We start from the raw sequence: 288,358 nt of genomic DNA, 5'->3' as shown, positions 1-288,358 counted from the left end.
CAAGGCTGTGTATTGTCACCCTGCTTATTTAACTTATATGCAGAGTACATCATGAGAGATATCATCTTACACCTCTTAAAGTGTCTATCATTAAAAAGTCTAAAAATAACAAACATTGGCAAGGATGTAGAGAGAAGGGAACCATAGTACACTGTTGGTGAGATTGTAAATTGGTGCAGCCATTGTTTAAAACCGTATAGAACAACCGTATTTAGCAATTCCACTGCTGAGTATATATCCAAAGAAAATGAAAACACTAACTTGGAAAGGTATGTGCACCCCAGTGTTTATAGCAGCACTGTTTACAATGATGAGATATGGAAACAACCAAAGTGCCATCCAATGGATAAAGAATGTGTAGTATATATACATAAGAGGGGCCTTCCCAGGCAGCTCAGTGGCAAAGAATTGGCCTGCCAATGCAGAAGATGCAGGAGATGTGGGTTCCACCTCTGGATTGGGAAGATGCTCTGGAGAAGGAAATGACAACCCGCTCCAGTTCTTGCCTGGAAAATCCCATGGACAGTGGAGCCTTGAGGGTTACAGTCCATGAAATTACAGAGAGTCAGGAACAACTGAGCATCTGAGCTTTAGTATACATAATAGAATATTACTCAGCCATTAAAAGAATGAAATTATGCCACTTGCAACAATGTGGATGGACCAAGAAAGTAGTATACTTAGTGAAATAAGTAAAACAGAGAAATACAAATACTCTGTTGTCACTTATATGTGGAATCTAAAAAAATAAGAGAAGTGAATGTGTATAATAAAACAGAGACAAGCCCACAAATACAGAGAACAAACAAGTGGTTACCAGTAAGGAGAGGGAAGTGGGAGGGGCGAGATAGTAGTTTGTGTCTCTTAAACCCATACCCCTATGTATAATATAAATAAGCAACAAGGGTACATTGTACAGCACAGGGAAATATAGCCATTATTTGGTAGTAACTTTAAAAGGTATATAGTCTATAAAAATTTTCAATCACTATGTCATAAACCTGAAACAAATATTATGAATCAATAAAAAAATAAAAAGGGAGGTAGGAAGAAACAGAGAAGAGGATAGGGATGAGGGAGGTGGAAAGAAAGTGGCTCCAGAGGAATGGGAAGGAGGCTGGAATGTGGTGAAGTACAGGAAGAAGATGAATCGAGGGAAAAAAGAGGCCGCAGAGGGCATGGGGTGGGAAGAAAGTGAGGACGAAGAGCAGAAGCAGTCAGCCCCACTTCTCTTTCTCTTCCTGGTCCCTAAGGGTCAAAATGTCTCCAGACACCTCAGCCGCTGGTTGTGGAAGGTTGGGAGATGGGGAGGCCAAACCCACCTCCCTGGGGTTCCCATCTTTTCCCAGCAACCAGAAGCAGGTCAGCACTGTGGGGTGGACAGCGCCTGACTGGGCGGGGCACTCACTCCTAGATCCCTCTGTGAGGTGCTGGGTTTGAGCCCCCCCAGTCCAGTCTTTAACTCCTCCCTTTTTGGCAGCTTTCTCAGCTGGCTTGGGACCTGATCTAAAGGACCAGGCCAGGGTAGGGCTGGGGCATGGTTTCTCATGGGGCAGGGCCTGACACATGGAGGGACATCTTTCAGGACCACCCCAGGTACCAGGGGTTTCCTAAGAACTATGAGAGGAGGACCCTTCTTGCAAAGGCTCAGGGTGCTTGGAAAGATACAACAGATGGACATGAAACCCTTGGAGAACAGTAGGAGGGATGTAGACTAAGCTCCAGCATGCCTGGGGGTCTGTTCTTGGAATCTCACTGAAACGCAGCCCTGCCAGTCACCAGCTATGTGACCCTCGGCACTTTCTTCACTTCTCTGGGCCTCAGTTTATACATCTGTAAAATGCACATTATACTCTCTGCCCTTCCTGGGCTCAGGAGCTTTTGAACACAGCTAGGATGGTGGATGTGGAAGCACTCTGTGAACTCTGGCACCCTCTATCCATGTGCACTCACACCCCTGGATTCCAGCCTGCATGGCCAGGGTGTTGAACTGTGTTTTTCTGTTGGGCTGTAGTTTTTATCCAAGGATTACATGAGAAACCTCCACATGAGGGCAGTCTCTTGACCTTCTTAAGTTACTGTTGACATTTTCTCTCTTGTTTTGTTCAGTGTATGAAGACATACTTGCTCTGTTATTTTTAGAATATAATATGAGGGAAACATGTGTTTTTCTTGAAGAACAGATTCCTTTATCAGAAAGTGAAAATTATGTAATCCATCCTTATTTTCTTTTAGTCTCAGCTACTAGGAAGATGAGAGTAAAATTTAAGCTCAATAACAACAATATGGGGCTTCCTAGGTGGCTCAGTGGTAAAGAATCCACCTACCAACGCAGGAGACACAGGAGACATAAGTTCTGTCCCTGGGCGAGGAAGATCCCCTGGAGAAGGAAATAGCAACCCATTCCAGTATTCTTGTCTGGAAAATCCCTTGGGCAGAGGAGCCTAGCAGGCTATAGTCCTTGGGGTTGCCAGTGAGTCAGACATAACTTAGCAACTAAACAGATAACAATATAGGTCATTTTTATACATTTTCTTCCATTTCTTTAAACCTGATTTTAATTTGCTGCTGCTGTTTCAGGTTGAGTTGATGCCAAGCTGATCCAAAGATGAGAAGCATGCTAACAAACCAGAAACACTCCATTGCAGTCCTCAAGAGCAACGCTATTGAATAGGGAGATAGAACACATTTCACCATCTTGTATTAGTTTCCTGTGGCTGCTGTAACAAAGTACCACAAACTTGGTGGCTTAAAGCTGTAGAAATTTATTATTTTATGGTTCTAGAGGCCAGAAGTTTCAAATCAAAGTGTCAGCATGGCTGTGCTTCCTCTGGAGGCCCTAGGAGAGAATTCATTCCTTGCCTCTTCCAGCTTCTGGTTGTTGCCAGCACTCCTTTGCTTGTGACTGCATCACTGCAATCTCTGCCTCTGTCTTCACATCACCTTTCTCTGTGTCTTCTCCTCTTCTGTCTGTATCAAAACTCCCTCTGCCTCTCAGGAGGATACATGTGTTTATGTGTAGGGTCTACATAGATAATCCACGATTAAGCTCCTCCTCTCAACATCCTTAACTTAATCACATCTTTTGCCATGAAAGGTAGTAGTCATGGGAAATTAGGAAATGGACATATCTTTGGTGCACTCTTGAGCCCACCATTCCATCTGAGAACCCTAGATTCATGGGCTCATCCACTGCCTCTCATTCATTGTGTAACGCATTGGTTAGGAGAAAAAGCTCTGGGTTTTTGGGTTCCCATCATAGCTCTGTCATTGGCTGTGGGACTTTGGGAAAATTCCTTGATCTCTCAGCACCTCAGTTTTCTTGCCTGAAAAATTGTGGATAGTAGCTCTCTTGTAGGGTTTTTATAAGGATTAAACAAAATGCTCTGTAAAAACACACAGCAATAGCACCTGGCCCATGGTAATCACTCAATAAATGTTAACTACTATTACAGTTGATGGTTTTAGGATATGCCAGGGACGGGGGAGCCTGGTGGGCTGCCTTCTATGGGGTCGCACAGAGTCGGATACGACTGAAGCGACTTAGCAGCAGCAGCAATAACTTCTTTAATATTCCTGCTTTCAAGAGGTGAGGCTTAATTCTCCTCTGGAGTATTGACTGGACCTAGTGCCTCACTGACAATGAAGAGAATAAAGCAGAAATAACAATGTGACTTCAAGACCTAGGTCATAAAAGATGCTGTGGCTTGGCCCTTTCTCCTTCAAATCACTCACTCTGGGGAAGCCAGCTTTTATGTCATAAGAACCTTGTGGGAAGGAACTGAGGTCTCCTGACATCAGCCCACAGTAAGTGATTTCAGAAGAGGATCCTCCAGTCCCAGCCCAGCTTTCAGATGACTGCAGCCCTGGTCCATACCTTGATTGCAATCTCACGAGGGACTCTGAGGCGGACTACCCAGCTCTTGGCTCTCTGACCCACAGAAACTCTGAGATAGCAAATGTTGTTTTAAGCCACTGAGCTTTAGGGTAATTTGTCATACAGCAGCAGCTAACTGATAAATTAGTTATTTATTATTTAATCTTTAAACATTACTTACCTATTGCATGCCAGGCAAGGGAGATTATATGGTTGGCAGAATATCTGCTTTTAAAGAACACTCAGTCTAGTGGGGATTGGAGGGAGGCATGGAATATAAAACAATGTTTGCAATGGAGTGTGAGACAATGCCTGTGTGGTCTGTAGCACAGACAAGGTAGAAAGATGCTTTCTTAAGACAGCATTCTATAGAGGGGGCTGCTGATCTGGTTGGGCCTGGCTGGAATATCAGAATATAGGCTGAAGTTCAGGCAGAATCCAGTCAGTATAGGGATCTGCATCTAACTACCCGGAGGGACTTTGCGAAGGAAAAAAACCTCAGTAACTTATTAAAATCCCATACTAGAGCTAAATATACACTTATCCCATGATCCATAAATTCTACTCTTGAATATAAATCAAATAGAAATGTAGCTCACCCAAAGATGAGATGACTCATAGCAATGTTATTCATAATATCTGTAAACTGGAGGTGTCCTAGTGTCTATAAACAAATTTCAGTATGTTCACACCATGGAATGTTTCTCAGCAGTGGCAGAGAGCAAACAACTGGTATATACAATAATGTGAATGAATCTCAAAAATATGCTGAACAGAGAAGCCAGGAATATATCGTATTTAGAGGAATGTTGTTCAGTTGCTCAGTCATGTCTGACTCTGTGCAACCCCATGGACCGCAGCCCTCCAGGCTTCCCTGTCCATCACCAACTCCCAGAGCTTGCTCAAACTTATGTCCATCGAGTCAGTGATGCCATCCAACCATCTCATTCCCTGTCATCCCCTTCTCCTCCTGCCTTCAATCTTTCCCAGCATCGGTCTTTTCTAATGAGTCTGCTCTTTGCATCAGGTGGCCAAAGTACTGGAGCTTCAGCATCAGTCCTTCCAATGAATTTTCAGGATTGATTTCCTTTAGGATGGACTGGTTTGATCTCCTTGCAGTCCACGGGACTCAAGAGTCTTCTCCAGCATCACAGTTCAAAAGCATCAATTCTTCAGCACTCAGCCTTCTTTATAGTCCAACTCTCACATCCATACATGACTACTGGAAAAACCATAGCTATGACTAGATGGACCTTTGTCGGCAAAGTAATCCCTGCTTTTTAATATGCTGTCTAGGTTGGTCATAGCTTTTCTTCCAAGGAGCAAGCAAGTGTCTTTTAATTTCATGGCTGCAGTCACCATCTACAGTGATTTTGGAGCCCAGGAAAATCAAGTCTCTCACTGTTTCCATTTTTCCCCCATCTATTTGCCATGAAGTGATGGGACCAGATGCCATGATCTTAGTTTTCTGAATGTGGAGTTTTAAGCCAACTTTTTCACTCTCCTCTTTCACTTTCATCAAGAGGCTCTTTAGTTCCTCTTCATTTTCTGCCATAAGGGTGGTGTCATCTGCATATCTGAGGTTATTGATATTTCTCCTGGCAATCTTGATTCCAGCTTGTGCTTCCTCCAGCCCAGCATTTCTCATGATGTACTCTGCATATAAGTTAAATAAGCAGGGTGACAATGTATAGCCTTGACGTACTTCTTTCCCAATTTGGAACCAGTCCATTGTTCCACGTCTGGTTCTAACTGTTGCTTCTTGACCTGCATGCAGGTTTCTCAGGAGGCAGGTCAGATGGTCTGGTATTCCCATCTCTATAAGAATTTTCCAAAGTTTGTTGTGATTCACACAGTCAAAGGTTTTAGCATAGTCAATGAAGCAGAAGAAGATGTTTCTCTGGAATTCTCTTGCTTTTTCTATGAACAGTTCTATGAAGACTTACATGACCTTCTAGAGAAAAAAAAATATGTTCTTTTCATCATAGGGGACTGGAATGTAAAAGTAGTTAGTCAAGAGATACCTGGAGTAACAGGCAAGTTTGGCCTTGGAGTACAATGTGGAGCAGGGCAAAGGCTATTAGAGTTTTGCTGAGACCACACTGGTCATAGCAAACACTCTCTTCCAACATTTATAGGAATATATAAGCATATACCAAAATCAAGATAAAAGACATTTGCAGTACTTTATGCATTTAATACCTTAAATAAATGGACTACTAAAAAAGAATGAAGCATATTATTAGGCAAGAATTACATGTATTTTAACATATTTATCATACATAAGGGTATATGCAGTATACTACAAATCGGTGATCTCTGACATAAATTTTCAGCTCCTTGTCAGAGGGTCTCATTGGCTTAACTGTATGGCTAAGACAGCAATTCCTAACTGGTGTACACTGGAGTACCACAAAGGTGTGAACTCAATTTCAGCTACAGTAATTCCAGATGTGGTTGGAATACTGAGCTGGAGAGATTATAGGATCAAGGGTAGCCGGAGTACAGCTCACTGGGAGTAAGAAGTAGGGTCACACACAAGAGCTCTTCTTTGTGGGTATGTAAGGGCTTACGGGGCTTCCTGGGTGGCGCAGTGGTAAAAAATCTGCTTGCCAATGTAGGAGGCACAAGAGATGCAGGTTTGATCCCTGGAGTAGGAAATGGCAACCCACTGCAGTATTTTTGCCTGGAAAATTCCATGGACAGAGGAGCCTGGTGGGCTATAGTCCATGGGGTTGTAAAAGTCAGACATGACTTAGTGACTGAGCGCACGCGCACACAAGGGCATGCAGCCTGGGTAGCCATCAGTCCCTATTAAACAATGTCATGATGCTGAGAGACCAAAAAGTAAATGCTGCACCCCTGGGATACAGTATAATCCCTCAGCTATGCCTCTAGAAACCCTGTAGTTGAGAGTATGTCCCAGTCTCCAAGAACCACTTAACTATGGGAGGGCCTCCTTTTGAATCCGTTATGGGTCTGCCTTTTTCCACCTATCTTTCTCTGGACTCCTGTGCCACCTGCAAGTGGGGGATGTTTTCTTGTCTCGTGGCCTTACCTTATAATATTTGAAGACCATCTTTAGGCTTATCTTATGACAAGAGCTTGTGACAAGCGCAAGCCTAGGGCAGTGTTCCTAGGGAAGTGTGTTTCCTCTGTTCATTCTTCAAGATCCCGGCACCCTGCTCCATGCCCATATACTGGGTTATGGAATTTCCATTTATCCTGAGGTTTCTGGAGAGCCATGGAAAGCTTTTGAGCAGTAAAGAGACATGATTAGATTTGTATTCTTAAAAACTATCATGGCTATCATTAATGGAGTGTTTCCTGTGTTCCAGGTGCTTTAGGTATGCATGGCCACAAGAGTGCTCTGGCTGCGGGGCGGACAGTGGATTGGAGGCAGTCAGGAGGTGCAGGCAGACCAGCCAGAGCTGCTGCTGGGTGAAAGTGGGTGAAAGCCTGAACCAAGGCAGTGGCCCCCCAGTTGGGAGAGGTGTTCAGGAGGCAGGATTGCCTGGGGACTACCTCAGAGGAGTGAGGAAGGAGAGGGAGTCTGGGAAGGACTCTTGAGGGTCTGGCTTAGGTGACTATGGAGAATTTTGGAATGAGTGGCATTGAGGATTCTCAGTATCCTATAAACCCAGTTCCCAAAAGTTGAAGGGGCCCTAGAGACTACCTAGTCTCATTCTATATCACTTATCTCTGATAATTCCCAAGCTGACTGTAGGTAGGCTATGGACATACCATTTCTTATGGTTTGGGAGACTATTTTTATTGTATTAGTAAACACTAGCCTGTGAGACCCATGATTTTATAGGTTTTATTGCTTAGCAAAAGGCTAAAGAAGCTATTTCAATTTAAAAAGTAAGTTTATAAAAGGAAGAATATTGTCAGTAACACCACACTTACAAGGTGGCACCAGTAGTAAAGAACCTGCCTGTCAATGCAGGAGACGTAAGAGACATGAGTTCAATCCCTGGGTTGGGAAGATCCTCTGGAGGAGGCCACAACAATCCACTTCAGTATTCTTGCCTGGAGAATCCCATGGACAGAGGAACCTGGCAGGCTACAGTCCATAGGGTCACACAGAGTTGGACATGCCTGAAGCAACTTAGCACGCACGCACAGAGATATGGCTGAAATTAGGCATGAGTGAAGTTCAGGGTACCTGCCACCACCTGGAGCACTAATCTCCATAGGATGCTATGTAGTGAATGCCCGTATTTCCCTGTGGGACCCACCTGAACGGAGCCTAGCTGTCCAGTCAGCTCTGGCCGATCGGCCTAGGGGAACCCACAGAGACATCTCTGAAGTCGCCCTCAAAGGCAGATCCGGCTTCTCCTGGTTAAGGATTTGATGGCTGCTGTAAGAAGGCAGTGACGATGAACATGCTGTTCCCCAGAGGCCTTCAGGAGCCTCTGGCTCAGGGAGGTGAACTTGTCCTTACCCGCCTGCCCTTTGTGCCGGTCTCTGCCTCGTGCTCAGAAAAGACTGCTACACGCAGGCTGGAGCTTCACGTGAGGATGCAGGGACTTTGTCTCAGGAGGCGCTGTAAGGGATGGCACGCGTGGTGCTCCTGGGACCCCCGAACCACTCACTTGCAGGTGGAGGGCGGCCCTGGGCACCCCGGCCATTGGACAGTGCATTCTTGCCTAGATGAGGCCTTCCCTGATGGGCTGGGCCTCCCTTTGTGCCATTCCCCAGCACAATGCATGTAATCCTGCCGACCTGCCCAGCAGAGGCGGGCAGGCAGGAGCAGCTTGGTTTCCTGTCTTGTTGAATGGCTTGAATGGGTGCTGGGCCGACTCTTAATCCCCCAGTGGCTGACTGTGCTGGCAGGGGGGTAGAGGAGGAAGTAGAGGAGGACAGCCGCTCTCTTGTCTTCTTTCCAGGCAGGAGGCTGGCGTAGCCCTGCCCGGCACAGTTCCACCTACGTTTAAAGGCAAGATGTGAGACCAGCCGTCGGGCTGCTTGCCAGAGCCCGCTTAGAGCGCTCTGCCCTTCTCCAGCACTGTCCTTGGCCAGAGCTGGGTGAGCTAGGATTACAAGCAGGGAGCTCAGGGTGGAGGAAAGGAGCTTCAGGACCCTAGCATGTCAGAACTGGAAGCAGCCTTAGGGATTCCACTCCACCCTCTCTTTTAGAGATGGGGAAACTGAGGCCCATACAGGTCAGGGACATGTTTAAGGTCACACAAGAAAGGGACAGTAGCTGACTTCAGCCGGGTGGCCTTTCCAGTGGACACCGGTTGTTTCCTAGGCTGCTTCTTGGAGCATCTGCAACTACTGGGAGACATTTAGTGCTCCTGACAAAGACTTATATGGTCAGATGTGCTGGGAGATGCTGCCTGGGGACCAAGTACATGGAGGAGTGGAGGGCATGACAGGTCCTGCAGGTCAATGTTAATGCCGCCCTTTCCAAATATACTTGGCAGTGCAGTTCTTTTTTTCAGGTGGCACCTTTTTTCACATAGAAGTAGTACCTATTCTAAAGCACACCATCTGGAAATTCTGCACTAGTCCATGCTACAGACTTTCCAGAAGTGATGATGAAGATGGTGAGGACACTTCTATTTAAACTCTGGAGTTTAACCCATGTGGGAGCCTGTACAATGGGAGGGATCGCCTCTTAGACTGAGACTCACCTGGTGTTGAGCATCTCTTATTAACCAGGTGCCTTCCACCTCCCTTATCTCTGCTGAGCCTCCCAATAACGCCTTTAGAAAGGTAATAGAATCTCGACTTTACGGTTGTGAAAACTGTGACACGTGAAACCAAGTTAGTTGCTTAAGGTCACACAGCCAGCAGTCAGTGAAAGCAGGTTTTAAGCTGAGGTCCGCCTGCCTTCAATTCAGTGCTCCCACTCTTTTGCTGTGCTCTCATCTTCTTTTCCCCTACAGTCTGATAGTGAGAAGCAAATACATCAGACTAAAAAAGAAAGGAAAAATGCCTAGGTTCATACCCTATTCCACTCTTGATGCATTGTGTGACCTTGGACAGACCTTGTCCCCCCACCGCTCCCCCCCCTCAGCCCCTCCCCTTACCAGTCCCTGGGACTCTCTCCTGCTTCGGCATTCCATGACCCATTCCATGACCCATTCCACGACTCTGGTCTCAGGCCCACAAAGGTCATCCTGTGGGGACAGTCAGTCCAGGAATGGGTGACATGAGGCTGAATTCATGTGAGTTCAGGCCAGGCCAGCCGCCTGCCTGAGAAGGCGGAGTGTGCCGACTCACTTCTGACAGCTTGTGAGAGCCATGGGAAACTGTCACCCAGGGCTCAGGGATGGAGTCAGCCCTGCATGATGCTGGTTCTCAGGAGCATGACCTGTGGCACTCTCACATGTAATGACCTCCTTAATGGGTGGCGGAGAAACTTGCAGGACTGGTGAGGGTGGGGCCGGGAAAGGGGCAGGCAGGCATTGTGGCATTCTAGACCTGACCTCAGCTCACTTCTTATAGTCTATATTTGTCACCACTTAGCCAATTGGTCCACCTTCTTTTATTTTAAACTAAGGCGATTGTCTTAGTTTAGGTTATCTGAGAAGGAGACTCTAAAACAAAGATTTGACTTAGACTTTGTCAAGGCTTTGTCTAAGACTCTAAGGCAAGTGGTTTCTTTGGGATGGGATCCTAGGAAATGCTGCCAGGGAGCCTGAAAGTAACGCAGGGATGGAAATGACATAGTGAATGACATGCTCTCCAGCAAGTGGCCCCTGTGAGCAGCTGGAGCTTGACTGTCCTGCAGGCTCTGGGAATGAGTGTGTATGGCCTCGAGGTTGACCTGTCTGAGGGGCGAGACAGTACCCCCCAACTCGTGTCAGCCACCGATGGAGAACTGCTGCCAGGGAGGGACTGTCAATTCCCCAGCATATCTGGCCTGTGCTGGGAATGGCCAGTAGAGAAGAGCCCCCCGGCAGAGTGGCAGGAGCTGTGGGCACGTGGGCGGGGAACACAAAGGACTGGTAGGCCGAAGCTGTGACTCCTACACCAGAGAAGGGGTCTAAGTGCCTCCAGAGTTTGCTGGGGGGCAGGGAATGGGAGGATGCTGAGTAAGTCAGTTGTCCTCTTGGAGTTTCAGTCTTTTTCTCTAGCAGGTGAGAAGGGAGCCCCTGCCCTGCCTATCACACACAGGGCCAAATCATAAATTGTAAAAAGATGATGCATATATATTGGCCTTAGCTTCACTTGGCTCAGCAGTAAAGAATCTACCTGCCAGTGCAGGAGACTTGGGTTCCATCCCTGGGTCAGGAACATCCCCTGGAGAAGGGAATGGCAACCCACTCTAGTATTTGTGCCTGAAGAATCCCATGGACAAAGGAGCCGGGTGAGGTATAGTCCATGGGGTCACAAAGAGTCAGACACAACTGAGTGACCAAACACCACCACCATCGTGTATTCACCTTGCTCCCTGTGTTTCTCATCATCTGCCTGTCCCCATTACTGCACACCAGTTCTCAGTCACTTCAACTGGGATTGTGAGCATTTTGGTCATTCCTACCCTTCCTCTCCCTTGGAAAGCATCTATCCTCTTTAGAAAGGGAAAGGACTTTAGATTTAGAAATTAAGATTTTAAGCTCAAGAGGAAGCAGAATAATATGGAATTAGGAGGCCAGAAATATTCCTTTATTGAAGACCTACCATATCCATAGGCTGAGGGTGCTCAACGATGACACAGTTCCCAAAGGAGCTCTGTGTCCATGGTAGAGGGGGCAAGCCCCTTGTCCTCCTGTGGCTTCAGTCTCCCCACCTGTAAAATGGGTCAGGCAGTTCCTGCAGTCCCTTCTAGTGCTATCATTTTTTACTTTAAGTAAAAAACCCCCAGTCTTCTCAAGATCTACAGCTTGGGGTCAGTGGAGGAACCAGAGGCCAGGGCCCCTCTGTGTCTGGAGGTGATGGGTGGAGGCAGGGAAAGATTCACTCTGAGCCCTCCAGGGAGACTGCCATCACGCCTGGGCTCCATCTGCCATGAGCACTGTGTAAGCTCTGCAAACAGCGGCTGAAGATGGTGGATTTGGGCAGCATTAAGCTGTATTAAGTTGAGCTGTTTCTACAAAGAGTACATTTTAGGATAAACATGGCACCAAAGATACGCTAAGAGGATGTAGCACTTGTATTAATAAGCAGTGGCTTCATGCCATGCGCAGCACCTGGTGCAGAGAACTGTTCCCTGACTCCACCCACCCACATGTTGGACTCTCGAAGGAAAAAATTGCACAGCATCTCCTTCCCCTGTTTCTTCTAGGATGAAACACCTCTTGAGGCCCTAGGCACATGATCCAGGCTGAGCCAATCAGAGGACTCCAACCTCCTGGCTACCATGATTGGGTCAGTGATGACCATGTGACCCAAACCAGGCAAATTAGAGTCCTTTTCTTGGAGTTTCTTTTAGCTAGTTGGAAAGAATTCTCTCCTGGTATGATGGAGATGTGAAATTAGAGCTTGTGGAAGCCATATCCTCACTCATGGTGAAGCCTGTCTGTGGCAGGATGGAATGAAGCCAACAGTTAGAGATGAGAAGCTGAGGAGAAAGTGTCTTGGTGTCTGAGTCCCTGGTCCCAGACCTCCCTGAGGCCAGCTTTACCCTTGCCCTTATTGGTTACTTAAAATAATAAAATGCCTTCTATACCTAAGCCTTCTTTGTTAAGAAACAAAACTTTACTTGAGCTTTATTTCTCACCCCTAGGCAAGAGAATCTGAAATGAGACCAGAACCTTCCGTTTATTGAGTTTATTGTGTGCCAGGAGCTTTTCACTGCATCCCCTTAGGTAATCCTGCACACAGCCACGTGGGCCATGATTATAACGCTCATTTCACAGATGAGGAAGCGGCGATGCAGAGGGTTGAGGGACTTACTGAAGGTCAATCAACTGTTAGTAAGTGGCCAAGCATGGATTCAGACCTAGGGCTGGCTAACACCAAAGGCTGTGTGCTTAGCCCTTTTGCCACAAGACTCTTTCACAACCTTAAGCCTCTCTGGTTTTCATCCTCTGGGCAGCCGCCTTCAGAACAGTTTCCTTGACTTGACATTTTGTGTCTTGGTTTGCTGGGTATGACTGAATTGCAAATAAAATTAGCACCGTAAGTAAACTTTTGGTATTGAGGTCTTATGATTGCCCTCGGCAGCTTAGAGTCAGCCTCCATGTTTGATTTCTGCTCACACTTTCACCAAGCTGAGCAAACGCTTTTTAATCAACATCCTTGGGAGTGTGACACTTCTGATCCTAGGAAATCCTAGTCTTAAGAACTGCAACCAGTGTTGTTCTCTCCAGAGGCTTAAAGACATAACTTGCCAAGGTTGCCCAGCTTGTCAGGGCAAAGCAGAAATTGGAGCCCAGTTCTGCATTTAGTTTATTCCTTTTCCAATAAATTTCTGAGTCCTTACAGCCCTCAGGCTTCCAAAGCCTCTGCCACAAGACGCTTGTGTCCAGACCCAGGTGGCAGTGATACTGATGCTATCAGTGGTAGAGGGGGCTGCAGAAAGCCCCACCTCCTTGCTTTTAACCAGCGAGAGCTTGAGTTTCCCGCATTAAAACCTCCCATGGGACCTTAGACAAGCCTGTGGACAGGGAGTTGGGGCAGAGTAGCTGCCTTTCCTTCCAAAAACAGAGGGTTCCCTTGAAGCCAGTGTAGACTGGAGGGGATACAGGAGAGCTCAGGGCTAGCCTTGGCACTGGCAGTGACCTTGAATCTCTAAGTCCATCAAAAATAGCCACTCTTATCAAGCAGCTTTGAATGTGCAGATGTTCACAGCTGTTGAATGAAGTAGGTACTGTAGTCACCCCACCTGACAGTGAATCTGAGGCACAAGGCAATCAATAGCACATCCGAGTCAGTGCGACCCAACTAGCAAGTGACAGACTGCGAGTAGAAGCCAGGAAGTCTTATTCCAGAGTTCATTCTGTTAGCCACCCCACTGTTTCATCTCCCTTTTGAATTGTGAATCAGAGTGTTTGTTTAGTCTCTATGTCACATCTGATTCTTTGTGACCCCATGGGCTGCAGCATGCCAGGCCCCTCTGTCATACTCACCAAACAGTATGATTCTGAGGTTGAAATCACAAATTTTGTATTAAGATAAAACCAGAGTAAATTTATGTAGTCTCCTTCAAAGGAAGCTCGTGTGGCTTCTTTCGTAAGAAAAAGGAAAAAAGTCCCATTCTCTGCTATCCAATGGATGAGCATTATCTCAGCAGGGTCTTTCCCAGCTCATTACAGGTTGCAAAGTTAACTGCAGTATCTCTGAACTCAGAAGGTCCTCTGGCAAGGCAAAGAGAGTTCTCTCCCATTTTACTGATGAGAAAACTGAGACCAGAGTGGGGAAAAATATTTGTGACATGCATGTGTGTATATATGTGTGTTTGTTCCTGCATACACGTGTAAGAAGGGCCCTGGGTGCTCCCGCAGCCCTGGACCCCAGCTGTGAGAGGAACTCATAGCTGTGGTGCTTGGAGGGAAACGTTCCAGCTCACTGCCCATGTATGGAGTCACTCAGACTTAGCTAAGTACACAGCAGTTAGGAGCCTGTGCTGCAGCAGTTGAAATCAGCGGGCAGGAGAAAAATGTGGGTGTAGCTCCCTTTCCGCTCCTCCCTTCCCCTCTTCTCCCCTACTTCTTTCTCACAGGGTGGAACTGCCTGAAACAGGCCTGGCCCAGCCCATGAGCCTGCACACGCAGCATCCAGGAACGACTGCAGGGAGCTCAGGGGCACATGTGGGAACATGCTTATTTACTTATGTATGTATGTATATATGTATGTATATACATGTGTGTACATACCCACATATGTGTGTACATGCACATGTGTACATACGTGACTTTCTAGAACGAGTACTCAGGAAAGGTCTGGGACTCTGGGTTCTGACTCAGCCTCTGAATCTCTGGTGACCTGTGAGCCTCGTCTCTCCATCTGTATAATGGGCACAATGATGTTTGCCTCCCAGGGCTGTTACAAGGATCTAAAAAAAGAAGGCAGGTCTGAGAACTCAACCAGAAGGAGCCTGGGAGGCAATTAGCCTAATGCTCACATTTCAAGACAGAGCTGCTGAAGCCCAGAGAGGGACCTGGAGCAAATTAGACACAGATGGCTAGAACACAGGCCTCCTGACTCACCAAGCACAGCCCTGAAAAGAGCAAAGTGCTGTTTAAGGCGAGTTCTTGCTCTTGCATTTGAGCATCCACGTGGATGTGATTTTGAGACCAGAATGCTTTGTAAACAGCATTTATTAACACAAATTCGCATGTACTGTGCCAAGGTGGGGAGGGTCCTCTTTCTTTGTGAAATATTAGCTCAGATAGGCATACAAAAGACTGTGAATCTGTGCTTAACATATTTGATCTGCTTTCTGCCTACAAGTTCGTACTAAGCCCTTGCATATCTGTCAGGCTTTTTATTGACAGTGTATCAATTCAGCTTTCCCTAAAAGATAAACTCCGAAATAGAGGCAAGGCAGCTGGGTTTTAGGGCCACTAGGAGTGTTTGCCTAAGACCCTGACCCTGGGCTTCCCCATTTGTAAACTGCCAGGCTTATGCTCATTGCTCTTCTTGGCTCCCACCTTCCCTGGCCCCTCAGGTCCGCCCCAGCCTCCACTTCCTCCCTCCAACTCTCAGTTTGCCCTCTTCCTGCAGCTTTCCATACACACGCCCAAATGTCTGTCAGCTTGGGTGCCCCTCCCAGCAGGAACCAAAACTCCAGTGCCCCTCACAGGACCCAGCCCGCAGTCCCTGCTCAGGAAGTGGGAGGGATCCCAGGTAAACTTGGAGTTGAGGCATGCAGGTCACAGGAGGAAGGAAGATAGTATGTAAAGCCCTGGGAAAGCCAGCATTCCTTTGCCTCTCAGCTCCTGCCACCCAGCCTATGTAGCAGGTGGCAGAGTCTCCTACTAATGATCACACCTGTCTGTTTCACATACCATGTGCCAGGCACTTCATATGTGTTAATTCTAATAAAGATTGAAGGCAGGAGGAGAAGGGGATAACAGAGGATGAGCTGGTTGGGTTGCACCACCAACTCAATGGACATGACTTTGAGCAAGGTCCGGGAGATGATAAAGGACAGGGAAGCCTGGTGTGCTGCCGTCCATGGGGTCGCAAAGAGTCAGACACGACTGAGTGACTGAACAACAACAATCTTAATCAGCTCTAATCCCATTTTCAAGATGGAGACCTGAAGCTCAGAAACCTCCATTTATTTGCTTCAGGGAGAGGAAGTGGGATTGGACCTCAGGTCTATCTGATTCCCAAGGCCATGCTTATTCTGTGATAAGACAGACGTCTTCCTGATGCTCCCGGGAGACTTGGGACTAGGAGATCACCCTCTGCAGGGATTTTTTTTTTATTATAGAGGTAGGGAGGAGAGGCTCTTCCCGGACCCTGCCTCTTCATGGGCTCTCCTTCATCCTCTGACCTCGGTTTTCCTATGAGTACAGTGAGGAAAGGGACCAGATCCACCAAAATTTATCAACAGTTCTGATAGATCATCCACTTTCACCACTCAAACTTTTAGGAGCACAGACAAGGAGGCAGTGGGGCAAAGGGAGGACCCAGTGGTAACAGCTGTCCTCAGAAGGGGACGGGGAAGGACTCAGGCTGCCTGGGATGGTGACAATTCACCTTTTTGGTCCATAGCCCATGGAAACTTGGAACCCAGGAAGGCTTGCACATCTGATGAGCTGCAGAATCACCAGGGATTCTTGCTAAAATGCGGATTCCTGGGTTCTGCTCCTGGAGGATTGGGGTGATAGGTTTGGGGCAGGAGGAACAGGATTGTGCATTTTTTTCCTGATCATTTCTGTTTCTTTTTTAAAAAAATTTTATTGAAGTATAGTTATTTACAATATTTGTTAATTTCTGCTATATATGTGTACTCAGTTGTACACATATATATTCTTTTACATATTCTTTTCCATTATAGTTTATCACAGGATATTGAATATAGTTCCCTGTGCTATATATGGTAGGACCTTGTTTGCTGCTGCTGCTGCTAAGTCGCTTCAGTCGTGTCCGACTCTGTGCGACCCCATAGACGGCAGCCCACCAGGCTCCCCCGTCCCTGGGATTCTGCAGGCAAGAACACTGGAGTGGGTTGCCATTTCCTTCTCCAATGCAAGAAAGTGAAAAGGGAAAGTGAAGTCACTCAGTCGTGTCCGACCTTCAGCGACCCCATGGACTGCAGCTTTCCAGGCTCCTCCATCCATGGGATTTTCCAGGCAAGAGTACTGGAGTGGGGTGCCATCGCCTTCTCCTAGGACCTTGTTTATCCATCCTGTATATGCTAGTTTACATCTGCTAATCCCAAACGCCCAATCCTCCCCTCCCCTACCTCCTTCCCCCTGATAACCATAAGTCTTTTTTCTGTGTCAGTGAGTCTGTTTCTGTTTCATAGATATATTCATTTGTACCATATTTTATTTTTTAAAGTTTTGAAATATTTTTTAACATGGCAGTAAGTTTTTACCACAGAAAGGATACTTGTTTATTTGTTTATTTTTGGCCACACCATGCAGCATGTGGGATCTTAGTTCCCCAACTAGGGATTGAACCCACAGTCCCTGCACTGAAAGCACAGAGTCTTAACCACTAGACCATTAGGGAAGACTCCCATTTATGTCATAGTTTAGATTCCACATATAAGTGATGTCATATGGTGTTTGTCTTTCTCTTTCTGACTTACTTTGCTTTGTATGGTAATCTCTAGGCTCATCCAAGTAATTGCAAATGACATTATTTCAGTCTTTTTATGGCTGAGTAGTATTCCATTGTGTGTGTGTGAGGGTGTGCCTCTTCTTTATCCTCTCGTCTGTCAATGGACATTTAGGTTGTTTGCATGTCATGGCTATTGTAAATAGTGCTGCTGTGGACATAGAGGTATATATGTCTTTTCACATTGTAGTTTTGCCTGGGTATATGCCCAGGAGTGAAATTGCTGGATCATATGGCAGCTCTGTTTTTAGTTTTTTGAGGAACCGCCATACGGTTTTCCATGATGGCTCTAATGTACATTCCTACCAACAGTGTGAAAGTGTTCCCTTTCCTCCACACTCTTTTCAACATTTATTATTTGTAGACTTTACTGATGGCCATTCTGACCAGTGTGAGATGGCACCTCACTGTAGTTTTAATTTGCATTTATCTGATAATTTGTGATAGTGAGCATCTTTTCATGTGTCTAGTGGCCATCTGTATGTCTTCTTTGGAGAAATGTCTGTGTAGGTCTTCTGCTCATGTTTTGATTAGATTGTTTGTTTTTGTTATTGAGTTGTATGAGCCCTTTGCATATTTTGGAAGTTAAGACCTTATTGGTTGCATCATTTGCAAATATTTTCTCCCAGTTTATAGGCTGTCTTTTTATTTTGTTTATGGTTGCTTTTGCTATACAAAAGCTTGTAAGTTTGATTAGGTCCCATTTGTTAATTTTTGCTTTTATTTCTATTGTCTTGTGGGACTTACCTAAGAAAACACTGGTATAAAAAAAACAACATTGGTATGATTTGTCAGAGACGGTTTTGCCTGTGTTCTCTTCTAGGAGTTTTGTGGTGTTATGTCTTATATTTATGTCTTTAAGTCATTTTTAGTTAATTTTTGTGTATGGTGTGATGGGATAGTCTAGCTTAATTGATTTACATACTGATCCTAAAGCAGCCAGGTAAACCAGGAATTTTACAACAACTCTTTTAGAGAGAATAAAGGCAAATAAAAGAAAACAAGTCAACCCTAGATATATAAATACAAAAGAAAAAATATCAAGAAGCAAAAAGAATCATACATATATATTATATACATATATCATATCTTCTTTATCAATTCATCTGTTAATGGGCCCTTATGCTGCTTCCCTATCTTGGCTGTTGCAAATAATGTTGCTGTGAAATTGAGGTGCAAGTATTTTTTCATGTTAGTGTTTTCAGTTTTTTTGGATATATACCCAGGAGTAGAATTGCCAGATCATATGGTAGTTTTATTTTTAGTATTTGGAACTCTGAGGGGTATTAACTGGAAGGGGGCAAGTAGTCTTCTGTCGTCTAGGTAATAAGGCATAGACACAAGTATATATATTTGTGAAAACTCATCAAGCTGTACGCAAGTAATGCACTTTACTGAGAATGTATTATACATCAATTTTTTTGACATTAAAAAATAGTAAATAGTGGAAATCTCAATGAACTACAGAATGCTGCCATCAAGCAAACTGTATTCACTTATAGAATGCAAAACTAGAATTTTAGTTATTGACAGATAGCTCCTTCTTGCAATTCCATACTGCTGCTGCTGCTGCTAAGTTGCTTCAGTCATGTCCAACTCTGTGTGACCCCATAGACAGCAGCCCACCAGGCTCCCCTGTCCCTGGGATTCTCCAGGCAAGAACACTGGAGTGGGTTGCCATTTCCTTCTCCAATGCATGGAAGTGAAAAGTGAAAGTGAAGTCGCTCAGTCGTTTCCGACCCTCAGCGACCCCATGGACTGCAGCCTACCAGACTCCTCCATCCATGGGATTTTCCGGGCAAGAGTACTGGAGTGGGTTTACACCTGGAAACAAAAAACCCTTATAAATAACTCTTAAGTTAAAGAGAAATCCAAGTGGAAATTATATTATTTAGAACTGTATGATAGGAGCACCATTTCTTAGTTCCTAGTACATAGAAGGAACTTAAATATTTGTTGAATGATCGGATATCAGATCTGTGAGATGTTGCCAAGGTAATACTCAGAAGGAAATTTATACCATTTACTGTCCTCACTATTAAAAGAGAAAACTTTAAGGAGTGGAATCACCAAACTTTCAATCCAAGAGGCTAGAAAAACAGTAAAATAAACCCAGAGAAGTGTAAGGACGAAACTGATATAGTTAAAAGGAGAAATTATTGAAAAAGAAACAACTAAATCAAGCCAAAAAACCCAGTACAAATGATCAACAAAACAAAAGCCAGTTCTTTGAAAAGCTGATAAAATAGTTTGGTCTTAGGGATAACTAAGGGGGAAAAAAAACACAAACAACACCAAGAACAAAAATAAGGGCAGGGGTTAAAAGAAGATCTGACTATAGACACAGAAATTGAAAACTGTAGAAAACAAGCAGTGCGGTAAGTACGGTTACCGCATAGGTAACTAAGGAACTTAAGGATGGGCATGTCCAGTGAGCTTCCTGGAGTTTCCTGTCTCACTGAGATTCAAAGTAATAATTGCAGGAGAGGGATGGGGGGCTGGGTGAAATAGGTGAAGGGGGTTAAGAGGAAAATTTCCAGTTATAAAATAAACAAGTCTTGGGAATGTAGTATACATAGGGAATTTAGTCAGTAACATTGTATGGTGCCAGAGGATTACTAGACTTACTGTGGCAATCAATTTGTTTTAGATATAAATGCCTAACCACTGTGTTGTACATTTGAAACTGATGTAATTTTGTATGTCAACTATACTTCAGGTATACAAAAACAAAAAGCAAAATACAAACTGGTTTGCATCAGATGAAGTTCCCTTTATCCACCCCCAATATTAAAAAAAATCACAACAAAATGGTGGCAGAATCAGGCAAGAAAAGCAGTGCAGTCAGGGGTTACAGTGTGTGTCCTTGAAGGGCAGAAGCACAGGTCCCAGACTGGGTGTGCAGGGCCTCCTGGAGACAGCTCAGCCAGCCAGACCTCCCATCCCTGCACTTGTTTCCTCTTTGACCTAAGAGAGCTGGCACTCTGTGCAGAGATCTCTGGGCTGTCCTCGATCTGGCTGTTTCACCTCTAGGATGCTTTAGATGTGTAAGGTCCCTCTCTCCAGCTGCCCCAGGGCGCTTACTCCCGGGGTGGTCGGGCTCACTCAGTGGGAGGTCGGGAGCCGCCACACCCAGGACCTCCTCCTTCCTCCTGGAAACTGTTTGGGCCAGGGACCCAGGCCAGAGGAATCTAGGGTGGTGAGGATTCTGGCCCTCAACTGTTGAGAGAGAGCAGCCACATCATCTCCCACAGTTTCGCTCTACTACAGAACCCATTGAACAATCCCTACTGTATGCCCTTCTCTACCCATGCCCGCCCTGTCTCTTCCTGACTGAGCCTTGCCAGTGGTATGTTAGTAAATGTTTAACAAAAACTCTCTTAAAAAAAGATACTGCATAGATATCTGTGCATAAGTTTATATTTTCCCGATATAAAGGATGTATGGCATACAATTTACAAATAATAATATGAAATACTCTCTTTTTGTAAATTCCATGCACCTTAACTTTAGTGCTGCTCTTCCTTGGTGGCTCAGTTGGTAAAGAATCTGCCTGTAGTGTGGGAGACCTGAGTTTGATCCCTGGGTCAGGAAGATCCCCTGGAGAAGGGAATGGCAACCCACTCCAGTGTTCTTACCTGGAGAAGTCCATGACAGAGGAGCCTGACAGGCTGCAGTCTATGGGGTTGCGAAGAGTCAGACACGACTGAATAACTAACACTTTCACTTTCATTCCTTGTGAAATCCACTATTAGTGTGTACAACTCTACGAACAATAATAGTATCACAAAATCACACTATAAACAAATACTTGATTACCATAGGATTCAGCCAAGAAGTCACTCATGTCACAGAGTCAAGTTCTTTCATAAATGTTGGCTGGTATTTTCATTTATATTAATGAGTAAGACAAAAATGAAATAATGAAGAATAATTCATAGAACTTCACTTATTCATCAATGACAAATATTTTGCTGAATCAGATAATAGTTTGAGTATTAGAAGTATTTCCTCATATTTTGGTGCTATTCATAATGTTTAAAAAACCATAGACATGACTGTCTTTAAAGTTAATCTGCATTATTAATTTTTTCTCCATCACTTTTTAAAGTCCAGAGTCTAAACTCTAGAAAGCAACAGAGCGTTACACCAAGTCCTAATTTGGATTACTTGCCCATTTCCGTGGTGTAGACACTCCCACCACTGCCAGTTTCAGGCCGCAGACATGGTGTCGCTACAGCATGGAGTTGGGGGCAAATGTGTGGATGCAGACCATATGGTTAACAACAGATGAGAACAACCTCAGGGACATAGGTCACAGTGAAATAAAGTAAAATAATGTGGAAGTGATTAGTATCGAGTATTACCTTTGTTTCAAATCTTATTTATGAAATTACAGGTTCATATAATTTATTTTTAATAATGGCTATGTTTAGGCACCAACACTCGATATCCCTGAAAATCTAGCAGTCCGCTCTCACGAGCTGGCATGCACTGGCTCTGGCATGCCAGGTGTCCTCACTCTGATTCTGGGTCCAAACGCCACCTCCTCCTTGATGTCTTCCCTGATTAATTCAGGCAGAAGCCTTCTCTTTCTCCCAGTTGCTCTGAGGATGGGCACCAGGTCTGATTTACCTCTGTCCTTCAGGGCTTGGTATTGAGGAAGCATGTGCCAAGGCCACATGTTGAACCAGTCCTCTCCACCCCAGCTCCAGAGGCCTTCTATGACCTGACTCTCCTGGGCATGGTCAGCACTCCTTCACTCTGCCCCTTCAGCTGTCCCTGTAGGCCACATGGAAACTGTAGGGACAGGTTCTCAATGACAGGGCAGCCACTTGGCCTCAGTCTCCCTATATGTAAAGAGGGGATGGAAAGAAGGAAGCGCAGTGATATTCCTTCCAGTCTCTTTTTCTTAGGCATATAGTTATGGGCTGTTATTAATACATTCGGTCTGGGCATGCTATTTTTTTGTGTGTGTCTTATGGTTTCTCAAGTAGTATCATAAGCAATTTTCACATTCCTGTATAGTTTTCAAATTTTTCGCTATTCGTGAATGCATATCATATTTAATTAAAATTCACCTTACCTTTCCTTTGAGAAATTTATACAGTTTTTGTTTTCCGTGTAGAACCAGTTTTACCTGATCATCACCAGCATTGAGTGTTTTCATTTCATAAAATACATGCAAATTTAAACATCACAGACTTTATTATTGTTTACTGTGCTTTTGTTTTGGTTTCCAGTGTTGTTGGACATTTTTCTGTCAACTATCCCAGCACCCCTTTTTTGTCTTTTAAATTTTTATACAATTTTTAAGATTACAATCCATTAACAGTTATTGTAAAATCCTGCACTCTTAAATAGCACTGATCACAAAGCAACTTGATTCTTAGTGTCTTGTGTCATTACCAACACCAGGAGCTCTGGAATGTGTAGACTTCAATCCAGAGTGTGATTCTGAGTGAATACAGCTGTCATTTGTACTCTTTTGGACATTTCTCCTGTCAGGCTGTTAAATATTGCTTTTTCCTAGGGTCAGTAGGCCAGCTTCTTGAGTCTTTGTTTGCTTCTACTCTAAAAAGCCAGACACAATAAGGACGCTTGTTAGAACTGCCTAGAAGAGAACACCCTGGGCATTGGAGCCCAGTTGCTTCATTGTGAAGAAGGTGCCTGTCATGTGGTATAGCCGCCCAGAGGCCTTACAGGTTTATATCCTAACTCCTGGCTGGCGTCTGCGAGTCTGACGATGTTGGATCAATGATCCCAAGAAAGAGGAGTGACCGTGTTTGGTTTTGTAAAAAATCACACCGGGAGGACAAATGTGGATAGCAATATGTTTACATGTGCATTCAGCTTGACACTTTATGAAGCCCTTGAAACATGTCATAGATCCTCACAGCACCCGTATGGGGTAGTCATTGCTTTAACCCCTTTATGAACTAGGATGCTCAGGCCTGACGAGATTCTCTGACTTACCCGAGATCCCTCAGCTAGTTTGTGGGGGTTGGCCATGGACCCGGGGCTCCAGACCCTTTCTCCCTACCTAGATGCAAGGTCTGCGTGACTTGAGCTCCTGTGTGTCTGCTCCTTCACATGTTCGCTCATGTTCAGAGTGCAGGATGTGGGGAAATTGCTCTTAAGTATTAATACAACAAGGGAGAACCAAGCAGGTGAGCTCACTAGGTCTTTTGTTTGGGATGGTACCTGTTTATCTAACTGACTCTCCCCAAATCACTAACAATGTCTCTGCAGCCAGGAGACAGGCCACCCTGTACTTGAGACATGGGCGTCTCTTTTTGGAATTCATAAAGTCATGATTCAGTCCATCCTGGTGCCTTGTGTTGGACAAATTCTAGAAGAGAAGGGTTACTATGGGGAAAGAGTCACTAATGGCATCCTGGGACACACATAGTGACTCTGGGATTTCTGATGGCAGGGTGGTCTGTGAGCTTCTGTGGCACGTGAAGGATTCCCTGTTAAGTAGCCCTCTATAGGAAAGGCATTAGTCCCAGTGTAGTGAGGACACAGCATACAGTAGGGCATGTGGGCTGTGGTCACATCAGAGGGACTTCTCCCAGACAGCCCAAGACTGGAATCTTGCGTGATCACCTGTGTGACCCTGGGCAAGTCTCTCAACCTGTTTTGCCTGCACCCAGGAGACCCGGAAGTGACCAGGAGATTGCCCACCACCCACCTCTCCCCCATAACCAGGGGTAACCAGGGATACAGAGGTGTAAACACTTCAGCTCCTTACCCTTTACTAGGATGGCTCTGGGGTGTGACTTTCACCAGAATTCCCTTGAAGGATGAGCCAATGATGTTTTCTAAGCGACTTGTTTGATAATTACCTTTGCTGGGCCCCCTTTCCTTTCTGATCCTTCTTCCCCATGTCCTTATCAGTTTGCTCCAGATCTCTTCCTAGTAAATCACTTGCACATGACTCCTCCCACCAAGGTTGCTTTTACAGAACCTGATTTAAGGGGCAGCCGTGGAGATGCTGCTGTCTTGGCTGTAAGATAGAACTCAAGCAGGCTCACAGAGACTCCACTGTTTTTCTGTCACTCACTTTAAAAAGAAATCTGCTAGGGTTTTGAAGGGAGAAGGAATTGGAAAAGGTGTAAGCTTTCAGTTATAAGTAAGTACTAGGAATGTAATATATAGCATGATTAATTAATATTGCTGTGAAAAGAGTAAATCTTGAGTTCTCATCACAAGGAAGATTTTTTTCTTTTATTTTGTTTCTCCATGAGATGTTGAATAGTCACTAAACTGATTGTGGTAATCATTTCATTATATATGTATGTCAAATCATTACACTGTATACCTTAAATTCATATAGTGCTGTAGATCAATTATATCGCAATAAAGCTGGAAGACAAATACCAAAAAAGGAAACTGCTAAAAGTTTAGCCTTTCAATAAAGCATTAAGCAAACTTTTTTTTTAAAGCTCTTAAAAAATTTACTTTTATAGCGTTTTAAAGGATTTTTCACACACATGGTTTCATTTGAGCCTCATTACATTGCTGATAGAGGAAGAAATTAGTATATCTCCTTGCTCAGATGAGGAAATTGAGGCCCAAACTGATTAAGTGAATTGCCTGAAGTTACCCAGACATACAGGGCAGAATCAGGTGTAGCAGCCCAAGTTTTCTATGCCCTGGTGTGTGTGCCACAGGGCCTTGTTTTCAAAGAATTGTGGATGAATTGTTTTCACTGATTTTTAATAGAGTTTGTTAGCATACTTATAAATCCTTATGTAATGTTCCCAGAGGTTGGCTCAACCCATTATTTTTAAGAAAAAAACCCTTTTAACAAATTTTCCCATCAAAAACATAGTGTGTTCTCACTACATAAGATCTGGGATATGCAAAAAAAAAAGCAATATGAAAAAACTTTTCATAATCCCTATAGAGTGTCTTCTAGTTTTCTAGCATTTTCTTCTATTCCTTTCTTTTTTCTATGCATAGTTATTTCTTTATGTGTTAAAAACTTATAATAATTATTCTTGGTTACTACCATACTTTGCCAATGCACAATCATCTTTATTGATCTGTAAATGCCCCTTTCTCTTTTCCTAATCTCCATGCTTTTTTTCTACAAGATGAGCTTGGTATATCCGGTGCTAGAAAGTAAAGCAGTGCTCAAAAAAAAAAAAAAAAAAATGGGGGCAAGTCAAAAGGACACGGGAATCAGCTTGAAGAGGAGCCCGCCAGCCAATCTGGGATAATTTGAGCATCAAAATAATTAAGAAAATAAGGAACAATAAACCATTGAAAAATAGGATTCTGTGAATCTGTACTGATAATAAATAGATCAATAATAAATGGATGAACAAACAGAGAAGAGGAAAGGGCTCTCGCTTACAGTAAAATGCCAGCCAGTAAATGTGAAGAGAATGTTAGGGTTGGAAGATTTTTGTTTTGCAACCGTCATGGTCAAGCTTGGTTGAAATAAGAATCATCATGCTGACACAAGTTCTTCAAGCTTAAATGAAAGGATGCTGCTTAGTAACGTGAAAACAAACGAAAGTATAAAACACACTGGTAGTTCCCAGGAGACCTCCCTATAGTTATCTTCATTCCGGACTTATCTAATCTGTTGTGAGTGAAAACTGATGGACTCTTTTAAATTCTACTGAGTTTAATTATCCATTTATTTCTGGCATCTCTAGCTATAAAATAAGGGAAACAGTGTTGGATCTCTCTAGTTGCTATAGGGTTGGGTGGCCAATCTCCTCTCTGCCCATTCCTGCTAATTCAAATACCACTCCCCTCACCCCCATCAATGTAAACAGCCTTGTTTTCCCAGATAGTATATTCTATTGTTTTATTTTGAATAATAGGTAAAAAGAGAGAACATATTTCATTTTGGATGGTGGTAAACATTTATTAGAAACTTCCCAAGTTATTTTTAAGTTTCATACAATTTGGAAAGAATAAAGTCCAAGTCAGGGAGACAGAGCTTTGAGAGCTGTGTGTGGGTTTAAAGAATGTTTACCCAGCCCAAGTAAGAATTATTTGACACTAAAAGATTCCCAGGAGTGGCCACAGGGTTGGAAAAGGTCAGTTTTCATTCCAATCCCAAAGAAAGGCAATGCCAAAGAATGCTCAAACTACTGCACAATTGCACTCATCTCACACGCTAGTAAAGTCATGCTCAAAATTCTCCAAGCCAGGCTTCAGCAATACGTGAACCATGAACTTCCAGATGTTCAAACTGGATTTAGAAGAGGCAGAGGAACCAGAGATCAAATTGCCAACATCCACTGGATCATCTAAAAAGCAAGAGAGTTCCAGAAAAACATCTATTTCTGCTTTATTGACTATGCCAAAGCCTTTTTCCACAATAAACTGTGGAAAATTCTTTAAGAGATGGGACTACCAGATCACCTGACCTGCCTCTTGAGAAACCTATATGCAGGTCAGGAAGCAACAGTTGGAACTGGACATGGAACAACACACTGGTTCCAAATAGGAAAAGGAGTACATCAAGGCTGTATACTGTCACTCTGCTTATTTAACTTATATGCAGAGTACATCATGAGAAATGCTGGGCTGGAAGAAGCACAAGCTGGAATCAGGATTGCTGGGAGTAATATCAATAACCTCAGATATGCAGATGACACCACCCTTATGGCAGAAAGTGAAGAAGAACTAAAGAGCCTCGTGATGAAAGTGAAAGAGGAGAGTGAAAAAGTTGGCTTAAAGCTCAACATTCAGAAAACTAAGATCATGGCATCCAGTCCCATCACTTCATGGGAAATAGATGGGGAAACAGTGGAAACAGTGGCTGACTTTATTTTCTTGGGCTCCAAAATCACTGCAGATGGGGATTGCAGCCATGAAATTAAAAGACGCTTGCTCCTTGGAAGGAAAGTTATGACCAACCTAGACAGCATATTAAAAAGCAGAGACATTACTTTGTCAACAAAGGTCCGTCTAGTCAAGGCTATGGTTTTTCCTGTGGTCATGTATGGATGTGACAGTTAGACTGTAAAGAAACTGAGTGCCGAAGAATTGATGCTTTTAAACTATGGTGTTGGAGAAGACTCTTGAGAGTCCCTTGGACAGCAAGGAGATCCAACCAGTCCATCCTAAAGGAGATCAGTCCTGAGTATTCATTGGAAGGACTGATGCTGAAGCTGAAACTCCAGTACTTTGGCTACCTGATGTGAAGAACTGACTCATTTGAAAAGACCCTGATGCTGGGAAAGATTGAGGGTAGGAGGAGAAGGGGACGACAGAGGATGAGATGGCTGGATGGCATCACTGACTCAATGAACATGGGTTTGGGTCAACTCCAGGAGTTGATGATGGACAGGGAGGCCTGGCGTGCTGCAGTTCATGGGGTCGCAAAGAGTCGGACAAGACTGAGTGACTGAACTGAACTGAAAAGATTCCCTGTGCCCTGTCTGCATCACCATGTCCTGCTGCAGAAGGTCAAGTGGCCTTGCACATAGGCTCATTCCCTGCATTCCTGATCCAGGGGCACACAGGTTGGGGAGTAGCCATTGGGAATTAGGACCAGAGGCTCATGGTTCTTGTCAGGGTAATTCATACTCCTCCTTAAAAGGCTGAAAAGCAGAAGATTGGGGCTTGCATCCATTTTGAATAGAGCTTTAGAAAAAGAAACAGGGAGGCCAAGGTCTAGCCATCCTTAACACCAGTGACCTCAACTGACATTTACACAGTATATGATGGTTTATCACCTATGTCTCATCAGTCTGCTAAAGAGAAAAGGGCTGTCTCTCGAAGGCCGAGTTTCAGCCTCATCTATGGACTCCTTGGGTAAACTTGGGCAAGTAATTTGTCTTTTTTTGGTCCCAATTTCCTCATCTGTAAAAGTAAATGGCAGCCTAGGTAATATCTAAGCTGGTCCCTGGCTCTTCCTTTGTAACCCACCTGACAACTCTAAGTAGATAGGGAAAAGAGCATTATTCCCATTTTATAGATTAAAATGACTGAGGCGCACCAAGTGGAAGCGTCCTGGCCAAAGCTGCAGCGTAAGCGGGTTTGAATTCTCTAACTCTTCTGTTGTTTCTATTATGCCGAAGACCCCAATGCAGAGTTGTGATTGGAATTTTTTGTACTCCTTCACCTGTACTCCTGCAAGTGAAGGAACAGTGTGGGTGAAGGCCCAGAATCCTGTCTGTGTAGCCCAGGCACATCTGCTTACCCCTCATGTTCCTCACTTTCTCTTTATGGTTTTAAGAGTTGGCTTATTGATGTTACATAACCCTGGTTTTCCATCAACACTGAAAGAAGGGCCCATAGACAGACAGATCGTCAGAAATAACCCTGGAATGACAAGAATGCAGCCATCTCTTAGGCTTGTTGGCAAAAGATGTGCTGATTCTAAGTGCTGAACTCAGAAGCGCCCCCAACAGGCCAGGTAAACAGCAGCGACAGTACTTCACAAGATGGGAACTGTGCAGCCACACACCACTCTCTGCTGTGAGCTTCACCCACGTCATCTCATTTGATCCTCATCGCAGTCCTAGTCTCCACTTTACAGAGGAGAAGACAAGGTCTCTTCAAAGTTGGGGAGCTTGTCCAGAGAGTCTCTGTATATGGGTTGGAATTGGGGTGGAATCTGAACCAGGTCCATCTGTCTGTCTGTCTACAAGGATAAGGTCTATTTTTGTTACCCCATAACCACATGCTACCTTCACAGAATATTTGCAAATCTGTAGGTGCACACACACAAGATTTAATGTTCATCTGATGAGGAAAATGGTAACTGGTGGGCATGGAAAAGAGGGAGATTTCCCTTCCAGTATTTATCCTTTACCCTTACAGTGTTGACCCTGTATGCATGCATTACCAATTCAAATGAATTCATTAAATTTAACAAAAAGTGATCTGTGTGTTAGTTTCTTGTGGCTGCTGTAACAAATTACCATTGCCTTGGTGGCTTAAAACAGCAGGAAGTCTGTAGTCAGGTGTTGCAAGGCCACACTCTTTTCTGAAGTTCTCGGGAGAATCCATGGCTTGCCTCTTCCAGCTTCTGGTGGCCCCAGGCCTTCCTTAACTCATGGTCACATCGCACCAATCTCTGTGGTCACATTGCTTCTTCCTCCTTTTCTCTGTGTGTCTGTCTTATAAGGATGCATGTGATTGCATGTAGGGCTGTCTGAATAATCCAGGATAAATTCCACCTCTCAAGATCCTTAATTTATTCTTGTCTCTTGCTACACAAGAGGCACCAGGGATTAGCATTGTGGACATATATTTGGGGGGTCAGCTTTCAATACTTAGGAATTAGGAAGTAAATCTTTAGCCCTTCCTGGCAGAGGTTATTTTCCCCTAGTGTATCCTTTTGGATAGGATGCTGGTGTCTAAACAGTCTAAGCAGTTGTTGATTTGAAGCTTATCTAGCGTGTTTCTGTGGCTTTCCTGGAGAGTTATATGCCCAAGCTTGGGAGTCAGCCTGGGTGGGTTCTGCTACCAGTGCCTCCATTTGCCACCTGGGGGGACCTTTAGGAAAACCACAGGCCCATTTTGCCAGATTCATATTCCTAAAGTACGATTCTGATGACAGTACATCTCTTCCTTCAGGCCTTGGTGGCTCCTCAATACCTGCCAAATGAACTGCACACCCCTTGCCTTAGCATTCAAGGCCAGATCCCTCCTTCTACCACTCTTTGGCCCTCTGCATCCCTTGACTGTGTATATACCAGGCTTGGCTTTGAATCACAAGCCTCTCCACTGGTCTCATCCACCCCCAGTGAACAGTGGCTCCTTGTGGGTAGGAAACAAGCATCTTCTGCATGATCAGAGCCAGGAACAAGAAATGACCTAGGATAAGGGTTCAATGGTGTGTGTGAAGTTGAATTTATGTAAAAATAATAGAAACTATACTAGAAGGACCCTGAGTGGTTGTGTGTTCAAAGTCCTTCCATGTTATAGACAGGGGAACTAAGACCCAAACTAGGAAATTACATGTTCTAGCCCAGTCTTTCAGGAAAACTTGAAGGATTAGAATAAAAAATGGAAAGGTTCCATTTGGGAAACTATTTATTTGTAATGATGTCAGATAGCAAAGAGCATGCATTTCATGGTCAGGTTTGTCTGTTTTAAAGAAAAATACAAACAATTTGGTTTCTTTCTTACTATTCTCTGGCCATCACCAGCAAATTTCAACCCTAGTCTTATACATGTCCTGGTTAGACTTTTCTTTATACTTCACTCTAATTTTTTCCTAATGTTTTCTTACTAAATTTAGAGCCTGAACTGGCCCCCTCCCCCCGACTCAAAGTTTTGAAGCTATTTTTTTAAGAGTCCCACTTTCCCAGGGCAAACACAGGCAGGCAAATGAAAGCTGCCCCACAGAGCACATCCTCCTAGCTGGTAACACCTCAGAGTGGTAGACCAGTCTTCACCATCATCCGTGTCATTTGGCAAAGCGTATAAAGGGAGACCCAGCGAGGCAGAGCAGAACACCTGTGGCCATTGTGAAAGCCAAAGCCCCCTTCCAGTTCTGCATGCTTTTTATTCTGAATGTGCAGCATCTGTCAGCCACAGGTGGACACCCAACAACAGAGAGCCCAGCACTGGGGCTCAGACAAGCTGACTGAGGAATTACAAGGATTTTGTAATAAGAACCCATTCATTTTGTCAAGTTGAAAGAAAGAAAGAAAAGAAAGAAAGTGAAGTCGCTCAGTCGTGTCCAACTCTTTGTGACCCCATGGACTGTAGACTACCAGGCTCCTCCGTCCATGGAATTTTCCAGGCAAGGATACTGGAGTGGGTTGCCATTGCCTTCTCCAGGGGATCTTTCTGATCCAGGGATTGAACCCCAGTCTCCCGCGTTACAGGCAGATGCTTTACCACCTGAGCCACCAGTGATTTTTTGTCAGGTTGAAATATCTTCTAATGGCACACAGACAAAGACAGCTGTACTTTGGTTTAACAATTTTTTTTAATGTGGGCCATTTTCTTAAGGTCTTAATTGACTTTGTTACAACATTGTTTCTGTTTTATGTTTTGGTTCTTTTGGCCATGAGGCATGTGGGATCTTAGTTCCCAGACCAGGGGTTGAACCTGCACCCCCTGCACTGGATTGCCAGCGAAATCCCTGGTGTAGCATTTTATATGGCATTTATGCCTGCCTGAAAGCAGGGTGCAGGTCTGCACAGCGAGGGGCAGGGCCAGAGATTAGGATGCCAGAGTCCAGGGCTGGGATTCTGAGCTCTCACTTACCAACTTTAACTTTGGGGCCCACAAAGCAGAGTTCATCCCTCTCTGTTGTCATAGAGCTTCTATCTGAAGCTCAGGTGCATGTCACAATAGACCCCTGAATGTGTCATGTCCCCCAGGTCCCACATCGGGTTGAGTCTCATTCTGTCATTCCCTTGTGGAAGCTGGGAGCTGAGAAGACACCAGAAGACCAGAAGGGACTTGTGAGCTTCATCACATGTTACGTGCTTTGACGTCCTTTGTAAAACGGCTCAGGAATGACATGCACTTCTGAAACTCACCCCTCCCATCCCCCAACACACATACGCACACCCTTTGCTGGCATGCGAAGCGTGCTTAGAAAGGGGAAGAAAAACCCAAACCACAAAACTCCACATTCCTTTTGAGGGCTGTATGTGTACACACCCTAGACCTCTGACCCTCTTTGCCTGCTGAACGGGGGTTTTTGAGGCTTTAAGTCAGGAGTCCTGGACTGTTAAGATCCCACTTTACCAGGTCCCAGGCTTATGGTTTCAGCATTTCCCCTCTTGGGGGTTCTGTTTCTTCATCTGTGAAATGGGGCTAATAAACCCTGGTCCTGTCTAACCTCCCAGGATTGTAATAAGGATAAAACAGAATAAAAATGGGGTGAAAATTTGGAAGTATGAGGCTTCATTACACTGTTTCAAGTGGAAACAGTCTACTTTCTGTTTCTGAGGTGGTGGGTAGAATTAGGAAAAAACAGAGGACAGGCTGGAAAACCAACTGAATGTTCCCCAGAGACTCCCACCCTCCTCTTAGCTCTTGCTAGTCCCTTCAGCACTCATCCAAACAACCTTTGTCTTCCTACCGAGCACAGGGTTTCCCTTCACTCTAAAGATGACGAAAGCAGGAAAAGACAGGACACACAAAATCAAGTGTGTCTAGAACACCATCCACATCCTTTTCTCCTCAGTTCTGATAAAATGTTTATACCGCTGAGAAATGCATTCAGATGAGCACTTTAAAAATCCTATGTCAGAAAGAAAAAAGACATATGGCTAGAATTATCTGAAACAACCATTAAAAAAAAAAAAAAAAAAGAAAGAGTCTAGTAACAATTCACCATACCTCCAAATCTGAGGGAAATTGCTGTTAATTATAAGGCAGACAGAACTGGATGAAGAAATCTATTAAAAAAAACAAAGAGTCTATTAAAAATGGCAGAGAGAGTAGGAAGGCCTGGCATTGTATAATGTAGATTCCAAGTGGTTGTTTAAAGTTTCTATTTACAAAAAGGAGAAACACAGAAGTACTAAAAGAATGTGTGTGTGTGAGTGTTTAGGAGGCTATTTCTATAATTTTGGAATGGTGAAAGTCTTTCTAAGAATAACTCAAAGGCAAAAGCATAAAAGAAAACATAGATTTGACTTATTTTTCTATGTAAAATTAAAATTTTAATTTATTAAAAACCATAACATCTCATACATGGCTGGTGGAATTTTTAAATGATGTGGCCATTTTGGAAAATAGTCTAGCAGTTTTTAAATGTAGAATTATCATATGACCCAGAAATTACATTCCTAGGTATATACCCAAGATAAATGAAAATACACATCCCCACAAAAACTTGCTACTTGAATGTTCATAGCAGCATTATTCATAATAGCTAAAAAATGGAAACAACCCACTTGACTATCAACTGATAAAAATCTGATCTGCCATACCATAGAAGGGGGTATTATTCTTCCATAAAAAGGAATAAAATAGTGATACCTGGTACGACATGGATAAGCCCTGAAAACATGCTGATGTATACTAAACGCCACCAAAGTCTCTACTTTAAAAAGGGTGAATTTTATGGTATATGAATTTTCCTCAATAAAGCTATTATTTAAAAACAAACATAATGGCAAAGCTAATGACAAATAAAAAATTGTAACGTTTCACAGAGATGGGTAATATCTATAACACATGAGTGCTTACATATAAATTTGAAAATAAAAAGGCCATTAAAATTGGCAAGAACTAAGATATGCATTTCATAGGAGAAGCAACACTAAAGGCCAATAAGCATTTTAATATTTATGCTCATTTTGGAATTTTGATGTTACTGTGATTATTAGACCTGCTGCTAGATGTTATCATTTAGCATGTTAATAGTAAAGTCATATTTTACTATGTCATATTCGGAGAAGGGCTCCTCAAGCTTTGTCAGAACATCAGTGTGTCTACGGCCCAAAAAGAGTTAGGAATCCCTGTACTACAGGAAACAGGTAAAAGAAAGTATGGCATATTTGTATAAAATAGAAATGCTATATGGCCATTAAAACTGAGTTTGTAGGTAGAATGTAGAGGAGTTGGAACTCTCAGAAGTCAGGAGAGAGTTTAAATTGATGTGACCATTTTGGAGACTTTTTTTCTTCAAATGCTGAATATGTGCATATCTATGACCTAGCAGTTACACTCCTAGCCATGTATGCATCAGAAATGCACACATATATTCACCAAAAGACATCTACAGAATGTTCATGTTCTACAGAACATGAACAGCTACAACAGCCAAAACCTGAAAACATCCCCTGTGTCCATCAACAGCCGAATGGATAGATAAATTGTGATGTATTTATACAAAGGAATATTCTATGACAGTAAGTGTGAATGAAATGTTGCTATATGCACTGACATGAATTAATCTCATTCATATACTGTGGAGTGAAAGAATACAGACGTAAGAATAAACACTGTGTAATTCTATTATTAGTATATAAATAACGTGTAAAGATTAAAAAAAAAAAAAACAGGCAAAACTCACTAGAAATTAGAAGTCAGGATCACAGCTTCTTTTGCAGGAGAGGAGACAGCGTTTAGGAGACACTGGGAGACAGTGAAAGGTTTTTGGAGTGCTGGTAGTGACCTGCTGCTTTATATTCAGTTCAGTTCAGTGGCTCAGTCACGTCCGATTTGTTGTGACCCCATGGACTGCAGTATGCCAGGCTTCCCTATCCGTCACCAACTCCTGGAGCTTGCTCAAACTCATGTCCATCAAGTCAGTGATGCCATCCAACCATCTCATCCAACCATCTCATCCTGTCGTCCCCTTCGCCTCCTGCTCTCAGTCATTCCCACTATCAGGGTCTTTTCTAAGGAGTCAGTTCTTCACATCAGGTGGCCAAAGTATTGGAGCTCCAGCTTCAGCATCAGTCCTTTCAATGAATATTCAGGACTTATTTCCTTTAGGATGGATTGGTTTGATCTCCATGCAGTCCAAGGGACTCTCAAGAGTCTTCTCCAACACCACAGTTCCAAAGTATCAGTTCTTCAGTGCATAGCTTTCTTTATGGTCCAACTCTCACATCCATACATGACTACTGGAAAAATCATAGCTTTGACTAGATGGACCTTTGTTGGCAAAGTAACGTCTCTGCTTTTTAATATGCTATCTAGGTTTGTCATAGCTTTCCTCCAAGAAGCAAGTGTCTTTTAATTTCATGGCTGCAGTCACCATCTACAGTGATTTTGGAGCCCAGGAAAATAAAGTCTCTCACTGTGTCTATTGTTTCCCCATCTATTTGCCATGATGTGATGGGACCAGGTGCCATGATCTTAGCTTTCTGAATGTTGAGTTTTAAGCCAGCTTTTTCACTCTCTTCTTTCACTTTCATCAAGAGGCTCTTTAGTTCCTCTTCGCTTTCTGTCATAGGGTGGTGTCATCTGTATATCTGAGGTTATTGATATTAATCCCTGCAATCTTGATTCCAGCCTGTGCTTCATCCAGCCTGGCATTTTGCATGATGTACTCTGCATATAAGTTAAATAAGCAAGATGACAATATACAGACTTGACGTACTCCTTTCCCAATTTGGAACCAGTCTGTTGTTCCCTGTCCAGTTCTAACTGTTGCTTCTTGACCTGCATACAGATTTTTCAAGAGGCAGGTATGGTGGTCTGGTATTCCCATCTCTTGAAGAATGTACAGTTTGTTGTGATCCACACAGTCAAAGGCTTTGGTGTAGTCAATAAAGCAGAAGTAGATGTTTTTCTGGAATTCTCTTGTTTTTTCTATGATCCAGTGGATGTTGGCAATTTGATCTCTGGTTCCTCTGCCTTTTCTAAATCCAGCTTGAACATCTGAAAATTCTTGGTTCATTGGTACTGGATATAAAAGTAGATTCAATATATGGAAACACTTTGAACTTTACACTTATAATTTTTGCATATTTTAGATTTTTATGTTCTACTTGAATCAAAAGTTGCTTAAAAATGACACTGTAGAAAATTTCAATAACATGGAAAGATATTCATGGGATATTATATTAAAATATAGATTAATACAGGTGAAAATTATATGTAGAGTATGCTACCATCTTTCCCTTCATGATCATCTCACATATATTTTTGTAAAAGCATAACATATCTCCAGGAGGATATACAAGTGAATGATGGGAGTAATTGCTTCTAGAGAGGAGACTGGGAAAGATTTATTTTTTACTTTATGCCCTTTTGTAATTATGTGCCTATGTTGGCTATTTAATGCAGAAATAAATTAATGATAATGCAGATTATTATTTCATTTCTGTGATAATAAAGGTCTGGCACTAGCCTTATCGAAATGATAACCATGTTTACCTCTGCGTGATGGGATTATGGATGGTTTATCTTTATTTTTTTTTTAAACATATCTGTATTTTCTCAGTCTTCTAATGTGAACATAGTTTTTTGGTTTTTTTTTGGCTGTGCTGTGCATCTTGTATCTCAGTTCCCCTACAATGAAAGCCTGGAATCCTAACCACTAGGTCACCAGAGAACTCTCAACATGTATTTATTTTGATAATAAGAAAGTCATTAAACTTGTTTTTGTTTGTATTTTAACTGGACCATGTGGCTTGTGGGATCTTAGTTTCCCGATCAGGAATTGAACCCAGGCCCATAGCAGTAAAAAATGCTGAGTTGTAATCACTGGACTGCCAGGGAAGTCCCTAAACTTGTTTTTGCAGTTCAGTTTTTTAATCAGTGTTATTGAAATATAATTTGCAGACAATCAAACGCAGTGATTTTATGTAAACAGTTCAGTTTTACAAAGGTGCACCTCCTCATCATCACTCAATTAAGACATAGAGTTTCCACCTCCTTGAAAGTGTCTCTCTGTCCCTTTGCAGTCAGCTTCTCCCCCTCTTAAGGAATCAGTCATTAATCTAATTTCTAGTACCATATAGCCAAGTTTTATCTTCTCTAGAAGGTCACAGAAATGGAATTATACAGTATGTAATCTTTTGTGTCTGGCTTCTTTCACTCTGTTTGAGGTTTGAGATTAATCCATGTTTTGTGTGTATCAATAATTCATTATAATTTTTTTAAATGAACAGTAATGTGCTAAGCACTTACTGCTTTCTGACCTGTAGAGTACAACCCCATCTACACAGGAAATAATCCTCCACAGCCTCTCCAGGCAGGGCTACTGCATGCCAGCTGCTGGCTTACACCCTCCACGTCCTGGAACAGAGACAGCAGTAACCCCCCTTCCCCAGCCCCTCGGCAGCGCCAGTCTCAGGTGAGAGCCACCCTGCTCCTTGCTATTGTTCTGCAAGTGACAGCCTCCAGGGCAAATGGAAAACCATCAACCTGAAGGCTGTCAAGTGCAGACAAGAATTCCTTTCTTTGTCAGGCTGGGTGGTCTCTGTGGCTTCATCATCAGCCTGCACAAAAGATGATAAGCATCATGTGTGCTTGTAGAAAAACTTCGCCACCACCCAGCGACTCTAACCGCACTCCTTTGTGAGGCTAGGATTAGCCCGTGTGAGGCTTCCCGTGACTGTGTACAAATGTCAAATTGCAGCCGCAGGAGGGCATTCAGAGGTCGTTCAGTCCATTTCTCCCCATCGCAATCCCGACCACCTGCATGCTTCGTGAAATATATGTCCCAAAATCTTAGTCATAGACATCTAGAAGGTCCCTTAGAGATCAACTGGTTCAACCCTCTTGGGCTTCAAAAAAGGGTCCAGACTTCCCCAGGGCCACAGAGCACAGGACAAGAACCCCTGTCCTAGGATGGGTTTCCCTTCCTTCTGGGGTGCTCTTTCCATTACCCCAAGCTGCTTTTGTTAATAAATGAACCCCCTGCCCACCCTGCCCAATAGTACCATGTAAAGTGTAATTTCTAACTTTTCAACGAAGATGTGCATGAGTGTGTGTGTGTGTGTGTGTGTGCATGAGTGTGTGTGTGTGTGTGTGTGTGCATGAGTGTGTGTGTGTGTGTGTGTGTGTCCCACTGGCTTTGCATAGGTAAAGGCTTGCACCTGTGGTGAGTATGGCAGGCCAACCGCCAACCTCATTTATGGAGTAGTTTGGTGCCCTCTACTGGTTACCAGTTACACCACCACCAACAGCTTACCCTTTCCGGGGCGCTTACTGTGCAGGACATTCAGTGTGTGGCATTACTGCTAATTTCAAATTCAAAAAACAGGCCTCCACTAGGCAGTTCTATGCTTATTTTATAGATGAGGAAATAGAGGCTCTTAGAAGTCAGATATTCTTCCCAAAGTGTCTGAACCTGGATTCAAACCTAGCCTTGTGGGATCCCAAGTTCCTTCCATGCCTCTGTGTCAATACCATTTGTCGCAATCCTGACACTGTGTGTAGCACATTCCCATTAAAACAACCTGTATATCCCTCAAAATCTGCCAGGATGTGGATGTTAATGCCTGTTTACACAGTGGGGAGGCCTGGGCTTGCAACATCAATGACATGTCCAGGGTTCATGTCCAGTAGACCCCGTAAACTCACTGCCAGGCTGCTGCCCAGGAGAAGCACACACAGGGTCCACAAGGGAACTTCTTCCCGGGGCAATCTTCATACAGGAGAGGGGTTGGGAGACCGTGTTTCCACCCAGGGAACCTATCTGTATTCCAGGCCCCAAGGGACTCAAAGATAGAGAAAGCACATATTCAACTTGTGGGGAACCCTATCCACTGGATTCCAGAGCCCCTGGTTTTGTGTGTGTGTGTGTGTCTGTCTGTCTGTCTGTCTGTCTGTCTAGTGAGTGAATGGATAGACGGAGTGGCTGAGTGGCAGAGGCTATGCAGGTCAGGGGTGGTCAGGCCGGTGTATTGAACACTATAAAGAGATTGATTTCAGTTTAGTTTGAAGAATCTGTTCCTATCAGTTGCAGCAGTCTGCATACAGAGATGGCTAAATTCGTAGGCTTGGGGTCCAGTTCCCAGATATGCAAGCAGAAGAGTTAAGATGACCCCAGCAGAGATGTTGTAGGGATTTCCAGCCCCTGTATGATATTTTCTTTTTTAAATTAAAAACTATATATTTTAAAATTTACTTTTTAATTGAAGGATAATTGCTTTACAGAATTTTGTTGTTTTCTGTTAAACATCAACATGAATCAGCCATAGGTGTACATATGTCCCCTCCATCAGCATCAAGATTTAGAAATTGGATGATTTCACATAAAAATCCCAGTTTTTAGCTCCTCTTTAACAGAGTGGGAGGCCTGGCTTCACTGGCCCTGCTGCACTCCTTTCACGGCTGTCCCCTCATTTCCCTGTTGTCACCCCAGAAATGAGGATGACTGGGATGCCATTTCTCATTGTACATTGCTGTTTTTTTAATTATAAAAATAAAACATTTTTTTTTAGTTCTTTCTGAAAAAAAGGAAAAATAAAAGACCAAGTCAGCCAGTCCAGGTTCGATGCATGATACTGGATGCTTGGGGCTGGTGCACTGGGACAACCCAGAGGGATGGTATGAGGAGGGAGGAGGGAGGAGGGTTCAGGATGGGGAACACATGTATACCTGTGGTGGATTCATTTCGATATTTGGCAAAACTAATACAATATTGTAAAGTTTAAAAATAAAATAAAAATTTAAAAAAATGGAGCCCAATATATTTATCTGTGAAAGTGAAGAAACTTGTATACATTTAAAAGGCAGGTGTTCATTTTAAAGGTTTACATTTAAAAGGTTGGTTTTCCTTGCCAGCTTGGACCCCAGGACAATTTGTATTTGCTGCCCTAGAGTGTCTTTGGCGTCTCCTTGTTCCTGCTCTGTGGACCTCAGTTCAGATTCTCACCTGATTGCCATTTGGGTCTTCAGCTTCCAAGATGAGGGGCCACTGGAATTGCCATGAGTGTATTCCTGGGTCTCATGGTATATGGTAAGAAGAAATCCTGCCCAGTGAGCTGCTGTGAATTTCCAGTTAAGTGAGATGATAAAGGCCTGGCAGACCACATTGATGCCTCTGCCCAGGGAAACCCTCCAGGGATGTAGTGGCTTCATCACGACTTTTCTGAAGTGGCCATCCTCCCAGCACTTTCCTCCTAGCCCTTCCCTCCCCAACCCAGCCACATAGATAGTGCTCTGGTTCCTGGAGTGTTGTTCAGAAGTGGGAACATGCTTCTGGTCTGGTCTGAGCAGCTCAATCAGCAGGACAAACCTCTCCCTCAGTTCAGACACGCTGCTTTGATTCTTGTCATCTCAGATCACATCCTCTCTTTTCATCAGTCACATCAACTGCTGATCCCCACTGAGTCTGTGAGACACCAAGACTTTCAGATTGCTTTTTCATGAACCCTTGTCAAGAGAATTCTACCCCTACCTTAACCGAAAATCAAAGACAGTGAAGGTTGAGCCTGCAGGATATCATCTAATTTCAGCTCCCACTTATGCAGAAAAAGATCACTTCATCAAACATCCTGAGAAAATTGTTGAAATGAGGAAGTTCACACTAACACACTGAATATTTTACCCATAGTTCTGCTCCTCCAAGAATGGATCTTGATTTTGTAAAACAAAAAACCCCAAATACATTAACATTCTTCCTAATTTAGTATCATTCATAAGTTTGATTAGTATGATTTCTACATTTTCATGCAGGTTAGTATCACATTTTAGATATTCTGCTTATTAGAGTCACTCATCATTGTAGAAAACTTAGAAAATACAAAAGCATAAGGGAAACAATTAGAAAACTGGGATATCTATGATATAAAAACTTACAATTCAATAATAAAAAGACAAGTAATTCAACTTTAAAATGGGCAAAGATCTTGAATAGACATTTCTCCCAATAAGATATGCAAATAGACAATATGCACATGAAAAGATACTCCACATAATTAATCTTTAAGGAAATGGAAATCAGTTTCTTGAGAGGAGCATCATTAATTTGTTGCTGTATTCCTGGTCCTCAGCATAAGACCTCGCTTGGAGCATGGGGTCTTAAATTTGCTGATTGAATGTATGAACAAATGCAAGAATGAGTGAGTGTATGAACAAAAGAATTGCAGGGAGGGAAATAGTCCAGAGGCAAGAGGAATGCAGGACCAGCCTAGAAGATAGGAAGACAGAGCATAAAGTTCAGTGAAAATTCATGGAGGGTAAGTACCCCCAAAGGCAGCTGGAACAGGTGATGGGGATTAACTGCAGGCTTGGTGTCAGATGCTGCAGTCCATGGGGTTGCAAAGAGTCAGACATGACTGAGCAACTGAACTGAACTGGGGTCAAATGATTTTTGAGCAAACGGTTAAAGATGTACTCTTTTCTTGGGGAAGTGCCACACTGTGCAGCTTGTGGGGTCTTAGTTGCCTGACCAGGGATTGAACCCAGGCCCTTAGCAGTGAAAGGAGTCCTAAGCACTGGACCACCAGGGAATTCCCTAAAGCTGTACTTTAGAAAAATGAAACTGTAAGACCAAGTATAAGATGGGTCAGAAGGAGAGACTGGGAGCCAGCCAGGACGCTGTTCAGGCAAAAGGCAATGGGAGCTGAACTAGGCCTGCAGTCGGACCAGAGAAAGGATGGAAGCCAGAGACACTCATCCAATTTCCAAACATTATAAAAACTGTAAAAACAAGTGTGTCTCGTGACAAATAGTTCACTGTTCAATGGGACTCCAACTATTAGAGGAAGTACTTGCCAATAAAATTTAAGTGGTTTGTGGTCTGAAGTTGCAACCACACTTTTTATAAAGGTAATTGAAAGGAAAACAAAAACTCCAATTGAGGGTAGTAAGAAAACAGGGAACCATAAGACTATCACCCTATTATGTGGATTGGAGTTCATCCACACAATGAATGAGCCCTGGGTCACATTCATCCTCCTTTGGCCCTATTTAAGACTGGCAACAATAACTCTCAAACCAGGCTTCAAACAGAGACAGCCCTGTCTGTTTCAAGCCATGAAGGGCATTGCAGGGACTATGTATTAGGGTATTAGCCATGTAGAGTATTGCAAGGACCTGGTTTCTGATCCCAGCTGTGAATGAGTACTAGTGGAGAAGAGGAAGACATTCTGTTAATAATGTTGAGACTTAGAGTTTAGTGGTTGAGATTATTGATATCAGGGCTGGGCTGTGCCTGGTTGAACTCAGCTCTGTCACTAGATTATGACCTTGAATAAATTATTTAACATCTCTGTACCTTATAATCTCATCTATAAACTGGGATTAGTGAATACAATCATTGAGTAGCTACAAAAATTAATTAATAAATTTTAAATGCTTAGAAACACCTACTATATACTAAGCACCATAGAAGTGTTAACTGTTATTATTGCAAAAAATAATGGCCAAAACCAGGCAACAGTGGAGTGGGCTGTTCTGAAGTGGAGTGTTTCCTGTTTCCACAGGTGTATAAACACCAGGGCTGAGTTGGTTGTTGGGTTCTGCTTTGGACATTGAGTTTTCAGTGCTGGTGAGGTGAATAAACCTCTGAGTAGGTTTATTCAGCATTATTCATTCTGTTTATTTAATTCCACAAACATTTAATGAGCAGCTACTCTGCAGATGCTGTGCTGGCGATACTGGGATGAACCAGAGGGTCCCAATTCTCAAGGACCTGATAATTTAGTTAAGGAGGCAGGTAGGTATCACTTCTTATGTGGAGAAGCCACAATACCAGCACACATGAGGTTGACAGGAGCCCAAGGAAGGAGACAGGGCAAGTTTCCTGGAAAAGGCAGTAAGAAGCAAGGTCCCTTGGCCCACATTCAGGACCTGGGGAATGCAGAGTGGGAAAAGATCTGCCCTTGCTGGTCAGTGGGTGACTAGATTTTGGCTTTCAGCACTGATAATCATCTTTCCTAGTTCCTGTCTTTAGTTGAATTGTTTGGACCCTTCTACTTCTTATTGCTTCTGGAAAGAATATTGTTGTTAGTCTTTAAGATGTTTTCTAAATCCCTTTGCACATACATTTTATTGATCAAGGTTTCAATATGATGGTTTTGCCTCAATCGCTTTATCTTTTGGTTCAGGGAGGTTGAAATCTTAAGTTTTTCCAGAAGGGTGTCAGTTACAGACAAAGGAGACCACGTTTCCTGGGTTACTAAAGCAATACAGCTTAGGTCTGTAGGATCAGGCTAATTTCTGTGTTCCTGTGTGCTCATCCCAGACAGTTACCCAACTTGGTGTGCTCCTTACCACGGATGTTCTACTATTGTAAATTTATGCCAGTGATGTTCAAAGTGACCACATTAAGAGGTAAAGCCCAGCAATCAGGGGTAAAAATGCAAGTAAGAAAGAAAGCCACACACATGTACTATTTACTAGATGATACAGACAAATATGTTCACATCCTGTCCTCTCAGGCATGAATAACCCCAGTACTGCTCTCAGAGAGGAGGTCTACCAGGAAGTGCTGCCAAGGTTTTCATCCCCCTTGCTGGCTTCCATTCTTACCTGCCTGCTCCTTATCAAGCTCTGTTAGGGCTTTCAGTTCTTCCTGTGCTTTGTTCATAACTCCTCTTTCAGCCAGGATCACAGTTGGTCTGGGAGGTGAGAGGCACAAGCAGGAATACAGATGTAGTCATAGATTTCTCCTGACACTGAATGGGGTGAGGCAAGAACATATTTACTCTATTCTCCTGCTTGCTTTCCTTTTGTGCCCCCACCAAGATGACTCACGCTGTTGTGCTCTGGGCAGGCCCTGCAGCCTTTGTCACTGTGTGGGATGTGCAGATTGGGGCATGTACTCCTCTTTTCTCTTAAGGAGGAGCCTTGGTTTAGCTTGGTTGAGGCTTCAGCTAACAATTCAGACCCAGTTACACTAAACTTGCTAACAAAGATCAGGAAGCCCAAGGAGAGGGAGCTACCAGTAAAAGGAAACCCAAAAGGTTGTCAAGAGCTAACGAAATACCAGGACCGGTATGGCATCTGAGCTATGGTCCATGTCCTTCAGCATTCAAGCTTGGAGTGCTTTCTTGGGGAGGAGGCTCTAGGGGCTAATTATTCTCAAAAGGTTACCTTGGGAGAGAACAGTTATCTTGTCCCACACAGAAATATCGCAGTCTCAAAAGCTCTTTGTCTCTTTTGTTCCGTCGCTCAGTTGTGTCTGACTCTTTGTGACCCCATGGACTGCACCTCGCCAGGCTTCCCTGTCCTTTACCGTCTCCCGGAGTTTGCTCAAACTCATGTCTACTGAGGCTCTTACAGCTGCATAGTCTGCTGCTGCTGCTGCTAAGTCATTTTAGTCGTGTCTGACTCTGTGTAACCCCATAGACGGCAGCCCACCAGGCTCCCCCGTCCCTGGGATTCTCCAGGCAAGAACACTGGAGTGGGTTGCCATTTCCTTCTCCAATGCATGAAAGTGAAAAGTGAAAGGGAAGTCGCTCAGTCGTGTCCGACTCTTCGTGACCCCATGGACTGCAGCCCACTAGGCTCCTCCGTCCATGGGATTTTCCAGGCAAGAGTACTGGAGTGGGGTGCCATTGCCTTCTCCGGCATAGAGTCTAGGGGGGGTCATTAGGGTGCTGACTCTCAAAATGTGCTGCCCATTAGAATCATAGGGGTGGGGGAGAGGGTGCTTTATAAAATCCTAATACCCAGATCCCACCCTTGACCAATGACATCAGACTGTGTTTTTCAAATTCCCCAGGTGCTTCCAGGGTGCAGCCAAGTTTGAAAACCTGTGGACCTGACCCTTACTATTAGACCTATGGTTGGTGGAGCTGCAACTCAATTAGGGAGCTCATTAGAAATGCATAGCTCGAGTCCCACCATGGACCTACTGAATCAGAATCCGCATTTTAAGTGGATCACCAGGTGACTTGTATGTGCTTTACAATTTGAGAAGCAGTTACCTCTCTTCAAACATTGGGCAGTTGGCAATAAGGGGCCCAAATTCTGTCTACTCACTCGAGCTACGCAGTAGCTTTTCCCTTAGGGGGCCCTCACATTCCACTTTACAGAGTGCTACACCTGGATGGATTCATTAACTTCATGACCTGCCTGGGCCCAGTCAGAATTTGAATTTTTAAAAAACTTGTTATAAAATTTACCATTAGTAACATGTAGTACATTCACAATGTTGTGAAACTGTCACAACAGAACATTTTCATTACCCAAAGGAAACCCCACACTACTTAAGCAGTCACTTCTCATCTCCTCCCCTCAGTCCCTGCCAACCACTAATGCTTTTTACGTTACTATGGGTTTGCTTATTCCAAATGTTTCATATAAAAGAAATGCATAATATTTTCAAGGTTCATTCGTGTTGTAGCATGTGTCAGTACTTCCCTTCTATGGCCGAATTATTTTCCTTGTATGGATATGCCACGTTTTGTTTATCTGTTTATCATTTTACGGACATTTGGGTAGTTTCAGTCTTTTGGTATTGTGAATAGTGCTGCTATGAGCACTTGTTTGCAAGATTTTGTGTGAACACCTGTTTTCAGTCTTTGAGGACTTCAGTTCTTTCTATCCAGGAGTGAAATTGCTGACTTAAGTGGTAATTCTCTGTGTTTAACTTTTTGAAGGATAGCCAAACCCTTTGCCACCAGCAACATTGTTTTACATTCCCACTAGGACAATGCCAATTTTTCTACATCCTTGCTAACACTTGTTATTTTGTTTTCTTTTTTCTCTTAATTCTAGTCATGTAATTGATGTGAAATGGTCTCTCACTTCACTTTTGACCTGATGCTTTTCCGTTTCCATTTCACTAATAATGAATATCTTTTCATTGTGCTTGTTTGGCCATTTGTAGAAAAATATCTATTTAAGTCCTTTGCTCATTTACAAACCATTGTCTTTTTGTTACTTAGTTGTAAGAATTCCCTTTTTAGATACAGGTATATCACTTGCTTTTCAAGTTTGCTTTATGTCATTTTGCACTTATGAAAGACCTTCACTAGTACCCATTTTTGCATTTTTAAAAAAAATTAACTTGTATTTGAGTATAATTGCTTTACAATGTTAGTTTCTGCAAAATGAATCAGCTATCCATATACATATATCCCATCTTTTTTGGGTTTCCTTCCCATTTAGGTCACAGCAGGCATAGAGTGGAGTTCCCTGTACTGTACAGTAGCTCGTTAGTTATTGTAAGTTATCTATTTTACACACAGTAGTCTATATTTGTCAACAGCAATCTCCCAGTTCATCCCTCCCTCTCCCCCCTTGGTATCCATACCTTTGTTCTCTACATGTGTCATGTTTGTTTTGCAACAAGCCATTATAGAGGCAGTGCACTTTGAGAGAGTGACACCAAGCAGCTCCTTCCCCTGGATCTACCCTGAGCACCTTGGCATCCAGTCACCGTAGTTGTGAACTGTCTCTGAGCATCTGAGCTTTATCTTCACTTATTTTGTGCATACGCATTCATTAGCAAGATGTGTTCTAAGCTAATTGCTTCTTTGTGGCATTTTAGTTTACAACAGATTTCTTAGGAATGCTCTACTTTTGGATAGGGGACATGGAAACCTGTATATGATTTTCCAAGTATCTTCTCCCATTCTGTGAGTTGTCTTTTCACTTTCTTGACAGTGTCCTCTGATGAACAAAAATTTTTAATTTTGATGAAGTTAAATTTAACTGATTTTTCTTTTGCTGTTCATGCTTTTGGTGTCAAATAGAATTTGAGATTTTATCACCTGGACAAAATCAATGGATAGGGAACAATCTGAGGGAAAGGCAGTAGTGATGGCTTGAGGTTTCTGTCTCCAGTTCAACCAGAAAATCTCAGCATTTATATGCTTTATATAAGGTCTTTCAGCTTGAATATACATATAATTGATAGAACCACTAACTTAACGTTTCTCAAACTTTAATCATTGAATATTAAGGGAAACTGCAGTGTGCCAGCTTGCTCTAAAACCTAGTCCCAAATGGTATATATAGTATTTAGAACTTAATGTTTGCTGGCTTTAGTTAAGTTTTAATTGTAATAAAGAAAGAGCATACATTTTAAGAAAATCATGCAATGCTTCTTTTGCTAAATTTTCCACACATTTGGGAAGTTAGGATTTGGCTCAAATTCCAAACCCTCTGTCTGCTTGGTGGCGGCTCATCCACACTGAAGAAATATTCTAGGAAAAGATAGCCGAGCTCATGCTTACCAGCGTTGGGTACCTGGTGATCTGCATGACGTCATACAGCAAGTGAAAACCCAGGTGTTCTTGGCTGTTTAAACCAAAATCTAAAAAGACCCCGTTTCCCTAGGCCAGGCATTTAATGTATTCAGACCAATCATCTATTGATCTCTCTTGAATTGGCACTACTGTTACTACTAGCTGCCATCATTTTGGAAACTTTCTGTGTGCCAGGGATTGTGCTAAAGGCTACATCTAATCCTCCCAACAACCGTGGAAGTGGTTCTGTAATTATCCTCATTTTACTACTGGAGAAACTGAATTCAGGTTAAATAACTTGCTGAAGTTACACTGACGGCAAGTGTCAGGGATAGGGTTTAACCCAAGTCTGACTCCAGTTCCAAAGAAAGGCAATGCCAAAGAATGTTCAAACTACAGCGAAATTGCACTCATCTCACACGCTAGCAAAGTAATGCTCAAAATTCTCCAAGCCAGACTCCAACAGTACGTGAACTGAGAACTTACAGATGTTCAAGCTGGATTTAGAAAAGGCAGAGGAACCAGAGATCAAATTGCCAACATCCACTGGATCATAGAAAAAGCAAGAGAGTTCCAGAAAAACATCTACTTCTATTTTATCGATTATGCTAAAGCCTTTGTGTGGATCACAACAAACTGTGGAACATTCATAAAAAGATGGGAACACCAGACCACCTGACCTGCCTCCTGAGAAATCTGTATGCAGGTCAAGGAGCAATAGTTAGAACCGGGCATGGAACAGTGGGCTGGTTCCAAATCGGGAAAGGATTATGTCAAGGCTGTATATTGTCACCTTGCTTATTTAACTTATATGCAGAGTGCATCATGCAAAATGCTGGGCTTGATGAAGCACAGACTGGAATCAAGATTGCAGGGATTAATATCAATAACCTCAGATACACAGATGACACCACCCTTATGGCAGAAAGCAAAGAGGAACTAAAGAGTTTCTTGATGAAAGTGAAAGAGGAGAGTGAAAAAGCTGGCTTAAAACTCAACATTCAGAAAACTAAGATCATGGCATCTGGTCCCATCACATCATGGCAAATAGATGGGGGAAACAATGGAAACAGTGACAGACTCTATTTTCTTGGGCTCCAAAATCACTGCAAATGGTGACTGCAGCCATGAAATCAAAAGACTCTTGTCTTGCTGCTTGGAAGAAAAGCTATGACCAACCTAGATAGCATATTAAAAAGCAGAGACATTATTTTGCCAACAAAGTCCGTCTAGTCAAAGCTATGGTTTTTCCAGTAGTCATGTATGGATATGAGAGTTGGACTATAAAGGCTGAGTGCTGAAGAATTGATGCTTTTGAACTGTGGTGTTGGAGAAGACTCTTGAGAGTCCCTTGGACTGCAAGGAGATCAAACAAGTCGATGCTGAAGGAAATCAGTCCAGAATATCATTGGAAGGACTGATGCTGAAATTGAAACTCCAATACTTTGGTGATCTAATGCGAAGAACCGACTCATCGGAAAAGACCCTGATGCTGGGAAATATTGAAAGCAGGAGGAGAAGGGAACGACAGAGGATGAGATGGTTGGATGACATCACCGACTCGATGGACATGAGTTTGAGCAAGCTCTGGGAGTTGGTGATGGACAGGGAGGCCTGGAGTGCTGCAGTCCATGGGGTCACAAAGAGCCGGACACGACTGAGCGACTGAACTGAACTGACTGAACTACCAAGCGAAACTATTATTTTAGAGATGACCAGGTTCTGATCATTGATGTCTCACTGGCTCTTGCGCTGTATTATAAACCAGCAGGTAGCTTCCGCGCCAACGCGTGCGCAGACTTCACCCTCCGCCCTTTCCTTCCCCACTTCCTTCTCTAATTGCGCAGGTGCGCTCCCGATAGGAGGCGGTGCTGGCGACTCCGCGAAGGGGAGCCTTGGGCACGCTTTGGGCCAGCAGTGCGCGTGCGCGGGGCTAGAGCCACCGACCGTCACCGGCGGAGATGGCCGCCGCCGGGGAAGCTTCGTCGGAGCCGGCGGCTTCAGAACAACCAACGGAGCTGTCTGCCTCAGTGCGGGCGAGCATCGAGCGGAAGCGGCAGCGGGCGCTGATGCTGCGCCAGGCCCGGCTGGCGGCCCGGCCTTACCCGGCAACGGCAGCTGCAACTACTGGAGGTTTGGGCCCTTGGCGGCGCCTGCCTCTTCTCTTTTCTGGGGGACCGGGGGCCGCATCCTGGATGGGGCGTCCCTCTCGCGTCTGAGTGCAGACGCTTGTGCAGTCCCGGGTAGGGGCGGGTGGAGGGGGTAGCGGAGGGGGTAGGGAATCCGCTCGTCGGAGATTGTCACTGCGGACTGCCCAAGACCACAAGGCGACCCTGACTCCCAGCCCTGGCCTTTCCTCCCTGCCTTGGGTGGTCCAGCTACCGTCCTTAGTTTGGGGATACAGCCTCCCTCGCCGTCTGGAGGTGCCAGCCAGTGTCTTAGCTCTCCCTCTCTGCTCTCTTCCTGCAATTGCCACGGGTCCCAGGGGGTGGTCTTTGTGTAGAGCTTTTAGACCTTATAGCACATTTGAGTAGTAGTCCTGCACCAGCTCCTTCATGCCTCCGTATAACACGGGCTGATACGCAGTGCTTGCAACGTGCTGGGGGCAGACAGACACTAGTTCCTGCCTTCCTGTGGGGAACAGAGTGGCACCTGTTGTGCTTCACGTTTTTCAGCTTGGCTAATTTGATTCAAACAGCTAACCTGGAATTATTTAGGGCAGGGCTTGTTATCCGTATTGTACTGAGATGATAATTGAGGATCAGTAAAGGAAAGGGGGTTTGCTCAGGTTCATCCCAGTAAGTGCAAAGGCTAATCAGGACTAGAACTCGGGTCTAATCTGACCCTGGATTCAGGGCCTTTCCTTGCTCACTAGTTGCCTCTGCTATACTAGGCATTTCTCTCACTCTTAGGATGAAGGGCTGTTATTCTTGCTTGGATTTCATCTTTTTTCTTAGAGCAGCACTTGGCTGCCTATTTCTTTGCCTATCATGTAATTCTCCAGTGGGGGTCAACTAATCATTTTCCCCAGAGAAATACTGTTTGGTTGACATGTGGTTCTTCAGCACTGCCTCTGTAATGTGAAGCACCTGTGTTCGTAAACCTGTGTCTAAACCTACTTGAGCAGTTGAGCTCGGTCAGAACTGTGTCATCTACTCCCCCTTCTCATCAGCCAGAAGAAAGGCAGAGTGAAAACAGCTAGCTGCATGTCTATATTCATTCATACTGACACTGAATCTGCACATTTTGACCACTTTTAAGCATTCTAGGGTCAGGACAAAATGTTCTTCATCTGCATGGATTAATTCATGTTCACGATTCCATAAAGATTTCTAAAATGTGTAAAATGGCTATGGAACAGGGGTGCAAAGTAGAGCATAAAGTGGTATTAAATGTCTGATAATGGAAAGCAAGGCGGCATGAATATCTTGTAAGATTTCTTGGGCATTTACCAAAGAACTGAATTGTGTTGTTGCATTGTAGACAACCTGTGCTTCGAGTTAGTTAGGTGCTGAGATTTTTGTTCTTTGTCATACTTTTATTTCCATATGTATAGTTTTCATATTCTGTGTGCGCTATGACATATGCCTTGAAAAAGACCGAGAACTTGCTTAGAATGTGTTGCTAAGAGTAGTGCTAAGGTCCTGGGGAAATACAAGGCATAGCAGTAGAGAGAAATGGGGTTTGTTTTTGGCATGATTTAGCCTCGCTCAGGATCCTGCTCTAATTATAGTCTTAATAACTACAGCTTCCCTTCTTCTTATAACATTCATGGAATCAAAATCATATTCTGGTACATTTTCTATCCAGTCAGTAAATATTCATGGAATGCTAAACTATTTTTCAGAATGACAGAGATAAAAGTGCTCAGGCTAATGCAGGGATATAAGGAGATAAATGGGCGATATAGTAAAGTATGAAAATTGCTGTTAACTGTAGAAACAGGCTTATTATACTCTAATCCCTTTATATAATAGAAAAAGAAATTGAGGCCAGGGAAGGTGAGTGATTTAAGCAAAATAATACCTCTTTGTCTTAAAGAATTAGTTACACCATACACTAATGTAAAATGCACTTATCTGAATTTTACCTGTGTGAGTGCTCATGTCTAATACCATGGCATCAATGTCGTGTACTGACACTTCCAGAACCGTAGGCGCTTCCCCACTGTCACTTCCTAGTCAGTTACTCACCCTCAGAAGTAACTACTCTTCTGATGGTTTGATTAGTACCGTCTGTTTTTGAACATTATATAAATGGAATCATACAGTATCTGGCTTCTTTTGCTCAAAGTAATACCTGAGAGCTTCATCCCTGCTGTTGCATGTGTTGGTAGTTTGTTCATTTATATGTTCTATAGTACTCTTTTATGTTGTTATATTGTAGTTTTCCACTTCCCTTTTGATGGAAATTTGGGTTCTTTCCAGTTTGGAGCTATTAAAATGAAAACATTTGTGAGCATTTTGATATATGTTTTATGGTGGACATATGCACACATTTCTATTGCGTATATACCTAGAAATGTAATCCTGGCTCCTAGGGGAAATGTATATTTAGCTTTAGTATACGCAGAATATATCATGAGAAACGCTGAGCTGGAAGAAGCACAAGCTGGAATCAAGATTGCTGGGAGTAATATCAATAACCTCAGATATGCAGATGACACCACCCTTATGGCAGAAGGTGAAGAAGAACTAAAGAGCCTCTTGATGAAAGTGAAAGAGGAGAGTGAAAAAGTTGGCTTAAAGCTCAACATTCAGAAAACTAGGATCATGGCATCCGGTCCCATGACTTTGTGGCAAATAGATGGGGAAACAGTGGAGACAGTGGCTGACTTTATTTTTGGGGGCTCCAAAATCACTGCAGATGGTGATTGCAGCCATGAAATTAAAAGACGCTTACTCCTTGGAAGGAAAGTTATGGCCAACCTAGACAGTATATTAAAAAGCAGAGACATTACTTTGTCAACAAAGGTCTGTCTAGTCAAGGCTGTGGTTTTTCCAGTAGTCATGTATGGATGTGAGAGTTGGACTGTAAAGAAAGCTGAGCATTGAAGAATTGATGCTTTTGAACTGTGGTGTTGGAGAAGACTCTTGAGAGTCCCTTGGACTGCAAGGAGATCCAACCAGTCCATCCTAAAGGAGATCAGTCCTGGGTGTTCATTGGAAGGACTGATGTTGAAGCTGAAACTCCAACACTTTGGTCACCTGATGCGAAGAGCTGACTCATTTGAAAAGACCCTGATGCTGGGAAAGATTGAGGGCAGGAGGAGAAGGGGATGACAGAGGATGAGATGGTTGGATGGCATCACCGACTCAATGGACATGAGTTTGGGTAAACTCTGGGAGTTGGTGACGGACAGGGAGTGCTGGCGTGCTGCAGTTCATGGGGTCGCAAAGAGTTGGACATGACTGAGGAACTGAACTGAACTGAGGCATTGTCAAACACTCATTATATCAATTTAGAATCTTACCAGCAATGTATGACAGTCTCAATACCACATCTTCATTTGGTATTGTCAGTCTTTTTCATTTTGAGTATTCTGGTTGGAGTGGTGGTATTTCATTATGGTTTTAATTTGTATTTTCCTAATTTCTAATGATAGACATTTTTCTTGTGGTTACTGGATATTTGCATGTTTTCATTTGTGAAGTTTCTCTTCAGGTCTTTTGCCTCTTTTTAAGGCTCTGTTTTTCTTTCACTGAAGTGAAAGTGTTAGTTGCTCAGTTGTGTCCAACTCTTTGCGATCCCTTAACAGTCTGTCAGGCTTCTCTGTCCATGGGATTCTCCCAGCAAGAATACTGGAGTGGGTTGCCATTCCTCTTCTCCAGGGCATCTTCCTGACCCAGGGATCAAACCTGGGTCTCCTGCATTGCAGGAGGATTCTTTACCATCTGAGCCACCAGGAAAGCCTGTTTATAGGATTTCACTGTATATTCTGGATATGAGTCTTTTGTCAGATATACATATTGCAAATAGCTTCTGCCAATTTTCATCTTGTCTTTTTACTCTCATAATGGTGTCTTTTGATGAATAGAGGTTCTAATAGTTTTTTTTTTTCTTTATATATTTTATTGAAGAATAGTTGACTTACAATGAATGTTTCAGGTGTACAGTGAGGTGGTTCAGTTATACATATACCCGTGTGTTACTTTTCAAGTTATTTCCATCATAGGTTATTACAAGGTATTGAGTATAGTTCTCTGTGCTGTACGGTAAACCTTTGTTGCTTGTTGAATATCTATTTTTTTTAAAATTAGAAATCTAGCATTCTGTTCATACTAAGACAAGCAAGTGGATTCAAACTGTCATAAACTTTTTAGTTAGGCAAAATTCATGTTTTCTAAAATTATTATACAAAGCGTTTATATATTTGTATATAAAAGCTTTTCTACTACACTTGATAAAGGCTTGAAAAAGAACATAAAAAAGATGGAGAAATTGGAAAATTAAATGAAATGGGAGCACCGAATATGAAATAGAAGTGTGAAACAAACTCGATAAAAGTAAAAGATCATCATTAGTCCAGTTGTTTTTAAACATGGCTGCTCATTAGAAACATATCTGGAGCTCTGGCAAAGAATAGCAATACCTGGGCATTTGTATTTTTCAAGAAATTCCAAGATAATTCTGATATATATCTGGATTTCAAAAAGTGATTACAGGTTTTTCTATTAAATGGTAGTTAGGGTGATATATGGAGAAGACAATGGCAACCCGCTCCATTACTCTTGCCTGGAAAGTCCCATGGACAGAGGAGTCTGGTAGGCTGCAGTCCATGGGGTCACGAAGAGTCGGCCACGACTAAGTGACTTCACTTTCACTTTTCACTTTCATGCATTGGAGAAGGAAATGGCAACCCACTCCAGCGTTCTTGCCTGGAGAATCCCAGGGATGGGGTCTATGGGGTCGCACAGAGTTGGACATGACTGAAGTGACTTAGCAGCAGCAGCAGGGTGATATAGAATTCTATTATTTTTCTGTTGCCCAATCATGATACAACAGTATTGAGTAATAGTTACATAATCACAGTAGTAAGAGATGTTTGTCAGTTTTCACAGTCAATAGCCAGACAAAAAATAAAAAATAGTTACAGTTGCAAGCCATAATGGGAACAAGGTTAACTTAACAATATAGTTACATACAACTTGGGAGGTCAAGCAGAGTGATGTGGTAAGTGGAAGTGTGTACATGAACATTTTCATCTGCCTAACCAGTCTGTCTTTTGCTTGATGCATTTAATCCATTTACATTTAAGGGAATTATCAATATACATGATCCTATTACCATTTTCTTAATTGTTTTGGGTTTATCTTCTGTAGGTGTTTTCCTTCTCTTGTGTTTCCTGCCTAGAAAAGTTTTTTTAGCATTTGTTGTAAAGCTGGTTTGGTGGTGCTGATTTCTCTTAACTTTTGCTTGTTTGGAAAGCTTTTGATTTCTCCATCAAATTTGAATGAGAATCTTGGTGGGTAGAGTATTCTTGGTTGTAGGTTCTCCCCTTTCAACACTTGAAGTATATCCTGCGGTTCCCTCTAGTTTTTAGAGTTTCTGTTGAGAAATCAGCTGATAACCAGATGGGAGTTCCCTTGTATGTTATTGGTCACTTTTCCCTTGTTCCTTTTAATATTTTATCTTTGTCTTTCATTTTTGTCATTTTGATTACTATGTGTCTTGGTGTGTTCCTCCTTGGGTTTATCCCGCCGAGGACTCTGTTTCCTGGACTTGGTTGACTATTTCGTTTCCTATGTTAGGGAAGTTTTCAACTATTATCTCTTCAGATAGTTTCTCTGGTCCTTTCTCTCTCTCTCTCTTCTCCTTCTGGGACCCCTATAATGCGGATGGTGGTGTGTTTAATGTCCCAGAGGTCTCTTAGGCTGTCTTCATTTTTTTTTTTTTTTTTCCGTTCTGTTTTCTATATTCTGTTCTGCACCAGTGATTTCCACTATTCTGTCTTCCAGGTCACTTACCCATTCGTCTGTCTCAGTTATTCTGCTGATGATTCCTTCTAGTGTATCGTTCATCTGTGTTCATTTATTTTTAGTACTTCTGACTCTTTGGTAAACCTTCTTTGCATCTTCTCCATTCTTTTTCTGAGATCCTGGATCATCTTCACTATCATTCTGAATGCTTTTTCAGAAAGCTTGCCTGTCTCCACTTCATTTAGTTGTTTTTCAGGGGTTTTATATTGTCCCTTCACCTGGGACATAACTCTTTTTCATCCTGATTAACTTTTTGTCATGTGATTTTTGTTCTAGCCGCTGTGGGATTGTGGTTCTTCTTCTTCTGATGGTCTTATACATGTGTTCCCTGGAGAAGGAAATAGCAACCCACTCCAGAATTCTTGCCTAGAGAATTCAATGAACAGAGGAGCCTGGCAGGCTACAGTCCACGGGATTGCAAAGAGTCAGACATGACTGATTGATACTTTCACTTTCTGGTGAATGAGGCTAAGAGGCTTCTGTAAACGTCCGTCTCCTTGTGGCTTCTTTGTCTTTGGACATGGGGTATTTTTTTTGGTGGGTTCTAGTGTTCTCCTGTCCTAGTTGTTCAACAGCTAGTTGAGATTTCGGTGCTTTTGCAGGAGGAGATGAGTACACATCCTTCTACTCCACCATCTTGTTAAAATTTGAAGTTATAATAATTTTCAGTCAAGTTCAATTAAACAGTTTTTCTCTTATGGTTGATACGTGTATGTCATGTGTAAGAAGTTTTTGGCTACCTCAAGTTCATAAAGTTATTTTATGTTTTCTTCTAGAAGCTTTATTTTACCTTTTATGTTCAAGATTGTGATCCATTTAAAAATTGTTCTGTGTCTATTGTATGTGATAGAATCAAAGTTCATTTATTGGAATGACCATCTTTTCCTCACTGTTTTGTAGGAGTGCCTTAGTCATAAATTCTAGCATCATTTATTGAAAATACTATCTTTTTCTCACTGAATTGCCTTGGAGCCTTTGCTGTAAATACGTGTAGACCTATTACAGGACTCTATTATACTGGTCTCTTTGTCTTTGTTTCAGTACTACGCTGTCATAATTACTGAAGCTTTGTAGTAAATCTTTAAATCTGGGTAGTGTAAATGCTCTAGTTTTGTTCAGGATTATCTTGGCTATTCTGTGTTCTTTGTATTTACATATAAGCATTAGATCAGCTTGTCAGCTCCCATTATTCCTCCCCACCCACAACACACACATGCAAGCACCTACTAGGGTTTCGAGTGGGATCACATTGAATCTTTAGGTGAATCTGGGGAGAAGTGACTTTGATTTCTGTTAGTGGTGTTTTTGACGTTTTACACGTCTATTCCTAGGTATTATTTCTTGACTCTAATTGCAGATTCCTGTGGATGTCCTCTATTACACAATCACATCATCTGTGAGTAAATGCGGATTTACCCTTTCAGCCTTTACGCTTGTCTTGTTCTCTTGCCATATTACGGTGACTGGGGCCTCAGTATAACGTTGAATAGAAGTGATAATAGTGGACATCCTCGTCTTGTTTGATATATATTACATTTTTGAAAGTTCCTGTTTATACACAAGGGAGCATATGGGCTTACCTGGTTCATTTCTTGACCACTTCTTAACTTTTATAGGCATGGCTAATGTAAAAGCAGCCCCAAAGATAATTGACACAGGAGGAGGCTTCATCCTGGAAGAGGAGGAGGAGGAAGAACATACAGTTGGAAAAGTTGTTCATCAACCAGGTAAAGTGGGTTTTCAAAAAACAGATATCTAGATTGGTCATTTTGAATAACATGCGTGATTTTTTGCAAACTGATGTTAAAAAATGACACATTTAGTCAGTGAGCAAGTTGACTTTATAAGAATGATGAAATTTGGCAGTTTTGCTAGTAGATTAAAAATTAAACAAATTTGGCAGATTCATTTAAAAATGTGGTTTATATGCTTAGAGTTGATGCTCTCGGTCTTATAATAGACAGGTTGATAGAATAAATACTTAAAATTATCTTGATAGGTTGAAATGGGGGTCTTGAATGCAAGAGATAAAATTTAGCACATTCTTTCTTATGTTTAGAGGAAAAGTGGTTTCCCCATTTCTCAAATATTCTTTCAGGGCTTTCTTTTTAACGGCTACATAGTATTCCATTTGATGGCTGTACCATGGTTCATTGAAATGCAGCTCTTTTGTTTCTTTTCTCTATTCTAATAATTATTACTGCAGCGAATATATTCGGAGATAAACTTTTGTCCAGCTCTCTGATTCACAGCAGTAGGGTAACTGACCCAAAAATATGTATACTTCCAGTAAAGTTTACATATTTAAAAAAAAGTTAACATGTATAGAAGCAGTAAACAACCTAAAAGCAAATAAACAAATGGATGTATTTTTCCAAATGAATTAACACATATTGAAGAGGGGGAGGACAGAAGGAGCTAGTCCAAATGATTTATGAGCATAGCATTTGACAGTGTATCCTCAGTTTGAGATAGGTGGGGTAAGGGGAAAAACTACAACATTCCTGAACTCATAGAGTGATATGAGGGAAGCAATTCTGAAATTATTTTAGATGTATTATTGGCTCAAATAGACGAATGTATTTCTTGATGTTGGGAGCCAGGGTTCTCATTGTGGAAGAAAGGACATACAAACGTAGAATGGGAGAAGGCAAGAAAGAACCCTATGGGAATGGATCAAAATTAGATAGATTAAAATCATGGGTATGAACTCATGATTTCTGAAACACGTATATCTGTATGTGTAAACTAATAAATGTACTCAGTAAAGTTTCAGGAAACAAAATCAATACACTGAAATCTGTTGCATTTCTGTACATTACTAGTGAACTATCAGAAAGAGAAATTAGGAAAACAGTCCTATTTACAACTGCCTATTTATCCGAAATAATAAAATACCTAGGAATAAATTTAACCAAGGAGGTGAAATACTTGTACACTGAAAACTGTAAGACAGAAATGAAAGAAATGGAAGAAGACACAACTAAATTGAAAGACATTCTATGCTCTTGGGTTGGAAGAGTTACTAATCTTAAAATGTCCGTAGTACCTAAAGCAATGTACAGAATCAGTGCGGGCCCAGCCAAAATTCCAATAGCATTTTCCCACAGAAATAGAAAAAATTTTAAATTCATATGAATAATGAAAGACCCTGAATGGCCATTGAATCTTGAAAAAGAAGGACAGAACTGGAGACCTCATGCTCCCTGATTTCAAATTATATTTCAAAGCCATCATAATGACAATAAGTATGATATTGGCATAAAAACAGACACATAGATCAGTGGAACAGAAGAGAGAGCCCAGAAAAAACCTACACGGATGGTCAGTTAATTTATGATAAAGGAGCCAAGAATATACAATAGAGAAAGGACATTAATAAATGGAGTTGGGAAAACTGGACATTCACATGGAAAAGAATGAAACGAGGCCACTGTCTTACATCATACAGTATAACTCAAAATGGATTAAAGATTTAGATGTAAGACAGACCGTAAAACTCCTAGAAGAAAACATGAAAAGCCCCTTGACATTGCTCTTGCTAATGATATTTTTGGATATGACACCAAAAGCAGAGGCGATAAAGGCAGAACCTTCATAATTGAAAATCTTTAAATAAATTATAGCTGATATATTTTTAAAAATTAAGAAAAAAACCCAGAACTGTTAAACAAGTGGGACTGCATCAAATTAAAAAGCTTCTACATAGCAAAGGAAACCTTCGAAAAGACCACCTACTGAATGAGGGAAAATATTTGCAAATCATACATCTGATAACTTGGATTTTGTTAGGGTTTGGAGATTAGTGAGATTAAGAAGTGCTAGAATATTAATTGACCTTCTTGTATTGGAAGTAGGTAAGGAGAGGCAGTGATAGGAATATGTTGAATGAATTATGAACAAATGACAACTCCATTTTTCTTCCCACTGGGGTTAGTGGTAGTTCTCAGAGTTGGGGCTTGGCAGTGGCAGTCATCCTAAAGACTTATTAGTAAAACTTTCACATTTGCTGATAAAAAGAAAACAGTTCTATAGGATAAAGATCCTTAGCTAGGTATTTGAAATCTGTTTAAAAAATTCTGCTTTACTTTACCTGGAGTAGTTTCTGTAGTGGGTGTTGAGGTTGTATAGCTAAGTACAATCTCTACCCTTTAGAGATTTTCAATCTAGTAGTGGAGACAGATGAAGAGGAAGCCATTTACCCTGTTGGTGGGAGGTGGAATGGAGTTTCCCACTTGAAAGTGAATTCTGTATTGTCTCTCTTTTACTCTTGTTTTGCTCTTTACTGTTCTTTTCTGTGTTGTATGTTATGTCCCTTATGTGTAAGCAGCTCCCCCATCTTGCTTCCGCCTTGGGACTAATCTCTGTACTCTCAGCAGTACTGTGGTGGGCTGCATAATGGCCCCCAGCAATGTCCACATTCTAATCACCCTGGACTCCGTGAATTTACTACCTTACAGAGTGAAAGGCACTTTGCAGATAAAATTAAGGTTAAAGACCTTGAGGTGAGGAGCTTATTCTGGGTTATCCAGCTGTAATCACAAGCATCCTTAAAAGTAGGAGAGAGGCAGGAGAGAGTCTGGGGTGGTGTGATTATGGAAGAAGTCATAGTGATATAAGAAGCTACAGTTGCTGGCTTTGAAGATGGAGGAAGGGAGCCGTGAGTCAAGGAATGCAGGTGGCCTCTAACTGGAAATGGCAGGGTGGTAGATTGTCCCTCCAAAACCTCCAGAAAGGAGTGCAACTCTGCCAACAACTTGCCTCTAGCCCACTGAGACCTGTGTCAAACGTATAAACTACAGACTGGGATAAAATAAGTTTGTGTTATTTTAGCCACTAAATTTGTAGTAATTTGTTATAGCAGCAATACAGAAGTATTAATAATACAAGTACTTTACATGTGGTTTGTGTTCAACAATACTGAATGAGTTGATAATTTTTTCCTTTATATTATTTCCTTTCTCATTTCTTTTTTCCTTTAAAATTTTTTTTAATAAGTGGGAGATTACTTAAAGTTTTATGTTGTCTTATGTAAATATTTGTATCAGTCATAAAATACATTTGTAAGCTAATACAAAGAAAGGAAAATGTATTCTAATTACACAAAAAAAGGAAACTTAAGAATGAATTTTCCATTCTTTAGGACCTGTTATGGAATTTGATTATGTTATATGTGAAGAATGTGGTAAAGAGTTCATGGATTCTTACCTTATGAACCACTTTGATTTGGCAACTTGTGATAATTGCAGGTACTTATTTTTATTTCAGAGCATGTTCTAAATTACTGAAGTTTAACATTTGCATGTAGGTTTAGGGCAAAATAATGATTTGCTCCATTTGGATTCAGCATTTTCATAATAATTTTGTTTTTCGTTTTGGAAGTTTCCTAAAATTTCTGTGTTTTTCATTTTGCCAAAAAAATACAGGAAACCTATGCTTAGCAGTCATGCCATATCAATAGGAAGGATGGCCCTGGGTCTGCCGTGGATACGTCCTTTTGCTTTTTTCTTTAACCATCTCCTAGTAGCAGGTTCCTAATCCTTCTCTTACCCCACCCCTAAGGATCCATTTGTTTTTTTCTTTCTTTGACCACCGTGTAACCACCTTGGTCAGAGGACTGGCACCTTCATTGAGAGGAGGAAAGTATAACCACTCTCCTGGTACGTAGAACACCTCTTTCCGTTCATTTTCTGTTCTTCTGAATTGGCAGGGAAGAGAATAGATGAGGAAAAATCAGATTCCTCTGTCATTCCTTTTTTTCTCCTAGCCTTTATTTCTTTTTTTATATCACCACGGATTATCCCTCACTACTCTACATGGTTCTGTCCCTACTGCTTACCTCCACCAAGTCCTGCGTTGGTGTCTTTCACACCTGAAGATCCCACCTTGGATTCTCACTCAGCCTCTTATCTGCTCCCTGTGCCCACTTATATGTTTTGCCCCAGATCAGCTGCTCACATGCCTGGTGGACCTGCCCTTTCAGAGTCCCTGCTGCAGACATTGAGAGCTGGCACCATTGACTTGTTGCCAAGTAGAATCCTTAGAAGATAGAATGAGAGCTATTTCTGATCTCATGATCAGTGATGGGAAATGTTCTGGTATCCCTTGGAATTATGAATCATAAACTCTGTTCCCAGTGTTTATGCATAACAATGTCATCGATGCATACAGTGGTTAAGGTCCACAGTGTTATCTCTTTAAAGTAGATAGCATTCAGGAACTAGGAAGAAAGTGAAAATGAAGTCACTCAGTCCTGTCCAACTCTTTGTGACCCCATGGACTGCAGCCCACCAGGCTCCTCCGTCCATGGGATTCTCCAGGCAAGAGTACTGGAGTGGGTTGCCATTTCCTTCTCCAGGGGATCTTCCCAACCCAGGGATCGAACTCGGGTCTCCCGCATTCCAGGCAGACGCTTTAACCTCTGAGCCACCAGGGAGTTACCACATATAACCTTTTTCCATGAGAAAGTGGAAGCCAGTGATTATCAACTGAAAGTTATGTAGTAGTCTGCTGGAGCAGGAAACGGCAACCCACTCCAGTATTCTTGCCTGGAAAATTCCACGGACAGAGGAGCCTGGTGTGTTCCATGGGGTTGCAAAGGGTTGGATATGACTGAGTGACTGAGCACAGCACATGTAGTAGTCTGGAAAAATATTTGAAAAGTTTAAACATAATTAGGGATATAGCCATCCATTCTGTTTTTTTCCAACATCTTTGACAATTATAGAATTCATACAATGATAGTTTTCCTTCCTTTGGTTTATACTTCCAAATTGTTTGGTCATCTTAAAGTTATTCTTGATTATTAACTGTCCTCCCCCTCCCCTCTCCTGTCCTATACCTGCCTCTTCAGGATTCACTGTTGCAGTAAAGGGCAGCTTCACTCATTGGTTGTTTCTGTATTCCATGTTTAATTCCAGATCTATTTGTTTCTGTATTTAAGGTCTTAAACCATATCCTGAATCTGTTCATTTCTCATTCTCTGTACAGTTATGCCTTAGACTGGTCCCCTACCAGCTCTTACCTGGATCACCACAGTGGTAGTCTTCTGACTGGCCTCTTCTCCCACTTTTGCACCATTAGTCTCTTCTCCTATAGCCTTTTACTCAAGGCTTTTTAACATTTTCTAATTCATTCAGATTCAACAGTACATGAATCGTGAACTTGCAGATGTTCAAGCTGGATTTAGAAAAAGCAGAGGAATCTGTATGCAGGTCAAGAAGCAAGTTAGAACTAGACATGGAACAACAGACTGGTTCCAAATCGGGAAAGGAGTATGACAAGGCTGTATATTGTAATCTTGCTTATTTAACTTATATGCAGAGTACATCATGCGAAATGCTGGGCTGGATGAAGCACAAGCTGGAATCAGGATTGCTGGGAGAAATATCAATAACCTCAGATACACAGATGACACCACCCTTACGGCAGAAAGTGAAGAAGAACTAAAGAGCCTCTTGATGAAAGTGAAAGAGGAGAGTGAGAAAGTTGGCTTAAAACTCAACATTCAGAAAGCTAAGATCATGGCATCTGGTCCCATCATTTCATGGCAAACAGATGGGGAATCAATGGAAACAGTGACAGACTTTATTTTTTGGGGCTCCAAAACCACTGCAGATGGTGACTGCAGCCATGAAATCAAAAGACACTTGCTCCTTGGAAGAAAAACTATGACCAACCTAGACAGCATATTAAAAAGCAGAGATATTACTTTGCCAGCAAAGGTCCATCTAGTCAAAGCTATGGTTTTTCCAGTAGTCATGTATGGCTATGAGAGTTGGACTATAAAGAAAGCTGAGCATTGAAGAATTGATGCTTTTGAACTGTGGTGTTGGAGAAGACTCTTGAGAGTCCCTTGGACTCAAGGAGATCCAACCAGTCCATCCTAAAGGAGATCAGTCCTGGATATTCATTGGAAGGACTGATGCTGAAGCTGAAATTCCAATACTTTAGTCCCCTGATGCGAAGAGCTGACTCATTTGAAAAGATCCTGATGCTGGGAAATATTGAAGGCAGAAGGAGAAGGGAACGACAGAAGATGAGATGGTTGGATGGCATCACTGACTCGATGGACATGAGTTTGAGCAAGCTCTGGGAGTTGGTGATGGACAGGGAAGCCTGGCGTGCTGCAGTCCACGGGGTCACAAAGAGTCAGACATGACTGAGCGACTGAACTGAACTGCACTGAATCCATTCAGAATAAAATTGTCTTCACCATCGCTCACGAGACCCCTGCCTATCTCTGACTTTATCTCCCATCACTCCTCACCATCACTTAACTTCAAGCATTCTGATCACACTGGCCCTCTTGCTGTGAACTCCATTTGCAAAACATACTCCTATCCTAGAGCTTTTGCATTTACTCTTCTCTCTGCTAGAAATATTTTTTCTCTAGCTATTCGGAATGTTCTCTGACTTCTTAAAGGCCCTGCTCAAATGTTCCCTCACCAATGGCCTTCTCTGATTACCCAGTCTCTGGAAATTTCTATTCCTTTACCGTGCTTTGTGTTATAGTACTTTTTTTTTTTTTTTTAAATTTTTAAATTTGATTTTATTTTTAAACTTTACAATATTGTATTAGTTTTGCCAAATATCGAAATGAATCCACCACAGGTATACATGTGTTCCCCATCCTGAACCCTCCTCCCTCCTCCCTCCCCTACCCTCCCTCTGGGTCGTCCCAGTGCACCAGCCCCAAGCATCCAGTATCGTGCATCGAACCTGGACTGGCATCTCGTTTCATACATGATATTTTACATGTTTCAATGCCATTCTCCCAAATCTCCCCACCCTCTCCCTCTCCTACAGAGTCCATAAGACTGATCTATACATCGGTGTCTCTTTTGCTGTCTCGTACACAGGGTTATTGTTACCATCTTTCTAAATTCCATATATATGTGTTAGTATACTGTATTGGTGTTTTTCTTTCTGGCTTACTTCACTCTGTATAATAGGTTCCAATTTCATCCATCTCATTAGAACTGATTCAAATGTATTCTTTTTAATGGCTGAGTAATACTCCATTGTGTATATGTACCACAGCTGTGTTATAGTACTTTTATCTGTCGTCATGTTTGCTGATTGATTGTCTTTTCCTAAATAGAATGTAAGTTTCATGAAGACAAGGTTTATTTTATTTCCTTTATTCTGAGTGCCTTAAACAGTACCCAGCATATAGATGGAGAACAAATGAATGTGAAGAGCTATGTAATTGTCTGTGTCTCCATTTTCCCCTGGGCTTTCAGAAAGAGCCAACTGGAAACTCATCTATGCTTGGTGCAGTTGGACCTTGTGTATTTATATTCCTTACATCCTGACTTTAAGCTTTATATTTTCTTAGTTATCATTTATATTTGCTGTACTCATGTCTTTTCAAATTCCTTGTGGAAAAGAGGAACTTAAGTAAAAAGAAATTCTTAAAAGGTTAAATAACATGGATCTGTTGCTGACACAGCTTCTCAGAATTAATATTTTCCTGTTGGAATTCTTATGCTGCTAATTTGACCATGAGAGTTTTAGGAAAAAGCATTTATATGTTTCTTTTGGCATGTATGCCCCTAGGTTTTGGGGCTACTTGAAAATTTATTTACTTTATGTAATGGACTTAATCTGTTTTCAGAGATGCTGATGATAAACACAAGCTTATAACTAAAACAGAAGCAAAACAAGAATACCTTCTGAAAGATTGTGATTTAGAAAAAAGAGAACCAGCGCTTAAATTTATTGTGAAGAAGAATCCTCATCATTCACAGTGGGGTGATATGAAACTCTACTTAAGATTACAGGTCTCTAAGAAGTTATATTCAGTCATTTTAAACCTTGGTTTAGGTGATGTTTTAACAATGAACTAGTTATAATTAGTTTAGTTTTTACTTACCGACTTAAAAAGATCCTGTTGTTTTATTGTTTTGCGTGAGTCATAGTCATACATAATGACGTTAAATAACATGTTTACTTATTGTGTTTTTTTTTTAATTTTATTTTTAAACTTTACATAATTGTATTAGTTTTGCCAAATATCAAAATGAATCTGCCACAGGTATACATGTGTTCCCCATCCTGAACCCTCCTTTCTCCTCCCTCCCCATACCATCCTTCTGGGTCGTCCCAGTGCACCAGCCCCAAGCATCCAGTATCATGCATCGAACCTGGACTGGCATCTCGTTTCATACATGATATTTTACATGTTTCAATGCCATTCTCCCAAATCTTCCCACCCTCCCCCTCTCCCACAGAGTCCATAAGACTGTTCTATACATCAGTTTCTCTTTTGCTGTCTCGTACACAGGGTTATTGTTACCATCTTTCTAAATTCCATATATATGCGTTAGTATTATTATGTTTTTTGATGTAGCACTTTGGAGCAAATATATTACTGTTGGGTCATGTTAGAAGTACAGTTTGGAAACTAAAGAAAGCTTGAAGTAGAGAAGTCAGCCCGTGTTTCCCTTGCCCACCCACCCCCCAAATAAAATCATAAAAAAAAAATTCAGGAATTTCCCAAATGCCTAGAATCTAACTCCAGTTTTCTTCATCTATCTCAGAATGGCACAGATATCATAATCCTCTTTTTCATGCCGTTATGTGAAAAATACCGGGAGGCCTTGCTTTAGAGCACGGTTTGATTGGAATATACTAGAAAATCCTGTGTGTTCTAATAACGAAGCCACGTGTAAAACCAAACGTATACTGAATTTTCACTAAGTGTTAGACACTGTTGATTAAAAGATTCACTGTTAGGTACCACTGAAAATGAAAAAAAAGTACTGGTATTTAGACAAACCCAGTGGAGAAGGAAATGGCAACCCACCCCAGTGTTCTTGCCTGGAGAATCCCAGGGACGGGGGAGCCTGGTGGGCTGTCATCTCTGGGGTCGCACAGAGTCGGACACGACTGAAGTGACTTAGCAGCAGTCCTCTCTTATCACTTGGTGCTTTTATTTTACTGAACTAATGTCATTATACTGTAGTTTTTTTTTTCCCTTTTGCTGTAAGTCATGCTTGTGTGTACTTAAAAAGGAAAATGCAGCTATCACAGATTTATTAAGGTATTCCTAAACTTTCTTACATTCAGAGTCCAATTCTTCTGAACCACTTTTTGACTCAGTTGTTAAAATACCATTAAGTACATTAGTGATGCAGCATTTTCAGGGATGTTAAATTGTGGAAAATGTGATATTAGAATTTATGAAATAACAGTATATATCACTTTGTGTTAAGAAATTTCAGTTTGGCTTTATTGATGGACATTTTGGTCCCCTTAACATATTGAGAGAGATACCTTGAGCAAGTTCTCAGTGTGTATATTATTTCCCTAAATGTAAATAAATGTTTGCAAAGAGTATTTCTATGTATATACTCGTTATAATATTTAATATATTATGTATTATAGATATATAAAATTCAAAGGTTTTAAACTAGAATAAAGACTTTTTAGATCATTCAGCTACAAAAGTTTAAAAAAATTCATATTTTGAAGATCAAAAATTAGTTGAATGGATGTAAACTGTTATTGATTCAGAAGTAGGGTAGCATTGATTGATTTCCTATGATGGGAGATTTTTAGAGATGACCTCATATTTAGATCTGCTATGGCTAATTGGTTAGCAATTGTTTTTTTTGGTGATCCTGCCAAAATTCATCAAATTTTTGATTCATGTGAATACAAAAAAGCAATTGCACTCAGAGGGCAGCTTTATTTATATATACACAGGCATCCCTGGTTCTATTGTGCTTCACAAATATGTAATCTGATTCATCATTTATTTACTGAGGGTTTGATAAGTTTAGATATAGATATTATTAGAGTTTTTTTCTTATCAGTATTTAAAATCTTTTAAATTTCAAATAAATATAAAGTTTCACTTGATTATTCTTTGAGACCTATGGATTTAATAATTATAACTATTTTACAGCAATGAATCACAACTAATTTAAATATGGATTCTGTATTTCAGATTGTGAAGAGGTCTCTTGAAGTTTGGGGTAGTCAGGAAGCATTAGAAGAAGCGAAAGAAGTTCGACAGAAAAATCGAGAAAAAATGAAACAGAAGAAGTTTGATAAAAAAGTAAAAGGTAAGTGGCTGCATTTACATCATGAAGGACTGTGCTCTACTGCTTTGCAAAAAGCCTTTAGCTAAGTTCTTCCAGTTTAAAGATATAATTGGATTTTATTTTTTTCCCCATAAATTTAAGAACAAAAGGCTTAAAGTTTGGGTAGGTTGGTGTTTGAGAGTCTTAAGTCCAAACTTCACAACACTGCGATTCTAAAAAAGCATGTAAGCCCTCATCTTAAAGTGAATCATAGTTTTGTATAGGAATGGTAGTAGGGTCAGGGATGTGCCTCTGGTTAAGGATTTGGCATTAGTTCAGTCTTGAATATGACCCACAGGGTTATCCAAAGTGAGATTTCTACCAGGAAACCTCTCTAATTGCTTAACGTGAAGGAGCAATGTCTTTAAGTCTTAGTCATCTAACTTCACAACTAGAAGGTGCCTTCTAATGTCAGATAGTCTGTCTAATCATTTTTATTTTTATATGAAAAAAAGTTCTGGAAAGGTAGAGTGACTTGTTACATAGTTTCTGGAAAGTTGGGACTGGAGCCAAGATGTCATGACTGAGAGTCTGCATTCATTCCTCTGACCATACATCTGTCTATCTGTGTTACTCTCCATTCCTTTGTCCATCTGCCTCTGTATTTATTTGTCCATCCATCCATGCATATGTGCAGAAGTCTGTCTATCCATCTGTCCGCCAGTGTATCCAACAGTTACTATGTCCCAAGCACTGTGCTGATACAAATGCTGAAATCACAGTTTATCAGAGGAGAAAAACTGGTAAAGTCATCATCATGTGATAAATACTGTGACAGTGATGAGCATAAGCTGTTAGAGGAGCGCAAAGAGCACTTGTTGCTGTAGCACGGAAGCCCCAAAGAGAGTCTTAAATAAGTAGGCATAAATGTTCTTCAGTAACCAGAGTCCCACTCTGGTGTCTAGTTTATATAGATAGCATATATTCTGTGTATATACAGGGTTATACATATACTAAATCGATCCATTTAAAATGAGTATCTTAGCCATCATAAGTAATTTTGCTTATTTTTTAGGATTTAGAAGAGGTTTTGGAGGGTGAATGAAGATAGCTGAGATGTCTTAAAAACAAAAGAGCCAAAAAAAAATTGAATGTCAGCCTACTTTGTTTCTTCTTATTGTGAGGGACTGCTTTCCACCTTTTCAGTATAAGAGTAATTCATGTGCAGTACAGAGAAGTTAGAAAACTACAAAGAACTTATAGCCCATAATTATACTACCCAGAGACAGTCATCAGTAACAGTTTAATGTCTGTTTTTCCAGTTCTTTTTTATGCATAGGCCCTTAAATTTTTTTTTATAAAAATGGAAGCACCATTGGACATTTATGAAATTCATAAAGTTTATCGGTCCTTTATCTCTGTATCTCAGTTTCTTCAACTATAAAAATGACGATAATACCACCCACCATATAAAAGTTTTTGTAGGGAATCAATGAGACATTATATGTAAGTTGCTTAGACAAGAACTAGGGCAGAGTGATATCCCGTAGGTAATATTACTGTGCGATATTATACCTGTTATAAGAACGTGGCAGCTCTGCATGTGCTGCTTTAGAAGAGCACTCTTTAGAGAAAAGTTTCGTTTCTTCCCCGATAGATACGATATAATGGAGGCAGGTAAAAAATTCACTTATATATCCTTGGACTTGTTCATATATTTATCAGTTATTACTTTATTCTTTGATTATGGGATGGGAAGAAGAGTTAGGTGTGTTTCAGGTTTCCAATTTGACATTCTTAATTTTGATTACAAATGAAAATTTTGATATATAAATTGATTGACTTAACAGTGAAGAATAAAAATCAAAGTTGAATTTAAAAGAAGTTAAGACATAATCTCATGATAAATACATCTTTATATAAATTATAGTTACTTAACATACTTCCTAAATCAGAGAGTAAGCACATTTTTCTTTCTTTGTAGAGAGTTTTCCTATAGCATACTGTGCCATGTAAGAGGATTTCATTGAAGGATCATCCCCACATTGGCCACTGCTGTACCACCATCTTCCAAAATACCTGTGGGGCCAATTGAGAGGATTTGGAAAGGCTTCTTTTGAATTTGGTCCTTTTCTTTAATCTCTTCCATGTTTTACCCCAAGCCTTCCTCTCTTCCAGCATCAGGGAATCCCTTGATGGGAGGGGTAAGGTAACAGAAGGTACCTTAAGGGGTGTGAAAGAGGAGGGCATATTTATAGACTAATCATATATCAGCCTAAGGCTTTTGTTAACTCCAGCTCCTTGAATCTTTTCAGCTCTTCCCTTTCAGCTGCCTCTTTAAACCACTTCCCCATGGTCTTTTGGCATAGACAATAATATACAGATAAAGGAATTAGGAACTTGTACCTTCAGAGTAAAATACTTTTTGAAAAGGGTCTGTCTGTAATTTTACTTAGATACTGTTAGTGTAGTTTGGTCAAGATGTTCACTAAAGGCGGCTGAATTCTGATAATTTGACAACAAAAGGCATCTGTTTAATTTCTTTATTTTTTTAATAAAACAGTTCTATTAAGATATTCACACCTACTAAATACCATGATTAGAACATTTCTTTCAAGATTTACACAATTAGCCTAGATAATTTTTTTAAAAAGTATAAACTCAAATATAATTGGCTATATTTCTCACTATGTTAAATTTCTGCTATTAACCACCAGATGAAGTACTGTGCATTTTCCTCATCCTTGAAGAGTTTGGATTTTCCCTGAAGTTCTTCCTGGAGCTCTTAAGACTGGTTTCTTTAGTTTATTCCTTGTTTGGATGAAGCGTGTTTTTTGAGGAAATTTTTCCAAGTGGTTACTAGAGGGGTATATTTTCCAAGACCCTGTTAACAAATCTAAGAATGTTTTTCTGTTTCTCTTGCATTTGAAAACCTGAGTTCCCTCTGAGTTGTATAAGCATTGTTCCATTGTCTTCTGGTGTTTAATGTGCAGAGGTCAATGCCGTGCCTTCTTTAATTATGGCTTCTTCTTGTTGATTTGCTTTAGAAGTTGGTGGATATGTTCCTGTCCTCCTGACTAGGCCACAGAGGGCTGAGAGTGGAGTAGACACTGTAGAGATTAGAAACAAGGAGCTTACTATGCAGTTTGCTCAGAAGGCTCAGGACAGAGAGGAATAAAAGCAAGTCTAAAAGTTTTCTTAGTTGAAAGAATTGGAACCTGGTTCCTCTTGATCTTCTGATTTTGATCCACAAAGAAGCTGACACAAAGTTTACTTCTTTATAGAAAGGTAAGAGATTACATTTACCTGCTTTAGAATATGGTCTTCTACTTTAGCAATTTGAGAAAGAATTGATCTTAACTAGAGAAGAAAATTATAGATGGTATATAAGGGGTGTGTGTGTGTGTGTGTCTGTATAAATTTAGATAAAGTGAAAGAGAATTTTCTCGTTGGCAAATTCAAATTGTTCAAATTCGCATTGACTGTCTTAGATCTGAGAAGGCAGAAGTAGAAATGATGGCATTACTGGTGCTTAGTTTAACTAGATTTTTATAAAGGCAATGTGTGTTGGCCTTGATATTGGATGGAAACTTTGAACTGGTACAAATACACAGAACATTCTGGGTTTGGATGGCTCCTTTCCACAGATAAGGTGGCTGTAAAGTTTTTCTTTAAAGTTATACTCAGCTTTCTCTTAATACTGGTAGAGGTTCAGTTCAGTTCAGTTCAGTCGCCCAGTCGTGTCTGACTCTTTGTGACCCCATGAATTGCAGCACGCCAGGCTTCCCTGTCTATCACCAACTCCCGGAGTTCACTCAGACTCACGTCCATTGAGTCTTCTTAAAAAAAAAAAAAAAAAAAGAGGATTAATTTTCATTGTTTGTTAGTGTGCACTTTTTTTCCCCAAAAGAAGTGGGTAAGAAAATCCCATGTGGGGCTCCTTCTCAGTTTGTGAAAAATAACTGGTGGCTCAGACGGTAAAGCGTCTGCCTGCAATGCGGGAGACCCGGGTTCGATCCCTGGGTCGGGAAGATCCCCTGGAGGAGGAAATGGCACCCCACTCCAGTACTTTTGCCTGGAAAATCTCATGGACAGAGGAGCCTGGTGGGCTACAGTCCATGGGGTCGCAAAGAGTCGGACACGACTGAGCGACTTCACTTCCACTTTTTTCACTTTCTCAGTTTGTGAACATTTTACGTTCTGGGCCTGTGGTTATATTTATGGATATTTTGGGGCTTCTCGGAAGAGTTTGAAAGACACAGTTTCCTATCCTTGGTTTCTGGAGGACAAAGATCAAAGCTTCTTAAGTTTTGTTATTTCTTGGTGATTTTTCCCCCTCTAGTTACCGGTGGGCACCCTGTGTCAAAACTTCCTGCCCTCCCATCAGGTATTTAGCTGTACGTGGTCTCCCTCCACTAATTATTTTATTGTAAGTCTACCTCCTAAGCAGCTCTGGGCTTCTTTGAATACAGGCTGCCTCTTTTGCAAAATTAAGATATTAAGCTGGATGAAATACAAATTTTAGAGTGGTATAAAATATATTTTTCACTGAAACAAGCATTTAGGGGAAAATGTCTTTGGGTAAAAAATAGAAGCGGTCTCTGAAGATAATCAGCAGCAAGACTGACGGTTACCATGAACATTTTTGTAACCTTCCAAGAGAAGTAGTCCAGTTTGTTGTGTTGTGAAATTCTAGGCCAGCAGGACCAGGAGGTAACATGGCAAACTGCTGTTCTCTTCGCCAGTCACAGGCTTTCAGGCCTGCTTGGCACATCCCTTTGCACCCCCAGGGTTTCCCTAGCTCTCCTGAGGCCTAGCAGACCTTTTCTCACTCTTCCGAAGTCTCTGACCTTACTACCCTCTTTTCAATCTCAGCAGTAGTAGTTGACCTCTACTTTCCAAAGTTTTAAGTTGCTTAAATGAAGTAATGTGAAAAACTATTACTAATCTGTAATCAAACAAATGTTTTATTTCACCAGATGTTGACATTTTTCTCTTTCGTTCACACACATATTTTGCTGAACCATTTAAGAGTTATTTGGAGACATTGTGGTTCTTAATACTTCAGCATTTATCTACTATAAACGAGGACGTTTTTCTACTGACTAGAAAATACCACACTCAAACTGTACATTAATACAACACTGTTACCCAGTATATAATCTACATTGTCTTTCCCCAAGTGTTCCAATGTCCTTTATAGCTTTTCAGTTGTTGGATCCAGGGGCCTGTCAAGGATGATGCATATCCAGAGTCTCTTTTTTTCCTCAGCCTTTTTCTTTTACAATTTTTGAAGAGTCCAGGCTACCCATTTTCTGAAATGTCCCTCCATTTTATTAGCAGCTTGTTTCCTTGTGATTATATTTGGATCAGTCACCTCAGGAGACGCGTGGTATCACTGCAGTATCTGCCAGATTTCCGCATTATAAAGGTACCCTTTCCCCTTTATAATTAATAGGAAATCTGTGGGGTGACTCTTAACACTATGTGAATTTCTCATTCCTTAAGTTTCATTCAGTGGTTTTAGCACACAGGTTGAATCTTGTCTGAGTCAGTTATTATTAGGGTAAATGGTGACTTTCTATTTCTGTTATTTCTACAGTTCTTATTTGGTTTCTTTTGGAAAGAAGAGCTTTTTTTAGTAGCAGTTGGAACCAGGATTCTTATTTTCAAGTCAGTGGTACAGTGTGTCCACTCCTTGTTGTTTAGTCACTTACGTTGTGTCTGACTGCAACATCAGGGACCGCCGCACGCCAGGCTCCTCTGTCCTCCACGATCTGCAGGAGTTTGCTCAAGTTCGTGTCCATTCAGCCAGTGATGCTATCTAACCATCTTATCCTCTGCCAGCCCCTTCTCCTTTTGCCTTCAGTCTTTCCCAGTATTAGGGTCTTTTGCAATGAGCTGGCTCTTCATGTCGGGTGGCCAAAGTATTGCAGCTTCAGCAGTAATCCTTCCAGTGAATATTCAGGGTTGATATCCCTTAGGATTGATTGATTTGATCTCTTTACCATCCAAGGGACTCTCAAGAGTCTTCTCCAGCACCACAATTTGAAAGCATCAGTTCTTCGGTGCTCAGCCTTCTTTATGGTTCACTCTCACACCTGTACGCAATTACTGAAAAAACCATGGCTTTGACTATATGAACCTTTGTTGGCAAAATGATGTCGCTGCTTTTTAATATGCTGTATAGGTTTGTCCCCACCCACAGTGATTTTGGAACCCAAGAAACAAAATCTCATTTCTTCCACTGTTCTCCCTTCTGTTTGCCAAGAACTGATGGGACTGGATGCCATGATCTTTGTTTAACGTGTTTCAAGCCAGCTTTTTCACTCTTTCACCCTCAAGAGGCTGTTTAGTTCCTCTTCACATTCTGCAATTAGAGTGGTATCATCTGCCTATCTGAGGTCGTTATTTCTCCTGGCAATCTTGATTCCAGCTTGTGATTCATCCAGCCTGGCATTTCACATGATGTACTCTGCATATAAATTAAACAAGCAGGGTGACAGTATATGGCCTTGTTGTACTCCTTTCCATTATTCATCTTAATGCCCAAATTTGGCCAGTGGACGTCCCTTCAATGTAGCTCCTGTCTTTTAAAAAATGTTTTTATTTGGAAATGATTTCAAACTTACATAAAATTGCAAGGATAAGAATGGTACAAGGGACACCCATATATTCTTCACCTAGATTTACCTATTGTTGACACTTCATGCCATTTGCATTCTCTCTGCACATTTCTTTTTCTGAACCGTTTAAGAGTAGGTTGTGTACATTGCCAGCCTTTTTTATCCCTAAATACTACAAATGCGAATTTCCTAAGAATAGGAAGATTGTCTTATGAAAGTATAGTATCTATATTTTTATTTAGTCATCCAATTATGTCCTGTGTAGTTTAATCAGTTTAGTATAAAATCTAGGCTAGGACCAGGTATTGGCTTTAGGTACCAAGTCTTTCTAAATTTCTTTATTCTGGAGTATTTTCATAGCCTTATCGCTTATGACACTGGCATTTTTGAAGAAGTCTTTCCCCTTCCTCTATCTTTTTTACAGTAGTATTTTCCATGTGGGGTTTTTCTGATGTTTCCTGATGGTCAGATTCAGGTTATTCATTTCAGGTTGGATAGTTCACAACTGATGTGACTTTTCCAGGGTATCATGTCTGGAGGCATGTGATATCTATCTGCCCTTAGTGGTGATGTATTTATTTTTTATTAGATAGGCAAAAGTCCTGTAAGACCATGTAAGTGCCTGCTTCTGTTCAACACTCCCCTTAAGTTTAGCATCCATCCATGGGTGGTTCTTGCCTGAACCTAGGATGATGGTTGCAAAAACTGTTTTCTAACTTCAGCACTCATTCCACATTTAACAAGTTGGAAGTCAGCCCTGATAGCATCCTCTCCCCTACTTATTTTTTACTGGTATGGATTCATTAATTCCTGTTCTTCTCAGTGGCTTTTGGTTAATTTCTGTCCTCAATTATTTTGGTGGTCAAATTGCCTCAGATTTGGGCCAACAGAAATATCTCCAGACTAGCTCTTGTGTCCTTTTGGCATGTCTTCATCATTCTTTGAGCACATCTTTCTAGCTCAAAATACACATATATGTATCAGTTCAGTTGAGTCACTCCGTTGTGTCTGAGTCTTTGCAGTGTCCATCGAGTCAGTGATGCCATCCAACCATCTCATCCTCTGTCATCCCCTTTTCCTCCTGCCTTCAATCTTTCCCAGCATCAGGGTCTTCTCCAATGAGTCAGCTCTTCACATCAGGTGGCCAATATATATACATTATATATCTATAATGTATGAGTTCACACCCAGTTCTAATCCAAAATTTAGGGTTTATTCTGGTTTTCTCCCTTTCCTTATTTGTAACTCCTTTCTCTGACAGTCAGAATCCTGATTTCCCTTATCCTTTATAATATGTGTAGTTATTTGGTGCTCCTGAATGTAACTAATTCCCCTTCATGTCTGCCTCCTCTCTAGGAGACCCTCCTTATTTGTCTTGGGCTCTGCCCACCCTACCACAGATGCTCACTTTACCTGTTACTCCTCATGGCTTTAGGTCTAGATTTTTCAGGTGGAGAAAGAAGTGGCAAAAAAGGAGACAGCAGGTTTTTATTAAATTTTTTTATTACTTCCTTTCTAGCACAAGTTTTTTCAGGAATGTCTAGTGAATATTAAAGACAGGCTTTGTTCTTGTCGTTATAGACCTTGATAGGTTAGTTGAAGAATGGGAAGAAAAGCCATAAAGTCAGAGTAAAACATTATGTTCAGTTGTGACAATTATGGATAGTAAGGTAGATTTTTGTTAAGTATTCTTTTAGTGTTAAGAAAACAATTTTCTTATCTCTCAATTTCACAGAATGCTCAAATGGGGCAGAGGTTAGCTTAGTGATTGGCATGCAGTCACATTTTGAGGGATTTTCTTCATTGGGTAGTAAAGGAAAAGTGGCTGGAATACTTTACATCAGAACAAAGTCGAAAGTAGGTATTGGAACTTGAACAGAAACATCATCTTGTCATTATCTGAAACCATGAGGCATCTGTGCAGTTCTGGTTAGCATACTATTTTAAAAATATCCCACTTTTAAAATAAAATAAGGTTCTTCAGAATATGGGAGGATACAGGAGTAAAGATTAGAGTTTAGACCATGATAAACTATCATGAAGTGTACGCACTGAAGCTTGAAAGCAGCCTGAAGTACAGCGCTTTTCATACCGGAAGTGTATGAAAAGGCAGCGCATCTTAGCGGTGAAGAACATGGACTGAGCTGGACGGTGCCTCTGTTTGACCTTAGGCACAACTTATGTAACCTCTCTGTGCGCTAGTTTTCTCATCTGTAAAATTGGGAAGATAGTTGTACTTGATACATAGCCTTATTTGTTTGATATAGTAAAGGCTAAACATAAAAAGATTCAAGTGGTATTTTGATACTACTTGCAGTAAAATGGATTAAAGAAAATGTGTGATTACTTGGTGTACTTTGATTTTTAAGGTTGAGATTATAGAAGGTAATGATCATACTCTCCCTTAGGTAGGGCAGCCATCAAAGACAATGCTGGATCATTGGTCAGAGTAGAAAAAATTTGCTTTTTTTATTCATTAAACCAGAAACTGAGATGTTATTAGCTTATTTTCTAATTAACACAAAGCATTTGGTAACATGCAGTGTGAACTTTAGAATGTCCTGGTTGCTTTTCAGAGCATCCAACACAATTCAATTCTTTGTGAAAATGCTGTTTTGTATGATGTAGTAGGAAAAGTTCTCAACAATTGAAATACATGACCTGGGTTCCCCTGCTATTCATTGTTCAGTTTTCCTACTTGCAAAATAAAATGAAGTAAAACAACTCTATAGTTCTTTCCAGCTCTTAATAGCCAGTGATTCTTTTCTTTGTTGTACTTTTTAACAATTACTGTAACAATTACAATTTGTCTCCTAAAATACTGCTGTCATTCCATAAAATAAAGAATGCAGTAGATATAAGGTCAGTTGCAGAAGCAGCTTTTCTAAGATGAAACATCAGCAGAGTGGCTGGGTTCTTGGCTTTCTAGTTTTCTTGCAGTTTGACTTGCCTCTTAGAGAAGTGGCTCCTGACTATGAGGAACTTAAATCCTTATCCTCAGTCGTCCCAGCTGATTCCCCTCTCATTCTTTGGCATCCTGTTTTCCATAGTCAGCTGCTTAAACTATTCTTTGCCTGTCTTCTGAATCTAGTTTGTTGCTGTTCTTCTAATCCACATACTCCATTTCTGAACCTCCTGTTTCAAACTAAAACCAACAGTGACTTGAAAGATTCCACAGACCAAACTAGTGAGCTAGGAAAGTAGGCTTGCCAAAACTGTATCATTAGTTTTGACTTGTTATAAAATTAAGGCATAAACCATATTTGGTTAAACATAGCTGAAAAGCAATGGATTTTTAATTCAGCTGAATAGCACCACTGAACAATTGGCTTTTATTTTTTCCTTAGAATTACGGCGAGCAGTAAGAAGCAGTGTATGGAAAAAGGAAACAGCTGCTCATCAACATGAGTATGGGGCTGAAGAAAAGCTAGAGGATGACATGTACCGGAAGACTTGTACTGTGTGTGGCCATGAACTGACATATGAGAAAATGTGATGTTAAGTGATCTGTTCTACAGTGTGGAAATTTAGATTGGTCCTGTTCAAAATTCACCAAAATGTAAAGTCTTCACAAATGAATGAAACACTTGTATAAATAATGCTCCAATAATTATGTATGTTATGGCTTAACAGCAAGTTTCAGTTAAGGTCCAGCAGGTCTGGTGGGCAATACACTGAGTGTGTGACCATTTTTTCTATAATAAGGCTGGGAGCTGAGCAATAGAATGGGTTTAAAAGTGTTAGCTTAGAGCTAAAACTGAGAAATAATGACCAAGGCAAACCCTCGATTGAGGTTAAGAGGAAGAGCTTTTAGCAATAAAGGCAAAAGCTGGCCGAGCTGGATTCATATCCCAGGAACCAGCAGGGATGGTGGTAGACCACTGCACCCCAGACCCTGGGCCAGGTCTTCTAGACCATGTCTGTCTCTAAGTCAGGGTGCGAGGGAGCTTTGCTGGGACAAGTTTTCTGTATCCTTAGGGTTTATGATAGATCTTAATATCAGTGTCTGGATATCCCTTTTCAAATCTGGGTAAAGTAGAAAAACATCTAAACTGTTTGTTGATCAAAGGTAATGATAACTTGTTAACATTTACTGAGCATGTTCCATGTGTCATGCAAACAAACACTATGCAAAGTGCCTTACAGGTATTCTCATGTAACTCTGGGAGGGAAGACTGCTTGCTTCTATGTTTATGTAGCACTTCTAAAGGAATGGTAACCTACAACCTGACATCACCCCAGACATTTGGATCAAGTTTCAATAGTCGAATATTACCCTATCTTGTCAAATGGGTTACAGGGTAGTTACCTGGTAAGAGCAATTGATCCCAAGTGCTTGATTAACGGGTGTGTGCATTTTTTTTTTTTTATAAAAACAAATTCAAGATAGATAATTTCAAGTTGTTCTTTGACAGGACTTTTTATCTTACTGCTACAAATAGGAAGTTTTTATACATTTTCATGTTTTTCTTCAGATCAGCTCTTGGAGATTATGCTTGAAGAAGGGCAAAAGTCAAAACAAGTCAAAGCCAAAGACTTGAAAATGTAATTACTAATTGTTCCCTATATAAGTATTCAATACAGAAATGTCTAATATGTTTTTCGAATGTTGATTTTTTTCATGTGCTATGCTGAATATTACAGCTCAGTAAAAATCAATTCTGAATGGGCAGCAAGACCTTCTTTGGACTAAACAAAAAGCTTCCAGCAAGTAAGTAGGGGTTCAGGCTGCTGACCACTGCATTGGGAGATAAGGAACCCTTGAACCACCACATGGACATAGTTTCAGATTCCATTTACTAGCTGTGGACCTTGGGTAAGTTATTCAGTGGGCCTGTTTTTATCTGTCATATAGGCATAATAATCTAATGACTGTCATGATGATTAAATATGGCAAATCTATAGCAAATGACACGTAAGTTATTAATGAGCATGTATTATCGAGACCAGTATAGCTAAGACTTGTCTCCTTGAGGTGGGCTTCCAGTCAGTCGCTCTTTACCTTCATCAATTTAAGACAGTCCTGGTGTCCAGATATCATTGACAGCCAGATATGCTCTACTCAGGTCGCCAAGTTCTGTCCTCATCATTCATTTTCGGATATAACTGTAGATTATTAGTAAGTTATAGAAATCACTGCTAAGTACTTTTCAGGAAAAGCAAGCAAACTTTATCTTCATTTGAAGTGCTGAGTAATTCCTGTGAGATTTAGAGTCAAGGAAAACAAAAATTATGTTTACTTGGACAAAAGCATGTTAAATGGCATCAGTGTAGTTTAATATTGATTTATTGCAAGGTGCGATATACAGTGTGACGTGCCATTCTTTTGTCTCTGTGAGCTTCATTTTTGGGGAGAGCAATTGTTGAATGTTTGTTTCTTCAGAATTCAATCTCTGGTTTGGTTTTTCCATACACCTAGTTTGCCAGACTGGATCAGAGCAGGGTCACATCAGTGAGCAGTTGTTAGACCCTCTCTTCACATGTAATGGCTGCTTCTAAGAGAAAGGAGGTGGATCAAGTAAAAGTGTAAGTAGCCACACTTTGCAATACATTATGAAAGGATCACAAAGCAGCTTCAGGGTCAAAGTTACCAAAGCCTTAAATGGTTATCCTTTAGCTTCTTGAGGACAGGAGCTGTTTCTAACTCATTACATAGTTTGTGGGAAGGAGGAACAGGATAAACAAAAGAACATTAGCTAAGCGCTTGGCTTTTAGTTCCCTGCCAGTAACTTGCCATGCACCTTTAATCTTGTGATTATTTGTCTTAAATGGTATGGTGTTTTAAAATCCTAGGAATTTCCATCTACTGAGTAGACTATATTCTGTAGCCATTAAGTATATGATAAACCAAAGAGACCCCATATATTATGCACCATAAACTTATGATGTACAAAGTTTAAAAAAAACACCTATATTATATAAATGAACAAAGCTACTTCAGTTGTGGGATTATTGCTAAATTTTTTCAAAGGTTCAATTAAATAAAAACTAAAAATGCTAGAAATCTGGAATGTCAGATAACCCCTTGTTATTTTACAATGTACTTTTCTTATCTTAGTTAAGCCTCAACACCATATAGGAAACAGGTTTAGGAATTAGTAGTTACTTGGACCAGATTCCACAGAAATAAAATCCAAACCTACATCTAACACTAGGCATTAGTCAGTCTAGCTACTTCTAAGTCACAATTTAACACGAAATTCACTATATGAGCTGGGACAGATCTGTCTCAGATTTGAGATCACCAGATATTCTAAGATGATAATTCCAAACTTGTCTGCATATTGCAATTACCTGGGAGCCTTAAGAACTACCAGATATGTCTGTGTTTGAAAGACTGTGGTTTAATTATTAATTTAAAAATAACTTTAGAGAGCCCCAGGTGATTTATGTTCAGATTTAGGAATTGCTACTCTGGTAACTTTTTAAATAAAAATACTACAGTAATTAAAAGTATTTTGAAAAGAAAATTTCAGATGGAGGTATTTTACAAAGAAACCACTAAAGTAGACTGAGATGATAAATCATGAAATACCAAAGTTTAAAAAACATTTTTAGTTTTATTTCAGCCATGTTAGGTTATTATTACCCATGAGCTGTGAAAAGCTATGCTACTTGATAATAAATTCATCAGTTCTATATACTACTTGGTAAATAAGCTTGACCCTCTAGTGTTTCACATACCTCAAATTAGTTATCTTTTGTGCCTTGAGAAAAAAAAATCAGAAAAGTTGTATTTGTCACATATATGATACATCCTATGTATTATCACATTATTGTCATTAGGGAATATCTGCTTTTTAGGGGAAACTAAGGGTAATCAATACCATATTTCTTCACTGTCCTCCTCTCTCTCTTTCAGAAAGTGACAGGATGCTACAAGAAAGCAAGCATTCAAACAATCAAAAATAAGACAGATTATTTTGAGATCTTTTAAAAAAATCTTGAAAGGGAAAAAAAAAAAATGACCCTTAGGCCTGCAGGGCACAGAACTGCTGGAACACAGCCAGGATGTGAGGGTCTAATTCAGCAGTGAAGAGCAGGTTCTCCAGGGTCACCATGTACTGCTGGATTATTTGGTGATGCTGTAGACACAGAAAAGGGCGTAAATGTTTAGGTTAGGAAAAGTAGCACATAAGCAATCTCAGAGAAGATTCCCCTAAAGCCCACCCACATTGTGGAGTGATGCAAAAGAGCAGAGAAAAAAGTGGTTTAGCTGGTAGGAATAACAACCCTGGAAAGCCCGAATATTGAGAAAATGTAGGGGGAAACGAAAAAGAAAAAAATGATGGTCAATAATTTAAAAATTCAGTTCTGGTCTGTTTCTATGCAACTCATAATTCAAAGCAGTGGCAGCAGCACCTGCTACTATTCTAGATGACTTCAGCTGGTTCTTTGCCCTAATTGAAAGTGAAGTCGCTCAGTCGTGTCTGACTCTTTGTGACCCCATGGACTGTAGTCTACCAGGCTCCTCAGTCCATGGAATTTTCCAGGCAAGAGTACTGGAGTGGGTTGCCATTTCCTTCTCCAGGGGATCTTCCCAACCCAGGGATCAAACCTGGGTCTCCTGCACTGCAGGCAGATACTTTACCATCTGAGCTACTAGGGAAGCCCTTCCCCTAATTAGGACAGACTATATAGTATGACTTTTTTAAAGTTGCCCAGACAAGGAATGAACTATGAAAAAGAAATTTTGGAAATCATTTCCTTTTTTGGTTAGGGCATTAAGCAAAGAGATGTGTTAAGAAAAAAATATTTAACCTATTTATATTTCAGAATTACCCAGTGATCTGTTAAGTATTCCACAAAACAGGAAACCCAAAACTCACTGTTTATCTTTTAAAATAGAGGTCATCTGTTTTACTGAAAATCAGTGACTTATTGAGCCTAACTGGAAAAAATTGTCAGAAAATCAAAGTTTCTTCTACATGTACATATATAAACTTTAATATACTCAGATTCCTATAGGATCAGGCTTTACTCTAGATTTTTCAAGGAACTTTTTTCCCCCTTTAAGCCTTCTGCTTTAATCACTCTTGTCTGGAACAGATAAGGACTTGCTTGGGGTGTTGGTGTCTGAAGATACCACTCTACTTCAAATCTTTAACTTAAATCTAACAGAGGATGTGTTGCAGTCTGCTTTCTGTAAGAACCTCAGGGAACTATTAATAGCGCCTCCAGAAGCACTGTTACCATTTGAACTTTGGATTTATAGAGGTTCTTAAAATCTTATTACTCTTCCCTTAGCATTTTTCTATTTTATGTTACAGCCAGGCTCTCCAACAAAGAGAATGGCAATTAGGAGTCTGAGTGATATAGAGCCGATTTTAAGCCTAAATATTCTGATGAGCAATGGTAGGAACAAATGGACACTAACTAAAGGGCTTTACAGGTACTATATAACCTAACAAACTTTATGCTTTTTTTAAAATGGAGAATCCCTGTGGCTGAGAATGTGCTGTGTTTAGTGGCTCAGTCGTGTCCGACTCTTTGCAACCCCACCAGGCCCCTCTGTCCATGGGATTTCTCAGGCAAGAATACTGGAGTGGGTTGCTATTTCCTTCTCCAGGGATCAAACCTGGGTCTCCTGCAATGCAGGCAGATTCTTTACCGACTGAGCAACCACTGCTTAAGTCATGTCATTTTGAAGCTCTATTACTTACAGATTGCATTCTAACTGAGCTAGGAGAGAATTCCCATGGCTGAGATTAGTGATGTTTATTATCCTAATCAAAGTTTTCCACAAACCTGTAGGAAGATCTGCTGGAGCCTCTCTATACAGTTCTTATACCATGGTGTTAACACACTGGTCCCGTCAGTTTCACAGCGTACTAAGTGCTCAGTCAGGATCATGATAAAACGCTGGAAATAGGGTACAAAGTTCCAGAGGTGTTAGTAAAAAGTCTTATACTTCAGAAACAATCACACTTTTGACCAAGAGACCTCAAAGGTATTGCTTGTTTCACCCTATCTTTGTGGTGTGTATCCCTTTCATGATTCAGTAAATACTGAAGTGTAGAAAGGCAGACCAGTGATAACATGAGTTGTTTAGTCTTTAGTCCCTAAGTTGTTTTCGACTTTTTGCAACCTCATGGACTGTAGCCCACCAGGCTCCTTTGTCAACGGGATTTCCTGGGTAAGAATACTGCAGTGGGTTGCCCTTTTCTTCTCCAGGGGATCTTCCCTTTCCAAGGGGTTAAACCCACATCTCCTGCATTGGCAGGAAGACTTCTTTACCACCGAGACACCTGGGAAGCCTGATGAGGTGAGCAGCACATCATTTTGGCAATACAAAAGTAATCTAACCGTTAATATTTAGATTACTAATGCTAGTAATTCTTCTTAGAATCTGTTTTAAGGACATAATCAGAAATGTTAACAGGAATGTATACACAAAAATCTTCAGGACGGAAAGCAATCATCTAAACGGATCTACAAGTACTTAATAATAGCATCCCCCATTTTTTTTTAAGCAAGAAGAAATATACATGCTAATAACAGAATTACCTCCAATTAGTGAACTTTTATTTCCTGTATAAATTTTTATACATTTAAGACCTTACAGATAAGCATGTATTACTTCTAATGATTAAAAACATTTTTTAAAATTAAAGAAATATACTGGTTTTTTTGAACCTATCAATGTCCCAAGTCACGATACCTGAAATATGACAAGGAAGAGATTCTTTTGTTCACTCTGAGCAGATTCCACTTTTTCCTGCAGTCTTTCTATTTGTTCTTCAAGAGCCCCATCTTTCCTGTCACTGCTTCTGTCATCATCATCACTTCGCTACAGAATGCAAAGGAACAAAAGGAAACGACCGTTTAGAATTCCAGTGTATTTAAACCCCAACAAGCAGACCTGAGGATTTTACTGTGCATGATCAAATACTATCTGAAGACTTGCATTCCACAAGAAAAGAACCAAACATACAGGCAAACATCCAACATCTTGTAAGTGCTTATCTAGGCCAGGGAAATTCAGTGGCACTTGTCCTGGGTAATGGCATTGGGTTTCCTATATAGCAGAATGAATTATGCCTTTTACAGGATAGTCCACTCAAGGAGGAAATGTATGTCACAGTCTTCATTCAAAATGAAAACAGCTTTGGAAAATGTACAGTTGATTCTTGTTATTCACAATGGTTGTTTTATGAAATTGCTGTGAACTCTGAACAGTGAACTGTTGCTCCTAGGAGAAATACAGGGCTAGGGTCTTGGGAACCTCTCATCACAAAACTTTTTTGTTAACATAAATCTGCACTGCCCTCACAATAGCCACACGTGACTACTGAGCACTTAAAATGTGGTTAGTGTGACTAAGGAACTGAATTTTACATTGTATTCAAATTTTATTAAAGTTACATGTGGCTAGTGGTTATTACATGGACACCACATATCTAGAGAACAGGGTGGTGTGAAGTCAAGTCTCTGGAGTAGGTACACATATAAAATGGGGATGATGCCATTTACCTTAACAGTGTCTTAGGTTTGTGTAAGTCATTAAACTTGCTTTTACCTTTTTCTGGTAAATGTGCGTACCACTGGAAAACTGTCATGAAGAACACCAGTACTATCTGCTAAATCTCAGGATACCTCCAGCTCACTGCTTCTGCCCCACATGACTACAACACTAAACATACTAATAATACGAGGAGTATTTTATGGGTCCGGGAAAGACTGTCTCCTCTTGCCCTGCTCCCTCCCCACCCCTGTACCAGGGAAGGGGTGAACACCATCAGTCTTCTCTCTCTTTCCCTCTTGCATCACAAACTTTTATAGAAACACAAGTGTCCTCCTTCCTTCTCCTTCGGGAAGGCAATAGGATGGTAAAGTATGGAAAAAGCAAGCTTTGTGGCTTGCTAAACAGGTTCACCATGCAGGAAAACGAGAGCAGCAGACACCAGTCCTTCCCTTTCCTCCATTTCTACAAACAGCTCTGCATGATTTGGTCTCAAAAAAAAAGCTCCCATCAAGGCAGTAATATTCTCAATGATTTCTTATTTTCTTTGACCATTTACAGTCGACACAAGACTTACCCGTTTGTGTTGTCTTGCGAGTTTTTCTTTAGCCTCTTCTAGCTCTTTCTGGATCTTCAGAACGTGTTTGTTCATCTTGCGAATTGTGGAGTGCAAGATTTCCCAAACAAACAATCTTAAAGTAATAAGGCATTTGGTTACTGTATGTTAAACCATCAAGAAAATAAGACCTCTCAACTTTTGTAATCTACACATACTTAAGGTCTGATATAGCCTTCTATTCTTTAGGCAGAATAAGGTATATTTCTCCAGCAAGATAATTTTTCCTGTACTATCAATCATGCACACAATCTAGCTCTACCCATTAGATTCACATGAGCTTCCTGAAGGCAATACTGGGTCCTTGTCATTTTTCTTACGTTTTATACTTCCATCCCCTACTAGACACACATAGAACGTATGTGTACACAGTCAATGAAATGGCAAACCAGAAAAAACACCGTAGAAACAAAAATACATTTTTCTCTCTTTTGAGTGTAAACACTATGTATTGTGGGTTTTTTGAAATGGAAACCTAATCTGAGGCTCATTCACATGCTTTATACTAGCACAAACTCAGCCAATTCTCTTGGAACATGTAAGAACCTCATTAGTTGATAACAGCTATCAACTGCTGGGCCTTTAGGAATGAGATACTTAGGTCAATTTTTCAAACTACTCAAGTACCAGGATCACCTGTAGGTGCTTTAAATGTTTATTGCATAAATATGAGTGTTTTAAGTAGCTTAACTCCTTTTTATGTCTACAACATTATGTCTCCTAACTCCAGGATATACAGCACAGAAGAGTACTTCCTTCTACAAGTTTTAATCTGGATGACGACAGTTTAAGTGGAATATAATAAAACAAGGTCTAGAATGTTAGCAAACAGGGTAAAGGAGCAGAGTACTTTAACTCTGCATCAGTCAGCTGGTCAGGAAAGGCTTTGCAGAATTAGAGTTGCAGACTAACTAATTGTTTACAACTAACTAGTTGTAAACCACTAAAGATGATGGCTAACACATACTTGAGTGGTCAGTTTTCTGGGATGCCACACATCTGAGAATATCCTCCTTTGCTCTCATTTCTGAGTGCCAACTTGGCTGGTATGATAATCTTAGACCACACTCCTTCACCCTAAAGATTCAGCTGAGTCCTAAGCCAATAACAAATACAGTGAAGAGGATAAAGGTTGTGATGGATATTTATGTCTTTGCAAGTAATGGGTTTCCTATTTTGTGTCATCTCCTGTTGTCCTAGTCCTGATCAGGTATAAACCCTGTGGACCCTGCTTCATGTATAAGAACCAAACTTAATGAAAGTCTCTTTCCTTTAGGAGGAATGAGTCAAGAGAGAATTTTCTGTGTATTACATCTAGGATTTTTATGACTGAGACCTCCTTCCCCCAGTGGCATTCAGGTGCCCACAGGCTTTCCTCAATCCCTCATAATGTGCACTTAACCTACAATGGACTGATTCCTGCCAGTTCCTAATGTGAGCTCCTGCCATACAGCCTGATCTCCCCACCCACAGTCTGGATCCTCTGTAAGCATTTCCACTTCTAAGTCCTACTTCACCTTGTGTGCGTCCCTGAGAGACGCTGCAGCCAGACTGGTGTGTGTGTTTCCACTGTGCAGGACTCTCTGCCACGTCCAGACTGCACCACTGTGATACGAGTATTAACCTGGTCTGAACCAGAACTTGGAGCTCATGTATAAGAATTCTTAGAGAATAGGAACTTTGTAAAATTACCCATTTTACCTAGTAAAGTCACGAGATAATTCTGAAGAGAAGATCCAATTTGCTACTGCAGCACAGTCAACAATCTGTGTACGAATCATCTTATCTACTAGTACAGCAATCATCTACAGTCAGAGGAAAGAAGTTATTCAGGTAAGTCACAGTTATATGTAGGCCACAATAATCCCACTGCTACAAAAGTTAAAATAGGATCGCTGTGAACACTCAGTAGCTATGGAACTGAACAATTTGACCATTAGGTCTCAAGATTTGTTTTCCCTTCTGCTTGGCTCTGGTACTTTTTGTAAGAATACAATAACACAAAGACTGAGCAAAAAGAAACTGTGAATGTTAACACTTAAGACATACTGACCAGATATTTAGTAATACATCTTTTGTTACCTGGATGTTATTGACTGTAGATGTTTCAGTATTCATTTATGTAATAAACTGCTGGCCACAAGCATTAGTTAGTGCAAAAATATCCTGGTTAATAATGTGTCAAAGTTAACCCTAAAGTTTTATCGTGAAAAATGTCTTAAATATACTCCAAAGTTTATTTTAATGCGGTTAATAATGTGTCAAAGTTAACCCTAAAGTTTTATCGTGAAAAATGTCTTAAATATACTCCAAAGTTTATTTTAATGCCTCTTTATAACACATGGTATTAAAATAGTACACTGAGATTTGAGAAATCTGGGGCCTGTTTAAAAATAAAACTGGATAGATTAAAGAACTATTTCCTACCCAATTGGAGAACCTTCCAAGAAATAAGCATTCTTACTTAAAATGTGTTGAGATATTATAATATCAAACCAAATCGTAACACTTGCTCTTTAAAGAATGACTCAAACATCATTTCTTTCACAGCACTAAAATTATAGATTTAAAAACTGTTTGAAGGGCACAGTCAAATTTCATGTTCTACAACTAAAACAATGATATCAAGTGCCTTCTTTTTATAGCTAAACAATCAGCATCTCAACATGTCTAATTAGTTTTTACCTGTGGATGGTTCCGCCAGACCTCAAACATGACTCTTAGAACATGTAATTTTCCTTCATCACTTTCAGCTAGGGTTTTGAAGACTTCATGAAACCTTTTCATGGTTGGCGGGGGTGGGGGCAGAAACAGCACATATGAACTTATTGAGCATCTTAATATTTTCAAAGCTTTACAACTTACTCAACTTCCAGTGCAGTATATAGATACAAAATAACCAAACATCGTTAACCATTAAAGAATATAAAAGGTATGATTAGGAATTCAATTTGAATGGCATTTGTCTCAAAATCTTAGGAGAATTACAAAATACTATCATTAGCCAAGGACTCTAGTTTACTGTGTATTTAAGGATAGATGAGGGCTAAGGAATAATCTCCTAACACAAGTATAGTATTTTGCCTGCATCTGTGGTAGCCCTGCAAGTCTCATAGACTTGGAAGTTGAGACGGGGTGAGGAGTCTAGTTTCTCTGCCTGATTGGGAAGAATATATATTCCTTCTTCATTTAGACTGTATGATGAGTTAAAAAGTTCTGTCTTTAGATGCCAACCTTTGGGTGGCTCCCAAAAATGCAGCTGGCTTTCAATTCTGCTCACCCTCTTTTTAAGAAGATCCTTGGACAAGCTGGGAACTTTTTGACTGTCCTATGGACCCAGGTTTTTGTTTCTCTAAAGGTTTATGTGAAAAAATGTACACTTTATATATACATGCAAACCACAGACAGGAGCCATAGGATGGGAGTTTTGGCTACCATAAACCAAAACCCATTGTATCAAATTATATGATACTATTAAGATCTTTATATTCAATAATCTTAAGGTAAAAACTACTACACCACTGGTATTCATCCAGCAAAGTTTTAAACCCTCAAGACAGCATGTGTGTTCTGGTTGTACTTACTTCGCAAGAGCACTGAAGGAGTGGCTGAATGACTTGGCTGCTAAGTGTAGCAGAGTCTGTACAAAGACTTCTATTTTCAGTGGGTTAAAGCTGAATCCTTCATCTGAACAACAGCCCACAGTAAAGAGAGTTAAGAAGATTAAGTACAGCAATTCTTTGCCCCTAACCTGTATTGCTAAACAGATGGCACACTCATATCCAAATACTAAGTCCCACGTTCAAGCAATGTCTCAGAGAACTAACAGACAATAAAAGACCATCACTGATTAATCGCATATCCTCAAAATATAAAACTAAGCATGACCTTAATTCTGAAGTTTTTGGGGATTGTTTCCCAAATTCTTCTATATGATCCATTTCTTTTTACAAATACCACATAGATTTCTTTGTTCTTATCTCTCTACATGGTGGCAAGATAATATAGTAAAAGAAAAAAATACAGTAAGCCCTTTACACTGTAGGTCCATGTCCTAAGATGTCTGACAATGTCTAGATTTTAACACTCTGAATTATACTTTCTAAATATATTCTAACATAATACAAATTTCTTAGAAAAATATAAACAAAATCTGAGTAATACTCTAAACACCATTAATATTTTAAGTCATTTTTCTCTGCACCTCATTATGTACACATCTAACAAAATTTCCCTCCTAAATGGTTACACCATTGTCCCAGTAGACTTTATGTTTCACTAATTTGTCTTTTTTTGTTTGAGTTATTGTAGTTTCCAAGATGTTTTAATAGATGACAAAGCAAGTCCCTCTCATGGCTTTTTGTCTTATATTTTGTTGATGATAAACTTATAGTTCAATTTGGAGATAACATCCAACTTTATAATACACCAAGTCTTCCTGTGCAGGAACCTCTCTAAAGTGAAAGCAGGCAATGTTTAAGGGAACAGATACCTGTGTTCTGGGGAATAACTGACAGGCTGTCAGGCTAAACAAATATACTGTATGAGAATTATGTTTCTACTTAAACCTAGCCCATACATAGTTCCATTCAACAAATATTTAACTCCCTTACCATCATCATCATCCTGATTAGGATTAGGGACGTCTTTCAGAATGCTGAAGATTTCATCATTGGTTGCTTTACTTTTAAAGGCAACAGCTAAACAGAGGGCAACTGAATGTCCAGGAAGAGAGTCTAAGCACAGAATGCAAAGAGTTAAATAACTGAAAAAAAAAATCACTTTCTTTTAAAACAGAGTACTCTCTATCCTAAGGTCAATATTTACTCTGTGTAAAGATAACCACATATGAAAGTTTCATTCAATATGTCAATGGCTTTTCACCTAAAATAAGGCGTAATAGGTTTCTTGCCTCAATATTTCCTTAAGAACATGGAGCTAAGTGAAATTCAGAGTGTGAGGCAGGTATGGATCTTCCTCAGGAAACACAGCTGCAACTCTCCTTTGATGGTCTCAAATCCCTAGGCCTCTGTAAGCTGAAAGGCTGAGAATCAATGTATTTCTCTTTCATTTTGGTCAGTGCGCCTCCTTTTCCCTAATACAGTGGAAACTAAGTTTGGGTTTGAACAAGGTGAAGGCTGCCAACTTAAGACAGACTCTTTGCTTTTCTCTTTTGCTGAATCCACATACATGAATCTACAAAAGCCAGATGCTCGTGTGCTGTGACTCCATGTTAACTGTTGGTTAGTATCTGTCAGGTCCTTACTGTATACTATCTGTGCTAATACATATTGTATGGCATCACCAGAGCAACTGGAAATCTACTTTTAATGTAAGATAGACAAAGAGATAGCAAAAAAGGCAGTTCTGACACAGAATATGAGTTACTAAGCACTTGGAATGAATAAAGTCAGTTCCAACAATTCACATGTACTCTACTTTTCTTGAAAGTGGGAGAGAAAGGGAAGAAAATTCCTCCACCATCGACAAGTCTACATTCTAGGTAAGGAACCAAGATACTCACATAAAAAGTAGCCAGAGAGTAACATGAAACTGGCTTGCTAAAGGTTAAGAAAATATTTACAAGAGTGGAGCTTGGGCTAGATCCTGGAGAGAGAACAGGAATCTGAGAACAGAAAGGGATAATGGTACAAACAAAGGTAAAACCAAGAATGAGAAGCATGGAAAAAACAAAGGAAGTGGGCTTGGCTGGAGTGGAGATTCATTTGAGAAGAAGTGACAAATCATAAAGTAGAAACAACAGTTAGGCGGGCCTTAAATGCTAGGCTGAAGGCTGAGTTATTTCTGTGGGGAAAAAAGAAAGCTCAGTGTTCAACACAAGTCTGAACTCTTTGATATCAAAGATGTATCTTATGGTTCTCTGAGCCAGCACAAAGCAGAAATCAAAACGTGGCACTTGTAACTACATCAAGCTTTGCTCTTTGCAGAAAACACAGTGATCAAGAACAAGGCTGCTCAGTATTTAAGTCTGGGCTTTACCTCTTTGAAGCCATTCCCTCATTGTAAACTGGTGTTAAAAACATACCTATTTCTCAAGAGTTGTTTTAAGGAATAAGTGACACAGTAACATAGGAAATGGAATACTCAGCACTGGAACCGAGTTTTGTTTCAAGGAAAACAGGTGTAGTCTGAAGTGCAGGTGGAGAAGCAGGGATGCAACATGACAAAGCAAGGGAGAGGAGTGAGTTTTAAGATACAAAGAACTGCTACACAACATGAAGTGGAAGGCTCACAGAGGAGCTGAGTTCAGTGCCACGTAAAAAGACTAACTTGGTAACTCCACACCTACCTCTCTACCACTGCTCACCGGCGCACAACCTTCCCTCCAGGAAGTATAAAGCACAATATGGCGTATCAAATTAAACAGTCCCTTTGATTTACAGTCCAAATCTCAGAAGTGACGTGACCAAAAAGAAAAGTATGTTTAAGAATTTACTTCTAGACTAGGGGCACACTGCAGGTAAAACATAGTCTCTATGTGCGCCTATGTTCCACACCTGTACTGTTAGCAGACGATAAATCAATTCATGTAATCAAAATTGCCATGACAAACACATATGTTCATTTTAGTACGTTCTGGCTATAAATTCATCTTGCTATACTTAAAAACACTTAAAATGTCATGAATAAAACATTATGAACAATATTAAAAATAGTTACAAGACAGTAATAACTAAGTAAATCACAGTAAATGTTTAACATTATGACAGGGCAAATAAAACAAGAGGCTGGTGAGAAATCACCTTGCAAACAGAGAAAATATAAACCCAAGAAGAGAAATAATTCACTTTCTCCACCTTAGATAACTGACTTAATACTTGCATTAGTACCTTTGAAAAACAGGATTCATTACTTACTGCTACTTTCATCTCCATATTTGTAAATGCAGGTTGGGTTTGCAGGACATAGAGCTGAGAAGGTAGGAGGGACAAAATCTAATATACGCTGATGGTAAGACAACCTACAACACAAATAAAAGCCTCAGAAAATACCATTCACCAGTTTCATTCTTTGGTAATATCCAACTTTACTCAGAAGATAACACCCTGCACTCAGTTGACAACCAAGAAGTAAAGGGGCAACAAGTCGTTTTAACTCCTGTCTGGCCAGCACACCAGAACTCACGTCTTCTTCAGAACTTTCTGGTTTGTACCGAGATGTGGGCCAGTGGGTCCACAAGCTGGGTGGCCAAAGATGTGAGGTGGTAATGGTAGGGTGGGATGAGGTGAAGGAAACAGTTTTGTATGGTTGGGAGATTGGCTATATTGTAATAGATAAATACTTATCAAGACTGTGGGAGACAAGTTTCTTAATGTCTGCCAAGGTATTTAGAAATCATGGCAAAGGGGAAGGCTAGGAAGAAAAATGATATGGTGGGTTGGAACTGGAAAGATACACACATCTAGGTGGATATAAAAACAGATTTATGTATGTATGAGTATATGTGTGCATAAATATATTCACTATGCTTGTCCATCTAGAGGGCAGAAACCCAGTAACACCCAATAGCAATAAACACATCAAGTGTCCAGACCTTGCTACTTAAATACCACGCTCCACTAAAAGAAACTCCGCCTCTTTGAATGAGTAGATGGTTCCAGGAAAGGGGCAAGGAAACGTAAGAAGAGCCTGGAACGTCTGTGCCAGAAATAAGGAAATGCTCAGTGAATGGAGGGGGAACATTAAAGAAAGGAAAAAAAGACACAGACGGCACAAAGGACTCCCAGTGGACAGATCAGGGGCAATCTGAGCATCAAATTAGTAATGACAGCAATGAACTATAATCCACTGAATGAAATAGTCTCTACTGACATAAACACAGGAATCAATAAACAGGTGAAAAAGGAAAGCTCGCTCTTACAGTAGAAAGCAAACTAATGAATGTAGAAAGAATAGTGGAAAAAGGGAATCATCTGAGGATCATCATAGTGGTGGCAAATAAAAGTACGAGTTGCAGTGGAGATCTGATGTAAGACGGGAGTGTTACCTCAGGATATTTCCCACAAAATATTAATCAACTACAAAGGGAAAAATGGGGAGCTTGAGGTTGAGAAGCCTGACATGGCCATATAATCAAGATTAACATCTTTAGTGCTGGACAATGCGAGACTTGAGTCCTGAGGATGCACCAAGGCAACACAACGAAGTAAGGGCCGCATTCTTTAAAACTGACAATGACGTGAACGAGAAAGAATAATAGCAGTTCAAGGTGAAGGAATCAGAAGAAAATGACAATTAAATGCTATACATGCTCCTGGATAGAATTCTGGACCAGAAAGGAAAAAAATATTGTTGGGGTGGTTGGCAACATTTCAGCAGCATCTGTGGACTGCACACTGGTGTGACTGTGTCAGCTCACATCCTCATCTGGAGAGCTGTGTGCTGGTCATGGAGAGGTGTTTTTTTGTTTGGGGGAAATATACAACCAACTATTAAAGGGTGATCAGACATCATATCTACAACTTGTTTTCAAGAAGTTCAGAAAAAGACCAATATAAAGGGTAGATATTATACAGAGAGAAAAAGGACTAGGCATTAGAACAAATGTAGTAAAATGTTAACTAGGGGATCTAGACGAAAATGATACAGAGTTCTATTTTGGCAACTTTCCTAAAATTTGAAATTATTTCAAAGTATATTTGACAAAAATAAACTTTTTGACTTAATTCACATAGAATCCAGATGGCACGGCTGCCCTAATTTTTCAGCCTAAATCTGAAAGGGAAGAAAGACAGGTACTTGGATTTTAATCTGGACATACATTCAGAGAAGGGAAACCTCCCCCACAGAAATGAGACAACCTAAGCTAAGGAGAAAACACAAAGAACTTACCTCATACATTTTTCTAGAACTTCTCTTACAAACTTTGGTTTGGGACTTTCTGGATCTTGAGTAAGACAATCTGACCTAATGACAAAATACAGTTTTACAAGTTCTTACAAATAATCCGCATCTGTATCTACCTTGTATTTAGCTGCAAATAGTTCCCTTCTACCTAGATTATTTCATTTATATATATATATAAAACTAAATCTTTCAGATCACAAAAAAGATTGCTTTTATATTATAAATATTACTTTTTAAAATGGTAAACTGTAGAGAAAAGACAGATATAACACTACTTACCAATCTTCCCAGCTCCAACGGAATTGGAAGTTACTTAGATGATGGGAAAACCAATTAATAAACCTACACAAAGAAGGGGGGGAGGTGGAAAAGGATGAATGGTTGCAGTTTATAATAGGAATTCACATAATTCTTCAGACAAATAAGACCCTATTTTCACCCTACCTATAGCTGTTACTTTCTCCTGCCACCTACCCTTCTCTGTGCAAATCCTGCAACTCATCATCTACTTCAAAAAAGTAACAGTCCCCATCTCACTCCTCCTAACAGTGCTATCCTTTTCAAGAGAATAACAGATACGACTCAAGTGCCTGTTTTATATCAAGAACCTTATATATGTTTATATTATATAATTTAATTCTCACAGTAACTGCTGAGGGATATATTATTCCATTTAATTGACAATGAAACCGAGCTGTGAGGTGCAAAAAAAGATTAAAAACATTTTATAAATCCAAGAGCCAAAGCACAGTCTTTCATTATCATACCATGCCCTTTTTACCACAAACAACAAAACATACCATCAAAGGCCCTTTTTCTCTTAAAGACACCCCTGATCTAACTAGATAAGGATCACTTTAGTATACTATATAATGCTGTGAAATTTGTAAGAGCCCAATAAATACTTGCTGAATGAATGGCATAGTTGGAATGCCCAGAGCAACTGGTAGTTTATTAATTAGACTGGATAAAACCTCAGCAGACACCTTAAAGCATATCCCTATGTCCCTATAATTTCAATCATTAAAACTACTCAAGATAATAGGTCAACACTCAGGGTAGCCTTTTCTGATAGTTTTCAAATACTGCATTTGAACAATGGACATGACAGATTATGGAAAATATGCACTATCTGTTCTGAGCTAATTTGGGAAAGTGACAGAGTAAGAGAGCATATTAGCTAACAGAGGCAGTAAGATCTCACCCAAAAGACAACAGTGGGCATGCCAATTAACACGGCTGTAAAAATCCAATATGGTCTTTTGTATAAACCAAGTCTTGAAGTTGTAGTCATAGAGAAGTTAATTATTTTAGAAACAGACACTATCTATAAACAAATACATAATATATAAACATAATAAATATACAGGATTAGACTCTGCTGCTACATATGAATTAGCATAAAGTCTATTTTAAAAGCTTACCTACCTAATACAAAGGGAAAGTGTAACCATACCAAAGCACCAAACAAATAAGCAATGAAATTAAAGAAAACTTCAGCAAGGGTATCATTTCATATTGAAAATTAAGACTAGAAAGTGAAATGCTATATTACAAGTATGAGCTTTATTATATATAGGATTATTTGGAGGAGGCAAGAAAGAAAAACCAACTTGGAAATTCTTAAAAGGGCAAATATTTTTCTGATCAAATACTTTTATAAAGTATAGGGAGTAGAAGCTGCTAACACTCTATAGAAATAAGGCAGGGACTTCCCTGGTAATACAGTGGCTGAGACTCCACGCTCCCAATTTAGGGGACGTGGGTTCGATTCTTGGTCAGGGAACTGGATCTCACATGCAGCAGCTAAAACCCTCCGCAGCCAAATACTAAAAAAAAAAAGGCGGGGGGAGGGGGGCAATACTATACCTGTCTACACATGTAGTATTCATTGTGTCCAAACGCATATATAACATTTCAGTTGCCTGTGCAAGCTGTGAATTTCAGGATAAGGAAACTATACCCTCTTTGAAAATAAATCTGTGATAGAAAAAACGAGTAACATTTCCTAGAAGTCTATGAAATGACTAGTAATTCTTTTCAAGTAACTGATCTTTGAGGTATCAATGATATACAGTAACACCTGACCTTATACACCTATGAAATCAAGATAATAAACATTTACATCACCTCCAAAATTGCCACATTCTTCTTATAATCCATCCTCCCTTCTTCCCATTTATGCCCCCAAGCAAATATTGGTCTGTTATCATTACATTATTTGCATTTTCTAGGATTCTGTGTAAATGGTATCATATACTATAAATTCATATTTGTTTAGCATCTTTTATTCAACATATATTTTGCAATTCACTCATGTTGATGCCTGCATTGAAAATCTGTTTGTTTTTTTTTAACCTGAGTAGTATTCCATTGTATAATTGTAACAAAATTTGCTTATCCATTCATGTATTGATGGATATTTGGACGGTTTCCAGTTTGGGGTTGTTACACATAAAGTTATAAACATTAATATTCTTAGGCCAACAGTCAAAGAGTAGAGTGGCTGACTATATGGTATATGTGATCTTTAACTTTTAAAGAAATGCCAAACTGTTTTCATGAAGTGATTTAAACCTACCAGCAGAAATATTTAATAATCTTGTAAAGCCAGGCCAAATAGAGTATGTTTAAAAACAAAGGAAAGGATACAACTTGGGGTAGAGAGCCAGGCTGAAGTTTGCACAGTTCAATGAGAAGTGTCGTGTACATCACATCGATATGAGGCGGTGCCGGAAGTTGAAACAGCTCTGCAAAGATCACCTACAAGGGAATCACAAGTCAGCACTCAATTCGACAGCTATCCATGCATTTCTACTATTTAGAAAGACCTCAGTGTTCTAAATTTTGTGATATTCATAATTTTAAAAAGTAACTTTCTAACCTTAAAAACTATGCTCTCTAAAACACAAAGACCTATGATTGAATACCATAATGAAGATTCCTTATCTCGGTAACTCAATCAATAAGAATATGCAAAAATTAATGCTTAGCTGATATTTCCAGAGAATTAAATTTCAACTGTGAAAGTATCAGAGTTAGTTCAGGGAGGTAGTTTACTAAGGACTCATAGAACCATCAGAATTTCAGCTCTATAAGAAATAAAAGCCCTCTGTAGACTCTGAGGATGGGATCAGGAGATAGTTAAGTCATTCTGCACAGTTAGTACCTTTTTGGTAGTCCCAGACATTTTGGCCATGCTCTTGTTCAGAAACTTGTTTTCATCCTCCATATATAATTTGTGGGCCACATACCTAGACTTCTAAAGCCTAGTTCGCATTCCTCCTCCTCACTCCCATCTCCCACACTTTTGTATGAATTTCTATACATTTTGCAGATTTTAAAATGTGACTTACGTTTTGCACTTCAATTGACATGTCAGTGAGTGAAACCCATTAGCCTAAGCATGCTCTCAAGTTTTGTAAAGACAGAGCAGATGCACTGTCTGTCTACAGTGCCCAGATGCACTACACCACTGTTCACATGGGTAGAGTATGAATAAAAAGTGAAGTAAAGAATACACTGTAATTATGTTCACGCTGAGCATTTTAACATAAAGGAATAATATAATTGACAGTTTGACTCATGTATCAAGTGAAAATACTGTTTTTTGGGAAATAAATTTCTATAAGGTGTTCAACTGTACTAATATCCTCCTCTATATGAGTTAATATGAAATCAAAAGCATTATCTATTCTTTTCACTTCCAAAACAATTGGCTCTTTTGATTTCTAAGAATAAATAAGGATTCGTATTTCCCTACCCTTGTGATACAGGAAATAATATACTAGTCCAGACTACAATAGTAGTAAGAAACCAGGTAAATACAGTTAAAAAATGGGTTATCTGCCTAAAGAATATTATAAAGTATTTAAGACACTTATACATATGTTCCCTGGAAAAGGAAATAGTAACCCACTCTAGTATTCTTGCTTGGAAAATTTCACGCACAGAGGCGGCCTGGAAGGCTACAGTCCATGGGGTCACTAAGAGTTGGACAAAGCTGAGAACAGACATGTGCACACACACACACACATCTGTTAAGTGGACAATGTACTGCTAGAGTTACAGGTAACTTACATTATCCATGATAACTATCCTTGAATGAAGACATACTATATAAATAAATTATATGCAACTCAAAATTTTGTTTGGTTACTGGGCTTAACCTCCTCTTTTCTCTTGACTAACATGGTTAAAAGAGCTCCAAAACTGAAAGCAATTTCCTCTTTTCTCTGTTAATTTTCATTGTCTGACAAGCAGCAAGAACAATAACAAAAGGCCAAAAGTAGATTACACTTTACAGTCAACAGAAAGATTCTGAGACTTTGAAACAAGCTCCATCTTGGAATGCATACCTCAACTATGTGGTAGTTCAAGGGGATCTTGTTCTTCCCAGGATAACTCACTAGCTGTGCAGCACTGTAAAAAGTGTAATTTAAGTTTAGTGAGTATACACAGATATATGAAAAACTAAATAAGCAGTTTCAAAAACAGAGTGTGTAGATATAAAGGAAATATTTTCTGAAATGTTCTAGATTTCAGTTACTTCACCTAACTACAGCACAAATTATTTTTTCTACCCTAAGGGAAACTCTTTAATGTATATCCAAAACTCCTTGAAAGATAAGAATGTAAATAATAGTAAGGAAGTACATTCAGGTCTACGAACTTAAAAAGTTTTATATGGTAGACTATCCCCAAAATGCTATATTCCTTTCCGTCTTAAAATCCAAACTGAAACTTTCCAAGGTTTTAGAAAACATTAAAAATAAACTTTTCCAAAGCTTGATGTCTAACTGCTATGAAACAGAGCAAAACCATTAGTATTCATTTATTCCTGCAACATTCATCCCCAAAATAGCTTGTCACTCAAATTAATTTATCCAGAACATATGGCAAATATCCACATAAAAGAGCAGGCATCATATGCATAACACTGTAAAGCACTACAGTACTACTCAGCATCCAGAAAGTACTATTTGAAGGTGAAGTGCCACCAGAAAGCAAGTCAAGTGTTTTCGAAATTGGTCTTAGTGAGACGGAAACCAGAAGAGGAAGACTTTCTTACTCTTAACATACATTTTGCTCTTTGAAAATCATCAAGATTGCTACTTTTTCGCCACACTAGTAAAAGTACCACGAAAAGCATCTTACCAAGTCTTCCTTTCCTTCCAATGGGACTTAATGATGCAGTGAAGATTCTCTTCTATTACAAATCTTTCCACTGAATGACTCCCTGGCATTACAGGACCCTGGAACCAAAACAACAGCTATATACTACAGACCCAGACAAATATTTTTCATTTAACAAAATATATAAGAGCTTATTATGTTCCAGATACTTTTTATATTGGATGCTGAGGATAAAAGTTCACAAACATGAAAGCTCTGTATTTCAACAAATTTTATTTGTGTTCACCTACCTACAAAAGAACTAGAATAGCAGTTATAGTTTTTCTTCTACCTGACACTACTATCTCTGCCCACCTCAAGTCTTAAATGATTAACTAAATCATTAACTTAAATGCAAACTAAATAATTTTTTGTATATTATTGGCCCTTGATTTATTTTTTTACACAATGAGACTGGATTACTTCCATAAAAAACATGGAGAGGGTGCTTCCATGGTGGCTTGGTGGTAAAGAATCCACCTGCTAACGCATGGGACACGCATTTGAGCCCTGATTCGGGAAGATCCCACGTGCTGCAGAGCAACTACGACCGCAACTACCGTTGTGCACCACCACTACTGAGCCCAAGCTCTAGAGCCCAGGAGCGGCAACTACTGAGTCTGTGTGCTGACCACTGAACCCTGCGTGCCCTAGAATCTGTGTTCCGCAACCAGAGAAGCCACTGCAATGAGAAGCCCGAGCACTGCAACACAGAGGAGCCCCCACTTACAGCAACTAGAGAAAAGCTTGCACAGCAACAAGATCAAGCACAGCCAAAATAAAATAAATTAAAAAATAAAACTGGAAAAAAAACCCAAACACATGGAGAGGGGGAGATTTTATTTAAAACACTATGTAGACATAAAAAATCACATATATGTTGAAAGATATCCACACTGTGTTGTTTTTGAAAAGGTTAAAGAACATTATCTATGTATTGTTTAATTTTTAAAAATATGCATAGCAAACAGGTTCAATGCCTTTATTTTTATTTACTTTTTTAGTCACCACTGTAGACTCTTAATGGTGACTTTTACTTTATAATTTCTAATTAAAAAAGAAAAACAAACTTTTTTTGAAAGACCAGAACTAAACAACCAAATCCTCTTAAGATATCTTGTATATTTATGCTCTTCTGGCAAAGCATGATGGGCACATCACAGAGGCAATACCAATTACAAACACTACAGGAGAGGCAGATTTTGAGGTCCTATTCTAATGTTCCCTTTGCACAAATAAATGCCTAATCACAAAGATTCTAATAGTCTTATTGTAAAGTAGACTTCCAATTACATATACCTAATTAGACCATTACATAAAGTTGACTAAAAGCGTTTTATTATATATGGAATACTGCAAGTGGGTAGCAAGTTGATAATTCTGTATTTATAACCAATTACCCTGGGTCGGGAAGATCCCCTGGAAATGGCAACCCACTCCAGTATTCTTGCCTGAAGAATTCCATGGACAGGTGAGCCTGGCAGGGCTACAGTCCATGAGTCAGACATGACTTGAGCAACTAACACTAACTAACCCATTACCCAACAACTATTTAATCTAAGATAGGGTACACATATACTAAAATTTCACTGATCAAAAGCAACTTTCCAAAGAATAGAAGAGAGAAGGCGGGGGAAGAAAACTCAAACTTGACCTTAGGTGGTAATACGGGTTCTTATGCCAGTGGTTCTCAACCGGGGGCAATTTTGCCCCTAAGGGAACATCTGGCAACCTCGGGAGACATTTTTGGTTGTCACAACTGACATGCTACTGGCACCTAGAAGGTAGAGGCCAGGGAGAATTTTAGGCATCCTACAATTCATAAGACAGCCTCATAACTAAGGATTTCCCAGCCCAAAACATCAACTGTGCTGAGGTTGAGGAACTCTGCTCCATGCTGACTGGAACGTACAAGCAACAGGTGTGACAGAGAGCCTTGTGGGCTACAGTCCACGAGGTTATGAAGAGTCAGGCATGACTACACCACCACTACCACATGGCACTTTAGTTAGGCGAGTTTCTATTCAGCACCAATCCAGTGACCACTATGCTTGCTGCTTGGGTATTAAGGTTAATACAATTATTTGCATAAATGGGATTGCTAAGAGTCGGACACGACTGAGCGACTTCACTTTTACTTTTCACTTTAATGCATTGGAGAAGGAAATGGCAGCTCACTCCGGTGTTCTTGCCTGGAGAATCCCAGGGATGGGGGAGCCTGGTGGGCTGCCGTCTATGGGGTCACACAGAGTCGGACACGACTGAAGTGACTTAGCATAGCCTAGCATAGCAAAATATAAAGGCTATCAACAACTTGATCTCATAATAAAAAATATATATATTTAAGAACTATAAAGTCAGCTTATACACATCTTTGGGATTTTTAAACACTACTGAGCACTTACCATGTGTCATATATCATTCTGTATACCTTATGTGTGTATATTAATAATTTAATCCTCATTACAACTTTGTGAGCTATATACTAATTATTATTCTATTTAGGAAACTAAGGTAAATAACTCACTCAAGAACGCACAGCTGGGATATGCCTAAATCGGGATTAAAACCCAAACCAACCTGGCTCTTGAACCTATACTTTTCAATTGTACACCATGCTGTCTCTTCATTTATACAAGCTAAATACGATTTCTCACATAATGAGGTGATTCCATTCACTGAATTAGACGTTAACCTCACTGCCACTGACCCTCTGAGACAATGAACGACTCAAAATTGAAATGTCCTGCAGGCATAATTCCAACAAGATGAAACCGTAAGTACAACATAACCCAGGCCCTTTGAAAGAAACCTTTGCTGACCACGCACGTACCTCAGGATCATCTGTGTAATCAAACATTCTGAAGATGACCCTCGGCATCGGGTACACCGAGTCTTCAGTGTGAGGCGGCGGTGTGAATGGAGGCAGGTTGTGCTGCAGGGCTTCACACAGGATGCTGTCAAAGGCAAGATAAGGTCTTAGGATGTGCCGCTCCTGCCAGCGATCCTTTTTCAATTTCTGAATCTGGGCCCAGAGGCAATCTAAATACTAAAGACAGATTAATGTTTAACAATTAATAGATATTTGGAGGCTAGGTGAAATAACATTTTGACCAGACAAAACCAAAAATCTACCTTCTAAAATACAGGATACAAAAGTAAGCTAACTTATTAAACACAATACAAAAGAATAGTGCTATGTTTCTGCACATGTTTTAATTACTTTACAGAGTCTGTCTGGGGCTGTTATATCTTATTTTTTCAAATTGGGCATTTAAGTAAAAAATACATCAACTCTATGATATCTGGAATCCCACAGAATAGGTAACGTTCTAAGGACATTCTAATATTTATTAAAAATACACTATATGCCTAGGGCTATAAGGAGCTGAACCCCTGATATGAAGTGTGAAAACACAGCTATAGTATACAAATGTGATGACTGAGTATGTCAGAGATTAAGAACCTACTCTGACTGTGCTTGTATCTATCACAAGAGACTGAAGTCAATTTACCTCTTCTTGCGGATGTGGTTTCTCTGCAGTCCATACTTGTAACATGGGCACATGAGTCTTTTGGCGTCTTCTAGAAGTTAGAATGAAAATCTACATTTAGGTTTTTAAAAACATGAAAAGATGTTCAGTTGCTTTCATAATTAAGAAAATGAAAATTATGGGAGTAAAACATTTTAACCTGTCAAATTATCAGATATCAGAATCGTTGATAATGTATTGCCAAAATGTAGGCAAATACACAGTTTTGAAAACACTGCTGGCAGAAGGCTAACTGATAAATAATCACTTTAGAAGAGATGTGCAAGGGTAAAATCTCTTTCAAAGGCAATCTGACTAAACAATCTATCAAAATTAAAACTGTTAAAAGACACTTGAACCTAGTAATGCCATTTCTAAAAATTCACATAACCCGCAAACACATTTGCACATGTACACAAAGACATACGTACAAAGATATTCACTGAAACGCAATTTAAAATAGCCAAAGACTTGCAATAGGCTCAATGTCTACCAACAGGAAACGAATTAAAGAAATTATGGTACATTCAAAGAGTTGAATATCATACAGCTGTTCAAAGAATGACGTAGAGCTAAATATTTTACACAACAAATCCAAACTGTATTAAGGGGGGAAAAGAAAGTGTGTATAGAAGAACAATCTGTATACTGGACCATCACTTGTATAAAGGAGAGAAGGATATATTCAAATGTTAGAACATTCACACTCTTATTTTCATTCTTCTTTTGCAAACATGTATATATTATTAAATATAAAACTACAACTTTTGAAAAATATAAAACATTTAAAAAATATAGAAGGTAGCTTAGTATAATGAGAAAGCAAATTTTTATCTTTAGACTTCTTCAGCTTTATTTGTAACTATGTAGATATTAACAATATCCAAAAGAGGTACCTACTAATAGAAAACCAAACTTAAAACAGAATTCCCTGGGCAAAACCTTAAGGGGACACAAAACCATTACCATGCTGCTGTGCCCTTACTTAAGATAGCTTTCAGTGCTGGCAAAGATTCGGTCCATCTCTGCATCTTTCTTTTCATACAATTCCTTTCCAACCCAGGGCAAGGACGACAGAAACGCATACACGTACCAATCCCGCCGCACCTGAGGAAGTTTTTAAAAGGTGCCTTTAAGATAGGTGCTAGTGAAGTTTCATTCACGTCATATTTATTCCTGAATGAAATCCTATGGACACTATTTAATAGGGCTAATGAAGACGGCTCATTCAGAGCATTTTCAGATATATTAGTTTTAATCTTATTAGGCAGAATCATTTAACTAATATACATATGTCATGAGGATCGACCATTATGCCAGTTGGCTTAACTTTCAGGTATTAAAAATTCATAATGTAATATCTATTAATCTGTTTTTGTTTTTTGCTAAAGGGCTATTAGTGAAAAATTCCTCATAGCATATGAATGAAATTCAGCACAAGGGGTTTTCTTACCTGAGGCACATCTTCTTCCTGAGTTACACTTACAAAATTTTCAAACATAGCAACCATTGATGGGGCAGCAATGACATGACAATTCACAAGATCAGATAGAAAACGGACCTATTGGGGAAAGCAATTTCTATTAAATCTAAATGTCCTTTATAATATTTATAACACAAGCATTTTGCCCAAGGACCAAATCTAGACCACTACCTGTTTTTTAAGGAACCTGTAAATTAAGAATGGTGTTTTAGATATTTAAAGGCTTGGAATAAACCAAAATAATATTTTGATTCCTACAAATTATATGAAATTAAATTTCAGTGTCCACAAATCAATTGTTACAGAGCCACACTCATTTGTTTACATGTAGTCTTTGGCTGCTTTTGTGCTCTAACAGCAGAGCTGAGAAGTTGTTAAAAGAGACTATATGAAGGACAGGAATCCACATGTACAGCTTTACATTTATACTAGCCTAGGAAGTCAAAGTGAAAGTCGCTCAGTTGTGTCTGACTCTTTGCAACCCCATGGACTATACACAGTCCATGGAATTCTTTAGGCCAGAATAATGGAGTGGGTAGCCTTTCCCTTCTCCAGGGGATCTTCCCAACCCAGGGATTGAACTCAGGTCTCCCGCATTGCAGGCAGATTCTTTACCAGCTGAGCTACAAGGGAAGTCCACTAGACTAGGAACCTAAACTGTAATATTCTAGCTACTACAACCAATAATCTTTTTTGTTTGGTTGTGAAAATTCTTCACTGGACCACAGAAATGGAAACGAACAAAAATTTATTGGGTGTACTCTGTGTGCCACTGCTAAGCACTATTAAAGTCTCTGTCAAATGGGAGCTCACAGACTAGTGGGACGTGCAAATCTTGACCCAAAAGGATGACTCGTATACTAGAAGATAAAGAAAAGAGTGCTCTAGAAACAGGGATAAAGGGAGTAGGGGAAAACATCATAAAGCAGGTAACAATCAAACTAGGTCATGAAAAATCAGTAAAGTATCCTCAACTGGAGAGGCTTCTAAACAGAGAGGTTCAAACACAAGGTGTGTTCAGGGACCCACAAGCAATTCTGATAGAGCTGGGAATATATGGAAGGCAAAGAGAAACAGACAGGGGCAACCATGACAGGTCAAGCTTAATGAAGTTTGAACTTAATCTTATAGTCTAATCAGTGTACAACTCTTTTGATTGTATATTCAGTAGAAAAGAATTTGACCACGTACCTTCAACATGCACATATATTTATTCCTAATATACTGAGGCCCACTGTCTATACATATTAATAAGGCTGTCAGTCTATATGTTACATATTAATAAAGCTTAATTCCATATCCATTTAGGAAGGCATGAACTACACTAGAGGCCCTGGAGACAGAGGAGAAGGGACAGACTGGAGAGAAATTTATGAGGTAGAACCGACAGGGCTTGGGGACTGCTTAGAGTATGACAGGGCAAAGGGAAGACAAAAATCAATGCTCAGGTTTTTGGGCAGCTATCCAGTAAATACCAGCCACTTGTGTGGGTTGGGGTGAGGACTGAGAAAAGGAGGTATGAATAATGTATTAATTTAGGGATTAACTTTCAGGCAAGACACCTTAGGGCTATCTAGGAAGTATCTGGAACATAGGTCTGGAGCTCAGGGGAAATGTTGAAGCAGGAGTTAAAACTATAGTGGGGAGGGGGCAGTCATCAAAATAAATAGTTTACAAACCTATGAGAGAGAATGGGAATGCTTTAAAAGAGAATATTTGAAAAAAAGTGAAGTGAGGACAGAATTCTGAGAAACACAGAAATTTAAAAGGGGCAGAGGAAGCTGACCCAGAAAAAGGAGCCTGAGAAATAAAACACAGGTGGCAGCAGGAGGTCCTGAAAAAAGTGGTGCAGCAGCAACCAAGAGCTAAGAAGTGTAAAGCATCGTTTATTATAAGGAGGTCAACCTGGATTTAGAGTTAAAAGAAGCCGTATCACTGGATTGGTAATGAGCTCTGTATCTTTAAGAAGAATGGTTTCAAAAGGGCAGCTGTTATGGGTGAGTGGAGAACTGTATTTCAAGAGAAAAGATAAATTATTTGGTTGTAGCTTACCTCTCTACTCCATTCCGACACTAAGTTCATAACATACCAAAAACTTCTCAAAAGTCAAAAAGCCAAAAACTTACCAAATATACAGCTTCATTATAATTGTTTGATTTCAATGATTCTTTCAGTTGGCGAATCATGGCTTCTACAAATTCTCCACCAAAGTTGTAATTCCTGGCATTCAGTAGTCCAACTAATGTTGTATAAATGGTCAACTTCTCAGGTAACAGACGTGCACTGATTTCAGAAGCCAGTATGACAATAAGATCCAAACACAACATTAAGTTGCTGAATTTTATACAATTTTTTAATCATTTTATTAACTTTAGAAAAGCAATACATTTAACTATTATTTTAAAACTACTTCGAAAAAGGCATAAATATTGAAAAGAGTTGTAGACAGAGCTACCTCAATTTTTTCACTTTGATTCTATCAGTTAATCCTAGGGTTAACAAAATAAAACACTCTAACTGTGAAGTCATCAAACTAAAATAGACAAAACTCTAGACTAGCTTTTCTTCCAATATGCTTAGTAGAATCAAATGGTAGATTTACAGAAAATGGTTTCTGTGGTAAAATACCTGAGAATTGTTGAATGAAACAAGTTTTTTTTTAATACAGAATCATTAAGGGGGAGACAGAGCAATCAACATTTCTAAACTCAGCTGACCAAATGTCATGGGATCAGAATTCCACTTTGAGAAACACTATTCTAGTTTCTTATAAAAAGTTCAGAACTAATGCCAGGTCCTATTAAACTGCTGAATTTTTAACACAGTACTCTAATATAGTAAAATTTCTTTACATCTCAATTTGCTTACTCAAGTGTGTTAATTTTCATTAAAATATTTGAAAAGTAGAGGATCACAGTAATAAATTTTGAAAAAAAGCAAATGTTGATCCCTAATTTAGGCAGCCTTTAGCAATTAGCTAAAAAAGAAAAGCAAATGGGAACTCATGATCATTCAGATTCTCTTAACATTTTTTGCATTTTCCCAAGGTTCCTAGCAGTGTTAGGGACAATTCAGGCTTAAAAAAAATACTTGCACTGATAGTAACCATTCTCCTCAACCCATCCTCACCTCAAAGTCATGGCTTCCAGAGTTTAAACATGAATCTACTCCATTCCAATAAATGCTTTCAGAACCGAAAGAATCTATGGATAACTATAGCCAAGTTAGTTTTCTTAGTAGTTTCCTAGTGTGAGGACATGTCTTCCTGAATATTAATTGGATTCCTTCAAAAAACTGTATCTGAATTTATTTATAGTTTATGAGAAGTTAAAAATCGACCTATAGTTTCAATCTGTGTGTATATTTGTAAATTTAAAAACTGAGTTGTAGGCAATTTAAGACAAAAACAATGTTTTAAAATAACTGAAATAACAATGAAGTCACTTTCATAATGAAGACTCTTTTATCCAGAAACCATAGCTACTTCTCTGCAAAGCAGACAGTTTAGAGTAACCACTGTCTACTTGAGTGATAAGAAGTCTGGATTGCTAATTCCACTGTTGCGAGAGACTGTTTCATGATCTCACATGAGACTTTCCCACACTAATGGCCTTACAAATTAAGTGCTGAAACTCATTCTAGCTAACCTAACTCAGAGAAAGATTATGCCTATTATGTCACAGCTCCAAAAGCATCTTCAGCCTTCTAGAAGGGCTATTACTTGAGTGACTGACTAGTTCTCAAATTTGTTTGATATTACTGATTAAAAATATAAATTAAACTCTATCATATACATTTAATTGTATGTGCTTAAAAGAAGATTGCTAAACGTGAAGTTGTCTGCTTTCTCACTTAAAAGCAGTCAACTCAAATGAGTCTAAGGATCCAAGAAACAAAAAAAAATGCTCAATTTTCATGCTATTTATCTCTCAGAGTTCACCAAAGGGCCAAAGTTCATTTAATTTGACAAATTCCCCATGGAATGAAACTAGATGACATATGGAACATAAACACATCTTCTGAACATTCCCAAGCATTTAAGAGTAGATAATACATTATCACCTGGATTCATAAATCTTTTGTATACATACACTGTACAAAGAAGCCTTAAGATCTTGCTCTTGTAGTTAGGAAGATCAGCTTCCAAAACACCAGCCAAGCCTTCTAGGTTGCTCTCCAAAGAGCAGGCACTCTGTAGAGGATAGGATAGCATATTAAATACCTGTCAGGTAACCAGCAATTAGTGCATTAAAATTTTCCAGGTGATGATAAAAAAGTTACACACAAGGCACCCTGACAGTTTAGTATAAATAAATTCTGGTTGTTATTATTCTTTAGAAAACCCCATAAAGAAAACAAATGAAATTTAAAAAGCAGCGTAGCAAGTATTAGATGTGGGAGAACATCCCAGGCTCTGTCTACTGATACTTTTCTAATGAATTCACTCATTATATGACTGGGCAAACTACCTCAAGTATCCAGAACTTACTCGGTCTTCATTTGCAAATTGAGCAGACTGCTTTCTAAGGTCTCCTCTAAGACTTAAATTCTATGAAAATTACTAAAAACATGTAACTCTCAACTATCTGCATTCCAAAGCTTTTAATATGCCTCTACTTTGGGATGTAGATGCATGGCCATACAAACTTTGACCATAAGTTAGAACATCAAGTTTTCAGATGCAGAAATTAATCAAGCACAGTCAATTAACACTCTAAGCCCATCACAATCTGTACCTATTTTGATCATACCTTTTCTCCTACTTTGCATATTAAAGATTCCAAGTGATCTTCAGTTTCATTTGCATCAGAGGTCTTTCTCCTTTTGTGAGGTTGTCCCCCTGTTTCAAGAATGTAAAAAAGTGAACATTACAGGATGACTCTGTTACCAAAAACTTTAACTTTTTAATGCTATAATCTCTTTTCTACCTGAAGCCCTACTGTTTATGCACAGCAGAAGCGCTTAGTAACTCAGACAAGGCTAGATACAACCAATAAACAAGGCTAGACACAACCAACAGTCTCCATACCCTGGGGCATCATAACTCCGAGAGGCATTAAGTTTTGTGAGAAAAGTGTCCCCACAGAACTATGCAATGCAGCAGCCCTGTCCATTTCTTGGATAGGTAGCAAAGGTGCCCGTATCATGCTAGTCACTAGCAGTGAGAAAACTCCCTATAACACGCATCAATGGCTATTCCCATTCATTAAGGGCTTAACTTGAGTTGTTTAATCACCCTCAGTTGCTCGTTCCTAAAACCTGTCAGTGTTAGTAGTACTCATTATTCTAATAATGAAAATTATGTAAACTGATGAAATATGGGTATAAAAACCAAGTTGAACATTTTGCAAAGATCTGATGAGGGGGTAAGCTTTTGTTTAAAAACAAAAGAGGAGGAAACTTCAAATGATGGGAAAGGAAGCATAAAATATTAGGACTAGTTTTACAAAAGTTTCAGAGCTCTTAAGTCATCAATTAATAGTTTTGGTTCTATAGACCACAGAGGCACTAGGGTCTGGTTTATCCCAAACAATGAGAATTACAATCAGCAGACATACTCAAAGAAATGTCCTGAGCATGATATCAAACAATTGGTGGGGAAGAAAGTACACGATTATCATCCTTAAGTACCGGATGATCTATCATTTAGTCTTGGTGTTAGCAATCTCTTACCATTTTGTCTAAAACTTCAATACTCCTACCTCACATTCTTTTATAGAATCTCATAAGGCTGAAAAAATTTCAAATACTAGTGTTAAATACAGAGAAGGCAATGGCACCCCACTCCAGTACTCTTGCCTGTAAAATCCCATGGACTGGTAGGCTGCAGTCCATGGGGTCACTAAGAGTCGGATGCAACTGAGCGGTTTCACTTAAACTTTTCACTTTCATGCACTGGAGAAGGCAATGGCAACCCACTCCAGCGTTCTTGCCTGGAGAATCCCAGGGACAGGGGGAGCCCGGTGGGCTGCCGTCTATGGGGTCGCACAGAGTCAGACACGACTGAAGCAACTGAGCAGCAGCAGTAGCAGCAGTGGTAAATACGAAAGATGATGCTGTTGCTACACACAGTGTGGGCCACTCTCCCAATATAATTCAATTTTTCACTTCCACCAATTAAATTATTAGGACAGCAAGCAGACAAGCAAGCAATAATCTGTAACTCTACCAGGGATCAGTATTAATAATGAAAATCTGCAGATACAGGGTCACCCAGAGCGACTTCACTTTCACTTTTCACTTTCATGCATTGGAGAAGGAAATGGCAACCCACTCCAGTGTTCTTGCCTGGAGAATCCCAGGGACGGCGGGGCCTGGTGGGCTGCCGTCTATGGGGTCACACAGAGTCGGACACGACTGAAGCGACTTAGCAGCAGCAGGACCAAGTTATATTTTTAATCTCCAGACTTGTACAGCCAGAGGAACTGAACCATTTTTAGAGTTCCCAACTACTTACTTACCACTGGAACATCTAACAGTGAAAAAAAACCCAATGATTTCCATAAAACACAGCACCTGGCTATTATAACATGGGATGTTAAAAGCTTTTCCAATGTCCGACATGATCTTCAGGTACCTACCACCCGAACACAAGCTGAATAAAAGAAGCAAAACGCAAAGGAGAAAAAGAAAGATATATCTGTCCGAATGCAGTGTTCCAAAGAATATCAAGTAGAGAGAAGAAAGCCTTCCAAAGTGATCAATGCAAAGAAACAGAGGAAAACAAGAGAATGGGAAAGACTAGAGATCTCTTCAAGAAAATTAGAGATGCCAAGGGAACATTTCATGCAAAGATGGGCACAATAAAGGACAGAAACGGTATGAACGTAACAGAAGCAGAAGATATTAAGAAGAGGTGGCAAGAATACATAGAAGAACTATACAAAAAAGATCTTAATGGCTCAGATAACCACCATAGTGGAAGTGATGAAATTCCAGCTGAGCTATTTCAAATCCTAAAAGATGATGCTGTGAAAGTGCTGCACTCAATATGCCAGCAAATTCTGAAAACTCAGCAGTGGCCACAGGACCGGAAAAGGTCAGTTTTCATTCCAATCCCAAAGAAAGGCAATGCCAAAGAATGCTCAAACTATTGCACAATTGCACTCATCTCATACGCTAGCAAAATAATGCTCAAAATTCTTCAAGCTAGTCTTCAACAGTATGTGAACCAAGAATTTCCAGAAGCTCAAGCTAGATTTAGAAAAGGCAGAGGAACCAGAGATCAAATTGCCAACATTCGTTGGATCATAGAAAAAGCAAGGGAATTCTAGAAAAACATCTACTTCTGCTTTATTGACTTTGTGTGGATCACAACAAACTGTGGAAAATTCTTAAAGAGATGGGAATACCAGACCACCTTACCTGTCTCCTGAGAAATCTGTATGCAGGTCAAGAAGCAATAGTTAGAACTGGACTGGAACAACAAAATGGTTCCAAATCGGGAAAAGAGTATGTCAAGGCTGTATATTGTCACCCTGCTTACTTAACTTATATGCAGAGTACATCATGCAAAATGCCAGGCTGAATGAAGCACAAGCTGGAATCAATATTGCCAGGATTAATATCAATAATTTCCGATACACAGATGATACCACCCTTATGCCAGAAAGCAAAGAAGAACTAAAGAGCCTCTTGATGAAAGTCAAAGAGGAGACTGAAAAAGCTGGCTTAAAACTCAACATTCAGAAAACTAAGATCATGGCATCCGGTCTCATCACTTCATGGCAAATACATGGGGAAACAATGGAAACAGTGAGAGACTTTATTTTCTTGGGCTCCAAAATCACTGCAGATGATGACTACAGCCATGAAATCAAAAGACACTTGCTCCTTGGAAGAAAAGCTATGACAAACCTAGACAGAATATTAAAAAGCAGAGACATTACTTTGCCAACGAAGGTCCATCTAGTCAAAGCTATGGTTTTTCCAGTAGTCATGTCTGGATGTGAGAGCTGGACTATAAAGCTGAGCACCGAAGAATTGATGCTTTTGAACTGTGGTGTTGGAGAAGACTCTTGAGAGTCCCTTGGACTGCAAGGAGATCCAACCAGTCCATCCTAATGGAAATCAGTCCTGAATATTCGTTGGAAGATTGATGTTGAAGCTGAAACCTCAGTATTTTGGCCACCTGATGTAAAGAACTGACTCACTAGAAAAGACCCTGATGCTGGGAAAGATTGAAGGCAGGAGGAAAAGGGCACGACAGAGGATGAGATGGTTGGATGGCATCACCGACTCAATGGATATGAGTCTGAGCAAGCTCTGAGAGTTGGTAATGGACAGGGAAGCCTGGCATGCTGTGTTCCATGGGGTCACAAAGAGTCAGACAGGACTGAGTGACTGAACTGATTACCACCTAGATAGAATCAGTGTTATAAAAGGCCACAGGGCAAAACACTGTGTGCTTTGACTGCCCAACCCCTCAGTGATCATTGCTGCTGCTAAGTCGCTTCAGTTGTGTCCGTCTCTGTGCGACCCCATAGGCGGCAGCCCTCCAGGCTCCCCCGTCCCTGGGATTCTCCAGGCAAGAACACTGGAGTGGGTTGTCATTTCCTTCTCCAATGCATGAAAGTGAAAAGTGAAAGTGAGGTCGCTCAGTCGTGTCTGACTCTTAGCGACCCCATGGACTGCAGCCTACCAGGTTCCTCCATCCATGGGAGTTTCCAGGCAAGAGTACTGGAGTGGGTGCCAAGTAATCACTGAATATAGTTTAGAAGGGATAATGTCAAAAAAAAAAAAAAAAATACAACAAGCATGCAACATAACTGTTGCAACATATTCCTGAAGACACCTGTCCATGTAAAGATGTGGACATGTGCAGTATCATGGTATCAGTGACCCTGAGTCTCTAGTATACATCAAGCTGAAGGCACAGAATCTGCATAAAGGTTTCACCACCCAAAGAGCCAAACCCAACACAAAAGGACTTCTATTTTCAGAATTCATTCACTGAAAAAAATTGCATATCTGAAGGAACATTTACATAAGCTATCAGCCAGGACATTAAAATAGCCGTATCCAAGAGCAATGGTTCTCAACTAGGTTGGATTTTGTCCCCCAGGAGCCACTTGGCAATCTCTGGAGACATTTTTAGCTGTCACACGGGGGAAGTGCTACTGGCCTCCAGTGGGCAGAGGCCAGGGATTCTACTAAACATACCACAGTGCAGAGAACAACTCCCACCAACAAAGAATAATCCAGCGCAAAATGGCAGCAGTGCTCATGATGAGTAACTCTGTTCTAGGAAGCAGAATATACTCAATGTTCTTCAGAATCAGACTCCAGTAAGGTTAGGAGAATGCAGATGCTACAAAACGACTGAATCAGAACAGTTTTTTTTTTCCTTTTAAACCTTAACCATTGTCCATTTCTTTCTGGCCCATCTACTTTGCTAACTCACATCCCACCTCCAAGCCATCTCTAAATTAACCATCCAGCTGGCCTGTTTTCAAGTCAGTTTAGAATCATACCCCAGACTTTAAAGCAGCCTCCTAGGCACTCTTGTAAGACTGGACAGAAGAAAATACTGACGTGGGGAGAGAAGGCAGGATTTTTGAAGAAAAACTAGAAAATACAAGTATTCAGTCCTATCTCTGAACTGCAACCCTTCTTTCCTCTCTTCTTCCTACTTTTAGTATGTTTGAAGAATAAGAGGCACAAAGTGTTAAGAAGTAGAAGATGCCCGACTCTCAGCTGACACTGGAGAGACTGTAAGGGGGAGGAGGACTTAACAGACACCAGGTGAACTCACACACGGTAACAGGATACTGAGCTCAAGAGAGCGTGGGCAAGATCACAGGCAGGGAGAATAAAAACTTTAAGAATAAAATCTGTGCAATCAGCTGAATATTTTCACCTATCCTCAAGAAAATATACCTAAGGTAGTTCACAAAAGAAGAACAGATTTTATATTAACAAGTACCTAAGTAGAAGTTTTACAGTGGAAATTAAAGTTACACATTAGCACTTCATTCTGACACCCTTGGTTAGTATAGAAGAGAGAAGGAAGTCTCTATTAAAACCCATCAGAAAAAATCTGAACAAGCTGAGTAATTTTCCCCCCCGTAAGGTGATCCTAATTCTATATGGATACATTATACTACATATTTTATATCCTTATTTAGAATTTACATGCATTACAAAAAATTTTAGACCCACAAAGTGGAAACAAAAACCAACTAATGTGAAAGAGAAAGTAAAAAAAACCAACAAGAGAAAAGGGAAAAGTAAAGTACCTTGATCCTGCAGATTTAAAACAGAGGTATAATAGTCACTTCTGAAACAAACTATACTCTTCCTCAGAGTAACAAATCCCTGCACTTCTATTTATTTTTTTCTATAGTTAAGTATCAATTTTAAAAAAGAGTCACATTCTAAAAGGTAAGGATCTAATACTAAGTAGCTTAAAAGGGACTAACATGGGGTTTGGGGCCAAGGTTATGGACAATATAAATACTTTCTTACAAGAATAAAACAATACATTGAACAGCTACTGTATGCATATCCAAAATAATTGAAAAGCTTCAGATATTCTTAAAAAGAGTCTAAGAAAGGAGTTAGTTTTAGCACTGAACCAGTATCCACACACATTTATTTCCATTTTCATTGTCTATAAATCCACCTCCAGGTGAACTTCATTGGTATAGCCTTGGATCCTGGACTCTGAAGTCTCAACAGATACAGTTTTAAGTTGTATCTGTGAGCTGATCCTCCCTTACCTCTCTGACCTCATCTCCTACAACTCTCCCCCTTTCTCACTCTACTACAGCAACACTGACCTTCTGGCTGTTTGAAGATGACAGGACTATTCTAGCCTTAAGGCCTTGGAACTCAAAAGTTCCCTTTGCTTAGACTACTGCCTTCCCCCACTTTTTAATTAATCAAATGTAAATATACCCTCACCTCCTGCAGGTTTTTGATCAGATGCCATTCTCAGTGAGGCCTTCACTGACAAACCAATACAAAACAGCAACTCCTCCCCAACAAGAGCCTTACCCTCTTTAACTGGTTTTATTTTTCTCCACAGTACTTAACACCATATGATACACTATATTTACTTGATTGTTCTCTGCCTGTAAAAGGGAGACTGCACCTTTTATCATCCACTGCTGTACTGCCAGGAGTTAGAACTGTGCCTGGCACTGTTAAATATTTGTTGAATGAATTACTGTGTCTAGTCAAACACGTGGAGAGTCATGGCAGTTAGGGACTGGTAAGAGCTGACAATAATCCAGAAATGCTTAGGTGCATCTATTTTACACAACAATAATTTGGCCTATTTTAAAATAGCCTTCTATAATACTTAAGTTTTCAAAATTTCTGATTTAAAAAAAATTTAGTAGGCATTTAACCAAAAGAAAGTTTTCTAAAATATTTGACTCAGATCACCATTTAGAATAAACCCTAGCTGATGATTACCCAAATTGTGGCAATTTACGAAAGCTCCAGACTTGGTGTAGTATCTAAGAGGGGTTATAAACTGCCCTTCAACTACTAAATTATTTATAGTAAACGCTGCTTAATTAACTCCTTATTTTATTTTGTTTTGTCTTTATTTATTCTGAGATTCCTGCAGCAAGACCCAAATGGACAGTGATTTAGCTGCCAGAAACTAACTCCTAAGAACGTTATACCAGCATCCCAATAACCAAAGCAAAAGTTGTTTTTCTACAAATTTACATCCAATTCTCCAGGATGCCCCTTGGAAAGATTTTCTCTCCCTTTAGGGACACCTTAGAAAGGAGAAGATGAAAGAATAGAGAAAGCATGAGAAGAACAAAGACAATGGGAAGAACTTTAAAAGACCTAAGTTCTCCAAATCCCAAGTGATGACTTCTAGGAGATTAAGTTAACTAATCAGATACAAAGCACATGAAAACTATTTTCTGTGCCCTGTATGTACATTATGTTGTGTTTAATAAAAATCAAAAATACAGCATAGTAAGACCTGTGTAATGTAACTCTCGACTTGCTTTCACTGGTATCCGGGCACTGCTAATGCTGTCTCCATGTTAATTACACTAAAACTGTAGACCTCAGGTGTGAAGTGATAAGGCTGGGGTAGAATATCCTCCCAAGCCAAGCTCCAGGAGAAATCTGATACACTATTAAAACTAAGTGGGGGACATCCCTGGTGGACCTGTGATTAAGACTGCAGGCTTCCACTGCAGGGGGCACAGGTTCAATCCCTAACCCTAACTAAGATCCTTATACCACGGCCAAAAGAAAAAAAAGAAACAAAACCCAAACCAACAAACCAAACAAAAAACCTTAAATTAGTGGGATTCTGCTCCTACCCCTAAGTTACCCCAACATTCAAGGAGAGAAAAATGTCAGTGGAAAAAATTAATTCAATTTTTTTTGTTCTGTACTTTTTCTTAGAGTCACCACCTGCCAATGTTTATCAGCTCTTAAGCATTATCAGGTGATAAAATACACATCTTCATGAGCAATTAGTTACACGTGTTATCTCTCACAAAGCCGAAATGTCTGTATCATTATTTCTAAGTTACAGACTAAGGTTTAAAGAGGTAATATAACCCAGGCAAGATCACAAAGTAAACAGCAGGGTCTGGCTTTGAAAAGTCCTCTGATTCCAAAGTCTGGCCTCTTAACCACCAAACTACACTCTACTCGAAGAACAATACCCTAAACTATTAATAACAATAACTGTTAGGTTTTCAGTTTGTTGGATGTGTGTTCTTGACTGATTTTTGCAAGATAAACATCTTTTCTATTTTTAACTAGCAAAATTATTCTTGGTTTTTATTACGATGGCAACTCCATGATCCCCATGAGCGCAACCATCCAAACGGTTGATCAAAATCTCTAGGAGCTCTCCAGTTATTCTTCCGACACTCTTTATTACACAAGGGAAATATGCTTACGGTCAGCTCAAAATGTAACACAACAATCTACGTACATCTCTTTCTTAAGAGACCTCTTGGGTGTGGATAAGACACCGATTTCTTTCCCTATCGCTTGGAAGAAGGCAAGATGACGAATGACGGGTACAGGAGAAAGCTCAGATCGGGATTCAGCAGATCTCTCATCTTCTGAGTCCTTTTTAAGTGCAATTTGAGGGTCAAAACGAGACACTGGGTAGAGTGGGTCCCTAAGAAGCGGAGGCACAGACACAGACACTCTTAGCATTCCCTGCTCGGAGATGCTAAGAGCCAAATTTTGAAGAGTTCCTAGGGACCGGGGTCCACCAGGCCTCCCCGTGGCCAACGACTGAGGAACTGGGACCGGGGGAAGCAGGGGACTTTCCCAAAGTTGCCCGGCCGCACTCCCGCCGTGCCACCCCTTCTCTACGCGGCTCCCCGAACGCTCCCGGAGGAAGAAGGGCTTCCCGTCCCTTCTGTCGAGACCCGAAAACCAGGGAAGCCAAACCTCGGCCCACCTGAGGGCGGCCTCGGCGGCCGGGCTCAGGGCACTCACCATCGTTCTCGTCGCTGTGCCGCCGCCGCGACATGCCGCACGCTGGTGCTCCGCGGAGCTGAGACAGCGGTCACGAAGCGCGGCAGGAACCGTCAGGCCGCCGGCCGGTGGGCGGACAGCGGCGAGGCGCGCGGAGTGGCCGGCGCGCAGGCGCTTTCGGTCGCGGCGGCTCCCGGAAGCACAAGGCTGGATGGCTCCGCGAGCTCGGATCCAGGAGAGCCGGTTTTGGAAGCTCACCAGGCCGGTAGCTTCTGCCCCGCACGCAGCGACCCTCTCGGGTTACCTCCGCCTCTTGGCTGCTTCCTTCGCCCGCCTTCGCTGAAAGCCCTTCCGGGGCCACGCGGAGAGCACCGCCTCTTCCGCCAGGCCGAACCCCGCAGGTCCCGAGCCACGCCCGGAGGCGGGTTGTCTAGGAGGGACCCTCTAGTCCCCACCTCCACTTCAGTCCCTCTCTCGGGGCCTCCCGGGGGTTTTCCCGGCGGCCCTTTCACCAACTGCCTAACTTCCGGAGCGAGGTGCGGTACGGCGTTCCTTCCTAAATACAGGAGGGGGCTGGGAGTGCGAGGGCTGCGAGCGGTGGCAATTTCTAGGCGGAGACTGCTCGGTGAAGAGAGATCTGAGAAAGGATCAGGACGGGCGGGTACGTGCTCATCTTTCTCCCACTTCCCGGCCTTTGACGGCTGGGGAAATCTGGGCGGAGAGATTAGGCCAAGACCGGTGCGCGGGTAGAGGCCGGGGTGCGAGGCGGCTCCAGCGACCCGGGGACAGAAGGACCCTCCGAAGCGTGAGCCAGCTACTCCAGGGTTACTCTCTGGCCGTCATCTGATCTCTCGCTCCTCTGACCTGTGGTTTAGGAAAGAACGCGTGATTGCTTTAGTAACGTTTTCAATAGTTATCGGGTACCTTCATACCTGTATTTGAATATCCCTCGCTCTGACATCTCTGGTGAGCGCTGCTACTGCTGCTGCTGCTAAGTCACTTCAGTCGTGTCCGACTCTGTGTGACCCCATAGACGGCAGCCCACCAGGCTCCCCCGTCCCTGGGATTCTCCAGGCAGGAACACCGGAGTGAGCTGCCATTTCCTTCTCCAATGCATGAAAGTAAAGTCGCTCAGTCATGTCTGACCCTCAGCGACCCCATGGACTGCAGCCTACCAGGCTCCTCCGTCCATGGGATTTTCCAGACAAGAGTACTGGAGTGGGGTGCCATTGCCTTCTCCGCTGGTGAGTGCTACAGCTGCGTATCTAACTGCCTGGTCCTTCAGATCAGATCAGTCGCTCAGTCGTGTCCGACTCTTTGCGACCCCATGAATCGGAGCACGCCAGGCCTCCCTGTCCATCACCAACTCCCGGAGTTCACCCAGACTCACGTCCATCGAGTCAGTGATGCCATCCAGCCATCTCATCCTCTGTCGTCCCCTTCTCCTCTTGCCCCCAATCCCTCCCAGCATCAGTCTTTTCCAGTGAGTCAACTCCGCATGAGGTGGCCAAAGTACTGGAGTTTCAGCTTCAGCATCATTCCTTCCAAAGAAATCCCAGGGCTGATCTCCTTCAGAATGGACTGGTTGAATCTCCTTGCAGTCCAAGGGACTCTCAAGAGTCTTCTCCAACACCACAGTTCAAAAGCATCAATTCTTCGGCGATCAGCCTTCTTCACAGTCCAACTCTCACATCCATACATGACCACAGGAAAAACCATAGCCTTGACTAGACGAACCTTTGTTGGCAAAGTAATGTCTCTGCTTTTGAATATGCTTTCTAGGTTGGTCATAACTTTCCTTCCAAGGAGTAAGCGTCTTTTAATTTCATGGCTGCAGTCACCATCTGCAGTGATTTTGGAGCCCAGAAAAATAAAGTCTGACACTGTTTCCACTGTTTCCCCATCTATTTCCCATGAAGTGATGGGACCAGATGCCATGAACTTCGTCTTCTGAATGTTGAGCTTTAAGCCAACTTTTTCACTCTCCACTTTCACTTTCATCAAAAGGCTTTTTAGTTCCTCTTCACTTTCTGCCATAAGGGTGGTGTCATCTGCATATCTGAGGTTATTGATATTTCTCCTGGCAATCTTGATTCCAGCTTGTGTTTCTTCAGTCCAGTGTTTCTCATGATGTACTCTGCATATAAGTTAAATAAACAGGGTGACAATATACAGCCTTGACGAACTCCTTTTCCTATTTGGAACCAGTCTGTTGTTCCGTGTCCAGTTCTAACTGTTGCTTCCTGACCTGCATACAAATTTCTCAAGAGGCAGGTCAGGTGGTCTGGTATTCCCATCTCTTTCAGAAGTTTCCACAGTTTACTGTGATCCACACACAGTCAAAGGCTTTGGCATAGTCAATAAAGCAGAAGTAGATGTTTTTTCTGTAACTCTTTTGCTTTTTTGATGATCCAGTGGATGTTTGCAATTTGATCTCTGGTTCCTCTGCTTTTTCTAAAACCAGCTTGAACATCTGGAAGTTCACTGCTTCACTGCTGAAGCCTGGCTTGGAGAATTTTGAGCATTACTTTACTAGCGTGTGAGATGAGTGCAACTGTGCGTTAGTTTGAGCATTCTTTGGCATTGCCTTTCTTTGGGATTGGAATGAAAACTGATCTTTTCCAGTCCTGTGGCCACTGCTGAGTTTTCCAAATTTGCTGGCATATTGAGTGCAGCACTTTCACATCATCATCTTCCAGGATTTGAAATAGCTCAACTGGAATTCCATCACCTCCACTAGCTTTGTTCGTAATGATCCTTTCTAAGGCCCACTTGACTTCACATTCCAGATGTCTGGCTCTAGGTGAATGATCACACCATCATGATTGGGTTGTGAAGCTCTTTTTTGTACAATTCTTCTGTGTATTCTTGCCACCTCTTCTTAATATCTCCTGCTTCTGTTACCATATCATTTCTATCCTTTATCGAGCCCATCTTTGCATGAAATGTTCCCTTGGTATCTCTAATTTTCTTGAAGAGATCTCTAGTCTTTCCCATTCTGTTGTTTTCCTCTATTTCTTTGCATTGATCACTGAGGAAGGCTTTCTTATCTCTCCTCACTATTCTTTGGAACTCTGCATTCAGATGTTTGTATCTTTCCTTTTCTCCTTTGCTTTTCGCTTCTCTTCTTTTCACAGCTATTTGTAAGGCCTCCTCAGACAGCCATTTTGCTTTTTTGCATTTCTTTTCCATGGGGATGGTCTTCATCTCTGTCTCCTGTACAATGTCACAAACCTCCATCCATAGTTCATCAGGCACTCTATCAGATCTAGTCCATTAAATCTGTTTCTCACTTCCACTGTATAATCATAAAGGATTTAAGTCACCTGAATGTTCTTCCTTCAGTCTTACCCATTTCAGTAAATGGCACCATCCAGTCTACTGCTTAATCCAAAAACGTGGATAGGAGTCATTCTTAGGTCCTTTTCCTTCACTTCCTAAAGAACAATCTACCTGGAAACCCTGCCAGCTCTACCTTCAGAACAGATCTGAATCAGATCACGTTACTCCTTTGTTTACAGCTCTCCAATGACTTTCTATTGTAAACTCCATAACCTCTTCTACAGGGTTTTACTCTCATCACTGTATTCCAACCACTCTGACTTCCTGCACCTGCAGTAAGTCAAGCTGTTTACCACCTGAGGAATTCATACTATTTCCTTTGCCTGAAGATCTCTGCTCCTAAGTCTGCATGGATGGCTTCTTGTCTCAGTTCAAACATCAGGCCCTTAGTGAAGTCTTTCCTGGCCACCCAATCACTCTTACTTCATTCGACAAATATATTGTATATGTCATGTGCCAGGCAGTTTTCTGGATGCAGAGGTGAACAAAAGAAAACTCCTGCTTTCTTAGTGATGATGACTCATTCAGGAACCAGCAAACAATGTAATCAGGTAGTGAGTAAAAGTGGGAGAAGATGAGATTAGGGAGGTGGTAGATGGGGCTTTGTAAGGACTTTATCCTGGTACATTTAGAAGCTTTGGGAGGGCGATTGGACTTAGTTTTTAATCGTTACCTCTGAGACTTCCCTGGTGATCCAGTGGTTAAGAATCCACCTGCCATTGAGGGGACACGGGTTCCATCCCTGGTCCGGGAAGATCTCATATGCCGCGTGGGGCAACTTAATCCTGCGTAAGTTTACTGAGCTCTGAGATCTAGATCCAGCAAGCCACAACTACTGCAGCCTGGGGGCTTAGAGCCTGCGCTCCACAACAAGAGAAGGCACCACGAGGAGAAGCCCCTGCACCACAACCAGAGGGGGTCTACGTGCAGCAGCAGAGGCCTAGCACAGCTAAAAGGAAGATAAATAAAAGTTTTAAAAGTTACCTCTGTGGCTTCTACAGGAACAGGGCAGTTGGGCAACTGTAGTCATTCAGTCAAATGATGGCTTGAAGGAGGCTGGTAGTGAAGGTGGTGCATTGTGGTTGATGTGATTGTATTTCAGAAGCAGAGTTGATAAGCTTTTCAATCATCTGAAAAAATAAGGAAATGAGAATCCCAAAGTTTTTGTCTGAGTAACAGGAAGAATAGAATTGTTGTTTACTGAGGTAAGGGAGACTGAGGAGCAAGAATTTGGTTTTAATAGTTGCATTTGAACAGCTTCCTAGCTCTCACCACAGTCCTGCAGGGTAGATACTGTCATCCCCATTTTATGCTTTTGGGAACTAGAATTCAGAGAAGGTAAATATCCTGCCCAGGTTCACTTACTTGCACCCAGCTGCACCATAATCCAAAGCCCATACTTTCCCTAGTCTTTCTTGTTATTCTTCACATTTATCACTTGTAACATTTGCTTTACAAAAGAATGCATCATGTTGGTGTACTGTGTTCCTTTTGACAAGATTTGGCCATGGGAGCAGTTTGTATATTTCTTTTGGCTCATTTCTTTGAGCTTCCCTGGTAGCCCAGCTGGTAAAGAATCCGCCTGCAATGTGGGAGACCTGGGTTGGGAAGATCCCCTGAAGAAGGGAACGGCTACCCACTCCAGTATTCTGGCCTGGAGAATTCCATGGACTGTATGGTCCATGGGGTCGCAAAGAGTCAGACATGACTGAGGGATACAAAGTGTAAGTTTGACTCATTAAAATGAGGCTCTCTAGATAGTTATTTTTTCTAAGGAAGGGAATTTGACCAGCTCAAAAATTAGAGGACAAAAGAGAAAAGTATTTATAATTAAAGGTACTGCTGCTGCTAAGTTGCTTCAGTCGTGTCTGACTCTGTGCGACCCTTCAGACGGCAGCCCACCAGGCTCTGCCGTCCCTGGGATTCTCCAGGCAAGAACACTGGAGTGGGTTGCCATTTCCTTCTCCAATGCATGAAAGTGAAAAGTGAAAGTGAAGTCGCTCAGTCGTGTCCAACTCTTAGCGACCCCATGGACTGCAGCCTACCAGGCTCCTCCGTCCATGGGATTTTCCAGGCAAGAGTACTGGAGTGGGTTGCCATTGCCTTCTCTAAATTAAAGGTACTAACACACAGCTGATGCTGAGGGATTGGGGGCAGGAGGAGAAGGGGACGACAGAGGATGAGATGGTTGGATGGCATCACTGACTCGATGGATGTGAGTCTGATTGAACTCTGGGAGTTAGTGATGGACAGGGAGGCCTGGCGTGCTGCGATTCATGGGGTCGCAAAGAGTCTGACACGACTGAGCGACTGAACTGAACTGAACACGCAGCTTGGTTGATTTTGGTTGTACCTCGTACTTTTTTTTGGTGTGTTTTCCCCTAAATGTTGGCATGGCTTACCCTCTGATTCAGGTTTCTGCTGAAATGCTTCTGCCTCAAAAAGACCTGAACTACCCTCTGAGTTCTAAAGAGTCCTTCCATCACTCTTGTCTCCTTACCTTGTTTATTTGTCTTCATAGCCCTTTCTACCATCTGACTTTAAAAAAAAAAAAAAAGCAGTTTAATTCATTTGTTTACCTCCTCTCTCTCCCCACTGGAAAGTAAGCTCTTAAGAAAGAAGAAACTTTCTCTGTTTCTTTCACTACTACATCTTCAGGGCTTAGAACAGTGCAGGGCATAGAGTTGGTGCTAAATAAATATTTCTTAGATGAACAAGTGAATGAATGGATAGTTTGGGCTACTGGGCCATGCTCATTTGCATGACTGATTTACTTCAAGTAGTAATCAAAGACTTGGACGTTGTTGTTTTTCCCTTGCTTACTTCCTAGGTGATAGCAGAAAGGAACCTACCCCACGGCTGGAGCCAACCAGATGCCTTCTTCCACTTCACCAGACCAAGGAGATGATGACCTGGAAGCCTGTGTTTTAAGGTTTTCAGACCTGGATTTGAAAGACACGAGTCTTATGAATCCCAGTAGCAGTCTCAAAGCAGAGTTAGATGTCAGTGCAAAGAAGAAATACTCATTTGCAAAGAAAAAGGTAAAATTGCCGTTGATGTTTCAGGATCATGTAGGTACAGTTAATGCAGATATGTCCAGAAGTAACTCATCAAGGTTGTCCTCCAGGGAGTGGAGCACTGGTGAGACACCAGGCTGCTGCCACGCTCACGGTAAGTTCTAGTCAGGTCTGGTCACATTTGTCACTTGTAACATTTGCTTTACAAAAGAAAGACTGCATCATGTTGGGTACTGTGTCCAGTGATTAACCAGTTCTTAGTTAACCTTAGTTCAGTGCCAAGCAAAGGAGGATCATAGGAAACACCTAATTTACAGTGGATTACTTGACAGATTCTTGATAGATGGGCTCGATTCTTTTTCCCACCTGGGGTTATGGGAAGGGTCCCAGGAGCCTCAGTCATAGGAGGACAGACAGGTGTCAGGGCAGCTGCTGCCTAAGACCCTGGGTCCGGCCCAGCTTGCAGGGCTCGGTTGGCTGGGAGAAGGAACAGAGTGGCTTGGAATGCTGCAGGCCACCGAGAACTGGCTCACAGTGTGGTAGATGGATGCTGCCCTTCTGGGCCATTGATGCTTTTCTCAGGGATCACTGACTAAACCCTTCTCCTGCTGAAGCTCAAAGGAAAATGACTTGACTGAAGAAATACAGTTGAGACTTAGTTTTCTTACCTCCAGGCTTTTGTTCCTCTTGCAAAATCATCTTATATTGGCTCCACGTCAATGAAGAATAGATGTCTCTTCTTATAGCTTCTATACTCCACCCTTCTGCCTGCATCCCACACAGATTTCCTTGAAAATGAAACCCAAAGGATACAGACATTTTGTTGTTGTTATTTTGCAATAATTTCAAACCTACAGAAAAGCTGCCAGAATTCTACGGAGGATCCCCTTTGCCCAGCAGCTCCATTCATGTTTCTTCAGTTGTCTCAAATGGCTTTTATAGATCCACTCTAAGGTCACATGTTTAGTTGTTATATCTCAAAAGTCTTCAATCTGGACCACTTTTTCATTTTTTTCCCCTGAAATCATGACCGTGACTTTTTAGAAGGTGATAGTTACGTGTAGGACGTCTCTCATGATTTTTCACTCATGTTTCCTTGTGATTGGATTCAAGTTGTGGTTTTTGTTAACAAGACTGCCCCACAAGAGACACTGTGTTCATCCAGCTGCATTCAGTCAGGCAGTCACAGTGCCAATTTGTCCTGCTACTGGTGATGTTAACTTCGGGTACCCAATTAAGGAAGTGCCTTGTCAGATTTCTTTGCTTTAAAATTATTCTTTTTTCCCTTTAGTTATTCAATATTTGAGGGAAAATAGTTTGAGACTATGTAAATAGCCAAAGAATTGATACTTTTGAACTGTGGTGTTGGAGAAGACTCTTGAGGGTCCCCTGGACTGCAAGGAGATCCAACCAGTCCATTCTAAAGGAGATCAGTCCTGAGTGTTCATTGCAAGGACTGATGCTAAAGCTGAAACCCCAATACTATGGCCACTTCATGTGAAGAGTTGACTCTTTGGGAAAGATCCTGATGCTGGGAAGGATTGGGGGCAGGAGGAGAAGGGGATGACAGAGGATGAGATGGCTGGATGGCATCACCGACTCAATGGACATGAGTTTGAGTAAGCTCCAGGAGTTGGTGATGGACAGGGAGGCCTGGCATGCTGCGATTCATGGGGTCGTGAAGGGTCAGACGCAACTGAGCGACTGAACTGAACTGAAATAGCCTATTTCACAATGAACTTTCATCTACTAGTTTTAGATCCATTGGTGTTTCTTTGCTTCAGTTGACTATTACTGTGATGATTTCTAAATGGTGACTTTCTAATTGCTTCATTCCTTCTATATTTCTTACTTGGCAGTCTTCTGTAAGGAAGAGCTTTCTTTGCTCCTAGTTTATTTGTATCAGTGTGTATTCAAGAATGCCGTTTTATTCAGTGGGCGATAATCCATTATCATCATTTTTTATTTTGATTCTCAGATCATCTCAGGTTTGGCTGGGATTCCAGCTAGTATCTATGTCTTTTTGACTTACCCCATCATTCTTTGAGCATTTCCTTACTTTCTGACTTAACAAGATGTTTCAGGGTCATGTTCTTTCTCTCTCTCATTCTTGGAGTCAAACATTTCTTCAAGGAACACTGGTTCTTATGGAGGTGGAAAACCAAAACCAAGGGGCTAGATAAACTCATTTCTACTAAGGTGCTGCTTCTTTCAGGACATCTGGTGGATAGAGCTAAGAATAGATGGTGGATAGAGCTAATATCTCGGAGAAGGCCAATGGTAACCCACTCCAGTACTCTTGCCCTGAAAATCCCATGGACGGAGGAGCCTGGTAGGCTGTAGTCCATGGGGTCACAAAGAGTCGGACACTTACTGAGCGACTTCACTTTCACTTTCATGCATTGGAGAAGGAAGTGGCAACCCACTCCAGAGTTCTTGCCTGGAGAATCCCAGGGACGGCGGAGCCTGGTGGGCTGCCATCTGTGGGGTCGCACAGAGTCGGACACAACTGAAGCGACTTAGCAGCAGCAGCAGCAGCAGAGCTAATATCTATATAGATGAAAAACACATACATTTCTATATATCATACTTTTATATTTACTTTCATATCAGTATAAACCAGATGAGTTCATACTCATGGAACCTTTAGTTCCATTGCCATATCACAGGTTTATTCTCTCCCCTTATATTTATAACTTCCCTGTATGATGATGTTTCATAGCAAACCCAGCTATCTTCAGTCCCAGTGTGTATACTTAATTGCTTATTCCCCTGTATGCAGTCAGTCTTCCCACTCTTTCAAGCTGCCTCTTCCATCAAGGCCTGCCTTCCCCACACAGGCCTCACCTGCTCTTAGCTACCTTCCTAGCTTTGGCCTGCCTCTCTCTCCGGAGCGGACCCCACATGGGCCCTGACTGCTGCTGGATCCTCAATGCCTTGTTCAGAAGGCCCTAAGAGACCAGTGGCAGGCCACATTCACACTGGGCTTCCCACCTCACTCAGGCCTGTCTGAGGACTTTTGATGAAGGAAAAAGGGAGGAAAGAAGGAAAAAAAATTCAGATTATATACTGCATTTTTTTAACGATCATGACTTCTTGAGGCCTCGATGCTAATGAGGCCTTGGATGCAATACCTTACATTTATATATAAACTAATAGTCATAGTAATTATTGATGTACAATAATTGTCAACTGAAATAATTGTGTAATGCTTTTTACAAGCCTGTTCCTTGTAAAAAGTGTTCTTCTTTTCTTCTAAGTGTTTCCTTCTTAGTAGCCTCAATTAGAGAACAAGATTTGAAGTTCTAAGTATAATACAAAGAAGCACTCAAGTTGACATACTGCTCTTTTTATTGGCCTATACAGAATGATCAACTGCACGAGAGGCTAAAAAGTGCCCTCCAGTGTAATTTCAGACTACCCTATCCTGCTTCAGTCTGGGACAATCCAGATATGGTTGTGTACAGATTGAGGAAGATCTAAAAATGATGCTCCATATTTATAATTATTATTCTTCAGAGTGCCCAATTTTGGATGCTTTACAGTAGTCTTCAGATGCATTAAGAAAATTGTTTAAATGTTACATTAATATAAATTGTTATTTATATATTTTGAACAATTTTAAACTATATATATAAGTACTATGTGTGTATGTATATATATATATAATGTAAAAATATTAATACCTTTCTTTCTAGAAACCAAGAGGGAAAATATCTTGAAAGACTGATAATCATAGATGCCATAAACCGTACCATAATGTATAAACTTCAATTCTGACATCAAAAAAACACCATAAACAAAGTTGAAAAACAAATGACAAGTAGAGAAACAAATTTGAATAACTATGATCAATGAAAGGTCACTAAAACTACTTACAAATCAATAAGATAAATGCCACAGTAGAAAAATAGGCAACAGGTATGAAGAGGCAAACTAGAACATAGAATCAATATGAAAAAATATTCAACCTTACTGCTAATCAAAGATTGGAAAATAAAAACAGGGTATTTGCTTTTTATTTGGGTCAAAATTGAAAATACTGACTACAAAAAATTTAATACTGATAAAATGCTGTGAATAAAATGGAATCCTCATGCATTGCTGCTGAATGCATAAATTGGTAATGATTTTTCAGGTAGTCACTACTTAATCACAGTTTAATATTTGCTTCTTCACCTCCAAAATTTTCTTCTAAATATTTATTCTAAAAAAAAAAAAAATTTATTCTATGTAGATGGTTAAAGAAGTATACAAAGATATGCTGACATGCTCCTTCACCATTGCTTATAATTGCAAATATTGGAAACCAAAAAAGCTCATTCATTTAGAATTGGTTAAAAGAATTATGGTACATCTATAATTTTCTATTGTGTTTAATTTTTTTTAACAATTTGCCTAAATCCTCTTTATAATAACAATAAAGTTATCTTCCAAAAACCAAATCAAAACATTTGGTACATTTCTTTCCATGCTTTTCAATATACTTTAAAAAATTTATTTATTTGGCTGCATTGGGTCTTAGTTGGGACATGCGGGATTTTCATTGTGGCTTGTGGCTCTAGAGCACACAGGCTCAGTGGACTCAGTTATCCCATGGCCCATGGGACCTTAGTACCTGGACCAAGGATCAGACCAGGGTTCCCTACACTGGAAGGTGGATTCTCAATCACTGGATCACCAGGAAGTCCCTCAATGTACTTTTTTATGTAATTGAGATTACATGATATAAGGACATTTTATTCAATTTTTTCCATTTAACATTATACCATAAATATTTTCCCATGTAGTTTGAAACTAGCTACTTAATATTCCATAGTAAGTATATTCCATAATTTCTTTGACCATTTCCTTTTTGGAGGAAGTTCAGTCTCAAGAAGTTCTGCAGAATTGTAGGACCTAAAACGAGAAACCCCTATGGAAAAAATTTCACTGAGACTTTCATTCTAACCTAAAACCTAAGGTTATTTACTAGTGACATATTTGAAATGTAATTGCAGGCATTTTCCCTTTTCGTTAAAACTAAAGAAGTTCCAGCACCTCCTTGTGAATGTAAAGAAAAATGGTGGAAATGCTGTCAGCAACTATTTACAGACCCAACCAGCATACACAGACACGTGGCAACACAACATGCTAATGAGATTTGCCATGAGACCGCTTCTGTTTTAAAGCAGCTGGCTGTGACATCGAGCACCTCCAAGAGTCTTGAGTCTACAGACAAAAGGAACCCTTTCAAAGAGGACCTTACCCGTAACCAAGAAGTGTCTACTTGGCTCCCTGATATAAGCTGCTTTAACCCTGATGAGCTGATAAGGTAAGGATTTCATTCTGTACCTTTTGTTTCATTGAAAAATGTTTTTCCAGTTGGAATGAGATACCACCTATCCACTAAAATGGCAGATCCTTAAGGCACAGAATTTCTCTACTGCCTAAGCTAGGCCGATAAACGTTGTGTGTGTAATAGAAGACCACAGCCTATGCAGTAGCGTATACCCATGCAGCTAGCAGTGCACTCTAGGTATCTTGGAAGGCATCCCATGTCTTTACTTCTCTCAGGAGAGGTAAAGAACAGAAAATGTTATTTCCAAAGAGAAGCCGGAAGGCCCAGAGATGGTCATGATTCCTCAACCCTGATGTGTCAGCTTAGAAAGGGGTTTTTATTACCAGATGTGTTTTTCGGAGCTGAATATGTTTTAGAAAGTAAGTTAACTTTTAGAACTAATGCATAGGGTTAGAAGTTTAGATCTGCCTTTGAAAACCTCACCGCATCATAATATTATGTTAATTGTAGAGGACAGATTTAAGGAATCTTTAAGGAATTCCTAAACTACTCAGTGAATAGAAGATGCCCACATTTGATACACTTTTGTCACTGGTCTTAATACCAGTTCCTTTTGCTTATCAGAAAGAAGAGAAAGAGAACTACACTTGGAGTTAGACTTGAGCCAGTCACTAAATTCTTCATACCTTTACATCCTTACCTCTAAAACTGGTAATAATGCCTGCTCTGACTACCTCACAGAATTGCTCTAAGAATTACATAAAATGATGATGGTAAGAGCTCACGTGAACTGTAAAGTGATACAAATGTGGTCTCTTCATTTCTGTATGGACCTGCTTTTTAGTTAGAAAAACAAAGAAAAAGGATACACAAAACATTTAGCAGATGGTGTAAGACAAGCTATGCAGTTATCACTTAAAATTGTGTGGCTCAGACGATAATTTGTTATAGGAATTTAGAGAGAGGAAAACAGATACACTAATAGACAAGCAGGTGTTAGAGGAGACTAGGCCCTGCAATAAGAGGGCATTGATGAGAGAGTCAGAGAGTTCAGAGCTGGATGGGACCTGAATTACCATCTATGACAGCATTCTCTAAAATATCTCTACAGCACTAGCTCTGGAGGGTGCTCTCAGGTATTGAAAAGAGGTGCTAAAGACAATTAAATTGGGGAGACATTAGGTTAAAATGTTCTTTTTTTGCAGAGCTTCCCAGAGCCTTCAATATATGAGGGGCTTTCACTGTGACTTTCAAAGAGGGAGATACTGTCTGCAGGATTTCTCAGACAGGTGATTTCATGGAACAGCTTCAGAGCACACTTTGAGAAAGGCAGTTTATGTCAGTCCTCTGGGTTTACAGTTGAGGAAATCAGGGCTCAGGGATAAGACACCCACCCAGGGCCCATGACTAGTTAAAGTCAGCATAGTGCAGTGGGAAGAGTATGGATTCTAGTGTCAGAAGACTGGTGTTCCAGTCCTGACTGTCACTTTGCGTCTATTTCATGTCGGATGAACTGGGCTCAGTTCACTGAGCTATAAAATGGTGATGATAATAACCTGTCTCATGGGTAAGAGGATTATATGAAAAAATGAAAGTGAAACCTTTTTGTACAGAGAGAGATTCAAAACAGATACTGCCTTTTCGTAGAGTATAAGCCAGAATGGACTCAAATTTAAAAAGGGGTTATTAATATCTGTTTCATGGATATGATGATTAAACAAGGAAATCAAAGTAAGCTCACTTCTTAGAAAGGAAGGAGTTTGGTGCAGGTATTGTCTTCTTTAGAGCAAATACAGACCAGAGTTGCTTCTCAATACAGGAGGAGAATGATAGTTAGGAGCCAGGGCAGGCATGAGTAGCTCCATTAGGCCTTCCCTCTTGACTCTGCCTGAATCTACTTTCTGAATTGTAGCCTCTTCATGCCAGTGACTCATTTGCTCTTTTCCCATGGTTTTCTTTTTATAGTGGCCAGGGCAACAATGAAGGGGAGGTGCTACTTTATTACTGCTACTGTGACCTGAAGGATCCCGACTGGGTCTGTGCCTGGCAAACAGCTCTGTGTCAGCACCTGCACCTCACGGGCAAGGTAACACTTTCTCCCTTATCACTTATCCTTCACAGGGCTTATCTTGCCTCCACCTTGGTTTGCTTGTTACAAAAAGGATTCACCAGTTGGGTTCTTAGAAATTAGCGAAATCCTGCTAAGCATTTAAATAGAATACTAAATAGCTATTAATGATGTTTTCTGTTGGTGGGAATGTAAGCTGGTACAGCCACTGTGGAAAACAGTGTGGAAAGTCTTCATAAAACTAAAAATAGAATTACCATATGATCTAGCAGTCCCATTCCTTACAATAATATATATCCAGACAAAACTAATCCAAAAAGATACATGCACCCTTGCAATCATAGCAGCACTACTCACAATAGCCATGAACAGATGAATGGATAAAGACGTGGTACATATACATATACTGAGATATTACTCAGACATTAAAAAAAGAATGAAATAATGCTATTTGCAGCAACATGGATACAACTAGAAATTATTACAGTGAAGTCAGACAAATACTGTGTGATATCACTTACATGTGGAATATAAAATATGATATAAATGAACCTATCTATGAAACAGACTCATGGACATAGAGAACCTCTTCCCAAGGGGGAAGAGGTTGGGGGGGGATGGAGTGAGAGATTGGGGTTAGCAGATGTAAGCTATTATACGTGGAATGGATAAATAACCGAGTCCTACAGTATAGCACAGAGAACTACAACCAGTATCCTATGATAAACCATAATGGAAAAGAATATTAAATATATATATATATAACTGAATCACTCTGCTGTACAGTAGAAATAAGTGCAACATTGTAAATCAACTACACTTCAGTTAAAAAGAAAAGTGTTTTATAAGACTATATAAAGGCATAGACCAAGGATTAGCAAACTTCAGAGCCACATAGCAAATATTTCAGACTTTGCACAAAACGACTCAACCTTGGCATTTTAATATGAAAACAACCATAGACAATATGTAAAAGAATGGGTATGGTCAGGGGTTTCCCTGGTGACTCAGTAAAGAATCTGCCTACAATGTGGGAGACCTGGGTTCAATCTCTGGATTGGGAAGATAACTGGAGAAGGAAATGGCAACCCACTCCAGCATTCTTGCCTAGAGAATCCCAGGGACAGAAGAGCCTGGTGGCCTATAGTCCATGGGGTAACAGAGTCAGACACAACTGAGTGACTGAGCACAGCACATGTTCCAGTAAAACTGTAAAAGTAGGCATTATATTCTGATTCTTTGCCTGATAGCTCAATTCGTAAAGAATCTGCCTGCAATGCAGGAGACCCTGGTTCGATTCCTGGGTTGGGAAGATCCCCTGGAAAAGGGAAAGGCTACCCACTCCAGTATTCTGGCCTGAAGAATTCCATGGACTGTATAGTCCATGGGGTCCCAAGAAGTCGGACACGACTGAGCGACTTTCACTTCACTTCAACTGGAAAAATGTTTTATAGAACTGTACATACAGGTGTGATACCAAGATACTTCTTAATTTTACTAGAACATATCAATCCTTTGGAGAAGGCAATGGCACGCCACTCCAGTACTCTTGCTTGGAAAATCCCATGGACAGAGGAGCCTGATGGGCTGCAGTCCATGGGGTCACGAAGAGTCGGACACGACTGAGCGACTTCGCTTTCACTTTTCACTTTCATGCAATGGAGAAGGAAATGGCAACCCACTCCAGTGTTCTTGCCTGGAGAATCCCGGGGACGGGGGAGCCCGGTGGGCTGCCATCTCTGGGGTCGCACAGAGTCAGACACGACTGAAGTGACTTAGCGGCGGTCAGTCCTTTACTGTTTTATGGTTTTGTTTCCTTTCTCTCTTGAATTCAAGAGGACAGGAACTTCGTCTTAACTGATTGATGTACTGTCAGTGCTAGAACAGGGCCTCGAATATAGCAGACAGTAAATATTTGGAGAGAGTTGAATAAGAAATGAATGTTTGTAACAAAACCACAAGCATGTGTGTAAAAAGATGACAAGTAGTAAATATCAAAATGTTTGTCATGATTATCTCTACGTGATAGGATAATTGATAATTGCATAATTTGCATAATTACATATATATATATATTCCTTCTGGTTATGACACTAACCTTTCCTACACTTGTCCCAGGTTTTTATTCCTTGAGGCAATCACTTGATCAGTGATATTTTTCACACCCATGTTTTCTTGCAGATAGTGACTGAAAGTTGCATTTACCTCATCAGTTCATCACCAAGTCCTGACATTTCTGCCTCTAACATATCCTTTGATCCTCCGTTTCCACCTCCTTAGACCTAACCCCACCCTCTCTTACCTCATTCATTTCAGTAGCTTCCAGACTACTCTCCATTCTTCCATCTTTGCCCCCATTAAATCATTTTCTACACAGCAGCCAGAATGATTTTAAAAAGTAAATGAAATCCTCTCCCTCCCTCCTCACAATCTTTCAGTGTCTATGCAATGTATTTAGAGTAAAACCCAGATCCTTAACGTGCCCTTAAGTTTCCTGCATACTTTGGCCACTTCCACCTTTTCTACTTATCTGATGCCATTCTTTACTCATTGCTGCTGCTGCTGCTAAGTTGCTTCAGTCGTATCCGACTCTGTGCGACCCCATAGACAGCAGCCGACCAGGCTCCTCCGTCGCTGGGATTCTCCAGGCAAGAACACTGGAATGGATTGCCATTTCCTTCTCCAACGCATGCATGCATGCTAAGTCGCTTCAGTCGTGTCCGACTCTGCGACCCTATGGACAGCAGCCCACCAGGCTCCTCTGTCCACAGGATTCTCCAGGCAAGAATACTGGAGTGGGTTGCCATTTCCTTCTCCCTTTACTCATTATACTCCAGCAAAATAGCCTTTCAGTTTCTTGGAGCCCACAAATTTCATTTGGTGCCTTTGGGCCTTTTTACAAGAATACTTTCTTCAAGGAACTTTCCCACACCCACTCATTTCTCCTAATTTTTACTCAGTCTCCACTTCTCAGTTTTAATGATACTTCATCAAAGACATCTTTCCAGACCTTTAATCTAAATTCAGTTTTCCAGATATACTATTTCACTGCATCTTGTAGTTATTTTTCATAGCACTTGTCAGTTTGTGACTTTTATCTTAATATCTGTGACCTTCCTTAGTTTGTAAGTTCCCAAAGGGCAAAACTATGTATTTTTTAATCACTATGTCTGCAATTCCTGGCAAAATTGCTGATGCATTGTGGAAAAAAAAGAACATTTGTGGCTTATATACATATATCATCATCTGTATTTAGAGAACACCTTGAAAGATGGAACGGAAACCTGAGTGCACAAACAGGCAATCAATCTCGCTGTAGTTTGGGGCAAGGTGAACTGGCAGTGAGGGTCTCTGCCCACAAGGTGGCAGCACCTGCCTGGTTCTTAGGTTTAAATTCTAAGGCTTCAGGGATACATGCTAAGTTCTCAAGTTTCGTGCTGGTAGGAGATTTGGAAGAATGTTGGCATTTGTAGGGAAAGGGGAGAACTTGAAAATTCTAGAATTATGGAAAGAAGCTTCTGACCCCTTGCTATATACTTCTTACTGCCTCAAGAAATTTGAGCAGATGCATTAGAGGCTTTAGAAAGGAAAATTGTAAGAGGTGGACCCCAAAAGATCTGGTATTGAATCCCAGATCTACCACCCCCAACTCTGTGCCCTTGGGTAAATTACTTGATTTCTCTTAAATTACTTGATTTCTCTAAGCTTCTGTTTCCTTTTCTGTCAAGTGGGAATTATGATATCTACCTTTCAGGATTATAATATAAAGACAGGAACTTTATAATATAAAGGTGCTCATTAAATGTTAACTGTTGCTCTTCATCTGTGAGGTATAAGGCTTTCCTCACCTAGCAGCTACTTTGAAGGGTTCAGTTGAGGAATCCTTCAACAGGAGTTGAAAGTCTAATGCATGGGTTTTAGAGGTTGCCCACCTCAGTATTCAGGGAGTGCACATACTTATATTTTATTTGGGTTCTGGGATTAAAATAACATAGGAAAGAGTCTTCTGGCTTACCCAAAAGACAGTTACACAGAAGTCTGTACCTCTTCCTCATATTTGCCCCTGTCAGAGACAGTGTTAGGGTAGATTTTTGGTTAATGCTGGCTCAGCTCTATTTTTCTATGTTGTCCCTTAAAAAAAAGAGTTGGTAACAGGTGCAGTAGCCTGTACAGCAGAGATGGCATATGCTTCCTGCTTCCCTCTGTCAGCCCAGATCAGGTGGAGCCTGGATGTGACTCAGAATCATGGAACTCTGGAGAGCTACTGCTAATGAGTAGGCCCTGGCTTGTGAAATGAATCCCATTTCTATCCATGCTCTAAAGAATTGAGCCAAGTGAGGCAACAAACAAGTACCCCCTCTAGGCCCTAATAAAAGGGGAGCCTTTAAAAGTTTTCAAATTCTAATGCACTGGTAGGTATCATTGTTGTAATTGTTATATAAGTAACAATGTAATAACACAGAACTTTGCTCTAAGCTACTTCTCTTTCCAGAGAATACCATGATACACAGTGTTGCACTTTCGAAGTTTAGAAAGCTAGCTCTTCTAAAGATGATCCATCTTAAACTTACCGTAAGGGTTTTGTGGTACCAGAACAAGTAACTTTGCAGGTCCCCCCAGAGCATTGCCTCTTAGGGTAGGGGCCTTAATCCAGGCTTTAATGTCCCCCAACCAGTGAAGCATTTCAAAGAGAACAGAGGGTTTGAGAAGCCAGAAAGCCTCAGGTTTGGATTCTCACTCATTTGCTCAGCAAATACATATCAAATGTCTACTGTGGGCAGGTACTACTCTAGACACCTAGTATGCAACCAAGAACAAAACAGACACAAGCTCCTCCCAGTGGGTGGGTTTGCCGTGGTGGGCTTACCTGCCCCCGCCCCCCACCCCACCAACCATGCAGAGGGTGCTCGTGTGCATTCCCGGCCCTCAGATGAGCTCTGTGCTTTAGGACTTGAGGAATATCTCCTCTGCAGCTTTTCATTATTGCTTCTTTTTCATCTCTCTTATCAAGATGAAGAAATTGAGGTTCAGAAAAGAGAATTTTCTCAGGGCCACTTGGCAAGTTAAGTGGCAAAGGTGCATCCTGATTCTGGATCTGCTGCCCTGAATTTAGGTTAAGCTTTGGCCACAGGACAGCTGGAACATCATAGCAAATGGGGCTTTCCAGTTGTTTTATCCATTTTATTCTCTGGTTCAGCATATGTTAACTGAGCACCTCAGCTGAGCTATGGGCGGTGCCATTTCAGAAAACTACAGGCATCTTTGTGTGGCAACACTCTGGTGTTCATAGCAGAGTTTCTGCTTTTCCTGTTAAGTTCACCAATACACATGAACCTGTTCTGCCCTGCAAAAATCCAAACTGAGCTACAAATATGGACTTCCCCGTGGCTCAGTGGTAAATAGTCTGCCTACCAATGCAGGAGACTCAGGTTCGGTCCCAGGGTTGGGACGATCCCTTGGAGGAGGGCTTGGCAGCCCACTCCAGTATTCTTGCCTGGGAAATCCCATGGACGGAGGAGCCTGGCAGGTCACGGGGTCACAAAGAGTCAGACACAACTTGCCAACCAAAACAAAGAGAAACTTGGACGGCTGCATTCCCTTTTTCACTGTTTTATGTCTCAGGTTCGAATTGCTACGGAAGGAATCAATGGGACTGTTGGTGGAAGCAGACTGGCCACCAGACTCTATGTCAGTGTCATGCTTTCCTGCCCACTGTTTAAGGATTACCTGTGTAAGGATGATTTTAAGGTAAGAGAGATTGAAAATAAAATGGATTGAGAGCCATTTGCTTCTGCTTCAGTGCCTCTTCTCACTCCAGGCTATGGAGATCACCATAAAGAAGTAAGCCGTGCTGGACAGAATACCACTTCCCCTCTAGGTCTTGAGGCAGCTCAGTAGAAAGAGTATGCTCCTTCCAATCCATCTTCCAAGCTGCCACCATGTGATCATGGGCCTTTTTATATAGACTAAGGACATTGCAGCTTACACACACTAAACTCAAACTTAGCCATAATTGCTCACCTGAGAGACCACCTGTTTCAGGGGATCTCTGCATGTTTAGTAAACCTGGTGGGATCAGATCAGCACTCATACCACAGCGGGACTGAAGCTCTTGCTCTCTGAAGGAGACTTTATGTCAGAGTGACTTTATGCTTTCGTGTCATGGGTTACAGAGGTGGTGGGAAATACCTTGCTAGTAAGTGTTAGTGTTGGTGATGATGATATGAAAAGAAAAGGTTGTGACTCCTGAACAAAAGCTTGGATGCAATCTTACATATAGAAATTGCTTGGTGGTGTTTCAGTTTTATAGTTAAATGCTTATTGCTATAGAAACACCTTTTCAATTTGACATTTCTACACATGGTAGATACGCAATAAAGTGCCAAATATAAGATTACATCTGTTGTGTAATAATAGGGTAGCTGAAGTATTAAGAAACCTCAAATTAGGAACAGCTCTTTCAGTGGGAGAAGGAACTTAGAGCATAGAATGTTCCAGATAATTCAACTTAATAAATATATTATACCTGGAGATGGGCAAGAAAGACTATATTCTGTTTTGTTTCTCATTGGCTAGACCAGCAAAGGAGGAGCTTGCTGTTTTCCAGAATTGCGTGTTGGTGTGTTTGAAGAAATTGTGCCCATGGGGATCAGTCCCAATAAGATCTCCTATAAGAAGCCTGGTATGCTTGCTTTAAGAAGAAACATTTTCCTTTTCTTCATAGGGACAGATTTTAATATAGAGACAAATGTGAAAGCTAGACATTCTGATCAGCGAGGGCTGTGATGAATTCTCTCTTCAGAATAGCCGTGGGGTGGCGGACACTCATGTTACCTGGTGCTCACGTTGGCTCTTCTCTTTGGTGCTCTGGTGATGGGAGACTCGCTGCTTAGAATGACCCGGCTTAGTTATTCTTCTTGGTGATGGTTTGGAAAGAAGTTGTTTTCTCTTTCCAAAGATAGCAATTTGGGAAGAGTATAATTATTACTTGTAAATAGTTCATCAAATGGATAAGACATACAGACTTTTCGCTACAGAAAGCAAGCAGCTTTCAATACGAAAGCAGTCTGTTTGCAAGTGCTCTAGAATGTTCTTTTCCCCCTCACTCATGGGTATCACAGGTGGTTGAAAGACATTTGTTTGGCTGGGGTTTTTGGTTTTGTTTTACTTTTTACTATGAAAAATTTCAAACATTTTAAAAAGTAGAAAAAATATTATAGTGAATGCCCGTGTTCCTATCCTGCAGCTTCAACAATTACAGATTCAAGGCCAACTTTGATCAATCCCCACTCCCTTCCCCCAACCTAAATTACTTAGAAAACAATCCTGCTGTCATGTCATTTCATTCCTATTTTAGTAGATATTGCTAAAAAATAAAGGATTTTTAAAAAATAAATAATTATAAAACAGTCTTATCCAAAACATTTTAATAGTAATTACTTAATATTATTGAATATTCAGCCAGGGCTTAAAATTCCCAGTTATCTCATAATTTTTAAAGTTTGTTTATATCTGGATTCAAGTAAGGTCTACTCGTTGTGACTGAGCCTTTTAAGTGCTTTTTAACCTAGAGCCTCCATCTTTTATTTTCCCATGCAGTTTATTTTTTGAAGGAATTAGAAAATTTTGCTTGTACTATTTCCCACAGTCAGGATAATGCTGACTGCATCTCCGTGTAATGTTCCTCTGTCTTTCCTGTGAATTCTAGTCACATTTATGGTAGTGCTGTCTAGCAGGAATATTACGTGTGCCACGATGGAATTTTACATTTCCAGTAGCCACATTTAAAAAGTAAAAGGAAACAAGTGAAATTAATTTCACTAATACCATTTATTTAATGCAGTGTAGCCAAAATATTATTTCAACTTGTATTCAATGTAAAAAATTATTAATAAGATATTTTAGGGGCTTCCCTGGTAGCTTAGTGGTAACGAATCCGCCTTGCCAACGCAGGAGATACGAGCGTCCCACCTGGCTGCAGAGCAGCTAAGCACAACTACTGAGCCTGTGCTCTACAGCCAGGGAACTGCAACTACTGAGCCCACGTGCCACAACTGCTGAGGCCGGCGTGCCCTAGAGCCTGTGCTCTGCAGCAACAGAAACCACCACGCGAAGCCTGACACCGCAGCTAGAGAGCAGCCACTGCTCACCACAACTAGAGCAAAGCCCACGCGGCAACACAGACCAGTACTGCCAAAAATAAATACTAATTATAACAACAACAACAAAGAGAGATGTTACTTTTTCTTTTTTGTATACTAAATCCTTGAAATTCCACGTGTCACCCTTATTACAGCACATCTCAAACCACGTTTCCAGTGCCCGTTAGCCACGCTGGCTAGTGGCTGCCATATTAGACAGCTCACATCTAGAGACCTGATCAGATTCAGGTTTGATTACCATTTTTCTTTTCTTTCCTTTTTTCCCCCAAGTCTACTTCATAGGTAGTACTGTCTCCTTTCATCAGGAAACAGAAAGGTCTGGCTGGCTCTATGTTCATTTTTTAGTATGTAAATATTTAAAAGGGATAAGAGTTAAACCAGAGGGAAATGGGAGTAAGATACAAGCATCTGGGGAAGGAGACTCATGTATGAGAACAGAAGGCCCCAAAGGGCCGTGTCTGCTTAGTGTCCTTACCTTGGCAGGAGACCTCGTCGGCATTACAGGACCTCGCCGTGGAGGTGAGGGGAGAATGGGCTCCATGTAGTGCTGTGCTGCCTTCATTTGAGCTGCATTGTTTGAAGGCACTTCTTCTAAGCAGGTCTATGTGAGTCACTGTCTGATCAGGCCTCCACAGGGCCAGGAGAGCAGCCACAGTAATAGCAGCAGCCGGAACAGGTTGGGTTCCCTGCAGCTCCCTGTAAGGGGAAGGCTCAGCAGATTTCCATGCTTGTCATCACAGTTTTGAACCTCCCTTTCCACCCCACTGTTTTGGTGACTGTGTAATTATGTGACATCACATATAAAATCCAGCCCTGTTACATTCTCCATGCAGTCCTCAGATGGGCAGGCAGGAATCTAGATTCTTTGGTCATGCTCTGGGTCTCTAACCCCATCTGGTACCCAGCAGCTTCAGGGGGCTGTTGGGATCCATCACTGCATGGTGCTGTCAGGATCGATCATGAGTGGTAACTGACGCACCAGAGCCCCCACCTATGAGGTGTGGTTGCTCCCCTGTCAGATTCACCAAAAGTTCTTCACAAGCTACTGAGATGTCTGGACCCCTAAAGGTATAGGAATATTTCTCCCCTGGAGAGTAGAGAAGGCAAAAGGCCCCAGCAGACAGGTTCTTTCCTTTTAGTCTCCTTGTATTTTACTTCATGTCCTTTCTCTCCTTCTTCTGGCCTTTCATCTTTTCTCTCTTGCTTCTTTCTCGTATTTCATTCCTGCTGTCAACCCCTTTTCTCTTTTACTCACACACACAAACTTAGACACATTCTTGTCTGCTATATTTTTTAAAGACTTATTCAAACTTTGTTCCATAACCATATGCTCACACTTGGACTTGATGTTGTATAGAACAGTTTCTAAAGCCTATAGTCAAGCATATACATGTCCAGGCCCCTCCATATACAGAACAATTGAACACCGGCCATAACATGGACCAGCAAACCCACGTGGCAGTTTACATCTCTACAGTCTGGCTTTTATCACTGGGTTAGGCCAAGTATGAGGATGCAGAATTCTTTGATTAATTATTTCTAAACTGCCAGGTCTCTACAGCACTCATCTTAGGAGGGAGAGTGACGACATAGATTTACTAAATTTTGTCATTATGCTGATCAGATAGCATTATTTTCAGACATAATTGTAACTATGAAGAGGAAACGTTTAGGTGGGGAGGAACAAATGGAAATCATTGGGCTGGGCCCTGTGTGATTTGGTTTTGTTTTTAACCAATTTTTTGTTTGGTTTTAGGAATCCATTTATCCCCAGGTGAATTTCATAAAGAAGTAGAAAAGTTTCTGTCTCAGGCAAATCAGGAAGAAAGTGATACTATCCTATTGGACTGCAGAAACTTCTATGAAAGCAAAATAGTAAGTAAGAAAACCACAACTGAGTTCCCACAGCACAGCGTGTTTCTGAAGGGGACACTGTGCCCACTGTGGCCCAGTCAGTGGCTCTCCTCCCGCTGCTAGCAGAGAAAACCCAAGCCTTTGAACACAGAATCTGGTGAGAAAGGCTAAGAAAATAGGGATTAAAGACATCTTGCACAAAATGAACTGTCTCCCATATGCCTACCCCTAGACACATGCCAGGATCTTGTCAAGTTTGCCTTGGGCAACCTCTCCAGTTCCCCAAGGTCTCTGAGAGGGTAACCCACAGCCCACCTAGCCTTGTTTCTAAGTTTTAGCTCTTGAAGTTTGAAAGGTCAGAGTATGGGATGAAAATGGCAGTGAGCCATTTTCTTGGCATTTCCTTGCCAAGGCAGGGCTGGGGAGTGGTGGTTGACGCAGAAAGAATCTTTGTTCTTACCAGGTATGTTTTTCTGATTAATTTTATTTCTGCTGCTTCTATATTGTAGGGACGATTCCAGGGCTGCTTAGCCCCAGACATCAGGAAATTCAGTTATTTCCCTAGCTACGTTGATGAAAATCTAGAACTTTTCAAAGAGAAGAGGGTGCTGATGTATTGCACTGGGGGCATCCGTTGTGAGCGGGGTTCAGCCTACCTGAAAACCAAGGTGAGTTCCCAACCTCAGGGCACTGCAGGCTTGGAGGCGAAGGAAGCTCCCACCCCCAGCCAGCAGGATTTATTGTCCCCTTGTATGGTTCCAGCATAGAGTTTCTAAGTATAAAGTCTGAAGTTCTTAAATCTCAAGATGTGAAAAGCACTCATCAGTCTTAGAGACTCATCAAGTACAAAAGGGAAAGATTAGTTGACATCTCCCTTTTCCTAATCCTTTTGCTTGATCCTGAGAAGAGCAAATTCAGTAACATTACATGTCCCAACAGGTGTCTACCTATATTTAGGGAGCCACAAAAATAGTTGGGCTTCCCAGGATCTCGAGAGTGAAGGCCCTGACTGCTGTCCTCAGCCATCCCCCTAGCGGGCAAGGTCTGGCCAGTTGGTTCCTCGCCCCCCTTGGTCAGCAGTTCTTCAGTGTCCCACAAGGGAACCAGGGGCCCCATTTTGGCATTCCTACCACATGTCGCTTCTCTGTGGAGCTTCCTACTGGCCTCTGCTAGTCTCCTCAAATTTCCTGTTGTGTTTCCATACACAGGGAGTGTGCAAGGAAGTGTTCCAGCTCAAGGGTGGCATCCACAAGTACCTGGAGGAGTTTCCTGATGGTTTTTACAAAGGGAAGTTGTTTGTTTTCGATGAGCGTTATGCCTTATCCTTCAACAACGACATAGTGTCGGGTAGGTCAGCACTGGCTCAGAACAGCAACTCCTGAGCAGGCACATCCTCTGTATTAACCTTCTGGAAGGCAGGCCAGTACTGATTGCTTGACGAATAAAGGGGAAAGGACTGCACAGGACCACCATTTCCCACCAGAGCTGGGGATGCAGTGCTGGGGCAGACAGAATCCTGACCATTAGGAGCCCTGGGTTGGGATCTGACTCTATTGTTTACTAGTTAGACAAGTCCTTTAAAATGGGAATAACCGCACTCACTCTGTCCACCTGCTAAGAGTTGAACTAATAGGCTAAATCTAGGGTCTTAACCTGGAGTCGGTAATATTGTACTAAAGGGGCCTGTGAATTTGGACTGGAAAATAATTTCATCTTTGGTTTCATAACCCTTCACTAAATATAGCACTTCAATTATGAATGTAAGAAGCAAATCAGGTGTATTGGATGTACTTGTGACTTTGTCATCAATAGAAATCACAGTATTTTCATTATTACAGCTGCTATGAATATTTCAAAATAGCTTTTATGTGCATCATTGCTTCAAAATGGAAAGTTATTAGGCCCATCACTAAATCTTTTTGTGTGTTAAATACCATACCGTATCCCAGACTTTGAAGAATACTGTTATTTTGTATTTCTGTATAGTTGGTTTCCTTTGTGATCCTATGTATTTTATTTTCTGCATTTTAAAAACATTTTTCCAAGAATAGTCTTCACTAGGCTGTAGATTCATGGCACAAATAAAAGAGCCCCTAGTTAGATGGTGTGTGGACACATGTGTTATGCATGTTTAGAGTGGTGGGTGGGGCATTCCAGGGTGGGAGCTGACCCCAGGGCCAGAGCCAGAGTGGCTACAGGAAGCCTGTGGTGAGACTGTAGTCCGTAGTCCACAATAACACGTGGTACCAGATGAAAACAGTCAGGAGGAGGAAGATTAAATTAATCTTTAAGAAAATGGATCTTCCTCCTGGAGGCCACTGTTCTGAATGGGAAAGGTCATAAGCAGACAACCCTAGTGACTGTCAGAATTTTTTAGAACTTCTTTGAGCAGGGACCGAGATTGAATTAACACCTGGATAAGATGGGAGTCTGATTTCTTCTCCCCTTTCTTCTTGATCTTTTTATTCATTTTAATGGTCTTATTTTGTCTCTTATTGGAAGCAACTTCAGATCTCTAATGGCGCTAGAGGGAGAAAAAAGTGGGGAGAGAGGGCCCAAACGTAGCTTAGATAAGCTGGGTATGGGGACTTGAAGAATGATGTTATCAGTGGTAATAGGAAGTCAGCAGGCAAAAGGGGCTGAGAAAGTAGATACATGAGCTTTAGGACTTGTGTGGCTGAGTGTACCCTGGCAACAGCAGATCCATAGGCATGGGGAGACAGGTGTGGACTGCAGAGTTTCGATGTGCAGTCACCTGTATTCAGGCGTGTTGTGTCTCAGTGCAAAAGGGAATGGTGTTAAGGAAAAAAGCCAACAAAGGGTGTTGGCCAGCTTGGGACTAGTTAATGAAACAGAAAACGTTACTACCTGTTTTCTAAATGGGGAAAAGAAAAATGGGTCCATGAATGCTAGAATCAAAAGACAAATCCCAGAAGCAACCTAACCCGAAAAAGTGGGGATGGGTGGGGGAGCCTTGTTGGTTAGAAACCTTCCCCAGGCCCGAAAGGATACATTAGATGCTGATGAGCAAAGGGCTAGGTTTAGGAACTGGAGAAGTGCCTGTCTACGTGGTGTGTGCACACACATGTGTGCTTGTGTTTTTATAACAAGGCTTTTCTTTCTTCCCAGAATGTTCCTACTGTGGCGTCCCCTGGGACCACTATAACCTCTGCTCCACTCCCCAGTGCCGCCAGCTCGTCCTGACCTGCCCTGCCTGCCAAGAACGAGGATTCACAGCCTGTTGTGTCACGTGTCAAGACAAAGGGAACAGACAGGCTGCAAGCCCCGCTCAGAGCAGCTTTAAAGAGGAATGCGAGTGTACAGCCCGACGGCCACGTGTACCGAGGGAGCTCTCACGGCGGGGGCCTCTCACAGCAGGCGCCTCTCCCCTCAAGCCTGGGGCCCAGGCTGGATGTTGATGGGAGCGGCCCCCTCTGCTCCCCCAGGCCTTCACACAGCTAGGTCTGGGGCCGCCATGTATTGGGGAACGTTAGGGCTGCACTAACAGAGAAATGGGGAACTTCAGAGCTGCCAGAGCCACCATGGTCAGCTGGTCACGTTAGCACCTGTCCTCCACAAGAGAAGGGAAGAGGAACTTGGGTGCTCACCTCTTACCACAGACATTCTGGCTCAGAAGGTGCTAGAGCACAGAAAAAGGCGGGCTTTGTGTGATCCCAGAGTTCCTAAGAGAGAGCCTTGAACCTGGTGACCTGCCCTGCCCCTTCTGCACCATGCAGCAGGGCTGGCAGTACTCATTTTTCTTATCAGCAAACCTGTCTGTCCTGATGGCAAAAATGAAAGCTGTGTGGCCCTAGAAGTGGGCTTCTCAGAACTGGGCCTCTTAGGTCAATCTACCATCCACCCCTACCTTCCTCTTTTCCCTGCTAGCCTCAGAGCACTGGACCAGGATCTGCCAACTACAGCGTATGGCCCACCTCTTTCTGTAAATAAAGTTTCACTGGACTAGCCACAGCCATTCACTTACAATGATCTTTGACAGAATTAAGCATTTACAAGAAAGACATTATGGCCTGCAAAGCCTACAGTATTTACATGTGTACCTCGGAGATGCAGATTCAGTTCCAAACCACATCAAAATGAGTTACACGAACTTTTTAGTTTCTTAGTATATGTAAAAGGTATGCTTACATTATGCTGTAGACTATTAATTGTACAATAGCATTGTGTCTAAAGAAACAATGTATATCACCTAATTAAAATTTTGTATTGCTAAAAAATGCTATCATCTGACAATGTGGGGTTGTCAAAAACCTTTAATTTGTAAAAACCGAAATATCTGTGAAGCACAGTAAAGCAAGGTATGCCTGAACTATCTGGCCCTTTACAGACAAAAAAAAAAAAAAACCTTGCCACCTCTAGTCTAGATGAACAGCTCATCTGGTGGAGGAGATAGTCTTAAAGATGTGGCTGTCTTCACTTTTTATGGATTTCTTTTCTGAGAGCTTTCCCTGTAATAGTTTCTGCTTCCCTCAACACCCACCCTACTAGCTCTGAAGCGTCTTTGAGAGAACCACATTATGAGCTTGAAGACCCTGACATCTGGGTAGTAGTTTTTAGGTAAACACCTCAGAACACAAGACAGCCTGCGTCAGGTTACTGAGCACTGCTGTGGTGGTTTCCCAGCCTCCAACACATCAGGCGCAAGTCCCAAGAAACACATGAACAGCCATCCATAGACCAACAGATTTAATATTACATTGCAGTTTCCAGTGATGCAGAATACAGCTGCAATTGTGTTTCAAGGAGAAGCCGAATGGGGCTGGCTGTCCCTGCAGCACAGAGCCACTCCTGCAGCCTCAGTAGACACTCCTCCATGGCGGTGAGGCCCTGGCTCCATCTCTGGTTACCCTGTACTGTCCACATCGTTACAGTTCAGTATGCAAGACTTTTTTCATCAAAAGCCTCTCTGCTCAGTGCTCCGCAGCTTAGTCTATGTTCGTCTGGTCTTTGGCCTGTCCTTTGTTCTAAGATTTGCTGAATCGCTCATGAAAATAACTCCCCAAGCAACAGAAATACTAGTTTAACTGGCACTGTGGTATATTAAAAGGCACAAGGGCAGTGTGGCTTAACATTTTTGCTGGATCCCAGGAGATGCACGTGATGTTAAAAAGGGATCTGGCAGAGATGCCAAAATTACATTTTCAGAATTCACCATCTTGGGTGGTTTGGCCAGGTTTCCTAATTCTTAAATATCTAGATTTTCTTCACCATTGCCCTTGAGAGGCTTCATTTACAGGCGAGATCAGTGGTGACTTTTCTAATAAGTGATGTGACAGGGTGACTGAAGTCTGTAAGCATAAGCCATGATGGACTGGAAATTCATCTCAACAGTGATTTACCTCACATAAGGCATTGGCCCACTACTGACTGTGCAATTATGAGTGTTTTCAAGTATTTGGCCATAGGTTTTCACATCCATTGTAAGGTTGGCATCCGGTAAGGAAACAATTCTGACTCCAGTACTGTAAATAAATCCCAGATGTTGATAAAGAACACCCAGGAAAATGCTTGTTGCCTGGAACTGGTTTTTGTTTTTTTTTAAAAAGGATGGTTTTTAAAATTTGAATTTTCATTATTGGCTTTTTCTATCATTCCCTGGTAACCAGCAAAAGGACTGTTCTTTGATTGCTGGCAAAGCTCTGTGGGCTTGTCTTTAAGTTAAAAAAAAAAAAAAAAAAAAAAACTGTTCTTGATCCAGAAATCAATTTAGCAACTTTAATCTTGAGGTTCTTAAAATTTAAAGGAGGATTAAGAATGATGATTTGTTTGTTAAAGAGCTAAGATCAAATTTGTAATAAAATATTTTATAATGTTTTTCAACCATGTGGAAGAGGGTGCTGTTTGTTCCTGTTACACATTTTAAATATACCTGAAACACCACATACCAAGGTCACTGAAACTGGACTTCTGGGGTTAAGTCACTGCTGCGCTAACATCGTCTTCACTAAGATCTGCCGGTTCAGGGGCTTCTTAGTTTTTAAATAATAAACAGACTGAATTTCTGTGACTAAAGAAAAACTTCACATTAACCATAGTTTATAAAATTCTCAGCTACAACCACTAGCTAACCTAAAACCTTAGTGCATGAAGAACTGAACCACAACGGGGTTTGTGCTGGCATTCTGCCTTCTGGTTCCCACCGCAGAGCACAGCTTATCAGTAGAACACGTCCAGTTCAAAGGCGTGGTCGGCACCCGCACACACTAGACGCCGCTCCGGCACTTGGGGATGATGGGCCCGGTCAAGTCTGCCAGCCTCCTCTTCCTCACTGGAAAGGAATGGAGATGAGACGTGAGCAGCTGTCCCTGGGCCCCAGAACCACCACCGTGGCTTGGAAAGCACCAGGAAGCTTCTTGACAACTTTGCTGAGCACACTCTGAAGTCTGTTGTTTTTTAAAGGACAGCTTGTGAGCCTTCACTGAGAGGAGGGCCTGTAGTGGTGTAGATTCGTTCAAAAAGTACTTGTGAAGCACTGGCCACACAGGTGTAAAGCCCGCTTTATCCAACTCTACTGTCATCCTTCATGTACAGAGGCCCCATGGTTGAAGATCCTTACTCCAGGTCAGATCGAGGTTAAGTTCAGTCCATCTTAATGAAATTTTAACCTGCTGGTAAGGTTTCCCTCGGCCCTTCCTCAGAGTTCTCGGCCTGCCTGTGTCAACAACAGCATCTGCCCTGATGATTACTCTGCATTATCTGTATCACCTTATGGTTAACCTTGACATTTTCCCAGAGGCAAGACAATATCAAGTCCAAACACTGTTCACATAGCAAGGGAGTTAAATGTCGCCAAGAGGAAAGCATTAGCCAGGGGGTTGCAGGCGCAGTCATTAGCTTATGAGATGGCGGCGATGGTGGGGGGCAGGGGGAAGGGTCCCCTTTGTTGTAATAAGGGAGAGTGTTTGAAACAAAACAGTGTCTGCAGATGAAAACCAAGCAGCAAGTCACATCAGCTATGAGAGAAAGGCAGGTCAAAGGCTGTAGAGCCAGTGGGCGGCAGTCAAGGGGGCTGCAGGTGTGGCAGACAGGATGCTATTGTGAGAGGGAAAAAGTCTGTCTACACTTAGACACCTTCCGGTTCCTGAGCTAAACAAATTTAGATCTCAGATGGATGCTTACAAGCTGTACCAAGAACCGAATCGGCCTGTGTATGACACTGAGCGTATAAAGCAGAACCACCCAGGAAGGTGTGTTACTCTGGTTATGGCTAGGAGCTGGTGGGGAGACACAAAGCTTGCCCCATCTGGGGCCTAGAGTTTAGCCTTTGCCTGGGCTGCTCCTCTCCCCTGCACCTCCCTGGAAAGAGCAATGAACGCAAATCAGCGGGCTGTCTCCTGGAGAGAAGACAGTGTGTCTGGCCAGATTCCTGGAGACCATCAGAATGTGTAACAGCTTGGGGGGAGATGTGGGGGGAACCACCACCAAAGCCCAAAAAGCAGAAGAGGTTTGCCCAGAGTGATGAGAGGGTTTACACAAACCAGGCTTGGCAGCATCTCCATGTTAGCTGAGTAAGCATTACACCCCATTTACACTCAACCCCTCACTGGAGCCCCTCCAACAATTCCAGAGTGTCAGCGTAGTCACCACTGCCATGTCATGGATGAGGGAAGTACGGCAGGGAACAAAGCAACAGAGCTGGTACCAGACGGAACCAAGGCTGTGACTCATCTTGAGCCTCAGTCCAGCGCCTCCCTCGGTACAATCAGGCCCTGTCTATGCAGGCTGTACACATACACGTCTCATCTGGGTCTCACAAGGGGACAGCTCCTTTCCCCTGGAGAAGACAAGGGAGCCAGGGTTCCTGAGGGCGAGGCAGCAGAGCCAGGACTGGTTCCTGAGGCCCCAGTCCATGGCTTGAGGTAAGAAAGGGACCCCATGGGGTCTCCCAACTTGCCCTCAGTAAGTATGCTGGGCTGCATCTGCACACGGTTCCCCAGGCACTGGCTTCTACAGGAACTGGATGGGAAGAAAAGAAAGGCACCACTTTGGTATTATTTTCCCCCATTTTAATAACGAAGAAAATTGAGGTCAAGAGAGGAAAAGTATCTTGCCTCAAGTCACAGTGAATAAGAGACACAACTGGGAGCAGATGCCAGGTCTTCCAGGTTCCTTCAAATCAACCTGCTTTTTACTTCCATTAAAGCAGACTCCTCTACATGGCTTATCATTACAACTGCCAGAGACTCTTTCACTGTCAGAGCCTTCCAGCATCTCAAGCCATCTGGACCAATCCCCATCAGCATCTTACGCTCCCTCCACCACTTGCCAGGCTTTATACCTCCATCATGCCTTTGAGGCATGTCTTATATACATTTATATGCAGCAGCATTGACTGAGTGCTGTGATGTGTCAAGCACAAGGGTAAGAAATAAAGATTAACAGGGGACTAAGATAAACCTATAAGAAATTAGATAAAACATCACAAGTATGCTGGTAGATCTCATCAAGTATGAGAGGCCCAGTGAACAAAGTAGTCAGATCTTCCAAGGATGGTGGGTAAGTTGTCCACTGAATCTCAAACGATAAAGGGGTAGATGGTGGGAACGTGCAGGGAGCATTAGGAGTAATAGTTTCTGAAAGGGCAGCTTTTGCCTAGGTCACTGGGAGACACTCAGCCTTCCTGGACTGGTTGATACCAATATGGCAAGGCAATGGCTTGTTGGGGTGTCGAGAGATGAATCTGGCAGGGCCTCAACTGGAGCGGAGGCGGACAGCACAGGTGCTGGGGCCAGAATGACTACCAGATCCAGTCCCACTTCCGCCCACTGACAGCAGGTAACTTTACTACTTCTCTAGGTCCCATCTCCTTACCGTAGGATGGGGATGACAACAGTATCTGCCTCACCTGGTTTTGGGAATGTTACATGAGTTAGTAAGATTGAAGTGTTTAGGGCAGTGCCTGGCACACAGTAATGGCCATGTAAGTATCAGCTGTGATTGCGAAGGGACTTGTAAGCCATGTCAAGGAGTTTAACCTGAGAGCAGTGGGAACACGAAAAGGGTTCTAAGCAGAGTGGTGGGATATGCTGTGGGATGAGCACTGTGAGATGCCGGCCCTAGAGGAGCTGCAGGGGCGCGAGGACACTGCAGAATGCTGGGTAAGGGTGATGAGGGCTGGACCAGGGCCCAGGGGACATGGATAGTGAGGAGGTGGCTGGCCAGGTTGGGGAAGCACAGACAGAGGTGCCGATTTCTGGCTTGAAATGGTGAGGAAAGTAGTATTCTTTCCGAAGATGATGAAACTGATTTGGGGGGTACGTGTGTGTGCTGTGTCTTGGGTGCCTGTTAGGTCTACCTTGAGAAAACAGTAAAGGAGTGACTTTCCCAGAAACGAATGTTTTCTGCTTTTAAACATGTTACTCTCTCCCCACCCCACCCCCCAAAAAAACATATAACTGTCTTAACCTGGAGGCTGCAATTCAGATTTCATTAAGGGACGAGAGCATCAGTGGCAGCGTTACAGGACCCTGAGCAGCAGCCTGGCTGTCAGCTATAAACAGTGTGGAGACAGGAGTCACCTGAGGTACCACCTTGGGAAAGTAGGGATCCCCTACTTTCTCCATCTCATCCCCTTTGAGATGGGGATCCTCGGCTCCTTCCTGATGCCTTGCTCTCTCCCATGGAACACTGCTAAGAGCCCAGGGCGGGAAGGACCAAAGACACGCCAGTCAGGATGGGTCCTGGGCAGGCTGCCTGTCTGCAGAGCCACTGGCTGACCCATGGCCTTGGAGACTACATGTCTCCCGAGGAGCCCACCTGCCTTGCAGGCAAGCAAAGCCTAGGCCCTGCAGACCTGGCCCATGGCCAGGAGCCAGCTCAGAGGTTGGTCGGAGAGAGAAGGAAGCTGGAGAGGCCTGTTCCCTTCCATCTAGAGCTTGCCCCCTGCCGCTGGACTGCAGCATCAGATGAGTCACAACTGCCGTGGCTGGGCTCTAATGACAAATGGGTTCAGCTGGGAAATGCGGAAGCCTGTCGGCTTCATCAGAGCATCAGGAGCAGGATGAAAAAACCATGTTGGAAAGAAAGTCAGAATTTCTTTTAAAGGAGGACACTGATGCACCATCAAAATTGGAAGTGTTTCTTTCACAAAGTTAGAAAACAGGCACAATTTGCTTTTAAAGCTAAAAATCCTACTTCACCAACTGGTACTCTGTTGTGTGCAGTCACTTAGATCACTCTGCTCTAATTCCTTCTGTGGGAAAACCCAAGGGAACCGCTGAACAGGTCTCGGGGGGAACCCCGTTTTAATACCCTGTCATTCCCGCCTAGAAAACTGCCACTGTCCCACTACCCACCTGTTTTCCTCACCAAAGTCCTGAGCTCAGCATTAAAGGCCTTTGGCTCATAGCGTCCCATACCTACCCCCTCACCCCCATTCCCATGAACACCCCATGTGCCTGGTCATCGTCCCTGCCTTTGCCCATGCTGTTCCCTCTGCTTGCAATGCCCTTCCCTCCCTTCTCTGTGGGCTCCTGCTTCTCCTACCATGTGTAACTTCCTATAACAGTTCCTCCTTCCTTTCAGAACTTCCTGTCTCTCCTATCTGGCATACTGGGTCCTATCACCCTGCCTTTGCCAGCAACCCCACCAGGAACTCCTGCCGACCTCCTGCACAACCTCTCTCTTCTTCACAAGGCTGACCCAGGCCCACCCCCACCAGGAGGCATGGCTTAACTGGCCTCTGTCCTCACAAATTATTTGCTTGTTTCGTCTGCATACAGTTTGTAGGCCTTCCTGAATCTAGGGGTCTGACTTTGAGTCTTTTTCTCCCCTAAGGGGTTGTAAAGGTTTCTGAGTCACGGACTTGGCTTTCTGCTACTGCTTATGTCACCTCGCATAGCCCTGGGCACACAAAAGGTGCTCGCAAAGTACTCACAGTAACTAAGGTGTGACACTGTAACTAACAAAGGTGTGACTTGACCAAACCACTGCCCAGAAGTGCAGTCCCTCCCAGGCCTCAGTTCCTCCAGAAGAGAACGGAAGGAGGAGCCTGAAGTCCCGTCCAGCAATGGCATGCGAGGCTCCTGCCATGACCTCACCAAGTCCCTGGTGATAGGAACTGGACCTGCATTTTAGAACACAGACTCTCAGGACAGTGTCCTCAAGGGCCATTTCCTCTAGCCTCCAGCACTCCTGACTCATCTGGAAACTTCTAATCCTAGGAAGAAGCCCTCCAAGCCATCTTGCCACTGGAAGACCAAAGCTCAATTAGCCCTGAGACAGGCACTGAGGGACACATAAGATGTTTAATCTGAGATTTTAAAAAAAAAAAGTGAGGTTACTGCATATCAGAATACAACTCAAGGCTTTTTAGTGCTGGGTCTGCAGCCAGATCACAACTGAGCCAACAGAGTCCAGGTTATGGGCCATCCTCAACAATTCAGTGTAGCTATCACTGAGAAGGGGGTGACAGAGGATGAGATAGTTGAATCAACTCAATGGACATGAGTTTGAGCAAACTCCAGGAGATAGTGAAGGACATGGAAGCCTGGCACGCTGCAGTCCATGGGGTCACAAAGGGTCAGACACAACTAAGTGATTTAACAACAATAACCTCTGTTACACCGTGATAATTATAATTCTTAGTGGTTTGTGTTGGCTCATGTTTTATTTCAAATAAGGACACTTCACAAACCAGGACACCTGGTGTGCGTTTTTGTTTGATGGACTTTTCTAGATCTGCAGCTCTAGAAAAAAGTAACAGCTGGGGTAAGGCTATGGTTTTTCCTGTGGTCATGTATGGATGTGAGAGTTGGACTGTGAAGAAGGCTGAGCGCCGAAGAATTGATGCTTTTGAACTGTGGTGTTGGAGACGACTCTTGAGAGTCCCTTGGACTGCAAGGAGATCCAACCAGTCCATTCTGAAGGAGATTAGCCCTGGGATTTCTTTGGAAGGAATGATGCTAAAGCTGAAACTCCAGTACTTTGGCCACCTCATGCAAAGAGTTGACTCACTGGAAAAGACTCTGATGCTGGGAGGGTTGGGGGCAGGAGGAGAAGGGGACGACGAGAGATGAGATGGCTGGATGGCATCACTGACTCGATGGACGTGAGTCTGAGTGAACTCCGGGAATTGGTGATGGACAGGGAGGCCTGGCGTGCTGCGATTCATGGGGTCACAAAGAGTCGGACACGACTGAGCGACTGAACTGAAGAAATGAATAAATAGCTTCTTAAGAACATGAACCTATACCTTCAACATCCAGTGCACTATAGGTCTTTGACAAATGTTTGTTGAATTGAGTAGCTCTGTGGCTCTCTAGGGAGAAGGCAATGGCACCCCACTCCAGTACTCTTGCCTGGAAAATTCCATGGACGCAGGAGCCTGGTAGGCTGCAGTTTATGGAGTCGCTAAAAGTCGGACACGACTGAGCGACTTCACTTTCACTTTCCACTTTCATGCATTGGAGAAGGAAATGGCAACCCACTCCAGTGTTCTTGTCTGGAGAATCCCATGGACGGAGAAGCCTGGTAGGCTGCAGTCCATGGGGTCGCACAGAGTCGGACACGACTGAAGCGACTTGGCAGCAGCAGTGGCTCTGTGAGTACCTGCCTCGTGCATACACACCTACACACTCACCCCCATTCTTCTAGGCCTTCCGTGTATTAACCTAGCTTCGGATTCATCACCAGGAAGTGACACACCTGAACTCTGAGATGTGCTTTAGCGTTAAGCTCCTTGCATTTTACTGAGTGTCAGAAACAAAAACTAAGCAAAAAGAAACACATTTAGAGCAGGTTCAAATTTTATCAAAAACTCACTGAACACATCATCCTTTAAAAACACAGTTAGCTCATAATTCAATCTCAGAAAGAAGCTTTCTTCTTTTTAAAAAATGCATTGTTTCCTTCTAAGAATAGTATAACTTGCTTTGTCTTCCTTCTGCCTTTGAGTCTAGGTAACTCACAGTTGAATATAATGATCAATTAAGTTAACAGGCCCACTCCTTTTCTTGTTTTGTTCCCCCCCCCCCTCTTATTTTCCTATAGCCTCATCAAACATACTCCTCTTTGGACACTATCAAGTTCTTCAAGCAGGCAGCAGGAAAACACAGGAGAAACAACTACCCACACAGCTTGAGAACAATTAGCATCTGGAACTAAGTCGGTGATTGGTCTCTCTTTTTGTTCAACTGACTTGTATTTCTATTCAGTATTTGCTAAGAAAGATTGTGACATTTTCTTTTTTATTTTTTTAGGAAAAAATACAAACTATGCCTGTAACTGAGATTAAATGAATGTAACCTGTTATACTTTACTATGAAGTCAACATTTTCAACCTTTACTTTAAAAGCAATATCAAATCCCCAGGCTTCAGGTGTGGGTAGTAAGGCTGATTGATGGCTTTGGGATCTGGGGCTTGGGCCAGACTGTATGATTTGGAGAGGATTCTGGGCTCGGACACGACTGAGCAACTGAACTGAACTGGGCTCCAAAAAAGGTATTCAGAAGAGGAAGAGACTCAGTGTTGGCTTTGTGCCTCCTACGTTTCACTCACTAGGCTAACAAGCTGAGGGTGCGCTCTGGGCCCACTCCTGTGCTGAGTTGAGCTACCTTTGGGGAGGAGGGCCTGGCCTCGGCGGCGTCTGCAGGCAGGGCTCTGGCAGTCTGGGGAAGGTTCCGGGGGGAAGCAAGACGCAAACAGGGAAAACAAAAGTATGGGATTAGGATGAAAACCGACAGTCAGGCCCAGGAAGAGGCCTGCCTTGGGCAAAGCAGCAGTGGAGTTTTCCCTGCCATATCTCCTCCGACAGGTACGAAGAATGACAGGCGGCGGCTAGGGGGCTCAGGTCCACTCACCAAGGTCGTTGTTGTTCATCATGGCGTTGGACGCTCGCAGCCGAGGTCCCTGCTGGGTGAAGTGGTAGCCGAATTTGAGGAGCGTAGCGTTTTTTTCCAACATGCTCACAATCTCCATTTCCACTTTGTTGCCCAGAGGCTGGCTCTTTGATTTAAAAAAGAAAGAAAAAACAAACAAACAGTCACTTCTTGCTCACTCGTGCGGCACCTAGATCTTCTCTACTCGCAGAAACCCCGAGCGCTGGGCTGGGATTTTAGTACTTCCCTGCCCCCGCCCACTCCAAGAGCAGGGCAACCGGAAGCCGGAACTGTGGAGAAGTTGAAAGGTCAGGCAGCCAGGAGTCAATGAGCTGGGATTCAAACCTAGGGTTGCTGAACGCCAAGAAGAAATTTTTCCGCTGCCCCACAGCAGCCTTCTTGGACTATCTAAGCGGGAAGGACCTTCATATCGTTTAGTCTCAGGGAGATTTAAAAATCCCACAACCCAGGCTATCCCTCATACTAATTAAATCACTGGCTGCGGTACTCGGGTGTGCACGGTTTTTAAAACTCCCCAGGTGATTTCAGTACTTTGGCCACCTCATGCGAAGAGTTGACTCATTGGAAAAGACTGATGCTGGGAGGGATTGGGGGCAGGAGGAGAAGGGGACGACAGAGGATGAGATGGCTGGATGGCATCTTTTAGACTAGAGATTTGTAAATCTCTTCAATTTACAAATGAAGAAACAGGCCCAGGGAGGGAAGAGGATTTGTCTAAGGTCACACAGAAAGTTGGGACAGCCAGAGTTAGCTTCCTAAAGCCTCACTCTGATTATGCTAGTTCTCTACCCCCAGATCCATAGTGATGATCTGACAAAGATGAAAAGGAAAGGAAAACATGACAATACATAGTGTTGGGAAGGATATGATGTGGATATTCATCCTTCTAGTTTATAATAGTGGGAATAAAAGGGAAACAAACATTCATCAAGAGGCAGTTTCTCAAATGAAAGATGGTTAAGCTTTACAGTAGAACATGGGCAGCTGTACAATAACAGTGTGACTCTTTGGGCCCAAGCCTGGAAAGATTCTGTGACACAATATTGAATAGATGAAGCCTAGTGACATGGCAACCCACGCCAGTATTCTTGCCTGGAGAATCCCAGGGACGGGGGAGCCTGGTGGGCTGCCGTCTATGAGGTTGCACAGAGTCGGACACGACTGAAGGGACTTAGCAGCAGCAGCAGCAGCAGCAGCAGCAGCGACAAGATGGGTTGTACTTGTTACATAAAGTCAACTGTATTTCCCACACACATACATATGCAAATGTATGGTGATGAGCTTGGGAAGTTTTTGTTTTCTTTTTGTATTGGGTTTTCTGTTACCATGTATAATAAGATATTAAAGAGTAAACATAATCTTAAAAAGGTTTAAAAAGACACAGAAGGAAAGCTAACATGGTATTTAATGATTAAAGACATTCCCCCTCATAACAAGAACAAACCAAAAAATGTCCACTTTCACCAACATTGTCTGAAGGACAATTAAGTAAGAAAAAGAAAGAAAAGTCACCATATAGAGAAGGAAAAAGCAAAACTATTTCTATTTGCAGGTGACACAGTATTGTATCTAGAAAACCCTAAGGAATCCACAAAAAGCAATTATTAGAGCTGATCACCACATTCAGCAAGCTTGCAGGGTGTTTAAGATCAGTATTCAAAACCCATCTGTGTTTCTACATACCAGCAATGAACCACCACCTCAAAGTGAAATTAAGGCAATCATTTCATTTACAATAACATTAAAACACTTAGGAATAAATTCAATAAAGAAACAAAGACCTGCATGCTGAAAACTATAAAACAGCACTGTACATTAAAGAGGACCTGAATAAATGTAAAAACATCCTATATTCATGGATCAGAAGACTTAATACTGCTAAGAGGGCAATACTCCCAAATTGATCTAGAGAAGCAGCAAACAAACACAGAAGCACCACTAATGACTCCCCATGGCTGATAACTGCTGCCATTTATTGAGAGATTACTATGTTCCCCATGCCCTGTGCCCAACATATAGGGTCTCAGTTCATTCAATAACCATACAGGATAAGCCCTGCCTTCTCTGCAGGCTGGCACTCAGGTCCTGCACAGTTCTGTCCTCGCCTTCCTTTCCTCTCTCAATCTTTCCTCAGGCTGGTTACCCCAGGGGTGGAGAGTCTGGTACCCGATGCCTGATGCAGGCAGAGGTCCATTCTAAAGGTTCACGTGTCCTCTTGCCTCCATGTGGAATGCTCCTACCCTCCCTCACCCTCCTGTTGACGTGTCCGTAATGCTTTAATTTGTTGTTGTTCAGTCGCTCATTTGTGTCCAACTCTGCAACCCCATAGACTGCAGCACACCAGGCTTCCCTGTCCTTCACCATCTCCCAGAGTTTGCTCAAACTCATTTCTATTGAGTCGGTGATGCCATCCAACTATCTCATCTTCTGACATCCCCTTCTCCTCCTGCCTTCTTCTTTCCCAGCATCAATGTTTTAATAGCTACCGGAGATGCCCCCTCCCTGACGAGGCCTTCCTGATCTTTACCTCTGGAAACCATCTTTCCCTACTTGACACTCAAGCATTGTTATGTCCCTCTCTACTCCCAGCCCAGTCAATCTGCATTATTGGGTCACCTGCCTCTGTAATTGTCTCTCCCACTAGACCTGTGTTGTTCAGTAGAGCAGTCACCAGCTGCACTGGGCTCTTTAAATCTTTTTTAATGATATAACATTAGTTTCAGACATACAGTATAATGATCTGATATTTATATACACTGTGAAGTGATGACTACACTAAGTCTAGTTAACATCCATCCCCATACACAGTTACCTACATAGTTTCTTATTATGAGAACTTTTAAGATTTAGTCTTGGGAGTTCCCTGGTGGCCCAGTGTTTAGGATTCCGGATTTTCACTGCTGTGGTCCAGGTTCAGTCCCTGATCAGGGAACTGAGATCCCACAAGCCACACAACCAAAAAAAAAAAAAAAAAAAAGTACTCGCCTAGAAACTTTAAAATATGCAATATAGTATTATTAACTATAATCATCATGCTGTACATTACACCTCCATGTGTTACTTTTTTTCTTTTTTTTAAAATTAATTAATTTATTTTACTTTACAATATTGTATTGGTTTTGCCATACATTGACTTGAATCTGTCATGGGTGTACATGTGTTCCCCATCCTGAACCCCCCTCCCACCTTATTAATAGAAGTTTGTACCTTTTGACATCTTTCACCCATTTCACCCACCCCTTACCCGCTGCCTCTAGCAACCACCAATCTGTTCTCTCTTTTTTTTCTTAGATTCCACAGATGAGAGGATATCGTATCTATATTTCTCTGAATTCACTTCACACAATATCCTCTAGATCCATCCACACTGTCACTAATGGCAAAAATTAATTCTTTTTATGACTGAATAATATCCTATTGGACATACCACATTTACTTTATCTATTCACCCAGCAACAAACACTTTGGTTGTTTCCATGTTTTGGCTATTGTAAATACTGGTGTAATGAATAGGGATACATATCTTTTCAAATTAGTGTTTTCATTTTCTTTGGATAAACACCCAGAAGTGAAATTGCTGGATCGTATGATAGTTCTACTTTTAATTTTTTGAGGAACAGCCATACTATTTTCCATAGTGGCTGCACCAATTGTAATTCCCATCAATGGTGCCCAATGGTTCCCTTTCTCCATATGCTTGCCAACACTTGTTAATTCTTATCTTTTTGATAATAGCCATTCTAACAGGTGTGAGGTGATAGCTCATTGTGGTTTGGTTTGTATTTCCCTGATGATTAGTGATTTTGTGCAACTTTTTATGTACCTCTTGGTCATCTGCATGTCTTCTATGGGAAACTATCTATTCAGATTCTCTGCCCATATTTGATTGATTTTTTAAAAAATTTAACTAAATAAAATGTATATGGAATCTAAAAAAATACAAATGAATATATATAGTAAAAATAGAAACAGGTTCACAGATATAGAAAACAAACTATTGGTTACCAGCAGGGATAGAGAAGTGGGGAGTGGCAGTATACAGATAGGGGATTAAGAGCTACAAACCACCACATATAAAATAGATAAGCAACAAGGACATCTTGTAGAGCATAAGGAATTATAGACATTATCTTGTAATAACTTATAATGGAGTATAATCTATAAAAATACTGAATCACAGTACATCTGAAACTATAATATTGTAAAGCAACTATACTTCAATTAAAAGTTAAATAAAATTTAAAATTCAGTTCCTCAGTTGCATTCAAGTGTGCAAGAGCCAGTGGCTAGAGGTTTCCATATTGGTGCAGATACAGAACACTTCCATCAACACAAAATTCTGTTGGATGGTTGCTAACCTAGACCGTGAGCCCTTAGGGAGCACATAATACCCTATCTCTAGGGCAAGGGCAAGGCATTGAACTGAATGGAAAAAATAGGAATATGATCAGTGCACAGCAACTTGGGGAGGCTGAGAAGATACATCAGCCCAATATCCAAAAGGACAAGTGTGGAACTGCAGTTGAGACTCTCGATAAAGAACTCCTTCCAGGTATCCTGAGTTCACCGGAGCTTGTGTGGGTTCAGACAGAGCCGGAACTGCTGACTAGGGCGGGCAGAGGGAGGATGGTAAGATTCCACCAGCCCATCTGGCAAGGCTTCTGATAGTGCTGGGAAGAGCTCAGGCCTGTCCTCGAAGGACCCAGCACAGTCCTGGGCTCTGGCCAGCTTGGTCTGGCAGATGATACAGACTGCGACCCCAGTAAGGAACTGGCATGTCCCCCACCCACCCCACTAAGCAGGAAGCCTGGTCTCTCCTTGCTGTCACTTGTCAGGCAAGCTCTGCTAGAAAGCAAGATGGACTAGTCTTAAAAGCACCAGTATCCCGAGTGGAGGGACTGCCAATGACTGCAGGGGCCGCTTCGCAAAGCTGACACATCGTGCCGCCTGGTCTAGAGCACAAAGCACTCAGATGCAAACTGCCCCATTCGACTGCCCTCCATCCCTGGGAGGTCAGCAGCCCTGGACTTGGGGATGAGTAAACTGAGCCCGTGTGTATATGGAAGCCAGGCTGTGCTTCCTCTGCTTAAATGAGAGCCAAGGCTAGAGCTGAAGCTGGAGCTGGAAGGACTTCAGAGGATGCTCCAGCACCACCTTCTCCGACAGCCCTGGAATACATGCAGACATGTCAGGTGTGTGCCAGAGGGAACATTAGATAATCACAGCCTGTCTGCCTGGAGTGTTAATCTCTGACCCAAACTACATTTTTACATTAAAATAGAAAATGTGCATACATCTTAAGAAGCTTCCTACTTACTACCTTCTCAAGCCCTTCCTTTCTCCAGGGACTCTGAGACTAGAAGAACATCAATCACTTCATAGATGAGAGAGGGGGCCTTGCAGACAGAGTCAGGACTAAAACTCTGGTCTCTTATTATCTAGTGATCATTGTGTCCTAGGCATGGCATAAGCACTTTACATAAGCTAAGTCAATTTCTCTTCCCTATAAACCAATGGAATATGTAGTATTCTTAAAACTTTCATCTTATAAACAAGAGACATGATAAGCAGATATTAAGAAATTTCCCTCCAATCACAGAGCTAGTCAGTTGCAGAAAGGATTTGCACAGTGTACTCCAGAGCCTGTGCTAGTTCCCACTTCAGTCGAGTGCCTCTGAAAGAGCTCAGAAGGGAGACTTGGCTCGGCGTGCAGATTGCCATCTAACCATCAACAGTGGCTGGCGAGGTAGTGGACTGCTCGTCCCTGGAGGTGTGTGAAGAGATGGCAGACTGCATCCTGTAAGGGTCTCCTAGATGTTGCTGGGGGAGGCTTAGGCTCCGTGACCTTTAAGGCCTCCAGAGCCTGCATTGAGTCTATCACTAGCTTGCTTGGGATGGCATAACAAATTAAGACGTGACCTTGACAGTGTGTATAAGACACTTAGGAGCCTCTTGTGGGGAGACTGAAGTGGAGCAGCAGACTCTGGCAGTAGGGCCAGGGAGAGGAGGTCGGGAAGAACTTTTGCCCCACTTCAGACATGCTTGAAAACTAAATCACTTGTGAGTAAATATTATCTCATTATTAACAATTCTAATAATGATACTAAAGCAGATGGAGTAAATTAAAAGTCTCCCTTCACATCATTTATCGTCCTACCCGCTTTCCACAGAAGAAACCACCATGGCCAACAGGATGTGTTCCTATGGATTTTTTTTTTTCTATGCAATATGTAACAAAAATAGACAGATTTTTCTTATTTTTCATTTTTTCCCTTAATGGATTCATACTGTACTTATTGTTCTGTAACTTATCTTTTTCATTTAATGTTTTCTGGAATCTTTCCAGGTCAGCACATGGAGAACTACCTCATTCCTTCTAACTGCTTCATGGGATGCCCTAGTCGAGACAGATAATTTCATTTGCTTCCAGTTTTCCGTGTCATACACAATGCAGGAGTGGGCTTTGCTGGAGAGGTAGGAGTATTCTTCAGGCTGGATGTGGAGATATAGTATTGGTGGGTTAAAATGACAGGCATATTTTGAATTAAATGTGTGACTGCCCTCCCCAAAGGACACGAACACTGATGTGCCCTTCAGGAGTGTATGACACCTCTTGCTCCCTCAGCCTTTACTCTGACCATGTATTATCAATCTGAGGAGAAGATGATCAGATTCACTACTTAATGAAACCATCCAACAACTCAGGTGCAACTGAGCTGTGACCTGGAGCTGGACAGAGGTGCCATGGACACCGAGAAGCTCACTTGATACATTTCATGGGGCCAGTTTTGGCCTTTTCTTTAATCCAGAAAATATGGACAACTGAGAACACTTGAAAAAAACAACAGAAAGGAGCCTTGGGAATTATCTAATCCAACTTCAGAGTCCCAAATCCTGGCTAATATTAACATTTCCTCCTTTATTACAGCTGCCAGATTGTTCTGTTCCACTTACACACTCCCCTGGGGATGGGAGTACACAACTCTGAGTTGCCTGCTCTATCCTTGGGTTGCTCTGCTGGTTAGAAAGGCCTTTCTGGTCAAACGGCAGCAATGAAAAAGGATAGAAATGATTCTCACTCTGCTGATTAAAACATGCCTGCAGGACTGCCCCAGTGGTCCAGTGGTTAAGAATTAGCCCGCCAATGCAGGGGACATGGGTTTGATCCCTGGTCTGGGAAGATCCCACATGCTGCAGAGCAACAAAGCCCATGCACTGCAACTACTGAGCCAGGGCTCTCTACAGCCTGTGCTCCACAATAAGAGAAGACACTGAGATGAGAAGCCCACACACCACAGTCCACAATAAGACAAGACACTGCGATGAGAAGCCCACACACCACAGTAAAGAGAAGCCCGAGTGCAGCAACAAAGACCCAATGCAGCCAAAAAAAAAAAGCCTGCAATTCTTTGACACTCCTCCCTTCAAAAGGTAGAGCCTAATTCCTCTCCCCTTGAGGGTGGCTTTGCTTAGTGACTCATTTCTAACAGACAGAACATGGCAGAAGTGACTGTGTAACTTCCAAGGTTGGCTCATAAAAGGCATTTTTGGCTTAGCTTCCTTCTTTCTCTGCCTTGGATCACTAGCTCAGGGAGAAGTTAGCTGCCATACCATGAGGACACTCAAGCAGCCCTATGGAGAGGTCCACATGGCAAGTAGCTGAGGCTTCCTGCCAACAGCCATGGAAGAAGCCACTTGGAAGCAGTTCCTCTAGCATTGGTCAACCCTTCAGACTTGGTCAAGCCTTGACTGTAATCTCATTAGAGATTGGGCTAGATCTATGCAGTCAAATTGCTTCTGGATTCCTGACTCAGAAACTGTGAACTAAATGCATGTTCATGTTGTTTTAAGTGGCTGAGTTTTTGGGGGGAAGGGAGCATACTTTGTTACACAGCTGGAGATAACTGATAGACTCACAGACAGTGTTGACCAAAAAAAGCCAGACACAGAAAGATTCCATTTATATAAAGTTTAAGAACAGGCAAAACTCGTCTCTGATGGCAGGAATTAAAATATTCATGCATTTGCGGGGTGCTGATTGGCAAAGGGGCCTGAGGGAGCCTGCTGGGGTGCTGAAGTGTTCCACATCTTGAACTTGGTGGTGATCACACAGCTACACATAAATTCGTAAATCCACTGAGTCGTCTACTCAAGATGCATTTGCTTCACTATGTATAAGTTAACTTCAATAAAAAATAAACTCAAGTAGGAAAGGAAGAGAGGGAATAAGAGAGGAAAAGAAAGTGGTTAAAAGTTGTTCCTTGCATAAGCTAGAATCTCTCGGATGTCGGTCCTCCCCATCCCACCCTTCCACCACTGACTGGGCCTAATTAACAATAGAAACATCTCCCCCCTTGATTGAGAAAAGACTATATGTCAGATATATGAGGCATAGCCCTATTAGGCGAGTATGAGTATTATTCCCGTTTTACACATAAAGAAACTGAGGCACGGATACAATAAGTGACTTCCCCCCATTACACAGAAAGAACATGACACAGTTGGGACATAGCCAGGACTCGATCCCTTGTTTGACTTCAAATGTCAGAGATTTGAAGCCAGGGAGCCCCTGGGTCAGTCTGTCTCCTGCCTAGCTTTTCCAAACACAGCCTGCAGTGGGGACCTGACATGGTGTGAGATGGTCACTGTCACAAATCTTTATTCTGGTTTATTCTGATCTGCATAGGAAAAGGATTTTCTTTATTATTTTCACTGACTTCATTTCATCTTTCCCTTAGAGTGAGGTAAGTAAAAGAACATAATTGACATTTAGAGGAAGGGACAGTGACACATGCCTGTCCTCTCAAGGAGGCTGAATACTTCCAGACTGAATTACTTCAATGCAAAATGAGACTACAGACTCGAAAACTATGCACAGACGGAGAGCTGCTGCTTAGAAGCTAAAACTATAAGGAACAAAACAAAACACAGTTGGTCTTGCTCTCGTGGTTTTCAAGAGTGTGTTTTCCTTATATCTTGCAAAACCAAAAGTTATATTCAGCCTCATTTAAAAAGCTGCCCTGAGTATGGAATCTAAAATTAATGGGTATCACCATGTGTGAAAACCTTCAGGATCCTATTCTAGCATAGCTTTTGTTTTCTAAATTTATTTCCACTAGGAAAACAATCCAATCTGGAAAAACAAGAAAACATGATCCACTTCCTTTAGCTTCTTTTCAAAATATTAAGCACATTCTCGCTGTCAAATATTGGAATGAAATGCGAGACACCCAGTGAAATCCCCCTAGACTTTGCACATGTCTTCATGTGGAGAGGGAGCCTATTTTCAGGCCTCGTCTCTGCTGAGGGGCAGGGAGAGTGTCCCATGCCCCAAGTGTCCTGGGAAGGGCCTGCTGGAGGGAGCTCTGTGGGAGAGGAGAGTGGCTCAAGAGGGGCAAAGAGCCGCTGCTTGGGACACGGTTGGCTTGGGACGGATGGGCCTGCAGGCACCCCATGTGTCCTGCCTGCCTCCTGGGTGCTGGGAGGGTCTCTCCTGTCTGTTCATTAACACAGCCTGTTTGGAAGCTGGGTGCTTCAGTTCCAGCCCAGTTCTGAGCCTAACTTGATTCGTGACATTGGGCATGTCCCATCCCTTCTCAAATCCTTGGTTTCCCCATCTGCAAAAGGGGGGCTGGACTAGGCATGTCTCAGCGCTCTCAGCGGCAGTCAGACCCCTGCCCCTCCCCCCATGCTCAGGCTCACTACTGTACCAGGGTGACTCCAGGCAGCAAGAGCATGGAAGTAAAAGAGAGCCTGGCTGAGTCAACAAGCAGCCTCAGAGTCCTATCCTGAGTCCATGTCCTGAACCAGCCTGTGAGGCTCTGTGTCACCCTGGGCAGAACTCCCCGAGTCCGTCTCCTTGGCCGAATAAGGAGAAGGGAGGACTCTGACACAGGTTACGGGCGCAGGGCTGAGGAGAAAGCTGTGGCCTCTGGGGACCTCGGTGACTAACGAGAACGAGGAATAAATCCAGCGCCACTCATCACCTCCTCTTGGCCACATGCCCCCAGAGCCCATGCCTCCCGGGGCACTGAGAGAGGTATGGATGGCCTTCCCCTAGCCTAAGCCAGCAGAGCCCCCTCCTCGAGTCCTGTTTCAGCCCCCCACCTCCCCCACCAGGTCTCAGTCCAGTCTCTAGACTCAGGCTCCCAGGAGTACCTCCTCACAGGCACCCTGAATGTGGGTAGTCAAAGCCCCCTCTGGTCTCCAAGCCCTGATGCCCTCTTCCTGCCCCCAACCCTCTCCCATCCAGCCGGGAACCATCTTATGACAGCCCACAGGCCACTTCCCTTCGAACTACTCACTCCCAGCCCTTTGGGCTCCCCTCAGCTCCTTTCTGGCTTTCCTCAGGCGGTCCCATTAGTTGATTCTGAATTGACTCTACAGCTGTCCTCTCTCCTTCTCTTTGTTCATGTGGTTCCCTACACCGGGGATGCCATGGCCTCCACTTAACCCTCTGACATACTTCCACCCTAGAGTTTATCTCAAATTCCGCCTCCTCCAAGAAGCCCTCCTTGATGCCTGCTCCTGACTGAAAATTTTCCCCACAGTACCCCACTGTGTGTGGCTTGCTAGAGCACCTGGCTGAATGATCAACTATACACATGTCAGTCATCTCATCCAGTGTGGAATCTCAAGAGGACAGAGCCAGTATTCACACACAGAGCCCCGTACAGCTCTGGGTACAGCAGGCACTTACTAAACCCTGAGATAAAACAAAGGGAGACACTCCTAGGATGAGGTGGGAGCAGGTGGTGACCAGTGCTCTGGCCTGGCACCAAGGGAAAGGGACAGCTGAGAAGAACTAAGACCTGCACAAAACTACAGTAGATTCAAGAACCCAGACAGGCACAGTTCATGGACTTTAGCGTCACATAGACCTGGATTCTAACCTTGCCTCTCTTACTTCCTGTATGACCTCAGGCAGGTTACATAGCCTGCCTGGGCCTCAGTTTCCTCATCCACAATACTAGGATAGGCTGTGACATCCATCCAGCAAGTCTTTGCCAGCCTTAAATGAGATAATGGATACATGGTACCTGCTCAGTACATTAACTCTTAGAATAATGTGTGAACTCCCTAGGTCACCTTCAGAGTAAATATAAAAGTGAACAACTTCATAGTATTCATCTCTTAGCTCCTTAGAAGTAGAGATTCTCATTATCCCCATTTTACAAATGAGGAAACTGAGGCTCAGGGAAGTGGATAGCCTTGCATGGATGTTTAGCCGGGCTGAGGGTGATGGTCAGCATGGGCTCTGTCTTTGGGGGGAAGCACTGGGAGGGGAAGTGGGCAGCTTGCTCCCTGTAAGCTGCCACCAGAATGACCTGAAGCCAGTGCTCTGGGTCATCTTTGGCCGACATTCTGTCCCAGGAATCAGGTTTCAGCTGAGACTCCCTGCCCGGGTAGGCCTGGTATCACATGAGTAGCCAATCCCAGGGCTTGGCCTAAGGCTACTGCCAGGCATGTTACATGCCTTTGTTCCATCTCATCTGCCCCCTCTGCCTGCAATAAAGCAGGGTCAGCAATGGAAGAAAGGATGGAAGCAATGGGGGCTGGGAATGGGTGCTACAGCAGCAGGCTACTGGCATGTGAGAGATGGAAAGAATTTAATGCAGCAAGTTCACATGACACGGCTGCTGCAGGCTCATATGGCCTCTCTTTATGAATTAGAGAAAAGTGCCTTCTCTGGATGAATAAAGTCCTGTATGAAGTTTTAAAGAGTAGATTATGAGTTGGGTTTTGTCCCCTGTCTCCTCATTGTACAGTGGACAACATATACAACCATCCAGCGCAGCCCTGTTTATCAAGTGCCACTGCGGGACCAAGTTCTGAACTGCGTATTGGGATATGGAGATGACTTAGACACAGCCCCCACTTCTGAGAAGTTCAGAAGGAAGCCAAGGTGCTAGGAGAACCAGGGAAGGAGCTCTTAAACTCTCTCTGTGGGGAGGCTCAGAGGCCCTGTGGCAGGCTGAAGGGAGAAAGCAGTTATATGCTGGCTCTTGTGGGGGGGAAATAAAGGTTGGATTTGTAGTGTTTGCCAACATCCACAGTGTTAATACTCTCACTAGGAGTAACTACCAGTGTGCCATCACTCAAGTGGAGTTGGGAAGGGATATATGTACAGTTAGCTCCAGCAAGGTGGTTCAGGCTGGCTCTAGAACCACTGGGAGAAGGAGAGACTACAACCAAATCCAGAAGGAAGAGGAGGATTTCTCTAGGCAGAGAAGGGGTCAGGGCAGGGGAGGACGTTCCTGGGGAGAGAAAAGAATAGCTCTAAGTCATGGAGCCGTAAGAGTAAGTAGGGAGCAAACTGTGAAGAGTTGTGAAGGTTTAAGATTGGGAGAAGTGTTAGTCTCTCAGTCATGTCCGATTCTTTTTGACGCCATGAACTATATAGTTCACCAGGCTCCTCTGTCCATGGAATTCTCCAGGCTAGAATACTGGAATGGGTAGCCATTCTCTTCACCAGGGGATCTGCCCAACCCAGGGATCGAACCTGGGTATCCCACATTGCAGGCAGATTCTTTATCATCTGAGCCACCAGGGAAGGGACCGCCAAAGTCTTCTGGAAGCTGGTGATGCTTAACCTCTTGACACAGGTTACCTGCCTATATGAGTCATTAAGCTGTGGATTTAACTTCTATGCACTTTTCTATATATTTGTATAATTTTTTTAATGAGGATAAAAAGTAGAGATAATCTCATTCAGGGACAACCACTGTACACAATTTTGTTCTATTTCATCCAATCTTTTTCCTATACACACATTTATATGACCATTCAGCAAACATTTTCATGTAGGGAAAAAAAGCAAGTTCTCTATCAAACCATAAAGAAGAAAGCATTTTAGCACTAGAAGCGACATGGTATACTGGAAAAGAGTGGGTTTCAGAGTCAGAGACCTGCATTCAAATCCTGCTTCTGAAAGTTCTCAGGGCTGCTTGGCAGCCCTGAGAAAGCTGCTAGCCTTCAGCTTCTCTGAGCCGTTTTGTTTTCTGAAAACTGAGACCGATAATACTCACATCCTGCAGGGCAGTTGGGAAGATCAGAGATGATGTGTATAAGGTACACAGCACATAGCCTGGCCCACAGGGAACCCTCAACATGTGCAACAGACATGATACTGTTATTAGTATCATCTTAGAAAGTTAGAACTGAAATGGTTGCCCTGAAGATAAATGACTGAACTACGGAAGTTATAGAGAAATGATAACCCTGTAAGGAAAAAGGCAAACTAGAATTTGCCCAGGGAATAACCTTGATGGTATTCAAAAGCCCACTGAGTGGTGTAGGGGGGTGATGGATAAAAATGGTGTTGTTTTGCCTAGTGAGGAAGGCTCCAGTGGTTTATAAGATCTGTGCATCAGATATACCCTGTATGCAGCAGAGAACAGAATTAAACTCAACAAACAGGACTTATAGGGAGCTGACTTCTACTGGATATAAGGAAGGATATTCTCACTAAAAATGAAAGGGGTGATCTCAATAAAAAGTGAGCCTCCCATCATTAGGGGTCCCCAAGCAGAAGCTGGTGGAGCACTTGGTGGGAATGATGAAGAAGGAACTGTGAGCATGTAGAGGGTATGGACTGGATGACCTTGGAGGTCTCTTTAAAGCTGGGCTCTGGAGCTTTCATAAGCAGCAGCATCTGCTCTGTCCAGTCCATACAGCAGCAAATGAACAAGTGCAGAAGTGCAAGCATCAAGTGAAGGACACAAGGAGGCCCTTGCCCATCTCACCTGGTTATCGATCTTCAGTTCCACCAGAGAAGTGTTGTACGGAAGTGCTTCCACTAAGCGCAGGATCCCGGCTCCGGAAATGAAGTTCGATTCCACGTTCAGTGTCTTCAACACCTTGTTCACCTTGAGCATCTCGGCAAGGGCCTTGGACCATAGGAGAAAAGGTAGGGTACCGTGAATTACCTGATCAAGGCTGGAACCCCTGTGGGTAGAACCTAAAATACTGAGGGAGCCTTGCTGGGAGTGAGAGTCCCTCAGACACAGTCAGGGACCAGGAAGAAGATCTCAACTTCTTTCACCAAGCACCATTCTGTGTCTCTCCTCCCCTCTGGCTTGCTGTGGCTCCAAACCCCAGCTGGAGAGTTTCAGCTCCTTAACCTGCATCCAAATCTTCTATTACCTGGTTCCCTTGCCCTGATCAGCCTCAACTCCAGCTACCCTCTTGTTGGTGCTACTCTCAGTTCCCCCTGGCACCCAGCGCTCTCCCTCTGCTCTGCCTTTCCTCATCCTTCCCTACCACCTGGAATGCCCTTCCTTTCTGCTTCACTCATTGAAACCCTGTCCATCCTTCCAGGCCATTCTAATGCCCCTTTCTCTAAGAGTCTTTCCCCCTAGCTTGCTGTGCCTGCCTTCTTGAACCTCACAGACTTTATCCATAACCTCCCTCATGGAACTTGTGTTCCTGTGTTTAGAGTTGTTTTTATAGAGGTTTTGTCTCCTCCATTAGCCTATATACTCTTGGTGGGCTGTTGGTGCACCTCGTTCACCCCAAGGGAACCTCCCACCCATACAGTGCTCAGCACATAGTAGGTCCTCAGTCACTGGTCACTGGACTACTGGAGTTCCAAGTTCCCTATATGCTTTCAACTTGTCTTTTCTGTGTCCCTGTTGGAATTCCATGGAGTTGTCATTCTCTTTGAACAGCAGAGAGGGGAGCCTGGGAAGCCATCCCACTGGGCAAGTGACCAGGGCAAATCGGAAGACAGGAGCTCGGATGGCCCCAGCATGTTGGAGGACTTCAGCCAGGGGGTGTAGATGACAATCAGAGCCTCTGGAGGAAATGAAGTAATTAGCAGGTGGTGGAAACGATGTGTCATGGTGGAAAGGAGACACCAGCAGCTGATGAGCCAGGATGTAAGATCAGTGGGTCCTGGTTGTCTGAAATGACGATCTGGTCCAGGAATGCCCGTCCCACTGGCCCTGCCTGCTGAAGCCTTCACAAGGCTCAGCTCCTAGGATGCCTTCAGAGCCCAAATCCTCAGCTCCCCTGCTTTCGTGTGCCCCGGGATGACATGTCAGCTTCCTCTCCAACCCTGCGTAGGCTGGACCCTCCTGAGGGGATGGACCCAATCTGTGCCCACCCACAGCATCCCTCTTGCTCCCCAGGAAAGGTGTGGCCTGATAATCAAAATACTTGACAGCCAGTATGTAAGTATAGCAGGCTGATCCAAGTCGACATACTAGTGACTGAGCTGGTCCTATAGGCAGTGTCATACCAGGTGTCAACTCTGTCTGCTGGACCAGAGTAAAGAAATGGGCAGGAGAAGAGCTGTGGCAGGCAGTGCGGACGCTAATGGAGCTCCGGTAGCTTGTTACCAATTGTCCCAGAAGTATTTTCATCTTCAACAATGGGTATCCTGGTGTGAAGGGTATGACATCAGCTGTTGACCTGGCACAGAGTCAATTCCCTGTAAATATTTGTGGAGCTGAGCTGACTGCCAGCACAGATGGGCTTGGTTTCTGATCCAGTGACAGCAGTGGACACAGCATGTGACTGCCAGCTGTGCTGGAGACATCCTGAGGTCAGAGAACATCTAACCAGAGGTTCTCCACTGGCAGCAGTGAGAGACTATGAGCTATTTCTATCGTTTCGAAAACAACCAAGGAAATGTCCTATGTATTTTAAAAATGAGAAAATAATTGATTGCTATGAATGGACCTCAAAGTAAGGAAATTTATCAGGATAAAGAAGGATAGTATGGGGTCAATTATCCAAGAAGACATACTATCCTTAATGAGAATGTGCCTAATAACAGAGCATCAAACTATATGAGGCAAAAACTAATAGAATTGCAAAGAGAGAGAGAGATGAATCCACTATCATAGCTGCAGACTTCCATACACCTCTATGGATATGGACAGCTCTAGCAGGTCAAAGATCAGGAAAGACATAACTGAACACAACACCACCATCAGTCAGCTAGATATAATTGACATCTATAGACTATTTCATCCAACAAGAGCAGAATACACATTCTTCTCACGCACATTGGAACATTCACCAAAATAGACCGCATTCTGGGCCACAAAACACACTATAACAAATTTAAAGGAACAGAAATCATACAATGTCTGTTCTCAGACCATAATGGAATCAAACTAGAAATTCAATAACAAAAAGATAAGTAGAAAACTCCCCTAATACATGGAGATTAAGCAACACACTTCTAAATAACACATGGATCAAATAAGAAATCTCAACATAAAGTATTTTGAATTATGACTAAGTGGGATATCCCATCACATCAACAAGCTAAAAGAGAAAAATCAGTCATTTCAATAGATGCAAAACAAGCATTTGACAAAATCCAACATCCATGCATGATAAAAAGTCTCAGTAAACTAGGAACAGAGAGCAATTTCCTCAAATTTATAAAGATTATCTACCAAAAAACAAAAAAACAAAAAACCCTACAGTTAACTTCATATTTAGTGGTAAGAAATTTGAAACTATTTCTAAGATTAGGTACAAGGCAAAGATGCCCCCTTTCAACCCTCTTTTCAACACTGTAACAGAAGTTCTGTCCAATGCACTAAGGCAAGAAAAGGAAATAAAAAGCATATAAATTGGGAAGGTGAAATAAAACTGTCTTTGTTTGCAAAGATGAGATGGTTGGATGGCATCACCAATTCGATGGACCTGAGTTTGAGCAGGCTCCAGGAGTTGGTGATGGATGGGGAAGCCTGGCATGCTGTAGTCCATGGGGTTGCAAAGAGTCCGACACAATTCAGTGACTGAACTGCACTTGTTTGCAAATGACATTATTGGTTACACAGAAAATACAAAATAACTAACAAAGAAAACTCCTGGACCTAATAAGCAATTATAGCAAGGTTGTAGGATATGGTTAATAAAGAAAAGTCAGCTGCTTTCCCATAGATAGCAATGAACAAGTGGAATGTAAAATTTAAAGTACAATACCATTTACATTAGCAAACAATTTCATTTCAAACAATGAAATACTTAGGTATAAAGCTAACAAAATATGTATATGATCTATAGGAGCTAAACTATAAAACCCTGTTGTATTAAATCAAAGAAGAACTAAATAAATGGAGATATATTCCCTATTCATGTACAAGAAAACTCAATATTATCAAGATACCAGTTCTTCCCATTTTGATATAGATTCAATGCAATCCCAGTTGAAATCCCAGCAAGTTATTTTGTGGCTATCAACAAAACTTATTGCTACTAAATGGTTAATTGCCATGGCTGGTAGGCTAATTCATGTACCTTTTAACCTGCTATTAGTATTGTAGTAATCATACTGTACTGTTATTCTTTATCTGTCTACATGAACCATTACATTCATGAAAGTGGGAGCTGTGACTATCTTGGTCACAGTTGTATTCTCAGAGCCTAATTCAGTGCTGGACATAAACACTCCATAAATATGCATTGAATATTTTAAAAAAAGGAGTTGATGGCTACTTTATAATAAATACAATTTAATCTAATCAGAGATCAAATTTCCAATATCCGTTGGATCTTAGAAAAAGCAAGATAATTCCAGAAAAACATCTACTTCTGCATTACTGATTACGCTAAAGGCCTTTGACTGTATGGATCACAACAAACTGTGGAAAATTCTGAAAGAGATGGGAATACCAGACCACCTGACCTGCCTCTTGAGAAACCTATATGCAGGTCAGGAAGCAACAGTTAGAACTCGACATGGAACAACAGACTGGATCCAAATAGGAAAAGGAGTACGTCAAGGCTGTATATTGTCACTCTGCTTATTTGACTTATATGCAGAGTACGTCATGAGAAATGCTGGGCTGGATGAAGCACAAACTGGAACCAAGATTACAGGGAGAAATATCAATAACCTCAGATACGCAAATGACACCACTCTTATGGCAGAAAGTGAAGAGAAACTAAAGAGCTCTTGATGAAAGTGAAAAAGGAGAGTGAAAAAGCTGGCTTAAAAACTCAACATTCAGAAAACGAAGATCATGGCATCCAGTCCCATCAGTTCAGTTCAGTTCAGTCGCTCAGTCATGTCCGACTCTTTGCAACCGCATGAACTTCAGCACACCGGGCCTCCCTGTCCATCATCAACTCCCAGAGTTCACCCAAACCCATGTCCATTGAGTCGGTGATGCCATCCAACCATCTCATCCTTTGTCGTCCCCTTCTCCTCCTGCCCTCAATCTTTCCCAGCATCAGGGTCTTTTCCAGTGAGTCAGCTCTTCACATCAGGTGGCCAAAGTACTGGAGTTTCAGCTTCAGCATCAGTCCTTCCAATGAACACCCAGGACTGATCTCCTTTAGGATGGACTGGTTGGCCTTCCTGGAGTCCAAGGGACTCTCAAGAGTCTTCTCCAACACCACAGTTCAAAAGCAGCAATTCTTTGGCGCTCAGCTTTCTTTATAGTCCAACTCCTACATCCATACATGACTGCTAGAAAAACCACAGCCTTGACTAGATGGACCTTTGTCAGCAAAGTAATGTCTCTGCTTTTTAATATGCTGTCTAGGTTGGTCCTAACTTTCCTTCCAAGGAGGAAGAGTCTTTTAATTTTATGGCTGCAGTCACCATCTGTAGTGATTTTGGAGCCCAAAAAAATAAAGTCAGCCACTGTTTCCACTGTTTCCAGTCCCATCACGTCATGGCAAATAGACAGGGAAACAGTGGAAACAGTGACAGGCTTTATTTTTAGGGGCTCCAAAATCACTTCAGATAGTGACTGCAACCATGAAATTAAAAGACGCTTGCTCCTTGGAAGAAAAGCTATGACCAACCTAGACAGCATATTAAAAAGCAGAGATATTACTTTGCTGACAAAGGCCCATCTAGTCAAAGCTATGGTTTCTCCAGTGGACATGTATGGATGTGAGAGTTGGACTATAAAGAAAGCTGAGCACCAAAGAATTGCTGCTTTTGAACTGTGGTGTTGGAGAAGACTCTTGAGAGTCCCTTGGACAGCAAGGAGATCAAACCAGTCAATCCTAAAGGGAATCAGTCCTGAATATTTTTTGGAAAGACTGATGCTGAAGTTGAAACTCCAATACGTTGGCCATCTGATACGAAGAACTGACTGATCGGAAAAGACCCTGATGCTGGGGAAGATTGAAGGCAGGAAGAGAAGGGGATGACAGAGGATGAGATGGTTGGATGGCATCACTGACTCAATGGATATGAGTTTGAGCAGGCTCTGGGAGTTGGTGATGAACAGGGAAGCCTGGCGTGCTGCAGTCCAAGGGGTCACAAAGAGTCAGACATGACTGAGAGACTGAACTGAATGAACTGAATCTAATCAGAATTATTTTTAAGACACAGGAAAGATCAAATAAAATTGATCACTGGCAACCACCAATGAAGACAATAATTTTAGATATGGAGAAACTGAGGACCAGGGAGGGGCAGGCCCTTGTCTACACAAGAGTGGAGACAGAGATCCAACTTTAAGGTCCACGTGACTTGCATTTAAATCTCAACTCCACTTCTCACTTGCTGTGAAACTTTGGACAAAGCAAGTTGTCTGAGCTCCCTCTACCCCACGTTCTTCATCTGTAAAGTGGGGAGCTCTGCACCTCTGGGATCTGGGATGATTGTGGAGATTAACTAGGATAATGTACAGATGGTGCCTGGCTAATGGCTGTTCTGTCCACATTCCCTCTTGGCTCCTAGCCCTGTGTCTTTCACCACATCACACCTCACCACACAGGGTTCTTCATCGGTGGCACATGGCCAGTCCTGAGGCCACAAAGGTCAACTTTCCTGTTTCTATGCCTCCCACTCTCAAGGCAACAGGACAGAAAGGTACATACAAATGCCACAGGGTCATTGCTCCGTGTTCCCACGATGCTGAACTTCTTCACATACGAGTTCTCTTTGAGGGCTTCTGCATACGCCTTCAGAGTGGGTATGGGGATATTCTGCAGAGAGAAAGTCAAGCAGTGATCAGTAGCCCTGCTAGGGGCAGGCAGGGCAGAGAGATGGGACAGTACTTCTCTCATCACCTGATGCAACCTGATGTCCAGCATGTCTCTGACCAAAGAGCTGAATGGGCAGAGGGTTCCTGCTTTGCCCCAGATGGCTGAGATTTGGGGAGAACTTTCTGGTAAACAGATTGAGAAAGTCCTCCCTGAACATTGCAGGTAGCACCTGTAGTTTTCTCTTTGTACACGCAGAGACCGAAGGAGCAGGAAAACATCAAGGCAAAGGTGCAGGAGAGTGTTGTGCCGAGAGCTCAGGCCTGTGGGTGTGTGCAGCAGGCAATGTTTCTGACTTGCTGTGTGACTCTGGGGGAGTCTGCCCCTCTCTGAGTTTGTTTCCGTAAACTAAGGTGGGGCATTGCCCTAGACAATCTTAAAGAGACATCTGTCCCAGAAAGTCTCAGCTCTACCACACATCGGAGGTGCTAGGGAACTTTCATAAAATGCTGATGCTCAGGCCTGCCCTGGACCAATAAAATCAGAATCTCTGTGGGGAGAGGGACTGGGCATTGGCATTTATTATTTTTTTAATCTCAAGTGAATACCACTGACCTAGTCCAACTGCCTCACATGCAGAGGGGAAATGGGCCTGAAAAGGGCGAGCCCTTGCCTGAGGCCCCACAGTGGGCCCTGAGGCCCACTTCTGAGGCCCCTGAGGCTCCAGAAGGCACAGGGCCGTGGCCAGGTCCCTCCATCCCACGCTTCTCTGAGCCCATAGACGTTGCCAGGGTGCACAGTTCTGAATTGTGCCAGTGTCTCCCATGGCGCACACGGCAGATAGCGGAGGCACCCGAATGGATCTCGCATTTCAGAGTGTCACTTTATCCCCCATGGGAGCAAAGCTCAGGGAGGCCAGGTGGAGGAGACACTGCAGGCGCAGGTTTCCAATCTGATTATGCCACGAGGCTGGCAGCCACTTAAAAGAAAGTGGAGAAGAAAGGAAAAGCGAGCTGGGAAGTGAGGGGCCCACTTCTTAGCTTACATCCACACCCCCTGAGAACTAATCTCTCTGGCTCCCGGGCTGAGCAGGTGAGCAGGCAGCTGGGCCTGCTCCTGCATTCCTCCCACAGCCTGTCCACCCGTCTCCGCTCTGCCTGGTGGTCACACAGGAAGGGTCCAAAGAGATGTGGGCCAACAGCCTAGAGTATGGCTTTGGACACTGGGCCAATGGTTCCCATCTAGGGTTGCAGAATGAGGCTGAATACGTGCAGGAGACACAGGTTCAGGGTTAGGCCCCTCCCCAGGCTTGGGTTACCCCACGAACGTGGTGGGCACCAGGCTTTTCCAGCCTTCAGATCCCGTGTAGCCATATGTGTCTGACTCATGATTTATCTCTGAGAAGCTCTCAGTGTTGTGGATAAGGTGGTGGGTTTCCAGAGTCGAACCTGGGTTGGCTGTGGTGAACATCTGGGTCTGATGTCAGGCCCCGAAGGAAACCAAGATGATGGGCTGTCCTGGTTTATACTGTCCTCCTACCCCAAAATTTTGCCTCTATTCCTGATCCAGAAGGACCCAGAGTCCAAGCAGGACACTGGTGTCTGTGTGCAGTCTGGTCTGGGCTGTCTGGGTCTGAGTGGACTCGGCTTCCCCCACACTCCCACAACAGGGGAAGTGGAGTGAAGGGGGCCTCACCCGGATGTTGTTGAGGTTGACCTCTTCAAGTTTTGGGTCATTGTTCTTTATCCTCTCCAGTGTTTCTTCCACGTCTGTGGCATTTGGTTCTTCGTCAGGCACAGGCTTGTACTGTGTAGGTTTGATCACACCTAGAGTGACCGACAACAGGAAGATGGCTCACAGAGATGGGGCGTCATTTCCCCTCGACACAAGGACATCAGAAGGAAGTGGCGGTGGAGCTCAGGGACATGGAAGGCTGGGCCTCTTGGGGGTTACTGAGGGGACGGGTTGGAGGAGGATGGTGATGGATGGGGCCTGGAGTCTGGGCCCTGCTTGGACAATGCATCTGCCAACCTGCAAGAACCAGGTGAATTCACTAAACTGCCTGAAGCTCGGTGTCCTCACGGTAGGGTGTGAACAGTCGTTCTACCCAGTGGGTTCCTGTGAGGATAAAATGAAGACTGGGTGGGAAAGAAACGTGTAGGCCTTCCAGAGGAAAGGGTAATTGTGCTGTGGGTGCCTTCATTTCTCTTTGGGGCCAAATTACCAGCTTGAAACAACACAGCGGAGAAATTCAGACAATGTAATGTTGGCACAGGAAAGGACAAGGAGACTTGTGGAGCAGGAGGGGCGCCCAGAGACAGACCCGTGTGGACACGTGGACATTTATGATCCGGGTGGAGCCCCAAACCAGAGGCGAGAGGACGGACTTTGCAAGGAGTGGTGCTGGGACAATGGAATATTGATATAAGAAAATGAAAGCTTGATCTCATTTCACACCACACACAAACATGAACCCCAGGAGGATTAAGAAGTGGAGAATAAGAAGTAAATCTCTAAAACTTACAGAAGAAAATAAAGGAGGATGTTCTGATAATATTGGGATGGGGAAGGCCTTTGTAATCAAGTCACAAGGATCCCAGGAGAGTAAAAAGAAGAGGTGAGCAGTTTTAGCTAGTAGAATTTGAAATCTTCTGCAATGAGATTGCAGAGAGTGGGCGGAGGTAGTGAGACTCTGGAGGATCCCTCACTTCCGAGATGCCCTCGCAGTGGGCAGGGAGCGGGGCCGGTACTCACTGTTGAGTCCCTCCTTGTTCACGATGGAGCTGCTGCCCAAGGCCTGGTAGTACTGCTGGTTGCTCATGAGCGTGTGCATGCCGAGGATAGCTGCAGGGACACAAGGGCCCGTGACGCGCCTCTCAGACAGACAGCTTCCCAGGCACAGACATTCCACGCCCCAGGAAGTTTTGCTCACAGAAATGGTAAGAAACACTTTGGTTTTTACTCTTGCCTCTATTGATGTGACTGTCCAATCTCTGTCCCCAGCCTAGGTGTCTCTAGTCCCTGGCCTCAGATTCCTAGGTGTCCCCCTGACATGTCCAACCCAACTTGACCAAAACAGAACTCCTGTTTCTCATCTTCTCATCCTGCCGGTCCCCTGGGGTAGAACCTCAGTCACATGGCACCCTTCCCCCCAAATCCTCACCCTCCTGTACCGGGTCTCTCACTTGTCCCATCTCCCACTCCATCAGCTCTGTCCTGGTCAGGGCCCTATCAGTTCTCGCCAGTGATTCCAGCTGCGGAATCACTGGTATGCTGGCTTCAGTCTCTTTCGACCCTCCCCCAGCAGCATACAGCACAGAGCAGTCAGAAAGATCTCTCTGGAAATGCAAACCTGACTGTATCCCTCTCCTGATCAGTCATTCTTTCATCCATTCATTTGTTTGGCATCTACTGAGTGCCAGCATCACGTGTCCAGCTCTGGGTTGGGGTGGGGGGGTGGGGATAGCGAGGAATAAGAGAGACAGGGCCTCTGCCATGCAGCCTACAATCTTCAGGGAACTAGAGACTAAGCAAGTCACAACTGAAAATGTAAGTGCAGAGTATGCTGAGTGTTGTAAAGAGAAAGTTCAATGTGTTCTGGGAGAAGAGGACAGAGGGATGGGAGCGATGAGATGTTGGCCAAGTGAAAAGAAAGAAGGTAGAATATTCTGGACAGAGGGATGGTGGGTAGGAAGCCACCGGCCAGGGAGAGGGGGAAACTGAAGACGGACGGAGCTGAAGCTGGACACGTGGCAGAGGGCACCACGCCCTCACCAGCTGCTCCTGCTTCTGCCAATGCCACCCATTTGCTGGTGAGCCTCTTTCCATCTACACTACCCACTGCTGAAATGCAGCCCACCCCACCACCGGAGAGTTTTGAGATTTAGCAAATAAAATTATAGGATACCCAGTTAAGCTGTAATTTCAGATAAATAATTAATAATGTTCTGATATTAGTGTGCCCCATTCAGAATTTGAGAACTTTTTCCATGAGAAACTTATTGTTTATCTGAAATTCAAATCCAACTGAACATCCAGTATCTGATCCAACAACTCTACATCCCCATCCTTTAAGTCTGGAATAATGCTTCCTTCCCAGAAGTCCTCCTGGATTCCACCTTCCCTCTAGCTCTCTCACAGCATCTGGTGTCCCTTTCACAGTCATAGTCAACTGTGTTACAGCTATCTGGGTATATGTGTGTCTCCCCTACTGGATTGTGGGCTTCCAGAGATCAGGGAAGAGTATTCTCTGTCTTGGACCTCTTTCAGAAGATGATTTGGTAAACATTTGTTAATTAAAAAGAAAAAAAAAATTCCCCTGGCCATTTCATTAGATGCAATTTCTAGTTAGAGAGATAACATGGGAAGCTTTAGTGAAGAGTCAAGAGACCCAAGTTCCAGTCCTGACTCTGCCTTTGATGCTGCTGTGTCCTTGGATAAGTCCACTCCCCTTTCTGGGTTTCAGCTTCTTCTGTACAATGAGGGGTAAGACTAGACCACTGGTTCTCAATCATGGCTACACATACAAATGACCCAGGAACTTTACAATACCAGTGGTCCTCCTGGACAAACTGATCTAATCTCTGGAGATGTATTTTTAATCTCCTTGGATGATTTCTGATGCTCAGTGGGAGCTAAGAACCACAAGACAAGATGATCTGAAAGTCCCTTCTGTTTCTCACATTCTATGAGTCTTCTCGGCTAAAATTAGACCTGCCTGCTCATCGTTAAGAACTGGTAAGGAGAGAGGCTTCTGCACTGTTTTGAGCTCTTTGGGCCTTAATTTAGGCTGCATCTCCGTGGGCAGAGGGAGCTGAGGCTTGAGTCAGCAGCAGGTGCATCAGATCACCTGGAGTCACCTTCTGGGGTGGGCTCTTCCAGCCCCACCCAGACAGCGGCTCTGATGGTGGTTCTGGGCTGCTGCTGGGTTTTAGGGTTGGAAAAACAGTTTGTAAAGGTTGCTGGGAATCATAGGAAAGATGTAACCTCAGATGGCTTCTCTGGCTTAGAGTGTATAGAGTGGTGGGAAAATGGAAAATGCGTTTTGTGCTTGAATGATAGCTTTCCATAATGGTCCAGAAAGAGGGGCCCGAGGCAGGAAGGTTACAAGGAAGTGCTGGGGGATGGAGGAAGGAGACCTGGACTCTGGGTAAGCCTTGGTACTAATTTACTGAGTAACCCTGTCCAGATGACTTCCACTTTTTGCGCCTCAGTCTATTCACCTCTAAAATGGATCATGTTTGAGGGATGATCTCTTACCTTCTCATGGGCCTTAATAGCCACATGACAATTTCTCACCATCTTATAGTGTTTGATTTTTACAAGTAGCATCCAGGACAGGTACTGTCAACCCCCATTTTTCTGGCAGGCTCAAGAGGGTCAGATCAGATCAGATCAGTCGCTCAGTCATGTCCGACTCTTTGTGACCCCATGAATCGCAGCACGCCAGGCCTCCCTGTCCATCACCAACTCCCGGAGTTCACTCAGACTCACGTCCATCGAGTCAGTGATGCCATCCAGCCATCTCATCCTCTGTTGTCCCCTTCTCCTCCTGCCCCCAATCCCTCCCAGCATCAGAGTCTTTTCCAATGAGTCAACTCAAGAGGGTAATGGTTGGTCAAAGACGATTTGGTGAAGACCCTCCTGGCTTCTAAGTTAATGTTCTCACCCACACCTCCACATACTAGGTCACCAACTGGTCTAAAGTTCTAACATTTCCCCTCGACCTCAGAATTCTAAAGACAGACGACATATATTCTAGGAGGTAATGTATATCAATAGCAGTCATAAGAAGAAATAAAACAACTTTGCAATTCAGAGGAGATTAAAGTTCAAAGAGAAGGAAATGGCAACCCACTCCAGTATTCTTCAAATCCCATGGATGGAGGAGCCTGGTAGGCTACAGTCCATGGGGTCGCAAAGAGTTGGACACGACTGAGCAACTTTACTTTCACTTTTCAAAGTTCTAAGAAGGTGAGAGGGAGGAGGATTGGACGGGGAGGGGCCAAGTAAAATCTCCACCACTGAGCAGACTGCCCGGTGGCTCCGAAGCCAGTATTCCCTTCTCCTGACCCAAGGACCAAACCATGACTTTCTCCTTGCTTGGTTTTGCACACTCCGTGTCACCAGGAATGAGTGACAGAAACACAGCACATCAACATTGCCTGCTGCTCCATTCTTTGTAGATACTGGTAGGGCTGAATTTAGCACAGGGGAATGTGATTTCTTACAAAAAAAAAAGTCTAGATCTTCCTCAAAACTTAAAAAGGCCTATTTTTGAACTCTGAAAAAGAACATCGAGTTCTCTTTCCTCACTCTGCCTTGGCAGGGTTCACTCAGTTGGTGATTTGACTTAGGACACAGAGAGACAGCAGCACACATCCTTGGCTCCCCCAGCTGCCAAGTGCTCGGGCTGACTCAGGCAGATGGCCAGAAGGTATTTCCTGCATCCTAGGAGCAGGTGAGAGAAGCTGGCTCTAGCCCAGGACCTCAGAGCAGCTGAACCAGCTACTCCTGAATAAGCCATACCCTGTCCCTTGTAGTGTCGGGGGAGAAGAGGTGTCTAAGGACATCAAAGTACAGCAGAAGCTGGGTGGTCTGATTAAGACTGCTTCTGATCATCACAGGAGCTGGGGGTACCAACTACCCTGGGGTGGCCTTGGTGTTCTGAAGGGTAAGTATCCCTACCCTCAATTCCTTCTTGGGTACTGCCCTGCCTGAAAGTTCCCCAAAGGTGAGTCAAGGTCATACCCCTGACTGGGGAGGGGAGGCAGTGATCACGCACTTGCTTGCAGCTGACTCCCAGTGGCCTCAGAGCTACAACTCAAGGCCACGTGCCAAGGAGTTAGCACAGTCGGGGGCCAGCACATTGCTCATCACCTATGGTGACACTGCATGTTGATATTTGTATGTCTCTGTTCTGTCCTCTTCATCACATCCTGGGGCCCCCAGGTCAGGGACTGGATCTGATTCATCCCAGCAGTATACGCTGACTCGTGAGTGAATGCACAGATGAGAAAACAGTGAGTGAGTGAGAGTTCACAGGTCTGGCTCATTTGACACACCTACTGGGTGTCCCCCTACACATCCGCATCACAGCCAGGTATCAAGCCTGCCGCACGTGCACCTGTAAAGCAGCAGCTCAGAGGGGCTGCCTCATCCCCAGCTCAGAGCCTCCTTCCCACTGGGACCCATCTCCGGGCCTAGCTCACCTCTACTCTTCCTCCTTTCGGTTCAGCTTTGGTCCTCACCTCATCTTACGGCCCCACCACTTGACGAGTCCTCTCCTGCACTCGGCCCTTTCTCCCTGGGACACTTACTCCCACCTGTCCCTGCATGTTGGCCTCGGGGGTTGTTTAACCTCAGCTCTGCATGGGCAGGAACCAGGCTGCTTTCTTATGGTTAGTCCAGTGCAATTGGAAGCTTAATTAACAGAAATGCTCTGCCCAAGAATCGAGTTGCAGGACGCAGAGAGGACCTGCAGAGCCTTGTGCCCAGCACGCCCTCCTCTTCGTTCCCTAATGCATCACCCACTCGGGGCTCCAGCTACCACCAGCAACACCCCTAGCACTCCAGCAAGATGTCCCACCTCCAGCGACTTCATCTCTTAAATTGACTCCTGGCTGGGCAGCTCTCCTCAGTCCTTGAAGGCACCCAGCTCTGTTTTCGGGAGCCTCAGGCCAAAAGCCCACACTCATCTCATCATCTCAGCCATGTGTCCTCTGATCCAGCTCTAGGAGGAGCTGGTCTTTCAGAAACACATCTTAGACACAGGCCACCTTGGCCCTTGGCCTCACCTGGGGCATGTCCCCTCCATCCCCTCATCCTCCCAACACCACCACCTCTCTACCCAAACCCCTGCTTTCATCTGGCCTCTCCCAACACTCCCCAGCCCAGGCCTCAATGCTTTAGTGTGACATCTAGAGCCTTTCCTAATTCCTATCCTCACCCTGGCTGACTCTGAGATTCAGCCATGCACCCATCTCCCTACTCTGTGTTCACTTCCCTACCCTGGAAGGCTTTATCCAGGGTGTACTGGGTGGTGATGTTGTGAGCAGACCCTAGAACCAAGCTGCCAGAGTGCAAACCCATGGGCAAGGATAACCTCACTATGCCGACTTTCTCTGTCTGTAAAATGGGGACTTCAATAAAACTCACTTCATAGGATCGCTGTGGTCAATAAATGCAGCAAGGTGTGGAAAGCAATGCCCACAGCAGCGAGGACATAGTTGGTGGTCAACAAATGTTCCACACCTTCTTCCATGGCCACCTTTCAAAAATAGCTGACACACAACAGTAGGCATCCAAGGCTAGCCAGTTAACGCTGGTGTCCTCCCGCAGCTCCCGCTCTCATTTCTGGCGTTGGAAGTGTATGGTATCATGAATAGATACTAGTAATTAGCCATGCCAGCGAAAATAAAGAGGAATAGTTTCAAGAAATCTAGACAGAAACTTAGCATGATATTGCAGTTCTATTTTGGCATAGGAACTGGCGGTTCTGACAGTGGAGTCATTTGATGATCCCTCTGAACTGCCTAACGAGGAGCGTGACGTCACGAGGGTGATCAGAGGAGAAGGACCAGGACAAAAACAGTCGCTGGGGTGAGCCAGTGTGGAGATGCTGGACGACTGTGCCCCCCACCCACTGCCCAGGTGCACAGATGAACCGGAACGCAAGCAAACTCTGAGTTGGGAAGACAGTCCCAGGAGCCTAACGTGGGATCTAATGTGACAGGTGTGGGTTTTGATGAGCAAAGCAGTTGAGTATCCTGACCTAAGTGCTGCATTTCCAGGGTCACACCCTCACTGCTGTGTACTTCATAGTGAAAGAGAACACCTTTCTCTCTCAGCCCTGACACCCTTCAAGCCACTGCCCTTTGTCTTTTCCCAAATGTTCCGCATCCCCAGGAAAGGCTATCTGGGTTAAGGGTCTACACATTGGCTCCCCTTGTTCACTCCTCAGGTTGCTGCAACCTGGCTCTGGTTCCCGGTCCCCCTCTCCCCTAAGAATGTCATCATACTGGTACATGACACGCACAAAAAGCTGGAGAATGCGAAAAGCATGACACTGCAGCCACCTGAGTCCCCTGGCAACAGCAGCCTCACTGGCCTCTGGCCTCGCCTCTGAGTCTCCCGGCAGGCCCTCAGTGCCAGAGACAGAACCCTCATACTGTCTCTCTAGCTCTTGCATTAGGCTCTGCCCATCTTGATTCGGCCTTGGGTTCCCAACCCATTCGTGGTATCCACGGTGGTTACCTTCATCCTATTTCCACTCTTCTCCCAAACACTTCTACCCCAGCCAGGGCCCTAGGCTCCAGAGCCCCAGACCCCACTCCCACAAGACCCTAGAGCTTGACAATACTGATGACACCCACCTCCCTATCTCCAGTGGGGACCCTGGAAGAACTCAAGGACTTTCATATACACCTGCCCGCTGTGGGTGGCCATTGGCCTTATTTTCCCTACACTTGTCCCTCCCTCACTGTTACGGCTGAATTTTGTCCCTCCAAAATTGTTGATTGTGTCCTGCTTTGTCCCTCTACTATATTGAATACGGTGATTTCTAGCCCCTTAGAATTTGTAACTGTTTTCAGAGATAAGGTCTCTAAAGAAGTGATTAAATGCCAATGAGGCTGTTAAGGTGGGTCCTAATGCAATCTGCCTGGTGTACTTACAAGGAGATTAGGACACGCAAAGGGACCCCAGGGGACACACGCACAGGGTGACAGAGAGATATGGTCATGTGCAAGCACGGGAGAGAGGGCTCAGAGGGAACCAACCCTGCGGACACCTTGATCTTGGACAGCTAACCTCCAGAACTATTGAGAAAACACGGTTCTGTTGTTTAAGTCACCAGCCTGTGGTATCTCGTTAGGGCAGCCTGGGCAGACTAGTGCACCCACCTTCACTAATGACACCAACTTAGACTCCGGAGAACTGGACTCCTCCCCTGGCCTCACAGTTGACCCCGTCTTTCCTCTCCCCTTCCCACTTGCCTTGAGTCTCTCCCTATTCCATCCACCCGCCTGTCATCATCTGGGTGAGGGTTAGCAGCCCCCCAAGACTGCTGAATAAAAAGACCAGCTACCGCACTGGGCCAGGGAGCACAGCATGATGGTGGGCACGCTGCAGCCAGAGCCTGACCCCCGGCGACAAAGGGATACCAACAAGTGGGGCAGGGACCAGACAGTAACGAGGCGACAAGAGCAGGTGGTGAAGGGCTCTGGATGCCAGGCCACCTTCTGGAGTTTTCGGGGCTGTTTGTGGAGATCACATGGAAACACACAGGAAGATGGAGGGTGCTGTATGAACATGAGATGTGGGGTGATCAGCTCCAAGCCCAGCTCTCTGAACTGCGCAAAGTGCTAAAATCAGATGACCTGTTCCAGGCCTCTGTGAGCCCCCTCGACTGAGATGCCGGCAGCCCTCTGTCTCCTCCCCTCTCCTCTTTCTTCCCAGGAGGCCTGGGCAGGGTTTGATGCAACGGCTGGTGAAGGGCTTAGGCTGCCTCCCACATTCCTCTAGGATGGGCTCCGAGGTGGAAAGGGTTTGGGTGTTTTTATCTCTATTTCACTCATTTCAGTTCTTGGTAATAGGTTTCCATCTCCTCTAGTCCTTTTCAGAAACAGAGGGTATTTATGTTGAAATAAATCACTCAAGGCTCCCCTGCTGATGCAGGTCAAATGCTTTAGAGGACGTGGGGAAGCGTCAGGAGTGCCTCCTACCTGCGATGTCACAGAGTTCCGCATCCGAGGCATTCGCCAGGGCCTCCTCCAGCTCTGGCTCCAGTGTCACACTTTCCAGCACGGGGTCCATCGGCTTCTGCTTGGGGACCCAGACCTTTCCTGAAAACACATGAGATGCTTGTTACACAGAGCGCCACTGCACTGGGGCAGCCTCTGGCGATGACCCCAGGTGGACCGTCCAGAGTCCTGTGGATCCCTCCATGCCGAGATGCCCTTAAAGCTTCTCTCTCTGGGGACCCAGTGCCAAACTGGCTCAGAGAAAGGGAATCAGAGATCTCCAACAAAGCACCCCTTATGTTTAAAAAGAAGAACTTTAGAACTTGGTCAGAGGAGACTGCTCACTATTGAAAACGCTGGTCATTAATTTTAACAATCAGTAAGTAGAAAAAAATGCAAAAGAAAAATATAATCGAATGCCAGGGTCTGGAATGCTCTAAACAAGGGTTCTGGTATGAGAGAAAAACTTAGAAACATTTCTAAAACAAATACATACACTCAGATTAGTAAAAGACGAATAGGGAGAAACTTGGGACACTATATTTTTAAAGTGTCAGACTCATAACTGAATGAGAGAGCAAAGAGGCACACACGGGGATGGTTGGCGGCTATAGAGTGCACCAAGATGGCCTTTTGAAGAAATTATGGGGCATCCACACAATGGCGATCCTGCAAAAGGATGATGGAGAGCTCTACTCACTAAGGAAGGAAAATGCCCAAGACAACATGTGTGAAAAAGTGAGAGGTTAACAGGCAGGAAGGCCAGGGGTCTCCAAATGGAGGAAATAGGCTGCAAGTGTCTCTTAAAATTCTGTGTTGCTATGATGACACCTGGTTCCACCTGAACTTAACTTTTCTCAAACCTTGAGCTAACCAATGCGTTTTTCTTCTGGAAATGTTTTCCTTAAGCTATGTTAATGAAAACTATGTATTTGCCTTTCTTCAAAATGGTTCCACCTAAGACTAACTTTTGGCCGACAATAGCTCAAAAAACCTGTACTCATATCAATTGTTTTATGGCTGGGGGATGACACACCACGTGCCATCCTATCTCAAATCTGCACATTGTGGGACAGGGGCCTGGTGAAACTCTGTCAGCCTTGAGGTGTCTTTCTTATCTGATTAATAACTTTCTAACAGACATAAAACAGCTTGCTAACACTAGCAAGGGGGGCACTCTCCGTCCCCCTTCTGATGTCTATGTCAGAAGCTTTCTCTGTCCCTTTTCATACTTTAATAAAACTCTGCTACACAAAAGTTCTTGAGTGATCAAGCCTGGTCCCTGGTCCCGAAGCTAAATCTTCTTCTTCAGAGATCAATAATCCAACACCGTTCACTGTAAGCTATCAAAAGCAAGCTTACAGAATAGCATAAATTATTTCATTCCGGTTATGAAAAATTCCATGCATGCATGCCAAATTGCTCAGTTGTGTCCGACTCTGTGTGACCCTATGTACCCAGCAGGCTCCTCTGTCCATGGGATTCTGCACGCAAGAATACTGGAGTGGGTTGCCATGCAAGCCTCAAGAAGATCTTCCCGACCCAGGGATTGAACCTGCGGCTCTTATGTCTCCTGCATTGGCAGGCAGGTTCTTTACCACTAGTGCGACCTGGGAAGCCTGAAAAATTGCATACACACACACACACACACACACACACACACACCTTTATTCATGCAACATGTTTATTGAGTTGCAATCAACCCTGAATATTTATCGGAAGGACTGATGCTGAAGCTGAAGCTCCAATACTTTGGCCACCAGATGTGAAGAGCTGACTCAGTGGAAAAACTCTGATGCTGGGAAAGACTGAGGGCAAGAGGAGAAGGGGGAGACAGAGGATGAGATGGTTGGATGGCATCACTGACTCAATGGACATGAGTTTGAGCAAACTCCGGGAGATAGTGAAAGACAGGGAAGCCTTGCATGCTGCAGTTCATGGGGTTGCAAAAAGTCGGACACAACTTAGCGACTGAACAACAATTAACAATTTATTGAGTCCTTCCTATGTTCTAGGTACTTTTCTTGGCACTAGGTGGACAGCAGGGAATAGTTTACAGTTTAGTGAAAGAAGACAGGTAACAAGCAAACGTGTAAAGATATCAGACAGTACTAAACATCACAAAGGAAAATAAAGCCAAGCAAAAGATTAGGAAGTTCCAGGCTGGGGTGTGGGTGAGGTGGACTCTGCTCTTCGGGGTAGGGTGGTCAGGGAAGATGATCTGTGAGCTGGAATCTAACAGAGTGGGGAAATGAGACCCTCAGATCAGTGGCAAGGCGAGGATGCCCACTCTCACTGCTCCTACCTGACTGTGTACATATAGTTCTAGTCAGAGTGAATGGACAAGAAATAAATGGTATCCAGACTGGAAAGGAAAAAAGTAAAATTATCTCTGTTCTCAGATGATATGATCTTATATGTAGAAAACCCTAAAGATTCCACACACAAAAAAAACAGGGTACAAGATTAACATAGAAATCTAAGTGGTATTTCTATACACCGGCAATGAAAAATCTTAAAGGAAAATTAGAAAAATAATTTCATCTACAATAGCATCCTAAAGAACAAAATACTTAGGAATAAATTTAACCAAGGAGGTGAAGGATTTGTACAATCTCCTGCATTGGCAGGCAGATTCTTTTACTGAGCTACTCAGAAAGCCCAGAAAACACTGCTGAAAAAAATTAAAGAAGACCTAAACAAGCAAAAAGGAATCCCAATTTCAAAGATTGGAAGGCAATATTAAAATGGTAATACTGCTCCAAACAACCCACAGATTCAAAGTCATCCTTACATCTTTTTTTTTTCAGAAATAGAAAAGCCAAACCTCAAATTCATGTGATTGTAAGGGACTCCAGTCAAAAATCTTGATAAAAACAAAGTTGGAGGTTTCAGACTTCCTGATTTGAAAACTTACTATAAGATTAAGCAATGTGGCACTAACATAAGTATAGACATACAACACAATGAGGTAGAATTGAGACTCCAGAAATAAACCCATACATCTTAAGCAAACTGACTTTTGATGAACTTGTCAAATCCATTGAATGGGGAAAAATAGTGTCTTCAAGAAATGGTGCTGGGACAACATCAATAGGCAAAAAGATAAAGCTGGATCTCTCTCTCACACCATATACAAAAAACCAACTGGAAACAGACCAATGACTTAAGTATAATAGTTAAAACTATAAAATTCTTAGAAGAACACATAAACATAAATCTTCATGACCTTAGATCTGGCAAAGTATTCCTAGATATGACAAAAAAGAATAAGCAACTAGAGAAAAATTGATCAATTGAATTTAAAATTTAAAACCTTTGTGCATCAAAGGACATCATCAAGAAAGTAGAAAGACAACATATGGAAGAAGAAAAAATATTCAAAAATCATAAATTTTTATAGGGTCTAGTATTCAGAATATATAAAGAACTTTAACAACTCAACTACCAAAAGAAAAACAACCTATTTAAAAATGAGCAAAGGGCTTATAGACATTTCTCCAAAGAGGATATACAATTGCCTCTTGGTATCTAAGGGGGATTGGGTGCTCAAGTCACTTATATAAAATGGCATAATATTTGCATATAACCTACACACATCCTCCTGTATACTTTTTTTTTTAATTAATTTTATTTTATTTTTAAACCTTACATAATTGTATTAGTTTTGCCAAATATCAAAATGAATCCACCACAGGTATACATGTGTTCCCCATCCTGAACCCTCCTCCCTCCTCCCTCCCCATACCATCCCTCTGGGTCGTCCCAGTGCACCAGCCCCAAGCATCCAGCATCGTGCATTGAACCTGGACTGGCATCTCGTTTCATACATGACATTTCACATGTTTCAATGCCATTCTCCCAAATCTTCCCACCCTCTCCCTCTCCCACAGAGTCCATAAGACTGTTCTATACAACAGTGTCTCTTTTGCTGTCTCGTATACAGGGTTATCGTTACCATCTTTCTAAATTCCATATATATGTTAGTAGTATACTGTATTGGTGTTTTTCCTTCTGGCTTACTTCACTCTGTATAATAGGCTCCAGTTTCATCCACCTCATTAGAACTGATTCAAATGTATTCTTTTTAATGGCTGAGTAATACTCCATTGTGTATATGTACCACAGCTTTCTTATCCATTCATCTGCTGATGGACATCTAGGTTGCTTCCATGTCCTGGCTATTATAAACAGTGCTGCGATGAACATTGGGGTACACGTGTCTCTTTCCCTTCTGGTTTCCTCAGTGTGTATGCCCAGCAGTGGGATTGCTGGATCATAAGGCAGTTCTATTTCCAGTTTTTTAAGGAATCTCACACTGTTCTCCATAGTGGCTGTACTAGTTTGCATTCCCACCAACAGTGTAAGAGGGTTCCCTTTTCTCCACACCCTCTCCAGCATTTATTATTTGTAGACTTTTGGATCGCAGCCATTCTGACTGGTGTGAAATGGTACCTCATAGTGGTTTTGATTTGCATTTCTCTGATAATGAGTGATGTTGAGCATCTTTTCATGTGTTTGTTAGCCATCTGTATGTCTTCTTTGGAGAAATGTCTATTTAGATCTTTGGCCCATTTTTTGATTGGGTCATTTATTTTTCTGGAGTTGAGCTGTAGGAGTTGCTTGTATATTTTTGAGATTAGTTGTTTGTCGGTTGCTTCATTTGCTATTATTTTCTCCCATTCTGAAGGCTGTCTTTTCACCTTGCTAATAGTTTCCTTTGATGTGCAGAAGCTTTTAAGTTTAATTAGGTCCCATTTGTTTATTTTGCTTTTATTTCCAATATTCTGGGAGGTGGGTCATAGAGGATCCTGCTGTGATGTATGTCAGAGAGTGTTTTGCCTATGTTCTCCTCTAGGAGTTTTATAGTTTCTGGTCTTACGTTGAGATCTTTAATCCATTTTGAGTTTATTTTTGTATATGGTGTTAGAAAGTGTTCTAGTTTCATTCTTTTACAAGTGGTTGACCAGATTTCCCAGCACCACTTGTTAAAGAGATTGTCTTTAATCCATTGTATATTCTTGCCTCCTTTGTCAAAGATAAGGTGTCCATATGTGTGGGATTTATCTCTGGGCTTTCTATTTTGTTCCATTGATCTATATTTCTGTCTTTGTGCCAGTACCATACTGTCTTGATAACTGTGGCTTTGTAGTAGAGCCTGAAGTCAGGTAGGTTGATTCCTCCATTTCCATTTTTCTTTCTCAAGATCGCTTTGGCTATTCGAGGTTTTTTGTATTTCCATACAAATTGTGAAATTATTTGTTCTAGCTCTGTGAAGAATACTGTTGGTAGCTTGATAGGGATTGCGTTGAATCTATAAATTGCTTTGGGTAGTATACTCATTTTCACTATATTGATTCTTCCAATCCATGAACATGGTATATTTCTCCATCTATTAGTGTCCTCTTTGATTTCTTTCACCAGTGTTTTATAGTTTTTTATATATAGGTCTTTAGTTTCTTTAGGTAGATATATTCCTAAGTATTTTATTCTTTTCGTTGCAATGGTGAATGGAATTGTTTCCTTAATTTCTCTTTCTGTTTTCTCATTATTAGTGTATAGGAATGCAAGGGATTTCTGTGTGTTGATTTTATATCCTGCGACTTTACTATAATCATTGATTAGTTCTAGTAATTTTCTGGTGGAGTCTTTAGGGTTTTCTATGTAGAGGATCATGTCATCTGCAAATAGTGAGAGTTTTACTTCTTCTTTTCCAATTTGGATTCCTTTTATTTCTTTTTCTGCTCTGATTGCTGTGGCCAAAACTTCCAAAACTATGTTGAATAGTAATGGTGAAAGTGGGCACCCTTGTCTTGTTCCTGACTTTAGAGGAAATGCTTTCAATTTTTCACCATTGAGGATAATGTTTGCTGTGGGTTTGTCATATATAGCTTTTATTATGTTGAGGTATGTTCCTTCTATTCCTGCTTTCTGGAGAGTTTTTATCATAAATGGATGTTGAATTTTGTCAAAGGCTTTCTCTGCATCTATTGAGATAATCATATGGTTTTTGTTTTCAATTTGTTAATGTGGTGTATTACATTGATTGATTTATGGATATTGAAGAATCCTTGCATCCCTGGGATAAAGCCCACTTGGTCATGGTGTATGATCTTTTTAATGTGTTGTTGGATTCTGATTGCTAGAATTTTGTTTAGGATTTTTGCATCTATGTTCATCAGTGATATTGGCCTGTAGTTTTCTTTTTTGTGGCATCTTTGTCAGGTTTTGGTATTAGGGTGATGGTGGCCTCATAGAATGAGTTTGGAAGTTTACCTTCCTCTGCAATTTTCTGGAAGAGTTTGAGCAGGATAGGTGTTAGCTCTTCTCTAAATTTTTGTAGAATTCAGCTGTGAAGCCGTCTGGACCTGGGCTTTTGTTTGCTGGAAGATTTTTGATTACAGTTTCAATTTCCGTGCTTGTGATGGGTCTGTTAAGGTTTTCTATTTCTTCCTGGTCGAGTTTTGGAAAGTTGTACTTTTCTAAGAATTTGTCCATTTCTTCCTCGTTGTCCATTTTATTGGCATATAATTGTTGATAATAGTCTCTTATGATCCTTTGTATTTCTATGTTGTCTGTTGTGATCTCTCCATTTTCGTTTCTAATTTTATTGATTTGATTTTTCTCCCTTTGTTTCTTGATGAGTCTGGCTAATGGTTTGTCAATTTTATTTATCCTTTCAAAGAACCAGCTTTTGGCTTTGTTGATTTTTGCTATGGTCTCTTTTGTTTCTTTTGCATTTATTTCTGCTCTAATTTTTAAGATTTCTTTCCTTCTACTAACCCTGGGGTTCTTCATTTCTTCCTTTTCTAGTTGCTTTAGGTGTAGAGTTAGGTTATTTATTTGACTTTTTTCTTGTTTCTTGAGGTGTGCCTGTATTGCTATGAACTTTCCCCTTAGGACTGCTTTTACTGTGTCCCACAGGTTTTGGGTTGTTGTGTTTTCATTTTCATTCGTTTCTATGCAAATTTTGATTTCTTTTTTGATTTCTTCTGTGATTTGTTGGTTATTCAGCAGTGTGTTGTTCAGCCTCCATATGTTGGAATTTTTAATAGTTTTTCTCCTGTAATTGAGATCTAATCTTACTGCATTGTGGTCAGAAAAGATGCTTGGAATGATTTCTATTTTTTTGAATTTACCAAGGCTAGCTTTATGGCCCAGGATGTGATCTATCCTGGAGAAGGTTCCATGTGCGCTTGAGAAAAAGGTGTAATTCATTGTTTTGGGATGAAATGTCCTATAGATATCAATTAGGTCTAACTGGTCTATCGTATCGTTTAAAGTTTGTGTTTCCTTGTTAATTTTCTGTTTAGTTGATCTATCCATAGGTGTGAGTGGGGTATTAAAGTCTCCCACTATTATTGTGTTATTGTTAATTTCTCCTTTCATACTTGTTAGCATTTGTCTTACATACTGCGGTGCTCCCGTGTTGGGTGCATATATATTTATAATTGTTATATCTTCTTCTTGGATTGATCCTTTGATCATTATGTAGTGACCTTCTTCGTCTCTTTTCACAGCCTTTGTTTTAAAGTCTATTTTATCTGATATGAGTATTGCTACTCCTGCTTTCTTTTGGTCCCTATTTGCATGGAAAATCTTTTTCCAGCCCTTCACTTTCAGTCTGTATGTGTCCCCTGTTTTGAGGTGGGTCTCCTGTAGACAACATATGTAGGGTCTTGTTTTTGTATCCATTCAGCCAGTCTTTGTCTTTTGGTTGGGGCATTCAACCCATTTACGTTTAAGGTAATTACTGATAAGTATGATCCCGTTGCCATTTACTTTATTGTTTGGGGTTCGAATTTATACACCATTTTTGTGTTTCCTGTCTAGAGAATATCCTTTAGTATTTGTTGGAGAGCTGGTTTGGTGGTGCAGAATTCTCTCAGCTTTTGCTTGTCTGAGAAGCTTTTGATTTCTCCTTCATACTTGAATGAAATCCTTGCTGGGTACAATAATCTGGGCTGTAGGTTATTTTCTTTCATCATTTTAAGTATGTCTTGCCATTCCCTCCTGGCTTGAAGAGTTTCTATTGAAAGATCAGCTGTTATCCTTATGGGAATTCCCTTGTGTGTTATTTGTTGTTTTTCCCTTGCTGCTTTTAATATTTGTTCTTTGTGTTTGATCTTTGTTAATTTGATTAATATGTGTCTTGGGGTGTTTCGCTTTGTGTTTATCCTGTTTGGGATTCTCTGGGTTTCTTGGACTTGGGTGATTATTTCCTTCCCCAGTTTAGGAAGTTTTCAACTATTATCTCCTCAAGTATTTTCTCATGGTCTTTCTTTTTGTCTTCTTCTTCTGGAACCCCTATGATTCAATGTTGTAGCGTTTAATATTGTCCTGGAGGTCTCTGAGATTGTCCTCATTTCTTTTAATTCGTTTTTCTTTTATTCTCTCTGATTCATTTATTTCTACCATTCTATCTTCTAATTCACTAATCCTATCTTCTGCCTCTGTTATTCTACTATTTGTTGCCTCCAGAGTGTTTTTAATTTCATTTATTGCATTATTCATTATATATTGACTCTTTTTTATTTCTTCTAGGTCCTTGTTAAACCTTTCTTGCATCTTCTCAATCCTTGTCTCCAAGCTATTTATCTGTGATTCCATTTTAATTTCAAGATTTTGGATCAATTTCACTATCATTATTCAGAATTCTTTATCAGGTAGATTCCCTATCTCTTCCTCTTTTGTTTGGTTTGGTGGGCATTTATCTTGTTCCTTTATCTGCTGGCTATTCCTCTGTCTCTTCATCTTGTTTAAATTGCTGAGTTTGGGGTGTCCTTTCTGTATTCTGGGAGTTTGTGGAGTTCTCTTTATTGTGGCTTTTCCTCGCTGTGTGTGGGTTTGTACAGGTGGCTTGTCAAGGTTTCCTGGTTAGGGAAGCTTGTGTCGGTGTTCTGATGGGTGGAGTTGTATTTCTTCTCTTTGTTCAGTCGCGCTCCTTTCGAAGAGTTGGATTGCTTTTCTGGGTGCCTGATGTCCTCTGCCGGCATTCAGAAGTTGTTTTGTGGAATTTACTCGACGTTTAAATGCTCTTTTGATGAATTTGTGGGGGAGAAAGTGTTCTCCCCGTCCTACTCCTCTGCCATCTTCCTCCTGTATACTTTAAATCGTCTCTAGATTATGTATACCTACTACAATGTAAATACTATGTAAATAGTTGCCAGTGTGAGACAAATTCAAGTTTTGCTTTTTTAAAATTTGTGGAATTTAAAAACATATTTCTGATTCATGGTTGGTTGAATCCATGAATACAGAACCTACAGATACGAAGGGTCAGTTGTACAGATGGGCAACAAGCACATGATAAGATGCTCAACAACACTGGTCATTAGGGAAATGCAAATCAGAATCAGAACGAGAGACCTCTTCACAATCGTGATAATGACTATAACAAAAACCAAAAGTTAAAATGGAAACTAACAAGCGTTGGCAAGGATGTGGAGAAACTGACCCTCATATATTGCTGGTGGGAATGTGAAATGGTGCAGTTGCTTTGGAAAATAGTTTGGTAGTTCTTCAAAAAATTAAATGTAGAATTACATATGATCTAGCAATTTCACTCCTAGATATATACCCCAAAGAACAGAAAACAGTTACCCAAGCAAATACTTATACAGGAATGCTCAAAGCAGCACTAATCACAATAGCCAAAAACTACCAAAATGTTTATCAATGGATAAATGGACAGACTGTGGAATATCATTCAGGAATAAAAGGGAATGAATGAGTCTTGAAAACAATATTCTAAGTGAAAGAAGCCAGACACACAAAGTCACATATTATATGATATAATTTAGAGGAGATATCCAGAATAGGTAAATCTATAGAAACAGATTGGTGATAGCCAGGGGTGGGGGACAGGGGGGCATGGAGAGTAACTGCTTATTGGGTACAGGGTTTTATTTTGGATGAAAATGTTTTAGATCTAGATAGAGATGGTAGTCACACAACATTGTGTATATACTAAATGCTACTGAATTGTTCACTTTAAAATAGTTAATGTTATGTGAATTTAATTAAAAAAAAAACAAAACAAAACTGCTCACTTTGGCTATTGATTGAGAATAACCTGAAATGGGGCCAGGATGGAAGCCAAGAGATGGTTGATGGTTAAGAGTCTCCTGCAAAAGTCTGGATGACAGATGATAGTGACTTGGACCACAGATGAAGAGGGATGGGAAGTGCAAAGAGAAATGTCCACAAGGATATTCACTAACATAGGACCAGGGGGCCATCTCTCAGTGGAAAGAATTACTTTATTACTTAAAATGTTTACAGCAAAGATCAGTTACTTATATAAGCAGAACAGGCAAGAAATCATCTGGGAGAAAATGTATAATAACTTTCACCAGAGGTGGATCTGGAAAAGGGCAAAAATGGCGGAAAAGAAAACAAACTGTGAAAGTGGCTGATGCAGTGACTAGGATGAACATTCAGTAAATATTTAAGACATAGTTTACTATACTACTGTAGCAGGTGTCTCCATAGAGGTGGTGACTCAGATATTACAAGACTCAGACTTCTTCCCTTCCTTCATCTTACTAGTTGGGATATGGCTATGATGACTGGAGCTTCAGCAGCAAAAAGAACCATGAGGACAAAGATGTATTGCAAGGATGGAAAAATGAAAAACTGGAAAAGCTCTTGATTCCTAACCCCAAGAAAGATGTCTTACCAACCTTGGAATGCCTAACCCTGCAGCTCTACTAAGTAAAAGAAAACTAAATTCTCGTCTTAAGTCTCTTTGATTTTACTTGTTTCTTTAGCACATGCAGCCAAACCTGCGTAATGAAAATACCCTGCTTGGAACTTTGTTCTGATTCCCGCACTTGAATGAGAGTGAAGGAAAATCCAAATTCCTCAAGATTTTGCACCAGTTTATGGCCCCTACTACATCCTGCCAGATCTTGTAGTGACTGATATGCTATTTCCCCTCAGCCCAGGCTCCCTCTAGGCCCAGTGTGGGGCAGGTGCTCAGCAGGGCTGGGCTGAATGGCCCTGAGTCTGCCTTTTACAGCTGGAATGTCTCCTTCCACACTCTCTCTGTTGAGACCTGTGCTTATTCATTATACATGGACTCCAACAATCATCATGTAAATATTTTATGATGATGCTGATGCTGGTGGTGATGATGTTAGTGATGATAAACCTTTTAGGCTTGTCATCGTTGTGAAAATAGAATAAATTATAGCTACCCTCCTTGGGTCAGCCTGGCCTTTGATGAAGGCACTCAGGCTCTGGGAGTCTGGAGAGCTGTTCCTGGCTCAAGGCCAGGTCAGCATTCTGCGAAGGGGCAGCAAGATTGGTTGGTGTGCCGCCCAGATTCCCTCCCCATCCCCCATCTCATCTCCAGCTCCTCCCCTGGGAGGGGGAGGGCTACACAAGGGAGCAGATGGCAGTAATGACTCACCAACTGTCCACCCAGACCTGCTCTTGACTCTCACAGCCTTGCTTTCCCCAGTTTTCAGATGTGTAGATGGGCTAGCGGGAGTTTTAAGACCTCTCGAAATCCAGAGATTTTTTAAAATCTTTACCTGCTGCACCTGAAATCACTCCTCAAGGCACAAGCACCTTGCTTAAAATCAGCTTGCACCTATACTCTCAGCCGGGCACACCTAGGCTTTATGGTACAGGCTCCCTTCCCCTGCCTCCCACTCCAGGATGCCTCAGATCACACAATTTTTCCAAAGCTCTGTGTTCCAGATATCTCCTGGGCTTCCCTGACCTTCCAGGTTTTTGGTAAAATCTGGACAGCTCCAACTGCAAGCGCTGGATGGCTTGACATCCTCCCTGCAATGTCCACCCCTCCCTGCCCTTTCATTTTATTATTTATCAGGCAGTTACTCTGTGTACTGGATTTGCTAACACAACAGGGCATGCCTGCTCAGTTGCTCAGTTGACATAGGGAAAAAGCCACAGACAGGGACCCTTGGCGCACCATGCTGACATCCTTGGGGGGATGAGAACGGAAGAGGCAGAAAATAAAGAATTACCCAATTAATTAATTAGAATGAATGCTTTCATTCAACAACTGTTTACTGGGTGCCTACAATGTGCTAGGGTTTATGAGGTACAGGAATATAATAATGAACTAGACAGATGTGGTACTAGTACCCATCGAGCTTATATTCTAAGGAAAAAGTCTACAAGATCCATTATGCATGTAATCAATTTGAACGTATTACTTTTCACTTTCATGCATTGGAGAAGGAAATGGCAACCCACTCCAGTGTTCTTGCCTGGAGAATCCCAGGGACGGGGGAGCCTGGTGGGCTGCTGTCTATGGGGTTGCACAGAGTCGGACACGACTGAAGTGACTTAGCAGTAGCAGCAGCATTCATTCAACACGTCTCTCTTGAGCCCTGCTGGGTGCTGCGGGAACTGTGTGAGCAAAAGTGTCTGAGTGCCTACCTCATGGAGCTTACAGGCTAGTGTGAATAAATTGTTCTGAAGAACACACAAAGGCTTCTGAGATGGAGACTAACCGAGGGGGAGTTGAATGGATGGAATGTGCTAACCAGTGGGGACAGGAAAGGCTTTCCTGAAAAAGGAGACAGTACAGTTGAGACCAAGAGGGTAATAATAGCTGATACTGATATTGCATTCATGATGGGCCAGGTGCTGTGCTAAGTGCTTTATATATATATATATAAATATAAACTCGATCTTCAGAACACCCTCAGGAGGCTGGTAATAATATTCTTTTCATCACCCCCATTTCACAAATGAGGAAATGGAGGCACAGCAGGTTTAAAAAGGTACTTGAGGGAATTCCCTGGCAGTCCAGTGGTTAAGACTCTGAGCTTCCACCACAGGGGGTGCGGGTTCCATCCCTGGTCGGGGACTAATAAGATACCACAAGGCTTGCAGTGCAGCCAACAAACAAATGTACTCAAGTTCACACAGCTAGTAAGGGGTAGTGCCAAGATTGCAGCCAGAGTAGATGCAGCTCCAATCTGTGCTTCTAACCATCACATCTCTTACAGAAGAGGGGAGCCAGCCCTGAAGACAGCATGGAGCCAGACAGAGGACCTGCATTCCAGGCGGAAGGCATCTGGCAAGGGTCCTAAGGTGGAAAAGAGCTGGGAGTGTCTGGGGAACAGAAAGAGGCCTGAGGGGGCAGCAGGGCAGTGAGCAAGGATGAGCACAATCCCAGAGGACAGGAGGAGGGTTTGGAGTGTAAGGGAAGTTCTGGAAGGGTTGGGTAGTCGGGGTGCCTCTCTGTTCCCCGATTCTAGATGGTGTGCCTTAGGCTGGGGCAGAGAGTCATGGGGGGACAGATGAAGGAAGGGAAGCTGCAGCTGCCAGAGAGAGGGGCTGTGGGAAAAGAGCAGGGACAGTTAGGGTAGGGAGAGGGTATCTCTTGTTTCTGGTTGGAGGGCACAGGCTTTCCCTGGGCCTCATGTCCTGATATCATTTTAATAGTTCCTTCTTTCCCTTTCAACTGTATCAGGTTTGGATGAAGAGTAATCAGGACACCCTAGTTAGAGGGGACTTAAGGGGAAGTGTTGCAGGCCTGGTTGAGCCCCAAACTTCACTAAATCTACCTCACACATTGATGCTTTTGGAGCTGGGCTGTAACTCTGGGCCAGGCAGGGATGAAGGCAAGGCGGCCCGGTCACATCTGGCCCGACACGGGGCCTGGCTGACAGCTGGCACTCAGTGATGCATGGAGGGGTGACGTACTCAAAAGCACAACATCGTCCAGTACCTCGCTTCTCCCCTGTGTAGGGGACCAGATCTTCTCGGTCCTTAAACTCCTTTGCTTGCTTTTCCAAGTGATCCAAGAGCTCCTCCCTTCTAAAGGGGCCTGTGGGCGCCTTGGTGGTCTGATCCTTCTGCCTCAGGCCCGCGGGCAGCAGTGCATTCTACAGTGGTGGTTGCGGGGCAGGTGCACAGAGAGAGAGAGAGAGGGAGAGAAAGAGAGAGAGCAGTCAGCTGCCGAAGACTCGCATTTCTCCAGAAACTCCTCACTGAACCACAGGAGCTCCATCTAAGTTGTTCATTCACAGGTAAAGAAACTAACACCCTGGGAGGGGCAGGGACTCGCCGAGGTCACGGAGAGACACATGAGGTCACAGCAGACAGGGGCGAGCTCGGCTTGGACTCAGGTCTCTTAACCAAACCCGTTCCCAGTCTGGAACATTCTATAAAGGCATGAGGGTGAGGGTCAGCTGACCAGGAGCCAGGCACAGCAGGGGGCTGCCAGAGCATCTGCTGGGGGGGAAATAGGATATTAGGGTTTGGATGCATGAGGGTATTTCCAGCCGCTGTGTGGAAAGTAGCTGGGGAGAGAAGCAGCCTGGAGGGGCAGACTGAGTTAGGGCCTTGGATGCAGAATCAGGCAGGAAGAGGCAGGCCCTCAAAAACAAGCAGAGAAAGCTGGGCAGGATGGCGGAAGGGCCAGGCAGGCTGTCGGCTGCAGGCCCCAGCTGGCCCTACCCGCTGCTTCCTACCCCCCTGACCGTTGTGCTCATACACGCTGGCTGTTAAATATTTTGAACGTTGCCCTTGGAGATGGGTCTCTCAAGAAAGATATCGTCAACCAATCCCTGTGATTTCTTCTTCAAACATGGGCAGGCTTCTAGGTGTGGGCTCACTACAAAAGCAGGCTCCTAATCAGGGTGGATTTGAATCACACGGGTTTCACTTTAACTCAGTAATGCAGAGATTGAGACACTCATGGTTGGAAAGGATGCTCAGAGATCAGCCAGTGCACAAGCACTCCCTTCAGGAGGAAACTGAGGCCAAGGGCAGAGAAAGACTTGCGCAAATCTAGAACTCAAATCAGGCTCCTTCTTCAGACTTGAGGGAAGAGGGAAATCTTCTGGTCAGATCAGTGCTCTCCCCCACCCCCTTTCATTCAGGGCGGTCGGGAGGATCCCAGGAAGGGTGATGTGAGCAGTCTCACCTCACTTCCTGCTGCACTCCCACACTGGACAAATCAGAGAGCCATTCAATCTCCCATCTATGTACCATTCAATAAGAACATGCATCTCTTCAGTCACCCACTTACACTCCAGATCCTTTCCTAAATGCCCCCTCTGAGAGGAGAATGCTGTCAGGTACATGAAGAGAGCTCTGGGCCTGGCACGTGGAGGGATAAAGCTTGGGAGGGAAATACTACTGTTTGGCTGCAGTTTGATATTTTTTTTACAGGATAGTTTACCACTGTGCTGTTTCCATAAGAGCACAGTGGGTACGAGATCAGGACACTGAGTGTGAGCCCAACTCTGGGAGAATCGAGGTGAGCAGGGCCTGGCGCAGACATCAGTATCAGTATATACCAGGGCTCAGAGAGTGGGGCTGGTGTCCACACAAATGGACTTAGGCCACAAGTCAGGAGGGACATCTGGGAATTGGAGAGGACATTATGAAAGAGTGGCCAGTAGGTAGAAAACTGAGCCTTGATTGGTTTGTGGGTGACCGCCAAGAACATAAGTGGTGGCACAGATACCCCAGCTTTCCCTAAGCAGCAGTCCTCAGACACTTTCCATGTGATGATGGTCCATGGATGAGCCATGTCCCAGGTGAGACGAGACTTCCTGTGGCTACCTGTGTGTGTCCACTCAGAGTAACGACATCTACTATAGCTCAGCTGAGTGAGGGGACAGCCTACCTGTCCTGCAAATGTCCATCTGCGATTACCCGTGATGAGCAATCAAATTCTTTGTGACCTGCTGGCACCTCACAGTTGACCCCATCCCAGGCTTAATTCCTTACTCACTTGGAGTAACCATATCTCCAGCACTGTGATCTTGGGCAAGTCAGCTAACCTCATTGTTCCTCCATTTCCACAGTTGTAAAACATGAATAATAACAGTCACTCTCTCAAAACTGTTGAGAACACTCAATCAGATAAAGCAGAAGAGTGCTTAGCACACAGTGCCTGACACAGTGAGCGCACAAATTATTGCTCATTATTGTTGCTGCTCTATGATCAGATAAAACACATTTTGCCAGGAGGTAGGCTACCCAAATATGTAGGTTGGACAGGGGATGTGTTATCCAAATATGTCTTAGAATTCAAAAAATGAATATATACAAATATAAAATGAATTAAGCATGTAAAGCAAGTGGTTCCCAATGATCCCCACAAGGGAAGACCTGACAGATTCTCGTTACCATAAAGGATTTTGATGGTGGTGAGGTGCTGGGGTGCATTCTAGCCTCTGAAAGGATCAGTATTGTGGTGCTAAAAACCCACGAGGTTGTAACTGAGGGGAAAGGGGTTTGCAAACCTACATCTCTTTTTGAATATATCTGATAGAGGCCAGTGATTTGAAGTAGAGTTTTTTCAAAATTTTGTTTTTTGGTATCTACATGAGATAATGGATGTTCACTAAACTTGTGGTCTAGAGAAGGCGATGGCACCCCACTCCAGTACTCTTGCCTGGAAAATCCCATGGATGGGGGAGCCTGGTTGGCTGCGGTCCATGGGGTCAAGAAGAGTTGGACACGACTGAGTGACTTCACTTTGACTTTTCACTTTCATGCATTGGAGAAGGAAATGGCAACCCACTCCAGTGTTCTTGCCTGGAGAATCCCAGGGACGGAGGAGCCTAGTGGGCTGCCATCTATGGGGTCACACAGAGTTGGACATGACTAAAGTGACTTAGCAGCAGCAAACTTGTGGTCATCATTTCATGATGTATGTAAGTCAAGTCATTATGCTGTACACCTTAAACTTCTATACTGCTGTATGTCAATTATATCTCAATAAAACTGGGATGGGGAAAGTAGGGTTTTCAACCTCGGCACAAGAGAGATTTGGGGCTGGATGGTTCCTTGTCATGGGAGCTGTTATATGCATTCTTGGCTGCTTAGCAGCATCTCTGTCCTCTGCCTAACAGATGCCACCAGCACTTCTCCGGGTTTTGACAACCAAAATATCTCCAAACACCCCCAGATGTCTCCTGGGGGGGGCAAAATCACCCCTGAGTAAGAACCACTGTGTTAAAACTGAAACCCATATCATTATAATACGGGAGTAAAGATGTTTTTCATGTGTTTTAAAAATATTACATATGTGGCATGTTAAAATGTAGTTTTATTTATCTTCATTGAAAGCAGCTGATTTTTAAAAAACAAAAACATGACAGGCTTTTTCTAATGATTCTCTGCTTACTGAATCTTTAAAGTAAGTACTGAGAGTATTAGCCTTGTTAGGAGTTTATTTTCATTCCATTAAATGGTACGTTTAGTGAAATATAACATGATTTTCAACTAAAACCATAGCCAGTTGCATATTTTAAACTCTTGATTATTTATCATTTTAACTTGTTTTCAAAAACAGCATATGATAGAAAAAACAGCATATGAACTCACCTGATATACAAAAATTAACTCAAAATAAATCAAAGACCTAAATGTAAGAGCTAAAACTATAAAACTTTTGAAAGAAAACAGGCATAAATCTCTGTGACCTGGATTAAGCAGTGGTTTCTTAGATATGATTCTGAAACAATAAGCAACAAAAGAAAAAATAAATTTGACTTCACCAAAATTGAACATGTTTGTGCTTCTAAGGAAACTAAGAAGTAAAAAGACAATCCACAGTTTGGTAGAAAGTTATTACAAGTCATATATCTGAGAATGATCTAGTATGCAGAATACATAAAGATCTCTTAACTTAAAATATAAGACAAATAACAATTTAAAAGTGGGCCACAGATCTGAATAGACATTTCTTCAAAGAAGATATAAAAAATTAACACATGAAAAGCTTCTCAACATCATTAACTAACAAGAAAACACAAATCAAACCCAGAATGAGCTATTACACTTCACACCCTTTTACCCATAAAAAAGACGGGTAAAAACAAGTGTTGGTGAGACTGTGAAGACATTGAAACATCCATACACTGTGGTTCAGTTCAGTTCAGTCACTCAGTCGTGTCCGACTCTTTGCGACCCCATGAATCGCAGCACGCCAGGCCTCCCTGTCCATCACCAACTCCCAGAGTTCATTCAAACTCATGTCCATCGAGTCAGTGATGCCATCTAGCCATCTCATCCTCTGTCGTCCCCTTCTCCTCCTGCCCCCAATCCCTCCCAGCATCAGTCTTTTCCAATGAGTCAACTCTTCGCGTGAGGTGGCCAAAGTACTGGAGTTTCAGCTTTAGCATCATTCCTTCCAACGAAGGGAAATGTAAAAAGTGCATCCCCTTTGGAAAACAGTCTGGCAGTTTCTCAACAGATTAAAAACAGAGTTATCGTATGAGATAGCAGTTCCACTTCTAGGTAAACCCAAGAGAAATAAAAGAATATGTTCATACAAAAACTTATACATGAATGTTCATAGTAACCTTAGTTATAGTAGCCCCAAAGTAGAAACAAGTCAAATCTCTATCAATGATGAGTGGATAAGAAATGTGGTATATCCCTACAACAGAATACTGTTTTGCAATAAAGAGAAACGAAGTGCTGGTGCATGCTACATCATAGGTGAAACCTTGAAAACGTCATACTTAGTGAAAGAAGCCAGTAGTAACAAAGGACTACATAGTGTCTGATTCCACTTATATGCAGTGTCCAGAGCATCAAATCTATAGAGACAGAAAGTAGACTAATGGTTGCCTAGAGATGAGGAAGTGAAGTGAATGTTGTTCAGTCATGTCCAACTCTTTGCAACCCTATGAACTATACAGTCCATAGTATTCTCCAGGCTAGAATACTAGAGTGGGTAGCCTTTCCCTTCTCCAGGGATGGAACCCAGGTCTCCCACATTGCAGGCGGATTCTTTACCAGCTGAGCCACAAGAGAAGCTCAAGAATACTGGAGTGGGTAGCATATCCCTTCTCTAGCAGATCTCCCCGATCCAGGAACCGAACCTGCATTGCAAGCGGATTCTTTACCACCTGAGCTATCAAGGAAGCCCCAGAGCTGAGGAGGATGGTGAGAAATGCAAAATGACAGCTATCAGGAACAGGATTCTTTTTGAAATGAAAATGTTCTAAAATTGACTATGGTGATTGTTGTATATTTCTGTGAATATACTAAGAAACACTGAATTGTATACTTTAAATGAGTGAATTTTATGGCATGAGAATTATTATCTCAAAAAAAGGTGTTTTTTTTAATGTTATTGAGGGAAAAATTACAAAAATGGCCAATGAAATACATTAAGTGCCCATAGAATGCTAAGAACACAGGCTCTTTGTGTGTCAGTGGCCAAAAATGATGCTGAGACTGGGCAGGCTAGAGCTGGCCAGATTTAATGTGGCGTTTTGTTTTAAAGAGTGAGGAGCCATATTATGTAAACTGGTCATGGAGGCATTACATGGGTTAGAAAATATTGCCTTAGATCTCTTATAACTATCAGAACCTAAAACTGAGTCTCAGACCTAGCTATCCAATTGGTAAAGAAAGAGTTTCCACAACATTTTGTCATCACCTTTGACCAGGAGAATATTTGCTGAACATGTTGGTGTGGAAATGTATCTTTTCTTAAATTCCTTACTCATTTTACAAACACTTACAGGGTGAGTATTATAAAGCCAGGTAGTATGCTAAAACCCAGGGCCAGGACCCGACCAAGGACTCCGTAATCTGGAGTAACTGAGGAGACAGAAGGTAAATGGGGAAAGCAGGGTAAAAGGAGAGAAAAGTCTCAATTACAGCATGTATGCAAAACAATCAATTATTTTAGCTTTTAAGGTTAATCAAGATGCTAAAGTGGGGTCCACTTTACTGAATAGCAAAGAATAGTTGATAACTAGCCTCTACATTGCTGTAAAAGTCATAGCGTCCATGGTGCCTGCGGGTAAGTGGAAGCATCTCACCTTTAAGGCCCTTAAGTCTCGTTTCCCTATCTCACTGTCTGCACAGTGTAAATTTGCTGTGCATGTGCTTTCTTTACAGTTAGTTCAAAGGGAGGCAGCAGCCTGCTTCTCCAGGACGGATGTCACTTCTGCATGAGGGACTCCATATCTGCATGCACACATCACATGTACACACATCTTCACTCCAAGACCAGTGGGTTAGGGTGAGATTTGCTTTGGGAGATAGCTTTGGCGTATACGACTCTGAGCATGCCTTCAAGGTCCTTACTTACAATTAGAAGTTTACTCATGTGAAGAGGGCAGTGGCTAATGTATGGGTGATCTCTTTGTTATCTCCAAACAGGAAAGTTGGTGGTGTTGTTTTGTTTTTGTTTTTTTCTTTAATTTGGCCAAGCCATGTGGCATGTGGGATCTTAGCTCCCAGACCAAGGGTCAAACCTGCATCCCTTGAATTGAAAGCAGAGCGTCTTAACCACTGGACTGCCAGGGCAGTCCCTAGTGTTGCTTTTAAGGAGGAAGAATTTCTAGGTACTCTTTGATCTTAGCCAAAATAGAAAATTATAGCTGTTATACACTTGGGAGCGAGGAGGACTGTGGCACACTGGAGATTTCAATGCCTCCACACTACCCAGCTCTAGCTAAGAACTGCCGTGGGTGGTGTTATTAGATCTGCTGATCTTTATGTGAGAGCTCTTGATTTTTAAATATTGACACATGATCCAAATATTTTAAAAACAATGTTCAGACCAAATAAAACACAGCTGCAGGCCAGTCTCAGCCCAGAGGCTGCCATTTTGCCACCTCTGATCTGAGTTCCTATCAGACTAAAATTCCAGATAGAGAAAGCCAAGACATTCATTTATCCCTCAAATGTTTACTGAATATCTTGCTCGTTTCAGGCTCTGGGCTAGAGGAAGAAAGAGGTAGATACATGTTTTTTTTTTAATGCAGAGGTTTAAAAAATTGTTTTTAATAATCATAAGAGGTAAAACTAAGCAATCTCTTCCTATAGTTTCCTAGTTGTAGTTTTTTAAATGGCGATTTTCTTTTAAATGTTGTAAAATTTAAAAGTTGGATGTACAGCGTGATAGGTTAGCATCTTTGTTTAGTTTTCTCACCCACGCTCTGGAATCCAGCTGCCCAAAGGATGATGGAAACTTTGACAAATCCTCAACTGTGCTGTTAGGAGCTCTAACACCCTGTGAACAGGTGCAGTAAAGGCCAAATATTAAGTATCTGCACAATTATCACTGCTATAGATAGTTGGGGCTACATGAGGAGCTATCTCGGCTAGAACCACTGCAGATTGGTTAGCAGAGTGCATGTGGACAATGCACACACACACAGGTAACACATATGCGTGTGCATGCACACACACGCGCACACACAGGCACAATGTATTAAAAGGATCTCAGGTCGGCAGCTCAGAGCTGCAACGCCTGGAAGAGAGCCCCTGAGCCAACTCTCTCATCTTCAGTTGGGGAAACTGAGGCATGGGAAACTGAAGTCACTTGCCCAAAGTCACACACCTCGTTAGTCACACAGCCAGGAAGGCTGAGCTGATATATAGGTGACAGTGTACATAACTAGCATCTCAAGGATCCGTATGGCTGTCTTCAGACTGGTGGTTCAGCATATATACAATGTCTTTTAACCTGATTCTTCACAGCATGTCTCATGACACAAGGCAGGGCAAACCTGTCCCTCCTGGGGTTCTCCTTATCCTCCTTTTCTGCCTCACATTCAAGGAAGATGTTCCATTTCCCTGCTGTTGGGGGACACTGGGCATCCTGAGACAATGAATGAGTGATCACATCCCACAGGGGCTCTCAGATGGGGAGACACACACAAGTGTGAGCAGCTTCCTTCACCTGGGGCTTCTGCAGGAGGTGGTTCCTGAGCTGAATGAGTCCCAGGGCACAGGCAGGAAACAGCCAGGTGAAGAGGAGAGAGAAGAGGGTTACAGGGGGACAGAAAGCACAGCACAGAGGCTTGGCAGAATGAGAGTGCCTGACTTCTCAGGGGAAGGAGCCTGAGGCTACAGGGTTTAGAATCATCTCTGTCCCACAGGCACCAGCCTAGTTCAAGCCATGGTGTTTACTGCTGAGAGCATCAGGGGAGCCTCAGGCTGGCTCGTGTACCTGACCAGGCTGGCTCGTGTACCTGACCAGGCTGGCTTGTGTACCGCACCTACTTGTGTACCTGACCAGGTCACTCCCCAACACAGTCACAGATACTCAGCACCTCCACTAACCCACAGAATCATTATCAAATTCACCAGCCTGGCATGGAGAGCTTTTTCCTGATTTGACCTCAACGAACTCCAGCCTCCCCATCTTCTTGGTTTAAGTATTCCATGTTCCAGCCACTCCAGGCTGCTCCACATTCCGCAGCCTCGCCCCACACCATCACCCTGCCAGGGCATCACTCAAGCTATGCCCTCTGCCTGGAATTCTACCCCTCCTCCCCCACTGCATTCATCCTTCAAAGCCCTTCTCTCGGGCACCCTGTCCAGCCTTTGCAGTGCTCCCCACACCGATCTGGTAATTTTCTTTCCAAACACCCGGAGGCATCTTGCCAGGTCTTATATAATGCTCCTTCTAATTTGTCTTGGAGCACATTTATGCCATATCCCTCTCCCCAAAGAGACTGAGTGTCCCTCAAAGGCCAGCTGAGATGTATCCTAGTATTCTCTGAATCCCCAGTCCCAGGTACTAGGTGCTAACATCTTTTGAATTGTCCAGAATCACACAGCACTGATGCTCCAGCAGGGAAAAGATGGTATTTCTTAGACGCCCTTCAGGTCAGCATCACACCTGCTACCCTGAGATGTTTGCTGGTCTACCCAGCTGCTGCCCCATGCAGGTCTGGGGAAGGGGAAACATTATGAAAGGTGCTAGAGTGGGGCTGCAGAATTTACTGATGGAGATTTTAGGAAATGCCAAACTAGAGAGTAAGACCTTTGTAATGTTTCCTTCAGGGATCTGGATTTGGTTAAATTCCTATAAACTCCTCTCACTTCCCCTCAGAACTTTCGGCAGAGCAGAACATCAGGCCATAAAACTGGCAAACTCACAGCGACAGACTTCAGATAGTCCCCAATATCATCTCTCCCCCTCTCCAGTAATAAAAGCACTCTACACGTAGCTGCGCAATGGCCACTATGGTAAAAGACTACATTTCCCAGGCTCCCCTGTGGCTAGGTTGGGTCACAGTATGAAAAATGTCCAGTGGCAATTTCCAGTAACTTTCCTTAAAAGATACTTGAAAAATGGCTTTTTTTCCTTTTCTCCCCACCTCCCACCCTTTCCCTCTATTCTAATGTCTGGACTGCAGTGATTATGGCCACCACTTTGGACCATGAGAATGGGGGCTACACCTTTGCGATGGAATGAAGATGAGCTGAATGCTCCCTGGGACTCTAGGAAGTTTGGGGAGCTAAGCTCCGTACCTGCCCTAGACTTCCCACCTCTGGACTTACTTGAGAGATGAACAGAACACTGCTTGGTGGTGGTTTAGTCTCTTAAGTCGTGTCCAACTCTTGTGAGCCCATGGGTTGTATCCTACCAGGCTCCTCTGTCCATAGGATTTTCCAGGCAAGAATACTGGAGTGGGTTGCCATTTCCTTCTCCAGGGGATATTCCAGACCCAGGGATCAAATCCAGGTCTCCTGCAATGCAAGCAAATTCTTTACTGACTGAGCTACCACTGCTTCAGTTATGTTATTTAGAATCTCTATTACTTATAGACAAACTGCATTCTAACTGACAACCTGGGTTCTCATCCCAGGGCTTTGAGGCCACACACAGGGCACTGGCGCTCTTGGACCTTGAATCCCCTTTCTGTAAAATGGTCAAATCATCTTTGGAAACTTCAGAATAAAGGTTTGAACTCTATATTAGAAGCAGATTATAGCAGTCAGTTTTGTCCCCACAGGGCATAACTGTTCACTTCCATTCAACTGAAAAGACAGCGCATTATGGGGAAGCCCTGTGAGCGCAGCAGCATCTGACTGTGCAGACTGGGCGCTGCACAGCTCCAAGGGCACGTGTGTTCTCTGGCTTATACGAGCAGTGGTTCCTGGAGCTACACAGTGCACAACTTGCACAAGTGTACCTGGCTGCCCTGTATCTGTGGTGGTAAAATGTGGCTCTAAATTGCAACAACCCTAGATTCCAGTGGGCAAGTCATATATGCATGTTCAATAAACATGTATGAAGCACCCATTATGTTCCAGACACTGGGCTAGGTACTTTTCCATCTGTCTGTTTATCTGTCTAAAAATCTGTCCTGTGAACAGTCAAAATCGGAAACTGGGAGGTCTAAAGTCCAATCAAATGCCAAAACTTGGTTGCTTTTGTCTGTATATTTGAATGAGCTGGCCAACACTTTCAGACAGGAAACTTGCACATAAAAATTCAGATTTCCAGCCTTTCTTGCAAACTCAGATGATGGGACAGTGCTGGAGAGCACCTGGTGGAGTGGAATAGCAGGTGCCCTCTGGTCAAACACAAACTCTCCCGTCCGCCTCAGTCCCCACCACTCCCCACTGTCTCTGACACAGAGGTCAACGAATGGTTAACGATCATTGGCTCTGTTTTTGCTTCTATTCCCTGAGGGTGAAGTGGTAAATGAAAACTTCCTTACGTCCATATCTCTTTTTAAGAGCAGAAAAGTAAGAAACGACCCAAGATGGCCATGTGCCTCAAGAAAACTGGCCCAGCTTCCTTCCTTCATTATATTACCTACTTGATGTTGTGGGGGCTTGTCTGCTGCCTTTTGAGTAGAAAGTGAGGGAGTGAGAGAGATGGGGAAGGAACTGGGGGAGGTGGGAAGGCAGGGTTGAAACTTTACCATGACTTTTCTTTAAGGGTGATCTGAATCAAATAAAGCAACATTTTTACATTTGTTAAATTTGGATAATGGGAACATAGGTGTATTCTGTACCCTACTATATGTTTAACATATTTCCTATGAAAAACATAAAAATCAAAAGGGAAACGGCTCACTGGGGCCCTCTTTGGTGGGGCAGGTGCTTCACTGGGAGCTTAGAGGGGAAGGGTCAGGAAGGGTTCCCAAGGGAAGGGTGGAGAGGTTGGGCCTCTTGAGAAATGGGAGGATTCTATCTTGAGAATAAAGGGCTCCAGATCCAAGAGGTCACCCAGAAGCACAAGTGGGGAGGAGGGGGTTTTGGGGAGGCTGGAGGCCTGCCTGGGGGAAGGTAGTGGGGTGCAGAGCCGGGTGGGGAGGTGGTCAGCGTGCCAGAAGACGGAGGGTGGGCTGGGGACATGCCGACACCTGGCCTCACTCGCCCTCACCCCACCAGGCCCACCCTTGGCTCCGTGCACGGCTGGCCATGTTTCTAAGGATGTGTGCCTATTTTTAGAGCAGAGATTTATTTCTTTCCATTTCAACTGTTTACTTCTGTCCTGGGCTTGTGAATCTGCCGGCTTGTGTTACAAGGGAGAACCACAGCCCTGTGAACAGACATGGCTGCTTCCTGCATGGCCAAGAGTGTCTTCTGGTCTATAGGATAGGATGTGGGCCACGAATAGGGAGGGTTTATGATTTTGTGGACTGTGGTTGGAAGTCATGTAGTGTGATCAGAAGTCCCAGGATTCTGGTGTGTCCTGGTGCAGTGGCTGATTTGCAGTGTGACCCTGAACAAGTCCCTTCCTTTCCCTGGATTTCAGGCTGCTGTTGTTATATTGATTTCTCATCACCAAAGTGGCAATAATACTCCTAACCTCAGGAGTAATGATTCGATGAGATACAGAAAGCACCAGGTGAATGACATGTGTGCAGGAAAAACTCTGTAAACCAGGGTTTCTTTTACCTGCGCTGTGTTCATACAGGCAGGGATTGGGGTGGGGCTTAGATCATCTCTAAGGGCCCCTCTAACTCGGAGATCCTACAGTTCCAGAGGTTTTCTCCTCCATCATTTCTCCCTGCAATTCATGGTCCCAGAATTCTTAACACATTATGGGCTGGGGGAGGCAGGTCTGTCACCTACCGGCTGTGTGATTTCGGACATCCATTTCCTTTTCTTAGAGTGGTTTTAACCCCAACCTGCAAGGATCAATTTCACAGAATCCTCGTGGAGATTTTATGAGACAAGGCCCATAAAACACAGGACAGCACCTGGCACGTAAGATGACCTCAACAGAGAATAGTTGTAGTTTTAAAATGATTGTTGCTGGCAGGGGCCTGTTGTTTTCTACTGTTGTTTTTATAATGTGTCACAGATTCCCAACTGCAGACTTCAGAATCAACTTGAAGGATCCAATTTCTTTATAAGTCTGGGATTATCTCTGCCTTCTTTCATGCAAATATTTTGATCCTTTTACTGAGACACTAAAAAATATTACTCCTTTTCCTCAAAGCCTCATTAACAAGTAAGATGTATAGTTAAATTCTTTAGGCTGGTAGTTTTTTTTTTTGGTTTTTTTTTTTTTTAAGATTTGTATTTATGTGAAAATAATGTAACAACTTCAAAAGAAACTGAATTAGAAAAAAAAATTTGCTGGTAATTCCCAACTTTGTTCTCCAAGTTCCCTTCCAGGCTCATCCCACATACCCTCACTGGAGGTGGTAGTTAACAGCACAGGCTACTGGGTCTGACTGTCTGGGCTGGAGTCCCAACTCCTGGGCAAGCTACTTCATCTCTCTAAGCCTCAGTTTCCCCATCTTTAAAATGGGTGTGTGTGTGTGTTAGTCATTCAGTTGTGTCCAACTCTTTGCGACCCCATGGACGGTAGCCCGTCAGGCTCCTCTGTCCATGGAATTTCCCAGCAAGAATACTGGAGTGAGTTGCCATTTCCTCCTCCAGGGGATCTTCCTGACACCGGGATTGAACCTGGGTCTCCTACATTGCAGGCAGTTTCTTTACTGTGTGAGTCACCAGGAAAATGGGGCTGATAACCAAAACTTGCGGAGGACTAAAGAAGAGAATCCATGCAGGGCTCTGTCGCAGCAAATGCCGACTATCTATCGTTGCTCTAAGAACTCATACACTGTACCCTGCTCGAGTCACGGTGTGACCTGTCATCCTCAAACATGGCTATACATTACCCATTTTCCCCGCCGTCTGGTTCGGCCGAGCAGCTGGCTCAGCTTCAGAGCGGCATCCACTTAACTCCACAGAGACAAGAAAGGGCAGGTCCTCTTGGGGAATCAGTCAACAGCGGATACTTTTAGCACATGGAGCATTCCTCTCCCGTGGGAGTCCAAGTGCAACAATCTCATGATAAGCTCGAGTTTTTCCAGGCCGCAGACTAAGAAAGTTTTGAGGACTTCTTTTTTTTTTTTTTTACTGTGCACAAGTTTGGAATCTTCTGCTGCAAACAAAGCAGCTTTCCAATTCTGCGTACTCTACTGTGTCACATGACACTGAGGCTTAACAGTTGCATCACTGCAAACATAACCCCCTGCAACACTACCTGTTAACTGAATTCAGGTCATAAGACTGCGAAGAACTGCGCATAAAATCGAGATGCTTAGAGCTGGAGGGGGTGTCAGAGGGCATCTAGGCCAACTGTGTCCATTTTGCAGACTGGGAAACTGAGATCCAGAGAGGGAAAAGCACTTGCCTAAACTGGGAGCAGAGCCAGGATTGAGTAAGGATCTCTGCATCTCAGGTTGTTTCTAGGAGGAAAAGGGGACAATCTTTCATACAGTACCCTCCCCAACTATAAAGCCAGAGCACAGGCATGGCTCACACTATCTTCCTGAGGACTCCAGTGAAGCCTTTTAGTGTCAGGGCTAAGAGTGAACTCAGAGCTGCGTCATGGTTCTGCCACCGCCTCAGTTCAGTTTCTTGGACAAGTTACTTCACCTCTCAGTTTTCTCATCTGCAAAATGGGATGACAACAATGTCTGTACCACAGGATTAGGATGACAGTTGAATGAATGAATATTTTCAAAATGCAAGAACAGTGTCTGCACATAAAAAGTGCCATCTAAGCGCTTGTTAAACTAGAATTAAAACAGGAGGGGTAGAGCATATAAGAGAGAGGACAGTGGGCCCAGGACCTGGGCTGGTTCTCCTCAGACGTGTGACCAATGCAAGTTCCCCTCCTCTCTCTGGGCTCGGGTTCTGCTCTGTGAGTTGGAGGGCTGGACACCCCCTGGTCTCTGTGTCCCCTCCAGGCCACTGGCCCAGAGGCCTCTTGTGGTCTGCATACCTTTGGCCTCTCCCTGCGCTGTGATTTCAGAACATGGGTGGAGGTCAGGTGAAACTCAAGCTGGAATGTTTGTGCTCTCAGCAAGAATGGAGCCCCACTAGATCTTTTCAAAGCTCCCATCCTGACTTGCAAATCAGGTAATAGAGGCACCTCAGTGAAGGGCCAATTGTGAGGTGGAGACAAAAACCCCACTGGTCTCGGTTATCTCCTATCCTTGCTCTGATTTCTCTCCTCTTTTTCTTGAACTTAGAGAGAAAGCGGTCTTTGAAAATGCCCACTTGAAACCACAACGGTATGAGGATCACAGGTCTCAGGTTGCCAACCCTACTCCAAAATTCAAGTGTACTTGTACCTTCCTCCTGCCAGAGGGGGAGGTGGCACACTTTGGAGCCTGCTTGAAACCTGAGTCTCCACACCCTGGTCCTGTGATGCATGGCAAGACAGTCAGCTCTCTGTGTCCCAGGCTCTCCATCCCGCCTGTGTTCAGGCATACCTTCTTGTTAACCACCTGCAAGGAGGGCTCAGGTGTGTAAGGGCACAGAGGCCCTGGGAATTTGCTTCTGGGGCCAGATATCAGGAGTGGGGCCATTTGCCAGTTTGGAAAATGGAGCTCCCAGCTGAGGCTCAAACAGTTCTCAGGGGCTCTACTCTTAGAGGGTTCCTCTATCTGCCTACTCCAACATCTGATGTCTGGCTCTGAACCTTGTCATTATGCATCCAATTTGCAGCCACAGCCTAATCCTAACTCATCTCTGTCCAGGGACTCAAGACAACTCCAATAGCCTGGAAAGCAAGAGGCAGAAGGCTTTGGGGGCTTCTTGGGGAGTCTGTGCTTCACCCCGGGAGCAGTAAAGATTCTGCAAGATGATGGAAGGGTTGCAGAGAAGGGCAGGGCCCTTGCTTATCTTCAGGGAAGATCTCTGTCAGCAAACCCACCCACTCTCTGTCCTCAGAACTCCCTGAGTTGCTGAGAGAAGTCCACAGTTTTTAGTCTGCCTTACACCCCCCTCTCCCCCCATGTCTAGCCCCCTTCCAGGCTCAGCTAGCCCTCCACCGGAACCCCACCTACACTCCCCGCTACGACTGCTCTCTGTGCCTGAGCCTCTACTTGTAGCCTTCACTCAACATAGAATTCTTTGTTTTTATTCATGGCTTAGAAAAATCCAGGGCCCAGTTTCAGTATCACCTGCTCTGTAAAGCCTCCTACCGAAAGAATTCATCCTCTCCCTGAGCTCCCTGTGTGCTCCCACTTGGGGTGTGGTTTATTGTGCCCGCTCCCCTCTGGACTGAGCACCTGAAGGTCAACTCCAGTGGCCTCGCCTCGGGGACCATCTCCTCCTGATTGGGTGTAGGTGTGGGCAAGGGGTTGTGAATAGCAGGCAGAGGATACATTCCTGGAGGGGTTTGTCACTCTGTGGGGCCTAAAACCTAGGACCCCTAGACAAGGATTCTGGGTTATCTAAAAGAAGACATTTAATCAAATCTGGAGGTAGGACCAGTTTATAAGCTCATGGAAACTTAGCCCTGAATGGAGCCAATGAGGCTCCATCATTCCATGGACTGGGACAATAAGGTCTGAAGGACAGCAACTGGCTCAAGGTGATGTGAATGAAAGAGAGACAGCCAGGGTTGCCCCTAGAACATCTAACCTCTTGTCTTGCATCTTCTCTGCTAACCTACACTCCCTGTACACGAGCTGTGGTTACTAGAGGGTTAGTGAAATGGTACAGTAGTATTTACTGTATGGATCACTATTAAACTAGGTTTGAAGAGTGACAGCTTTTTAAAAAAAGACATGAAATACCCCATTTTTAATAAAAATATATCAAGTGGAAAATTTCCTTAATTCAGTAATATTCATTCTGTACCTTCTCTGGACTGGTCCTAGGCCAGGGTACCAAGGATATACGATAGTATAGCAGGCCACCTTGGAGTCCCTCCCTTGGTTCTGTCACAGCTCTGTGGTGACTGGCCAAACCACATATGTGACCAGTGAGCTTCCTGTCTTGTGATGCCATAACCTGGCTGCAGAGGCAAATTCTGAGCTTAAACACACTTATATGTACTACTTATGAAATGCAAAGATAAAGACATCAAACCAGTGGAAGTAGATCTTTGTATATTAGTTGTTTAGTTATGTCTGACTCTTTGTGACCCCATGGACTACAGCCCACCAGGCTGCTCTATCCATGGAATACTCCAGGCAAGAATATCAGAGTGGGTTGCCATTCCCTCTCCAGGTTATCTTCCCAAACCAGGGACTGAAGCCATGTCTCCCATACTGCATGCAGATTCTTAACCATCTGAGCCACCAGGGAAGCCCTTTACTTCTCAGTTAAGTCATTCCATGGCAGACATTCCCTACCGTCCTGAAGCAGCTGGCTTGATGGAATGGTGGACAGGGCTTCTGAAAACTCAGTTACAGTGCGACCAGGTGGTAAAACCCTGCAGGGCTAAGGGTCGCTATGAGTCTGTACATGCTCTGATTCAGTGTCTAGTATGTGGTGCTGGTTCTCCCATGACCAGGACTCACGGGTCTAGGAGTCAAGGGTCGGCACAGGGATCCAGAAATTGCCAACATCCTCTGGATCATAGAAAAAGCAAGAGAATTCCAGAAAAACACCTACTTCTGCTTCACTGACTACACCAAAGACTTTGACTTTGTGGATCACAACAAATTGTGAAAAATTCTTAGAGATAGGAATACCAGACCACTTTACCTGCCTCCTAAGAAACCTGTATGCAGGTCAAGAAGCAACAGTTACAACCAGACATGGAACAATGGACTGGTTCCAAACTGGGAAAGGAGTACATCAAGGCTGTATATTGTCACCCTGTTTATTTAACTTCTATGCAGAGTACATCATGCGAAATGCCAAGCTGGATGAAACACAAGCTGGGAGAAATATCAATAACCTCAGATATGCAGATGACACCACCCTTATGGCAGAAAGTGAAGAAGAACTAAAGAGCCTCTTGATGAATGTGAAAGAGAAGAGTGAAAAAGCTGGCTTAAAACTCAACATTCAAAAAATGAAGATCATGGCATCTGGTCCCATCACTTCATGGCAAATAGATGAGGAAACAATGGAAACAGTGACAGACTTTATTTTCTTGGGCTCCAAAATCACTGCAGATGGTGACTGCAGCCATAAAATTAAAAGATGCTTGTTCCTTGGAAGAAAAACTATGACAAACCTAGACAGCGTATTAAAAAGCAGAGACATTTTGCCAACAAAGGTCCGTCTAGTTAAAGCTATGATTTTTCCAGTAGTCATGTATGGATGTGAGAGTTGGACCATAAAGAAGGCTGAGCGCTGAAGAATTGGTGCTTTTTAACCGTGGTGTTGGAGAATACTCTTGAGAGTCCCTTGGACTGCAAGAAGATCATCCTGATGATTCACTAGAAGGACTGATGCTGAAGCTGAAGCTCCAATACTTTGGCCACCTCATGCGGAGAGTTGACTCATTTGAAAAGACACTGATGCTGGGAAAGATTGAAGGCAGGAGGAGAAGGGGATGACAGAGGATGAGATGGTTGGATGGCATCATTGACTCAATGGACGTACGTTTGAGCAAGCTCCAGGAGATGGTGAAGCACAGGGAAGCCTGGCATGCTGTAGTTCACGGGTTCGCACAGATTCATACACGACTGAGACTAAAAACAACAACCCACTATCAAAACTGGTACCCCTAGTGACCCACTGGCAAAAGTTTTGCTTCCTGTTCCTATGACCTTGTGCTCTGCTGGCCTCAGTCTTAGTTCCAAAGGGAGGAATACTTCTACCATGAGACATAGCAATGATTCCATTGGACTGGAAGTTAAAACTGCCACTTTGGGGGCTCCTTATGCCTCTGAATGAATAGGTAGAAAGGGAATTTCTGTACTGGCTGAGGTGATGTGTGCTGATTACTGAGGGGAAAATTACGCTGCTGCTCCAGAAGGGTGGTAAAGAAGGGCATCCCCCTGAAATACAAAGGATTCCTTGTATTTCTATAGGGCTTTCTCAGTATTACAAGGCCCAGGGATTAAAGTCGATGGAAAACTATAATAACTCAATCCAGGCAGGACTACTAATGGTCCAGGCCCTTCAGGAGTAGATCACTCCATCAGGCAAAGACTCACAGCCAGCTGAGGTGCTTGCTGAAGGCAAAGGGAGCAGAGAATGGGTAGTAGAAGAATGCAGTTATAAATACCAGCTATGACCATGTGACCAGTTAGACAAACGAGGACAATATTGTTATGAGCATTTCCTCTGTATTTTTTATGAACATGTTTGTGTATGTGTGAGTCTATGTATGTGTGTATGCATTAAGTAAATATTTTTGTTTTCTTCCCTCTATTATTCTCTTAATATGTAACAAAGAATGTACTGATTTTATCTGGTGGCATTTAAGTATTGTTAATTTTATATCATAGTATTAAGTTTCAGGCTGTCAAGGAGAAAATAAACATTACTCAAGGACTTTACTTCTTCTTCTGGCAGGCACCCAGGATAGTTGTATCACATGAGGCATAATTATGGCCTTATTATTGTCCTATATGGAGATAAGTATGGTTTAAAAAGATGTGTATGGGTGCCAAGTTGACGGCAAGTGGACATGTGATGATTAATTTTATGCATCAACTTGACAGGGTCACAGGCTGCCCAAACATTTAGCTAAGCATTATTCTGAATATGTCTGTGAGGGTCTTTCTAGATGACATTAACATTTGAATTGGTAGACTGAGTAAAGCAGATGGCCCTCCCTAAGGTGGGTGGGCCCCATCCAATCAGTTGAAGGTCTGAATACATGTATAACAAAAAGGCTGAAACTCCTACCAGTAAGAGGGAATTTCTTTCTGCCTGACCTTTTTGAGCTGGGTAATTGCTTTTGTTTTGTTTTCTTCCTTTGGACTTGATCTGAAACACTTGCTCTTCCTGGTTCTTGAGCCTGCTAGCTATTGGACTGAAACTATACCATCAGCTCTCCTGGTTCTCAGGCCTTTGGACTCAGGCTAGAATGACACTTTCAGATGTCCTGGGTCTCCAGGTTGCGAACTGCAGATCCTGGAACTTGTCAGCCTCAATCATCATGGAAGCCAATTACTCATGACAATAAATTTCTTTATATCTAAATCTATATATCTGTATATATATATCCTATTTGTTCTATTACTTTAGAGAATCATGACTAGCACAACACACATACACGCACACACCCCCCCACAAAGGCAAGATTACTCTAAGGCTATTGCCATGGAAGGAAAGGCAAAATGGTACCCCAGGCAGTCAGCCCGCCCCTCCCCCAGCCGCTAAGAATCACCGTCCTGCATGTGTGAAAATGTGTCCCCTTTAGTGCCTACTCACATCAGGGTCCAGCTCATCCAGCTCATTTTCCAGGGTCCTTAGCTCCTCTTCTGTTAGGCCTCCAAGGATTTCATCTTCATCCAGGTCACGGTATTTCTCTAGTTCTCGTCTGTACGACATTGTGAAAGAACTTTCTGAGCTGACCTACTGGAAAGAGAAAAATCTTAGAAAGATCCTTCTTGGATTCATTCTCAGAGCAAGCAGATGCTTGTCACTCACAAGGAGGCCTGGGCATGTTTTATGAATTGTCAGGATAATAATTACTATAATGGAATCCTGAATTAAGTTGGATTAATTCTCTAATAAACCGTGCAAGGTAAAAGTCCTGAGGGCATGCGGCTTAACAAAATGTAGTTGTTGTAATTGGCAAGGCCATTCTCCAATGCATGAAAGTGAAAAGTGAAAGTGAAGTCACTCAGTCGTGTTGGACTCCCAACGACCCCAGGGACTGCAGACCACCAGGCTCCTCCGTCCATGGGATTCTCCAGGCAAGAGTACTGGAGTGGGGTGCCATTGTCTTCTCCGTTATGAGTAATAGATGATTATAAATGGCCTATGAGTCCCTGAAAACTGTTTCATTCTTCAAGTAGTTCAAATATTTTCTGTACAACTCTCCACACTATATACCCTTACAGAAAACATGAATGCTGGACATTCTGCCAAGGCCTATCTTAAAAGCAGGGTGAACATCAGTGGTTCATTGAGCACCTGCTGTATGCAGGCTCTTCCTCTATAACATCTCATTCAATCCTCAAGAAGAACAGCTGACGCTAACAGCTACCTTATACTACCATACACCAAGCTGTGATTAAGTAATTCCCAAGGACATCCTATTAATAATTTAACCTCTGCGGCAGGCATTCATTCCCATCTTGCAGATGAGGATGTTGAGTTTAGAGAGGTTGAGGGACTCACAAATCACACTACCAAGAGGCAAAAGAATCACCATTTGAACCAGATCTGCTGTGTTCCAAGCCCGCACTGTTCTAGCCACTGCATCCGCACCTTTTCACAGAATCCCCTAACTTCATGGCCAGAAGGAGACCTCCTCGTCCAGACCTTTCATTTCACCTCTGAGGGAGCTGGCTCAGAGAGGAAGTGACGAATGGGAGGGAGGCGGTCTGGGAAAAGGGGTCCAGGTCTGCCACTTCCCAGCTGTTCTCCTTGCTAGAGACACCTACTGCTCATTCCCCATGGCACAGAGGTACCTGACACCCGTGTCTGGAGCCCATCTCTGCTACTTCCATAACTAGGACACTTTCACACTTGAGAATTCATTCAACCCTGGGGCCACACCCTGTAAATTGAGTCTTTTAACTAAAACCCTTTTGTCAACAAAGAAACTGAGGGATGGCTCAGTTAGGCCTGACTCAGAATCCCTGTCACCGGACCCCAGTGCTTCCACGGCACCACACAGCCTCTCACCTAACGTTGAACTGTGTCCCCTCCAAATTCTTATGCTGAAATGCTAACCTCCCCACCCCACCTCAGTAACCCAATCCCATGATCCAAGTAAGAATGTGACAGTACTTGGAAACAGGGGTGTTGCAGATGTACTTAAAGTTCAGTGAGGTCATGCCAGAGAAGGGTGGGCCCCTAACTCAATAGGACTGGTGTCCTTATGAAAAAGGGAAATGTAAACAGGCACACAGGAAGATCATCACGTGAAGATGAAGGCAGAAACGGAGGTGATGCTTCTACAAGCCGAGGAATACCAAAGATTCCAGCAAGCCACCAGAACTCGGGGAGAAGCCTGGAACAGACCCTCAGCCCTTGGAAGGAACCAATCCTGCCAACACCTTGATCTTGGACGTCTGGCCTCTGGAACTTTAAGACAATAAATCTCTGCTTTTTAAATCAGTGTGTGGTACTTTATTATGGCAACCATAGCAACTAATACAATCAGCATCACCTTTCTTGCAGCAGCTTGTGGTTTCAGACCCCAGCGCAAACAAATACAAACAAAACCATGGCTCATCTGTGAAATGACTGATGGAATTTTCCAGAGTAGAGAAAAACAAAACCTAGGAAAAGAACCAACTTATCAATCAAAAAGCTGGGAGTAATTGTTAATCTAAAACAAAGTAATTAAAAATAAACAACAACCAAAGTTGACTCAGCTACCAGAAGAAGCCTCCATTTCAGGAAGAAGCAGAGATCCATGCTATTAGTGCAAGCCCGTGCCTGTGTGGGCCTATTTGTAGGAGAAGCCCGTGTGTGTGACAGCTGGCTTGATAAGAAAGGATTTGCTTCCCAAATACAGAAAAGGCCAGTGCTATCCCTTTTTCTAAGCATGGCTCAGCTTGAGCTGATGTCTCCCTCTGATCAGACCCCAAGATTGCAGCGTTCAGGCCATAAATGCGCCCCCCCCCCCCGCCCACCGCCACCCCTTGACTCATTTCTTGACTTGACTATTTGTTTCCAAAGAAAGCACAAGCAACTGACAATGCTCTGGTATAGATGAAAAAGAAAAACAACCCTTCCTGAAGGCTCTCAGAGAATAACCTAATTTGGATTTTCCTGAGTAGGGAGCCAGGAAAGGCCCTGTGATTTCCATCTTGGGGCCAAGAGGACCCTAGTGAAGGGCTCAGATGCTTCCTGACCATCACAGAGACATCTCCAAACTGGCATCTCTCAGGTGGGCTGCAAAACACATTTCTGGTGCTCAGACAGATCCTGGGTTGTACACAGTTGCACAGGACTCTGGACTCCCCCTGACTTCTCAAAACTGTCGGTGTGCTTGCTACGACAGAGGTCCATCACCACGATGGTGAGGGTGAGCAGAGCAACCCTGACCTCTGGGCCAGGAAACTACATCTCTGAGAAACCTCTCCTGGAATCGGAACCTCATGGAACAAAGTTTGGGAAACACAGCCTTGGCTTCACCTCTGGGTCACATGAGGGACAAGAAGGGACTGGGGGAGAGGACCAGCTGAGACAGGTTTGGGACCCTGGGAGCTGCCCATGCTTGACTCCTTAGCCAGTTGACTCATTTTCCTAGATGGTTGGCACTAACATCCTTAGAAAAAGTCATGGACGGACCCTGGAGAAGGGACAAACTGGGAAAGGGAACAGACAGGGGAGAGAGGAATCCACGTCAAAAGAGTCGGGGGAGAAAGAAGCTGGGAAGAGGCGAGAAGACATGTAGGTGGCAACCAGGGGCCTGCTAAAGGAGGCGTGGGGCTGGCTGGCAGGCACCTTTCGAGATGCCCTCCTGAGGGCTGCAATCATTAAAGTTCCTGGAGAAGGCTCCGTCTTAGTGCACACAGGAAAGTTACTGTTCCACTTACACCCTCCGAGGTGCCAATGAATTTAAAAATCATATTTCAAAGGATTTAAAAGGCCCTTTCTAATGTCAAATGTCCTGTGAACAGAGTGACAAGGCATTTCATTAAATAAGCTGAGAGGAACGGAGAACTCCTAAGGTAAACTACGAAGCTGTCGGCTTCAAGCCACACTCATCCACTTGGCTCCCAGGGGTGGTTTCTCTAAAGTGAGATTCTTCTCCTGTGTTCAGTGACGTGTGGCTGGAGGTCAGAGAGAGACAGGGCTGGAGGGAGGTGAAAACACCGTGTTAACAAGAGCCCACTGAAAGCTCGGCTTTAAATGATGGCTTGGAAGAGAAGGTATTTTATAGCTGTTAGTAAAAGCCTCTGTTTCCTAGTAAAAGAGGTGTCACAGATGGACAGCCTGAGATTCACAGGACTTTGCCAGAGTGCTAGCTGAGGTGACCCTCGATAAACCCCTCCCCTCCCCTGGGCCTCTGTTCGCTCATCTGTAAAATGAGTATAAATGGACCACGAAGTTCTGCTTGTAACCTAGCCCCCAGGGGTGGTGTTTGCCCTGTGCTCAGGAGAGACCTCAGGTTCCGGGAAGTTTCTCCAGACCCCTGCAAGGGGGTTAAGTGGGAGAAGCTAAGCAAGGGTGCTTCCCCAGTACTACCTGATTTATTGGGGGTTCCATAGAAGATTGCTCTTGACAAAAAGATTCACCTACTAAAATAAAAGGTTGATATCCACTGGACTGAGTTTCTTCATCTGCACAGTGAGGGGATCACAGTACTCAGGCTCTGAGTCAGGGCAGCCCCTGGAGTACCCACAGGTGCTATGATGATGAGCCTGCAGCAAGCAGGTAAGGGCCAAAAGCCTGGGGCTGGGGCGTGGTTAGCATGGGCACCGCACCTATCAGACACATTATTATGAGGCTCCCATGGCTACTGCCACTGCTGGGGCTGCTCCCTTCCCCCCTGCATCCCCTAAACGCTCATCAGACTGCCATGCCCCCAGGTAAGGAGCTGTGTCTTATCCTTATGGTCCTGGTGCCTAGCCCTGCACCTGGGGATGATGTTGGTTGGGCACGAGTACATCTGGGCTTTGATCTAGTGTCTTGGGAACTTGGGGCAAGTCCCTCTCTTCTCGGGTCCTCTACTTCCCCATCTTTAAAGTGGAAAGATCTCGGAGGGCTGGGAACCCAAGAGGGGAGGGATGGGCAGGAAGGGGTGATGCTGCTGCCTGCCTTACAGATGAGCTCCTGAGCGAGAGCTGGTGAGAAAAAGAAAAGGACAGCTCGACCAATTTAAAACACATTTAAAAACGTTAGTCTTCCAAGCCCTGTGTATTTTTACATGAGTGGCATGTCTGGCCTCCCAGCTTCTCAATGGCAGGAACCTTAAGTGCTGCTAAATATGCAAAAAAGAGAATTTACCACCTGTGCCAGGGAGTAAACGTAGGCAGGGTGGACAGTAAAAATGAGTGGGTCAAGCACTGAGGCCATCCCTCAGGAAGCTTCAGGAATGGAAGCTCTGGAAGTGGTCCCTGGAGTCCCAACAGATCTTTCCCAGGAGGTGGGCACAGTCACATCTGCTGATGGCTCCTCCAGCATCTGCCCCAGGGGACACTTGGGCAGGAGGTGCTGGAGCCACATCTTGATTTATAGACCATACTTCCCCGAGGTCGGGAAGAGCTGAGTCACAAATTCAAATGAATGTTTTCCAGTTATACCATCTTGTTATCTCAGCCACAGAAAAGGGAGGTGGATTTACAAAACAAAGCTGATTTCTCACAGCCTCTCTCCTCTGTTTTTGTCTCTTCTTCTCTTTGGAAAGACATTTTGGCCACACGGGATTTAAGCCCGTGATCCCTGCGCCTCTCCCTTCCACTGGGTCCCCTGCCCCTCCTGCGAGAGCAGTCTCCCCACTGCCCTCCTCCCCAGGGCACCTCTGGGGGCAGCAATGCTTTATACCACATGACCCCTGACCTCCCCTGATGACTGGACAGAGTAGATGCTGGGTTCAAGGACAGCCGATCCATTGGCTAGTCAATGACCTACGTGGTGGCTTGGATTTAAAAAAAAAAGAGTTGGATGAATGAGCTCCTTCATTTCCTGGCATTTTGTACTGGTTCCTGAGACTGCCCCAACAAATGGAGGGGCCTCAACAGAAGAAATTCACTGTTTCTCAGCTTAGGAGCTGGAAGTCCAGAATCTAGGTGTGGTGGGGTTGGTTCCTTCTGGAGGCTCTGAGGGAGAATCTAGATAGCGAGTTGAGAGATGGGCAACATGGTGTCCCCAGAAGAGCACCATCCCTGCTCCTTGGGCCTGGATGGCTGCCGCTCATGCTGGATTCCCATCAGACCCTCGTCCCGCCACCATCCACACAAGGCCCAGCCCCTCCTCACGCTCCCTCGCTGCACTCAGGCTGAGTCCCTGTTCCTTGCAGCCTAACAAGTATGTGACTGTCTCCATCTGCCTCCTTCCTTTCTCCCCACTCCTTCTCAGGCTCCCTGATGACAGGTTCTTCTTGGCCTGCCTGTTCTCCTGGCTACTGTCCTCTGCTTACATCTCACACACTCCCTGGGGGCTATCTCCGAGGTGGGGGGTCAGTGTCCAGTGATAAGCTGATGACCTTCCCATGGTCTCTCCAGCCCGGGCTCTGCTGGGCACATCTCCTGGAGCCCCTCTGGCTCCATGAGCCCAGCCCTGAGTGTGGCCAGCTTGCCACCACCACCACCTCACCCTGCTGCCATCAGCCACCCAGGCCAGACACCCTCCCCTCGCCTCCCCCAGCTCTGGTAGGTCCCCACACCTGTCAATCCTCTTGCTCATTTATTCTTTTGAATGTTACAGTTTTTGTTGTTGCTGTCATTTGATTGTGGTAAAATGCACAATACAAAATTAATTTAACAATTTTAAGCGTACAGTTAGTTCTATAGGATTAAGTACATTCACGCTGTTGTACAACCGTCACCACCACCCATCTCCAGAACGTTTTCATCTTCCCCAGTGGAAACTCTGTCCGCCTTGAAGCCCTAAGCCCCGCTCCCCTCCCCCAGCCTCTGAAGCCACTGTTTTGCTTTCAGCCTCTACCAATCTGACTACTCTAAGAGACTCTCCGTGCGGAATCACGTGCTACTGTCCTTTAGTGGCCGGACTCCCGTCTCTCTATCCTTCTGCGTGTCTGTCCCTCCTCTCCCTCGTCATGGCGATTGCCTATTTTGGATCTGTGTTATCACAGCCGGCTCCCTGCCTCAGTTCTCCTACCTTCTGTCCACATGTCCCTCAGCCTCCAAACGATGCTTGTGAAAGTCAGTTCTGATGCTGCTCCTGGGTTGAAGCTGTCTTGAACAGTCCCCATTATGACAGATGGAAGGCCAACTCCCCAGCCTGGGGCCTGAGGCACTCGGAGACCCGGTGGGCTCTGTGCTGCCCCAGCTTCCAATCCCCACAAGGCCCTCCCCTTCCAACTGTACCCACCTCCCCTCCCTGAGCACCCTGACATCCTGGGTCCCCTCAGCATGGATGCCCTCTCTCCACCTCCGTACTGGAGAGCCGAGGCCTCTCTGCTGTGCTTCCATGCCCAGTGGAGGAGACCTTGGCCCCCACACCCTCCAGCCTGCAGGCTGGACTGGGCAGGCGTGGCGCCCCACCTGACCAGCATCTTGTGCACAGCTCAGACTGCAGACGCCGTTATTGCAGGTCAATCAGGGATACAGACGCCTGGAGCTGGGGGGACACCTGAATTCTAGCCCAGGCCAGTGACTGCAAAGGGAAGAAAGTCAACTGTCCCTTGACTGGACAGGGCGGGGTAGGCTGTGGAAGATGTAGACAAGCGGGTATTGGAGGGCTGCGGCAGGGCTTGCCTTCCTCAATGTCTACATTTTGGAACAGCATCATAAAACATGAGGCAACAATTACAGCAAAACAATTCCAAAGTGCAGATTAACTTTGCAGATCAACACAACCAAACCAAAACACCACTCCCATGCCCGCAGTTTCATGTCCCCTTGCAAGGCAAGACACGAGTACCTCGGTGTGGTGTCACCTGTGATTGGGTCCAGAGAGACAGGAGAAGGAGAGCGCTAGACCGAGAGAGCCAAATCTCCTGCGTGACAGCCTGAGTGCTCACCTCGCCCTGAGGAGGGACTCTCCCAGCCAGGGCTGGCTACAGAATCCACTGAGTCCAGCGCAAAACAGGACTGCGGCATCCTGAGTTCAAACAGGAAAAAACTGCCATTAAAAGTACCAAGACATAAATTTTTCCCTTTCTCTCATGGTCTCTGTCCTGATCCGTCACACTGTCCTTAACATTTATGATTGAGTATCGTGATGCACACAGGCGCCTGGGTGCTGTGACTCTGTGCATGCAGGCCAAGCCCTCTGGCTGCCAACTTCCCTGCCCTGGCCCAGGTGGGACACACACACTCTGCCCTGGTAGGGCACCTGCCAGTTGGGCCAGGTATCTCCCCTTCCAGTGGGGCCATTGTCCAATACCCAGAGATGGGTGATCCCCATGGTACCCCAACTTCTGCACCAGGACACCAAATGCCTGGATCCAGGGATGACGAGAGGCTGTCTTACAGAGCTGCCAGCTGAATGCACTGGGGGCAAGAGCCCTGGTAGCAGCTGGGTAGGGGTGGGAAGGAGGAGGCTGTTTGGATCTGGGGGTGTCAGGAGGCCAGGCAGCTGGAGTCTAAGAACCCGTCCCCAGGAAGCAGATAGGCAGCAGGAGACGGGACCTCATGTGAGCTCAGACTCAAAGCCCCAGTGTGTGCTCCATTGTCCACAGGACTTCACTTAAAAATATACATCCAAAAGTAAAATAAAGAATTTCAAGAAAATGACTGCTGAGCAAGGGTACTTCTGAGAGCAGGGGTCCATACAGCTGTACAAACTGCAACCCGTTCCCAGCCCTCTTCCCAGGACACCTCCCTCCCCCAAGGCCCCAGGGCTAGATTCAGTCTTGGCTCACCTAGGAGGGTCCTTTCCTTCCCTAGTATCTTCCAACCCATTGGAATCTCCAGTCCCTGGAGTCTACAGGAAGTTAGAGACATTGCACAGTGGCAGAGGGCCACTGGGATAGGAGTCAGGGGCCTTGACTACCAGTGCTGACTGTGGCTGCGGGCTTGCTGTGTGGCCTCAAGCACGTTGCTCTACCTCTCTGGATCTGTTTCCACAACCTAATTCGCTGAGTGTTTACCGAGCACCCACTTTGTGCAGGGCACAGAGGGCCTGCTTGGGAGAGACAGAAGTTAACAGGAGAGTCCTGATCCTCAGGAAGCTTACAGTTAAGTCGGGAGGATAAGACCCACATAGAAATTCCTGAAGTGGTGTCACACACATCCTCTCTTCACCCACCACCCTCAGGGGGAGGCTGAGCTGATGACAGGTGAAAGCATGGACTAGGGGTCACGCAGTCCTGGGCTGCCCTGCCTCTAACTGGCTGGGCAGACTCGGGCATGGTGCTCAGTACCTCTGAGCTTCATGGATTCATTTGTATGGTGAGGGCACAAACTGATTTCTTTCTTCTTTCTCAGTCCCACAGAGCTCCAGCCCAGTAAGCCTACCCAACAAGTGTTAGAAGGATGGTCATGGCTGGGCAACCATGAGGAAGGTTTGGGGGTTCTCCAGAGACTGTCCATTCAACATAAATCAATGTGGGCCAGAGCCACGGTGTGACCTCAGTTGCATTAATAAAGTCACGGTGGACAAAGTAAGCACATGATGGTTTTGCTCAGCTTCAGGTTGGAGCTCAGCTCTGGGCCCCAACTCTTGCACTGGGAGTGTGTGACTTTTTTCTTCTTTTTTAATAAGGCATTGGCTATATACAGTCAAGTGGGTAAGTCTTAGGAGCACAGCTCACTGAATCTTCCCATATGCATACAACTATGCCAACACCACTCAGATGAAGATACAGACCATTTCTAGCCCAACAGAAGGCTTTCTCATCCCCATCCCAGTTCATCACCCTCAACGGTAACTAGCATTTGAACTTTTAACACCATCTAATAAACTGGCTTTGACTATTTTTGAACATCATATAAATGGACACATACGTTGGTTATGTTCTTGTGTCTGGCTCCTTTCACTCAACATTATATCCATGAGCTTCATTCATGCTGTGTGTTAGAGTGGCAGGTCATTCTTTTTCATTGATGCATAGTATTCCATTACCTGACTCATATAATTTATTTACTGTCAACGGACATTTAAGTTATTTCTAGTATTTGGTAATTATAAGTAGTGCTATGAATGTCTTTTGGTAGAAATAGTCACTTATTTCTAAATATGTACCTGGAGTAGAATTTCTGGATCACAGAATAGGCATATGCTTAGTTTCAGAAGATACTGTCAAACAGTTTCCCAAAGTAATTGTATAATTTTACATCCCCACCAGCAGTGTTTGAGCAACCCCATTGTTCCGCATCCTTGGCAACTCTTGGTATTGTCAGTAAGTTTCCATTTTAGCCATTACAGCGGTGGGTGTATTTCCCACTGCTGTAATGTGTCTCATTGTGCATTTCCCCGATGATGAAGCATGTCAGCTGAGCACATTTCATATGATTATTAGCCACATGGGTGACCACTCCTGTGAAGTGGGCCTTTTCTCTTGAGTATTTCTAGCTAAGTCCAGAGAAGGGGGCAGGGTGTCATATGAAGAACAGCTGAAGGACAGAGGGAACATGGTCACACTCAGCAAACTTCTAATGGACTGACCTGGGGAGGAAGGAACAAAAATGGTCTATGGATCACAGCACTCAGAAGACACAGATTTAAAACTGAGGTGACCAGGGCGTGGATTTCTGATCAGCACAAGAAATTGTCTAAAAATAAAAAATGCCCGAGGAGGAGCTGGGCTGATTCAAGAGGTGGTGGGCCCTTGTTATGCCAGGCATGTGAGCAGAAAGCCGAGAGCCCTAAATGAGGTTTTCCAGGGAGGGCTGACGTCTTGACTGATGGCAGGTTTGGGGAATTGACAAGATGAGATTATAAGTCCCCTCAAGACCTGGTTCTATTATGAAAGATATGTTTGGGGCCATTGAGTAGAGAACATGGAGACTCAGAGATGATCAGTTCTCTTTGAAAGACTTGTTTTCTGGTTGTTTGCTTTATTCTTCCTGCTGATCTCATTCTCTTACTCACAAGGGGCCTTCTGAAAAAAGCAGGGCAACAAAACACAGCATTTGACTCCATCACTCTCTGCAGTGGCTATGAGCCAGATCCCAGTTCACATGTAGCCTCAAAGGTCCAAACGTCTAAATGGTCAACAGGTTTAAATTAGAAAAGTGCGCGTATGTGTGTGTGCACCAGTGTGTGTTTTAATTCTGCACCTCCTGAGGCCATCACTGTGTCTGAGTCACCACATGAGTCATTGTAAGCAACAGTGTTTCAGGAAAAGATGCTGAACCCACTGCCCTGTCCCAGCTGGCCGGTCCAGCTGCCCTGCAAGTCCTGCCATACTCCACACTATAGTTCCTTCTTCCTACCTCTCTGAAACTGCCCTGACTCAGGCCATCACAATCTCTCACCAGCCTCTTGCCCTAACTCTAGCCCATGACATCTTTCTCCACACCAGCTGAAAAGGGTACTAGCAAGCTAAATAGCTAACACTAAGGGAAGGGGCCATCAGAAGCATCATGTTATTGTACCCCATCTACCTCAAGCCTGAAAGCTTCTTGAAGAAACATCCTTGTCTCCCACAGTCCATCATAGAGTCCTGCCTCTCTCAGGGGCTGAAATCAGGTTTGTTGAATAAGTGAATGAATGAATGCCGGGCATTATTACTGGCATTGACAGCCACAGAACAAAAGCCTTGGTGGAATTAAAAGTTGGCTTGTAGAAAAGCTTGCGAACTCACTCCTATTCTCACTGTCCATTTCACACCTGTGAACTTTGTCCCCTTGCCTTACAGCAGCAGTTAACATACGTACAGCTTTATGAAGCACATTTTTGTATTTTCTAAAAAGTCAAGATGAAAAAGTAGCATGGGCAATGCCAAAAGGCAAGCTGTGGGGGGAAATATGTGTTGTACATTGAATAAGGGCTAACTTTTTTTAATAGACAAGAGTTCCTAAAATGAAAAAAAAGAAGAGCCCAGCAAAAATATGGGAAGAGGGAAAAAACAGGCAGTTCACATAAAAAGAAACAGAAATGGCTAATAAACCTATGAGCACAGAATGAAATCCACCCATAAGAGAAAAAAAGTAAATCGAGAAATGAGACATCAGTTCTCTTCTATCAGATCAACAAAGATAAGAAGTGCCATCAATGTTGGGTGTTGGGTGGATGGATGGAGGAAAGAATGGAGAGAGGGGAGGAAAGAGAAAGGGAAGATTGGAGAAAGGGAGGGATGGACACACGGATGCATTCCCTTAGATGACTCCAAGGGAAACAGGGAAGGAAGACCATAAATTCTGGTTGAAAGTAAGACAAATAAGGAAGACTTCATAATTTGGGACCATCTGAGTTATAGCTAAAGGACGAGTTAGATTTAGTGAGAATCCCTGGTGTTCACAAGATGTGGAGATCAACATTCTCACACAGAATAGAAGGATGCTTTGGTACACTGTCTCTCAGGACAGATTAAGCCACATCTACCCAAATGCACACATGCTTTAACACAGCAATTCCACTTCTAGGAATTTATTCTTCTAGTTTAATCACTGAATTGTACAAAGATATACATACAAATTATCTGGTTATTGTCTGAAAGTGAAAGTGTCAGTCACTCAGTTGTGTCTGACTCTGCAACCTCATGGACTGTAGCCTGCCAACCTTCTCTGTCCATGGGGATTCTCCAGGCAAGAATACTGGAGTGGGTTGCCTTTCACTTCTCCAGAGGATCTTCCTGACCCAGAGACTGAACCCGGGTCTCCTGTATTGCAGGCCAGTTCTTCACCATGTGAGCCAGAGAAGAATCAGAATAACCAGAGAATCTGGTTATTATCTATATTATCCCAAAATTGTAAACCACACAAAAATTCATCAATAGGGCAAATGAATTATAGTGCAGATGTACAATAGGATGCTACTAACACCATCCTTGAGGCTACCATTGCCTGTTATGCCAACGTACCTTCTAATTACAAGCATTATTTTATATGTACCGCAAGCTTGGCACAGTGCCAAACCCTTTAAGTGGATTATCTCATGCAATCCTAATACGTCTGTGAAGTAGGTACTTTTTAACTCCCATTTTAGTTGAAGAAATGGAAAAGCAGTAATCTGACTGCAGCAGTTTCCTGGGGCTGCCATAACAAATAACCACAAACTGGATGAATTTGAACTCCAGAAATTCACCCTGCTGCAGTGCAGAAGGCCAGAAACTGGAAATTGAGACATGGGCAGGGCTGGCTGTCTCCATGCTCCTCTAGCGTCCAGTGACGACCAGCAACCTTAGGCATTTCCTGGCTTGTACCTGCATCCCTCCAGTTTCTGCCTCCATGGTCACAGAGCCTTCTTCCCTGGGTCAGTCCACTCTATGTCTCATAAAGACCCCAGTCATTGCATTTAGGGCCCTCCCCAACCCAGCATGACCTCATCTTAATTCATTACATATGCAAAGGCTCTATTTCCGAAGAAGGTCACCTTCTGAGGTTCTGGGTGGACATGACTTTTCAGGGGACACTATTTAACCTACTACAGTGGCCTAGGTAACAAGGCTCATAAATAGCAGAGCCGGGACTTGAATCCAGACAGGCAACCTGTACTCATCACCGCTGCTCCACGCTGCCTTCTCATAATAGCACACACTTTTCTAATATGAATAATGTTCCAGATGCTGGCTTAAGCATTTTACCTATAATAACTGAGTCATCACAACAACCCCACTTCATATATGTGTGAACTGAGATCCCCACAGTAACCCTACATTATAGATAGGGAAACTGAGGCACACGGGGTTAACAGTTACCCAAGTTTACACAGCCAGTAACTGACAGAACTTAGATTTGAATCCAGGAAGGTATGTTTATAACCACTATGCAAAACTATCTCCCAAGACTCTGAGAACCAGGACTAAGAAAACATTTCTTTCTCCTGAAGGACTGGTGTTTTTCAATCAGACATGACGTGGCCTCTAATTCATCTCTTCTCCCCTTTCCCCTTTGGCCATCATGATTTATCTCAGAGCTGACTGGAATGTCCATCTTCAGCTAGGACATGAAATAACTCCTCCCCTTATTCTGTGTTGTGCATTTTGAAAGGCCTTCAGAGTGACCCATGCAGCCACAGAAATGACATGCAAACTGTTGTGTGCATGGGTGTATTCATTTTCCTGGAGCAAGGGTCCACGACTCCCACCAGATTCTCAGAGTTTCATGATCCTCATTTTCAAGTTTTCTGCCATCTCTCCCTCCTCTCTTCCTTTCTTCTGTTTTTACCAATTATGTGGCTGGTGTGGGTTTATTTTAAGCAATCTCATAGCCTTTTAATGGTGTAAGTGAAATGCAATCAGTTCAGTTCAGTTCAGTCGCTCAGTCGTGTCCAACTCTTTGTGACCCCATGAATCACAGCACGCCAGGCCTCCCTGTCCATCACCAACTCCCGGAGTTCACTCAGACTCACGTCCATCGAGTCAGTGATGCCATCCAGCCATCTCATCCTCTGTCGTCCCCTTCTCCTCCTGCCCCCAATCCCTCCCAGCATCAGAGTCTTTTCCAATGAGTCAACTCTTCGCATGAGGTGGCCAAAGTACTGGAGTTTCAGCTTTAGCATCAGTCCTTCCAAAGAAATCCCAGGGCTGATCTCCTTCAGAATGGACTGGTTGGATCTCCTTGCAGTCCAAGGACTCTCAAGAGTCTTCTTCAACACCACAGTTCAAAAGCATCAATTCTTTGGCACTCAGTTTTCTTCACAGTCCAACTCTCACATCCATACATGACCACTGGAAAAACCATAGCCTTGACTAGACGGACTAGTCTAATTTCTGCTTTACTGACTATGCTGAAGCCTTTGACTGTGTGGATCACAGTAAACTGTGGAAAATTCTGAAAGAGATGGGCATACCAGACCACCTGACCTGCCTCTTGAGAAACCTATATGCAGGTCAGGAAGCAACAGTTAGAACTGGACATGGAACAATAGACTGGTTCCAAATAGGAAAAGGAGTACGTCAAGGCTGTATATTGTCACCCTGCTTATTTAACTTATATGCAGAGTACATCACGAGAAACGCTAGGCTGGATGAAGCACAAGCTGGAATCAAGATTGCTGGGAGAAATATCAATAACCTCAGATATGCAGATGACACCACCCTTATGGCAGAAAGTGAAGAGGAACTAAAAAGCCTTTTGATGAAAGTGAAAGTGGAGAGTGAAAAAGTTGGCTTAAAGCTCAACATTCAGAAGACAAAGATCATGGCATCTGGTCCCATCACTTCATGGGAAATAGATGGGGAAACAGTGGAAACAGTGTCAGACTTTATTTTTTTGGGCTCCAAAATCACTGCAGATGGTGACTGAAGCCATGAAATTAAAAGACACTTACTCCTTGGAAGAAAAGTTATGACCAACCTAGATAGCATATTGAAAAGCAGAGATATTACTTTGCCAACAAAGGTCTGTCTAATGAAATGCAATAGAAAAATAATAAACAAATGCGCCCAATGCTGCCATTCAGTCTGATTTTTAAGTCTTCCTGGATTTGTGAGGAGGAAGTCCGCCTTCCTGGTTCCCCTCTTTCTTATCTTTTAAGGGTTCTGAGGCAGGAGTCGGGTTCCCACCCCTGCACAGGCCAGGTGCTCACTCTGGGTTCAGAGAGCCAACGTGTAAGCGATATGCACTGAAAAAACTCAATCAGACACAGGAACCTGGAGTTCTGGCACTCAGTGGGGATTCTAGGCTGACCAGGAACTAGGCAGCTTGACATAAAAGCCATTTCTGGATCTAAATTTCTCTGAAGAGGAAAGGAGAAGGCAGGAAGGTAGAAGGTGGAAATAACCCACAGCTGCAAGCCTGACCCTTCCAGCAGCCTGCCATTCCTGGGGCTTTCTCCCTGCCAGTGTGCTCAGGACACATGACCCCAGCCACCTCGTTGCAAGGCCCTTCCCCAATCCCCTGCCCCCTTGCTAGTCTCCGCCCCCTGCACATCGAATTAGCCGGGCTTCCCACATGCTCCACTGCACACCACACGCCCTGGCCTTGTCATGCCGCTCACGCCCCCTTTGTGACAAAAACAAAACCAACCAAACAAACAAAACAGAAAGAACCCTGGATTTGTGATTTGGAGTCAAGGCTTAAATTAATTCATTTGTAGATTTTAATAAAACACTATCTTAATGCAATGGCCCATCAAGTTGGACCATACAGAAAGCTGATGCCTTTGACCCAAGAATTGATGCCTTTGAATTGTAGTGTTGGAGAAGATGCTTGAGAGTCCCTTGGACAGCAAGGAGGTCAAACCAGTCAATCCTAAAGGAAATCAGTCCTGAATATTCATTGGAAGGACTGATGCTGAAGCGCCAGTACTTTAGCCACAGGATGCAAAGGGCTGACTCATTGGAAAAGACCCTGATGCTGAGAAAGATTGAGGGCAGGAGGAGAAGAGGGCATCAGAGAATGAGATGGTTGAATAGTATCACCGAATCAATGGACAAGAGTTTGAACGAACTCTGGAAGATTGTGATAGACAGGGAGGTCTGGCATGTTGCAGTCCATGAGGTTGCAAAGAGTCAGACACAACTTAGCAACCGAACAACAAAAAAATGCAATCACCAAGGGAAAACTGAGAGAAGTCATGGGCAGCTTGGTGCCCAAGGTTTGGTGGTCAGAGTATGCAGGATGACCCTCACATTATGAGATGTGTATTAGCCCTTATTAGGAATCATTAAGCTTATTATTTAAGAAGCTTATTAGAAATTCAGAGTCTCAGGCCCCCTCCTGGGCCTACTGAGGCAGAATCTGCATTAACAACATCTTAAGAGATTCTATTGCTAGAGACTCACTAGTGCAGAACACAAGGACTCCGATTTCTCAAGTTTACTAAACCCTAGAGAGCACTTGGGTTTTTCTCCAGGGAGAGCACACGTGCACTGGATGACCTGGAATGATTCCTCTTGGGGTTCACTGGGCTGTCTACAAAAAGGGGTCATTATACCAGCCCTTCCTCCCTTTACAGGATTACTGTGAGCTTCCAGTGAGATCGGGGGTTCATTCCGTTTATTGTGAGAAGGCTAAAAGAGGTTGCAGTGTTGGTGGGGAGCAGAACAGGTGTGGTTTCTGCCCTCAGGGAGCCGACATGGTGGTGGGATGGGAAAACACGTAGCTGTTGTTGTGTAATTGTCACGGTTAAGGGCTTTCATTTGCTTATTCTTTTACATATTCATTCATTCAGTGATCTGTTATCGATTAAAACATGAAACACTTGCACTCTGCCCAGGGTTGAGCTCTGAGTTCAACAGTGGGGAAGCAGAAATAAATGAGCCATAAACTCTTGCCTTCAGGGACCTATCAATCTAGTCAGAGATAAGGATGACAATAGCTGATTACACTTAGAACTCACCATAGCTGGGGCTGTGGGAGCACAGGTGAAGCAACGAGGAGCTCTACTTTAATGGAGGATTACAAGTTTGCTGGGAAAGATTGTGGGCAAGAGGAGAAGGGGGCGACAGAGGGTGAAATGGCTGAATGGCATCACCGACTCAATGGACATGAGTTTGAGCAAACTCTGGGAGATGGTGAAGAACAGGGAAACCTAGCATGCTGGAGTTCATGGGATGGCAAAGAGTCAGAAGCGACTTAGCGAATGAACAGCCCAACTTTGCCATGTAGATAAGGAAGAGGACAGCATTCCATGCAGAAGGAACAGCATGGGCAAAGGCAGCAAGGCATCAAGTCACATATGTTTGCACCATGACCAGAAGGTACAGAGAACTGGGAGGAGTGTCCAGAGATGGCTTTGGAGTAGCAGCTTGGGGTCAGATCTTTGATGGTCCTGGTGATCAATGCCAAGGAATCTGGCAGGAAGTGGGGAGTCCCTAAATGGAGAGGAATAACACTGTCTAAGCTACGTTTTATTAATACAAAGATCTTTTCACAACAGCATGAGAAGAAAACACTGGGGCAGAAAGATTCTTAAGAGGCTCTGACGTTAGCTCAGGGGAGAGATGGCAAAGTATTCGACGGGGGTAGTGACTATGGGGACAGACATGAAAAGAAGAGGTACTAAGTAAGGTAGACTGACAGGACTGTTGACCAAATGAATGGGGTGGTGAAAGGTAGGGAGGCTTCTGGCTCGGAGCCTGGGTGATATTACTATTAACCAAGAGGTGGGAACACAGGAAGAAGACGGTACTGAGCCTGAGTCAGCCCTGTTGGGTGTGCAGTGCGTTTGGGACACCCTCTGGCTTTGTTCAATAGGCTGGGGTCATAGATGCCTAGAGCCGTGAAGAATGGTCCAGGCTGGGCACATGAATTTGGGAGTTTGAGTGTCGAGTGGGTGGTAGGAGCCCTGGGAGTGAATAGGACAGGAGGAGGGTGTGGGGTGAAAAGGAACAGGGTTGAGAGTGGCACTGAGATTCAAGAGATGGCAGAGATGAGTCCAGGAAGGCTGAGTGAGGCTCAAGGCCCTTCTGCTCATCACCCACTAGAAGCATCTCCCAGAAATGGACCTCTCTAGAAGCCCCAGAGTGAGTGGGGGCCAGGGCTGGGGCCCTCAGAAGAGCTGAAACAGAGACAGATCTGTTTTTCTCCAAGAGGAAAACAAAAGGATGTAAGAAAAGGAGAAACAAAAGAAATGCTTGAGCTTGTTTAGTATCTCAGATGAGAAGTGATCTGGATCCAGCACATCCTAACATTGAAGAAAAACTCCCAGGCTGTCCTAGGTTGACTTCAGTGAGCTCACTCTTTCCTATTGTTAAAAGCAGAGAGTCTGGTCTTATCGTGATTAATCAAAGGAGGATTTTACACAACAAAACAAGAAATAGGAAATGGTCCCCCAATCCTGCCATGTGATTCATGTTATTCCATACAGACCATTTGTGGCTTTAAACTGGTAATAGCTCCTAGTGGCCAAATAATTGATCACTTGCTGTTCTGGCTTTAAGTGAAAAGTGAAATGGCCTCTTTAGAAATGTTGGCAGCCTGGCTGGCCCATTAGTACGACCGAAAAATCAAAACATTGCCTGGAAAAGGCCATTATGACTGGGCTCAGCAGGAGTCATCAATAGATGATGTCATCTCAGAAATAAGCCAGCCAAGGTCACAAGGCCTCTGGCAGCATCAAACGACCCTGCATGGCCCATCACTACCCCCCTTCACAGATACTAAAGTCTCCCAAGGGGACACCAGGTTCTGAGTCAGGACTGGCTTCATTTTACCCTTTCTTCGCTCAGCCTGAATCTAGAGAACTGCGATGTTTGAGAGCCTGTGACATTCAGCAGGTGGTGAAGGAAGGCCCTCAGCCTCCCATGCACAGTCCCTCAGACGCACGCCTCTCCCTCTTCCCCTCTCCGGGGTCTGTGGTCTGGCTCAGCCTCTTCTCACACTCCTCAGCCTGGAAACCCCTCCTGTCAGCTCCTATTCCCTTCTCCTCCAAGCTTTTAGAAGATCTGTGGGCTCTGTCTCCACATCCTCAGCTCCCATTAGCTTCTGCCTCCTCTTGCCAGCATTAACAGCATCGCAGGTACCAAGCACAGGACCAGGGGCTTTCCCTGCATCATCCCCCCCCACCCGCCCCTGACACCAATCCCCACAGAAACCCATGTGAAATGGGTGCTCTTATTATCCCATTGTATGGACGAGGAAATGGGCTCAGACAGGTTGGGCCACTGGCTTCAGTAAAGCAGTGGCAGATCCCGTTTTTGAACCCTCTGCAATGCCCTGGCCAAAGTCACCCACGATGCCTGCCAATCATGGTGGCCCTTTCCCAGCCCTCATCCTCTGTCTCTCTGCACCAACTGGCACTGCCAATCTCTCTCCTCCCTTGGGTCTTGGGAGCCAGCTTCCCCTTGCTCTTTCCTTCCTCTTCACAGGGTGGGTTCCTGAATTTTATCCCTGGCACTTCACTTTTCTCATGATAGAAAATCTTCCAAGGGAAACTTTGAATGCAGTGGAGACATCATGCCCACTTGCTCAAGGTCACTCTAAGTCAGTGGCAGGCAGGGTGTCCTAACATCCAGGTCGGCCTGTTACTCATAGCTGCCACTACCTACTCCTAGTTATGCTTTTTGCTGAGGAGCAGGAAGCAGCCCAACCCCAGAGGAGGGAGAAAGTGTGGGACCCTGATAAGGTGGGGCCAAGGCTATTTTTAGACAACACAGGCTTTCCACTTAAACTCAGGAGTCAACATCTTCTAAATCGTGGATCTGCAAGGCTGGTTCATTAAATAGAACTAACACATCAGAGTGACAGCACTCTTTGCTCTCACTCTCTGCCTACTTGATGTGTCGCTGCAAGTGAGGAGAACCTCACTATTTGTCTCCATTTCTTCTTCATTCTATCTGTGAGGCTTTAAAATGGCTTTAGGAAAAAAAAAAGATCCAAAGTAAAGGAGAAACAAAAACGAAACTTCCAGATGAGGGTGCTGTTGTCTGAGTAAGAGAAAGTCCTAGACAATAGCAGACCAAAGAAGGGGGGTGCATTGGTGGGGTGCTCGTGGATCCCCAAGACCTGCCTGAGCAGCAAGTGTAACAAAAAAGTGAGAAAGGCTGGTGGAGACTGTCTGGCACGCCCAGTAGTGTGTGACCTTGAGCAGGGGGCTCTGCGTCCCTTCCCCAGAAACAAAATTGTTGTCACCACTGGGGGGAAAACGGGAAGTTTCCGGGTGCCCCTGCGGAGTGCCTAGAACCTGTGTTAGGGTCTGTTTTTGTGATTCAGACAGGGAAAAGCTTAGGCCAGGTCATCTTCAAGGGTCTGAGAGGGCCAAGGTCAAGGCCAGAAGAGATGGGGAGGAGGAGGAGGTGTGTGTAGGGCTCTGAGGCAGCATCATAGGCATCATACAGATGTGAAAACAGAGGGCAGAGAGCAGAGGGACTGGAGCCTCTAGCCCTGCCCAGTTCACTGGGTCTATAGCTGTTTGACTCACAAGCTTCTTTGCGAAGGTGATGGCTGCCACCCAGCAGAGATGCCCATAATTACCGTGGAGCGTGCTTCCTGGGTGTATATGGCTCAGGCTTTCCGAGGGTCCTACTAGGTCTAGTATAAGATCCGAGTCAGAGGGAGCGGCAAAGTCGCCAGTCTCCGCAGCCCCTCCGGATTTGCGCGTCTATGCCCCCCAGGGTCCCAGGCCTGGAACTGGTGAACAGGTGGGGGAGAACCGGCGGTCAAGAGCGTGCCCTACTGCTTTCGGCCCAGCCACCAGCTCCAGCGCGGAACCAAACCCTGCCCCCACAAATGGGGAAATCGAGGCCCAGAGAGGGAGGAGGCTTATCAAGTCCACCCAGTGGGTTGACGATACCCGGGGCGGGGTGTGGGGGGACTTCTGCCTTCAGGCTCTCCCCCTCTTCTTTCCGCCTCCGAGCGAAAGGCGAGTTACCGTGGGGCTTTAAACCTTGTCTCTTCCCGCAGTTTGGGAAACTTTTCCTGCCGCAACCAGGAGCAGCGCGAGCCCCAAGTCTCAAGTCCACCTGAGCGCGTAGGCGCCCCACTCCTCCCTGCACAGCCTCGGTAGCCGGACCCAGGCTGCACCTGAGTGCCGGCTCGGCTGCACCTGTACCGCTGAGCGCCCGGGGCGCCTGGCCCTGCCGCGCGCTGGCCCCGCCATGACCCCAGTCCTCCGGAGCTCCCAGGTCCTTCTCCCATTTACAGATGCGGCGCCAGGGTCCAGAGAGAAGGGCGCCCTGGCCGGGGCCACGCGCGCCGAGTGGTGGGGACGCGAGCGCCCAGCTCCGGACCCAGACACCCGGCTCCCCAGCCCCAGAGGCAACCCCAGGCGGCGGCTATTTATAGAGGGAGCCACGCTCAGTCCCTCTTGGCGGCTGCGGCAGCGACAGCTGAATATTTTGCCCAGATATGGCTGGGGCCCCGGCGCGGGGGCAGGGAACCCCGCGAGCACGAGGGGGACCCCTGGCCAGTAGGACGCTTACCGAGCCGTGGAGCCGCGGGGGCCGGCGGACGGGCGCGGGCGGCGGTTGGGCGAGCGCAGGCGGCCGGCGGACGGGCGCGGGCGAGCGGAGCGCGGGGCTGGACGAGCTCCCGGGCGGCCGCGAGCGGGCGGGCGCTGTGGGCTCCGGGGGTAGGAGCCAGGGGCGGGCCCGGCTCTGCGTTGTCACCGCGCCCCGCCCCACCCGCCTGGCTCTCCCTCCTTACCTCTCCCTCCACTCGGGGGCGCCGGGGCGCAGCGCACAGTCCCCCGCCGGGTAGGGACGTCCGCTGGTGAAGCGCGGGGCAAGGGCTCCAGCCGCCCGGAAGATGGGCTTCTTGACCAAGTGGGTGCACGTCACCTCCTGTCTTCGTCTCGGTTTCCCCACCAGGTAGTTGTCTAGAAAAAGGTGGGCGGATTTCATTCCTGCTGGGTCTAAGACCTAAGAATCGGTAGGTCCTCGGATGGAGCAAAGCCAGCCAAGCGGTTGCCACAACTTTACCTGCTTTAATTGAAGCAACGACCCATCCCGTCTCATCAGCAACCCAGCTGAGTCTTGTTTGAGCCCAAGCTTTAGTCACGAACAATTTGTGAACACGTAGTTCCAACAGAGGTACATGGTTAAAATAACAACCACCCAAAAAAAGCCCCACCTGTTCTTTCTTCCAGTTTTTTTGAGATATAATTGACATACAGCACTGTATGTTTAAGGTGTACAGCATAATGGTTTGATTTATAAACATAATGAATTTATTATTACAAGTTTAGTGAACATCCATCATCTCACATAGATACAAAAGAAAAACATTTTTCTTGTAATGAGAAATCAGGATTTACTCTTAAAAACTTTCATGTGTTAAGTATATTTATCCTGTACATTTTATCCTTAGTACTTATCTTACAACTGGAAGTTTGTACCTTTTGACTGCTCATCCAACCCCCACTCCCAAAACAAAAAATGTTATCTTTTTTTCCTAGAGTTTATTTTTGATGTATAATTGACCTACATGTTAATTCCTTTTGCACAGCATAGTGGTTAGATATTTCTATATATTTCAAACTGATCACAAGTCCAGTGATAATGTCACCATACAAAGACATTACAGAGTTACTGACTAAATTCCCCACGTTGTACATTTCATACTTTGCTCACTTATTTTGCAGCTGGAAGCTTGTGCTTCTTAATCTCCCTCATCTATTTCTCTCCTCCCTCTATCCTGCTCCTCTCTGGCAACCACCTGTTTGTTCTCTGTCTATAACTCTGTTCCTGTTTTATATTTGTTCATTTGTTTTGCTTTTTTAGATTTCACATATAAGTGATATCAATAAAGTATTTGTCTCAGTTATTTTGCTTAGCACAATACCCTCTAAATCCATTCATGTTGTTGCAAATGGTAAGATTTCATTCTTTTTAATGGCTGAGTAATGTTCTATTGTGTATATGTGTGTGTGTGTGTGTATATATATATATATGTATACCACATCTTCTTTATCCATTCATCTATTGATGGACACTTAGGTTGCTTCTGTATCTTGGCTAGGGGTGCATGTATCTTTTCAAATTAGTGTTTTTGTTTTCTTTGTATAAATCCTGAGGGAATTTGCTGGATTGTATGGTAGTTCTTTTAATTCTTTTGAGGAACCTCTCAAAACTTCCATAGTAGTTGCACCAATTTACATTGCTACTCACAGTTTACTAGGCTTCCCTTTTCTCCACATCCTCAACAACACTTATTTCTTGTCTTTTTGATAGTAACCATTCTGACACGTGTAAGAGCTCATTGAGGTTTTGATTTGTATTTTGCTGATTAGTAATGTTGAACATCTTTTCATATGCTTATTGGTCATCTCTGTGTCTTCCTTGGAAAAACACCTGTTCAGATTTTCTGCCCATTTTTTAAAATTGGATTTTTTTTTTTTAATGTTAGTTGTACGAGTTCTTTGTATATTTTGGGTTCAGTTCAGTTCAGTCGCTCAGTCATGTCTGATTCTTTGCGACCCCATGAACCTCAGCACACCAGGCCTCCCTGTCCATCACCAGTTCCCAGAGTTTATCCAAACTCAAGTCCGTTGAGTCGGTGATGCCATCTAACCATCACATCCTCTGTCATCCCCTTCTCCTCCTGCCTTCAATCTTTCCCAACATCAGGGTCTTTTCAAATGAGTCAGCTCTTTGCATCAGATGGCCAAAATATTGGCATTTCAGCTTAAACATCAGTCCTTCCAATGAACACCCAGGACTGATTTCTTTTAGGATGGATTGGTTGGATCTCCTTGCAGTCCAAGGGACTCTCAAGAGTCTTCTCCAACACCACAGTTGAAAAGCATCGATTCTTTGGCACTCAGCTTTCTTTATAGTCCAACTCTCACATCCATACATGACTACTGGAAAAACCATAGTCTTGACTAGACGGACCTTTGTTGGCAAAGTAATGAATGTCTCTGCTTTTTAATATGCTATCTAGGTTGGTCATAAGTTTCCTTCCAAGGAGTAAGCATCTTTTAATTTCATGGCTGCAATCACCATCTGATTTTAGAGCTCAAAAAAATAAAGTCTGACACTGTTTCCCCATCTATTTGCCATAAAGTGATGGGACTGGATGCCATGATCTTAGTTTTCTGAATGTTGAGCTTTAAGCCAACTTTTTCACCCTCTTCTTTCACTTTCATCAAGAGGCTCTTTAGTTCTTCTTCACTTTCTGCCATAAGGGTGGTGTCATCTGCATATCTGAAGTTATTGATATTTCTCCCGGCAATCTTGATTCCAGCTTGTGCTTCATTCATCCCAGAGTTTCTCATGATGTACTCTGCATGTAAGTTAAATAAGCAGGGTAACAATATACAGCCTTGACGTACTCCTTTTCCTATTTGGAACCAGTCTGTTGTTCCATGTCCAGTTCGAACTGTTGCTTCCTGACCTGCATATAGGTTTCTCAAGAGGCAGGTCAGGTGGTCTGGTATGCCCATCTCTTTCAGAATTTTCCACAGTTTATTGTGATCCACACAGTCAAAGGCTTTGGCATAGTCAATAAAGCAGAAATAGATGTTTTTCTGGAACTCTCTTGCTTTTTCCATGATCCAGCGGATGTTGGCAATTTGATCTCTGGTTCCTCTGCCTTTTCTAAAACCAGCTTGAACATCTGCAAGTTCACAGTTCACATATTGCTGAAGCCTGGCTTGGAGAATTTTGAGCATTACTTTACTAGCATGTGAGATGAGTGCAACTGTGCGGTAGTTTGAGCATTCTTTGGCATTGCCTTTCTTTGGGATTGGAATGAAAACTGACCTTTTCCAGTCCTATAGCTACTGCTGCATTTTCCAAATTTGCTGGCATATTGAGTGCAGCACTTTCACAGCATCATCTTTCAGGATTTGAAATGCTCAACTGGAATTCCATCCCCTCTACTAGCTTTGTTCATAGTGATGCTTCCTAAGACTCACTTGACTTCACATTCCAGGATGTCTGGCTCTAGGTGAGTGATCACACCATCGTGATTATCTGGGTCGTGAAGATCTTTTTTGTATAGTTCTTGTGTGTATTCTTGCCACCTCGTCTTAATATCTTCTGCTTTTGTTAGGTCCATACCATTTCTGTCCTTTTTTGAGCCCATTTTTGCATGAAATGTTCCCTTGATATCTCTATTTTTCTTAAAGAGATCTCTAGTCTTTCCTATTCTATTGCTTTCCTCTATTTCTTTGCACTGATTGCTGAGGAAGGCTTTCTTATCTCGCCTTGCTATTCTTTGGAACTCTGCATTCAGATGCTTATATCTTTCCTTTCCCCTTTGTTTTTCACTTCACTTTTTTTCACAGCTATTTGTAAGGCCTCCTCAACCCATAATTGCATGTATCATTTGTAAATATTTTCTCCCATTCAGTAAGTGGCCTTTTTGTTTTGTTGATGAATTTCCTTTACTGGGCAAAAGCTTTTTAGATTGATGTAGTCCCATTTGTTTGTTTTTACTTTTGTGTTCAAAAGCCTTACCTTCTTAAAAGCCAAATGTGTTTTCCAGAGCAAACCACTTAAACAGAAACTTAAAGTGTTTTAATTTTAAACATGGCTCATAAAAAGGAGTTTGTGTAGATGAAATGTATCTTTGGATTATCATAGGAAAGTTTCTGGTGGGGTAGAGCCTGTTAATATAAACTTTTTAATATTGGTGTACAGATCACTAATGAGAAACACCTTTGACAACTCATGCTTCCACGAAATGTATTCCTACATTGCAAAACCCTCAAGGCTGTAAGAAAATTCTCTTGTCAAGGGGCACGTACCCTATATTTTTAAACAATGCAATGCTTTAATATTTCAGATTTAAAATTTTAAATCTTTTTGGTGGAATCGAACATTTGAGAAAAGGGCATACAATGTAAGTGTGCTGGTTCAAATTTTTCTTTTTCTTGGCTGCACTGGGTCTTTGTTGCTTCACGCAGGCTTTCTCTGGTTGCAGTGAGCAGGGGCAACTCTAGTTGGGGTGTGTGGGCTTCTCCTTGTGTGGTTTCTCTTGTTAAGGTGCATGGGCTCTACAGTGGGCAGGCTTCAGTAGTTGCGGCACACAGGTTTAGTTGCCCCGTGGCATGTGGGATCTTTCCAGACCAGGGATCACACCCATTTCCCCTGCATTGGCAGGTGGATTCTTAACCACAGACCACCAAGAAAGTCCAAAATTTTTATCATTCAAACACCTGTTGCAGGCAACACTGGCAGCAAAAGTCAACCTGTGCTCTTCTGGGTCACCACGCCCTCCTAAAGTTCCCACTTTCTTTACTCGTACGGTAATCACTTCCTTACTTGCCTCTTTCCCCCACAGTTTATATTCATTTGCTCAACTCTGCATTTTAACATTAATCCGTGTTGGTTCACATGACTGTAGTTTGTTTACTCTCATTGCTGCAGAGGTTTCCATTGAATGAATGTTATCAGTTTTTAAAAAGATCCATTTTACTATTAATGGACATGTAGGTTATTTCTGGGTTTTAGATATTACAGATGTTTAGCTGTGAACTTTCTTTACCAGAATCTCCCTGCACAAGTGCACACGTCTTCAACACACTTGGAATTAACAGAAATAGAAACATTTCCCCCATTCTGGCACTTGAGCAGTGGTATCTCATTGAGGTTTGAATTTGCATTTCCCTGTGTCCTATGGGTTGAGCATCTTTCATGTTTACGGCCCAGCTGGAGTTCCTCTTTTGAGAAGTGTTTGTTCAGATGTATTGCCCATTTTGCTTTTGGATAATTTACTGAATATACGTGATCTATTTTTCATGTGTGTGTGTGTATGTATATATCCTCCAATCTGTGCTTTGCCTTTTCACCTTCATAATAATGTGTTCAATGCACAGATGTTCATTTTAATGTTGTCTAGTACAGTTGACCCTTGAACAACACAGGTTTGACTGTGCAAGCCCATATACAGATGGACTTTCTTCAACAGAAAATACTATAGTACTGCACCATCTCTGGACAAGTGAACCTGAAGATGTGGAACCACAGACACGGAGGAACCACATATATGAGGACGTCCAACCGTGAAGTCACACAGGAATTCCCCACAGCAGGGAGGGTTGGCACCACTAAACGCCCTCCCCTCACCATGTTCAAGGGTCAGTCTTTTCCTTTGTTAGCAACCTGTGCATCCAGTCTAAGGCGTCCTTCCTGCCCCTGGATTATAAAGGTGTCATCTTCCTACGGTAGCCTTTCACTCTCAGGCTTTCAGTCTACCTGGAATGGACTTTTGAATATGCTATGAGGTATGGGGCACGTCTCATTTGTCTGTCAAACTGTTTCAGCACTAGGTTAACTTTTCCGTTATATCAACAATTGTTTTATTTTAAAAAGTAACAGAAACATTCCTAAAGTTAGTGAAGTAGTAGAAACCACCTTTTTCTTATCTGTAGACAATTTGAAGATATTTGTGGGTTTTTCTTTGGTTGTTGTTAGGGAAAGAAACCATTATTTTAAAAAAAGTTTATACTGCTTTATTTTACTTAAATATTTATGTATTGGAATGTTTTTGTTTTATCATAAATGATTATTTAAATCACTGGGATAATCATTTCTGAATTTTGAATCACTTTAATTATAAATACTAAATGTAAATTTTAAAAAGCTAGAAAGATAATTTCAACACATTTTACATGAAAAATTTAAAACATCTGGTACTTTCTTTCTGTTCTTACCTTTCTTAGATGTTCACAAATAAAAATAAGCAAATGACTTTAAGAATTTTTATCTCTGGCCCTGAAATCCACTCAATATTTCTAATTATTTAAGCATATCTTCACACAGAGGTCAACTAGCCTAAACTTAGTATATGTTCAAAATCATAATTTTAAGCTTCCCAGTCAAATTGAGCTCACCATCCTAGAATTCATAAGAGCCACTTGGGTGCATCTTTTTCCAACTCACATTGTTACCTGGAACTCAACAACAGTAGGAATATTTATAAAACGGGGGTCATCAGATACTACAAATCAAGGCTCACTGCCCCCATCCCCACACATACCCAGCAGAACCAGTTGTCAAATATTTACCAGGATATGACTGGACAGATGGCTAAGATACCTCCTTCCCTCCCTCCCTCCCTCAAGGTGCTCACAATCTATTTGGAGTGATTGGTGCAGACAACTATTGATATGGTAGGAAGCTCAGTGAGGTCTGGGCACTATGAGAGAGGCGGAGTTGGAAGTACAATGCAGTAGGAGGGGAATCGGGAGTGGAACCAGATAAGCCTGGGAAGTCAGGGAGGATATCGACAGACAAGAATGGTGGAGACAAAATGAGCTGCAGGCTGAGGGAAGACAGCAAGAGTGGTCTGGAGGGGAGGAAGACTTGCTTTAGAACATCAGCAGTTCTGGATGAGCACGCATGGGGTTTGGGAACCAGATGAAGGTTCAGTGTGACTGGTGCAGGGAGAAGCAGTGGACAGTGCGGTTGGGCAGGGAGATGGTTCTCAGTCCACACTCTCTGGGCAATGAGAAGTTACTCGAGATTTGGGATGATGTGGGGTGACGGATGTGCTGGTTTGCCTGGGCTGTTCCTCCAGCAGCACCACCAGTAGTAATGCTGATGTGCTGAAGACTTGGGAGAGACTTCACATGGTGTGGTGACCACCTGCTTTGGGACCCACCACTAGACTAAGGCAGGGTTAAATCATGAAATTCTCAAGCTAACTTGAGAAGAACTCAGCACAACAAGGAAGAAAACATGAACAGGAAAGGGAAAGGGGTCTTTAAGATCATAAAGCCAAGAAATTATAAGATAATCAGTTTTTGTATTGATAAACATTTTAATTCTAATATTATAGTAGTAATTCAAGTGCAATTCTCTTTGAAAGTCAACTCTGTTAAGACAAAACTTGTTAAATATCTTTCATCAAACATAAGCTTAAAAAAAAAAAATAAGCATATTCTTTTCAACTTCCCACAGCAGTCAAAGCCATGTAGCAGAGGTAATTTTTTTTTAAAAGCCTACTACATTTTTGTTATTGCTAAAAATCTGAATTAGTTGTCAAGGTCTCAGAATCAGTGATTAATTGACCTTTGAAAGCTCTACCAGATACTCTGACATAAAATCATGAATCCAGATATCTGTGTCTGGCAACGATGTGTCCACTAAATAGACCACTACTTTCCGGTCCCAAGGGTTAGTGTTTTCTATAACTGTCTGCACCAGTGCCACCAGAGGTTTCTTCTCCACATGATTTCGAAACACCATCGAAGCCTCCTCAGACCACTGGTTACACTTCACTCCTAAGAGAAAGACAAGGATTCAAAGATCAATGAAGGGTCAAACGAGCCTTTCTTTGATCTGTTATAATGGAAAACTATTTAGTCAGTTGCAAAGTAGCTTAAGCATACCAGGTTAGACTTGCCCAACTGAAAACAGAGATGCCAAGCCATCTCAAAATAGTCTTGCTTACAGTTTTTCTATTCTGAATGGGGTTACTCCTGTAAACCTTCAATTACAGACACAAATTTCATTCGAATGTTATAAAACGAAGTTATAATAAAGGCTGCCCATTTTCCTAAAGTATATGTAGATAACAGACTGATGATGAGAAAAATATCAATATCAATGACATTTCTCTTAGTCACATATTTTTTTCTGATGAACCAGATAGAGTAAAAAAAAAAAAAAAAGAAGAAGAAGAATCAACACACTTCCAGTGTTTAAAGTCACATACATCATCATGGTGAAAGCACTGGAATCAAAGTCTAGAGATTCAGTTACTATTCCCAGCCCTTCCTCTATGAAATGGTATGATCTTGGGGAAACCAGGTAATCCTTCAGGCCTCAGTTTACTTCTCACAAAATAAAGTGGTTGGACCAGATGAATTTAAAATCTCATGCATATCTATTAATAAATCCTCATAACTTTTAAACTTGAGAGCTCAAGTTAGAGAATTCTGAATTAGGTTTTAAAACAAAACTGAGACAAGAATTATGTATTTTTCAAGAAATACTATTAAGCTAATAAAAATTAAGTTCACTTATACTAGATTAGATAAACTATAAATTATGCCCCATAGTGATGAAGCTATGGGAGTTTCATATATAATTTTAAAGACCTATCAGTGAGTGGGCTAAACTCTTGGATTATTAAGAACTTCTGATGAGGGAAGCCTAGAATAGTCTGTAAACTATTGCTTCAGTGACGGTAACAGAGCCTAAACCTCCCAGCATGGTTCGAATTCAGCGACAAGAAGTGGCTGTAAAGTCCCCTGCACAAGGAACACCAGTGACTGTGACCATGAAGCCGGGGGTGGGGATGATGGCGCCGTGCACCCCTCACTCACAGGGACACCTTCACTGGGAGGATTGACTGTCATGTTTAACAACAGGGGTTGACAGCAAAACCTGAACATTAAAAAGGGAAAATGAAAAATGTAACCATTCATTATTTAGAACTTTGAGTTCAGAGCAGATCAATGGTAGCCATGCCATGCATAAGATGCCAGTTTTGGTTCACATCTGCCTACCATGAGAGTTTCCTTTGAAGTCTAGGAGGAGACAAAGAAACTGGCAAATAAGACCATCTCTATCTATCTATCCCTATCTCTTTAATAAAAGCTGTCAATAAGAATTTATACACACAATTGCTCTCATTTCTGAGATCAAGTTAGTTCTGCCACTACTAAGTATATGGGGTGAGTGAGGGGCAAAGAATGAGGGTGGCACATGTGGTCATAACTCCCCCATATCCCAGCACAGCAGGACACACAGCCCAGATGCTTGGAGATGTCGGCACCCCTCAGCCCTCTGGATCTCCACACCCTCTGCTAATGCTGCCAGCTGTCTGGGTAGAGCTTCAGCTAGGCACCCATGTTAACTACTGGTAGAGGGCACATGGAGGGGCCACCGACACTTGCACTGCTTTCACAGAAGATAAAACGAATCTCATCAGATACTATCATAAAGAAGCACCACTCTATGCCTATTAGTTTAGCTCCTCAGATTTTATGACAGTCAAGGGGCTGGTGTGAGTGTGCTAAAATCACACACTTCTGTGCTGTTAGTTGCAATGCAAATGTTGGCCATGAAAATGGTCATATTCTACAAGCCAGGAATGTTTCATAATTGTGAAAGTCCATTTTGTAAATGCATTATAATTTATGTAATAAATTATGAAATATTAATCATGCAATGTTCTCCTCATGTTGGTTGTTTCATTGTTTCCATTTGTTTACTTTGGCTAGTATATGTAGCTGTGGGCTTTTTCTTAACACTACGATAAAAGCATAAACAACCCAAATGTTCAACAATACACTGGAAAACAATGACATTCAGACTCCCCAGAACTTACCTGCTAACTGAGCAGTGACTGCTTGGAACGGCAGCTTGCGGAACATGTCCGCCAGGGGCTGCACTTTTCTCATGTTGACTAATTCATGCTTGCCATAGTCCAGCTCGTACACGGACACCAGGCCATTGGTCAGGATTCCTTTTAAAAGCACCCTGTGCCACCTAGATGTGCATTGGATTAAAAGAGAAGAAAAACAAAGTCAACACTTGCTTTAAGGGCAACATTTTTTTTTATAAAAAGAAAAATTAATATAAATGTCATTCATCAAAATATAAAACTGTATTGTTATAGAAGTTTTTAGGAGACTGCTTCTTCTTTTTCCAGAGGTTACTATTCTCTGTTTTGCCACTGGCTCATTTGATGGAATTTGTTCACTCAATACCCTTTTACAAGCCTCATGGAGCTGATAAAGGAGAACCACCTCTAAGCAGGAGGAAACAGTGGCATGGAGGACGACCAGGGCAAGGCTAATGGATCCCTTCACTCTGACGGGGAGACAAGAGATGGCCACACGTTTGGAACAAGGTCCACGTGTGGTGGGCTTTCCAGGTGGCTCAGTGGTAGAGAACCCACCTGCCAGTACAAGAGACACTGGAGATGCAGGTTCAATCCCTGGATGGGGAAGATCCCCTGGGGGAGGAAATGGCAACCCACTCCAGTATTCTTGCTTGAAACATCCCAGGCACAGACGAGTCTGGTGGGCTACAGTTCATAGGTTGCAAAGAGTTGGATGCAACTTCGTGATGCCATGTGTGAAAGATAGAAAGAGGAAAGCAAGCCAGGGCTGGCTGAGGACATGCAAGAGAAACAAACAAACAAACAAACACAGAAGACTGTGTGGGGCAGGGTGGAGCAGTGAGGTGGCTACTGTGCAGCTGGAAAGTAGAGCGTGGAGGGATGGAAGAGACAGTCAGACTGGGAAGCCAGGCTGGGAAAAGAGGACAAGAAGTTTTGAACACTGATTGATCATTTTAATTTTGCCAAGTAAGGAATTACAAACCTGAGATAACATGAAACACAAAGTTTAATCCACCACCTAAAATAAAGAACCTATAAAGGACAGGAGAGCACAGCGTGTGTGGGGGTGGGGGGAGGGAGGAAGAAGAGTATGATTTCAGACCTCAAGTTCAAGATGTGAGAAAGAAATTCACATGAATATATGCTCCTCCTCTGGACCTACATCATCTCAATCAAAATGAGAAAAACCTAGACTTCAAAGTTTAGGTATGAAGGACCATTTTAAAGTCCTATATCTTGATCACATGATTAAAGAGTATTATTATACTAAGAAAAGGATGACTGTCGATAATGCCTAAAATGAAAGTGTCTCTGCTCCCGAAAGGTGTGGGTCAGACTCTGCCTTGGGCAGCAGACCCAGCCACCCCTGAAACAAGATCATCAGCCACAAGCCCAGTGGAACAGCAGCCTCATCACTGCACCGCACGCTGGGCTGGGGCTGGCTGGAGCAGCCGATTCTCCAGCCAGGGCACACTGGGCAAAAACAGGTACAGGAACCCACACAGAGATGCTGTAGCACCAACGCCAGTAAGAAAGCTAGAGACTGACTTCAAACATTCTATGTGATTGAGTTTCTGGGACGAACTCCAGAAGCCTTCAGATCAGCCCAAAGTGCAGCAAGCAATAATCCGTGAACCACAGAGACCACAGGGACACAAAAAGGTATCATAAAAAGTACATGAGCTTTGGGGGCCAAACAGACCTGAGCTGGTGTCCCATCTGGGCCATTTTCCCATCATGTCACTCTGGGCTCTTCATTTAACCTCTCTGTGCCTCAGTCACCTCATGCGTAATGTTTAGTTTTAATTTACTTGCAGAAATAATACATTTTAAGTACCTAAGACATTCACTTGGCATATAACAGGCACTTGGCAAATGGTAGCTATTATCATAAGTATTATTCAAATGAAGATAAGCTGTGCAAATAAGACTTAGATTAATCTGAAGAGAAATTTCCATTTGTGGAAATGCCAGTTTGGTGCAGGCTGCTAATTTGTGTAAGTATAAAAGGAGATGAAATCATTTGGCTTCCACCAATATCACTGTCTTTAAACCGTACCAGGGAAATGACTGACAGTGGTCTGTGCTTTCAGTCTATAAAAAAGAGGTACAGAGCAGTGAGGAGAGACCATCAGAAAACCCTACATGTTGCTTTTCTATTTAGCTTTCAACTTTTAAAACTAACAGCTTAAATAAGGCTTCAGTTTTGACTACATTACCAATTTTAGTACAAGACTGCAAGTGGATCACCTGGAGAGTTTACTTAAAACAGATTCTGGGGTTCCACTGTCAGAGATTCTGACTCAGCAGTCCAGGGGTGAGGAAGGGGAGCCTGCACTTTAAAAGTTGCCTAGGTTATTCCTCTATTGTGGTAACTGTGGAAACCACTGTAATCAAAAGTATATGTGAAATTCCTAAGTCTTAACTTGCCAGACCTGAGAGCAAAGTTTAGTAAATAGTCCTGGGTTGTAAGCAAGATACAAGCTCTAAGCACTTTAAATGGATTCAGTTTGTAAAGTTTCAAAAAATATTAGACAATCTCTTCCTATAGATAAGGCATCCCTTGGTTATCTAAGACAAGTTAACTGATCTAACCCAAGAGTCCTGACTCAGAAGAGCTGTCAGACCCATGGAGGTGTCGGGGTGGAGTCTGAAGTCCTGAATACAGTCTCCAGTGTTTGGGTTCTCTTCACAGGACCCTTCCCTCCAATGGGACCTACCCACCGCTAGTCACCATTAATCTGCTCCTCAGATAACAGTGAGCATCAATTTGGCTTTAACTGTGATTAAATTATCCAACAGCAATTCTGAAGGGTAAATTTATACTATGTTCCTGTATTGAAACCCATTTATGCTTATGACTGTAAATAACATGACATAGTAAAAATATTTTTTTAAAGATGAAAAGCTGTGACATATAACTTGAATGCTTTTCAGAATGAGACTATTATACTTCTCACTTTTGAGTTAAAAAATTTTTTTCCTCCCACAAAAATAACAAAATTCTATAAATACCTATGGTTAAGGTATTTATTGTAAGAATGAATGAAAGTACTTTCTAGAAAAAATAAGTAGTTGATCTTTTAAACTGAGTTTAGGGGTATGTGCCTGTGTGTATGCTCGGTCAGGAAGGGTAGGGAGAGAGACAGTTCTTTGTGTGGATCCAAAAGTGCAAACATGAGAAAACAGACTGAAAGTGTTAAACAAAGCCTCACTGTCCAATGGCTAAGAAAGAAAGTGAAGTTGCTCAGTCGTGTCCGACTCTTTGGGACCCCATGGACTGTAGCCTACCAGGCTCCTCCGTCCATGGGATTTTCCAGGCAAGGATACTGGGATGGGTTCCCATTTCCTTCTCCAGGAGATCTTTCTGACCCAGGGACTGAACCCGGGTCTCCCACTTTGTAGGTAGACCCTTTACCGTCTGAGCCACCAGGGAAATACAACAGCTAAAGAGCAGTGAAGTATGCGTTGTTGTAACTTATAAACGGAGAAGGCACTGGCACCCCACTCCAGTACTCTTGCCTGGAAAATCCCATGGACGGAGGAGTCTAGTAGGCTGCAGTCTATGGGGTCGCTAAGAGTCGTGTCACTTTCCCTTTTCCCTTTCATGCATTGGAGAAGGAAATGGCAACCCACTCCAGTGTTCTTGCCTGGAGAATCCCAGGGACGGAGGAGCCTGGTGGGCTGCCGTCTGTGGGGTCGCACAGAGTCGGACATGACTGAAGCGACTTAGCAGCAGCAGCAGCAGCAGTACCTTATAAAGGTGGCAAAAGCTCTCTAGGAAGCAACCAACTGCCTATATCAGAAATCCTGTAATCTTTAAACAAGTGATTTCTCTTCTAGGAATCTATCCCATAAATAATCAGAGAGTTGAACAAAGATTTCAGTTCAACATTATTTACAACAGTGAAAAGTCTGGGAGGAAAAAAAAACCTATAAAAAAGAAAATGGTACGTAAATTGTGATTTCTCTTTATGATAGAATATTTAGCCATTAAAAATGTTTATGAAGAAATGATATCACATGAAAAACGGTTCACAGAATTATATTAAAGTGAAAAAAGTAGGTATGAAATTACATATGCTGCTAAGTCGCTTCAGTCGTGTCCGACTCTGAGCGACCCCACAGACAGCAGCCCACCAGGCTCCCCCGTCCCTGGGATTCTCCAGGCAAGAACACTGGAGTGGGTTGCCATTTCCTTCTCCAATGCCTGAAAGTGAAAAGTGAAAGTGAAGTCGCTCAGTCCTGTCTGACTCTTCACGACCCCATGGACTGCAGCCTACTAGGCTCCTCCATCCATGGGATTTCCCAGGCAAGAGTACTGGAGTGGGGTGCCATTGCCTTCTCCGAAATTATATATAGTAACATACTAATTGTAGAAATATGTATACGAGAAAAACCTAGAAGAAATACATAAGTAGTTTAACGGGTTATGTTGGTTGGCTGACCTTGTTTTCTTATACTTTTTTGGATTTTCTAAATTTTCTCCAGTAAGTATCTTATTTTTAAGATTTAAAAGTCATCCATAAAAAACATTATTTCCTAAATAATAAATATGAATACTAAATATTTTTTCTCACAGTAAAGTAGAAAAAATGTTTAAACCTTCACTTCTGATATAATTAGGCTTTAACAGGAATATGGTTATTAGATTTTCAGCTAAACGACATCATTTTAAATATTAGAAAATCACATAATTCACTGGTCTCATTTCACATTCAGAATTCCCATTTGTGTAGTTCCAAATGGCACTCCAGTATCCTTGCCCGGAAAATCCCATGGAGTGAGGAGCCTGGTGGGCTGCAGTCCACGGGATCCCAAAGAGTCAGGCACGAATGGGAGACTAACACAAGTCCCCCTGCAGGGATTAAGGACTCTTGGTATCATTCTACAGATTTTTCTTAGGAGGAGAATAAAAGGCTCTGTCTAAGGACCTACTTATTTTCCACTTTGGCAGCATACACTTGGTCTTTCTCCACTGCCACATGGCGCTCCTCAGACACACTGTAATACAGAATCATCTCTTCCATCAGAACTTCCAGCTTGTGTATCTCCTGCCATGGCTGGATGACAAAGTAGCCAGGGTGACAGGCCACAGGCACGTACACATCCATGTGTTCCCCTGGCTTGGATAAGTGGACAGGAGGTGGCAGTTCCTTTGTAAAGAAAGAGCTGGGGTGGTTGACCACAGACTTCTTGAGGACATCTGTGAGGCTCTTTCTGAAAGTCTCTCCAGTGTTGCCCAAAATGGGGGTGTTCGCACTTTTGGTGTTGGGGGAGCTGGCTCCACTGGATATGGCACTCAGAAACACATCCTTCTGATGTTTCCATAAGTCTGCGTTTGTAATCTGGCGATTGATACTGCGGTGAGGATCGGGGAAGTTCTTGGGGGTGAATAAATAAATATGTGCAATACCTCTGGTTTCATCCACTTTTGTAACCTTTGGAAAACACAAAACACCAATTTAAGAAATCCAAGTTCATGCTGGATTCCTAGAGGTCATTATGTTAACTTTAAATATTAAAAAACAGTACTCTGCAAAAAACCCAACTTGCTAAAAATCAGTTTATTTAAGGTCAGATGAGTTGTCTACCACAGATGGAGCAAAGAATAAGCTCGTAGGTCCAAGCAGTCTAGAAACCAGTAACACCTTGTAGAAATGGAAAATTTACTAACCTCTAAAAACTGAAAATACCATGACTTGCTAAAGGTTTGAGTCTGATTACCATGACTAATTTTTTTAAAATTAATGATACGTTAAAACACTCCAAGTAGAAAGAATATCATGATGAATCCCCATGTGCTCATCATCCAACTTCAACAATAAAAACAATAAAAATAGCAAAACATCCTATAAGCATTCTGCTTAGTGCTGGTGCACTTCAGACAGGAAGGGGAAGGAAAAAGCTTTGCCTTTCACCATATCTTTTGGGACCCTGGGTCCAAATTCCTTATTTGGTCCTAATATCTGTTCTCACCCCTCTTCCTCTTCCCTAGTTACATAAGAGGAGAGGGGCCTTGGGAGAAAAAGAGGAAGAAAGCTCCATTGAATAGGCCAAAATTAGTCACCATTTTGCACCTTTTGCCCAGGAGACCTCCGACGACCTGTCTACATTCTTCTGTTGGCAGTGGGAGAGTCTGTACAGAAGCCCCACATGCTGGTACCTGGGACTAGGCTGCTCTGTGCCCCCAAGGGCTGGGTGTCTGTTAATTCTTCTCACCAGCTCCTCTGGTTTATCTTAGGAACAACAAAAATGAGATACTTCTATCTTTTATCAAACTGGGCTAAGAAATTTAAGGCAGGAACACAAACGTGAAGACAAGGAAACACCAACATGGCAATCCTTCTAAAGTCATTTACTTTAAAAGTTTTCCTTGTAGCAAGAGGAGTCAATTTAAATTCATCCTTTTGAGGGTTTATGAAGTACTGACTGTTAATTCATATATTAGTGGTACAGAAACACTATTTCAAACATCAACCTCTAAAAATGTTTTTATTGACCAATACCCTGGCTTTAGGAGCTGAAAATTTAGCTGAGAAAACAATATTTGTGTGGCAACTGAAGAATACAAAATGGTACATAACTGTGTGACTGTACATGATAAGCCCTAGAGGAGAATGAAGACAGGAAAATCAGTGTGGGCTAGAATAACTGAGAGATCTTCATGAAGAAATTTCTCAAGGACATTTCACTGTTAACTGTTACATGCTTATATAAAATTATAACACTATTTACATTAGTTAAAATAGAGAAATACTATCTTACATTTCTTTTTTTTAATGTTACATTTCTATTCTTGGAAATATGAGCAGTGTTTTTGATATACAGACTGATGAGTGTGAAAAAGAAACACAATAGTGAAAGAAAGAAAGCAGTTTATATAAGTTTTAGGAAAAGAGACAGAAAACCAAGATTATAAGCAAAATTTGTTTATAATTCATTTTACTTTAGGAAAAAAAAGACATACAGGACTTACTTAAATGGGCTTTAGAAACATTTATCAAGAAATATATGGTCCAGGGCTTCCCTGGTGGTCCGATTAAGAACCCACCTTGCAACGCAAGGGACATCAGTTCGATCCCTGGTCTGGGAAGACCCCACATGCTGTGGAGCAACTAAGTTCACGTGCCACAACTCCTGTGCCAGCGCACTAGAGTGCTTGCTCCGCAACAAGGAAGTAGCCCCTGCTCTCCTCCACTACAGAAAAGCTCGTGCGGCACAAAGATGCAACACAGCCAAAAAAAATAAACACAAATAAATAAATCTTAAAGAAAAAAAAAGAGAGAGATATGTGGTCCTTTGTTAGGCACTTAATTCCTTATCATGGAGCAAATTAAGAGCTGAAAACTATCTGCTACTTTATTAATAATCAAAAAATTATATAAAAGGTTTAAACATAATACTGCAGATATAGGATAAATTCTTAAATAAAAATTAAACCATGAAATGTGTCATAGCTACACATGTAATCAATCTCCTAACTACAAAAGTGTGTCAGATGTGAAAGCATCAGTTTAAAGAAAGATAAAATTCTTTCACAAAAACCAAATGAGTCCTTTTGGCTGACAAGCTCCCGTTTATCAAGACCATTAAGATAACTAACCTTAATGCTACAGTCTGAGCAATTCAAAACAGAATCTCTTAGCCAAAGCACAGCATCAGGGGTCCACATGCCAATAGATTGTGGAAGATCTGCTAAACAGCACTTGATAGCCTGAAAATAAAACACAATGGAAAAGAGGGCACACCATCTTAAAATAGGTACTTAAGAGTAACGTCAATATTATTTTCATACAAGTCAAATGTTTCCAAGATAGAAAGCAAGCAACAGCTAATAGTGACAATCACAGCTCTTGGGCTGGAGTGTCTGTGTTCCTATTTATATTACTACCATTATCTTTATTCCTATGAGCCAGGGTTATAAAGGCATGGTACGGACTTCTCACCCTACAATACAATACTACAATACTGGCAGGCTAGTGTTGCCATCTGATTTTACAGACGGTGAAACAGACTGACATACTAACCTGTGTAAGTAAGGTCACAAAGTCATGAAGACAAGATTACGACTTACATTGAAGTCTTCCCTCTAAGTCCAACTTAAAAAAAAAAAATGAAGTGTCATTTGGAGGAAACCTGACTCACTGTAGAACTCTTTGTGGAGATTTACTGTTGAATGAAGCATTTCTAGAGTACCCCAGGCACTTGTGCTCACTTTTTTGAAAGAGGGCTTCCCTTGTGGCTCAGCTGGTAAAGAATCCACCTGCAATGTGGGAGACCTAGGTTCTATCCCTGGGTTGGGAAGATTCCCCTGGAGAAGGGAAAAGCTACCCACTTCAGTATTCTGGCCTGGAGAATTCCACGGACCCATAGGGACACAAAGAGTCAGACACGACTGAGCCACTTTCACTTTTGAAGGAGGTTGTTATGAGAATTAAGCAGGCTAAGAAAAACTGAAACCCACTGATACCTAAAAGCCTCATTTTCCCTGATGCTTTCTACCTCCCACCATCACTGCACAAGCTTCTGGAGAATGTCTACCTCAGGGAGGAAAAGATAACCCCAGGGACTCCCTCCAGTCTCATGGGAGCCTTTGAATTGATGGAGGCCATTTTGTGAAGAATACTTCCAGGATTCTTACATTCCTCCTTTCCTCTCTGAGCCCCACCCTCACTGTCACACCTCTCTTCACCCTTGAGGGCCCCCAGTCTCCCACTGTGCCCCTTGGATGAGGCTCCTTTCTGCGTGGCAAGGTCACTGAGAGCAGATGCTACCTGGTGTGCATGGGGGAGTGAGGCAGGCCGGCTGAGGCCTGGGCACTGGAGAGCTCACTCTCTCCCCTACAGAGAATGGCACTCCCAAGCTCCCTTAGAGAGCTGTCCTATAAAAGGGAATGCTCAGTAGAGTCACATTTTCTAGATTCAGAAGATAGAAGCAAATGACTAACTCACATTTTAAAACACTATACGAGCCAACAGCTCAGATCCAATATTCATGGGTCAGCCTTGGCCAAAGGCCATCTGTTTGCTACTCTCAACCTCTTAGGGAGATGCTGTTAGCCAGAGGCTTGGCCTAGCTGGTTATAAGGGTTCTCCCAACTTCACAATTATCAAATAACAAATCCCGTAAGGTTAATAGAACAAATTATAGTGGCTTTTACCAAGAAGGTACACTTTGTATAACCTTCAGACACTCAGAAGCAGTAGGACAGACCCCCTTCCCCTCCAGCCCCGGGAACCTTTTCTAGGTAAGGCTGGCCCTGGATGGGTGTTCTAACAAGGGGTACAGAGGCCAGAGGTGTTCAAACTTCTTATCATCTGGATTTCTATCAAAAGAGGAATGATAGACTACGGTTAATCTTTTCACTGAAACCTATGGAAGTGAAGTGAAGGTCGCTCAGTAACGTCCGACTCTTTGTGACCCTGTGGACTATACAGTTCATGGAATTCTCCAGGCCAGAATACTTCTCCAGGGAATCTTCCCAACCCAGTGATAAAACCCAGGTCTCCTGCATTGCAGGCGGATTCTTTCCCAGTAGAGCCACAAGGGAAACCCAAGAATACTGGAGTGAGTAGCCTATCCCTTCTCCAGTGGATCTTCCCAACCCAGGAATCAAACCAGGGTCTCCTGCATTGCAGGTGGATTCTTTATCAACTGAGCTATCAGGCAAGCCCTCTAAATCTATGCAGAAAAGATTAAATATAAACATATCCAAGACAGGTTACTTAATTAAGAACTCTGGAAGTAAATATTGACATATAATATCCTGAAACTGTAGAAGCCAGCACAGTCATCTAATTATTAAAATAGAATCTCTAACTGGACAATATAGCCTGATGACTCGACATGCTTGAAAAAACATTTATCAAACAATATTCTCTAAGTCTGACTGCCCTTCCTGTTTAAGCAAAATTTTACATCTGAAACCCAGTCAGCCACTCCACATTTGGATCATTTCCAGTTTTGCTGTAAGCTCAATCATTATCAAAACCTGAGAGAGCATCTCACAATGTGATTATGAATGCGTTCAAATTCCCTCCAGTTAGTCTCCCAGGCTGGACATACAGTACCTGAGGTGGCACTGAGATCATTTCTTGGAGAAACCGTGGGGGGATTTCCCTGAGCTCGGACACTTTCACAGACGTCACAGTGCCAGCATCCAGGAACTGAACGTCAAGGGCCCGGCTGCTGTGCACATTTGTGATCTGTGAAGAGACAAGTGTTGGCTGATTTATTAGCATATCCAACAGGCCAAAATAGTTCTGTTCAATTTCATTCCATACAACTCTAAAATGCATTATAATAAACAACAAAGACTATATGCTGTTTAAATTTTCTCTTATTTTAAAATGTACTTGTTTCCCAAATAGATATTCTTTTACAGTAGAATTGACATCTTGCTGTTAATTCATAAATATAGTAATAATTACCATGTTTGCAACTCTAGGACACTACTGATTATAAAACAATTTGGTGTGTATCATTATATGTTGTTGAGTATAACATTCAGTTCTCCAAAATATTAGCAAATGAGGGAGAGAAAAACTATTGTGTCTCAGTAATCAGGAAATTAATAGAATTCAGAGACAGAATTTCACTTGTAGTAAGTAAATACTATATATTTTTAAAACATATTTTGCTATTTTGTTGCCTAGTCAGAAAGCCCAATGATAATGTGTATCATTTGGCCTAACTAAAAATTGGAACTAAGAAAGTCAGGTCTCCCACGTTGCAGGTGGATTCTTTACCATCTAGCCACTAGGGAAGTCCCAGAATACTGCAGTGGGTAGCCTATCCTTTCTCCAGGGGATCTTCCCCACCCAGGAATTGAACCGAGGTCTCCTGCATTGCAGATGGGTTCTTTACCAGCTGAGCTACCAGGGAAGCCCAAGAATACTAGAGTGGGTTGCCATGCCCTCCTCCAGGGGATCTTCCTAACTCAGGGATCAAACCCAGGTCTCCCTCATTGCAGGCGGATTCTTTACCATCTGAGACACCAGGGAAGCCCAAGAATACTGAATAATTACCTACCTGTGGTCAAATGGCAACATTACAATATAAGATTCTGGATGTATCTTTAAATGCCCAGTTTCCCCTAAAGTGAAGTCGCTCAGTCGTGTCCGACTCTTTGTGACCCCATGGACTGTAGCCTACCAGGCTTGTCCATCCATGGGATTTTCCAGGCAAGAATACTGGAGTGGGGTTGCCATTTCCTTCTCCAGGAGATCTTCCCAATCCAGGGATTGAACCTGGGTCTCCCGTATTGTAGGCAGACACTTTACTATCTGAGCCACCAGGGAAGTCCAGTTTTCCCTAATACGCCCCTAAAATACCACTGTGGTATTTACCACTGTTAAATATTTGTGTGTGTTTGTGCTTAGTTGCTCAGCTGTCCAACTCTTCATGATTCTTGGGACTGGAGCCTGCCAGGCTCCTCAGTCCATGGGATTCTCTAGACAAGAATACTGGAGTAGGTTGTCATGCCCACCTCCAGGGGATCTTCCTGAACCAGGGATTGAATCTGTGTCTGCTGTGTCTCTTGCATTGCAGGTGGATTCTTTACCTGCTGAAAGGCTTTCTCTTCACCACCAGAAAAGCCTGTTAAATATTTACACTGGCCAAATACAACCCCACTGGGGTGGTTATCTGGACTAAGATTTCACATCTACAACTGCACCAACTGCTACCTAAGCATGGTGGTGGTGCTTTCAATACGATGACTGTCAAGAACTGGGTCACTCTCAGCCTGAAGTCATATTCACCAAAAGTGAAGCCTTTTTCTACCGCCCCAGGTAATGCCTGATTAATAGCATAAATTTCTAAACCTCTTAAGACATGATAAACACAAACAGTCCCATGGAACAATATTTTAAAATCTATTCATTTATTCATGCACACATACCGAATATATACATTGGTATGGATGCTTGCCATATCCAGGCATAACTGGGCTACAGAGATATACCACCCCTTTTCAAAGAGCTCCTAGTGCTGTGAGAGAGGAGACAAATACATGCCATACTATACTGTAGTAAGGGTGATAATGAAGATATGCGTGGGGTATGATAACACACAGGGTGGTTAACTGACCCAGCAGGAGGCAGGTGTTAGAGCTAGCTTTCAGGAGGAAGGAAAGCCTAGAATTGGTACTTTTTTTCCCAAAATTTACTTTTCTTATTTCAGTAAAATGCCTACACTACAGAACATTTAGATACTTAAAAAGAATGATATAAAAATTACTCTTCATCTACTATAGGTTACAGTTATCTGTCTAGTCTTTTATCTATGACTCACAAAAAATTAGATTTACAAAAATTACAACATGTTTGTAGATACTATTTCATAGTTCACTGCTTTCCACACAATGTCTCATAAAAATATTTCATGTCATTTGTTTTCTATGTAATTTTACCTAAGTCTATCCATTGTGACTTATCTAACAAATCACTTTGGATAATTTAAGTTGTGTAAATTTTTGTCACTTAAAGAAATAATCATATTTATTAGTCACGTGTATTTCCTTTTTCACAAACTGGTTTCGTAAATTTCACAAATTTATGTCCTTTCAGAGCTGGACCTTAAATGATGAATGGGAGTAAACCAGATTGATTGGTAGGAGTCTAGTTAGAGGCTAACTGCGACATTTCAAATAGAGGGGAGAGGATAGGCAAAGGCACACACATATTTCTCACATGTGGTGACTACAAGCATTGTGGTTACATTAGAGCATCAAGTGAGAGACCAGCCAAGGCAAGAGGTGAGGCTGGGAGACAGGCAAAGGGAAGGTCAGCAGAGCCAGACATGTCTTCAAGAACTGAGACTTCACCCTGCAGATTAGAAGCCAATGTCAAGCCTTAAGTAGAAGAATGAGGTGGTCAACTTTATAAAATTGCTAACCAGGGCTTTGGGATCTGATAGATTTTGTTTTGGGCTTCCCTGGTGGCTCAGACAGTTACATGTCAATTACCCTACTTATTAGCTGAGTTACTTTCCTCATCAGTACAAACAGGGATAATAGGGTTTTGCAAACATTAAATGAGATCAGTTTACCAAACAAGTAGTGCTGTGGAAACAGTAAATCTCATCATAAGCTGGATGTGTTACTATTTGCATTTTGGGTTGCTCACTCTTAGTGGTACAGAGCTTGACTTGAGGAAGACAACGGTGAAGGCAGAGGAAACGGTGTGGTACTGCAGTGATCTGGGCAAGAATTGACAAAGATGTAAAATCAGCAGCATTTGGTGATAAGTTACATTGCAGGGCTGAGGAAGATGTAGGATTCAAAGATAACTCTTAAGAAACAGCCTGAATGGCTGCACAAAGGGAGGTGCCACTAAAACAGAGACATGGGAGAAAGGTAAGGATTCAGACACACAGAACTTAGTTTGTGAAATGAACAACTGGGCTGGCTTTTTGCTTAAATCTACAGTTCACCAGGGGCTGGAAATTAGTTTGGAAGTCATTAGGGCTGAAATGGTACCTGAAACTATGAGATAGGATTACCCAGAAGGATAAAGAGGCCAAGAAGACTGATAAGCCAAGACAGGACTTGGGGACACTGACACTGACATTTCAGAAGTGGGGATGGAGGGAGGTTTTGGGTGAAAAATAAGAGAAAGAATCATTAGACTATCACAAGGAAGATTAGCATTTGATAATATGGTACTTTAGTGAGAAGAGAATTTCAAGTTTCACCACTATTTGATGCAAAGAGGTTTGGAAAGACAAGACCTGGAAGATACTAATCTGACTGCATAATAAAGATGCTTTCACAAGAACAGGCTCTCTGATGGAGTGTGGGCAGAAGTCAAGTGTCAGTTCTGAAAATTGACTGGAAGATGGTACAGAGTGAAGGCTGATCACTTCTACAGGGAAATGGAGAGCAATGGCCTCTGCATTGAATAAAGTTGGTTGGATGTATGGAATAAGTTCAGAATATGTATGTGCTAAAGTTAAACAAGTTAAAATGTCAAGAGCAAATACATCACTTAAACACAGGATCTGCTTTTCACTAATCATTTTTCTTTCCCTTTCCATGCATCATTAAGAGAATGAACACCTCTGCTACCCTAAAGGTAGATAATCACAATTTGATAGCAATAAAAGTAATACTAGATATTTATCTAAAGTATTTGAGCATGCAATGAGAAAGTATTTGCCAAAAAGGTATAACCTGATTATCAGTTCAGTTCAGTTCAGCTGCTCAGTTGCGTCCGACTCTTTGAGACCCCATGAATCACAGCACGCTAGGCCTCCCTGTCCATCACCAACTCCTGGAGTTTACTCAAACTCATGTCCATTGAGTCGGTGATCCCATTCAGCCATCTCATCCTCTGTCGTCCCCTTCTCCTCCTGCCCCCAATTCCTCCCAGCATCAGAGTCTTTTCCAATGAGTCAACTCTTCTCATGAGGTGGCCAAAGTACTGGAGTTTCAGCTTTAGCCTCAGTCCTTCCAATGAACACCCAGGACTGATCTCCTTTAGAATGGACTGGTTGGATCTCCTTGCAGCCCAAGGGACTCTCAAGAGTCTTCTCCAACACCACAGTTCAAAAGCATCAATTCTTTGGCGCCCAGCTTTCTTCACAGTCCAACTCTCACATCCATACATGACCACGGGAAAAACCACAGCCTTGACTAGACGGACCTTTGTTGGCAAAGTAATGTCTCTGCTTTTGAATATGCTATCTAGGTTGGTCATAACACTCCTTCCAAGGAGTAAGCATCTTTTAATTTCATGGCTGCAATTACTATCTGCAGTGATTTTGGAGCCCCCCAAAATAAAATCTGACACTGTTTCCACTGTTTCCCCATCTATTTTCCATGAAGTGAAGGACCAGATGCCATGATCTTAGTTTTCTGAACTCTGAGCTTTAAGCCAACTTTTTCACTCTCCTCTTTCACTTTCATCAAGAGGCTTTTTAGTTCCTCTTCACTTTCTGCCATAAGGGTGGTGTCATCTGCATATCTGAGGTTACTGATATTTCTCCCAGCAATCTTGATTCCAGCTTGTGCTTCTTCCAGCCCAGCGTTTCTTATGATGTACTCTGCATATAAGTTAAATAAGCAGGGTGACAGTATATAGCCTTGACGTACTCCTTTTCCTATTTGGAACCAGTCTGTTGTTCCATGTCCAGTTCTAACGGACACGGAGAAACTAAAGTTGAGAGATACTCTACAAAATATTGCTATTCTTCAAAAGGCCACAAACAACAAGGACTGAGCAACTGTCAGGTTAGAGGAAACTAAGATAGGACAACTAAATACAACTTGGAGGACCAGAAAAAGGACATTTGGAAGACAATCTGGGAACGTCAGTATGTTCTGCAGATTAGTTAATAATGTTGTACCAGTGTTAATTTCCTGGTTTTGATAATGGTTATACAAGATGTTATCAATTGGCGATGGTGGGTAAAAGGAAAAGGTATATGGGAACTCTTTGAAATATTTTTGCAACTTTTTAAAAGTCTAAAATTATTTCAAAATAAAAGGCTTAAAAATTAAGCATTTATGCATTTATATATTATACACTAGACAGCACAGAGCTTTAAAATTCAAATAATGTTGTGTTCTTTTTAACAAGTCACGCTTTAAAGTTTATAGCTAAGCACATAACTTTTAGTCATATACCCAGATCTCGACTTTCTAAGACACATTCACATTCATGACAATAATTATTTCAAAACTGATGCTTTTATTGAAGTGGTCATGATTAAGATTTACTAAAAGGGAAAATCAGTACAATTAAGTTATCAAAATGTTGCTATGTTGTATTAAAATTCGATAAAGCAATGATTCTTACCTTCTTAGGGTTGGCTTCTTTCAGAATCTTATGAAAATTATGAATACTTTCCCTCCAAAATACATCATACACACATACACATACACACGCACAATATGCATATGATTATGGTAGATGGGTTCAGGCACTCCCTGTAAGTAGAGGTCTTTGGACCTAGGTTCAGTTCAATTCAGTCACTCAGTCGTGTCCGACTCTTTGCAACCCCATGAACTGCAGCACGCCAGGCCTCCCCATCCATCACCAACTCCCGGAGTTCACTCAAACCCATGTCCATCAAGTCGATGATGCCATCCAACCATCTCATCCTCTGTGTTCCCCTTCTCCTCCTGCCCTCAATCCCTCCCAGCATTAGGGGCTTTTCCAATGAGTCAGCTCTTCGTATCAGGTGGCCAAAGTATTGGGAGTTTCAGCTTCAACATCAGTTCTTCCAATGGATACCTAGGACTGATCTCCTTTAGGACAGACTGGTTGGATCTCCTTGCAGTCCAAGGGACTCTCAAGCATCTTCCCCAACACCACAGTTCAAAAGCATCAATTCTTTGGTGCTCAGCTTTCTTCACAGTCCAACTCTCACATCCGTACATGACCACTGGAAAAACCACAGCCTTGACTAGATGGACCTTTGTTGGCAAAGTAATGTCTGCTTTTCAATATGCTATCTAGGTTGGTCATAACTTTCCTTCCAAGGAGTAAGCGTCTTTTAATTTCATGGCTGCAGTCACCATCTGCAGTGATTTTTGAGCCCCCCCAAAATAAAGTGTGTCACTGTTTCCACTGTTTCCCCATCTATTTGCCATGAAGTGATGGGACCGGATGCCATGATCTTCGTCTTCTGAATGTTGAACTTTAAGCCAACTTTTTCACTCTCCTCTTTCACTTTCATCAAGAGGCTCTTTAGTTCTTCTTAACTTTCTGCCATAAGGGTGGTGTCATCCGCATATCTGAGGTTATTGATATTTCTCCTGGCAATCTTGATTCCAGCTTGTGCTTCTTCCAGCCCAGCGTTTCTCATGATGTACTCTGCATATAAGTTAAGTAAGCAGGGAGACAATATACAGCCTTGACGAACTCCTTTTCCTATTTGGAACCAGTCTGTTGTTCCATGTCCAGTTCGAACAGTTGCTTCCTGACCTGCATATAGGTTTATCAAGAGGCAGGTCAGGTGGTCTGGTATTCCCATCTCTTTCAGAATTTTCCACAGTTTACTGTGATCCACACAGTCAAAGGCTTTGGCATAGTCAATAAAGCAGAAATAGATGTTTTTCTGGAACTCTCTTGCTTTTTCCATGATCCAGCGGATGTTGGCAATTCGATCTCTGGTTCCTCTGCCTTTTCTAAAACCAGCTTGAACATCTGGAAGTTCATGGTTCACATACTGCGGAAGCTTGGCTTGGAGAATTTTGAGCATTACTTTCCTAGCGTGTGAGATGAGTGCAATTGTGTGGTAGTTTGAGCATTCTTTGGCATTACCTTTCTTTGGGATTGGAATGAAAACTGACCTTTTCCAGTCCTGTGGCTACTGCTGCGTTTTCCATATTTGCTGGCATATTGAGTGCAGTACTTTCACAGTATCATCTTTCAGGATTTGAAATAGCTCAACTAGAATTCCATCACCTCCACTAGCTTTGTTTGTAGTGATGCCTCCTAAGGCCCACTTGACTTCACATTCCAGGATGTCTGGCTCTAGGTGAGTGATCACACCATCGTGATTATCTGGGTCATGAAGGTCTTTTTTGTACACTTCTTCTATGTATTCTTACCACCTCTTCTTAATATCTTCTGCTTCTGTTAGGTCCATACCATTTCTGTCCTTTATCGAGCCCATCTTTGCATAAAATGTTTCCTTGGTATATCTAATTTTCTTGAAGAGATCTCTAGTCTTTCCCATTCTATTGTTTTCCTCTATTTCTTTGCATTGATCACCGAGGAAGGCTTTCTTATTCCTCCTTGCTATTCTTTGGAACTCTGCATTCAAATGGGTATGTCTTTCCTTTTCTCCTTTGCTTTTCACTTCTCTTCTTTTCACAGCTATTTGTAAGGCCTCCTCAGACAGCCATTTTGCTTTTTTGCATTTCTTTTGTTTTTCGTAAAATACATTTTACGATTTATATAAAATTTTAAAACATTCATTCAGTTATACTTTATTCACGTTTTTACTTTAAGTATTTATGTTTTTACTGTAAGTATTACTGTAAGTATGAGGGCGTCAGAGGATGAGATGGCTGGATGGCATCACTGATGCAATGGACATGAACTTGGGCAAACTTGGGAGATAGTGAGGGTCAGGGAGGCTGGCATGCTGCAGTCCATGGGTTTACAAGGAGTCAGATATGACTGGGCAACTGAACAACATTATACATACTATTCATTTCTGTATTTTGATTATTTCTATTTTGAAATACACAGATAGTAAAAGTGTGTTTGTATAGACACAAATATAGTAAAAGTATAAAGCAGTGAAGAGGAATGAGAAACACCACACTCAGCTGGTATGCCCAGGGGAGGAAGTAAAAACAAGGGCTGCCGACAGGCAGGGTCAACTGTAATAGTTATGTTTCATTTCTTAAACTGGTGATTTTTTTTTAAACAACAACAAAAAAATCTTGTTTGTACATCTGAAATAGTTCATCTTAAATTTAAAAAACAGTCAAGTGACTAATTTTACCTCTACTCGTAGCCATTTTCCTTTGCAGTGGAAGAGGCAGACTTTCCCACAGAAGGGTAATGAAACGAAGTACTCAGAAGTCATGTGCTGCAAAACACAAACACATGACACACTTATTACTCACAGCAACGTTGCCACACCACTGCTGTGGTGCAGGTCGACTGCCTCCCTGTCCACGGTCAGACTTCCAGTGAGGCCTGCACTGCAGCGGACACAGCATGTGTACTGGCTTGTAGGGCTCCGGCCTTTTTCCTCCTGTGCTTGTTGGTGGCAGCCGTCTACTCTTTCCTTTACAGTGAATGTTTCTACTCTCCTTCCTTGCACATGGATCATAAATCAGCCCTGTTAACACGTCTAAAAATGATAGCATGGAGGTCAGGATGATTCATCCAGGCTCTGGCACCATCAGTTAAACACAAAGGAGGAGGATGAATCTGATAAAAAGAACAGCCTGGATGAGAGGGAGGTGGTTAGATTAGCTGTCCATTAGGCCTCCTCTTCTCTTCTGTTAACATTCAGATTCAAAGAAAAGATTTAATTCCAAAACAAAAGAAATGTTATCAACACAAATGTGGATATCAGTGCCAGTTCAGTATCTTCATCCTCCTCCTCTCTGTAGCTTGAAGCTGGGGACCTGCCATTGGTTCTTTCCTTCAGGGTAAATGTTTCTACTCTCCCCAAAGGCAATGTCTCCCTCCACTTGAGTTCCCAGGGCACTAAGAACTATCAAGGGTGCTTTTCATCACTATAGATAATAAGCACACGCATGTAAATGAATAACTACAGTCCACCTTCTGGGTGTCTCAGATTTCTCCAGGATAGATTAGCAAATCAAACTTAAGTAATGCTCCTGGGATACCTATAAGACATCTGCAATGGAGAAAGAGGTAAAGTTACAGATCTAATGTCTTGATTCTAGGCTGTAGTCTGAACACAAGTTTATTCCAATTCAGAAAATATTTTGGAATACTGATTTTATGTAAGACACTAGATAACATACTACAGTACCTAAATGAATTAGGTACTTACCAGAACCTGGGGAGGTTCAGTCTCTGCCCTCAGGAAGCCTACACTCTAGTAAAGCAAATAAACGTCCAAACAGCTGAAACAATGCTGCGTACAAGTGCTGTGAGGCCCTTGGGGTGCTCTGTAGGTTAGAGAGAAGCGTTCACTTCCAGGGTAAGGGGGTCAGAGTTGAAAGGGCACAGGAGTTTAGTCATTTGGAAACCACAGCATATTGTGGATTACGACTACAATGTCCTAATGGAGGTAAGGAAATCCCTTTAGGAACTTAAAAGAAAACCTCTATAGATCTTGATTCAGAGAAAATGATACTAGAATTAAAGGGCAACCTAAGAGTGAAAGTTAAAGTGGCTCAGGCATGTCCGACTCTTTGCGACCCCATGGACTATACAGTCCACGGAATTCTCTAGGCCAGAATACTGGAGTGGGTAGCCTTTCCCTTCTCCAGGGGATCTTCCCAACCCAGGGATCGAACCCAAGTCTCCTGCATTACAGGCGGTAAGAGATTATTAATAAGTATAACTGTAGAACCACATTTACCAGGGTACAGGTTCTCTCAGGGACCATAAAGAGCTTGGGGAATGATTCCTTGTAAGTTTTATTCTCCTTGTAAATTCCATGGTTCTGTCTTTGTTCAGGCAGAGGAGCCAGCTGCACAAGACGACAGTCACAGGCAGCTGCACTGTAGGCTCCTCAACTGCACCTCGACCCGTCATTGAGCACTTTCTATGAGCCAGGCCCTGTGGATACTCACTCTTATTATCCTCATTCTACCCTGCAGAAACCAGGGAGGGGTTCTGTTTCAAATTCTGAAGTCTGGGGATCTTACCCTCTATTTTAGAGATTCTACCTTAAACTGTTCAAAACTTACTACAAGAATACAATTTAGTGACTCCTCTTGTTTGCAACGCTAGGACTCATCTTGGAAACAGATGCTGCTCAGCCATACCTTACAGTGGAAGTATTCCTCTATCTTATGCAGAAGGTCGTTGAGCTTGTTCAGACCCTTACAAGGCACCTGGCAGTAGAGTGTGCCATCGGAGCAAATGTTAGTCACTCTGACATTAGTGTACATGGCATCAACCTGGAACAAAGGACACACCAAGCATGCTTGAGAACAGAGTGCAGCTCTTACCTACCGAAGGGGTAGTTCACTGAAAGTCTCTGCATTTTACAATTTTCAAAGCAAGCAGGAGGACAGATAGGATAGAATGAAATTCATAATGCAAATGGGAAAAACTAGTTTGGCTATCTCTCTTTCAAAAGGAGTATCTGCTCTCAGTTGTATCAGGCACAGAGTAGACATTTTGTATATATTATATTATTACCACTTTCCCCTAATAGGCTAAGAATATCTTTAACTCTGGTTTATCTTCTCCCCATTAATTTTGTTGTTGTTCAGCTGCTAAGTCGTATCTGACTCTTTGTGACCCCATGCACTGCAGCATGCTAAGCTTTCCTGTCCTTCACCATCTCCTGGAGTTTGCTCAAACTCATGTCCATTGAGTTAACGATGCCATCCAACTATCTCATCCCCTGTAATCCCCTTCTCCTCCTGCCCACAATCTTTCCCAGCATCAGGGTCTTTTCTAATGAGTCAGCTCTTTGCAGCAGGTGGCCAAAGTATTGGAGTTTCATCAGTCCTTCCAGTGAATATTCAGAGTTGATTTCCTTTATGATTGATTGGTCTGAACTCCTTACTGTCCAACGGACTCTTGAAAGTCCTCTCTGGCACCACAATTCAAAAGCATCAATACTTTGGCACTCAGCCTTCTTTGGGCTTCCCTTGTGGCTCAGCTGGTAAAGAATCTGCCTGCAATGTGGGAGACCTGGGTTTGATCTCTAAGTTGGGAAGATCCCCTGGAGAAGGGAAAGGCTACCCACTCCAGTATTCTGGCCTAGAGAAATCCATGGACTGTATAGTCCATGGGGTTGCAAAGAGTCAGACACGACTGAGCGATTTTCACTTTCAGTTTCAGCCTTCTTTATGGTCCAACTCTCACATCTGTACATGATTACTGAAAAATACCACAGCTTTGACTATACAGAGCTTTGTCAGCAAAGCGATGTCTGTTTTTCAACACGCTGTCTAGATTTGAGACTACCCTGGTGGCTCAGACAGTGAAGTATCTAGCTGCAATGAGGGAGACCCAGGTTCAATCTCTGGGTCAGGAAGATCCCCTGGAGAAGGGAATGGCAACCCACTCCAGTATTCTTGCCTGGAGAATCCCATGGACAGAGAAGCATGGTGGGCTATAGTCCTTGAGGTCGCAAAGAGTCAGACATGACTGAGCAACTAACACTAGCTTTGTCACAGCTTTTCTTCCGTGGAGCAAGCGTCTTTAATTTTGTGGCTGCGGTTGCCATTTGCAGTGATTTTGGAGCTCAAGAAAATAATGTCTGTCACTCACTTTTTCCCCATCTATTTGCCATGGAAGGGACCAGATGCTAAGATCTTAGTCCCATTAATTTAGAAAAAGAATTATTATATAAATATTTTTGCAATATTAACAGAAATGAAAATAAACAACTCTCAAAAGATCAATCCCATTATTAGTCTACTTTCTAATCCTTGCCAATGGCCCACGTGAATTTCAGTAACTTTAAACAAACAGAAAAGGTTTAATTTTAGCCACTTTTAGTCAAATCATAATATGAAGTATGAAGGAAATTCACTGTTGTTCTATTGATAATTAAAACAATACTTTACCAATGTTGTTATGAAGTTTCTAAAATAATCATTTTTAACACCTAATCCTATTCTTTAGAGTGGCTGCTCCATAATTTATTTAAAGGTGTCCTTTCCTGCAGAAATTTATGTTCTTCACATTTTAAAAATGCTAAAGCTAGCAATTCAATGAACATCTTCACTGATCTAATTTTCCCTTCTTTTGAATTATCTTCCCTTATATTTGCAAAATAATTTCATATAAAATTAATATATGCTCTTTGTAGGAACTCAGAAATAAAATAAAAATCCAATTCTTAACAATTACTCTTTATGGTTTGGCATTTCCCCCTACTTTTAACTCCCCTCTATCTTTTTTTCTCAATACATATGTATTCTGTCTGTATCTAATGTTAGCCTAAAATGTACCACATTCTATTCTAGTGAATTTCTTTCCTGTGATATGTGTGAACAGACAGCAGGGGTCATGGTGGTACCTGAAGGTGAACCTCTAGTGACTTGTCACATATGGCCTTTAAGCAGGTGGCATTGATGTTGATGTCATCTTCTCCTGAGGTATCATACAGAACAACCAGTGGAATGTCCGTTTTTTCAAGTATTTCCACTGCAAAGATCTTCCCACAAGTTAAAGATTCCACCACTTTCACTAAGTCAGGATCATCACTTAGAACTTCCAACCCTGAAAAATATTGAATATTTAAATTTATATTTAATTAGAAGAAACATTTTAAGAAACACTGATTGAATTCATTCTGTCTACTTACTACAATTATGAATCTACTACAAAATTCTTAAACTTTATAGGGAAGCTTTGTTTTACAAACTTCTTTGTAGTATCCAGCCTTAGGTTTAAAAATATTCACTATAATGTGAAAGTCTTTTTGAATGATTACACTAGCTGCAGGCAATCTTACAGCACGAAGAGAAGTTGATGATCAATCTGAATTTCTACCTTAGGAGAAATAGCCTTCACTTTATTTACAAGCACATATTTAAAACAAAGAGACTAATGCATATAAAAAATTAGCAACCAATTATGTCTTATAGTCATGGATTTATAACATTCTTCCTAAAAGTATAACCTTGGTGTTTTTTTTTTCAGTTTCTAAGTAAGTATACACAATTATTTCTTTCACAAACATGCATTTATTGAAAATTTAGATAGCCTCCCCTCTCCCTTTCTTTTCAAGTACACCATGATGGCACTGAGAATACCAAAGGACTTTTTGATTTATGAAAGAAAGATTAAATATTGTTTAATGTAATATGGGTATTAGGTGAATTTTATCATAGTCTAATTATTCTTTATTCTTAGAAAATTGTAATTTCATAGATCATATATCAGATCGGATCAGATCAGTCGCTCAGTCGTGTCCAACTCTTTGCGACCCCATGAATCGAAGCACGCCAGGCCTCCCTGTCCATCACCAACTCCCGGTGTTCACTGAGACTCATGTCCATCGAGTCAGTGATGCCATGCAGCCATCTCATCCTCTGTCGTCCCCTTCTCCTCCTGCCCCCAATCCCTCCCAGCATCAGAGTCTTTTCCAATGAGTCAACTCTTCGCATGAGGTGGCCAAAGTTCTGGAGTTTAAGTTAATCTGTTAAAAAACTAATTAAACTAGGGCATCACTTCTCCAATGGTACTACAATGTCTATTTCTATGTTTTCCCCCTTTAAATCCATAAGCAAAAGTTCACAGATTGCTTATGACATACCTTTCTCTTGTTCTTATCCTGTTTTCCATAGCTGCTGCTGCTGCTGCTAAGTCACTTCAGTCGTGTCTGACTCTGTGCGACCCCATAGACGACAGCCCACTAGGCTCCCCCGTCCCCAGGATTCTCCAGGCAAGAACAATGGAGTGGGTTGCCATTTCCTTCTCCAATGTGTGACAGTGAAAAGTGAAAGTGAAGTCGCTCAGTTGTGTCCGACTCTTAGTGACCCCATGGACTTCAGGCTACCAGGCTCCTCTGTCCATAGGATTTTCCAGGCAAGAGTACTGGAGTGGGGTGCCACTGCCTTCTCCATAGTTAAGCTTCTATTAAACCTTTCATTTCAGCATCCCAAATCTTTACCTGTACTCCTGGTATGTTCTTTTCAAAACCAACTTCCACAAGTTTGTCACAAGATTTTAAAGTTACTCAGGATATATCTCACAGACAGAGCCGAATCTAGCTCCTCTGACGCAGAGACTTAGCCCTGCTGGGAGGAGGTATTTCTTCACAGGTCTAATTTTCATGAAAACAATTTACATCATTTTCTGAATCTAAATCCAGCTGTCCTGCATGATGCACACATATTTCCATGCCTTTCCACAACATTAACATTTGTCTCTCAGACTTTTAGGCCATCCCGACACGTTATCCTCACACACATGCATTTCTCTATGCCTCCTCGAGGAGGAAAAAAGAAAAAACAGTAATACTTGACAGTGCCAGAGACTGACCGTGACCTATAGCCAGGCTTGTGCTTGAGTGCATGAGAGGGTGCTCCATGGTAATAAGCAATACCTACAGAGTCTTTCTGCATATTTGAGGTTATTGATATTTCTCCCAGCAATCTTGACTCCAGCTTGTGCTTCTTCCAGACCAGTGTTTCTCATGATGTACTCTGCATGTAAGTTAAGTAAGCAGGGTGACAATATACAGCCTTGATGTACTCCTTTTCCTATTTGGAACCAGTCTGTTGTTCCATGTCCAGTTCGAACTGTTGCTTCCTGACCTGCACATAGGTTTCTCAAGAGGCAGGTCAGGTGGTCTGGTATTCCCATCTCTTTCAGAATTTTCCACAGTTTATTGTGATCCACACAGTCAAAGGCTTTGGCATAGTCAATAAAGCAGAAATAGATGTTTTTCTGGAACTCTCTTGCTTTTTCCATGATCCAACGGATGTTGGCAATTTGATCTCTGGTTCCTCTGCCTTTTCTAAAACCAGCTTGAACATCCAGAAGTTCATGGTTCACGTATTGCTGAAGCCTGGCTTGGAGAATTTTGAGCATTACTTTCCTAGCGTGTGAGATGAGTGCAATTGTGCGGTAGTTTGAGCATTCTTTGGCATTGCCTTTCTTTGGGATTGGAATGAAAACTGACCTTTTCCAGTCTTGAGAGTCCCTTGGACAGGAAGGAGATCCAACCAGTCCATTCTAAAGGAGATCGGTCCTGGGTGTTCTTTGGAAGGAATGATGCTAAAGCTAAAACTCCACTACTTTGGCCACCTCATGTGAAGAGTTGACTCACTGGAAAAGACTCTGATGCTGGGAGGGATGGGGGGCAGGAAGAGAAGGGGACGGCAGAGAATGAGATGGCTGGATGGCATCACTGATTCGATGGACGTGTCTGAGTGAACTCTGGGAGTTGGTGATAGACAGGGAGGCCTGGCATGCTGCGATTCATGGGGTCGCAAAGAGTCGGACACGACTGAGTGACTGAACTGAACTGAACTGAACAGAGTCTATCTCAGTAGGAAAGCTGGGAGTCACTTCACAGCAGGTTGAATGACACAATTTAAACTGACCAAATCCCACAATACAGGGCCTCGAGTAGCTGCTGCTAGGGCAGTTAGGGCAACAACCACCAAACCCTCTCAGATGTCCAGTAGATTTCCGAATAATAACACTAAATATGCTATCTGTTATGTATGGTGGTGGTCTGAATGGTGGTTTAGTCGCTAAGTCGTGTCCAACCCTTTGTGACCCCATGGACTATAGCCTGCCAGGCTCCTCTGTCCATGGGATTCTCTGGGCAAGAATACTGGAGTGGGTTGCCACTTCCTTCTCCAGGGGATCTTCCCAACCCAGGAATTGAACCCGGGTCTCCTTCATTGCAGGCAGATTCTTTACCAACTGAGCTACAAAGGAAGCCCATATGTTATGTATAATGCAACAAAAATATATAAAAACATTATAACATTTTTGTAATGATCAAATCCTATGGAGAGAACATTAAACATGAATTTACTTATACCTTTCAAGAAATAACACATTTAACACCTGGAAATACTTAGTATGCTTTTGGATTTAACTACCCCAAAGTACAATGATAATACACATCAAAGTGGAGAGCTTTTTAAAAAAGTTTCTTTTTACCTGCAAGCTTACACTTTGTAGCTTGGAATGAGAGTGAACAGAACTTCGGGTTCAATCTGTATGCTTTGCTCTTTTCAACATTTTCACTAAAACCATAGTCAACATAGCATACCTAATGATAACAGAAACAATGTTTAGGTTCAAATAAAATTCTTTATCCTTACTTCTTAAAAAAAAAACTCACGATGCATTTAATTGGCTTCAGTTTACTCCTTTACCAACAGGGAGCAGAGGGAAGACTGTGGAGCTCCGATGCCTTCTGTTAGCTTGTCAGCAGCACACATATCTCATCTGCCATCCCTGGCTGCTCCACTCTTGCCCTACTATCATAATGCCTACATCACCTCCTTCTTTTCTGATTTATACCCCTCCATTATTTGTTTCTAGAGGAGGCACACACTGGGGTATTTGTCAGATTCTATACCCTCAAAGCAGCACTTACGATGGCCTGCTCTCAGCTGTCATGTTTCCAGGGACTGAGACTGTGTCTATGACAGCAATTATGTTGCAGCTGGATAACATGAAATCCTACACTGTAAAAGTAGATAATTCCGTTTTTTCTCAGGGCTGGGAAGCTGGGTTAGGCTTTCATCCAGCTCAGGAAAAGATTCCAAGTCTGCTGGACAGAGTTCTGTGTTTACAGAAACCTGCATGATGCTTTCTCATCACCAACACAGATCACTGAGAGCCTGGAAAGTATGTTTAGTGTATTAATAAAACTTTATTTGAAAAGGACTATATAACCAAAGCCTTTTTCCTTTTGGAGAAAAATAAAATCTAGAGACCTTAAGCTTTGATTTAGAATGACACCTAGGAATAGGAGGGAAAGTGCTGAAAATTTAGCATGCTTCTCTAATTAAAGCAGATGATAGTTATTACAAAAACAAGAGAAAACAAAGCAGGGCAAAGGCATGGCAAAGAAATACCAAAGAGTTTTACTTTCTGCAGTCAAATAAAGTCCACAGCTTCTGAGTACTGAGATTCTGGTATTAAGTATACAAAACAAAAACTCTCCCCCATCAGAGAATCTAAGGAAGAAAAGCACAGAGAGACAACTAGTCTTTCCCTGGCCACCTGATCACTGGGGCTGTGGGGCTTGTGTATTCCAGGTTGAAAAGGATCATCTGTTAGAGCTCACATCTTGACTCAGTGCTCCCTGAGGCCTCAATCCCTGGCAGGGTCCCCACACTGCAGCCAGCAATTTCTTCAACCCCAAATTAGCACCTGCATTTCCTTCCCCAAAACCTCAGGATCCACACAGCTTTTGTTTCCTTTAATAGTAATCACCACCCACAACTTGGATTCTGCTCTTCCTAGGCCTAAAATGGAGACAACATGTTCTGAGAATAGAACATAATATGTGAAATCATGATTCCCGGGCAATTCAGAATGTAATCCCAGCAGCAAGAGACAAAAGAATACTGTTCTAAATCTTCAAAGGGTTTCTATAACTCTGAAGCTTTTCTTTTCTTTCTTTATTCTTTGGAATCACGATACCATGTGTTCGCACGTCAGCTGCAGTTCATAAAACGTTTGCCCGTGGATGTCCGGCTAGACTCTCACAGCCCTCTGCCCTCCAGCCCCGGGATTAGCACACGCAGGCTCCCTAGCCTCGCGCTGGGCCCCAGTGCATTCCCGGCTCTCTGGCTCCCTCAAGTGGCCACAGGTCTCACAGTGCCTTCTGAGTAATAACCAGCAGACACCTCTGGGACGTGGGTCTGGACCAGGTAAAACTGGCACCAACCTGAGGAGTGATCGCCAGCTCCTGTTTCTCATGTTCACCAAAATCTGTGGAAATCAAGGAGGGGATGGATACTTGCTGTCAGGGATAGCAAAATTCAAGAGAAACAAGACTTGTCGAGTAGCTAGTGTTTCTCCTGCTGCTGCTGCTAAGTCGCTTCAGTGGTGTCCGACTCTGTGCGACCCCATAGACGGCAGCCCACGAGGCTCCTCTGTCCCTGGGATTCTCCAGGCAAGAGTACTGCAGTGGGTTGCCATTTCCTTCTCCTAGTAAGGGGTAAAATTCATCTCTGTCTGGTTCACGGGGATACGGGAACAAGATAAGGCCAGGATTGCCACAACTATTGCTGTCTTAAAGAGCTTACTATCTACAACACACCAAGCTACTCCTTTTATTCCTAACACCAGCCCACAGCTCTCAGAAGCAATGACACAGCCGGTTGCTTCCTGTTCTGTCTTCCAAGAGGCACTTTCCTGTTCTGGTTCCCATGACATGGTCGTCCTGGTTTTCCTCATTCTTTGGCCATTCTCACAGTCTCCTTTGCTCCTCTCATGCCCTCCATCTAAATGCTGAGGTGTTTCAGAGCCTGGTTCTGGGTACTCTTCTCTGCTCTATGAGTGATTCTTCCTCTAGGTGACCTGACCCAGTCCCAGGGCTTCAAGTGGCACTTACATGCCGATGTCCCCACCCCTGGTCCTGACTTCTCCCTGAGCTCCAGGCTCATCCAGGAAATCAGACAGCTATTCTCAAACCTAATGCTGCTGCTGCTGCTAAGTCGCTTCAGTCGTGTCCGACTCTGTGCAACCCCATAGACGGCAGCCCACCAGGCTCTCCCGTCCCTGGGATTCTCCAGGCAAGAACACTGGAGTGGGTTGCCATTTCCTTCTCCAATGCATGAATAGTCCTACAAAATTCTTTATTTTCCTATATATTGATTCTTTTCAATAAATGGCATGACCATCCACCCAGCTGCTCAAGCCTTGAATTCATCAGCCATCCTGAACCTTCTCCTTTCTTCTCTTCCACATCCAATGAATTAGTGTCCTGTCAGTTCCACCTCCAAACACATCCTGAGTCTGTCTTGTTACCTCTGTCTCCACTGTTTCCACCCTAATTCAGGTTGCAACTGCTGGTTACTACAACAGCCAACTAACTGGTCTTACTTTTGATCTTTGCCCTGCACTACAACCTATGCCCCACATAGGCACTGGAACAACCTTTGAAACAAATAAACCAGATAACATCTCCCTGCTATCCCTTCTTTCAGTTATTTTCTATTGCAGCACTCTGGTTATTTCCTTCACTGCTTTCCCCTGCCTTTTCGTTTACTGTATACTTGTTCATTATCTGTCTTCTTTTACTGGCATAAAAGCTTCTCGAGGACAAGCCTTGTCAGTCTTGTCTCTTTCCCTAAGACAATGGAAAACAATGAATGACAAGTATAACAGGCAGATACCAGCATGATGATAGTGTCTGATTTTATAGGTAAGGAATCAGAGAAGTCCCAAGGTCACACAGCTAGAAGTGGCAGAGTTGGGACTCAAACTCAGGTCTAACTGACTCCAGAGTTTAAATTCCCAAAGCAGAGGTAAGGAAGGAAGGGAGGCCCAAGCGATTTTTGCCCTATAGATCTCAGACTGGGGGATGTCCTTGTGGAGGGTTCGCAGTGTTTACTATAAACCCTAACACACTAAACATATCATCAGGGTTTGTACGGTTCTTCTCTTCATAAGCAATCCCTGTGCATTCAAGCAGCTAAGTTTTGAACTTCCTAAGGGCAGGGAAACAGTCAGGAAGTGGACTGAGGCTGAGCTAACATCTAGGACAGTTATTCCCCATCATCCAGAGATCACTCAGGTTTCTCACTGAACACACACTAGTGACCGGGCTACATACTGACTGGGGTCCTAATCATCTGGACTGCCCACCCCCTGCAGTGCTACGCGTTCTGAGATGTGCTAACCCTGATTTTCAAAGTTTAGACAAAACTGTGCCTTGATGAGCAAGTTCTCATTCTGGGTCTATAAGGTGAAGGAAGGAAAAGGCAGCAGGGCAGGGGCTGGTCACCATGAATGTGGCCAAGTCTGGAAGTACTGGAGCCTCTGATGGAAGAGACTAGTGAGAGAGCCCTCTGACCTTTCCGAGATGACCATGAGGGCAAGACTTGGGGCATGGTCAAGTCTTATTTGGGGTTCCCCTCAGCTGGCTGTGCAAGACAGGAGAGAATGTCATCTCTTCCAATCTGTATGATTTCCCTCATTTCCAAGTATTGACCTTGATAAGAAGCCCCCAGAGCTCTGATCAGTATTCATTAGGTAACCCTGAGGAATAGGAATACAGGTTTGTTTTTTTTCCTGATTAATTATATCATGGGTTATGGTATTCCAATGGAGGAGAATTTTTTTCTTTGTTTAAACTAAAACTCTAAGATAATGTAACTATCACTGACTTAAAAGCTGACAGGGATAATTATTATTATTTTTGACATATACATATATTATCTTTTTAACTACCAGAGGAAGCTAAATACAGTTAGAGGATACCATATTAGAAGCAATATTTTCATTTGACAAATAATGTGTTTGTCTTCATAATACTTGCCTTTATCTTGCCCTCTTCCATTGAAATGACCTGTGCTCGTAACCAAGCATCCTCTTCAGCATTTACAGCCAGCAGCTGGCCAATCTGCACAGTCTGGACTGGGGTGACCTTAGAATTCTTACTGTAGTACTCCTTCATCTCATCTTCCATTAATTCTTGAGCAGCAGAGTAGTCTTTGCCCACGTACCTGAATTAAAGGAAAAGAACACAGATAAAGCAAACTGGAAGAAGGAAAGCAACAGGAATTCACTAATATTACTCTGTTTTTCTACTGTTATCTTTGGGGCCAGGCTCAGATTTGCTTACATCAACAGGGAGGAGAATGTGGATTTAGTAAACATTTATATCTTGAAAAAGGAGAATGCAATACTGCGGCTCATAAAACAAGACCAAAGTCCAACACATCACAAAGCAGAGCAAATGTTCAACAACAACACAGTGACCTCGTGGATGTAACAGTGAACAGTCAAGGAGTTTTAGAGGAGGTCTAGGCTGAGAGAAGACTCAAGGTAAGGGAAGAGAGAAAGTAGAAAGGAAGACACCAGAGGAGGCCAGATGAGTAGGAATCAACCTGAGATTCTGACTCGGGCTGCTGGAGATCTGTGTGGATTACTTAGAAGAGAATCTAGTTAATAGTTCTGCCTTAACTAAGGTGCATATGGACCTCAAGCTCTGAAAAACCAATGAAACTTAACTTCTCCAAGAGAAAAACAAACCCTAGAAAATAAACAAAATCATGTGACAACCCCTCCCTCCAACTTACTAACAAATCACAACAAAATGCTGAGTTCTGATACCCTTAAAGAGATGACATGTTTTAAATAAATGTCTCTTTAAATTGTACGCTTGCTAAAGAAAAATTTTTTTCAGGATACTCTTCTACCTCCTTCTATAATTTTCCGCTGTTGACAACTGCAATCACCTTGTTCCAGTTCACTATTTTCCTTTCTGCCATAAATAGGCTGTTGTTTCCTTGGCTTTAAGTCCTCAGAGACAATTCCAACAAAGGCCTCCTTCCAGAATGGAAAACCTGGCAAATCAAGTGTGGCTCCTATAACAGGAGCTATCTCAGCCATGGGATGAAGCCTTTTGAGTCTTAAGCTATGCTGTACCAGCACTAGAGTCACCTGGCCAGGGAGACGGGGGATATGCCACAAGAACAGGGCTTTCTGAACTGTTCCAGCTTCTACTTGGGGCCCAAACAGTCCTACTAGAGCTTTAACAAACTATTCCTTTAGGAGTGTCTTCCTATATTCTTGGTAACTACTAGCAGGGCAGAAAACACCAGAGTCAACCTATTTGTTACTAGCAGAAAAGAAGCTTTTAAAAGCCCCACACAGAATGGGAATAATGCCTCTTTTGAAGGCAAAGGCTGTTTTAAACCCATATATGACATGCGTATTATTCACTCCACACTCTATCATTTGTTTATTGAGCTCTACAAATATTAAGGTACTGGCTGCACTCTTGGCTCTGGGGTCTCCTAGGACATCTTCATCTCTGCCTGAGTGCCCAATTCCTGGGACTTGGAGTCTCATGGGGACTCCTGGTAGCAATGGAGTCCTGGATGCTCCACTGGCAGAGGCCTAGGCTCCAGCGGTAGTTTGGTAGTTTGCCTAGCATGGGATCCTGCCAGGAAGGAGGAAGGTGGTGAGAAGCAGCATGGGCTCCACAGGCAGTTTTGCTCTCTGCAGCCACCAGCAGAGAATGATGCTAGGTACATGCCTTGGGCGGGGTAGGGAGGTAATGTTACAGCTGGTTTAATAGTGGGTGGTGGCAAGAATGAGGTCATTACCCCAGATTACGTAGGCCAACTTAGGTGGGCCACAAATATAGGTTATACAAAGTTAATTTCTGAGCTTGGTGACAACAGATTCCCATACTTGACCTAAGGGTCCCGCCACAGCACCTCTGTGTAACTTTGAGAGTTATAAGCCTACCAGTTTCCAGAGTCTATTGCCTGCCTGGGCAAAGCTATGGGTACAGAAGAAGGCTCAGCCTGCTGGATCTGCTAAGTCTTCAGGGTAGCTGGGGGATACCAATAACCGAGGGTAGATATCACCTACCATGCTTGCTGGTTGCCTGCCACCCTGCTGAACACACAGAATGCTGACACTGGGATTCTAATTCATACTGAAAAAGCAGATTCAGGTAACCAGAGGACCCTGGACCTAATCATCCTGGAATAGACTGGAACCCTCCTACTGAAGTCTTGGAACTGATCCAGATTCCTGCCAACTCTTGGGAAGAATGTAAGAAATCACATGACTGATCCAGTCCAGAGCTGGGTGACTGGTCTCTGAAAGTAGCCCCAATGACTATTGGTAACACAAACCCAAGGATCCTTCCAAGGAAGCAGATTTAGACTTTTTCCTTTATAATGTTACATGGTAAATGTTAGCAATATGCTCCTCAACATCCTTCCTTTACCTCAATTTATCACTGACCCACAGTGGGAAGCCAAACCCTCAGCAAGCTCTTTCTATCCTCAGGCCATACTTCACCTTTCAAATAAAAGCTCCATACATTTACCACCCCTATATAAAACAGACCTCAACAAAGCTTCAGCATGTTTGAGTTTTAACATTCAAAGATACTTGATTCTCACTTCTTTATCAGCCTTTGTTTGTTCAGATAGAAGAGCTTTAATAGTTTTGCTGCAATATTTTATTAAAGAACTTGGCCACAATTCTTTGTGGCCTTTCTTTGGGTCTTCCCAGCTCAGCTATGACCCTGAGGAGGAGTGAGAGCCCACACCATAAGGGACATTTTGGTTGAAGGAGCCTGGACCCTGTTCTGCTTCAGCCTTTGCCCAGTCTGTCTATCCACAGCCACACCTTGGGCTGTTCCTTCTGGAGATCCAGCTCTACTGGTTCCTATTGTTTATCCCAAGTCAGAAAGGGAAAATTACTGTCTTTCATTTCCTATATAGTATACATTTTCTCCGAAAGTCCACATCAAGTGCCTGGAGCTGGACTGTTTTTTTTATAATTTCAGTAATCATTAGCCACTTAGGCAATAATTCCTTCTCCAAAGCAATGATATCAAAAGGCTCAAGGAACATAGAGAATGATCTCTGTTCATTTCCAAGGTAAATCATTCAATATCACAGTATTCCAAGTCTATGCCCCAATCAGTAATGCTGAAGAAGTTGAACAGTTCTATGAAGACCTACAAGACCTGCTAGAACTAACACCAAAAAAAGATGTCCTTTTCATGATAGAGGACTAGAATGCAAAAGTAGGAGGTCAAGAGTCACCTGGAGTAACAAGCAAACTTGGCCTTGGAGAACAAAATGAAGCAGGGCAAAGGCTAACAGCATTTTTCTAAGAGAACGCACTGGTCATAGCACACAACCTCTTCCAACAACACAGGAGACAATTCTACACATGGACATCACCACATGGTCAATACCAAAATCAGACTGATTATATTCTTTGCAGCTGGATTGAGAAGCTCTGTACAGTCATAAAAAACAAGACCAGAATCTGACTGTGGCTCAGATCATAAACTCCTTATTGCAAAATTCAGACTTAAATTGAACAAAGTAGGGAAAACCACTAGACCATTCAGGTACGACTTAAATCAAATCTCTTATGATTATACAGTGGAAGTGACAAATAGATTCAAGGGATTAGATCTAACAGATATAATGCCTAAAGAGCCAGGGACTGAGATTCATAACATTATAGAGGAGGCGGTGATCAAAACCATCCCCAAGAAGAAGAAATGCAAAAAGGCAAAATGGTTGCCTGAGGAGGCCTTGCAAATAGCAGAGAAAAGAAGAGAAGAAAAAGGCAAAGTAGAAGAGATATATCCATCTGAATGCAGAGTTCCAAAGAACAGCAAGGAAAGATAAGAAAGCCTCCCTAGGTGATCAATGCAAAGAAATAGAGGAAAACAATAGAATGGTAAAGCTTAGAAATCTTTCAAGAAAATTAGAGATACCAAGGGAACATTTCAAGCAAAGATGGGCACAATAAAGGACAGAAATGGTATGGATTTAAAATAAGCAGAAGATATTAAAAAGAGGTGGCAAGAATACCCAGAAGGACTATACAAAAAAGATCTTCATGACCTAGATAACCACGATGGTGTGATCACTCACCTAGAGCCAGACATCCTTGAGTGCAAAGTCAACTGGGCCTTAGGAAGCATCACTACGAACAAAGTTAGTGGAGGTGATGGAATTCCAGCTAAGCTATTTCAAATCCTAAAAGAGGACACTGTGAAAGTGTTCCACTCGATATGCCAGCAAATTTGGAAAACTCAACAGTGGCCATAGGACTGGAAAAGGTCAGTTTTCATCCCAATCCCAAAGAAAGGCAATGCCAAAAAACATCCAAACTACTGCACAATTGCACTCGTCTCAAACACAAGCAAAGTAATGCTCAAAATTCTCCAAGCTAGGTTTCAACAGTACACGAACCGTGAACTTCCAGATGCTCAAGCTGGATTTAGAAAAGGTAGAGGAACCAGAGATCAAATTGCCAACATCCACTGGATCACAGAAAAAAGCAGATTTCCAGAAGAACATCCATTTCTGCTTCATTGACTACACTAAAGCCTTTGACTGTGTAGATCACAACAAACTGTGGAAAATTGTTAAAGAGATTAGAATACCAGACCACCTCACCTGCCTCCTGAGAAAATTGTATGCAGGTCAAGAAGCAACAGTTAGAATCAGACATGGAACAATGGACTGTTCCAAATTGGGAATGGAGTACATCAAAGCTGTATGCTGTCACCTTGCTTATTTAACTTATATGCAGAGTACATCATGCGAAATGCTGGGCTGGATAAAAAAGTGAAAGTCGCTCAGTCATGTCCGACTCTTTGCAACCCCATGGACTACACAGTCTGTGGAATTCTCCAGGCCAGAATACTGGAGTGGGTAGCCTTTCCCTTCTCCAACAGATCTTCCCAACCCAGGGATCAAACCAGGATCTCTCCTGCATTGCAGGCAGATTCTTTACCAACTGAGCTATGAACATAAGTTGAAATCAAGATTGCAGGGAGAAATATCGATAACCTCAGATACGCAGGTGACACTATCCTTATGGCACAAAGCGAAGAGGAACTGAAGAGCCTCTTGATGAAAGTGAAAGAAGAGAGTGAAAAAGCTGGCTTAAAACTCAACATTCAAAAAGGAAGATCATGGCATCCAGACCCATCCCTTCATGGCAAATAGATGGAGAAACAATGGAAACAGTGACAGACTTTATCTTCTTGGACTCCAAAATCACTGCAGATGGTGACTGAAGCCATGAAATCAAAAGACGCTTGGCTCCTTGGAAGAAAAGTTATAACCAACCTAGACAGCATATTAAAAAGCAGAGACATTACTTTGCCAACAAAAGTCCATCTAGTCAAAGCTATGATTTTTCCAGTAGTCATGTATGGACTTGAGAGTTGGACTATAAAGAAAGCTGAGCACTGAAGAATTGATGCTTTTGAACTGTGGTGTTGGAGAAGACTCTTGAGAGTCCCTTGGATAGCAAGGGGATCCAACCAGTCCATCCTAAAGGAGATCAGTCCTGAATACTCATTGGAAGGACTGATGCTGAAACTGAAACTCCAATACTTTGGCCACCTGATGTGAAGAACTGACTCATTGGAAAAGACCCTGATGCTGGGAAAGATTGAAGGTGGGAGGAGAAGGATGAGACGGTTGGTTCATATTTTTCACCGACTCAATGGATATGAGTTTGAGCAAGCTCTGGAGTTGGTGATGGACAGGGAACCCTGGCGTGCTGCATTCCATGGGGTTGCAAGGAGTCAGATACAACTGAGCAACTGAACTGAACTGAGTCTACATTTTCTCCAAAGTCCACATCAAGTACTTGGAACTGGACTGTTTATGATTTCAATAATCATTAGCCACTTAAGCAATAATTCCTTCTCCCAGGCAATACAAAAGGCTCAAGAAACCAGAGGGCTAATCTGATATTACACTAGGAAGGTGGTGATTGGCTATTCTGACTTTTCATAAATGCTACATAATTCCAGATTAAACAGTATTTCCTACATAGTGGGTGGTTGCTTTTACTATGGATAGGTATTGCTTTTGACATATTAATATATAGTTACTGTTAAGCTTTTGACATAGATTTTTTTTTCAAGTTCAGACCATATCATCATTCCAATTTTTAAAACTGTTAGAAATCCTTTCTTCCAAAATAGTTATTTTGAACATTTAACAAATATTAAGAATCATTATAACTATTTATAACTAAAATATATTATTTTTCCTCAACCAGCACCCATGTGAAGAAAAGCCAAGTAGCAAGAGTAGTGACAGTGAAAGTGTTAGCTGCTCAGCCGTGTCTGCCTCTTTGCAACCCCATGAACTGTAGCCTGCCAGGCTCCTCTGTCCATGGAATTCTCCAAAGCAAGAATACTGGAGTGAGTTGCTATTTCCTTCTCCTGGAGATCTTTACCAGGATTCTAAAGAATTAGAAAATAAACTTGCCTGATAACCACTTCATTTGTGTTGCTCAGTTCAACCACCAAGACTGATGGTGATGTCTCAGTTGGAATGATTAACGGAGGAATTGTCACAGTCTCCATAAAGGTGTCCGTACTTTCAGCAATGTTTTCTTCTATCTGCAAATATTCTTGTTCAACCGTAGACTTGATATCATAATTGCCATGTGCTTGCTCTGCATCCTTTAGGATTTTGTCAGCGGGCGATGGAAGTTTAGCATAGAGAATGGCCTTCTGGGGATTTCCAGAAATGTAGTCTACGGTGCATACGTCAGAAAGCAAGTCAAGATTTTTTAAGGCATCCTCGGGTAATTTCACTTTGTACATGTCCTCAAATGTTTTCGGGAGTGCACTGGCCCAAAGACCACTTGAGTATTTCACCAACAGCTCTGCAACTTTCTCTTTAAAGTCTCCTGGCATAACTGCTGGACACCCTTTGAGTGGTGGTATTTGTTTTGGAGCAGGTAGTGGGGATGGAGGCACTTTTTCAGCGTTCAGTTCACCTCTCAAAAGCTGCTTTCTCTTAGCTGGATAAAGAAGTAAATCCTGACCACCACTGCAAGGTTTTTCCACCTGAAATTTTTAAATAAAGCAAATTACAGATATTTTAATGGCTATAAACAATGTGAAAACACATGAATGCATTTTAACTTTGAGAAAAACACTTTTCAAATTAATGAAGAGAACACAAAAGTGTACATTTTACTCTTCTCAATCACTGCCTTTACTTGTGAACATGATTGTCCACCGCATTTCAGAAAGAGGCAAGGAAATTAAATAATATGGATCTCCCTGTGAAGCACCTGACTTCCAACAACCCTAGGAAACCACAGGTGCTTCTGCCTTGTACACCACATCTCACCTCATTCCCTCTGACAAATCCAAAGCAACAGCTTAGAAAATTGACAGAATATGAGGAGGAATGAAACCATGGAAAGATATCAGGACTGTCAGGAATAAACCACTGGGAAGAAAGCTGGAAATATTCAGGCAAAAATGAAGTGCTAGCTCTCTCCTTCCTGCAATATCCTGAGAAAACCCTCAGCTTTTTATTTTGTAGAAAAAGGTCACTCTAGAGGTAAGGAATACTTTTTCCAACCACCACACTAGAAAGAACTAAAAGTATTGCCCCTCTAATGAACAAGACTTAAAAATGCCCAGCATTTGTATCTAATATTCTTTTTGCAACATTCCAGAGAGGCATGGCATGATGGCATCTCCTAATGTAAGAGAAGGAGGAGAAGAAAAACACGCATGGTACCATTTCCCCAAGTTCTAAGCCTGTCTACTTCTAGACCAGGGGTCACAC

General features: G+C 42.8%; 5 protein-coding genes and 1 long non-coding RNA gene across 18 annotated transcripts in view; 2 read left to right on the top strand and 4 right to left on the bottom strand.

Annotated features, from left to right (window-relative positions):
- The first annotated feature begins 48,964 nt into the window (after positions 1 to 48,964).
- On the top strand, positions 48,965 to 78,389 carry XPA (XPA, DNA damage recognition and repair factor). 3 transcript variants are annotated; one of them, XR_011465114.1, is made up of 8 exons: positions 48,965 to 49,215; positions 56,419 to 56,457; positions 56,678 to 56,788; positions 60,205 to 60,310; positions 64,681 to 64,846; positions 67,018 to 67,135; positions 70,141 to 70,381; positions 77,067 to 77,201. XR_011465114.1 is itself a non-coding variant. In XM_070375601.1 (7 exons), exons 1-7 carry the CDS (start codon positions 49,044 to 49,046, stop codon positions 77,213 to 77,215), a joined length of 861 nt encoding a protein of 286 aa, XP_070231702.1. In that variant the 5' UTR covers positions 48,973 to 49,043; the 3' UTR covers positions 77,216 to 78,389. The 3 variants fall into 3 exon arrangements, 2 of the variants coding, with proteins under 2 accessions (XP_070231702.1, XP_005906038.2); XM_070375601.1 differs by lacking the exon at positions 70,141 to 70,381 and having other exon boundaries at positions 48,973 to 49,215; positions 77,067 to 78,389; XM_005905976.3 differs by lacking the exons at positions 56,419 to 56,457; positions 70,141 to 70,381 and having other exon boundaries at positions 48,977 to 49,215; positions 77,067 to 78,389.
- A 599-nt stretch (positions 78,390 to 78,988) lies between these two features.
- NCBP1 (nuclear cap binding protein subunit 1) lies at positions 78,989 to 117,585 on the bottom strand. 2 transcript variants are annotated; one of them, XM_005905975.3, is made up of 23 exons: positions 117,300 to 117,585; positions 108,608 to 108,696; positions 107,948 to 108,048; positions 105,983 to 106,139; positions 103,827 to 103,934; positions 103,359 to 103,480; positions 102,356 to 102,425; positions 101,674 to 101,889; positions 98,823 to 98,920; positions 98,024 to 98,087; positions 96,318 to 96,428; positions 95,535 to 95,599; positions 93,945 to 94,007; positions 93,651 to 93,725; positions 91,676 to 91,779; positions 89,411 to 89,533; positions 88,382 to 88,484; positions 87,483 to 87,576; positions 86,499 to 86,602; positions 84,759 to 84,873; positions 83,381 to 83,509; positions 82,468 to 82,581; positions 78,989 to 80,804 (listed from the first exon to the last, which is right to left on the bottom strand). In XM_005905975.3, exons 1-23 carry the CDS (start codon positions 117,331 to 117,333, stop codon positions 80,691 to 80,693), a joined length of 2,373 nt encoding a protein of 790 aa, XP_005906037.1. In that variant the 5' UTR covers positions 117,334 to 117,585; the 3' UTR covers positions 78,989 to 80,690. The 2 variants fall into 2 exon arrangements, with proteins under 2 accessions (XP_005906037.1, XP_070231691.1); XM_070375590.1 differs by lacking the exons at positions 107,948 to 108,048; positions 108,608 to 108,696; positions 117,300 to 117,585 and having other exon boundaries at positions 101,674 to 101,797; positions 105,983 to 106,024.
- A 94-nt stretch (positions 117,586 to 117,679) lies between these two features.
- TSTD2 (thiosulfate sulfurtransferase like domain containing 2) lies at positions 117,680 to 146,275 on the top strand. 5 transcript variants are annotated; one of them, XM_070375591.1, is made up of 10 exons: positions 117,680 to 117,814; positions 123,451 to 123,661; positions 128,638 to 128,951; positions 130,884 to 131,004; positions 136,609 to 136,734; positions 137,563 to 137,668; positions 140,905 to 141,023; positions 141,512 to 141,670; positions 142,211 to 142,349; positions 144,132 to 146,275. In XM_070375591.1, exons 2-10 carry the CDS (start codon positions 123,494 to 123,496, stop codon positions 144,419 to 144,421), a joined length of 1,542 nt encoding a protein of 513 aa, XP_070231692.1. In that variant the 5' UTR covers positions 117,680 to 117,814; positions 123,451 to 123,493; the 3' UTR covers positions 144,422 to 146,275. The 5 variants fall into 5 exon arrangements, with proteins under 5 accessions (XP_070231692.1, XP_070231695.1, XP_070231694.1 ...); XM_070375594.1 differs by having other exon boundaries at positions 117,700 to 117,939; positions 128,812 to 128,951; XM_070375593.1 differs by having other exon boundaries at positions 117,700 to 117,939; positions 128,809 to 128,951.
- LOC138988888 (uncharacterized) lies at positions 123,792 to 140,894 on the bottom strand. Its single transcript, XR_011465115.1, has 3 exons — positions 139,624 to 140,894; positions 126,012 to 126,187; positions 123,792 to 124,425 (listed from the first exon to the last, which is right to left on the bottom strand). It is a non-coding gene; the product is annotated as an uncharacterized lncRNA (long non-coding RNA).
- On the bottom strand, positions 145,695 to 240,505 carry TMOD1 (tropomodulin 1). 5 transcript variants are annotated; one of them, XM_070375598.1, is made up of 11 exons: positions 240,135 to 240,268; positions 226,142 to 226,321; positions 218,840 to 218,986; positions 199,233 to 199,389; positions 185,498 to 185,617; positions 177,528 to 177,617; positions 176,469 to 176,599; positions 174,669 to 174,776; positions 168,608 to 168,751; positions 154,824 to 154,968; positions 145,695 to 147,291 (listed from the first exon to the last, which is right to left on the bottom strand). In XM_070375598.1, exons 3-11 carry the CDS (start codon positions 218,957 to 218,959, stop codon positions 147,227 to 147,229), a joined length of 1,080 nt encoding a protein of 359 aa, XP_070231699.1. In that variant the 5' UTR covers positions 218,960 to 218,986; positions 226,142 to 226,321; positions 240,135 to 240,268; the 3' UTR covers positions 145,695 to 147,226. The 5 variants fall into 5 exon arrangements, with proteins under 5 accessions (XP_070231699.1, XP_070231700.1, XP_070231701.1 ...); XM_070375599.1 differs by having other exon boundaries at positions 218,840 to 218,983; XM_070375600.1 differs by lacking the exons at positions 226,142 to 226,321; positions 240,135 to 240,268 and adding an exon at positions 240,358 to 240,505.
- A 6,358-nt stretch (positions 240,506 to 246,863) lies between these two features.
- The window catches only part of TDRD7 (tudor domain containing 7), a 102,643-nt gene continuing 61,148 nt past the window's right edge, over positions 246,864 to 288,358 (bottom strand). For both annotated transcript variants that reach the window (XM_005905972.2, XM_005905973.2), the window contains 11 exons: positions 287,036 to 287,622; positions 280,564 to 280,750; positions 276,222 to 276,333; positions 272,614 to 272,816; positions 270,398 to 270,532; positions 268,426 to 268,512; positions 260,031 to 260,165; positions 257,564 to 257,674; positions 254,896 to 255,398; positions 249,940 to 250,100; positions 246,864 to 247,885 (listed from right to left, as the gene is read on the bottom strand). In XM_005905972.2, coding sequence (XP_005906034.1) covers positions 247,665 to 247,885; positions 249,940 to 250,100; positions 254,896 to 255,398; positions 257,564 to 257,674; positions 260,031 to 260,165; positions 268,426 to 268,512; positions 270,398 to 270,532; positions 272,614 to 272,816; positions 276,222 to 276,333; positions 280,564 to 280,750; positions 287,036 to 287,622 — 2,442 coding nt within the window. In that variant the 3' untranslated portion in view covers positions 246,864 to 247,664. The remainder of the gene's footprint in view (positions 247,886 to 249,939; positions 250,101 to 254,895; positions 255,399 to 257,563; positions 257,675 to 260,030; positions 260,166 to 268,425; positions 268,513 to 270,397; positions 270,533 to 272,613; positions 272,817 to 276,221; positions 276,334 to 280,563; positions 280,751 to 287,035; positions 287,623 to 288,358) is intronic.

Source organism: Bos mutus, chromosome 8 (genome assembly GCF_027580195.1).
Source record: "Bos mutus isolate GX-2022 chromosome 8, NWIPB_WYAK_1.1, whole genome shotgun sequence".
NCBI lineage: Eukaryota > Metazoa > Chordata > Mammalia > Artiodactyla > Bovidae > Bos > Bos mutus.
The sequence above is the reverse complement of the archived record's forward strand: the minus strand, read 5'-3'. Positions and strand labels throughout refer to the sequence as shown.

What these genes read in the sequence shown, in the direction of transcription:
- TMOD1 (XM_070375600.1), bottom strand. Translation starts at nt 218,959, where the DNA reads ATGTCGTACAGACGAGAACTAGAGAAATACCGTGACCTGGATGAAGAT. An exon ending in TGGATGAGCTGGACCCTGAT is followed by an intron (nt 199,390 to 218,839) that starts GTGAGTAGGCAC and finishes CCACCACTGTAG; the next exon opens with AATGCACTGCTGCCCGCGGG. An exon ending in GGAACTCTGTGACATCGCAG is followed by an intron (nt 177,618 to 185,497) that starts GTAGGAGGCACT and finishes GTGTCCCTGCAG; the next exon opens with CTATCCTCGGCATGCACACG.
- TSTD2 (XM_070375591.1), top strand. Translation starts at nt 123,494, where the DNA reads ATGCCTTCTTCCACTTCACCAGACCAAGGAGATGATGACCTGGAAGCC. An exon ending in ACTCATTTGCAAAGAAAAAG is followed by an intron (nt 123,662 to 128,637) that starts GTAAAATTGCCG and finishes ATGTAATTGCAG; the next exon opens with GCATTTTCCCTTTTCGTTAA. An exon ending in CAACAACGACATAGTGTCGG is followed by an intron (nt 142,350 to 144,131) that starts GTAGGTCAGCAC and finishes CTTTCTTCCCAG; the next exon opens with AATGTTCCTACTGTGGCGTC.
- XPA (XM_070375601.1), top strand. Translation starts at nt 49,044, where the DNA reads ATGGCCGCCGCCGGGGAAGCTTCGTCGGAGCCGGCGGCTTCAGAACAA. An exon ending in GGCAGCTGCAACTACTGGAG is followed by an intron (nt 49,216 to 56,418) that starts GTTTGGGCCCTT and finishes CTCTAATTGCAG; the next exon opens with ATTCCTGTGGATGTCCTCTA. An exon ending in GTTTGATAAAAAAGTAAAAG is followed by an intron (nt 67,136 to 77,066) that starts GTAAGTGGCTGC and finishes TTTTTTCCTTAG; the next exon opens with AATTACGGCGAGCAGTAAGA.
- NCBP1 (XM_005905975.3), bottom strand. Translation starts at nt 117,333, where the DNA reads ATGTCGCGGCGGCGGCACAGCGACGAGAACGATG. An exon ending in AACCACATCCGCAAGAAGAG is followed by an intron (nt 101,890 to 102,355) that starts GTAAATTGACTT and finishes ATCTGTCTTTAG; the next exon opens with TATTTAGATTGCCTCTGGGC. An exon ending in TCTTCCTTGTCATATTTCAG is followed by an intron (nt 82,582 to 83,380) that starts GTATCGTGACTT and finishes CCCTATTTCCAG; the next exon opens with CGTTTTATCATGATCCTGAC.